Source organism: Scardinius erythrophthalmus (assembly GCF_964197995.2).
Source record: "Scardinius erythrophthalmus genome assembly, chromosome: 14".
In the NCBI taxonomy this organism is placed as follows: domain Eukaryota; kingdom Metazoa; phylum Chordata; class Actinopteri; order Cypriniformes; family Leuciscidae; genus Scardinius; species Scardinius erythrophthalmus.
In genome coordinates, this window is record NC_138234.1 from 16,930,497 (window position 1) to 17,146,654 (window position 216,158).

The 216,158-nt window shown below is 38.2% G+C and overlaps 14 protein-coding genes across 22 annotated transcripts; 2 read left to right on the forward strand and 12 right to left on the reverse strand.

Annotated features, from left to right (window-relative positions):
* Nucleotides 1–2,698: 2,698 nt before the first annotated feature.
* On the reverse strand, nucleotides 2,699–23,586 carry nisch (nischarin). Its single transcript, XM_081384706.1, has 21 exons — nucleotides 23,392–23,586; nucleotides 22,780–22,863; nucleotides 22,484–22,666; nucleotides 21,025–21,073; nucleotides 20,483–20,646; nucleotides 18,257–18,352; nucleotides 18,071–18,166; nucleotides 17,431–17,583; nucleotides 17,281–17,349; nucleotides 17,005–17,190; nucleotides 16,793–16,921; nucleotides 16,548–16,661; nucleotides 14,541–14,652; nucleotides 13,244–13,356; nucleotides 13,116–13,168; nucleotides 10,304–11,620; nucleotides 6,472–6,658; nucleotides 5,707–5,857; nucleotides 4,673–4,801; nucleotides 4,062–4,223; nucleotides 2,699–3,971 (listed from the first exon to the last, which is right to left on the reverse strand). Exons 1-21 carry the CDS (start codon nucleotides 23,470–23,472, stop codon nucleotides 3,343–3,345), a joined length of 4,257 nt encoding a protein of 1,418 aa, XP_081240832.1. The 5' UTR covers nucleotides 23,473–23,586; the 3' UTR covers nucleotides 2,699–3,342.
* A 12,883-nt stretch (nucleotides 23,587–36,469) lies between these two features.
* Nucleotides 36,470–44,431, reverse strand: nol8 (nucleolar protein 8). The gene is made up of 17 exons (XM_081385361.1): nucleotides 44,342–44,431; nucleotides 43,497–43,644; nucleotides 43,313–43,375; nucleotides 43,145–43,223; nucleotides 42,260–42,410; nucleotides 42,090–42,158; nucleotides 39,953–41,725; nucleotides 39,105–39,269; nucleotides 38,902–39,015; nucleotides 38,726–38,816; nucleotides 38,501–38,630; nucleotides 38,333–38,416; nucleotides 37,960–38,252; nucleotides 37,612–37,747; nucleotides 37,348–37,409; nucleotides 37,063–37,145; nucleotides 36,470–36,718 (listed from the first exon to the last, which is right to left on the reverse strand). Exons 2-17 carry the CDS (start codon nucleotides 43,615–43,617, stop codon nucleotides 36,659–36,661), a joined length of 3,474 nt encoding a protein of 1,157 aa, XP_081241487.1. The 5' UTR covers nucleotides 43,618–43,644; nucleotides 44,342–44,431; the 3' UTR covers nucleotides 36,470–36,658.
* A 229-nt stretch (nucleotides 44,432–44,660) lies between these two features.
* On the forward strand, nucleotides 44,661–93,778 carry cenpp (centromere protein P). The gene is made up of 9 exons (XM_081385137.1): nucleotides 44,661–44,734; nucleotides 45,161–45,301; nucleotides 45,492–45,649; nucleotides 45,782–45,870; nucleotides 47,103–47,191; nucleotides 53,372–53,468; nucleotides 92,743–92,822; nucleotides 93,002–93,093; nucleotides 93,458–93,778. The coding sequence occupies exons 2-9, from the start codon at nucleotides 45,177–45,179 to the stop codon at nucleotides 93,574–93,576; spliced, it is 849 nt and encodes a 282-aa protein (XP_081241263.1). The 5' UTR covers nucleotides 44,661–44,734; nucleotides 45,161–45,176; the 3' UTR covers nucleotides 93,577–93,778.
* ogna (osteoglycin, paralog a) lies at nucleotides 54,818–60,156 on the reverse strand. Its single transcript, XM_081385138.1, has 6 exons — nucleotides 59,920–60,156; nucleotides 57,446–57,506; nucleotides 57,059–57,223; nucleotides 56,130–56,332; nucleotides 55,749–55,841; nucleotides 54,818–55,595 (listed from the first exon to the last, which is right to left on the reverse strand). The coding sequence occupies exons 1-6, from the start codon at nucleotides 60,070–60,072 to the stop codon at nucleotides 55,425–55,427; spliced, it is 846 nt and encodes a 281-aa protein (XP_081241264.1). The 5' UTR covers nucleotides 60,073–60,156; the 3' UTR covers nucleotides 54,818–55,424.
* Nucleotides 64,265–67,187, reverse strand: omd (osteomodulin). Its single transcript, XM_081385135.1, has 3 exons — nucleotides 67,049–67,187; nucleotides 64,838–65,799; nucleotides 64,265–64,644 (listed from the first exon to the last, which is right to left on the reverse strand). The coding sequence occupies exons 2-3, from the start codon at nucleotides 65,772–65,774 to the stop codon at nucleotides 64,409–64,411; spliced, it is 1,173 nt and encodes a 390-aa protein (XP_081241261.1). The 5' UTR covers nucleotides 65,775–65,799; nucleotides 67,049–67,187; the 3' UTR covers nucleotides 64,265–64,408.
* aspn (asporin (LRR class 1)) lies at nucleotides 72,950–77,388 on the reverse strand. The gene is made up of 8 exons (XM_081385136.1): nucleotides 77,141–77,388; nucleotides 75,912–76,185; nucleotides 75,099–75,211; nucleotides 74,430–74,643; nucleotides 73,795–73,905; nucleotides 73,528–73,621; nucleotides 73,325–73,463; nucleotides 72,950–73,240 (listed from the first exon to the last, which is right to left on the reverse strand). The coding sequence occupies exons 2-8, from the start codon at nucleotides 76,171–76,173 to the stop codon at nucleotides 73,043–73,045; spliced, it is 1,131 nt and encodes a 376-aa protein (XP_081241262.1). The 5' UTR covers nucleotides 76,174–76,185; nucleotides 77,141–77,388; the 3' UTR covers nucleotides 72,950–73,042.
* On the reverse strand, nucleotides 78,930–87,388 carry ecm2 (extracellular matrix protein 2, female organ and adipocyte specific). Its single transcript, XM_081385133.1, has 10 exons — nucleotides 87,148–87,388; nucleotides 85,326–85,584; nucleotides 83,997–84,185; nucleotides 83,188–83,889; nucleotides 82,871–82,986; nucleotides 81,481–81,616; nucleotides 81,159–81,316; nucleotides 80,700–80,839; nucleotides 80,019–80,345; nucleotides 78,930–79,834 (listed from the first exon to the last, which is right to left on the reverse strand). Exons 2-10 carry the CDS (start codon nucleotides 85,573–85,575, stop codon nucleotides 79,666–79,668), a joined length of 2,187 nt encoding a protein of 728 aa, XP_081241259.1. The 5' UTR covers nucleotides 85,576–85,584; nucleotides 87,148–87,388; the 3' UTR covers nucleotides 78,930–79,665.
* On the reverse strand, nucleotides 93,603–105,579 carry ippk (inositol 1,3,4,5,6-pentakisphosphate 2-kinase). The gene is made up of 13 exons (XM_081385134.1): nucleotides 105,335–105,579; nucleotides 103,180–103,239; nucleotides 101,034–101,129; nucleotides 100,862–100,928; nucleotides 100,238–100,359; nucleotides 99,594–99,683; nucleotides 99,190–99,248; nucleotides 98,690–98,762; nucleotides 97,515–97,794; nucleotides 97,104–97,239; nucleotides 96,540–96,642; nucleotides 96,231–96,310; nucleotides 93,603–96,147 (listed from the first exon to the last, which is right to left on the reverse strand). Exons 1-13 carry the CDS (start codon nucleotides 105,413–105,415, stop codon nucleotides 95,943–95,945), a joined length of 1,452 nt encoding a protein of 483 aa, XP_081241260.1. The 5' UTR covers nucleotides 105,416–105,579; the 3' UTR covers nucleotides 93,603–95,942.
* Nucleotides 105,580–106,285: 706 nt separating this feature from the next.
* On the reverse strand, nucleotides 106,286–107,869 carry LOC308702497 (protein BTG1). The gene is made up of 3 exons (XM_081385395.1): nucleotides 107,667–107,869; nucleotides 107,359–107,495; nucleotides 106,286–107,068 (listed from the first exon to the last, which is right to left on the reverse strand). The coding sequence occupies exons 2-3, from the start codon at nucleotides 107,477–107,479 to the stop codon at nucleotides 106,731–106,733; spliced, it is 459 nt and encodes a 152-aa protein (XP_081241521.1). The 5' UTR covers nucleotides 107,480–107,495; nucleotides 107,667–107,869; the 3' UTR covers nucleotides 106,286–106,730.
* atrip (ATR interacting protein) lies at nucleotides 107,458–119,232 on the forward strand. 3 transcript variants are annotated; one of them, XM_081385393.1, is made up of 15 exons: nucleotides 107,458–107,512; nucleotides 108,790–108,876; nucleotides 109,342–109,654; nucleotides 110,774–110,853; nucleotides 111,045–111,215; nucleotides 111,292–111,407; nucleotides 113,916–114,016; nucleotides 114,109–114,192; nucleotides 114,278–114,404; nucleotides 115,525–116,169; nucleotides 117,667–117,809; nucleotides 117,887–117,978; nucleotides 118,059–118,145; nucleotides 118,344–118,602; nucleotides 118,772–119,232. In XM_081385393.1, the coding sequence occupies exons 3-15, from the start codon at nucleotides 109,354–109,356 to the stop codon at nucleotides 118,843–118,845; spliced, it is 2,280 nt and encodes a 759-aa protein (XP_081241519.1). In that variant the 5' UTR covers nucleotides 107,458–107,512; nucleotides 108,790–108,876; nucleotides 109,342–109,353; the 3' UTR covers nucleotides 118,846–119,232. The 3 variants fall into 3 exon arrangements, with proteins under 3 accessions (XP_081241519.1, XP_081241520.1, XP_081241518.1); XM_081385394.1 differs by lacking the exon at nucleotides 107,458–107,512 and having other exon boundaries at nucleotides 108,560–108,876; nucleotides 110,777–110,853; XM_081385392.1 differs by lacking the exon at nucleotides 107,458–107,512 and having other exon boundaries at nucleotides 108,636–108,876.
* A 1,050-nt stretch (nucleotides 119,233–120,282) lies between these two features.
* Nucleotides 120,283–129,097, reverse strand: shisa10.1 (shisa family member 10, tandem duplicate 1). 7 transcript variants are annotated; one of them, XM_081384296.1, is made up of 6 exons: nucleotides 128,756–129,097; nucleotides 126,358–126,560; nucleotides 124,722–124,881; nucleotides 124,306–124,430; nucleotides 122,128–122,343; nucleotides 120,283–121,453 (listed from the first exon to the last, which is right to left on the reverse strand). In XM_081384296.1, the coding sequence occupies exons 2-6, from the start codon at nucleotides 126,416–126,418 to the stop codon at nucleotides 121,275–121,277; spliced, it is 741 nt and encodes a 246-aa protein (XP_081240422.1). In that variant the 5' UTR covers nucleotides 126,419–126,560; nucleotides 128,756–129,097; the 3' UTR covers nucleotides 120,283–121,274. The 7 variants fall into 7 exon arrangements, with proteins under 7 accessions (XP_081240422.1, XP_081240421.1, XP_081240419.1 ...); XM_081384295.1 differs by lacking the exon at nucleotides 128,756–129,097 and adding an exon at nucleotides 126,650–126,811; XM_081384293.1 differs by lacking the exon at nucleotides 128,756–129,097 and adding an exon at nucleotides 126,650–126,749 and having other exon boundaries at nucleotides 124,306–124,445.
* Nucleotides 129,098–150,494: 21,397 nt separating this feature from the next.
* Nucleotides 150,495–157,420, reverse strand: LOC308701795 (protein shisa-4-like). The gene is made up of 5 exons (XM_081384232.1): nucleotides 157,355–157,420; nucleotides 157,044–157,206; nucleotides 156,037–156,161; nucleotides 155,731–155,925; nucleotides 150,495–153,150 (listed from the first exon to the last, which is right to left on the reverse strand). The coding sequence occupies exons 1-5, from the start codon at nucleotides 157,404–157,406 to the stop codon at nucleotides 152,987–152,989; spliced, it is 699 nt and encodes a 232-aa protein (XP_081240358.1). The 5' UTR covers nucleotides 157,407–157,420; the 3' UTR covers nucleotides 150,495–152,986.
* A 5,014-nt stretch (nucleotides 157,421–162,434) lies between these two features.
* On the reverse strand, nucleotides 162,435–170,598 carry LOC308701620 (protein shisa-5-like). Its single transcript, XM_081383980.1, has 5 exons — nucleotides 170,401–170,598; nucleotides 170,015–170,192; nucleotides 167,576–167,709; nucleotides 167,273–167,479; nucleotides 162,435–164,554 (listed from the first exon to the last, which is right to left on the reverse strand). The coding sequence occupies exons 1-5, from the start codon at nucleotides 170,459–170,461 to the stop codon at nucleotides 164,391–164,393; spliced, it is 744 nt and encodes a 247-aa protein (XP_081240106.1). The 5' UTR covers nucleotides 170,462–170,598; the 3' UTR covers nucleotides 162,435–164,390.
* A 17,823-nt stretch (nucleotides 170,599–188,421) lies between these two features.
* On the reverse strand, nucleotides 188,422–199,874 carry LOC308701881 (uncharacterized protein). Its single transcript, XM_081384352.1, has 6 exons — nucleotides 199,694–199,874; nucleotides 199,310–199,487; nucleotides 194,635–194,759; nucleotides 194,332–194,538; nucleotides 191,049–191,254; nucleotides 188,422–189,506 (listed from the first exon to the last, which is right to left on the reverse strand). The coding sequence occupies exons 1-5, from the start codon at nucleotides 199,752–199,754 to the stop codon at nucleotides 191,091–191,093; spliced, it is 735 nt and encodes a 244-aa protein (XP_081240478.1). The 5' UTR covers nucleotides 199,755–199,874; the 3' UTR covers nucleotides 188,422–189,506; nucleotides 191,049–191,090.
* Between the last annotated feature and the right edge of the window lie 16,284 nt (nucleotides 199,875–216,158).

Here is a 216,158-nt window from a genome sequence, read left to right on the forward strand (position 1 = left end):
ATGTTGTGTAGTCCCTACCAAGGGTGCAGCGATTTGTATTATTTTGAAGCACCCCCGGACGCCGCCATTGGCTAACGGAACCCCACCTGCAGTTAGCATCCCATTGACTCCCATTCATTTTGGCGTCACTTTGACAGCGAATAACTTCACATCTGAGGCGTTTAAAGACTCCATTTGTCCATTATTTATTTCTAAAGAAACACGAAAATGTATAAAAGGCTCCATTACCTTGTAGCTTACGTTATGGCCCTGTAGAAGCAGTTTTTGTAAAAGTAGGCTAACGATTGCGTCACAGCCACGCGACTCTCTGTCGCACAGTAGGAAATTACCGTATGGACAGGAAGAGAAGCTCGCGAGCAATCGGGAGGACGTCGAGGCAAAATGACAAAGTAATTAATCAGAACACCTACAAAAAGTTTCTCCTGCTCCAAGATCATGGACAGCTCCTACTCACGCTCTCCGTCTCTGCGAGTTTCGGAAGGTAATGATTCAGATTGATCTTGGCACAGCCACTAGAAGACAGACGGTTTGCTCACGTCACATCTACGTCGTCGAGCTCAGTTTGAGTCTGCGCAGTACGCTGGACCCCCAGGAAGTAAAAGTTTCTAATGGGCTTCACTTTGTCTCCGTTGAATCCAATGGGGTCGCTGTGTCCATTTCTTTTACTGTCTATGGTCCCTACCAGCCGTTTGTTGTAGTCCTTAAAAAGCGATATCTTTAAAAGGAAATATCTCCCTTTGCTTTAAACTTTGAGCGTTGTAACTTTGCAGATGTTGTTTATGCTCAAACAGCAACATTACACACTAACTAAAGTTAGAAAAGGGAAATCATAATCAACCACCCCTTTAATAGTGAGAATTGGACCCTAAAGTGTTACCATATACATATATATATACATATATATAGCGTTGTGACTATTTTATAACAATTAAGCCAAATTTTCCTCCAAAATTCCTATTACTACCATAATTATATGGGGGTGGGCGATTTGACCAAACTCTTACTGCATGGTATGAGACATTTTATTTCATGATAACAATATATATCTCGATATAGCTATTTTTATTTATTTTTATTATTACAAATAAGAACAAAGAAAAATTAAAAAATAGGACAAATACAATAGAGCAAAGATACAAATTAAATAAACTTTTTTCAGCTACAGTAGGTTTATTTAACATATAGTAAGAAATACTACAGAAATTGAATAATCAAGTGTATAACTAAAGCAGTGCATAGTCTTCACTGTATGAATTAAATATGAACTGATTCTTATTAAAAATACAAGTGATTCAGTCAAGAGCAGTGAGTGGTTTTCTCTTTGTCTTTTGTTGTTTGATTAGCATTAATGAGACAGACAGCAGTTTATTATACTGCTTTCCCTTTAAGACTGAATGCACGGATCCAATTTACTGACACGCATCGGTTTTCAACCAACTAATTTAAGACATAACCGAATAGTTTACGTGAATACCCCACACAACAGCATTTTTACATTATTGTGCGTCTATCTGACCATTCAAGTGCAATAAGATGAGAAAGAGGACTGAATTCACGATCACATGCTATCTCAGAGGCGGCTTTCTGTGCGCGCTTCATGTGTGTGTCAGTCAGCACGGGCACCAACCGCTTTGAGTTCTTTTTCACAGCTTATTGCGCTTAAAGGGTTAGTTCACCCAAAAATGAAAATTCTGTCAGTAATTACTCACCCTCATGTTGTTCCAACCGCGTAAGACCTTTGTTCATCTTCGGAACATAAATTAAGATATTTTTGATTAAATCTGAGAGTTGTCTCACTCCTCCATAGGCTTTCAGAGGGACCGAAACTTGCTGGCCCAGAAAAGTTATTAAAGAGATCGTTAATATAGTCCAAGTGACTCCAGTGGCTCAATCTTAAGTTTATCAAGCGACGAGAATACTTTTTGTGCGCAAAAACAAACAAAAATAACGACTTTATTCCACTATTCATTTCCTTCTCTCTGGGCCTCTAGTTGGTTCACGTAGTGTTTTTGCGCAGCGCGTCTGTGTTACACGTCACCACGTAGGCTCACTATTGGCCGAAGCGGGTCATGTGTGTGATGCGTGATGACGTGCAACACAGACGCGCAGCGCAAAAACACTACGAGGCCCAGAGAGAAGGAAATGAATAGTGGAATAAAGTCGTTATTTTTGTTTGTTTTTGCGCTCAAAAAGTATTCTCGTCGCTTGATATACTTAAGATTGAGCCACTGTAGTCACTTGGACTATATTAACGATCTCTTTAATAACTTTTCTGGGCCAGCAAGTTTCGGTCCCTCTGAAAGCCTATGAAGGAGTGAGACAACTCTCAGATTTAATCAAAAATATCTTAATTTGTGTTCCGAAGATGAACGAAGGTCTTACGGGGTTGGAACAACATGGGGGTGAGTGATTACTGACAGAATTTTCATTTTTGGGTGAACTAACCCTTTAAAAACTCTAAACATCAAGTACGTCCTACTCTTTATTTTCTCATTCATGCATGTTTCATCACTCAAACTTACGTATGACATAACTTTAAATAGTACTGTGCTATGCGAATATATTTATACATAATATATTAAATACACAATATAAAAAAATATATAAATACAATTTTATACTGAATAAAAAAATATTATATTAATTATTATTTTTATAAATTCGTCAAAGCCTGAATACATCTCCCCAGATGTTTTTGGAGCCATGTTGTCCATTTTAGCATTTCAGTTTGTGGATGAAATAAAATATTTGGATATTTAATCAAGAATAAAAAGAATAGACATTTACATTTACTCACATTTATTAAAGAAAATGAAAAGTGCATGATCAGTCAGAAATCCCATGGTTAATAATCTCATGAAGCTCAAAGAGCCCAGTAAATGTGCTAAGTGGATTTCCGTTTGAATATCTGTACGAATAAATCTGCAGATTCACCTCGGGAATACTTTCTAAAAAAGGAATAACACTTTAAAATTGCATTTCTGTAAAAAACGAAAGACTATATACATCTTTTCGTTCATTAAGAGCCATCTATCGGAAAATCATTTTGTTGCCATGGAACAACAAATTAACTTGAAAAATCAAAATAACACTGTAGCACAAAACTGTATAACAGACATTTCACATTTTATGATGCATGGCCGATTGTACACAGCAGCAGATAAATATGCCTAAAAAGCAAAGCAAAGTTTGAAGCCTGAGATGATAAATATTACACTCGTGTGGACTCTACAATACAGCTTCCCAGGATGCATTGTGTCAAAACAGTAAAAAAAAAAAAGGTTTGTAAAAACAAATGTTCTTCATACTATGTGTAGGTAAATACTGCGCCTTTTCCGAGCTTTATCCCGTCAGCTCCACCGGCAGCTCTCGGCTACACAGCGCCTCCCACTGGCGAGCCAGGATCGATATCAACCGTTCTCTGCTGTCCGCCCCTGGTACGAAAATACACCACTGCACCTCGCCCTCGGCTCCTCCAACCCCCTGCGTCCGGCCGCCCTTCCCGTCGGCGTCCGCAAAATGGTCCATGGTAAGGTGGCACAAAAGATCCGGCCCGGGAATGTCGTCGAACACCAGCGTGAGGGCTTGCGGGTAAGTCTGGTAGCCCATTAGCACGCGGTCCAAGTCGCGAATCCGCCGGGCGTCCGTGAGGCGGTACTTGTCTCTTTGCGGCGGCTCTTTCGCGAATTCGGGTAGCGGGTAACTGATGTGGTCTTCGTCCAGGAGGAAGACGTCCGTGCTGGTGAGTATAAGAGTCTTGGGTTGTAGGACAGTTTGGTTCTGGCTGGTTTGGCCTGGAATGACGTGGACCTGGAACACCAGTACGTACAAAAGGATGTTGAAGGAGTGAGACTGCGCCTGCGGGGTCTTTCTCTCCGCAACGATGAAGGTGAGGTCTCCGATTTCTTCCTCATTTGGGAATACAAACTTCACCTTGCTGGAGTGGACCAGCTCGTAGTTCTCCATTTTACCTGATTTATGAGGGAATAAAATATCATAGTCAGGATGAGCAATATATTGGATTTTTACGCGATATATTCTAAACATCCAAGCCGTCAAACCTGTGCTTTTGTTTCCAAACTGCGAGTAGAAATCCAGCTCAGAAGGTTCAGGAGAGGGAACTTTCTCCAGCAGGGACAAAACCATCATCAGCTGCTGCAGGAAGCGATGTGTGCCGTAACCGTCACGGGTCAGACAGGAAATGATGTGATCAGCCGAGGGCCCTTTGAAGAAGGAAAGATTAAACTCTTTAAACTTACTTAACTGTTTTTACTTAGTTTCATCTCACTGTTAGTGGAGATGCTAAATATATCAAATAAATAGTGTTGCTTGCAAAACTGTTGTACACACATTTTTAATTGTAACGCAACACATAATGGCACTTGCACCTGTCTGCCGTATAAAATACTGCAAAGAATGCATAGAATGTGAACTTCATGCCAAAGGCATTTTCCCTAGAGATAAACAGCAATGTGAAATGCTATATTAGCAATTCCTTGTTGAACAAATGAACCAAATGGAATGAAAACACAGCATGCACTTATATTTATTGGTACATCTTTTGATTAAGCAGATTATTACAATTGGTGTCGGCTTGATAAATATGTCATCTAATCACGTGCATTTGGACAGAAAATTGTACGAGTAGTGATCTCGGTCGCAACAAACTCACCGACGACTCGGAAGTACTGATCAAACAAGCCCACGTTGACGCTCTGCAGGTCCTTCAGTTTGAGGGTGAAGCAGAAGGAGATGAGGAAATCTGTGTCGTTATGCTCGGATGGTTGCCAGGTCCACATCACTGCAAGATCAATGTAATGAATCAATTTTAATGTTCTAGACTGATTACTAGAACAGAATACAAAAACATAGATGTTAAGAACCGAATAGAATATTGTGTGAAAATAAAATACAACAGAACAGAATGCTTACATAAGATAGAATACATCTGTGAAAAGATAATACAATATAATAAAATTAAAAATAAAATAAAAAACACAGAATGTATCAGAAGAATATCTAAAGAACGGAACACATTAGAATTGAATAGAATAAAATAGCACAGAATATCTAGTGGTCAGAATAAAATAGAACTGAATATAATAAAAAAGCCGAGAATATACCTGAATAACAGAATAAAATAGAACCGAACAGAATAATATAGCCGAGAATATACCTAAAAAACAGAATACAACACAACTGAATAGAATACAATATCTGATGAACAGACTACAATTGAACTGAATAGAATAAAATAGCCAGTAATATGCCCTGAAAAACAAAATACCCTGAAAAACAGAATAAAATAACAGAATATCTGAAGAACAGAATACAATAGAACTGAATAGAATAAAATAGCCAAGAATATAACCTGAAGAACAGAATAGAATAAAATAACAGAATATCTGAAGAACAGAAAACAATAGAACTGAACAGAATAGCACAGAAAAAAAATCATTATTATTACAAAAAATATTAGAACAACTATATCTGAAAACAGATTGGAATAAAAAGAACGAAGTAGCACAAAACAGAATGAAATTAAACAGAATAAAACTGAATAGAAAAGAACAATAGAACTGAATAAATCAGAAGAACAGAATATAATCAAACTGAATTTATCAGATGAACAACAGAACCGAATATACTTGAAGATCAGATTATAATAGAATTGTCATTGTAAATGTAAAGTAAGTTTTTGCTCACTTGATTGGTTGGTGAGCGAGGACGCCGTGTCGTCCAGGATGAAATAGATGGCTTTGGTGGACAGCAGGACACAGGCTGTTGTCTCCACATCAGGAGATCTGTAGAAGAGCACCGACGTCCACAAGATGTGTTTCAGCTCCTCATTCTCCACCTGCATGCCATCAACAAGATAAACACCTCTTTGTCTCATAATACAGCAGTTTATTTAGTGGCGTTTGCTTAGACAAGCATTACTGCTCAAACTTATGGTCTGGGTTTTGTTTCTTCCATTCAGTTTCTGCAAACAAACTTGAATGATACCTTGAACCATGCTAGTTTTCATTTGATTTTGAAGAAACACCTCAAATTAAGTGTAGGGCATAAATAATTCTAGTGAGGGTAGCTAATCATGTCGCAAAGTTCAAATGTTAGGCGTGTTTGTTTACGGTTTAAATTCAGTCTAGAATATCCTGTTCAAACAGTGCACTGATTGCATAGGACATTTGAGAATGAGTGGAAAATAGTTCAGATTAGTTCGCCTTTTGTAAACAAGGGCAGCTGGCCAAATGTAACAGAGTCAAAGTAAATAAACAAATTCACGGGAGCCAAGAGCGCACACAGGAAGAGAGGGGTTGACAGAGTACAAAACGAGGAATATACAGTGTGAGGACGACAATAAACCCAAGGGATTGCAAAGGAAACTTCCGTAGGGAAAATTCTACGACAAAACATCCAGGAAATTTCCTCATATTAGATCTGTAAGTGTGAAATGAGTGAACGACTTGCCTCGGCAATATTGTCGTGGAAGAAGTGAACAAGCTGGTCCCCCTTGAGAGATGAGATGAGGAGTAATGAAGAGGAGAGTGAGAGGTGCGAGGGACAAAGGTTGTCCTCCATCAGCTGCTGAATGAGAGATTTGGCTGGATACAGCAGAGACAGGGTCAGATGGGGCCTTGGAACTTCCTGAGGGACGCTGTGAAAAAAGCAGTGCAGTATATCTACTGTGAAAACAACTAAGAAGAACCATTAAAGTTTTACTAATTAACAAATGCTGCCTTAGGAAAAGTGAGTAGTCATTTAGCAGATGTTTTATCACCTCTTCTGCATTTCTGTTATCCATTAAAAAGCATTTCATCTGTAAAATTAGGATTATGGGTTTGATTGAGCTGGGATTGCTTTTCTAGTCCAAAGAACATCTGGTTTAGAGTTACATAATTCTTTGTGAAAAAATTATGTTACTTGCACTTCTGGTAACCTTGCGATTTAGGCTTGGTCATGACATAAGTTGGTTAGAAAACAAGTTTATCACACTAACCTCATGCTGACCGCTGTGGCTATGATTTCAAAACATTATGAATAATGCTATTTCCCAACCCATTTAACCTGTAAAGTTAGGATTAGGGTTAAGGTTAGAGTTCTTTCTTTTCTAGAAACTTATTTTTTAAGAGCTACCAACATACAGTAATTCTTATGCTAACAGCTATGGATATAATACACAAATAAACAAGTGAGCAGTCGCACAAATAAATACAACTGAACAAAGATACGATTTAAATAAACAGTGTTTTAAGATTTTCAAAAAGATGCGGAAGAGAACTCAGTTCAGTATCGCCCACTATTTAGTATGAGAGGCGGGTTTTTTGTGTTCGTTTTGGATGTGAAAAACAGTGCACAAGTCTTCTTGCGCTTTAATGTTTTAAAGTCATATTAAATGCACACAAAGGAATTGATAAGAGGAATCGCATTTTTAATTTGATGGCAAGTATCTGATTCCTGTAGCCTGACAAGCCAGACCCACATCAAGATGTCAGGTCTGGGAACACACCATTGGCAGGGCTCAATCCGAGGGGCGGGATAAACGGTTGTCTTTCAGATTCCCTCTGCACGCAATAGGATAGCGCTACAACCAACCAGAGCGTTTTCCCACCAGCGGAGCTAGTTGATAGATTAAACTTTTGCCGTATCCGGTCGGCAAAACTCCTAACACATCTTCCTTTTTTAAGAATGACATCAGTGCCGTTCTTTGTTCTTTTCTCAAAGAAAAGCTTAACTCCAAGTCTTCCAGAGTCGCGGCCAAAGCCGATTCGAAAGACTGCTGTTCGCCAGCAGCAGCAGCTCTTCTTTGTTTTCAAGTAGCAGGGAATTCACGAGGAACCGTCGCAACTCTGCCATCATTATGTTAAAGGGGGGGTGAAATGCTCATTTTCACTCAATCTCCTGTTAATCTTGAGTACCTATAGAGTAGTATTGCATCCTTCATATCTCCAAAAAGTCTTTAGTTTTAGTATATTTATAAAAGAAAGATAGGCTGTACCGAGTCTTTCCGGAAAAAAACGAGCGGCTGGAGGCGTGCCGTGTGGGCGAAGCTAAAGCTTTGCTAACGCGCCGAGCTAACAACACACAGAGACATTTGAAGCAGTTTTACTCACCGCCCGGTTCCAACGCACGACCGCGAACCTTTATCATTGTGACTGCTCGATCCTTAAGCATTAGACGATCTGCAAATCTGTCGATCTGGGCTTTTTTTTATAAAACAATCATCGTCGAAATGCAGGGAACAAACAGTCTTATGCCTGGCTCACACTACAGGAGTTTTAAAATCCTAACCGATTTTGAAATCTGGTTGAAGCACACACTTAAGGAGAATCTTTGCAGATTTTCTTCCCCCAAATCTTAAACATGCTCACACTACAAGGTTTAAAAATCGTGGTGCACCACACACTACAAAATGTTATTAAGATTATCGTGCCAGGGGAAGCGTCTCACGTGATCTCACGCAGCAGATCTGAAGTGTAAAAACATGGAAACATATGGGATATGCATTGCCATGAGACACACACGCATGCACGCACATACACACGCACAGAGACTTTGAACCTACCGGTACTTTGAGTTAAGAGCTTAGATCGGGCCCAAAAAAATCAAGCCCGACCCCTACCCGAGCCCATGCACGTTGTGTCCGAGCCCGGCCCGGCCCGACACAACACTACACATTAACATAACTGTAATTATGAGCCCGAGCCCGATTTAAACCTGACCATTTTTTTAATACGTAGGCCAGGGGCGGTGCGAGATATTTTTTTAACAAGGGGGTGCTAGATATAAATACTATTGCAAAAATTGTCCACTTAATATTTAATATTCAATCATTTTTATTGTCACAATTAAAGTAGCCTATTCGTTTTATTAAATTGACCAAGCACAACATTCAGCATTCAATCAAATATTAATTAAAGATTTATTATTATTAGGCTAATAATGTTAACATAATATACTATCGTTATTTCGGCATAATATGTGTGCGTGCAACAAGCTAGATGTGCATTTTTAAATCCGGTGATGCGTGCATTGATTTTGAAATCCACGCGCTTTTTAACGCGCTTTTTAGTTTCGGTTTCATTACTGAACATGTAACGTTTGTGCCTGCTGACCACAGCGTAATACTTATTTATTTAGCAATAAATAAATGGAGATAAAAACGCATATCGAGTTGAGTCATTTAAAATTATCTCAAGGGAAATTCCTTCAGCACGACAGCCCTGCTGTCTTTTTGACAGCACTGACGTAATCACAATCTTGCTCATCCCGATAAATATCAAACATGTTTGATATGATCGGGGCGAGCCCGATTTGTGTGAGAGCAGATCGGGAGGGGCAAGATTCGATCTGTGAACGCCTCACATTACCAGATAATCTGCGCCGAACATCGGAACCGATCGAGGTCCTCGACAAGATTTTTTCTCAGATTCTCGGGAGGGGTAAATCGGGCATAAATCGGCCTAAAACTCCTGTAGTGTGAGCCAGGCATTACACAACTCCATCCACTGGTCCCTTAACGCCGGGTTCTTTGGGAATCTGTGCAGGGTTGTCTTGTCCTGGCAACCAAAAACACACTTCTTTGGTGACACTGACTTCCCAAAAAGCCGAGCAGAGCGCTTTGATGAGGTACTGCTTTCGCTCTCTTCTCTCTCTGATCTACGAGTGCGCGCGCGCCCGCGAGTGAGAAGTGCTCTTAGGACCCATATAAGGAAATTCCGCCACATCTGACGTCACACATGCCCATACTCGAAAAAAACTTTCCGAAACTTGTGACAAACCGGAAGGAGTATTTTTGGAACAAAAATACTCCTTCAAACGTACAACTTAATTTTTGAAACTTTGTCCATGTTTAGCATGGGAATCCAACTCTTTAACAGTGTAAAAAACTCAGTATGCATGAAATAGCATTTCACCCCCCCTTTAAGCCCACCGGCTCTATATACGATGTGATTGGCCTGAATAGAGTTTGGTTTTTCCAGCTCGCAAGCCAACAAGAGAGTTGCTACACGACCTTGGCTGCAAATTACATTTGCTGCTGCGAGGGTGCGTCAAGATTTCTAGGCTATGATTCCTGATCTTAAGTAACCGATTCCAGAATTGGAATCGATTATTGATTCCCAACCCTAGGAATATTCTTGCTGAAAGCATCTTGCCAAAAGGCACAAATGTTGAAAACCTTTGCAGAGTTTGAGCCTACACCCTTTCAGTTACATTCCAGGCTACAGCTTAGGTCTGGGGCTAAAATGACATCCATGCTAACATAGCTTTAGAAATACTAGTAACAAATGAGCTCCTTTACCTGCTGGTAGGTATTCTTTTGGTGGTTGTAGCCGGAGCAGGATAACTGTGCACTCTCAAGTGTCCTTTCTTGGTGCGCTGCAGGGCGATGGTCTTAATTTCCCGCAGATTGGATCGAAGCTGCATGAACTCTCTCAGGAAGGTGAACTTGTCTTGTGGAAGGGCAAAAACAATAGTCAGATGCTCGTGACCCGCTATCAGTTCTACAACATGGTTATCATAGAAACGGCGAGAGTTTGAGACGGCCCTACACGAACAACAGCTCTGTTTTGGGTCAAGTAGCGTGAACGAGAGCGGGATTCGGGTTACTTTGGAGCAGCTCCGCATCACACTCGCTTCCGAAGAGTCCCGGGACGACAGAGCGACAAAGTCTACCTTGAGAATGCAGAGGTGCCGAGAAGTAAGGAAGAGGATCATGGGATTGGAGGTTTGGTCCTGATCACTTTCAAACAGGCTGATTTGGGATAAAAAGTCTGAGGGTACTGAGTTCTTTGGAAATTGTGGGTTGTTTGTGACATTTTTGTCGGAGGTAGATGGGTCTAGATTAAGAAAATGGATCAAGTGTCCACCTTTTACGCTGTCATCGCTTTCCTCAAAGTCCCAAGCGTTCAGAAACTGTCGGATGAACACCTGAGAGTTAGAGGAGTTCAAAATTTGCTCTTTAGTTTGGTCCACATGAGGACTAACGCAAGAATGCACCTCCTTCAGACTTTGGGCATCTGAGAAAAAGAACCATCTCGTATTGCTTGACTTCACCTTCAAAGAGACACAAACCTCTGGAATCTCAAACTGAAAGGTCTCAATGTTCGTGTACGGCACAACCAAGTCTATCTCAAGGTTCTCCGCTAGTTCCTCCAAGTTACTCGCAGGTTCTTCTGACCGTGTGTGGAAAACCACAAGCGAGCTGTCCGTTGCCACCAAACAACATGGGCACAGACTCAAACCTTCTCCAACACTGATGTAAAGAGACCAAGCCACCATTTTTACATGATCATCTGCAGATTCTCGGTTCACATCATCTGATCCCTTTTCCTGAACAGTAGATGAGGAGGAACAACCCATGATCTTGTTGGCATCATCTAGAGTCATCTCAAAGTACCCATCCCCAGAGTGAGGGCTGCCTTGGTCCGTGCCCTCCAGAGTAGTGGTTTTGCAAGGAATCGGGGTTGATTCTATTCTATTAGCCTGGCTGATGTGAGCAGAAAGTTGCTTGGTAAACTCCTGGTTGGTGGTAGTGTAGGACAGTAAAGTAGGAGGCACAAAGAGATTCAAAAGACTTGTGGTCCAAGGTTTCCACTCCTCTTCACAACAACAGGGGCTAAAGAGAAATTAAACAACTTGTTTTAGTTTTGGTTTAGTTTGGTTTTGAAATCTTCAATGTTCAACCATAACCACTCAACCTTTAAGGATTTAAAAGTAGATCCTGGAACAACATTGCAGTCAACCCATCTGATTTGAGGGACAAGTTTACAGTTCAAGTCAAGTTTAGGCTTACAACCAGGGTTAGGTGCTTCTACATCAGTATTATTTACCTATCATTTCCCTCTGATTTTAGGGATAACTTATGGGTAGGGTTAGGTTTAGGGGTAGGAATATGGTTAGGACAAAATTTTCTGACTGGAATGTTGTTCCAGGATCAACAAAATATGACCCAGGAATGCGTCTAACTCTGCAAAATCTGGACCACATAACAACCTGTACTTTACTTTTCGGGACTTCCATACATGCAGACATATCAGGTAACACTTTTACTCTTACACTCAATCAAAAGTAATAAGCCCAAAAACACACTCTAAGCAAGTGCACAAACAAAACACAAAAGTTTGGTAAAAGCTTTGCCACCACTCAGTCTTTGTTTTACATAACACATAACCATGTAACAGACCTTAAGAAGTCTATCAAGGGATAAAGTTATGTTAACGTTTATCCTCAAACTTTTGATCTGCAATGACAAAAGCTGACCTAAGCTGTGTCCCAATTCAAAGGCTGCATGCTTCGAAGGACTCAGAATTCAAAGGCCAAGAAGGTCGGACTGAGCTTTGTTAAATGGGACAGTCTAGCCTACGGAGGACTGTTGTTGGCGTCTAGCAACTATGACAGCTGTCGTTGATGAGTGACTAACGTTTGTACTAGACTTTTTACAAGTTGAAAAAAGTTGAAGTTGAAGTTGAAACTGTCTAAAAACAAAACAGGGCTAAAAAACTGTCTAAATATTTTCACCACGGTCCATTTCTGTTTATAATAGAGTATAAACTATACATAATCGTATCTTAGTAAGATAAGTCAACATTTGGCCCGCTTTAAAGGTTTTATATTATTTAGGTTATTCGATATTTGAGTAAGTTGAAAGCCAATACACACGTTAAAACGTGTAATTCGGCAATTTCTCTAATAAAAAAAAAACATCCTGCTCGTAATGAATTCTGGGGTAGGCAAGGCCATGAAGGATCCATCTGATATTATCCTTCATTTCACGGGAAACAAAGGACGCATTTGGAGGCCGCATTTGAAGGAGCCCTCGAATTGGGACAGCCTTTGGCGCGCCATGGTGATGCAATCAGACTTTGAATGCGGCCTTTGAAGGATGCAGCCTCTGAATTGGGACGCAGCACCAAAAGGAAAAAAATGGACAGTAGCCTTTTGATATAGCGCCCCTTGTGGCAACAATGAGAATGCAACAACTACTTGCATTGCATAATGAATTGCACTCTGAAACATTTTGGGATGCACTTAAGCTTGAAATCTAGCTTTGCGTTTGCGTAGAGTATGTTTCGGGCATAGCAGAAACAAAACAGAAGTTTATAAGAACTGACCTGCTCTCAAAGGTGACCTCCGAAGAAAAACTGGAATCAACTTGAGTTTTCACCTGCAAAAAAGGATTTGTTTTTGCTGGCACCACAAAATTAATTAATTAATTAATTGAGCTATAACACAAACCCACCTGCGGGATGACCTCACAGGCTGAGCTGTAAACATCATAGCATCTCTGGGTAAGTGTAGAATCCACAGGAGTTAATATCTCTTTGGTAATAAAAGCTTTTTCTATAGTTATATCTGAAAGGGAGATGGAAAGCAAAAAGTTATTCTTGTCACTTAAGTTTTATTCACACAGCAAACAAATTCGATGTGGTGATGATGAAAATGGATAGTGATGATTTGATTTGTTTGTTCAGTCAATATATGGTGTATCATCATTGGTTGATACGGTAATGATGCAAGTGTCATCAAACAAAATATTAAGTAAAAAATGTAATAACACACACACAAAAAAAGACAACTTATTCTAGACTACAATTTTATTCCATTTATATATATATATATATATATATATATATATATATATATATATACACACACACGTTTAAATCATATTTTATAGGAGTGCATAACACTGAATATTTAGAAGTCGTCGGCAGAAATGGAAAGTATCAAAAGCACCCGAGGCTGTTGCTTAGTAACTAACACTCCAGAGACAAATATGGAGATCATATGCTTTATCAATCAGGCCCAATCGGTATTAGAGCAACAACTGCAAATTAACCACCACAAAATCAGCGTTTAGGCTAGTTTGACGCTGCAAAGCAAAGAAAATGGATGCGCATTTTATTGATTTAAAGCAAAGTTATGAGAAAAACCTTGGAGGAATGCTGATGAAATTAGATTTATTTTTTCTGCATTGCAGAAATTGGCACACCAAATCTCCAAAACATAATTATGACCGGCAGAGCTGTAGGCAAGTCAGTATGCAGGAGTAACTGAACAGAAATGTAAATGAAATACGATTTAGATCACTTTTGCAAAGAAAACTGGGCAAAGAAAAATTTCGTAGTTTCAGATTGATCATTTGCAATCATTACGTAATGAAGAAACCATGTAAATGCAGATTAATAACAAACAGCTGAAATATTAAAAAGTATAATAATGTTGTAGGAAATTTGTGATGCCAAAACAGAGAAATAATGTCTCATGATGTTCAACGTCAGTTTTACATAATGTCATGCAATCAGAGGGACGTTTTTTAGTTTTGAAGGTGAAGTGTGTAATTTTTTAATGTCAATACTATCTCCTCTCACATCTTTATACGCATTTAAAACAAGTTTGGGCCGGGACTACTTGTTAATCTGACCAATGACAGATGGGAGTGTTTGAAAATTTAGTTTGAAATGACACACTTCACTTTTAAGTCTATGTTTGTGTTTCCCCCCCTCGTCCCAGCAGCGCGATACATACATGATTACCTTGACTGGAGCAGGTGGAACGGGACAGAGAGGGGGAGGAAGAGGAGGGTGGCGCGAGAGAGGACGAGGAGGACTGCGGCCCGCCGGCGGCCTGCCCCGGGACGTCACTCACCTGACAACAATAACATCAGGCTTCGCTTTAGCGAAAAGCACAACCAAGACCAATGGAGGTCAATGTAAAAATCATAAACGTCTTAACGTTTTACAACATGTCCAAATCAGAACGACAAGCGATATATCGCATTCATGTTAATCTGAGTTTTTGAGTAGCTCCACCCACACAGAAATCTCACTGGTCCAAATCCTGCTCCATATCAAACATCAAATATCTTCTGATCACGAAACATTAAGGCCTCAGAATAATACTGAGTTCATGTTATTTCGGAAATACCATAATTAAATTTTTTCAGGTTTAAATTTCTAAAAGCTCTTGATTTTTTATTTTTTTTGGACGAAATATAAAAACAACCAAAACTGCAGCCATTCAACAGAAAAAGATAGTCAGAGGGGACACATTTTACATGCTATTTTATCATAGACAAATTTCCCTGATGTACTTTCTAAGTTCTTAAATTTAAAGAAAACAAATGTAATATTTAAATAGTTTAAAACAATATTTAAATTATTACAATTATTTTAAATTATATTTAAATTAAATTATTTTAAACAAATAAAATAAATCCTGAGCCATAGAACTGCCAATTCTTTACAAACTGAACAGCTCTAATGTAATTTTAATGTCATTAAAATTACGGTAATTCCGAGACATGAGCGCAACATAATATTACAATAGCATATGCAAAAGTAGATGCATTGACAACAACCACATTTATATCATGTCTTTATAATATAGCAGGACTGCAGTCAATTCTAGTGGAGATGATATCCAGTCACTATCAGAGTCTGGCCAGGCGGAGGCGCCACAACTCGAGTCTTTCTCTTCACTGGATAAGTTGTGTTATGCAATAGATGCTGACACAAAAATGCATCACTGCAAGCATATAAAGCCAGACACTGAATCATCTTTTTCTTGAATTATCATGAATGGATATCAAGGTTTAGCCCGATTCACACCTAAAAAGATTGTTTGAGAATAATAGTGTGTCACACTCAGTTGAAAGAAAGCCATCAGCACACGCCTTAGACAGTAATTACATCAGAGAACCCTTAATGTGGCAGATGAAACAGTAGTTTGCATAAGAGCCTATTACATAACCGTTTTATTTAGGAAAGCTTTTAGTTTAGGCTACCTTTTTAACCATCTTTCAATGTTTTTTTTATGTTTTTTAAAATGTTCCTACTGAACAACATAAAAAACATCTATTAATAATAAAGGCCAATAGCAATAATAATAATAATTGTATAATTATAATGAGGATAATAACAATAACATTATTTATTTTTATTATTATTATTAAAAAGTACTAAAAAAGGAATTTCCTACTAAACAAAACTAAAGCAAAACAGTCTAATAATAAATAACAAAATAATAATAAGGTAAAGAGTAATAAATTATAATGGTATACTTAGACTTAATATTATTATTATTATTATTATTATTATTATTATAATGAAAAAAGTACTAAAAGGAATATTACTACTAAAAATCAAAACAGTCTAATAAATGTTAAAATAAAAATAAATAATAATGTAATATAATAAAATTAACAATAAATAATTATTATCATGAAATAGTATTAAAATTAATTTCCCTATTAAACAAAAGCAAAACAGTCTAATAATAAATGTTAAAATAATATTAATGTTAAATAATAATGCATAAGACAATGAGTAGAGCAAAACAGTCTAATAATAAATGTTAATAATAATAATAATAATAATGTTAAATAAATATAAATGTTATAATAATAATAATTATGAAATAGTGCTTTTCCTACTAAAAAGCAAAACATTTAAATAATAATTAACTTTAAAAGTAAATAATAATAATGTTGATAATAATAATCTGTTTAATTTATATTTGCATACAAAACAAGTATAAAATACCTTTTTGTCATTGTTTGCCATTCGGTCTTTGGCCACTTTGGCTTTCTGAATGGCTTTCAGCACCTCCACGGTGTCGAGCTCTTTCTCTGTGGTGGTCGTCCCGTCCAAACACACCTGCGTGACAAATGTGAATTACATTTCTCTATCCTTCAAAAACAAATTCAGAAAAACGTCCTGAAAACCACCTCATTTATGTAATATGACACTCTTCCTTCAAAGCGTAACAATGATGAGGAGCTCCGTACCTCAGAGGCCCTGTCGCAGAACTGGGCCAGAACTTTAGTCCTGTAATCTGGGATGATGCACATGGGGTTTTCAGCCAGAGTCAGTTTCTCCAGACAGGGAAGAGTGCTGATGTGTTTAATTTCATCCAGCTACACAAAACAGAAGAAAGAGAGAATTATATAGAGCAAATAATTGCGTCAACAAAATTAAATTTGTGCAAATAATAAACTACCTGTGCTAATTTGTTCCTGCTTAAGTCCAAGTTAACCAAGGAGTAAAGTTTACTGAGACCGGAGAGCGTCTCCAGCTGATTCCCAGCCAGATTCAAAGTCTTGACATTCCCGAGTTTAGTGTGAATGCACTCCAGGACGGTGAGTTTGTTGAAGGACAGATCCAGGTGAACCAGGTTGTACAAATGCTGCATTGAAAAGTTTCGAAATAAATACATTGGCTCATTTAAACCACACTATCTTCGCATATCAAGACATTATTTTGAGACAACACACACCTGGAGGTTTTCCACGAGAGACAACTCATTATGGCTGAGGTCAAGAAATTCCACTTCAGGAATCAGTTTCTACAACCACAAAAAAGCACAACTTTTAAAATCAACAAGGAAATAACTGGTATTTATTTCATATAAGCTAAGCCAGCTCACCACAGACTCATCGATGCAGCGTATGAAGTTTCGGCTCATGTCCAGAGTGGTGAGCATCTTCCACGTGGGAATGATCGCCGTCACGGGACAGTCCGTATCCACACCCTCAGGTTCCCACTGCGCAAATTCAGACGCTTCAGGAACTAAGATTTCCTGTCGGAGGAGAAGCGTACATTGTCATTCGCACAACTTTCAGTGGCAGTGAAAAGGTTGAGAAGCTTGTTGGTTTTAAGACATTTTTTGGTCTTTTACAAAAGCAAAACTAAAAACGTTGCAACATTTTAACGTAGGGGTGGGCGAATTCTTTTTTTCAAGATATGTGAGAGGCAGCTTTCTGTGTGCGCACTTTCAGCACGAGCACCGCACAAAGTTCCTTTTCAGGATATACTCTGCTTATAACTCTTTTAAACATCAAGCACGACCCACTCTTTATATTCTCATTCATGCTTTTCATCACTCTGAAGTGCCAGTACCGCAATGTATTTGAGTACCGTGATATACACATAGCAAAATCTCTAACGATAGACATTATATACCATGGAAGCAATATGTATAATGCCATACCGCCCAGCCCTATTTTATCGGACCCTAAAACCATCCATTTTATAATCTAACGCAACGACAGAAGCATCTAAAGTACCGTCATACTGCCGGCTGAGAGGTGTATGCTGAGCGTGGCCAGCGTGGGCTTGAGGGAAGGGAGGCCTTTTAACTGTCCGGCATCGCAATCACTGATCTGAAAATAAAATAGAAAAAAAAAGTGTTAGAAACATCGTCCATCGCAGACCCTCGATTTAACACAAAACGCAAACGTGAGTGTCTTCACCTCGATCTGAAGCAGCGCTTTAAAGATGGACAGGTCAAACGGAAGGCTCTGCTCCTCGATGTTACTCGTCCCCACCGTTTTTTTCATTCCAGGGACCTGCGTTTGAAGATTTTATGTATAGCTTTTAGTTATTATTGTAATGTGCAAAAACCAATAAGGCGATTTGATACATTTATGCAGTTAGATTATTTAACATAAAATTTCTTTAATTTTACTTGATGCTCAAAATGACATGCCCAAGTGTGCGCACACCTCCTGAAAAGTGAAGCCAAACCCTTTCGATCGCCCTCTGGTGGCTGGCTGCAGTACAGGTCATAAGTTTGTTCATTTTCCTCTCTATCTGTTCAAATGGGACACGAGCCACACTAAAAAAATCCCATTACACTTCAAATTATTTTTTTTCTCTGATTTTAGGTAGTTCTTATCACACTGGCATATGTTCAAGTGTTTGTTTTTCCAATAAGTTTGGTTTTAGTTAGTTATTTGAAGCTATAAAAATGCAGTGTGGGCAGGATCTTAATACCGCAGGGCTCTGCCTCTGAATGACATCATGGGCAATGACCATTTCTGGGATATTTTGGCTTCATTTTTCTAGAGTGGAAGGAAGCAGAGACGGTCTGTTTTTACAGTCTATGGTCATGCATGATTAGGACACGCTGTTAGTGAAGATTCAGCACACACAGGAACACGAAGGCCTCAAAATAATATGGAATTCCTGTTATTTCAGAAACGCTGTAAAATTACAAATTTTGTCTAATAAAAAAAATAAAATAAAAGCTCTTTTCCTCACTGAAAGTGATAAAATAACCCAAACTGCACAGGTGCAACAGTTCAAGCAAGAAATTGATATATTATTATTTATATTATTTTACAAATTTAAATTATTTATTTATTTATTTAATATATATATATATATATATATATATATATATATATATATATATATATATATATATATATATACACATACACATACACATATATACAGTTATCCGGACCACATGTGATGACCTACCCCAACCCCACCCCTAAACCTACCCGTCACTGGGGTTACGACCAACCAAGAGCGGTTGTGGTCACGTGTGGTCAGGTGTGGTCTGGATAACCGTATAGGCAAATTTATGGTGAAATTATTGTCTTTTCACTTCCGTATTATGGCCCCAAAAGTGCTCACTGGACCATTCAGAAGGTTTGAAATCATGCATGGCACGGAAGGTTCCCCTGCTTAAACCAGCACATGTCAAGGCCCGTCTTAAGTTTGCCAATGACCATTTGGATGATCCAGAGGAGTCATGGGAGAAAGTCATGTGGTCAGATGAGACCAAAATAGAACTTTTTGGTCATAATTCCACTAAACGTGTTTGGAGGAAGAAGAATGATGAGTACCATCCCAAGAACACCATCCCTACTGTGAAGCATGGGGGTGGTAGCATCATGCTTTGGGGGTGTTTTTCTGCACATGGGACAGGGCGACTGCACTGTATTAAGGAGAGGATGACCGGGGCCATGTATTGCGAGATTTTGGGGAATAACCTCCTTCCCTCAGTTAGAACATTGAAGATGGGTCGAGGCTGGGTCTTCCAACATGACAATGACCCGAAGCACACAGCCAGGATAACCATGGAGTGGCTCTGTAAGAAGCATATCAAGGTTCTGGCGTGGCCTAGCCAGTCTCCAGACCTAAACCCAATAGAGAATCTTTGGAGGGAGCTCAAACTCCGTGTTTCTCAGCGACAGCCCAGAAACCTGACTGATCTAGAGAAGATCTGTGTGGAGGAGTGGGCCAAAATCCCTCCTGCAGTGTGTGCAAACCTGGTGAAAAACTACAGGAAACGTTTGACCTCTGTAATTGCAAACAAAGGCTACTGTACCAAATATTATATTTGGTAATATTTTTTTTTTTTAGATTATGTCTCTCACAGTGGACATGCACCTACGATGACAATTTCAGACCCCTCCATGATTTCCAAGTGGGAGAACTTGCAAAATAGCAGGGTGTTCAAATACTTATTTTCCTCACTGTATGTATATATATATATATATATATATATATATATATATATATATATATATATATATATGCATGCATTTATAAAATGTAATCAATAATAATAATAAATGTGTGTATACTGTATATAAAATTTGTATTATAAATTTATCAGCGAATCGATACTGACATATCGGGAACCAATGTATCATACTTTCTGTAAAGTGACAGACTCAGACCTTGAGGTACTTGAGGCGGCAGGTGAAGTCCAGGATGTGCCCGAGGTCTGCCTTGGCGTCTCCGTTGGCACAGGTGGGCTTGGCGAGTTTCAGCTGCTGCGTGACGGCGTACAGCTGGAGGGGTCTGAGAAAAAACACCTGGCCCGCTGCCAACAACTGCTCACCTGGGAGAAGAGACACAACCACCACATTTCATAGAGAATACTGGAATGCATACATGATGATAAAACTGATCATATTATGTGTAAAGAAATATTTTAAAATGGGATTTGTTGAACATGCAAAAATATTTTAGTAATTTATCAGCTACTATGTGCCAATATAGTCTCTTTTTTTTGCATTTCATCACCATCGGTAGAAAATGTGTAATATGATAATAAGGTTTTATTTTTTCCAATTAAAAAGCATTTTTTTCTATACCAGGTTGCAAGACTATAGATGTTGAATGCAAAAGTCTCATTCGGAGCTTTATTATAAAATTAAAGATTTTAAATACTGCCGTTTATATCAGTCAACCATGCTATTGAAATAAAGTAACAGACCGTTATGAAAGAGCTCTTCAGCCAGGGCAGCAGCGATTCCATTGATTTCCTGAAAATAAGGACGTTTTTGTCAAAACTGGAAATCTAATGTCACGTCATTGAGCTTCTCCAACTCATTTCCTGAAAGATCTCGCCGGAGGAATGCAGAAACCACTTCAATTTCCTCCTTACAGCTTCTTTTTTTTTTATTCTAAATATTCTGAGAAAATGCCTTGAAAAAATTTTGCATGCACAAATAAGGGTTATTATAGTTATATATTACATAAAAAGAAATACATTACATCAAATAAAATTAACATTATCTGAAATTAAAATGTAAAAAACCTTAAACTTACTTTATTTCAGCTATTTACCAAGTCAACATTTTTAGTTTTTATTTAGTTTGATATTCTAAGTTAATATACTAAAACAACAATATAAAACTGAAATTAAAATTATATAAAAGGCTATAAAAGGCATTAATAAAAATGACAAAACACCACAAGATTACTAAAACTTCAACTAAAATGAAAACAAATACAGAAAATATAAAAATAAAACCTATTTTAAAAAATATTAATAACTATATTATCTGAACACAACAGTATGGAAGCTTGTTTCCGTCACAGAATCCCAATTTTTTTTTTAAGTAATAATTTGTGGGATATAAACTGGCAAATTTGAAAAAAGTCCGAATTGTGAGATAATTCTGACTTTTTTCTTGCAATTGCGAGTTTATATGGTGCAATTATGGCTTTTTTCTCAGAATAGTTAGATATAAACACACAATTATAAGAAAAAAAAGTCATAATTGTGAGATAAGCTGCAATTACCCTTTTAATAATCTGTTTATATCTCACAATTCTGAGACAAAAGTCAAAATAATGAGATATAAACTCAGAACTGCAAGATGTTTCAGAACTGCCAGTTTATATCCCGCAATTCTGACTTTTTTCTCTCAGAATTGTGAGATATCAACAAAAAAAACTAAATTGTGAGATATAAACCTTTTTATTTTTTTTTATTCCATAAAGGAAAACAAGCTTCCATAGAACGATGCTAAAATAACTCAGGCACAAATCCAACAAAAGTGCCAATCGAGAACAAATGCATTTCTCCTCTGCAAAACAACTCAGTCCGGTCATATGCCTCTCCCAGACAAAAGCCGCTCAGAGATCAATATCAATACCACTACTGTCAGCGGGAAAACATCGCTTACGGCCAGATAACAGGCCCTGCTGTTCTGAGAACCATTTAGATGGCTGAGATGAGAGAATGCAGAGATTGATCTTTACTGGATGTGAAGGCAACAGAGCAAGAGTTGCAAGCAATTGTTTCGGATGGATGACACACAAACTCCAGTTAATATGTAACTGGCATGTGACAGATATGAAGCACAGGAATCTTCTGTTTACAGCCTTGTAATCACATTAGCGCAATCTCTCGCTTCTTATCAAACACAAAGCACATAAAAACTTACATATAAGTGAAAATGCAAGAAGTTAGACAGGACTTTGGGAGTTGCCGCAGGGAATCTGCTGAGGAGTGTTTGGAGATAAACTTCCAGCTCCTTTTGTCGCTTCTCAACGAGGCTTTTGGAGTTTTTGCCGATGATCTTCTTGGGCGGCAGCAGATGTTTATCGATCTTCTTCTCCACAGTGAGCTGAGGTCAACAACATTTTATCAGTTTTATCAGTCACTCCCTATGAACTATGAGCACAATGTCAATATCTGAGGTCTGATCTATGGTTTTAGGAACGTGCCTGCGTAACTCACCTTTTCGTGCAAATCGTGAAAGTCGCTGTAACGATGTTTGACAGTCCAACTGTGATCTCCAACATTCACCTCTATAATGTAAACCTGAGGGGGTTTACAAAATACATTTGAATTTGTTTGACATAAAATGAAATAGTTAATTAATATTACTCATTAATGCGTTTTAAACACTGCAAACCAACCAACGCCTCTCCAGTTTGTCAAAGATTCATAATAACTCATATTGTATTTTATGCAAATGAGCATGCAAATCCTTAAAGTGGCCTTTGACACAGTATGAACCGCTATTTTTATTATCAACATTCCTATTAACAATTAAACACAGGATTCCACTAAACATTGATAAATTACTCCTTTAATCCTATAATGACATCTTATGCAAATCAAATGTTAATTATAAATAACATCCGCTCTTACGCAACACACATTGTTTTCTTAAACGCCTGTTGTATTTTATACGTTACACAAATCCTATTTTAATCTAATCTAAATATACTTATATCCAACAAAACTAACAATATAAATCATTTTCACTTATTTTATTCGCAAATCGTCATCATAAACATGAATATGCACTGAACAGCCGACCCAAATAAAACCCGTCAGACTGACCGTGTAATTGTCCACCAGCTCGGATCCCACGATGCGGACGCGTTTCTCCGGGCTTTGCTCTGACAGATGCGGCGCGTCCATCTTCACTTCAGCCCGAGTTTGAGCGCGGCGCGATGAAAAATGCAAGCCTAGCTGTCATGTAGCGCCTCCATCTTTGTTGTGGTTTAACCGAAACTAAGCTCCTCCTACTCGTATTTCTCACAGGCCGCGGCGCTCACACACAGAGAGAGAGCTTTATCGCCCCCTATCGCACGAGGCTGTTACTACTAAAATTATGCATTACATCGTCAGCAGAACTCAAATCATAAATATAAATATCAATATGACTCCAGTGATCTCTAGTCTAGGGTGAATTCAGTGAGATTCCCCTATTTACTTTACGATGTACCCACTAACATAATATGGGTAATGGGCTAATATTTAATTATATAATAATAATATTGATATAATGAACAATACATTTATGTTTCTTTGTAGCTTATTTTATATCAGCGTAAAGTAATAGCATGATAGATATTAATATCAAACACTGTACATAAAACATACGGTCATGAGTTGTGTTTCAATAACAATCCCAAAAACCCTGCAATTTCAGTATGAACCCCTAGGGGTTTCAGAGACAAGGAATAGGTTGTCACCAATAATACATAATCAAAAAGTTACAATTCTGTTAATCGAATAATTTGATTGATTCTTTATATTTATGTATATAAATTAATTCATTTAAATAATTTAATTTAAATTTATTAATTTAAATAAATTAATTTAATAATATGACAATATACAATTTATAATATAATAGTAGCTATTAATTAGCTACCATTATTTAAAAAAGAAAACTAACACAATCACTGTAGCACAAATTATTGTTTATTAATAAAACGTATTATGACATAGGCCTATATAAATACATTTTATTTACTTATTAAAGGTATTCAGCTCACATATGGAAATCCAGCAACAAAGAAGGACTGGTAAGGCTAAGTTACTGAGATCCCAAACATTTTTGGTTCCCAGAACGTTCTTATTTGTTCTGTCTGTCTGTCTGTCTGTCTATCTATCTATCTATCTATCTATCTATCTATCTATCTATCTATCTATCTATCTATCTATCTATCTATCTATCTATCTATCTATCTATCTATCTATCTATCTATCTATCTATCTAAAACAAACTGTATTATACTCCTATCTCCGTTTCATTCATCCATCCGGCCGTCTGTCTGTCTTTTTTCATCCTGAAGTTCACTCACGCACTCGTGTAATCACTGATGCATTGAATGCATTCACTCGTTCATTTATTTATTTATTCATGTCAGGCTGAAGGCAACCATCTTTTTCTCGGTTCGCCGAGCTCGATGTGGCTTTAATACAGAAAATCAGTGCTTTAATCCTCCTCTAACGTTTAAGGAAGTGCCTTTTCCTCCTCTTTGTGTGTTATTCAAAGGTTAGACGAGGCTGGTCGAAGGGAAGAAGAAAAGTGTGTGTTTGTACGCGCCGTTAGGTCATAAACCAAGCATTTTAGTGATTGTCCCTACTACAAAATAGTAAGTAATTGTTCAGGCGGTTCACTCATTTTAGATTCTAAATGCCACATCGATGGAAAATCTTAGTCATATGGATAAATAAGCAGAAAATGTGTTCATATGCATACATATAGTGCATTTCTTATCCTAAATGGAAAACGAGAGTGCGTTTTCGTGAATAGCCTAAAAGAGAACCGAGAAACAAACACAACGACTAAAAAGAGAACTACTCGTTCATACGACAGCCATTAGTTTGTTGTCCTCACATCTTTCACATACATCACGTATACGCTCTCTTTGTCGTTATGACGTTTCTCAACTGATCTAGGGGCAGATTAGCGTTCTTGTCAAGACGCGGATTAACAGCAAAAACTGATCCTGGAACAGCAGCTGCGAAGACGCCCAGAGAAGGAACAAACCATTCCGATCGCGGAGGGGAAATTTTTTCGGAATACGAAATGACGGCGTTGTCGACACTCTTCACGTAAAAATAGATGTTGTTTTAAAACATTGAAATTAGAAGTATAAACCAGCATATATAGAATGTTGTTAGATACAATTATAAGCATATTTGAAATAATTTACCTCAAGAAAGAATGAAACGCCCCTATGCTTTCGATGGGGTTTTGAAGCGCCCCAACACTATAAATATCACACCAGACGCTGATTTCTCTAGATGTCAACTGTCATTTCGAGACAAGCGCTAGTCAGGTACGGGCAGAAAACGTAGTTTGTTGGCATTTAACCAAAAGTAAAACAAACTACAAACATATTTTTTACACTCTTTAGACATTTAAACAACGAATTTGCTTTTAATCTGAGGCAAAAAAGACACTGGTTACTCGGAAAAGCTGAGGAGGGGTGTGACTGATCTCAGATCAGAGCCACACGCGAGTCAAGCTGCCTATACAGAGGGCACTGCGCCAGGCTATGTGCCATCTAAAGCCAGTGACAAAGAAAAAATCGGAAAAGAAAGTAAAAAGGTAGACGACTGAGGGGGTGATTCGTGTAGAAAGGCACGAGTAACCAAAACCCCTAATCAAGGAGAAGAAACAGCCTTTGTTGCCCTCCAGATTATGTGAGAGCGTCCTACAGCTGATGCTAGACACTGAGAAAATGTGTGGAAGGGGCATGATATGCCAATTGGAGGTCTATGGCAACAGACCTTCCATCAAGGAGACGGAAAAACACAAGAACGAGTTGAGGAGAAGCAATGGCGGTGGTAAACACAAGTGGCACAAATGGGGAAGGAGGCCAGGAAGAAAGGCGCACTGTCCAGAAATGCGCAGAAATCGTGCAAGACCGTCTCGGTGGTCTACCACTGTGGTCTCATTGCGTCCTGCCAATGTTCAAGGCAACCGAGCGCCTGGCATGAGGGCGCCCAGGAACACCAACCAGTTCCTCATGCATGAGAAATATCAGATGATGCATATGCGATCGGACTCAGTTGGCACAGACAGCGGGTCCGACTGCGAAATGGACTTTGCGGATATGGACTCGTACCTTGGTGTGCTGGAAAACGCTAGAGGCGCACTGTTGGACAGTCCAGATCTGCCTTCACCACCCACATTTTACGCACGTCAGATGAAGCAATGCCAGCCGTTTCCCTTCTTCGGCTTCGATCAAGAGGATAGCATGCAGTATTTCCCATCAGAAGACGACGTGATGCAAAGCGAAGGCTTCATGCAAAGGGACTTCAAAGAATTCTGTGACACTGTGGCACCATGTATTTAGACACCTGCCACAGGTAACACGTTTACATCATCACTTCGGTGGTTTCTGAACTGTTTTTCACAACTTAATCTGTCGATTGCAATGTGACAAGACATTGTTTTGTTTGTTTGTTCTGTGATGTATTACAACTGGTCTGTTTTGGGGGGGAGAAAAGGGTCCAAAGTAGGAGTGAGACCAGCCAGCCAATCACCATCAAGATCATTTGATCACTCATGACAAACATAGCAGCGGTTTGTACTGCAAAACTAAACCCTATGTGAATGTTTTTTTTCATAATAAATTGTCATTTTGCTACACATTGTCTATATTTTTTTATTCACTGTTTACATTTTGGATACGTTTTGCTCAATGAATAATAACCTGCAAATATGAGAATGACTTGTCAAAGATGATTATTCACAATTTGCATCGTTTACAGTTGCATTGTTGAAACCGAACAACATTTTACAGAATATTCAAATATTTTGGGGTCATGAAAGGAGACGCATGACAGAAATACGATGCCTGCGTAATATTTAAGAAGCACCTTTTCTTCTTTCCAGCACACACATACACACCCTTCTGTACATCAGTGCTGGCTCTTGAAGATCTGACACAAGAACAATAGCAGTGCTCATGAGACAAGGTGTGTGTGCAAAAGAGCCTCTATATAACCGTATAATCTGCGTCACTAATTGGGTTTCCGTCCTGGAGCACACAATGAGACCTATTATCATCTTTAGTCTTGTGTATGTGTTAATAAGGAAATTTAAAGCCTTGCTAGTCAATAAAAATGCAAAAAGGTTCAATAAAAGGCTCAGATGAAATCTTTCTCATGAATAGACCCCGAGTGTTTTGATTAACAGCGGTTTAGCCCCTTTCCTGCACAGCTTGCCAACTGCATGTCAGATAATTGTGGTGCAACTTCTTCCAGCCAAACCTACAGGATTGTGTGTTCAATCCCCCGACTCCATTTCTAGCCCTTTAACTGCCGATAAAAGAAATAAACACTTCACTAAGATGGAAAAAGAGACTTTCAAATGGATTTTAGGAGTGTTTCGGGTAGTTGACCTGGCAGGAGTGTCTTGAATCTAAAACCATTTTTAAATAAATTATTTTACTTGCAATTTTTATGACCTCATCATTTAGACATAATATTTCTTAAAAAATATAATGTATATTTGGCATAAAGGAAATTGAGGATCATGAAGAGTTTTTTTTAATATATATTGTTATTATTTTCATGACAAACAAATTTTTATCTCATTATCGCATTTTGGATTTTTTTTTTTTTTTGTAATTTAATTTAAATGAAAAATAAATATGCCTACAATGGTTTTATTTCAATTTGCATAAATAAAAGACAGTATAACAAATATTATATCAAAATATGTATAAATATTTTTATGTTTCACTAGTATCCATTACTTTATCCATTACAGTAATGAGAATTTGAGGAAATGTGTTTAACTGTCATGAAAATAATGCAAAAAAATATTAAAAATACTCGGTCCTAAAACAGGCTGCATTTTCTTTAAGCAAAATAGAGAAGCAAAATATAACTTTGTTTTTGTAACGAAATGTGGCATGGGCATGTTTTTGACAGGTATCCACAGATTTACTCTTGTAAATTAATAAAAATGGAAATTTGGTGACCAGTTGCAGCTTCTAAAAATGCACTCTTAAACATTAATATCAATTTGAATCTAAACCTTGATGAAAGAAAACTTTCTCAGAGCATTAAATACAACTTTTAAATCTATTGTTCTATTCAAACACACGCACATTAACCAACTAGTACGAGATTAAAAATGCATTATGCCAGAAACAAGATTTCAAGGGCGTACATGTGTTGAATGAGGCAAAGCTGCGCCCTTTGACCAGAGCTTAAGGTGTTAAGATCAAATGTGTCTTGTGGTTCATCAAGGTTGGCGGAGGAGTTAATTAGTAAACAAAGTGGTTTAACATCCAACTCATTTTGTCAAATAAATATGATATATCATTTAGAGGACGCTCCCACACTGTAAACGGACAGGTTACATGCCTCGGCAGTGTCTTGCATAATCTTTATAATCTGTGTATAATTGTTATGACCTCATATTGGTTTTATGACCTCATACTGATTCAGAAACTACATGGAATAATTTTAAAAGTTAATGAAAAACGATCATTCTTTCAGGCCATAAACATTCTGTCAATGCCATTTTAGATAACCGTTTTGAAAGGGAAGTATAGAAATCTGATATTGAAATCAAATTGAAACTCTGAAATAAGGAAGATTCTTATGTGATTCAGAAGAACTTGATCATGTGATAATGAGGTAGGAGGAGGAGGGGAAAGACAGGATGACGACTGCTAACAAACAAGCAGAGCTAGAACTTTAGTATACGTGATGTCAAACCTGGCCTTCCATGCATGCCTTGTTCTCCTTTTCTTTATCTTTCATAAAAGTATTTAATATTCATATAGTGAAATACCTAATAAAGTCAAAAATTACCCTTACCATAATACCTGCTTCATTGTGGAAGATTTCTCACATTATATAAAAAAAGCCTTTGTAAACTTAGGAAACTCTGTAAAAAAAAAAGTGCCATTATTATGCTATTTGAAAGGTTCCTAATTTTGTTTTTATGGTCTCCTACAAAAGGTTTATATGCATCAAAGGTAAAAAAAAAAAAACTTTAATTTTCTCATAATATACATTGCAGCATGCACCTCACGTCTGAAAACGGTTAGCTGTCTCTAAACCCCTCCTCCCGAAAACCTACTCTGCTCTGATTGGTCAGATGGCCCAGTCTGTTGTGGTCTACTCTTCTCTGACTGGTCAGATGGCCCAGTCTGTTGTGATTTGTCTACTCTGCTCTGATTGGTCAGATGGCCCAGTCTTTTGTGATTGGTCTACTCTTCTCTGATTGGTCTGATGGCCCAGTCTGTTGTGGTTGGTCTACACTGCTCTGATTGGTCAGATGGCCCAGACTGTTGTGATTGGTCTACTCTGCTCTGATTGGTCAGATGACCCAGTCTGTTATGATTGGTCTACTCTGCTATGATTGGTCAGATGGCCCAGACTGTTGTGATTGGTCTACTCTGCTCTGATTGGTCAGATGGCCCAGTCTTTTGTGATTGGTCTACTCTTCTCTGATTGGTTAGATGGCCCAGTCTGTTGTGATTGGTCTACTCTGCTCTGATTGGTCAGATGGCCCAGACTGTTGTGATTGCACTGAAAACAGCGTCTTCTCGGCATGTTGACTACACAAATCAAACTCTTCCCGGCCTCAGCTACAACTACAGAGTTTGAGGACGGGTCAAAGTAGATGTTGCAAATGAAAACCAAAGGCTGGCATTATTAAAAAAAAAAAAATATTACGTACATAATACATACGTAATAATATAAAAAATGGTTATATTATTATGTACATAATAGGTATGTAACAGGAACTGAGACTGGAATTGCTGATGACTCATTGCAGTTCAGAATCTATCCTTTCTTTTAGAAGACAATAATTTGTCTTTGATCTTTAAAACTTTGCAGAACTTTCATATTCACAAACAGCTTTACACACTGCATCATTCGCTTCCAGTTCTGTTAGCTATACAAAAACAGTCCCTTATGCTGCTTGTTATTGCAAAGCGGTAATTGTTATTATATTATTTAATCCATTGTCGTAATTATAAACACACTGGTTTGCAGTGCATACAGTTTTACTGCACTTGGCATGTCTCATTGAAATCTTTATAGCCTAAGTTTATCTGAAATTTGTCACTGGCAAAATATATCGTTTGTGTTTAAAATCATTGGGGCAAAAAACATTAAAAGCAAAGTAAGCCACTGTAGAGACTGATGCCAAGTAAATCCTTATTAATTGTACTTTGGTTGCTAATGTTAATTATATACCATTCCATCAGCGGTTTGAACAGGGGAATGCAAAAATAAATCTGTACAGGCAAATACTACAGTGAAAACTGAAAAACTTTACATGGATTCTTACATCCAAAATAAATATGCGCTATACCTTTAAATATCCAAGAGCCCGATAACAGTTGAGGGCTGGTGTGGATGTGTGTGTTTTGTGGGGGATGGGTTCCTCTCAAAGGCCTTTGCTATAGAAACAAATCTGTGACCTGTGTTGAAAACTTTAGGTGCAAGTGGCACACAATAATGTTCTTATTTAGTATTATGTCTTGTTTTTCTATTGCACTTCTCTAAAAAAAATATATGATGTCTTGAGAAGAAACATTACTTGTATTCTGAAAAATGTATGAAAACTAATAAGACTGAAAATATACTGAGTTAGAAAATCATTTTTTGCAGTGTCCTTTTCTTATGACATGTCATGACATGCAAGATCAAAAGGCATGTCAGCTTGACTCACAACTGTTTGACCTGCTCAGCAAGTTATTATTACTTCACACTAGCATATTGTCAGGTTGTGGAGTGTTTTAACCACACCAAAAGTTGTCAGCCTGAAACATCCTGTGTGCACAAAGCACTTTAGCAAGAAGGTTAGCAAGTTTAGCTACAGTAGCTAGACTTATTTTCTAGAGTTAATGATTATATGGTTGTGTAGAGATGAAAAGTTCTTGATTTAAGCAATAAGGTACATATTTATGGATAAAGAGTGTAGCTAGCAACTCTTTTAGCTGTGATTATGCTCACAATATAGCATAGCCTCAAATGCTATAGTGCTAACTGCTAAAAATGTATCTCGAATGCACTGTGGTCACACTAAGATAGAAGTGTCTGTCAAATACATGTATGTAGCTGAAAATGTGGATTATTTTAGCTCAAACAGCGTCCACGCAGCGCAAACCAAGATCTGATTTTCTATAATAGCAACAAATGCAGCATTGAGCAAACAGCAGATAAGGTGAAGGCAGGACCCACACACTGTGAATGCGAGTCCGTTCCCTTCCCCCGCTGCTAAAGAGACTATGAGCAGGATTATTCAGCGAGATAATTATATAAGAGAGCACTCAATCCCAATCGACTCTCTCCCTCCCGCTGACTAGCTCTCTTCCTCTCGCACGTTGCTTAATCTCCTAACAGGCCCAAAGGCTGCACTTCATGTTTTACGCCCCCTCCCTTTCCCTCTGTATCCTCTCCTCTCCTTCACAGACGTCTCTAACAATAAAGGGCCTCCTACATCTAATATAGAGCAAAGCATGCACCACAAACAGCCCTGTTTCATGCAGATGATCTGTCTATGTCAGCCTGAAGTGGTTTGAGCACTGGGGTTTGTTTGATCAACCTGTTTTTGTCAAAATGCAGCAGCTTTTGAAAGCAAAATGTGGTTTTTCATTGTCAAAGATGAAGAAATTGTTGACCTTTGGGCATCCTCTCTTAAATATTAGAGTAATGGTTTAGGATGAATACTGATTAAGAAATATACGACTTATGATAAAACATGTATAACATATCCTTTATGCATTACATCAGGACTGGTTTTCCTGATTCATTATTACTTATACACTCTGAGAAAAAAACGTCCTGTCAGAAAATTACCACCTAGTTCTTTATGGACATTTCCTTCAACCTTAAAACCCAGTGCAATACGCAAATCAATATACCGATGAAACACCTGTGAAAAAAATCAATACAGAAAATTCCTTCATTATAACTGTACCTGGGTTGTATTTTTTACAAACATTTTTAGAATGTATAATATTATAGTATTTTCTTTAGTTAGCTTTTATTTTTATATTTTCAGTTTTCATTTTAATTGTAATTAAATGTGTTTGTCATTTTATTACTTTTTTATTTCAGTTTTAGTAATATTAACTAAACTTTATTTCAGTTAGTTTCCAAGGCAACATTTCTAATTTTCTTTAAGTTCAAGTTTTTCCTTTTTTATTATTTTATTTTGTTACATTTCAATTAAATAGAATTTTTATTTTATTTCAGTTACCGAAACAATTACTTTAACACTCATTAACAATGCCTTGAAGGCAACGCTGCCATTTTGGATTCTCCCTCAGTGATTTTCTTCCCAGCTGCAGTTGCAGTTGACGTCATTTTATGGATATTGTGATTCTCACTTCTATAAATGAACCGCTATGATTCTTAGGAAACAATCTGACGGCATGAACGGAATGTTAGGTGAATCCTCAATATTTTCAGGTGTTTTCCTATAGACAGTGTTAAGTGAAGCATCACTGGTTCTCATATTTAGTTTGATTTACTCTAAACCATATCTAGATATAATTGCAGTGCACATTATTGCTCACTAACTGGTTTTAATGTGAACAGTTTCACTATAGATGTTTGTGTGGTTCCTGGATATTTTATGCATTTTCTAAATGACTCATCTGTAATTTCTTCCACAGGAAACAGATGCTTTATGATGATCATCGTAATTATTTAAAGTCAGACAAAAAAGTAAAAATTATGATGGTGTCTGCACAGTAAATTGGCATAAATTTAAGTGCATTTTAAATGCTCACAAACCAGCTGCTTAGAACGTGTACAGTAAAAGTTTACAACCCACTCATAACCAAAGACTGAAGCTTTAAAGTAACATTTTCAGCTTTTCTGTTAGTGTGCAACAAGTTCCAGCGCACAGCAACACACCCCTTAACTAACTATAAGCCCTTGAGTAAATAAACCTCAGCTTGCTGCAACAAGCATATTGGAATGCTGCTAATTTTAGTGCCAGTCGACACCACCCACTTTCCCTCTTTTTATACATTTCCCCCCATATTTAATTTTTGTGCCAAAACGGTTTGTGTAAAACTAAGGAGGGTTGAGAGAGAGAGATTTTGATTTCTCTCAGTGCATAAACAGACTCTGTGTACATTCTTGCTGTCACACACTAACATGATTAGCTACAGCAACAGCCAATCAGAGAGCAAGTAGCCTTTGAAATGGCCGTTGAAGAAATTAGCCCCATCCTATCATGGAAGACGCTGATGTTATCTGAGCCCCTACGCTGGTTGTGAACAGTAATAGTTATAGATCCAAACAAGTCCTCTTTGAGAAGTTGGTGGGCAGGACAGGGTGGGATTTGAGGAACAGAGGGAGGAGTGTTTGGGGGGAAAACACACAAGACCTTAAAGTATGGAAAAGTACAGACTTTTGAGAGTTTTTTCTCAGAGTAAATGCATGGGGGATCATTGCAAAGTCTTGCGCAATAGCATCTGTTGCTGCAGGCTAACATCAATACTTTTATTCCAGCAAGGCTAAAGCTAACATTTTAGGGGTTTTACCTGTAAGAAATTTAGACATCTACTTAATTGCATGTTTATATAAAACATAAAGTCCAAAGCAGCTCAATGTATGTGTAAAACCTCTCAGTTTACACTTGCAGGCATGTGTGTCTGTGTGTCATTTGGGGGAAGGGCTGTTATTCTAGTCAGGCGCAGGCTAGTCACGTGACAGTCTTTTTGAGCTGGCTAGCGCACTGTAACCGTGGAAGTTATTCGCACTATGATTGGAATTTACAAAGTAAAGTGTAAATATTTCAAACCATTGCGCATTCTGGTTCCTTCCCACTCAGAAATAAGCCTCCCTTTGTGATAAAAACCTCCAGCATTCATTCATATCAGTCAAACAGCTTGCTAATCTTTTCTAACAGAAGTTAACTGGTGTGAAAACAAGAAAGAGACTGAAAATGAACTTGACTGTGTTGAATTAATGTTTAAATGGAGAATGAATAGGCTAACAGTTGTTGGTTTACCACCCCTTCATTCACATTGTATTAGCATTTACAGTTAGCAACCCAAAGTGCCTGGGACTATAAATGTAAGATCAGATCTTAAAAATATAGAACCAAAAAAGAGTTTTATAGCCTGATGTCACTGGAGAATGATTTTAACTTACACAAAGAACTGTATTTGCTAGCTTTTTAGAAAACCATATATTACAGGCTACTGCTGCTTTAAAGGAAACATAAACCAAAATGCTAATCAGAGGAACCTGTAGGCCTATGTGACATCAAGAACTTGACAATCTCCACAGATTCATATAGCAACTCAAGAACCTTATATTTTCATACAGTCATGAATGATTTTTCAGATCATGTGTTCTGTTGACAGATGTGCTACTTTATAACGGGTTAAAAAATATTCCAACAAACATAAATTGAAGGATGAAATCAAGCAATAATTAGACACCAGAAAATCACAGACTTTTTGTGGGCTCTTTTGAAACACACTGGCGACATCATGCTAACTAGCACATTCAACATCTTAGCATTAACAACATGCTAAAAATCACTCAAACATCAGTAACACTTTACACAGGTCCCATTTTCTAGCATTAGTTAATGCATTAACTAACATAAAATAACAATGAGCAGTATATTTTTAGCATTTATTAACCTTTGTTAATAATAGGTAACAAACTCTGGATTAAAGTGTTAATAATTTGAGATTACCATTAACTAAGATTAATACTACAAAAATTAACCATGGTTTTACATATAAAACCAAAAAAAAAACATGGTTATTGTAGTTAAACCATGGTAACGACAAATTAACCAGGGTTTTGCTTCAATAACCATAGTTTAACCATGGTATTTGTAGTAAAACTGTTGATAAACAAATGGTAAACAGTCAAAAAACATTAACATTAATAATACAAAAATTTACCATGGTTTTACTACAAATAAAATATAAATAAAAAAAACATTGTTACTACTATAAAACCATGTTTTTTTTTAAGTATTACTCATTGTTAGTTTATTTAACTGATGATAATAACATGAAAGCTTTTGGTAAAGTTTTACCAAAACATCTTGGTGTCATGACAGTACCACTTTATTTTCTCTAGAAAGTCCCCAAGTTAATACGTGTTATAAAGATTGATGGCCAAAAAAAGGACATATAAGTTCTTTAGCAAAACAAAATGTCAGTTTCAGGGGACTTGTGTCACTGCAGAACAGCTGCTCCATTCCTTCATGAGCTTCATGACACCAACTGTGATGTCACAGTGAAATTGGAAACCGCAGCGTCCTGTTTATGCACTGAACACAGTGTTCACGTCTATAGTTCAGACCTACGGATGTGCCGCAATTCCTATAGAGATCAAAACCACTGTCAATCAAACACAAAGTCAACGGAACAATGATATTCGTGAATACACACACACACCAACAGGACAGAGCCAAACGGTTCCTCTAGATTTATTGAGGGTTTCATCAGCAGACGAAAATAACAGTGTGAGATGTTTGCACTTCATGTTTCATTCTTGGCCTTCGCACAGACTGACGTTAAACACCTTCCAGTGCCAACTGACCTGAACTTGTGTAACTAAAGAGTGTGACATGCTATAATTCACCCACAAATACTATTCTAATTTTAATGAACTGCAATAAAGCAAAAAAAGTGACCGTTTACAACACCTATAGTTATATATTACTTGTACACATGCAAAGTTTAACCCAAATTATTACGATTAAAGAATCCTTTAATCAAATAAAGAAATCTTAAAGGCCCTTTTGCAGAAGTTAGTGGAAACTGCTTGAGTCTGCAGATAAGGGTAAGAATAAACACTAGGGGTCAAATATCACTATCATTAGCCAAAATGGTAACTAAGACAAGGCCGAAGAGTTTTCTCAATCACCTTCACACATACAAACACGCCTTTTCCGCACACATGTAAAATGCAGCTAATGAACAATACTTCCTGAGAAACTAGATGCAAGAATGCCTTTAACCACAAAAAGTTTCCTATCATTTCATTAAACATTTGTATGATCTTCAGGGTAGAGCGTACAAAATGATCTTGCGGCACGAGCAAACATGAAAAGCACAAAAGTTGGTTTTTGACAAAACAAATCTGTGGGCTGATTCTGCGGTTTGGAGAAAGTGAGCGAGGAATGAAAACAAACCCTGAAGCCTGCTTCATGAAAGTATCATCACACCACCCTCTAGTGGTGCAAACCAACATTTATTCAATCGAAAACATGTTTCAATCATACAAAGGGAATATGCATTAGATGCTGTTCATTTGAAGAATAAATTACAGCTTTTAAACAGAATATGAATGGGTGCAACAATGTCTCTGAAAACCTGTTTTCTGTAAGAATTGTTCAGGTCTTCAGCGACGGCCTTTGTCGTCTTTTGGCATCTCTGTGTTTCTTGCGACACTCCTGTTGGGGGGGGGGGGGAAACAGCTGTAACTTCATGTCATAAATAAAAAAACACACAACAAATATCAGTACTTTCAAATGTCAAATAAAATATGGTAAACTAGGAGTCCACAATCTTTTTCAAGCCAAGAGACTGCGCATAAAATTTTAATAATATGCACATATTATTAATAATAACAATATGTACATACTATATTCTAATGCATTTTAACATGTGCATTTACATTTTACTTAACATAGTTTAATGTGGGAGGAACAAGGACACATTTAGCTTAGTTTGAAGTGAAATTAATATTTTATATTATCCATTTTTTCCATATAAATCACTTATACAAATCAAGTACATCTCTGAGTGACGTCCTCTTCTCTTCCCAGGCTTCCCTCTGGTCTCCAAGTTTTCCGCTTCTACAGAACATTCCCGGCCCCTCTGACGAAAAAAATAAAAAATGTTTTGCACACATTTTATTTTACCCCCCCACACACAGGCATGAATAATCCATCAAATATGCTGTTGTTATAGTTGTTAAATGTTAATATAATATAGCTGTTAATGTTTAATTGATCATGAACATCTTAAGTTGTCAGGATTATAAAGGAACCCTTTAATAAAGAAAAAGTTTAATTCTCACCTTTTAACCGTTCGTCATCTTGATAGAAAAAGAAAAACCTCTTTTTTGATGGTGTTGGTTCCCTGCACAAAAATATCGATATTTTGTTATAAATATACTGCATGAAAACCTTAGCTTTTTTCTTGTTTGATTAGAGACCTTGAAAGAGAGCGAGATCTTCTATATTTGTACTTCATTTAATGTTTATTTGATGTTGTAGTTCTACAAGGCAAATATTTGAAAAGATTAACAAATAGATACAAATTTAAATCATAATATAATTACTCAGTGATTTTGCTGGAAGCGGATTGGTCCTCCTCAACCTCGTCCACGCCTTCCTCGTCTGAACTGCTGTCCTGGAAACGAGGGTCCACTTGCCAAGAGAACTTTGCTCCTTTTAACTTCTCTATTTTGTACTCGTCTGATTGGCCAAAAAATACAGTCAATTTATACTTGAACATGAAACTGTTAAATGTTGTATGATGTAAAAGTGATTCCAGAACAATAAAATAAAAAGAAGCTGAATAAATAAGCACAAACAGCAATCCTGAACTGATAAACCAATGTTTTTGCAATATCCAATAATCTAGCGATAATAAAACTAGATGAATTCGATGTAAATGATCAAAGCACCTGTCTTAGTCGTCGTCTGCGCAGCGCCGTCCTCGCCAAAGAAGGAGAACTTGAATCCGCCTGATGTGTCTTCATTGGCTTCAACATTAGAAGTGAAGGAAACTTCCATTGGCGTCATTATATCTTCAGTCTCTTCTGCCTCTTTGTCCCATGAAACCGTCTCCTTCTCCTCCAGGTTTTCTTTGGACATCCCGAAGACCTCCTTCAAATCCGCCGCCACCTCAAAGTAAATGTCCTTAGACACCTCAGGGAGTTTTTCAGCCTCTTCGCGTTTCTTTCGTCTTGCCGCTTTGCTGTACGACACCAAAAACGCAAATGTTAAATGACGCCTTGAGGAGCAAAGTTAACTAAAACAGTGTTCATAATATAATACCTTTCTTTCTTCGGCTGCTCGATCTTGGACTCAAAAGCGGCGTGTTCCTCTTGTGTTGGGTCGTAATGCAGGCTCGAAACATCTCTGCAAGGTACATAAATCTTTTTTTAAAAACGTATGAAGAAAAAAAGATGTGTGCGGAAAGAACATCTGAATACAAAGTCATACTTGAATGTCTTGGTCTTTTTGGTGTTTTGCGGTTGTATGCTTGTGTTTAAAATGCTCTGGAGGATGTCTAGACTTTTCTTTTTCTCTTCAAGAAGTTGTTTTTCTGCATCTTTTTCTGGAGCCGTGGCATCTGAAGTTTAAAATATTGAAACCGTTGAATAATTCTTGCATCAACCACATTTAGGTCCAAGAAGAGACTCAAATAAATCACAAATCACAAGTTACCTTTTTCTTCAGGCTCATCGTCGCTTTCCAGAAATCTCGAATCGATCTGGAATCTCGAATCTGTTCCGAATCTAGCCTGCAGCTTCATGAGCTGAAAACAAATGAAGAAAGATGAATGAGAATTCAAACGAACTAAACTAAATCTCTCTATCCTGAAAGAGAGTCTTAATCAAAACCTTCTGTCCAGCTTTGCCCTCAAACTGAGGCTTTATCTGGAAACGATCATCCTCAGCACCATCATCCTCATCTTCACTGTTGAACAGCTTGTTGCAACCTGTTTTTTTGCTCTCCTGTAGAATTATGATGAAAATAAACACAAAGAGCATGAAGAACAACTCAAAGAGTTCAATTTCTAATTCCAATCTTGGTCCATATTTGCCTTTTCTTTTGAAGTGGACGCTTGTTGATCATCGGGTTCAGAATCGTCCTCAAAAAGGCTTTTTTTCTGGCTTGTTGGTTGCTCTTCGGGTTTGTTTGTGGTTTTCTCCTCTTCTTCATCAGAATCAAATACAATGTGTTTGCCTTTGTTCGCTTCCACCTTGTCCTGAAAAAGATCATGTTAGAGTAAGTGGCACTAAAAGACAAGTTTTCAAAGAAAATGACTTGAAAATTAGGGATGCAATGATATTAATATCTAGGCCAGTCAAAAATGAATGAAATCAATTAACAAAAAAGTACAAAAGCTAAAAAAAAAATTAAAAAAAATCTGCACACTACTGAAGCTTTTTCCATCATATAACTTTCCAGTCAAACAATGTTTGTAAGCTGATGAAAGTCATGTGATCGAAAAATCTTTCATTTTTTTACAATTATTATTATGTTTCGCAAACTTTAATACTGAGCAGGAATTCTCTTTTTTTCTTTTGTAGAATTAATTTATGAATAATAATAAGAAATGGCCAATATTAAAATTACATACTATTTTGTGTGAATAAAATAAAAGACTAAAAACTAAAATGAATCATTTTAAAATGTACATGTGAATTTAGACATCACAACATTATAATGTACAATGTGAAAAACGAAAAAGAGAGAGAGAGGGGAGAGGATAGCCTCTCCTAAATTAAAAAAAATATTAAAATTTAAAATAGACCAATAACCAAAATGGTACAGATGCATAGTGAATCCCTTAAAATTCAGCCTTTTCCCCATATAAACCATATTCAGACGATGTAGAGTACAGAGTACAGGCTGTATGGACTAGTTTTAAACAATAGTTCTACTCACCACGCTGGAAAGAGCCCCCTGAATGAGTTTCTTCTGCTGTTCGGTCTCTTTCTGTCGTTGCTCCAGCGCCGCAAGACGTTTCTGGTTGTCCTTCTGTTGTTTCTGAGCGTCTATGACAGTTGAGTGAAGAACTGTTGGATGCGGCTCAACTTTCTCCTGAACTTTCTTTGAAACGACTGGTTTGGAAACCTTTGGCTGAGGTCTGGACTTCTCCTCATCATCACTAGTCTCCGACTCCTCACTAGAAGAGTCACAACTGGAGGATCTGGAGGGATTCGTCTTCTTGGGCTTGATGTTTGAGTTAACCGTCTTCAGTTTGGTTTCAGGGTTGGTTCTTATTGATGGTGTCACTGAGGACGTTTTAGAAGTGATGACTTCAGAACTATCTTCATTATCTTCCTCCCCGCTGCTCTCTGAGTCACTACTGGAAGATCTGGAGATCTTCGTCTGCTTGGGTTTGATTGGGGTGTTTGAGTTGTTAGAGCTTGGTTTGGTTTCAGGGATGGTACCTACCGACTGTGTCGCAGGAGATTTTAAGGTGACGACTTCAGCACTTTCGCCGTCTTCGCTGTTTTCCGATTCTTCACTAGAAGAATCATCTTCTGATGATTGGTTCTCAAGTTTCTTTGAGGTTGATTGCACCTTTAAATTGGACAGCTTCTGTTGAGATGGACGGGTTGAAGACTGTGGTTGACTTGTACCTTCTGAAACGCTTCGTTCTTTCAAATTCAGGTCTTGTTTGAGTCTTTTGGGAGATTCACAGTCAATACTCTGAGCTTCTCTTTTCAAAATGGGCTCTGGACCTCCAAAGAGATCCTTTGTTCCAATGAAAGCTGGAAGAGATACTTTGGTCACCTGATTCTTACTTTCTTTGTCAGGGGTGTAGCCTTTAAAAAGCGAAGCTAGAATATCTTCAGGGTTAATACCTCTTCTTTTGAGTGGTGCACTTGGGGTCTTGATTTCTTCTTTGGGTTCTTCTACACTTTCATCATCTGAAATCACCTCTGTGTTTTTAGCTAGCTGCTCCAAGTCTGCTAGGGAGAGCTCTAAGCGGCAGCATTTGCCCATCATGGCTTCATATTCAGAATCTATGCTAACATCATCATCAGATACCACCTCGTCGCTACCACCGTCAGATTCAGACGAAGATTTATTTTTACTGGATTTTGTTGGGGAATCTTGGTCAACCTGTGTTTTTTGGGTCTTTCTCTGGGTTAGAATTTCATCGGTGTCCGCTGAATCGTAATCCTCATCCTCTTTTGAAGTAGTTAGTAGCGATTTTTCGCCATCTTGTTCCACTGTGCTCCAGAAAGCATTAGATTTAACAACAAAATCATCTCCCACCACCTCCAGGTTGTCATCGTCATCCTCTGCAGAGGTTTGTTTTGGGTTCCTCGAATGTTCTTGAGAAACTAACATCCTGATTTCGTCTTCAGAGTCAGCATCACTGTTCAAAACACAAACTGGCTTTTTAACAACAGGTCTTTGTTTTCCTGAGAGTCCGTTTTGTTGGATCATCATTTTGTTCTCGTTTCCAATGGCAGCCGCATTAATTCTATTGCTCTGAGCCACATTGCTAAGAAATGAACTCAAGTCTACTTTAGATCTTTTGGGACACGGTTTCTGCTTTGGAAACTCTCCTCTCCTTTTCTTACTGATTTCATCATCTCCACCTTCCATCTCCCATGTCAGCTTGGACACTGATGTGACGTCGTCCGCAGTCTCCAGTCTCTTGATGTTATGGCAGTGTTTGGATGGATCATACTTGAAGATGTACTCAAGAGTTAAGAGAAGATTATGAACTATTCGGAAACCATGACATTTTGTTCTGTATTATGATCCCAGATCTACAACTTTGAAAAAAGATGACACTGCACTAAAAAAACAAAAACAATATGAGCAGACAAGAAAAAGTGAAGATGACAAAAAAAAAAAGAAAAGAAAAAGAAATTCACTTTTCAATGCAAAAATGTAGCTTGGGAATTACAGCTGCTGTTTATAGATTATGGACTTCAAAATAAGTTTTTAGCAACCAAAATAAGCAACAACCAAAAGGGCACTTCTACACATGCAAGCATATCTGCAGTTTTTAAGTAAATCTTCCTTAAAACCAATAGAATAGTAACACAAAGGATATTTTGCTTTTTCCTTTACATTTGAGATTCAGGACAGGAAGGACCCTTCCAAATTTACTCACAACCCAATCCTAGAAGAGTGGAGAAACACAAAACCAATGTTAAATCAGCATCAGGACATTTTTACAACTTGGCGAATGTTCCTTGCTTAAAGAAAATTATGGACACAGACCTTATGCCCAGGAATTTCTGTCCCTGGAACAGCAGCTTTCATGTGAAAATTTTCAACACCGGCCGCTTTAAGTGAGTCTACTAATTTATCCTGAGGGATTATCTTTGGGGTATTGGTTTTTTCAACCATTTGCTGTCGTTCTTCAGCAAGTCTGACAAAAGAAAAGTAGATTTAAAGTCTATGATTGGATCATTATTGCATTGATTACTATATTTCTAGCATGTTTTATGTTTGGCATCAGTTCTTCCAACCTTAAGTGACAGAGTGTGTAGCTTTTAATTTCTTAAACAACCATGTAGAAAGACACGTCATGGCCATATTCCAGGATGACAATGTCAAGATTCATCAGGCTCAAATTGTGAAAGAATGGTTTGAAGAGAGCATGAAGAATAATTTTCACACATGAAATGGCATCTCTGAGTCCAGGCCTTAAATGTTGTGATGTTATTTCCATCAAGAGGTGCATCAGTTTTTGGTCAAGATCTTGAATTTACAATGCAAGAGTCCAGCACTCTGTAAAGTCTCCTCCAGCACATCCCAAAGGCTTTCAATGAATTTAAGGTCTAGACTCAATTCATGTGTGAAAGGGATTCTTCATGCTCGCTCCCAACCATTCTTTCACAAATTGAGTCTGATGCATCTTGACATTTTCATCCTGGAATATGGCCATTGTGTGTCTTCCTATATGGTTGTTTAAGAAATTAAAAGCTACACACTCCATCAATTATAGTTAGAAGAGCTGTTGGCAAACATATAACATGCCAGAAACTGCAATAATGATCCAAACATAGACTCTTAAGCATCTGCCTATTTAAATCCAATCAGGCGGGCAGTGTATAGCAATTCACAAATATCAGCAAAATTTACACACACATGCATACTTACGTATGTAGAAAACTTTCCTTTGCCAGCTGAATGAGCAAAGTTCCACCTTTCCATGTGGATTTATTTAAGACACCTATACCTGTATAAAAAACAAATGCACAGATTGAATTACTGCATGACACAGCAACACGCTTTAAGTAAAACTGAATGTTAAATAAATGCATGTACATCTTTTGTATTCAGCATCTGTGATGTTTATGTTGATGTAGCCAAATGTCTTCAGAGGAGATCCTGCAAACATATCACAAAGATAATGCACAAATCCTGAATAATATTGAATGAGTACCCAGTGAATGTAAAAAAAGAAGAAGAAATAAATTTAAAATAATTTGGTTTTCATCATAATTCCTACCTTGCTCATCTTTCCTTCTGATAATTTCCACATCTGACACATCCCCAAATTTTCCAAATCTGTCTTTGAGGTCCTTCTCAGACACTGTGTGGCCGAGACCTCCGATGTACAACCGCTTCATGGCCAGATGTCACGCAACCAAACCCTTCTGTATATCATCAAAACACACATAACTAAACATACAGAAGTCTCCATCCCAGGCAGACTTTAAAAGATACATGCATAGTATACAGTTGTTACAATCTACAAGACTTGACAGTAACAAAGCTTCAATTTCATATAATCGTTGTGGGGAAAAAACTCAAATGTGCGGCTTGCAGAGCATGCTGGGAGGCAAAAGAACAACCTGGAGGATTTTTGTCAGGAACAATGAACAGCTTTACTGCACACGATTACAAATATCACAAAATGTTACAAATAATAATTGTTGCTCAAGGAGGCATCACAAAACTCCTTCCCACTTTAAAGATTCTATAATTACAATTATTCAATATTATGAATAAATTATTGAATACATATTTTTTTATATAATATCCACTTTGCAATAACTTAGGAATATAACTAAATGTATATCAGTATCAAATTTACTATTTGACTTGAACACAAACGTAAGCAGAATCTTTTTCAATATAAATATTTGAACAGCATTGCAAAAAAATACAACTTTCAAAATATGTAAATTATGTTTAAAAACATGAGACACATGGACATACGATTATTACAGAAGTACTAACTGTATGATCTTAATTTCCCCAATGCCATACTTTAACATACATAGTTAAAGAGTTCCTAAAATATTCCCCGAGGAAGAATATAGTATTAATGTAAACTCAAAACACACTTACGATCATGCCAAAGATTCACATGTACATTTTGATGTTACACTCTAACTGTTCCGCTGTGACACCATGGACGTTTCTTTGGTTCCGTTTGGGAATGTAACGCAACGTTATGGAAAGTTCCATTTGCAAAATATACTCACCGAATAAATATACACAAATACACAAATGTACAATTTATCCTATACAAAATGAATTACACGCAGTAATAAATGGGTTTATAACAAATTAACTTCATAATAATACTATTTAGATGAACATGCAAATGTTTGAGGCTGTTTTTGGACATGGTTTACCCATCCAGTTCTCATTTGGTATGTTCCCCGTTGACGCGGGATATAGTTGAATCCGTCAGAATCATAAAGTCGAGCTGTTTGTTACCTTCGGGAGTATATTAAAGTAAGTTTATTCCTTTAAACATTCGGTTTTAAGATTGATATAAGTTCTACATGAGGTATTAAGTCCATATAAGGCACACAGATTTGTACCATAACTTTTTATCTTATTATTATTATTTTTACGTCAGGGAAATCTCTTCTGATTGATGTCAAATCGAGCTCCTGTCATCTGATTCATCTTGAACTGCTGTGAAATTGCTTTCCGTATTTTATGTATTTTGTTGAAATGTGTTATTAATATTAATTAGATAAATTAAATTCCAAGGTTTGTGTCTTGAGCTGATTAATTATAACCTTTGCATCATATTAAACATACTGGCATGCAAATGTTTACATAATGTTATTCTATAAATTATGACGTAATAGTGTATATATCATGTAATTACTCTCTCTTTCTCTCTATGTGTTTTCATAAATTGCTTTTTAGTAGATTGAGAAAGATCATGGAGCAGAAATATGAGGAAGAGATCCAGATGCTCCAGCAGGAAATAGAAATGCTGGAGGCTGAACAGGAGGAGACTTTACGGTCCATTTTCATACAGCATGGAGATCGACTACAAGAGGAACTGTTAGCACCTTTCTTTGGATTTTGTTTAGTGTCATATAGCAGCGTAAACTGTAAAATGGACAAAAAATAAACACCCTGTCTGTCTGTGGTTTGAAATCTTTGTAGGAGAACCTCAATGAAAATGGTTCACTTGAGGACTGGACTAAATTAATTACAGTGAAGTTTCGAGACTTTTTTATTTCTCTTTCAGAAAGTCAGTCTGTGAGGAAAGAGGAGGTGGAGGAGCACATAAACGCGCTCTTTCAAAACTCCACACGGAAGTCAGAGAACTGGAGAAAGACCTCAGACGACAGACGGAAATAAACGGGATTGCTCTCAATGAGTGTTTTGTGAAGACGTTACACAAAAGTGAGATTAATTTGTCAGACCTGCAGGCATATTTAGAAATTTTGCTCTTAAATACAAAATCATTTATTACAATTTTATCATTTTAATTTATAAAAAGCAATTAAGTGTTATTAACTTCTGTTGTCTCTTCAGGTGAAAGAAAACTTGTACAGCAGCTCAGACTTGCAGGTCACTGCAACGTACTGTTGTTCCAGGTTGAATTAGCTGTGACTGAGATTCAGGTACAAAGAAATCACGAAGTATTTTTGCCTGCACTTTAACACAAGTATTATTTATTAAAATTAATATACCCTTTCAAAATGCACGCAAAATGAATAAATCTTCACAAAGCAGGGTATTTGAGATCCTCCGGTCAGATGAGTGTATAGCCTAATGATTGCATACTTTAGGACTTGAGACATGCACAGCCCTCCATCCGTTTGAAAATCGTTAGTGATAATTTATTTAATATTTTTGCTTTATTTTTTGCAACAAGGCTCTGGCCATAACACTTACAAAGTACATGTTAAAATGCTGTCGATCAGTTACTATTTGGTATTACTCTCTAATTATTAATGGTGCTTCCTAAAGCTCATAATTATGGTTAAAGATTTAAACAAACCCCTAATCATAAGTATTTCACATGTCTATATGATGCCTCAAATCTTGTTGCTTGTTAAAAAGTGAGGTAAGTGATCAGCATCGTAACGTTTTGTATTGGCAAGCACCATTACATTTTTCTTCAGAAAACATGGTTAAGTACTGATATTATCACATAACACCTTACAAACATTTAAACTCCATCCACTTCATGGTTAGATTATTACAACCGGTGATGAAGTCTGTAGGCTACCTTTTTCTTTTCTTTTCTTTTACTCAACACTAGAGGGCAGCTTGCCTCCATTTTGACCATGGCTTTATTTCAACATCAGAGATTTATGCAGTAGATCTTAAAATGTCTCTTATGGATTAGACTCAGCATTTAAAGTTTTAGTAGTTCTTCTTGCTTGCTTCGCTGAAATCTAAGTACATCTCTTTGAGGCACAGCAAACATTTAAACTGGCATATTAAATCATTTAGAACAGAATTGTTGGTTGGTGATTGATGGCACTCTTAAAAATTGTGATTTTAAACTGGCAGCCTGTGGGAAGATCAAGATTAAGATGTGTCTCTGAAGATGGTGGTTTTATTTGTGTTTGAACTAAATATGAGTCTCAGTAAAATTTAAGTTTTATTTAAATTTCATCCTTACCATGAGAATAAACTTGACCCGTTGTTTAAAGCATTAAAAGATGTGAGAGCAGATTCGCGTTACAGTCTTCACAACAAAAAAGATTTTTCCGGGAGAGAGTCACGGAAATCCCAATAGCCTTCAGTCTCATGAGAGGTAAATGAATAAATGCGTAAATGCAGACCAAGTAAAGGCTAAAGAGATTATTTATGATCTTGTTTAACTCTCAGTATCTTTTTACAGGAGGATGATGCTCTTCTCAGGAGAGTTACAGAGCTCAATATTGTTGTGGATGGTGTTGAATTGAAAGATTTCTCTGCGTTTGTGTCCAGGTAAAGCGATGATTATGAAATGCTTAAAGACACAATATGTATGTACGATTTTTGGATTAAAATATCCGCAATTTTAACCAGTGTAACGGCCTTTGTAATTGATTCACCTGTCAGTGACGTCATATCGATCTAGATTACTGCAGTGTGTGAGTAACATGACATTAACTGTCTACACACTCAAATGTATTTTTAGTATGATTGTTTTGACCAAGTAAAACGGCGCTGCGTTACCTCACAATTTTAATTCGTCAAATAAAGTGACTGCATGAGAAGAAATTCAGCACTTCAGTTTTATTAGAGTGAAATAAAATAAAATGAATTTCAAGTTCAGGGAAGAAGGAAACGGGAACCCGGCAAACGTTAAAGGGTTAGTTCACCCAAAAATGAAAATTCTGTCAGTACTCACCCTCATGTTGTTCCAACCCTGTAAGACTTTCGTTCATCTTCGGAACACAAATTAAGATATTTTTGATTAAATCTGAGTGCTGGATCACTCCACCACAGGCTTATGGACACTATAACTTGCTGGCCCAGAAAATGTATTAAAGACATTGTTAGTATAGTCCAAGTGACTCCAGTGGCTCAATCTTAAGTTTATGAAGCGACGAGAATACTTTTTGTGCGCAAAAACAAACAAAAATAACGACTTTATTCCACTTTTCATTTCCTTCTCTCTGGGCCTCGAGTCTTATTACGTAGTGTAATAGCGTAGCGCGTCTGTGTTGCACGTCACCACGTAGGGTCACTATTGGGCGACGCTGGTCATCTGTGTGATACATGGTGACGTGCACAGACGCGCTACGCTATTACAGCGTAGTAGCGTAGACGAAGTATTCTCGTCGCTTTATAAACTTAAAGGGATACTTCAGGATTTAGCATTAAGCTTTGTATTAGTAGAAAACCTGTAGTATTTTCGAATTACCATGCTTTCCCCCCTCATAGCCCCTTGAGACAAGAGATTTATGTATTTTTTGTCTGGAAAAAATCCTCCGATGACGCAAAAATCGTCATTTTGCGTCATCGGAGGATTGTTTGGCCAGAGGGTAAAGACTACAGCCAGTAATAGGGGCTTTCAATGTTTTCAACCCTCCCATAGAGGGTGGGATCTCACTCACAGAATGTACAAGCAGTGTCAACCATTTTTATTTGGAAGCTTAGCTATCGAGTTCTTATTCTGTGGAGAAAGCTGAGTAGTAGGGGTTACCATACATCCTCTTTTTCCCGGACATGTCCGGCCGTCGAGATCGTCCAAAATGTCCGGGATTCGACTTTGCTTTCTATGGTCGCCATTCATTGTTTACATGCACACCTTTTGTTTCAATCTAACTGAATTCATTCCGATTGGTGAATCTGAATGTAGTGTTTACATGAACGCTAAACAAGTGATCGGTTGATGTGCGTTTTACCATTGCTAAGAAAATACCCGCTTCTCCATGAGAGATATGAGACCGGTGCGTCTCACAGGTGTCGGTCATCAGTAATCACGCCACCGGCCTCGCGTCGTTCTCCCGCGGCCCTAGTCTCGTCCTGCTCGCCACAGTAAACACAATGAATGGCGACTGTAGAACGCAAAAGCCGAATCCCGGACATTTTGTGCGATCTCAAAAACCCAGGCAGACTCACGGAGACTAGTAACTTAGCTTAGCTTTATTGTTTACAACTGCTCTCTAGCCGGTAGGCGTGGCTTGGGAGTGGCCTCGTAGAGCAGCGAAGCAAGTGCATTCTGGGAGTTGTTGTCTTTCATCTACATAAGCCCAAAATACATTTTCTGGCTTTTCTCAGTCTAGAAAGCTCCAAATTCAAAAATAATTTCACATTTCTTCTACATAAATGACCCAATTTAAATACACATTCATCTTTCCAGAGGTGAAGTATCCCTTTAAGATTGAGCCACTGGAGTCACTTGGACTATATTAACAATGTCTTTAATACATTTTCTGGGCCAGCAAGTTATAGTGTCCATAAGCCTGTGGAGGAGTGATCCAGCACTCAGATTTCATCAAAAATATCTTAATTTGTGTTCCGAAGATGAAAGAAAGTCTTACGGGGTTGGAACAACATGAGGGTGAGTAATTACTGACAGAATTTTCATTTTTGGGTGAACTAACCCTTTAAACTTAACTTTAATTGTAAAATAAACATAAACAACTAAACGAAAGATGCAGCAGCAGCCGTCAGCGGCATATAAGTACAAGTAAAGCTCCAGAGCTCCTCCATGGGACTCGAGACCAGTGTGTCACTCTGGTGTCTCATTAGCATTCGTTTCGCTCCCACGGATCTTTTCCCCGCCCTGCTTCATACCTTTGTAAAATTAATAAAACTTCACTCGGATTGGTTTACATCGGCTGTTTAGGTGATGATGACAACTCCCATGATTCCACGCTCATTCACGGTGTCAACAAGCTACGCTTTTGTTATTGCTTTTAATAAGCAAACCTCTAGCGGCGAAACCTACATATTGTGCCTTTAATATCTTTGGTGTGTTTGTATTTTACTTAATGTAATATTTTTTTACATTTGTTTTTAAAGGTAAGCTGATTCCATGGATAATTTTTACCCTTCACACAATGTTGGATCTTGCTTGTTTGCATGATTGAATCAACAGAAATCCCATTTGGAGAAAATCCAAGTTGCATAATAGGTTACACAACATAAAACCTACAGTGTAAGTAAACATCAGACAAGTGAATTCCCAGACATCATAGAAAAGCGTTCTGCTTCATGTTAGTCTTGTAAAAAGATACAAATCCAAACAAAACTCCATACAAGGGAAATAAATGTATCCAGGTGGCTCATTAGCCGGATGCTGAGTGAACACTGACCAGCTGTTGTTAACACAATGCGGGACAGTTACCGGTCCGCAGAGATCTGATTTTCTCATTTAGGACTGATTGACAAGTGTTGCAAGATCAGGTTTGGTCCCGCCTCCGGCAGATTGACTGACGGCGATGTACTCTTGAGAATCTTACATATGAGGCAGCATTCGAGCAAAATGACACATAACCACAAAGATATTCCAACGTTAAACAAATAAGGGCATTGTTTATGTGTTTGAGGAGTTTTTGTTATAAACCCCTGAAGGATCAGCTGAAGGATTTGTTTATATGTGGTCCAGGCCAAATTAACAAATAAACGTCTCTGGTCATTAGGCATGTGGTCCGTATGTGTGATAGCTGCATCTTTCTTCCATTATGGAAGATTTAATTTTATTCTGTTCTGTTTTATTGTATTCTGTTCTGTTGAACTTTCTTCTTTGTTCTGTTCTAATCCATTCTATTCTGTACTGTTGTGTTCTGCTGATTCCTTTGTGTTCTATTCTTCTAAATTCTATTCTGTTGTTTATTTTGTTATATTCTATATAATGTTTAATGTTCTGTTTTATATTATTGTAGTATATTCTATTTTTCTCTATTTTGATTTATTCTGTTCTGTTGTTAATACGTTGTTTTTTTCCGGCTCTGTTTTGATCTGTTCTATTCTCTTCTCTGCTCTTTATTCTGTTGTATTTTGTTATTTTCTGCTTTGTTCTATTTTCAGTTCTATTCTATTTTTTTCTATTCTGATGTGTTCTGGTCTTTTCTGCTTTGTCCTATTGCATTCTGTTGTGTTCTATTCTCTTTATGCTCTGTTATGATCTGTTCTGCTCTTTTCAGTTCTATTGTATTTTATTTTTATTGTATTTTATCTTTGTTCTAATCTATAGTCGTATGTTGCTGTATTCTTTTATGTTCTTTTCTCTTATGCTCTGCTGAATTCCGTTCTTCTGTATTATATTTTCTGTTCCATTCCCTTCTTTTCTGTTCTTTTTCATTTGTTTTGTTGTTCTATTTTTGTGGTAAAGCTCCTACAGGGCAGCTTCAAGGCAGGATTAGTTTTTATGTTGGTGGAGTAATCTCTCTTTCTAAACTGTAGTCGACTACTCTGCTGGTGCTTTAATGAGGTTCAGTCATTTGAGTTCAGAGGAACACTGCACCCAACATAATGATGTGTGGATTTAATGTTTAAAAGTGCTGTGTTGACGGTCCGTAACATGTCCCGCTTATTAAACTGTCAGCAAATGGCACCAGCAAGTCAACGGCAGCCAGCAGCACCCCACAGTGTGTTACTGTAAAAAGTGAACATGTGGACCACCTCTGGACTGTGTGAGGCAGGACAGTCTGTACAGACAACTCCACCAAATACCTGAGAGTGATTGATGTCCTTGGTAAATTTAATTGGTGTATCTGTTGTTGGTTTTTTAGTGTTAAACATCACTGTGGTCTGAAGTACAGTCCTGTCTTCTATTATTACTTGGACGATTACAGCACAACACTTGCCATTAAAGTAACACCTTTTGATGTTGATGTATCCAGCCTTTCACAGAGAATACAGCTGGCATAATTAAAAGGTTAAGTTATTTAGATTATGTGTTGTACAGCATACTTACAAAATACTTGAAAAGAGGGCTGAGGTTTGAACCTGCAGGGAACATTCATGGTTGTGGTCAATTTTAATAACAAGTTTATCCTTTCATGTCTTATCTGTAGCTTCATGCTACTTGGTAGTTGTTAATTCAAACCCTTTTTTTAAACCAACAACCCTCTGGTTACAACTGTAGATTCCTTTATCTTCATAATATTATTTGATACAAATGCATTACACTTAAACATTTGAATTACCAATGAATTTGATTCCATTTCAGAGTTTTGTTTTCTAAAGACATGACTATAGGATCTTCTATAGTTGTTCCACTTGGTCACATGATTTATTTATTTATTATTATTATACATTTTTTTTGGCTGAGATGACAAATTACAGTTTGAAGTAATGCTGCTGTTTTGGCGGCGGTTTGTTTGGGTCCTTTTCTAAAGTGCAGCCAGCCTCCTGGTCGCTGAATGGACATCTGGATCATATTGTCTGGTCTGAGAGTCTGTCCTGGCATGAAAGAGTCGGAAAAATACTGGAGATAATGATTCTCGCATAAGTCTGAGCTGTCTGTGCGTCTCAGGAAGACGCATTTTATAACCATTATGGCCCATGTAAAGAATTTTTGAGCACTCTTGTGGTCAGGTACATAAGTGGATTCAGGCATGTCTGTGGAGAGGGTTTTAGAGCACTTAAATGTTTTTTTTTTTTTTTTTTTTTCTGTTATCATTACTGTATCCTCTATAGCTGTGTTTGCTATTGTTGTTTATTCCATTGTTGATGTTTTGATTTTTGACAACTGTGTGAAGTGTGAAGTTTGAAATGAAGCATGATCTTTTTTTCATGACCTCAGTGAGGTCATTATCAGACCTCAATGATAAACATTATTAATTTGCTAATTTGGAACCTATACAACTAATGTATTACCTATTCTTGTACTTAGTGCAAGATTTCATGGCAAAGGGCCTTGGCAGGAAAATGAGAAAAACTAAAGGGACAACTTTAGAGAAATTATCCAAAGGAGCCAAACATTGATTTGCCGTTAATTGGTCTGTTGAGTGATTCTGGCATTCAGTATGTTTAGTCTGTCGAACTTATAAGGTTAGCATTCTAGGAAAGCTTAAAAATTACTTTTTCAGATTCAAGGTCCCCAATCAACAAATCTGAAATCGCATATTATGGAAATTGGCCATGGTACAAAATGAGATCTGCTGGCGAGAGTGATTCATCTGTGGTTTCTTTTGACCAGTGTTAGATGTCAATCAAACCAGTTGTCTGATTAATGTTGATAAACTGTTAGCTAACCCAGATCCAAAAAGTGTAAGGCGTACATTATTTGTCTGGTTTTTAGATATTCTCAGGGAGCTTTTTCTCTAACTCTTGCCATTAAGCTGCTGTCTTTTACTCTTGGAGTGGATCCATTTAGTTTTGAGAGACTTACCATTTTTCCATCACTTATTACAACATCAGCTTTTCACAGACAAGACTCGAGAGTCATGGAAAGTTGCGTCCTGTGCCACAGTTTTTGGGCCCCTGGTAAATCTATGGAAAATCTCAAAATGTCTCGTAACGTCATCCTGTGAAGGGGATTAAACACAAATACACAGTTTATTCTTCTATATTGTATGCTGAACTTTACATCAAGGAGGTCTTTTTCCTGTCAAGTTGTTCATCAAATAGTTTGAATCTTTAATTAGAATGTATAATTTACCAAAGTGAGCATTACAATGTTGGGCATTCTGGGGTATTAATGTTACAATACTGTTTTGTTTGCAGAGTGGAGGACACAAAAGATCTTCTCTTGTTCTTCAGGATCTTGAGAATGTTCTCCGAGAGATGTGAGGAAAGGCGTCAAACGTTTCAGCACTTTCAGGTAACCAGCAATAGAAGCAGTGAATAAGTTGCTCAATCAACTAGGGATAGACACCAATACTTGAGTACTGAGAAATGACAGCAATGTTGGATCATGAAAGTAATTAAAAACTCCAGTGACAGCTACACAAACTTGTCGAAAGGAAACTCAATTTAAATATATCTGGTTGTGGGGTAAATTTTTCGATTGATTGCAGCATAGTATTCAGATTTTTGGTGTTGTTATGCAGATGATATAATTTGTATTAATAAAAGTTTGTATTAAATTTAAGCATTTAACATTTTTTGTACTACTACACTGTAATTGCAGACAGGGTTCCTACGCAGTTTGGAAAAGTATGGAATATGATTTGAGTAATTTCAAGGTCTGGATAAATATGGAAAAAATAAAACAGTATAGAAAAATAGTTGTGTTTCAACTATAGCCTCTATTCTTTTTTCAAAAGTATAAAATTAAAATTTCTAAAAATGTATGTATCATACAAGCTGAGTGTTTTCACAGCAAAAGTTTAGCAATCCTTTAGTGATTGTCAAACACGACTGAATGAATTCAAGGTACACATTTTCATTACGCAAAACTGTTTGTCTTTACCATAACCGATGTATCAGAGGTCATTATATGCAGGTTATAAAGTGTTTTAGGTTTATTTTCATTATGTAAGCGCATGTTATCACTTCGAGCAAACCAATGACAAAAACGGGGGGAAAAAATCATATTTACAGTTGACTGTACTATATACCAAATATAATGCTGAAAATTTCACAAGGGAAAATGCATAGGAACCCTGGGTATAAATAATAATAATATAGAAAGTTATAGAAAGAATATGATTATTTGCATCAATATCTATACAATACAATTACCTGATTTCTTAGATTTATTTACATCCTTTGAGGAAAATATATCAAAGATTGTACCTGGAATAACAAAGTTCTCCACTTTTATCACTCTTCTTGTGATGCTTTCTTTTGTACTCTGCTGTCTCTAATGTGTACAGGTATATCTCATAAGACTTTCTTAATGAGAAAGATTGCTGAGATTGCTGAATGCCAGATTGGGAACAAATTCCAAGACTCGATGGCAGTGAAAGTTTGGGAATGAAGCCTCTGAGGCAGTATGAAAAACATTCCATTATTTGCTGGGACCATTGTGCTATAATGGCTGCCAATTTGGCAAGTAAAATGGAAAAATATTACCCCACTTTTTCCAGAGCTTTCTGTGTGCACAATCTTTGGGTTTGATTGGTTTGAAGTTCGCAGACAGTTTTTTTGAGCTGCACATTTTTTTGCTTTAACTGCAATCTGGCATATCTGTTATAAAAGATTAAAGCAAACTAGTCACAAGTTTTTAGAAAAAAAGTGTATTTGAACAACTAAAGTGAACATATGTTGATTTCATACAATGTTTTACTGTACAGTCTATTCATGTTTAATTCACACATAGGTAGTAATTACAAATTTAGCATATAAATAATATTCAAACAATAAATGAAAAGGTCAGTTGAGAAAGACCAGCGTCTTGGAACTTGGTATGGGTTCCTCGCCCCCTAATTAACTTAGCAGGCATCTTAATTTCAGCCAAAGTAAGACTTTTTAACAGTACTAGAAAGTGTCAGAAATTCACAGAGTTCTGAGGAATACTAGAAGCTTGACTGCTGCTTTTCATGATCTCACATTTTACTAAGCAGTAGCCTCCTCCAGTGGTTATTTACAAGGGATATAAAGTTATTCTTTCAAAGACTTGAGTTTCAGGTTCATCTACAAAGTCAATATCAAGAGGAAATCTTAAGTGTTTGGGCAGCTGTTACATAATTAGATATATAGTACAGATTCTCATGGTATTAACTTTTTGTACACTCAATTGTGCACAGGCACCAGGAGATTGAATGACTCGGTTTTAGTCATCATCATTGGCTATCCAAGGACTTCTCGCAGCGTTGTACCTTTGATTCGGTTTTCATTGGTATCGCCCAATTGGCAGAGACTGCAGGCATATGAAACTGTTAGGGTACTGGCTGAGGATGACAGGATTTCCATCCATACGGATCTCGTTCATGTTGGGGCGGATGTAGTAAGTGTCGTTAGCTTTGCAGAAGGTGTCCACAGTCACAGATGTAATGTTATTGTTCTGTAAACAAAGCAACAGAAAAGGCAACAGTTCTTTCAAGACATTGTGGGGGTTTTTTATATTTACGTTTTGTAATTTTTGAACAAAAAAAACGTTTTTATGATTTGTGTGCAGAAGACTTGTTAGCATGCAAAACATGTTAAACTTTATTACCTGAAGGTGAAGTGTGCGGACAGTCTCTGGAACGAGAGGAACGGCCTCCAGTTCGTTGTGAGCAAGATACAGATGTATTAATTTGTTTAATTTCTGGAAGCAAAGAAGATCAAATGTTTTGTTTAGAAGTTGAGTGCAAAATGGTAAAACCAACAGATATGGCTGTTTTTGTCTTGCTCCAAGTAACTTGGTTGGGTATTTTTTTTAGAAATTAGTTTATCCCTTTAAGGAAGACATTTCAGAATATTTAGAAAAGTGGCAAACACAAAAAAAAATAAATGGTTGTATGTTGGTAGTTTTCAAACAGGTAGTTTACTAGCTAGTTTGGAACAATGTTGAACATGTAATTGAAATAGGCTTATGTAATTCGTGGCTCTTTACCTTGAAAGCATTTGCCTTGATTCCTTTGGTTCTCAGCTTGTTGTGATTAGCGTTAAATGAGATTAATTTTGTTGGTAGCATTGGTAGCTTTACCAGCTGGTTTTCGCCTAGCGAGAGTTCTTCAAGCATGGTGAGCTTAGCAAACGCACCATCTTCAATCTCAGAAATTATGTTTCCAGTGAAGTCAATTCTCTTTAGAGTCACTACAGTAGATGAATGGAAAGGGAAAGAAGAGCATTAAATTAATAACTTGAGTGTTAAGCATCACATTAGACACCTTGAAAATTTGACTCTGAAATGACACTTTTTGCGTACTTGCTGCAATTTTAGTGTTTTAAAATCTTTTTTTTTTTTTTTTTTGTCCTGTGGAAACTCACCCTATTAATGAGGGTTTAATTAGCATCCACTATGCTTATCCTATATATGTAACAAGTTATCTTCAAAACTTTGGAAATGGAGTATTGCAGGATTAGCAAAGGTGGTTTTCTGGTGATTTTGGTTTATGGGCTGATATTATAGTGTTTTTAAAGCCTTTTATGCATGGGGTCCCCAAAAGCGCTTTAAACACTGACTGCTCCCTTTTGCTAACTTTTTTTTTATACCCATGATGCACTGCTGCAAACAGAGAAGTTTACCACATGTCCAAGTTTTTGTCAATACACATTCTTTGCAGAACATTGTGGTTCAGAAATGTGATCGATGTCTTTATGCAACGGAAGAGCTTGCAATCTCTTGCGATCACATTGCGGTTCATTTATCATGTCCCTTTGGAAATCTTTTGGATGAAATGGACTCATTTCTGAAAAGCAGCTGTTTGTCTCCTGCTCTGGATAATCCCTTATCCTGTCCAGAAGAATTGTATTTGTTCTCCCATTAGTAAAAGGCTTTTAAAGAGAATGCCAGAGCAAGTCAAGTCAGGAAGAACTCACCGATATCTCCGAAATCTTTGGCTGTTATCTTTTTTATCTTGTTGTACCGAGCGTAGAGGTAGTTTGTCTCCTTGGGCAGAGCAGGCACTGATGTCATATCTGGGTCGACCTCCTCACAGTAGACAGATCCAGTTAGACACACACACAGTAGACAAGTCGGAAGGTCTGGAACATGTACAAGTTTTTATTCAAAACAGGCAAGTTAATGAAACTGGATGGGCAAAAACAAATTGCTTCTTTCCTTTACCACTTCCCACTCACACAGACATAGCTCATGAACAAATAAACCTACATTAAGGGCTCTTGTGAGCAACATGTGGTCTTTTTTAAAAAGAGCCCATTACTCATTCCTTTCAGACAGTTGACCAGGATTCAGTCGTTCATTACCTGAAGGGTCTCCCACAGGCGGCATTGGACTGGAGTCATCTGCGGTGTCGGCTGTCGCTCTCTGTAAAATGGCTTTATTGGTTGGTACATTTGGTTGTTTGACAGATTCCACATTCAGGTTAAACAGCAGTAATTAATGTCTTTAGATAATACATGTTTTTAGGAGCTTTCCAGCCTTTGCGTTTGATTTTAAAGGAAAAGTTTGCTCAAAAATTAGTTTTGTTGTCATATCATTCCAAACATGTATATCTTTCTTCTGTAGAACACAAAAGGACAAAGTCCTGTGCATCCAGTTACAATGAAGGGTAACTATACTAGTCAGTCCATATGACTTTATTCCACGTCTTCTGAAGCCCTTTTGATAGCTTATGTTATTTACTGACAATATTCTTCTCCAGTGAACCATTGCAACCAAATTATTGAGTCAATGAGTCCTTGAAAACGTGGATACTTTTCCAAGTGCCAAAGACAGCTGGGACAAATATCAAGATTTTTTGTGAAAAATTACTTGATTTTGGTTCTTTCCACTACAGAAAACTCTTGTATAGCTTCAGAAAACTTGGGATATAGCACGTCATGAATGGAAAACTTTTACAGCCCTTTTAAGGCACATTTGCATTTATTTTTTAATCGTGGAAACTTTAATCCCTATTTTTTTTCTGAATACATGAAAATCAGTAATCTTTTGTCTTTCATTGGTTAAAAAAGACACATGGGTTGTTAATAACACGAGGGTAGAGCTGCATGATTCCGGATAAATTGAGAATCCTGATTTTTTTTTTTTTTTTTTTATAGAGAAAATTCTCCCACCATTATGAAAAGACAACTAAACAAAATAACATGTAATTTGTTAATTGCTGCAGATTATTTAAAAAATATTTATTTTGAATTAATTATTTAAAAAAAAATTGGGTTTGATGAATGATTCAATGACTTACTCTTGACTTCACTTGTTTCATTATTGGATAAATCAGCGTTTTTGAACGAATCTCAACAAAGTTAGGCTATTTTTTTAAAGCGCACGTGTCGCCACCAACTGATGTAACGGTGTAATTTATACAATCTTTGTTTGAGGCATACTTTCAAAAGGTGAGTTACTCTATTTTGATCGCTACCGTTGACATCAATGTTTATATACGAACTATAAACTTTTATTCCGGTACTTCGGTGATCATTTGAATTATTGTAACACAGAAATAATTATACTGTGTGGTTGAAAAGACTGTTTATGAAGCTGTTTCATAACTAAACATGACAACTGCTTTCTCTGGGTCAGCGGAAACACAGATTTGATTGTGCTTGTCAAAGGTTTAATAGACATAGCCTAACTGTTGTCATTTAGGAAAAATATTGCGTGGGTGTTTGAATCGAGATTGTGATCTTTTAACAATTAACTGTGCAGCTCTACATGAGGATAAGTAAATGATGACAACTTCATTTTGGGTAAACTTCTCCTTTTACATTCTGTTCATGAAAAACTGTTGTCTCCTTTGGCTTTTTTGGACGATGCTCTTGGATACGAGTGTCTGTCTGGACCTGTTTGCCCTTGGGCGCCTGTTAAATCACCCTGACAGTGTCTGACCCCATGAGTTAGCGTGAAGCTGTGGGTGGGAGAATTTGAGCCTGAAGGAACTCCTCCAGAACAGATTGCTGACTAATCAGAAAGCTTCCACACAGTGCCGGGCAGCTGTTGAGACCATCTCTGACTCGGAGCGAACTCTCAGCTAACCATTTTATTTATTTATTTGAACAAAAACTAACTGGTTTTAAAACCATCAGTGCACGGAAGTAATCTGACTTAATGGTGGAAATTTAACAGATGAATCCATGTAAATGTGTGGTATAATTTACTTAATCTAAATAAATAAAAAACATTTTAAAAGTGATTTAAAAAGGTGAATAAAAGTAATTTTAAATTGTTGGTTACATAGTAGAATATTAATTAAAGCAAAAAATAATAATAGATTTTTTGATAAGTGCTGTAAATTCATTAATCTTGATTAGTGATCTGTTGTATAAATATATTAATTAGTTTATTTAAATAGTGTTTAAATTATTATGTATTAATTTTATATTTATATCATGTGATATTTACTTTATGTTCTCATTTTCATATATAGCTCAAGAATGTATGTATATATACAGTGATCTATTAATCAGTTGTATAAATATATTGGGCAGCTTAAAAAAAACATTTATTGTAAGTGAAACATTTATTGTAGCTAATATTTAATTATATTATTAATTTTTACTAGTTTATATTTAATATATCGCATTACATTTAATGTGTGCTATATGGCTTAAATGTATAATGATTCAGTGGGAATGAGCAAACTCATTTAAACTGAACAAATAAAATACTTATATAAAGTGGACAAGCAGTAGACAAAAGCAAACCCATCTCTAAATATTCTGTTCTGTCAGCCTATGCAGAACATAACGATAAATCATAAAATTAAAAACACACAGTTTACCTTATTCCTCTGTGCTCTTATATCGATTCCCTCAGTAAGTGCTACATCCTCCAGCCTGTGATGCCTGTGATTATGGTAGTGTGCACCAGATGCTGAGAGCACCCATGATGCCAATATGACTGCTGAAATGAGCATTCTCAGCCTTGTCCCCATTGTATCTGAAGACTGGGATGTGTTCTGCCACGTTAAAGAGCAGAAGCGCAGTGCAGGCAGTGTTTGGCTATTTTCTAGGTGCCTGTGAGTAAAATGTGATCTGTCAAATCAGGATTTTAAGCCCCACCACAGGCTGCCAGAGGAGATCCTTAAGTGGGAGTTTATGGAACAGACCTTAACCCTTCGCATTCCCATCTGTGCTGATCGGACCACTGTGTCGCCTGCAGGGTTTGGCCATGTTTGTGGTCTGCTGACAAAAAAAAAAAAAAAAAACTTTGTAAAAGAGAGCAGAAGGCAATGAAAAGGAATGTTAGTTTTTACTTTAGAGATTTGTTGCTTTGCAATTAGTAATATTGAGACTTGTTTGGCTCTTCTTAGCTCTTTACCTAATTAATCTTTACATTTCTCAGAGAAGCAAGAAAATGGGAGGACAATGGTAACACAAAAATGTGTCAGGACATTAGGATAGATCAGTTCTAAATTTCCAAATTCTTTGATTATAGTTGTGTATTCTCAATAGCTTTGCTACATTGTTCATTTTTATTTTGCTTGATATGGGATCTTAAGACTTGTCTAGTTTTGATAGCATTTTACAGTCAATTTGTCAGAAGAAAAAAAGAGTAGCTTAATTAGATTTGCAGGAATTTGCAACAAGAGAATACTGTGATTAAACGTCTGTTTTGTGTAGTTTACAGGTTTGCCTAAATACATTTAATTAAAAACATAAAATAGATTAGAGAAACAGAGCTCCTCTATAAAACAGACACTTGAAGATCAAGGTGAAGAAAAACATGTTTAATAGGAAACATGTGACTGTTTTACACACTAAGGCAAGACGAAAGGCGCCTCAGCACTTCGAAATAAACATATATGGAAATTGAGAGAAAGAGATGGAAATTGAGAAGGAATAACATGACAGGTGTGTTAGCAATTATACCAACCTGTAAAAGTTTACTGTACGGGGAAAAAGGGCCAAATACTTAGAAATGTTTTCACAGTGCTGATCCTCTGTGGTACATTTCTCCGTCAGGGTGGTTTTTTCACCACATGATTCAAACTATTTAAACGTAACCCCCCCAACACTAAGAACTGGAGTGTAAGAATGTGCAAAACTACATGTTTTCATTATTGATTGGTCAGTGAGTTGTGAACAGTAGTCGGTCATGGAAGCTCTGTATAATTAGTAAAGATTGACCAATGATTTTGATTAATAATAATTTTTGATATTTACACTTAATCAGTTATTGTTTTTTAATATCTATCATCTACCAATAAATGCCACCATCTGGCAAGACTTTACAGTATAGCTCCCAAAAATGGCCTTACAGGTGGGGCTAAAAGTATTGGCAGTTGCATAAATTTTGTGTTTCGCAAAGTTTGCTGCTTCATTATTTATAGATTATTTATTCACATGCTTCTATAGCTATGTTTACATGGACAATCTTTGTTTCAATCAGAATGAAATCATTCTGATTAATGAATCTGAACACTGTTTACTTGAGTGCTGAGGTGATCGGGTTGATTTGTGCATTTGTCACCAACTTCAAATCGGAATTGATCTTTTGACATGCACACAGTGCTTGAATATACACAAGTTTCCCGCTGTCTGCACATACTAGCATCCTCCTACCATTGCTTCTTTTCTTTGTTTTAAAGGCACACTGTGTAGGAATTTCTCCCATCTAGCGGTGAAATTGCATTTTGCATTCAAACGAATAGTGCTTTCTAAGCGCCTCGCTTTTTTCAAATGCGTGTTGCAACTACAGTAACAGTTATGTACCAAGAAGCTATGACAACATGTCTTCCAATAGCACTTCATCGAGTTTTCTTTCGGGTGATGAGGTTTCGCCGGTCACGTTTCCTTTTAAATTAAATGTTTCGCTTTTTTGGCGACAAGGATTCCTTCTCCTGTGGCTCGGCATAAGTATGATCATGCATTGTGATCTACCGTGCAGTGCAGCCTTTCAAATTTGCCGGGGCAGTGACAAGCGCCTCTCACTTATCTTCTTGTCCGTTTCAGCTGGTTTCAGTCACGTGATGCTGGCTCTGAACGAAAACGCGTTGTGGAAACGTGTTGAGGTAGGCTAGTGCTTTTTGTCCCTCTCTTCTATTCTAGTTTTTCAAAATGGCGGAACGACATGGAAGCCTCCTTGGACTTACCCATCCAATGTAAATAAAGATAAGAAATTCTTCGCTTACGAGGATAAGTCAGATCATTGGCAGAGGTAATTTTACACCAATGAGGACATATTTATGAATAAAGACATTGATTTTAGCTAATAAAATACTTAAAAAACTACATGGTGTACCTTTAAAAAACAGACTTAATTATATATTACGGGTCCTCCTGATTTGGAGACAACAGGTACATAAAGCTTTGTGTTGTGCGGCTTATATTTATCAAGCAGTAAAAAGCCTGTTTCCACGGCCAAAACAAGGCATCTGTGGATGAGAGTCCGAAGCAAGGACTGGTGGAACGTTGTACTGCACCACTTCACAGACGATGAGTGAAAGGAGAATTTAAAATGATACTACTAGGGATGTTAACCGATGACCGTTTGACCGATGGTTGACCGTATCAACGTTAACCAATCAAAGTTGACGGTAGTCGGTTAAAAAAAAAGAAAAGTGATCTCTAAATTAGGCTATTATAGACAGTGGACTAAACGCTACTACAGTTAGCCATCTCATTCCAAGATCTTTTTGTGTGAAGTGAACAAATCCCTCACACTCAATTTTTCATAACTCACCTGTTTGTACTTAATAAACCAATAAAAACATTTGGCGCGAGGTCACAGCGTTTGGGTTCGCGCGCACACAAGTTTTGCGGAAAGTAAAGGCTACAGGCTAAAACACTCGAGGTTAAAGCGGCGTCTCTTCGGAGCTGTCATTTTCTTAAATGAAATTTTAAACGATAGACAAACATCTTTATTTTCAACGCGATCACCTTGTACCCAAACCATTTCGAAACTAAGGAGCCATTTGTCCTCCGATTACATACAAGCTCCTCGGCGCCGCGTTTGCGGGACTCATGTTTCGCGCTGTAGGGGATTTAAAAAAAGTGACGTGAGTGTGTGTGAGCGGGAGGCAGAGCGGCAGAGAGATGTGACGCAACAGAGTTGCGAAATTGCAGGCGTGGCTCGAAATGGCTGTTATTTCAAATAGCGTAGCATATTTTAAACTAACCGGTTTCAACCGGCTAATGAGGCTCGGTGGTCGGTCAAGAAATTTTTTAGTTTTCGCCATCCCTAGATACTAGAGTCATGACACTTTAACAACAACAGCTCGTTCTGTGCGTCATACGCCATTACAGCATTTCTACGTCATTGCACATGCACCAAACTTTCCAGTTTCAATTTTCAATCTACAGTATGTTACCACCCCTTTCAAACCGAATGAAATTTAAATTGGATTTAGCCAATTAATTCCTATTGACGTGGTTACATGTGACTTTTTTTATTCTGACTGTGCTACTAATCCGGTAACAAACGGATTATTAGGGTCCATGTAAACGCAGCTTATGGGATACTGGAAAACAATGATAAGCATTTCATAAGTTTAAAGGCTTTTATTGGCAAAAACATTAAATATATGCAGATAGTCAATATTTACAGTATTGACTCTTCTTCTTCATAACCTCTTCAATTCACTCGGGCATGCTGGATATCAGCTTCTGGGCTATCCTGACTAATGGCAATCCAATCAGTCTGCTCTTATAATCCAGTGAGAATGATGGAGTGATTTTACCGGACTAGTTCATGTTCACACTTTCCCATGAGCTGATGATATGATTTGTGAAATTATTATTGGTCAGTGCTGGTCATTTTGTGCCAGGGTAAAAAAAACAGTGAAATATGGGTTTTTGTAATAATTATTTTTGTAATAATTATTGTTGCTTTTTGCTTCATGCCTTCACGATCCTACCCTTTTCAGCTTCAAAAGCATCTTACATTAATTTCATCAGAAAAAGACTAGCTTTGTTGTTTATTATATTTACATGCATTACAGCGCAATGTACTAATGTAGATACATGCTTTTTACTGTATTAATGGAGAGAAAAGTGACATTGTGCAAAACAAAGCAAACTTTGAATCAGAACTTTCCGTACATAGCAATTACGATTTTAGACACATTTTATGCTGATTAAGATGCATCAGAGCATACACATGCATGCAGAAAATCAAATAGAACATTTAAGCAGCAAGGAATGAAATGTTCAAAGTTACTAATATGTGTACGTTTAATAATATTTATATCATAAATCCTGTTTTAATTCTTATACTTTGAATAATTAATAGTTTGGTTTGTTGAACTATGTATGAAGCATCTCAAAAATCTATGTCGATAGCCTTGTTGCCCCAGGCCTTTTTGGTTTTTCATATTTTTTGGGTTCAGAGTCATCTTCTTCATCCTTCCTTTGGTTTCCATAAAATATCATCATCAGCCTTGGGAAACATCTGTAAGCATAGTAGTCCAATGGTCCTCTTAGCTTATTGTTGTCGAGCCGAATGAAGGTCAGCATGTTAGGGTTGCCAAGGTCCATTGATGGACACATTAGAGAGACATTCAGATCTGTAAAGAGACCAAGCAATTTCAGCATATGTCGTTATTAGAATGATATTTGATAAAGGGTTGGAGAACATTGCAGTGGAGCAGTTCAATCAATTTCTAATGTGTTTTTAGAATAGCATTTTTTTGTTTAAATAAAGTAAGGGTATGACCATCATGCTTTATTCTACATTTGTACCTTTAGATTTTAACCTACCTTTAAAGTCATTGTGATTTAGATACAGATGTTCCAAGGTCCTGGGAACAAAAAATGGTTTGGAGAGCTGGTTATGGCCCAAATGGAGCTCCATCAGTTTGGACAAGTTGAAGGCAATGTATGCAACGGATTTGAGTTTATTGTGTGACATGCGTAGGGACAAGAGATTGGGAGTCTTCTTAAAGTAGCCCTCGGGTATGGTGGATATTAAGTTGTTTTCCAGCGATATCTGCTGAATCGATTCTGGAAGGTCTGTTGGCATGGACTTGAGCTTATTGTTGCACATGTTGATTTGCACGAGGCTCTTCATGCCAGATAGGATCTTTCCTTTAATACCTGCATCTGTTAGTCTGTTGCTGCACAAATCCAGCACTGTAAGTTTTGTAAGCTCTTGTGTAGCTTTAGCCGGTATCTTTGAAATTTTATTGAAGCTCAAATTAAGTCTTTTAAGAGCTCTTGGCAAAGGAGAAGGAACGTCTTCCAGATTATTATGCTCAAGGTGTAACTGAATGAGTTCTTTGAGTATATTGAAGACATCTTTATCCAACTTAGATGACTGGAGCTTATTGTAGCTGAGGTTGATTTCCCTCAGGGACGTGGCATTAATGAAAGGCTTTGAAGTTATCTCTTCTATCTCGTTATGCTGAATGTACAAGTGGCGGACGTGTCTTGGGATGTTGGGAATCGCCTTGAGTTTTTGGTGGTCGCAATACATGGCAAATGGATAGGATGAGGGGCAGAAACACTCACTGGCACATTCGTACGAATACATTATTTGGGCATCGTAATCCGGTTGTTGAGTTACAGATTGTCGAGGAACTTCGGGCGAGGAGTTGTCATCTATGTCGTTATCGATATAGTCAAGCTCTTGAGAAAGTACCAGAGCTCCAGAGAGCAAATGCAGACATAGTATTTTCAAGATCCGTGACGATGTCATGGTTTAGTTTGCTTTTCCCTGCTATCTGTTTGGAACGGTCACAAAAAAAGAAGTGTATTTTGAAAATTAGAAAAAGGTTATTAGGACTTTGATTGTACTGAAATAATCAATATAATAATGATCATCATCAATAACATCTTACAATAATATTTAAGTGTGCTAGGTGCCACAAAAAACAGTGTGAATAGAAAGTGACACATAAAATAGACCACAATGAGATTTTGAGACAGAGTTGAACAAGAACTGGGTTTTTATTCACTTTTTTTGGTCTTCTTAAAGCGGTTTGGTACTTTTCCAGAAGACAAAACAAACACCCCTAATTGCACATACTTTGGGCAATATGACATTTTTCTGTAAATGTTGATATTTGTTTAGTGTTCTCTTTTGTTGTGATGTCTGGGATGAATTATCTCAGCAGGGGTTTTACTGTGCGTGTTGAAGGTAAAGCCTATGACTCAGTTGTTGACTGACCTAGTATTAATTGGTATTTATGTTGCTGTTTTTTAAACTTCTAAACACAACCATTTTGGAAAGGCAAACACTCCCTTGCAATTTAGGAAAGAACTCTTCTTGGATTTTTGTTTATATTTGGTGTAATATTCTCCTACACTAAAAATATCTAGTTTGGTCATAGTACTAATATGAGCTGGCAAAGCAGCTAGATAAAGTGATCCAAAAAATACAGTGAGTAGTTAATCTAATTTAACTACTGTAACTGCTCAGTACGACAGTCTCTCTCAAGTAATTTTCTTGTCTCCTGCAGAACTTTGACGTGTTGGTATGTTGGCTATGATTTTAATGTTGCTCAGTTAAATAATGACTTATTCTGTAAATTTGAAGCTCTTTTTCATTAATCAATCATAGAAATATTTTTCATAGTTGATTCAAATCGCATGTGGAGGAATGTTTCAATTTTAATTGGCCCTTTAACTTGTTTGTCTTGATAAGCACATTTTTAAAATTCAGAAAATATCAGTTTTTCTGTGTATAATTCCTTAACTAGCTAAATTTACTAAATACTAAATTTTAGATATTACAAGGTTTTAGAAGCATTGCCATTAAGTCTTGTGACCTGACTTTTGCATGTGGGTTGCTAAAATGTAAGAGGAATAGGAATATACCTCTTTTTATTGTCATGCTCAAAGCAATTCTTTTTTGGAGACATCAATGTGAATAATGTATATGCTTGCAAAAAATCTCACACAAATTAGTACAAAATGATTTCATTAAGAAGCAGTATATATTGTACTATCTTTAAAATTATGATATCATACCTGTCGGGTCGTTTTTCTCTCTGTGGGAGGCCGAGTGAAATCGTGAACACCGAGTGCCCAAGATGAAACACAGCAGCCCCTTCAGCTTGGACGATGTTGCCTAAAGCAGGGAAATGTTTTTTCTCCTGGGACGAGCGTGAAAGATTACTTCTGTGGTTTCCCCCACAGCAGCATTAGCCGTTTTGGGAGAGATTGTGATCTGCCTCTTTTCCGTGGAAATGATTCTGGAAGCGTTTGGTTGCATGTGTTCGGTGACCTCAGTAAAGCCTTGTGGTCTCATCTGATTCTTCTTTTCCCCTTTTGTTGAGTTGAGGTGAGGTTGAAGTTTCCAGACATAGTTCTGGAAGGAATGGCCTAGTATCCAGTCCACATTATTGTATGTGGACAGTAAAAAATTGAACCCACAAAATTAAGGCCAGACTCATAACAGGTGTTGCACTAGTGCAGCTAATGTTATGCAAAAAGATTTAAAGCTATTGAAGGGAGTGGATTCTTTAGCCCGGCTTCCAGAAAAAAATAAATGAAATATGGACTCGTTTTGTTTGAGAAAGGTCTTCAACATATGTTAAAACATATATCTGTTCTTTTAGCTCACCATGACAACTATACACTCACCTAAAGGATTATTAGGAACACCATAGTAATACTGTGTTTGACCCCCTTTCGCCTTCAGAACTGCCTTAATTCTAAGTGGCATTGATTCAACAAGGTGCTGAAAGCATTCTTTAGAAATGTTGGCCCATATTGATAGGATAACATCTTGGAGTTGATGGAGATTTGTGGGATGCACATCCAGGGCACGAAGCTCCCGTTCCACCACATCCCAAAGATGCTCTATTGGGTTGAGATCTGGTGACTGTGGGGGCCATTTTAGTACAGTGAACTCATTGTCATGTTCAAGAAACCAATTTGAAATGATTTGAGCTTTGTGACATGGTGCATTATCCTGCTGGAAGTAGCCATCAGAGGATGGGTACATGGTGGTCATAAAGGGATGGACATGGTCAGAAACAATGCTCAGGTAGGCCGTGGCATTTAAACGATGCCCAATTGGCACTAAGGGGCCTAAAGTGTGCCAAGAAAACATCCCCCACACCATTACACCACCACCACCACCAGCCTGCACAGTGGTAACAAGGCATGATGGATCCATGTTCTCATTCTGTTTACACCAAATTCTGACTCTACCATCTGAATGTCTAAACAGAAATCGAGACTCATCAGACCAGGCAACATTTTTCCAGTCTTCAACTGTCCAATTTTGGTGAGCTCGTGCAAATTGTAGACTTTTTTTCCTATTTGTAGTGGAGATGAGTGGTACCCGGTGGGGTCTTCTGCTGTTGTAGCCCATCCGCCTCAAGGTTGTGCGTGTTGTGGCTTCACAAATGCTTTGCTGCATACCTCGGTTGTAACGAGTGGTTATTTCAGTCAAAGTTGCTCTTCTATCAGCTTGAATCAGTCGGCCCATTCTCCTCTGACCTTTAGCATCAACAAGGCATTTTCGCCGCATACTGGATGTTTTTCCCTCTTCACACCATTCTTTGTAAACCCTAGAAATGGTTGTGCGTGAAAATCCCAGTAACTGAGCAGATTGTGAAATACTCAGACCGGCCCGTCTGGCACCAACAACCATGCCACGCTCAAAATAGCTTAAATCACCTTTCTTTCCCATTCTGACATTCAGTTTGGAGTTTAGGAGATTGTCTTGACCAGGACCACACCCCTAAATGCATTGAAGCAACTGCCATGTGATTGGTTGATTAGATAATTGCATTAATGAGAAATTGAACAGGTGTTCCTAATAATCCTTTAGGTGAGTGTAGGTCACAAGGGTCAACAGTTTAGGTGACCATTTCTTAGTTAAAGCATTTACTTTACTGTTCCATATTACAGTGTACTCTCATTGAGAGAAAGAACTTGTTATCTGGATGTTTTGGGAAAGTCTCCTGTTTATCGTTAGAGCCCGACCAAATCCAACCTTGAAGAAGCTGTGTGTCTGTGTGTCTGTGTTAACATTCTTGGTTAAAGGTGAAGGAACAGGTTAAGTGGCATTATTGGAGATTGACTGACTTGTTTTCTTGGACATGCTGGCGCCTAGACACACAGTCTTGTGACCTCGGAAGGTCACTCGTAACTAACTCAGGGTCCTGGTGGCAGCCGTACAGACTGGAGATGTGCTACTGCCTATCAGTCCATGTGTGGACATTTACTATGTTTATCTATTTCTTAGCCAATCAGAATCATTCAACCTGAAGTAATGACGTCGCTTACACCTTGGTGAAGCTGACTTCTGCCTGATGAAACTGCTAACTATCTTCCGTCAAATTTTTCTTTACTTTATTATAATTCTGACTCTTGTCTTAAATTGACTGCACTTCTAACTCTTGGTGTTAATTAATCATGTCTGGGCCTTGGGTCTTTAACTGTAAATTCCCTAACACTAAATACTAATAAAATACTACTCATATTTTTATTATATTATATTTTATTAGAATTAAATGTATACTATTCTATGTATGTACAGTAAATTAAAACAAAACTTCAGCCAGTGTTCATCCAAAGTTTTGTTTAGTGAGAAGGAAGATTACAGTTGGCAAATTTAAATGCCTAAAATGCATTGCAACAATTAAGTGGGTTCAATTTAATTGGTTTAGACATTTCTAGCTCACTATATGGAGGCCTTTTTCCAGTGCTTGTACTGTATCAGAGTAAAACCACAGACGGTCTCTCATGACCCGTCTACAGAGTGTCGTTTTTTTTTTTGTTTTGTTTTTTCAGAGTTGGCTAGACAGACCCCTCAGCACTCATTCTGTCAACTGGAAGATTTGTTTTTGCTGCTGCCCACATGGCAGACGCTGAGAAGTCTCTGCAGCATGAACGCTACTGCGGGTTGAGAAAAAAACCTTTTCAAGATTGTGATCCCAAGAGGTTCTTTTGGGGCATTTTTTTGTAAGGAAGGGGGTGAAAACTTGGCAAGCTGTATTTTTTGGTCTTTGATAAACTTCAGCCTGGCTTTTTTGTGATGGATATGTGACGTTACAATAATATTTAGGCTTAGGAAAGATGAGCAGTTGCATGCAATCTGCACATGAGCAATGCTCTTTAATAATATTAACATTAAGAGGACCATTGCTTCTGGGGAACATGCAAATGCCCATATGCTTTGCATTTTAATTCTCACACTTTGTGTGTGTGTCTTTCACAACTGGGAAACACAAATGAACGTTTGTAGTCCCATTTGAATTTTGAATGCGATATGCTTCGATACTCATTTATCATGATGACAGTTAGTTTATTGTACAGTGCTTCTTAAAGATCAATTAGATGACCAATTATTTACATTCAAAGTAAGCTTATACAGTTAGGGGAGTGAGGAAAGAGAGACTGTGTTTATTGTCTTAGGTTTGACATTGTGAATATGTAATAGTTTTTCCAGTTAAATAAAGGTTTAACTGTTGACCAACACAAAAGTCTTGGTGTAAACACCATTGGTCTACAGTTTTAATCTTTAAAAAATAAATGTAAAGAATTAATCCACAAACGTTTGTCTGAACAAAACAGTGTTTTAGAGACTTTATTGAAAATGTTCCGGGAAGGGAAGTGGTCTGGTGGCTCTCTTGAAAGGAGCTGATAAAAACAAGCTGGGTGGTTGTTTTCTGTCTTAGTTCAAAGGTATTTACTTTGGAGGGAAATTGGATGGGGAAAATTATGAGGTGTGTGCTGTGCAAGGAAGATTTAAACTAGACCTGGAATCAGTTCTTCATAGCTCTGCTCTCAAATTTTACACACGTTTACTTTAATGGATTTGCAAGAGTTAAACCTTATGTTTCTGTTTGTGATCCAAGAGACCCGAAGGCCATTTAATGGCTAAAAAAAACCTGAAATTAACCAGACGCATAAAGGTACATTAATACCTGGTCATTTCAGATATTTAATAAAGATTGATTCGTCATACAAGTGGAAAAAATACTGTGCAGGATTGGTGTATCTTTTAACAATTTTATCGAATCCCTCAGGTGTTTTCTGGGGCTCAAAGATCCTAAATGATCCAAACCTGTTGTGAGTTTTTTGGAGACGCCGGTATGCAAGACGTGGCAGAAGCAGATCAGGCCAACCTGAAGATTTGTTCCATATGTTTCCTGAGCAGAGCCTCTCTCTCTAGCCACCACCCCTCGGTGTTGTTTTTTCCCCCATTTAACCCGTTCAGACCCAAATTATATTACAGGGACACAAAATGAGCTGATTGATCGAAATCTAGCTGTTTTGCTGTTGTAAACAATGAGACCCACTATCCACAAATTTTACAATACATATTAAATAATATACATTTTGTAAAATGACTTTATCGCTCCACTTGTCTGTGCATCAGAGGTGGGGATTTTTTTTACACAGTTACACCAGTAGGTGGCAGCAAGTGACTGTCTTTATGAGTGAGTTGTACAATTACAATTGAGCTACAGTGGATTTTTGTGTAATCAAGCTACCGCTTTAATCTCTCTTTAATCTCACAGTGCGGAATAGAATAACTGATACGGAGTGGTAGGATACTACCACTTGGGTTGCATTTGCTGCGCATCCTCTTTGTCTTTTGGAGCCATGCACAAACCAGAGTCCAATTGTAGTCTGATAAAAGTGTATATACATTCTATGCGAAGCCAAGCTGCAATCAAAAATGGGGAAAAAGTGAAGTGAAAGTGACGGCCAAGTTCGGTAACCCAATTTGTCCTCTGCATTTACATTGCATTTACAAGTTAGTGCACAGACATTAGAAGTAGTGAGTAGGTAACAGACACAAACACTACAAACCGTGGACACACAAACCTGGAGCAGTGGGCAGCCATTTTTGCTTGACGCCTCAGTCATTTCCTGCTGGTATTGAGAATTGAACCCGAATAGGATGAGTATCTTGTAAAAAGTAGTAAAATAGCAGTAAAGCAGCATTCAGTTAACCAAAAATGGGGAAAAAGTTTTCAGTGTGCAAAAATATGCTTTGGAATGGCTGTTACTTGGAAAGTTCAAATTTATTTGAATGGCATACAATACTGTTATAATGAATTCACCTGATTTAAAAAAAAAAAAACATGACCATTGCCTATTAAACACAAAATCCTCTATCTGCATGGATAGCAACTACTGTACCTATGTCCTGAAGAACAGGTCCAGTCCTACACTGAAGTCTCCATCTGTTGGTATTTTGTTTTATTGCAGGACAGATGTACACATTCTTAATCCAACGAGATTTACTCTTTCATTTTTCTTTATTTTTCTAAAGAAACAACAATATCTGAATTGGAAATGAATAACACAGCACCGCTGACTGAGAAAACACTGGTTGCAATTACAGTTAACTGTTGTGTAAACTGCAACCAACCAGGTGGTCCATACAGATCAATTTTTCAGTATTTCTGTGAACTGACAAGAATGTCCTAGTCCAATGGCAATGGCAATGAATAAAACGTTATATAATGAAAATTTAGCATGCAATATAATTTTTTGTTATCACTAAAACGATTAATAAGCACCAATGAGTAATGCCCATTCTCTAAAATACAAGTAGAACAATGAACGAACTGGCCTTGTGAATTTTATTAATTTTTCTTTGAGTCTAGACAGTCGTTCCTTTTTAGATAAAACTTATTTGTTGACCTTCAATACACAAGGGACAAATTTACTTAGCACCTGATCTTAAAAAACTGTTTTCTGGCTTTTATAAAGTCGAAAAGATTTCAATGTAAACATTAACTATGAAAACCTATGTAACTATTGCACACATTGTAGTTGATTCTATCTTTACTGGAATTCAAAGTCTTCGAAATCCTCTCTAAATTCAAGTACTGAGTCTGTAGCCTCTGCGGATGCTCTTGGATTTTGGATAAGTTATGTTCTGTACATCACCATGAGGACATGAAATGGTAATTTATAAAATTAGAATGAAGTTCATGACTATAATTCTGCCCTCCAGTGGCAAGATGGTACGCGTTGGTACCGTTTCGCTCACTTTCTGTTGTTACCCAGTTGCACCGAGTTGTGGCTGGATACGCACCGAAAAGTGGGTGGCTGAATCTCCCAGTATTTCACTGGGTTTGCATATAAACTGATCCTAGTGTAGAGGACTTTCTTAACCCGGGTTTTCGAAGGGCAAAAGTCATTTACTCCAACGTAAGGGATGCTGTTGGAGTGTAAGTACATCACCTAAAAGAAGAAAAAAAGTGGATCAGATCTCTGTACACATCATGTCTTATTCATGTTTCTATTGTATGTGTATTTGTGTTTTACCTGCAAATATTTCAGGTTGTTTAAGCCTGGAGGAACTTTCTTCAGTTTATTGTTGTCCAAATGAATTTCTCTGACTTTGGGAATGCCAGCGAAACTTCCGTTCTCCACATACTTGATTTGATTGAAGTCAAGCCACAACCTGTGAAAGACAAGTTAATGTTGTGTTCTGTTTTCATCCACACGAGGGAGTTGGTTTACCTTACCTCTGTAGACTTTTTAATCTCAAAAAATCCTCTGACTCCACTTTGGCGATCTTGTTGTAGTCCAAGTGAAGTTCGGTAAGGGAAGATGGGAGATCTGTGGTATTAATAATAGATTAATAGATAGATTAATAAAAATCTATATTATTAGACTTATGTGCTTAGTCAAATTTGTAAGCACTTTGTCTTTCGAGACCCACGTCATCTTTTAGGACTTTCTTTCAGGTGTGATATACTCTTGACTTTCATAAAACAAATTATAATTCTTACCTTTAGGAACAGCTGTAAGCTTTGCTTCAGCTATTCTCAAGTAGAGAGTCGCCATGTCGTCAAAAGCTCCGGCTTCAATCCCGCTGTTTGCAATTGGATTTGCACTCAGTTCTAGAGATGCAAGAAAAGGGAACATCTTGTTTTTTTCCTTCTAAATAAGCATTCATTTACATATATGCATTTGGCAGAAAAATTTGATGCAAAGACTGATGGATCACACCTGGTTGGGTTTGAACCAGCAACCTTTTGGTTGCCAGCCACATTTCTAACTACAACACCACAGTATCAACATAATTCTCAGTTGTTTCTGCCAAATTTATTGAGATTAAATCTGTAAATGCAGATCTTAATATAGGCTAGACACTATGGAGGCAGAGTTTTTTTTTTTACTGTACATTACCTGAGAACCATGGAGGTCAGTTGACTGAAGTGAGCTTGTTGTGTCAGATACAAATAGTGTAAGATCATGTATCTGATTATATAACAAGGTTTAATGAGGTCATGATGGAGAGAACAGGGGAATGGAATCGGGAAATGACGCAAGTCATACAGCTCAACTTGTTGAAGCAAGTGTACTAACTACTTAAGCATGACTCTGACCATGTTTATTTAAGAACATCACTTAGGAGACCTACCTAAAACATTTAAGCTTTGCATTCCCCTAAATGCTCCTTTCGGAAGTCTGCTGATCTTGTTGTCATGCAGTCGCAATGCCTGAATATTCTTGGGAAGATTCTCGGGGACTTGTGTCAGCAAGTTGTATGACAGGTGGAGAATCTTGAGTTTGTCCATGTTGCGAAAGGCCTTTGGGTGAATTTTTGATATCTGGTTGTTGAGCAGAAACAGGGCCTGCAAATACAGAAGGAGAAATAATAAAGGTACAGTGTCCATGGCTCTAGATAGTCGTTACCATTATTGATCACAGTTCACTTTTAAAAATGCCATTTTACAGCTTCCATACATTTTTGTGAAATTTTGGAAAGCTAAATAGAACTTTGTGTTGTTGTTTTCAAGATCTGGGCTGTTTCTATTTTTTTATGCCCTTGCAAGTTTATTCCCTTTCTTGCTTTCTTGCACTGCAAGAACTTTTAACCATTTTACCACTAATCATGAGCAAATATTTACCACAAGTATGAAACTGTCCACAGTAGATGCAAATATCAATAACACTCAAGTATGTGTCCAGAATTCCACATAATTCTGCTACCACTGCATGTCTCCAGATGTCCTTGTGTAAACCCAGTATAAAAACACAACTCTTAAAATGCCCTAAAAGCGTTTAAGGGGGAGAGTTTACTACTTACATAGAGATTATCCAAGCCTTTGAAATCGTCTTCCTTGATTTCCGTGATGTCATTGTTTTGGAGATCGACGAGCAACGTGTTTTTAGGAATGTCCTTTGGCACCTTGGTCAGACCTGTGAAGACAACAGAGATGTGAGATTTTATAGACTAGAATGTAGAGATGTTCAAAGCCGCACATTTTAGTGGGTTGCCTGAAAGACTAGTTGACAAATGAGCCTTAAAGAAACCCTATATAATTATTACCCCGATCAGTTGCGTTTCTAAGATGTGATCTTGCATTCAATAACAGCTTGATGGAACACAACAGAATGATGCATTTTAAGAAATGACAGGCGGCTTTATGCGTGTGCTCCTGGGATGAGCGCACAGAAAACCGTCTCTCAGAGAGAGCGCGAGGACTACTGAATTCTTTAAAATCACTTGAATGTTTAAATGGACACGTCGTGCATATAAAAAACTTTAGTAAAGTATTGTATCGTACCGCGCAGCTCTCTTGTACAGATGATGTGGTGCTGTGAAGCCATGCACGCATTTTGAAAGAGAGAGAAGACCCGGTAGCGTTGAATCACTTTCGCTGTTTGTGAAATTATGTCTCGCATAAAGTTTTCAAATTACTGATTTGATCTGATAATCTGTGTGGATTACTTTGCTCATTCAACCAACGAGCTAATTGAATAAATGTTTGTGGGAATTTCCTGCATTATAAGTGCGAAACCTGCGGGAATGAGTAATATTATATGCAATTCCCGCAATCCCACGCCGAAATTCGAGCCCTGGAAATAGTTGTTTAAAGTAGTTTAATGCAGTGCTTACCCTGATCTGAGCACTGGAGAACTTTCTTTGAGCACCGACACCCTTCGGGACAGTCCGAAACAAAGTTATCATCATAATCGTTGTAATCGTTGTCGTCGTCGTCGTCATCATCATAATCACCCGCATCTTGTTGCATGATGTCATGATGCTTGACGAAATCCATGACATTGATAGGCATGTATGGTTTTGCGTGACATAACGTCAGTAGGGTGAGTAGTAAAAGTACCTTCATGGTGCAGCTTTTGTTTGGATCTTTAGTCATGAATGGTTAGCCCTGTGAACATGAACACAAGCAGTTGTTTAACCTGTACTTTGTCGAACATGTTGCATTGCTTTGTGTTATAACACATAGAATTTTTTCACAGAATGAAAGAGAAAATCGTGTGAATTGGATCCCAAGGATCCTGATTGGTTTATTAGTTTGCATCACAATGAAATGAGCCAATGGGAACTGATCTCAGGTTAAAGAGACATTCTTATTGAATGACTTTCACAGCACTTTTATTTACAGTTAAATACAGATGCTCCTGAAATATCACGACTCTCAATATTTTTGTGATGATTTGATTTATTTTGTTTTTGCTTTTCTTTACCTGCACAAATTTTTTATTCAATTCAGTAGCATTAATGAAATAATTGTGGGAAGAAAAGGTTAATGATTGCTGTAATTGTTTGTGTAAGAAGTTAAAATGAACCAGCTGTACTAAGCAATTGTTTATGGAGCAATCTTGTTTATGGAAGCCTTAGTCATCATCGTATGAGAAGGTGGCTCACAGTTTATAGACCTTTAAGAGTTGTTAATGGTGCCCTTTTTTTCTGACATTTAATGGTAAATCTAAATCATCATTTGGAATGATTGTATTTTGTTTGATTTTTGCAAAAACGTTCAATTTAAATCGAGCTGTTAAGAATTCACCTGCTGTAAGTTATAAATATTACAACTTTAATATTTATGCTTTAAAACAATTTAAAAAACCTGCGTAGAGAAATATGCTTTGTTATTAGACTGCTCAGCATCACAAATAATGAAGAATTTATCTGTAAATGTTTCACCACGGCACTTTTAAATTAATTTATTCTCTCCCAATTAATATTATGAAATGTTGTCTGGTTTATTTAGCTGTTCGTTTGAATTCATATGTCTACTTTTCCAAGAAATAGAGCTTCACACAAACTTACTATGGTGGAATCAATTATCTCAAGTCTAGGGACAGATGAAGACAACATACCTGATGAATCTGTGTAATCCTTGTTCAAGTAAGCCTCCAGGGATGAGATCAATATTGCCGTCTGGATTTGTTGAGACACAGGTCCTTAAATGCAGCATGCACGAAAGCCCGAAAGGTGGAGATCACGCTCGTCAAAGCATGAGATCCTTGAATGAATGGGGATGGAAAAGATACTGCTGGTTCAAGGAGCAGATTCGGAATAAGGGGTAGGAACTGCACGCAGCTCTGCTGGATGCTTAACTAGCACTGAACACTCATTGTTACCAGCCGTATGTTTCTCATCAGCACTTGAAACTTGGCCAATTTTGTGTGCCTAAATTTTCAATGGCCAGTCTGGGATACTCTCATTCTTTACATTGCCAATGGGTGGTCTCTACTTATCTGACTTTTGACGTATTTAAATATTTCAGAGTGCACAAATTATTGCATATTGCATAATTTGTAGGGCTATTTCTGGGCTTCTATTTTTAGATCAAACACTAATTTTTGTAATGTAACGACTGACTGATAGTGATATGATATAGATAAAATAGCTTTTATATACACTTTATATTGGAAAATATAAATAAAAAAATCAAATTGATAGACATTTGCAAATCTTTCTGCTTGACCCAAATCAGAACATTTAGAATGATTTATTTGACATCCGCTAGAACTGGCATCAGTTTACTAATAAAATAATTGACTTTAGTCAAGTAAATGCATGTTTCGTGTTTCGTGAATTCGAATGAATATTTATGGGACAAAATATGGTAAGTCCCAATCCATGGGGGACCTTTAATCTAAAACTAAATGTTGGATGATAACTTTTCCAGACTTTACAGTGCTGTTTGCTTACAGCAGCACAAAACGCGACCCCTCTCTATTCACAGGGCAGTACTGGTGGCGCCACATATGCTTGGGTTTGGCTGGGGGTTTTGAGATGATGGAAGTTCCTATGTCTCATGGTTTCTCCGTTCATTCTCCTGGGTCTCACTGGCCAGCATTCCTTCCGAAATGATAACCAACCTCAAACCAATAAAGGTTTGTGGTATGTCGAGTTGGTGCCGTAAATTAAAAGGATGTAGATACTATTACAGACACAACATGAGGGTGAACTGGTTGAGGAAAGGTAGAAATGTGTAGATGTGCTTAGATTATTCAGAAAGTACCAGTAATTTCCCTCAACCATTTTCGAATTCTTTTGTATTTCACACCTTCAATCTTATTTGTTGTAATGTTGTGACGTGCAGAACCATGTTGTAAATGTCTCGACCTTGCAAACACTTGCACAGCCTTGAGATATATTGGCGATTTTCCACAGCTTTGCTTGTCCTCTAAATATAGAGCAAGATTTAACTGTACCCAGAAACAAGGAGGGGGTGGTTCAGCTGTTGATTTAACAAAATAAAAGTAAGTAAAAGCCATGTGACTAGTATGTGAGTCATTGAATCATGGAAAACTTCATGGAAAGCTTCTGAGATGATCCCCCTTTCAGGCATTTTTTGTTGTTTATTCTTTCCTCTCATTTTAGTTGTAGTCTGAAATCAGTGAAACCCCAATTCAACCTCAGAGGCATTTCTTCAGTAATCGTCCACATTTCTCTGGCTATGATGTAGTGGGAACTCGGAACCTTAGAAGAATCTTAGAAGGAGCGGAAGACTATGATGTCATAGTCAGATCATTTACAGGGGTCATTAATGTGCTTCAGTCTGCAGCGATTCCATTAGCACAGAACTTCTGTTGAACGTTTATAGATCGCAGATGTTTCATACTGAGATATATTAGGAAAGAAGTACAATAGAGATTTTAGGAAATATTTTTATGTGATAGCTTAATTCATCTCACACTTTTGGATAAAATGAATGTAAAATACATTGGAAAATGTGTTTTTATTGAAGCTGTATTGATTTTCCCACTGAATTCTAAACTAAGCAAATACAAATCTGTGCTCACTTGAATGACTTGAATCATGTAGATATCTTTCAATTATGCATCACAGTTCTCTCAGTAGTAAACGTCCTTATTGGTCCTGTCTTAGTAGAAAAATGCATTTATGTAAGCTGGTTGATTTTGGCTGCCTTTTTTTATAAACACTTAAGAAAAGCCATGCATCCTGTTTTTCTTCACTACGACAGACAAACTTAATACTGTTATGACAAGAATAAGATACATCTCAACATAGAATACAAAGTTATAATCTGCTACTTTTTTCCTCTTGAAGTATTGTACAGTTGATCCATGCATCCTACAAAGACACGTTTAGACAGGCGCGAACAACGACAGCATTCTGCCATGATCCTTGAGGCTGTGAACATGTCTCATCTTATCTTGACTAATAAATGGAAGCTTAAAAAAACTAATGAAACGAGACAGAAAATAAACATGCCAAACAGAGATTCAATGCAAGGATTGCCTGTTAGCAATATTTGGGGTAAAAAAAAAAAAAGTTATATTTTCATGATAACTGTAAGTTTCACAGGAATCTAATTAGTTTTATGTTTACGGCCTTTAGTGGTTTATAATAATAGTAGACAAGATTACAGTTACTTAATCCTCTGAGGCTTTAAAACAACACTTGAGTAGGAGCGGACGCAGGAGAAAGCCGTGGGTGGGATTTTCCGTGGGTCAAGGAAATTGTTCTCGAGGCGAAGGGCAACTAGATGAGAGTCATCGTCATTCAAGGGGTCACAGATGGCGTCTTCTGAAACATGCCTGTTGGAGGAAGAATTTAACATAATCTCAAAGTTCTCCATATGTTGCAAAAAATCAGTTTGGCAATATGTCTGGAATATTTTTTTCATACATAAATTTATCTTGTTTTTGTTGTGTATGTATGTGTCCCTGGAAATGATGACAAACTAGACATGTTCATCTTTGCAGGAGGCTAGCACTGTACCTTATTTTGTTGTTGTTAAGTCGTAGGAAATGTAACGTTGTCATCTCATTAATTCCCATTGGAATAGACGTAAGCTGGTTATGGTCTAGACAGAGTTCAGTCATAGTGTTGAAGGTGCCAAAAAATGACTCTGGCTCCACAGCGTCACCTTCCAGCTTGTTGTAAGAGAGGTAGAGGTACTCAAGGCCAGGCTCCATGTGTGCGAACACATATCCTGGAATGCGTTCAATCTGATTCCCGACCAAAACCAGATGAACCAGTGACTTTGGCAGGAAGGATGGAACCAGGTAGAAGTTGTTGTGCGAGAGATCTATAGATTCCAGGTTCCTTTTAGATACAGCGGGAAAAGTAGAATTAGAGTTCATGCGTTTAAAAAAAAAACAGAAAAAACCCAGAAAAGGTTTTTCACTTCTAGATACTTTTCCATTTTTCAGTTCTTCCAAAGGATTATTGCGCGAATCTGTTTTCGCCACTTTACCGTGCAATATTTCAGTGCAAAAGCATATTAACTAACCACCCACAATCCAGTGTAACCAGAGGCTAAATGTGCTAAACTTTCTGCAGTTTCAATTTACTCTGCAAATTTGTTATTAATATGCAAATTAGGCTATTAATAGAACAAATTTGAACAGTATTTGCCTAAATATTGGTTTGATTGTTAACCTTGTTGAAGACACACACCTGTGATTGATCCAGGTGAAAGGTGCAATGCTTGACTCATCTAATTTATTATGTCGTAGCACAACGACGTTGATGTTTGTGGTGTGGTTGAATGCTGTTTCAGAGATGTCTTCAATCAGATTGTTTTCAAGGTACAGCTCCTAAACATCAAAGAGAATATGAAGTAACTTGTACAGTTTGCTTCATTGAATAAATAAACAGAAACAGTTGTTACTTGACAATGCAATTAAGTTTGACTTCAGCAGCTTTGAATTACTCTGTGGTAAAGTGTTGGTTTTGGTTTGCCTTAATTGCTGTTTTAGTGCCACTGGTTTCCCACAGGTACTGTAGAACCAATGCTGATTTGTAGCCCACAAATGTGTGTGCAATTAAATGAACAAAATTGTTTGACTAAGTCATGGTTTCTATATTTTTTGATGTTCCTTGACTGCAGAATAGTTCTCCATTTGCAAAACTTACCAGTAGAGATGCAGGTAGGCCCTGAGGAATGGTACGGAAATGGTTTCTGCTTAGCCGAAGGTAAGTCAGCTCTTTGAGGGGCTTAAAGGCCTGTGGATTCACATGACCTTCACTGAGCAAGTTCCCTTCCATTTCCAAAGTAACCAGACTGCTGAGACCTTCCAGGAATTATGAAGCAGTTTGTGAAAATATTGTGTTTTCTTTGTACAACATTAGGTAAGGGACATTTCATGCTAGTATTAGCTGATTAAATGTTAGCTTTTTTATAGATGTTCTAATTATGCTAACCTTTATACATGGCAATTCTGCGTAACTGTTTTACCTTCAAAGCTGTTTTCCTCAATTTCTTTTAGAATGTTCTCATTTATCTTAAGCTCCTGGAGTGTTGATGGGAGCTCAGAGGGAATTTGTTCCAGAAGGTTTCCATCCATATACAGGCGAGACAGGAATTTAAGACCCTTAAAAGACAGTTACATAAAAATCACGTCATTAATCTTTAGGTGCATAAAATATACGATATACTTTCGAAATCCTTCAGTGAAAATTTTCCACTTTGGTTTTCTCCCAATGCTTTGGATACTTATTAGTTATGCTGACGTGTGTCAATACACATTTGTTTGACACATGTTTTTATGGTTATCAGTCTCTAAGCTAACTAAACAACCAGTTGTTTGGACTCCATATGCCATATCGCTATCATATACTTTATTTCTGATTGTAACACCAAGCTTTCTGATGAATTGACACAGTCTGGGTACTGTATATATACTATATAGTATATACAAACTTCACGATTTGTTTCAGATGATGGGCATATTTCTACTGGTTAGAACCCAGTGAAAATAGGAAAGACTAGCGTAGCATACCCTCTGTTGTTTCACTTGAACATGTGCCATGGAATTTTGTTTTTATTTGAAAGGCTGTGCAAAAAAAGCATGGCTACAAGTGTCAAGTACAAGTGGGTATAGTGTTTGTATTAGAGCAAGATTTGTGAAACTTCTGTAAAAGCCATATGGTTATGAACAGAACAAAACATTGGAGAAAAGTGTAGTTCAGCACTGTCAGGTTTGCAGATTTTACTGTTTTTGCACGGCTTTAAACCGTTATGGAAGAAACATTTGCTTCTCTAATTCAACTGAAGTTCAGCTGGAAGACATGAAGAAATGTTCATATGAATTTCTGAACAAGAGGCAGCAATGGAAAGGAACATTATCTCAATTGCCAGAATGCTGTATGATCCTAAAAAACGATATATGTACATGTCAGTCTGACTCAGCAAATTTACACTCATGGGTCGGTTTTCATGTCAACAGTCCGATTATTTACACTTTTTTATTTTCTGTCTCTCTCTACATTAAGCAGACTTTTAAGATTCCAACAACATTATGTGAGATTAGCCATTTCTTTGCAGCCTTGGTCAAATGCCTTGCAGAATGTCAAGATCACATTTTTGGCAACAGACAAGGCTAATTTGGTCTGATGCAACTAAATGGCGTTAACATGCACAATATTCGCACAATTTTTTGAACTACAGCAATTCAGTCGTTAACATGTGAAACATGAACGTTTGGTCATCCAAACAATTGCAAATATGACAAGGCAAGAAAATTGCAGTTGGATTTTTTCAGACATCAAAATGTTTTTCTCACCAAAAGAAAAAGATTGTATTTATTGCTGATGCAGTATGCAGGAAACTTTTATTTTTAACTTACTTTAAAAGCTTGTGGGTCTATGCCAGAGGACGAGATCTTGTTTTTCCCCAGGTCAATCCATTCTAGGTTGGGAATGCCATTGAATGCTCCAGCAGGGATGGTTTTGATTTCATTGCCTGTAATTTCATAATGCATGACAAGTTATCAAAATCAGCCTCACTGGAATCTGTATACATGGACTGTGTAAACACTGGCATATGTACTGATTTAGGCTTAATTTCTTGCATGTGTCTTAGGTAATGATCTAAGTTCAATTTCAGTGCCTGTATCTCGTTACGACCTGTACAGGGGTTATGCGGAGATGTGGCCTTCCTCACCCTGTAGGCTGAGTGATTTGAGCTCAGGAATGGACAGTGGAGGAATACCCGTCAGTTTAGCATTTTCACAGGAGATAGAGACATCAGAGATCGAACAACCTTGTGGCAGCGATGTGGTTACCATCTCAGACTCCTCCTCGACTACTTCTGGTTCCTCTTCGCCTGGTTCAGTGTCCTCCTCGTCTGGTTCGGTTGGCTCTTGGAGAGCTAAGAGAGGAGGACCTGCTGCTCTCGTTGGTGGCACGGGTGGCATTTGAAAAACGTCTCCTCTCAGCCAGACCTCGTCCTCGTCTTCAGTGGCCTCGTCCCCACGGAGTCCTTCCTGGGCACGTTCGGCTGCCTCCTCCAGAGCTCTCATCATCTCTTTTTGCTCCATCTCTAGCCTACGAGCCCTGTCCTCCTCGGCCTTCCGCTGTTCTTCCATCCTTCTCTTCCTCTCCTCTGCCGCCGCTCTCTCCTCTTCCTCCTCTCGTAGTCTCCTTTGCTCCTCCTCTTTTTCTCTGGCTTCTTTTAACTTTCTCTGTCTCTCGGCTTCCTCTTTCTTCTGCTTCTTTCTCTGCTTACGATCAGCATCTTTTTTGCGAATTCGTTCTTGTTCATCCTTTTTTTGTCTGTCTTTCTGGCTTTGTGATATTCCGGTATAGGGCTCAGCGAGATCGTTGGGAACGGGAGAATCACCTGAATACTCCGGGGCGTCGACAACTGAGACCATGCCAATAGTTCATTTATAAGACAAGGAAAGATCAAACACAACAATTAATATATAAAATATTCTGGCAGGCAGTGCTAATGCCATGCTTTATCCAAACCTGGGTCAATGCAAATTGGGCAGCACTCTCCGATTCGTTGAAATTTGAGTTGGCACCGTAGGGCGGGACACAGTATTTGGTCGCAGACCACCTCGCCGCTGGAACACAGGCAATTCACGCATGGCTTCGGCGACCATACCGTTTTATCATACATGGTGATGCCACGAAATACACAGTGCTCGGATTTTCCTGGAATAATTATACAAACAAGAAAGAAACTTAAAAATGTGATTGATTGCCAAATGTTGCAGTGAACTAATTGCAAAGAATCAGTTCAAAACAATGAATCTCTAATGAATCAGTCTGATTCATTTTAATTTTGGTTTTCCTAGGGTAACTTGAAAATGCTCAAGGCTGTCACTTTTATCATGTTGATTTGATTATTTAAAATGTGATTTAATAAAAATATAATTCACTTGAAATGATTGGCAACAGAAGCCACATTATGCATGTACAGGTCTATTAGACAATTTTGGATGCTAACACGCCTGTTGAGGCCCATCTGGCCCAATGTTTTCATCCAATGCATATAATCTGGCTGTAAAATGGCTATATATAGCAGTCTATCGCAACACTGTTTTCCACATGGCAAATGGCTATCTACATTCTCATGTACAGAGATCTTCGCAGTTTAAAATGGTGCACACATGCTAGTAATACAGTAGTAAAATGTGTCTACTGGGAAGTAGTGTTTTTTTTCCTTTTGTTTTAATGGAGTCTTACAGACCATATTTGCGCTGTTTAATTATTTTTTTTACAGATCTGTTATTGAGATTAATGCTAAAGGCACTTACAATGTGTGTTGGTGGTATTATCCACGCTTTTACTTCTAAGGCACAAACGGATGTTTGTGTTTTGTGAATTGCAGGGTCACACGGTCACGTTTTGCCAGTGTATAATCATGTGGTCAGTGTTCAGTTCTGACCATTACCACCCTGGGCAAAATGGTCATGTACTAAACCATGTAAACTAACCACTCTGTTTTTTTATTATTGTTTTTTTTTTATGGCTTTTTTGAACCTCACAACATTAACTATATCAAAAAATAACCATATTTCAATGTTTTAACGTGGCCATCTGGTTACTTTTTTTCGCTTACCATAAACTTGCCGCAATTTCATGATTAGCCAAGTTTATGGTTTGTTTATGAACAGTAAAAGTTGGCATCAGCTATTGTCAAAGTTAAGTTAAATACAGCACATCTGTATATGAGGAAAACAACTATCTTAATTATCTAATTTAATCAGATAATTAAGATAGTTGTTTTAAATGGCGAGTAGTTTATAGCTTGACAAACTACAGTCTCAAAGTAGCTTTCCCAACACTGACCTGCAGTTGCTCCGTAGTCTGGCTTTGGTTCTTTTGTGTTCTTGTGAGAGTCAATAAAAATAGATCCATCTTGTCCATTGCTTTCTGGCAATCTTCCCTGCTGCAAGGTGGTAATAGACGTCTGTTTTCTTGCTCGTTTTGGTCCAACACCTCGTCTTCTACCTCGTGCCAAGGGATGACTCTGATCTTTTGCGAGGCTGAAGGTCATACAGATGAAGAGTGACAGTGCCAGAATAAGTTTTAGCCTCATAGCTGAAACCTGTGGGATAAAACACAGAGGAATCTCAGTCCTACGTGTTCCTCATATAACTCTGTTAATGTATACTGTCTGCGTACACATTTCCATAATGATAAGTTACGGCATCACAGGTGATCCAGCCTCTAAAAGTTTGACCCTGGAAAGCCAGACAGCTTTGAAGGAATAGTAGCCTTTAACACCTTTACTGTAAAAGAGTAAAACTGTTATTTAGGTGTGTGATGAGTGGTGTTTAGAGAACTGCAAGGGGTTTTAAGTATTATGTTCAAATGTAACAATCATAGCACAGATTTTAAGTAAGAACAGACTTGGTCTTGATGACACTCACACTCTCAGGTTGTAGTTATAGGAAGTACGACTCATTTACGCAAATTGGTTCTTTTGATAAATTTGTATTAATGATGTCATCACGTTAGTGGCTCCAGATCGTCCAATGTGCCATATTAAATTATCTGAAATGTTCCAGTAAAGCCATATGTGCGCACATATTGCTATTTATTATGATTTTCAAGTTTTATTAATATTTTTTATGGTCAGTTCAAACAGTTCAGTTTGTTGCAGCCTCAATTCAGCTCATAAAAATGGTCTTTTAGAACCTAAATAGGATTTGCATTAAATACACACACACACACACACACACGTTTACATATAGAGCGAGGGCAATTGCTAGCAAATTTTACAAATAATTACAAAAAAATAACTAGTAACAATTTTTTCAGTATAAATATGTATGTGTGTGTATATATGTAAAATTATTAGCAGAATGGTAATGCAATGGTTATTATTTTAAGTTTAAATGTAAATTATTAGAGGAATGGAAACTCTACACTTTAAACCGAGTAGCAATTAGCAATTTCGGCATGGCGAACAAATTATTAGTTTAAAATTGATTATTTGAGTTGTTGCGTCATTTCAAAAGACTAAAACTACCAGACTTACAGTAATGGGAAACAAGAATAAAATCAACAGCTGAGCACTGCTGATATGTGTACAGAGGGCATCTACAAACGTCAATCCAACCCTCAGGCAAAGTCATACGGTTAGCATTAAATCAGAGCTGTGGTGAGATGGAGGAAAAAAAGAAATGTAGACGAGGGAAAAGTGTTTTATAATTAAGCTCTTTAGGATGACCAGGCTCAGATGGAAAGAATCTATAAAACCTACAGCTTAGACAGAGAACGAAAGGGGCGAAATATACTTCCATGAGTAAAAACATCCCGGAGGGGCGTGCATGTTACTGGGTCCCCCTCTCTCAGTGCTGTAATGAAAACCAGGTACAGTAAAGCTATAAGTGTTTTTACAGTCCTGCAGCTGTCTTTGTGCTTCAGAGATGAGACAGACCTATTTCACAAGACGTTTGTCGTCACTCCAGATGCAAACATCTCAATGTTTAGTGGAGATGTACCAAACCGCATGCAAAGAAAAGTTTTCATCTATAAACCCATATAAATGTGACATGCACCCCGCAGACGGAAGAAGAAAAACAATTAGTGTTCTACAAAAAGTGTTTTACGACATTACTGAGGGTGAGAGCTGAAAGAGAGGAGAGAGTCGTTTGTACGTTACCACTGGTTTCGGGCGGTTTTGTGAGGCCAAATATTTCCGCTCTTTCCCCAAAAGCTGTGGGATTTGCCAGCAACGCAAGAAGTGTGTGTGCGTCTGCTCCGCAGCAAGAAGGCTGATAAATGTCAAAAACAGACAGGGGCTGCTCTAGCGTTTAGTCGGGACTCGCTCGGGCAGAACTTCTCCAGTTCTGTCTCTGAAAGATTCAGCAAAATGAGGGTCGTGACAAGATACTGCCTCTCTCAGGCGAAAGAACTTGGTGATTTTGTGTGTCCTAATTACTAGGCTAGGACGGGTACTGTACTCAAACAGAGAGGTGGCATCTGGCTTGTCATTAGCACCTCTGTAAAAGCATTGTGTGAGTGCAGAAAATGAGCGAAACATTTTAGCTTGAATGAGCTGATCAGTCTGGAGTCTGGACTGGTTTTCAGGCGTCTTTGGACGGGTTTTCAAGCTGTATTGGTTGACCCCCTACTGCCCAATGAGACCGTCCCATCTCACGTTTCAGAGGGTGGGCACACTGAGCTGAAAAAAAAGATCTCAACTTTCCTTCCAGTTTTTTACACGGAGGGTCGTGGTGAAGCAGTTGTGTGCTATAATTAGATTGGAGCTCAAACATAAATCACATCTAATGTCCATTATTTCATTTATATGCCTCAAAAGAAGGTTTACTACAATTAGTATCTTTAGAACGTATGATAAAGATTAATCTGGCTGTGATTCATACAAGAAGCTGTTATCAAATATTTTAGACCAGATTTGGCCAGATTGTTTGTATATCTTTTGTCTGCCAATAAAAATATTTCCAAGGGAAGCAAATCAAGCTTTGCGTGTCACTAACTAACTGTTGTATAATAAGATTAATGAATATAAAATGTATTTGGCACTCTTTGTTCTGGACTACTTAGTGTAGTTGCACTGTTATAAATATTAAACTCTCACAACAGGTACACCATTGTTCTTTATAAATCATTTAAGTCATTTGTCACAACATTTTATATTCAAGATCTTTTGACTTTAAACAAATATAATGCAATTTTAGGCAGGAAAGGTTTTTATTTATTCTCTGTGGGCAAATAGATATATCTAAATATATCTTAAGACATTATTTTTGTCATTATTTTACTAATATATCACAATAACATTATATAAATCTTAATTTATATATTTTAAATCTTTTGACATTAAACAAAGATAGTGCAATTTTATACAGTAAAAAATCCTGTTCGTTTGCTGTGATTAGGTTCATCTGTAGACAAATAAATAACATATTTTGTACACATCTTGTGTAGTTTAATAGCAATTCATTATGAAGATGATGCCTGAAGATTTGGACAAAGACAGCTGTTGCTTATGAAGTAAACCATTAACATTAATGAAAAAGTTGTGCAAAAACTCTTTATGCTTCAACATTTTTTTAAAGAACTTTGAAGGAACTCCGTATAGCCTTTAATGAGTGGAAATTACACCGTACTTTGTTTTTCAGGTTGCTGACAAACTAGCAGATAGACTTTAACAAAGAGCAGAGTTTGAGACATTATGCCAGAGCTTTCAGAATAAAACAATCTGCAGAAATGCATTGCAGATAGGATTTTATTTTATTTATTTTTTTATCTTATGAGAATCTAAATTGAAAACATATCCAACCGTAGATTGAAGCTGATATCACTCTTACATGATCAAATGCTTTGTCGTTCCTTGCAACATCTCATCCAAAAGATTAGGGTTAAAAGGGGTTTAAGAGCTGTAAAAGTATGTGGGATCATTTTGAACAATATACAAATGTACTTTTACAGTATAGTCCTCGTAGATGAGTTTTAAGAGCTGTAGATCAAAAGAGTGTTTAACTGTAGTGTGAAATTAACGGTGTAAGATGTTTCAGCACTTTAGGATGTTTTGACTTGCCATCAGGTAATGGCCGGAGATTTGTGACTCAACCAACTGGAATGAACAGCTGTGACTGTTCACTGTTCGTAACAACTCTGCATACTTTCTTTATACATGCTCCATGTCTTAATTGTGAATTATTCATTGGCGTACATGATTCCAAAGGAAAAAGATCATCTTTAATACATTTTAATCAAAATAAAGTCAGTTGCTCCACCTCTGAAATGGCTTTTGTTTTCAGCTAACGTCAAACAAGTACTCTTATTTTTCAACTCTTGAAAATATCTATCCTACAGAAACCACTTTTCGTCATCAAGTCCCTCCCTTCATTTTCTTTCAATATCCTGTTTCATCATGGAAGTAAAATGGTGTGTGAATGCTACTTCATGTTGGATTCCTCATGCATTGCCGCACTTACTGTTCACATCTTAAGTTATGAGGGTTGGACATTCTTCTAGTTCTGTCTGGACGTTGACTCAACCAACATGGCGCTCTTTTCTTGAAGCAGCTCACTAGAGGATGTTGAATTTAGGGTGTCTTTAAAAAAAAATCCCTCTTTCCACAAGATAATTCCATTGGTCAGAATGGTCTGTATAATGTCACGGACCATTTGAAATGTACTTTGAGACCCAGAAGAGTCTTTCACACACATGCCTAGCACCATGATAATGAGGTTGGACTGTATTTTTCGCATTCAGACGTCTTTTTCCACTGTGGTAATGTCGGTTTGCTTCAGCATCTGGTTCACTATATTTCCTTATGGAACTTTTAACATAATGGAATATTTTATGTTGTGCCAGAGAGCTTAAGTACTCAGCAGTGGCATGTGTGTAGTCAGCGGTTTTATGTTTCTTTCCTTTTAGCTGGGTACCTCACAATCGCCCTGGAGGCACTCAGATTAACGTTTCAGTCTTGGGTCATCCACTGTTAACAAACCTTGGTGGAAATTAAATAATGTTTTGTGTTTCTGAAACTAAACCTGCTGAAAATTCACTTGCAAGAATCTCACAATGAAGTTCTCAGATGGAATCCCAAAATTTCAGATTTTCTGATTTCTCAGCTCAATTTTTTTTAAACATTTAATGGGGAGAAGATCCCAAACATCCAGTAAGTATTGGCTTCTGAACAACCCCAGAGACTCTGGTTGTTCTGTCTGGTGTTTTAATAACTGTTGACAGGGATCCGTGGGGAGCATAACATGTCGTTCCAGGATCAGACAATAGAGGTATAGAGTTCAAATAATGGTTGGGTTGTTTAAAGGATGCTAAATTAATGGCTTAGTTCACGGAAGCCTTGAAGCCTTTGGTCAGACCTGTGTCACATTTACCGAAAACAGTGATGTCTTTTTAAATAATCGTTGGACTTTTTAAGTTGACAACTAGACTGAAATTTCTTCATGAAGTTTTTTAAATATTTATGGGGAGGTAATAGTCTTGGCAAATTCAATGATGATATTCTAGTTAAACACTAGTTTACCAAATAGATTCAAAATCTTTAACGTAAGAAATAAAATTTATAAGAAAAAACATTTGCATAGTAAGATTTGTAAAAGCATACACCAATTTGTAAGTTTTAAATTTGATCATTATTTATATCATAATTTTAATGTTTTCCATAAGTACTGTTAAATCTTTAAACTCCATATTTTAACTAAATAGATTTGATATATATTCTTCCAGATTGTTTTTGCACACTTCTGTTGGTTTTAAAGTTTGTTATCAGTGATTTGCAAAGAAAGGGTGCAATGAATTACATAACTCATTGACTGACCAAAGTCAATGTGTACGTGTAAAAATAAACATTTGCAAAAATTGCAAATAGCTCACTTTGAAAACGTAACAGTGTTTAGTCTCTTCACAGTCTTCACAATGACGAATTTAGACAGGTTTCAAGATACTTGTTAGAGAAAGTCTTAGTGTTTACCAGAGGAAACATCAAGTTAATGGTGTAAATGACAGCATTTCCCAACTGTGTAATGTGGGAATTGGGAAAAAAAATTCTGGAAAGTTTTGATGTCTAATGGGAAAGTCTGATGGATTTGTTTAAGGGATTTGTGATGCGGTTGGTGCGCTAGGCTGGTTATGGGAATTATCATGTGTTTTTAATGAGCTAGTTGAAATACGGCCAAAGGAGGGGTTAAATTTAAGAGTAGTTTAATTAGAGGTCTTAATTACTTATTAAACCAGTTTCTCCATGTGTTTTAATACATAATTAAGTGTAAGTAAGGCTATAATTTCAAACTGTGTTTAGTGGTTTCTGCAAAAGACAGAGAAATGGAAACATTCTTCTTCTTTTATTTTATTATTTACTGTCAGCATTAAATGGTTCTGTGTATTCGATTTTCTCTTCTGTGGTTCAGAGTCCTGAAGGCATGACTATTAAATGTCTTCAACTGACTCTATTTATTAAAAAAGACTTGGAATATTAAAGGGATAGTTAACCTAAGAGAAAAATGTTGTTATTCGCTCACCCTCATTTAAATCCAAACATGTATAACTTCATTCTGTGAAATATTCTAGACTCTTTTTTTGTATTGAGTACGATCTTTGCAATGCATCAGTGGATCCAGTTTACAAAACTGGTCTGAATGATTTGTTAATGAATTAGGCTGATCCGGTTCTCAAGTTACCGTCTCAATGATCCAGTCACAACAGTTAACAGCTCCCTGCAGTGAAAAATTAGCAATGAATTTTTCGAACAAAAGGATCATATGCAGGGCTTGACCTTAACTTTTTTGCTCACCATCCACTGTGGCTAGTGGTTTTGCAAAGTTACTAGCCACTCAGCATTTTCACTGGCCACAATTTTGATATCGATACCATGGGGAAAAACTGGCATATATACGTATATTTTTTATATTATCTCATAATTTGGCAGCAGGTATATTAGGCTGCTGTCACTTTAAGACCTGATGCATGGATCCACTATACTGTTACACATCCATTTCTTTCTCAGCTGTTCACATAAAACATAACTGATTGTGTTTACATACTTGCCAAGTCTGGCATTTTGACATAATTTTTTTGTGTATTTGACCGTTTAAGCGCAATAAGCAGCGAAAAAGAACTCAATTTAGAGGCGGGTTTGTGTGTCACCAGCTGTCGGAGAGAGAGTGAGAAAGCAGAGCTGGTATTGTGTATCTGAGGAAAATTAGCATTGGAGCCGTTTCAGATATTTCAGGATCGATATGTGTTGGTATGATATGCATTTGGCGAGTTGGCGGGTGTTAATGTCAAGCCCTGATCGTATGACTTCAGAAGACTTTGAATAATCGTAGGGACTAATTTTGTGGTGCTTTTTGGTCATTTTAGAGCCTGAAAGACCTAGTCCTATATTTGAATATTTAATTAAACAGTAGTCAGGACATTCTTGAAAATGTACATTTTGTGTTGCAAACAAGCAAGAAAAAAGGGCAAACTGGTTTGGGGAGTGAATAATAACAGTTTTGGTCAATCTGTTTCTTTAAAAATTCAACATTTTGTCCTCAATGCAGAAAGTCTCAGACTGTGACATGATGTAATCTTGCCTTGTTATGGAGCAAATACCGTAATTCAACTTGCAGTTACGTAATCCTTTAATATGTAAATTTCTTTGTATTTTGTTCGCATCCGTTTTGTTATCGGCCAGTGTTTTGGAACCAGGTTGCTGTGGGTCAGATGGAATCTGTCAGGACTTCTAATTCCTTTAACACATGAGTGGTTTTTTTGGCAGGACAAGTACCCAGACGTGGTCAGCCTTCCAGAGGGATGCAGATCGGAGCTCATGATTATACGAAGTCCTCAACTTCCCGGGTAGGTTGCATCAGCTGAGAAAATTAAATGGAAACTGCAGTCCGTAACTTCAGCTGTTTGCCTTCCGTTAGCGGCATCAAGCGCCTACAAGGTTCATGTACATGTATATGGTTACCATGACTGATATCTCCAGATACATGCTTGAAACAAGGTAAAATCAATGGCTTTATGTTTTTCAGGATCTCCGTGACCATATTCTGGAAGATTGATGTGTCTAAGGAAGGAGTGGTAAAACCAACGCTTGAGCTCTTGCTGAAAATGCCAGATCAGGGTAAGACGAGTGAAATATAGACGAAGGGATAATGTTGTGTCAGGGTTGACTATCTGAATTGATATTATTCTGCTTATTAAACAGATTAAAAGTCTTCAAAGGGCATTTTTACTAGTCCAAAACTAGCCATTTTGATTATCATCAAGATGTCTCCAATAAGCTATTCTAACTTGCATTTTTGGAACAAAAAAAGAAACTTGGAAATACTCATGGACAACGGTCAAATAAACATTTCTGCAGTTGTTATACAAAAGTATTTGACTGCTACATGGTGCAGTGGATCAGAATCAACTATTTTCTTATTTTATACTTGTACAATAATAAATTCCTACTAAAATGTTTTATTTTGTTTTCATCTGAACAGCTCGAGAGTTGGACACCAAAAAAGTGATGGAAAACGGCTCGGATTACTTTCAGAGCCTGCTGCGGATTCTCGGGGTGGAAGCGTCAATTGAGGCCTTGATAAGAACCGTGTGTTTGTGAGAAGTCATAAAACACAAGCCAACATTCATTTCATCAGAACTTCATATCTAATCATTTTATTTGATATAAACACCTGTACAGTCACCCGTTAGGAACTACATATTGATGCCATCTGTAAGTGTCAATCATTTTTATGCATGATATGCCCACACTGTATGGAAATATACATCATTAGACAAGAGCTAGAAAAATAAATAATTTTAAATACAAAATGTCTGACAGCAAAATCCACTTTGTATTTTCAAATAGTTACATTTCAACATTAGATTCCATCACAGAAACTGTGATATTCCTGCTTAACAGAATTAATGTCCATTCCTACCTACATAGTGATTATAGATCTTTATTTCATTAGAGTAACACAATGTCACCACCTCAGACTCATAATATCTCTGGTTCATTGGTTCATAAGGGGAAAGATGGTGTTAAAACTAAGGCAAAAACAGCAAATGTCTGGTGTGGAGAAACTGCACTTAATCAGATACATCATAACACATTAAAACTGAGCAACATGACAGTCAAACAAACGCCACTGGTTGGACAACGAAAGCGTGTTCGCTCACAGATAAGGCGTATAATACTTCTCTTGACACCAGTTCACATTAAGACAAAAGGGAGTGTCAACACAGTTTGGCAATGTTGAATGTTCATCCATGTAAAACTCAAACACTATTCACCAGATGAGAACTGCATTGAAGGCTTTGAGTAGAGCAAGCCGACGCAGTCAACATCACAGTAAAAGAGGTAAACGGAAGCATGAGTATCACTCACACCACAGTATTTTGTAACAGTAATATATCCCATGACAAGAAAATGGCAACCTTGAGGTGCCATCTTTAGTGTTGAAGTCGCACAGTAAAATTTGCATTAACCGTCATTAGTTTTCCGGTAAAAGGCGCTAAACTTGCACACAATGTTAAATCAACACTGCCATTTCTGTGGCACAATATACTGCTATTCTGAAAAACTGCTGGATCAACTTACTTCTGTATTGTGCTAACAATAAATGCCATGCTGTCCATCTTTGGCCGACTTATGAAATTCGTCTTGCTCTGCAAACAATTACAGCCAATAAAACGGCCAAATGTAGCTGTAGTCGCGTTTAAGCTGCTGGGAATGAATTCCTCTAGTTGTTTTCTAGTCTGCAATTTCCAAACAGATGACTAAGTGTATTAATGTCAAACTCAAAGACAGAGCAGTTGTAGATGGACAGGCACAGTCGATTTTGCATTTTACAGCAGTTTTTCTGGGGAGACTAGCTTTAAAGAAGTAGTTTATCCAAAAATGAAAATTCAATCATTATTTACACACCTTCATGTCGGTATATTCAGGTTTTTCCACATATTTGAAGGTCCAATAAAAAGCACCATAAATGTAGTCCATATAACTTAAATTTTAAGTGTGTTCTTCACTCAAAACTGAAGTAGTTATTCACTGATGATCTTGCATTCAAAAATGTTGTTCATTCATTCACTTACTACATGCTCAACACCCAGCAGCGTTTTGTCCAATTCGGACAAAATGCCTGGTTAGAATGAACTGCCAAGCTACATACAAATTCTTCAGCCATTTTGATTAGATTTGCAATTACATGATGGTGAGTAAACAATGGCTAAATGTTTATGTAGTGCAAACTATTCTTTAATAAGACACTTCGATTTGTATGTGGCGGTAGACGGTTACGCCAGGCAAGCGTGCGTTATAAAAATACACTTTCATTAGAGAGTAATATCATTAGACTTATCTTCAAATTCATAAAATCTAATTATGGATAGTGACAGTGTTAGCGCAACCTCATTCGCTAGCATGCAACAGGTCTGTGCTTGTCAGTATAACTTCTGCTACTGTAGCTCGCCGTGGGTCAGTGGTTTGAGGAGCTCTATGGATGTAGTCTTGCTAAAAACTCAAGTACTCGTCTGCTTTTGAACTCCAGACTGCCTGTACAGCGACTGCTGACACGGCCAAGTTGATGCATGGTAAAACGTTCATTAGGGAAAATCGCTGTAAGCCACTTTTTGGCACTTGGAAACCACAGTAGCGCTGCTGCGTGAGAGAAACACCCAACAGCACTGCACAAAACACACACACAACCTCCTTGTCCTCCCTTTTTATAGCCAATGACTGACTCGTTCAGGTATTCTGTGCTTTAGGAGACCAGCCCCAGTAAGAACATCACCCTCTAAAAAGAAAAACAAAAGGTCGTCCCAGCAACAGCTCACAAATGCCGCCGTCGCTGCCAACTTCACGTCGCAGAACACGCTGGGAGGGCAAACTGCTAGACAGACTAGCAAACAAAAATAATAAAACTATATCACTATCTCAATTTCACTTCTACGCATTTCCCAAGCAGCACTTGTGGAGGTGTCTCATACAGCATGGAAGAGCAGCGTGCACTCCTGCCTTTCCTTATAGAGGCTGGAGGGGGGCGGAGCTTGCGTGCTCCGCAGGTAGTAGTTGACGATTTTGGTGTCCAGCTTGTACTGGTGAGGGATGCCTTCATACGGTTTGGGGTCCAGATCGAGGATGGAGACGGAATACGTAAAACGAGGCTTCTCCAAATTCAACTGGTGTCTGTAAACACAAAGCAAATGGAAGGTTAAAATGACCGCAAACGTCAAGGTGAATCTTTATTTAAAAAGTGAAAACAAACTTACTCCACGTCTTCTTCGCAAGGTACAAACGTGATCATGATTGAGCAGTCTTTGGCGGTCATTGCAACTCTATACTGATGAACCTGGAAAGATGCAAGGAGAAATTAAAATCTGGATTGTACCTCTGAGAATGAACGTCACTTAGAAATTTGTCCCAAAATATTAGTTTTATATACAAATAAACCTGTATTTTAATTCAATTCCAAAAACTTATTTATTTTTTTAAATGCCCAGTTTTGGGGTGAAATACAACCTGTGAATGTCTTATGAGATTCACATCTAAACTGAAGCATCACATGCTCACAGTCTTACCTTCCCAACTGCATATTCTACAGAGCCGTCATCCTCAGTAGGACAGTTTTTAACTGTGTCCATGAAACTCTCATTATAAGGCCCATCTATCTGCAGTCGGTTTCTAGGGATACAAACAAGTGTTGATTAGATGTTTAAGTGCTTTTAAGCATGTTTATTCATAAAGATGATGTGGCTTTGCATGGAAATCACCAATGACCACACTGCACAGGACCACCATGTGGCCACAGTGCCTTATTACTAGATAAAGTACCACATCCACAGTCTTTTGCACCACCTAGTGTTTTCATCATAATGTCTTCCAGGAGGCCACAATAAGACTTAAAATTGATTGAAAATAAAGTATATTAATACTATAATAGTAAAACAAGTTGTGATTCAGTAACTGTACTGCATTTTTACATAAAATTATGCCAGTACAGGTGAACACTGCACAGATAAGGTATGGCCTGAAATATCCGCCTGATAGAAACTTTGCTCAGCAAGAACAAACCATTCTTGCACAGGAATATTGATCTGATAGATCAGTAACGAAGCACTCAATATCCCAGCTTAAACATTCACCTTTCTTTCGGGAACTCCTCTAGATACTGCTCTACACGTTTGTACAGAGGGTAGATTCCTTCAATATCCAGGTTATCCAGCATCTGTACTTGGAGGATTTTTGAAAGGACACTGTCTTTAGGGAGGCCATGGTTACCTGTGAAGATATGAAAATGAACTCAACGTGTACTCCTGGACTTGCATAATAGGTTTATGATTACCGTCATATATATGCAGCAATAATCCGGTCTTTTACACGGCCCTTAATGTGTCTTTTAAAATGCACAATACATTTCGTTTCAGTTATATTGTGACTCAACAGTATGGTGATTTCTATTGGAACTAATATGATAGTTTAACAATATTTTGGCCAAACAAACCATCATTTGCCCATCCAAATATTCATTAGTTAGCAGTTGGTAAAGGCCTCACCGTTGCGGAGCAGGTCTCTTGGGAAGGGACTGGCTTCACAGTGCGGCCTGCTTTCTGACAGGTGCATCTTCCTGGGCTCCCCCGAGCGATTCGAGTCCCCGCCGCTGAGCAGGGAGGAGCAGATCACCTGAATGAACTCGTTGAGGACGGCTTTGCCAGGCTGGTGGCCGTTATGGAGGCCGTTACTATGGGGGAAATAAGGCCAAAGGTGCTGAATGAGATCAGTCAGGTCGGGTTGCTGCTTGGCGTCGTCTTTACAGCTAAAAATCAACTCTCCGCCCTGAAAAAAAGATGGGAGAAACAATTAGTTAATGCAACTTTTCTTTTATAACCCTTTTCTAAGGAATCAGACCAATATACAAACAGTAGCTATATTTAATGATGTTCTGTTTTTCCTTTTCTTTTTTCTAAACCCCCGCTTAAGCTGGTTTGCTGGTCACACATCTGGACCTATATTTGACCCTGGACCACAAAACCAGTCACATGGGTAAATTTTTTGAAATTGAGATTTATACATCATATGAAAGTTGAATAAATAAGCTTTCCATTGATGTATGGAAAATCTTTCAAAAAAATCGAAACATTGAGAAAATCGCCTTTAAAGTTGTTCAGTTATGTTGGCGATTGTGCTGCATTCACTCACAAAAATAAATGTTTTATATATTTACAGTAGGAATTTTACAATATATCTTCATGGAACACAATCTTTACTTAATATCCTAATGATTTTTGGCATAAAAGAAAAATCTATAATTTTGAGCCATACAATATATTTTTGGCTATTGCCACAAATATACCAGTGCAACTTGTGACTGGTTTTGTTATCCAGGGTCCCATATGATGATCAGCAAGCTAATTTTCCAATTAAAAAGTGGCTAAATTTCATCTAAAACAACTTGTCTCCCAGCCAAATCTGGCTAAGACCAGTAAACCAGTTTAAGCTGTTTTTAGTAGTACTACTTCCAAGTTCCAGGATAACTTAAGATTTACTCAGTAATAAAACTGAGACCTACTGCAAATCAGTATGCATGACATCATTGCTGACTGTTACTTTTGAAATGCTGAGCATTCTATAAATGGAAGTCGAAGGATATTTTTGCAGTGTTTCATCAGCAGAATTATTTGGAGACGTTAAACGGTTCGAGAATGAATCAATTACAGAAGTTTATGTTTACCTTAAAGATTTTCAAGTTGTTTTGTGGTTCCTCTAACAGATTCTTCAATGCAACGTACATTCGCTGTTTGCTCCTGGAATACAAGTTATTCAATAGCATTCAGGTTAGTAAAATAACATACATTTTTGCAAACGATGAAGGAAAGTTTAGGGAGGAAAAAAATTATTTGCCATGACAAGAATTAACATGTTAAGGGATTATATGGATTGTCACATCTGATTCTAAACCTTCTGTTTTCTTTAGCGTCAAGTAGCATTATAAAGGATTCATGCATGATGGGTTATAGGGCTGGTTTCACAGTGGAAAGGTGAGTCACAAAAAAAAAAAAAAAAAAAGTGAATGTGGTCTTTCTCAGTGGAAAATTCTGTTTTAACAAAGGTCAGTTGGGTTGGTGAATCTCAGTTAGATTTGTTAACAATGCTGGTTAAAGGTCGTAGCATCATCGAAAGATATAAATCCAGATCTGATTTCCTGCACTGAGTGACTGAGCGGTGACTCACCCTGAAAAGAGATCCAGGGGGCAATATCTGCTCAATCGCTTCCACTTCCCATTGGCTAACTGTAAGAGAATAATGTTAGGAATTTTACTGTAAACTTTGCTAATAGTGTTTCGATCAAGTACACCAACTTCAGTGACAGTCACTTGATACACTCTCCAGTTTCCGTTTCACCTCTACTTTGGGACTGATTTTTGTACATCTTCTCCAGCCAAACCCCCAAAGGACTAATTGTATGATAGCGTACAGTACAAACAGACAGCAGGATGTTTACACTACACTGAACCATCCTCTTTTTTTTGTTGTTAAAGCAGAAGTTCACGTTTAGAAATCTGGCTTCACTTCAATGAACCATGAGTTACTTTCGTAACGACGAGGCCTTTGAAAGATTCTTGATTGGTACTTACCTTGTAATGCTGATGCATGCAGAATCTGCAAACTTTGCGTTTGCATTCCTTAGTTATGTGTCTTGAAAAGGGTAGAAATCCACATTTTGGCTGGAAGGGAAAAAGTTAAAATATGTAGTTATTTCTCTGCCTCACGAGTTACACAATGAAGTTTTGTGAACAAGCTTAATGCGAAGAAGGTTTTGTTGTTTTTATGAACACACAAACGAGCCTTTCAGATCGGATTCACGCCACCTTCCCCTGTTTGTTTGACTGACCATGTGATTAAATTCCACACAAATAGATTCAATGAGTCATTCAGCTACTGTGGTTTACTTCCCCAGGAACGGACTTCAACTGACCCCTAAAAAACTAGTTCTTGTTTTAAAACAGTGTCTCCACCCTAATGGCTTGAAGATATAGAAACCCCCATCAACAACTGTCAGCAAGTTCAATGAGTGATAAGACATGCGTCACTAAATCAACACATTAAAGGCGAGGTTTTTGGCTCACTTTTGCGTACACTCTCGAAATGTGATTATTTTCGAAATGTGGTTATAAAAATTATATCACTGTCATTTTGAGTGCAAATTCCCCCTTGAAGTAAACACAAACATAACGGTAGTGACGAGTTGTGGCTATGCCAAGCTGAAAGTGTAGTTCACCTTGATTTCAACGCATATTGGAGGTCTGTGGTCTCTGAGGTGGTGGAGGGGGAGTTGGGTCAGGTTAGGAAGGCATAAACCACACCCGCTGAATGTGTCCATGACCTTGTCACAGCGCAGTTCTGCATGAAGGAAAAATCACAACACCGTTACGCAACATCAAATCAAGTCTACAAAAGTGACTGCATCCCACATGCATACGTTTCCAAAGAAGAACAAACTACATTTTTAAGTTGGTGAAACTCCGGAAAACATTCAAGCCGGATTTTACAACAAAAGTTTGAAAATTATGCTTATTTTAGGACATTATCTGCATTGCAATTAAGCATATTTTCCTCTAAATTGTAATTACTGTAATCAATGGACCAAAATGTTTTACTTTGAAGTATACAGTAATGCCCATTAATCTCAAGGATTTTGCAATTAAAATACAACAAATACTAGCATAAAGTATAAATACTACACTGTTGGTTTTAGGGGGGCATTACAGCAATGACACTGTTTTCTTTGTATTACGGTTTCATTGCATTTTTTGTGGAATTGTGATAAGAATGTTTTCTGGATCGATTTTATAATATTCACCAAATGTTTAAAAGGAAAAACTGAAAGTTTGGTCATTCGTACCAGGTCGTTCTTGTTGGACCTTCAGCGACAGCTGTCTCACAAAGTCCAGCGGTAGTTTGACAACCTCCTGTAAACAATCAAACCATTATTTTCATCTTATTCACTAGGTCACGGCTTGTGTTAAAGCAACATGATGTATTGATGTACACAAACTTTTTGAACTGTAACTTACTCCACTGTGAACGTATTTCTCCCCCAACAAAGGCTTCATGACATATTTACTATAATCTACAATGTTGAGGATGTGTCGAAAAGCTTGTTCTGCCGTCTGTTAGGAAAGAAGTAGGACAAATGAGCTGATACTACACTGTATGACAATGCAAACAGACCAAGACCAAACACTTTTTGCATATTCACATTGTTGTAGATGCCCTTTGTACCAAAAGAGACACATTACTTACAATACGGTGCAAGAAAACACACACAACTATTGTAAACTAAAATGTGACTATTTACAAGTTTTATGAACAGTTTACCATCACATTTATATTGTACGAAAAGGCAATACTACGGTGGCAGAGAGAGCTCAACGCACTGCAACTGAATGAGTATTTGCAGCACATTTCTGTATTTGGTTGTGTTGTGAGTATTTGCAAATTGTTTCTGTATTTGGTTGTGTTGTGAGTATTTGCAGTGTGTTTCTGTATTTGGTTAAGTTGGCGTTTCTGTATTTGGTTGCGTTGTGAGTATTTGCAACTTGTTTCTGTATTTGGTTGTGTTGTGAGTATTTGCAGAGGGTTTCTGTATTTGGTTGCGTTGTGAGTATTTGCAGCTTGTTTCTATATTTGGTTGTAGTGTTGTCAAAAATATAAAATTCGATAAATATCGATACTGAAATATCTGAACGGTACCAATACTAATGTCCCGAAGTATCGATACTCCCATACTAGCCGAGATGTCACTTTCACTTCTCTCCAAAGGCGCGTTGACAAACACCACACGTGACCGCACTCGTCTCATTCGCTCTGGTTAAATAGCAAAAGTGAAGTGAATGGAAAGATGTCGAGTGCGGCACCCTTGCGACCGGCTTTGGTTGATAAAGAACACCGCGAGCGGGCATTTCAGAGAATAGCGCGGACACGCGTTAAAAACACACATCGAGCGGGCATGTCGGAGAATAGCGCGGACACGCGCTTCACACTGCGAGCGGGCTGCGGGCACCCAAAAGATTGTTTGGCTATCAACAACCCTCACATCACTCATTTTAAAAATTCTGAAAACAGACTTAACGAACAAGCTCCAGGTGGACCATTTAGCAGCATGTACCTGTATGCTACTCAGCATCAATGGGTCACCTCTTTCTGAATTCCGCTATAACTAACTGTAACTCCCCTGTAACTTTTCATTTTAAGTTTTCTGAAACATTTACCAAGATGGCCTATTGTTGTTATGAGTCATAACAAAAATAGGCCATCTTGGTTTATGTTTCGGTGTTGTCTCGTTTTTTCCACTGTAATTCTTAAAGTTAATATAATCTGACTGAGGAATCTTAGAAGTAAATTTTAACTGTGGTCAAATGTAAATTAACTTGTGCCTATTTAACTTTATTAAAAAAAATATTATTTAATTCTGCAATGTGCCTTTATTAGCGATTATCATCAATTTGATCCAGTGAGCATTGTTTCCGCGTGTGATGCACGCACGTTTGTGTTTAAATCTGTTCATCAAATAACGTTAATGTATTAACCAGCATTTATGACAGATAAACAATGCATTTGTTACAGTATATTTTAATCTTTGATAACAGTAGGTAATAAAAATACAACAGCTCATGTTAGCTCTGGTCCAATGAAAAAATATTAACAGATAGAACTCAGGACATTTTAGTAAAATATACCTCATTTTCATGTTCTAGACTTGTTATATTCAGCTTTAAATAAAAAAAAATACCTCCTTAATATTGTGGCAGTTTTTTTCTCCGTGGTATCGAAAATGGTATCGAATATTGATATTTTTTAAGGTATCGTATCGAAGTTAGAAATTCTAGTATCGTGACAACACTATTTGGTTGTGTTGTGAGTATTTGCAGTGTGTTTCTGTATTTGGTTGTGTTGTGAGTATTTGCAGTGTGTTTCTGTATTTGGTTGTGTTGTGAGTATTTGCAGTGTGTTTCTGTATTTGGTTGTGTTGTGAGTATTTGTCAAAATTGACAAATTTATATTTTCTTAATTTGCTGGTGTTTTTTCTATTTGCAAGTGTTTTCTTCAGTTTCAATGCATGGATCTCTATCGGCCACCATTCAATTCTGCTTTATGGTGCATATTTCAGAAGTTTGGGAAGTACTACTGTTTAGTAATATCAATTTGGGGAAGTTTTACCTGTCGTGTATGTGCGGAGTCTTCAGAGGGAAACTTTAACAGACGGAGAACTCGACAGTGCTGTAAGGAGAAGTAACGTGTTTGAAACATTTTGCATTCAACTCATTTCACACAGACTTTGGCCACTGATTCTAGTGAACAAACTGTCTAATTTTAGGTTGTAAAAAAAGAAGGGAATGCTATGAAACAAGTTTGCCTGTGACTGTACAAATACTCCATCCACTCATTATGTTTTTCCCAGAATGCACTTATACATAAAAAAGGTCCACAAAGGTAAAGGTGACATCATCGCATTGACGATAAACTCACTGCCTGGCGGTTTGTTTTATGGACTGATGTAACTGATGGTCACTTAAACGCAAATGCAGTTTCTAAACACACTTGCTCAACGACGTTACAAAACCTACTTCTGCCTCACAAAATGTCAGACTTAAAAAGATAACGTTCATGAAGAAATTATGTACAATTCACTTCAAAATTAAAAGAAAAATAAATGATAGTCAATTAAAAACTAAATATGCACCAATGAAAATAATCCTATCCAGACAATTATTTTTTGTAATAATGAGCATTATTAAAATGAGTATCTCATTACAGCAATGAGAATTTCTTCCATTCTAATGAGAATTTTTGAGGGGAAAGGTATTTAATTGTCATGAAATTAATATAATGAATAACATATTCATGAACCAAGGCATTGTTTTTTTTTTCTTTTTTACCCCAAAATGTTGTTTAAACCACACATCTTATTTCAATGTGCAACTGAGATGCCTTTAAAAATCTTAATAATCTCACTCAACCTTTCAGACAAGTTGATGCGTTTCAGCTCCTATTCCAAGAATTTAAAACAGGCCAGCCAACGTGACAAAGAGAACCACACAACAGTGTGGGGACATGAAAGAATGTCTGTAAACAGCAAATATATACGGACAAGCCCTTGCAGGAGTATACTCCAGGCGTACTTAGAAATCTGCATCAAAGCGTCACCCATTTTCTCCACACCCAGTTTGTCATGATTGCAATAACATATTGGCCAATGTTGTCTCAGGCTGCTGCCTTGTGATTGGATACACACTCTTGTGTTGTAATCTGTAATATAAATCCAACCAGTTTATGGCTCTCGAACGTTTGATCCAGTAGGTTTTTCAGTTTATTTGTCGTATGAGGGTACAGACGCACAAATGAGCTGGAAAATCAGGCAAAGGTTAAGCTGTTCTTGTTTTGCAGGAACATATCCTTGATCTTAACAAAACAGGGCCTTGATATTGCAATCCTAGTGAAAAAAGGAGTCAACTACATGCTAAATGGAACTGATAAATGAATCATTTACATAAAGTTTCCATAACTTTTTCATTAGTCATATTGAGACAAATCTCAAATACAGTTGATTTAATTAATTTCAATCCGTTGTTCAAATAAAGAGGGTTCTGGTTGTTGCATGCAATAACCCAAGTGATATCTTGCTTAAAAGAATATAACATTGCTGAAACTTCATGTGGCGAGATCTTTTTAATCTTTAAATGTACTTTGGCCAATGTCTAAATACAGAAAAGTGATCAACATCAACGTTTCCACCCATCCTAATCAATATTCATACCCATCATCCTAGTTTAAAATCGGCCTAGACCCTCATTATCTTGCACTTTAAACTATTAAAGGTTTCCTATCTGAACTTTGAATCCTGGATGGATAAAATATGAATTGTTTATTATCTCAACTCTAATTCTTCCCATTTAAGAGCCATGTCAGATGCACAAAAGCACCCTCACACTATAAGATCACCACTGACCATTCCTTCAACCGGCCACAGCATTCTGAATCCTACATTAAATGTGCCACTGAAATGGGTTTAATAAACTTTATATTTCATAAAGTGGGTGTGGCATTGATAACACACGTGTCACATGCTGTACATTCACTTTATCAAAGAATCCTGATTTAGCCTGCTAGGTGGCTTTAGCTTTAAACCCCTGACAAGACCCCTTTAGGATAAAGAAAGAGTTCATTTCCGTCTAATGGTGGCGTAAAAGTGCCAAACTTAAAGTCTAGGTCCCTTCCAAACAGTTTGAATTGATTTTCCATTGACTGAATCAGATTTGATCGAGTTTGTATGAATTTTGGCTAAGCTAAAAGCTAGTAGCTATTGAACACCAACCTGCAAATGAGACACGACCAGGCTTTTGTTCCCCTCCCCGTGATATTTCCAGTCGTTTTCGTCCATTTTATCCAGTTCCATAACCCAGAAGAACCGTAAACTGGTGGAGTTTTGGCGCAGATTTGATACTCTGGACGAGATGATCGGGGTCAGGCGCAAAACTTCTGGTGGATCTGCGTCTGACACACCGACGGGTGTGTAGCGCTACTACCGCTTTCGCGAGGACACGCCTCCTCCGCGCTCTCATTGGCCAGGCGCAGAGGTTGAGGGTTGTTCATTGGCCAAAAGTGTTTGACATTGTTAAAAGCATGCGCTGATTGGATGCTAAAAATGACAATCAAATGTTCGCCCGCTCTGAATGCAATTTATGGACTGTATCTATAAAATGATGTCATGAACGCATGACTTTTTTCTTTTTTCTGTTTGAAACCGAAAAACAAGTGAAAAATCACAAAAGGCTCAATGAAGTTTATAAATAATGCAAGTATGTAATATATACAGTGTGTGTTTTATATATATATATAAATAATATAAATATAATTTTGAATTGCATAATTTGCATATGTTTTAAGCAGTTGGACATTCAGGGGGTTCTGTTTTGTATAGAATTAGAAAAAATCTAATTGATTTAAAAAAAAGAATACTAAAACAATATGTGAGACACTTTTGAAGGTTAAGGTTTGTCTAGTCATACCATTAAAACATTTTTAAATAATTAAGCAGTCACTAACTGTTACTAATTTAATTACACTTTTTTAAAAATTTAAGCCAATTATGAAAATGAAATTTTGGAATGTATCTTGTAAATATTTAAAATACACACAAAATGAAAGAAATGTCCTTTAAGATCACCCATATAAAGTTTAACCCCAGACATTTTTTTTAATTTTGTTATTTATCGAGTAAATTTGTTCAGAATTCTTTTCATTAACTGAAGAACATCTTTTTTTCAACTTTGCGTTTAATATGTAACACAATGGCTTCTATTATATATAAATGTATTGAATGGCAGTTGTTGAACTAGCTATTTCCTACAGGCAAATTCCAAATAAACAAATATAAGTTTAGGAAGAGTAAATCATTACATCAATATGATAAGGAAGGAAGGATTAGTTTATGTAGTTACATGCCATGGAATAACCACAAAAGACTTTTTTTTTTTTTTTTTAGAAATTCATAGAAAAGCTTTTTAATAGAAATTTAAAAAAACATATTCAACATGACTGTACAGGGAGCTTAAAACATACATTTAATCAAAATACATTTGTTTTCACCATGAGGTCAATAGGATGAAGATTTCACCATTGATAAAAAAAAAACAAGATTTAAAAAGAAATCAAATGTGAGCAATGCCTGATTTAATGCTCACACACAGCTCATTAGACAGAATTATTCTTCAGCTGGAGCAAGTCATCATGCCGAAGGTTTTGGACGCGCTCGACTGTCCGATTCTCAGTTTGTCTTTGCAGCTGTCCTTCTGATTTTTGTCCGGCGGTGGCGTGGACTCGTAGAGGACACATATGGACCCGTCCTCTCCAATCCGATAGGACACTTCATATGGGTCGACCCACATGGTGAGTTCACTCGGAAGCAGTGAAAAGAGTCGCTCTTTTGTGAGTCCGATCGTACAGGCCGCTTTGCCTATCAAAGGGTCCATCTTGTGGTTGATCCGGATGCACCTGTAACCCGAACCTCGGCAAGGTGCATTTGGGAACCAATGGTGCTGATAATGATCTACAATGAAAGAACAAAGTTAGGCCTTGGCACAATCAAAAACGGCCTTTGATTAGCATTACTTGCCAAAGTATTCCTTGGGCTTGGTACTTTAAGGCAGATTGGGGGTTAAAATGGTTTAAGTTTCAATGAATGGACTTTGGTGCTGCAATAAACTGAATCTGATCTTCAGCTGGTTTTGTTTGTAACAATAAACAATGTTCATTTTTATTACAATGTATATCATTTGATCTATGGTTTGCTTGAATTCACTTTGAACAATGGAAAGATCATGTCCAATCCTGTCTTACCCCCTAAAGATTCTTCCAAAGAGAATCTGAATTGTTGCAGCTGTTCTTCTGAAAGCAGTCCCGTTCCCCTCAACAGACGTGTGACAAAGTTAGCAGCAGTCGATACCTCGGTTTTCATCATGAAGTTTTTGCATGAGCTGAAAGGGAAAACGAGGTAAAACTGTGATACACCATCAAATGTGAGCACGAACGAGTTTTTTAAGATCAATCAGCTCGAGTACATCTAAACTCAACAGGCCTGGCCAATGTCTTTGGCATATTCCTTTGTTCAAAACAACACGAAAAATCGCGCCTTAAAAGCTACTGACCTGCTCCAGTGAATCGGTATACGGATACAGAGAGTTTCCACAGCTGGTGCGAGCGTTTTTATTAGCGAAGTGGTAAAAACGGGCAAATAATTTTCTCTTTTTAACCGCGAACTTCCTCCTTCGGTGGTTGTACGAGTACGTGCAGCTCCAGTTCTGCGCTCAGATGGTAAACACTCTGCAGCCACGCGCCTCCGCCAATCAGAGAGCGAGTTCGAGGTGACGTCACAAACGAGCTATTTCCATAAACAGACGGTGTCTCACGTATCAAACTAGCAAAGTTGTTACTATGAGTACTTTTATATTCGTATTCATACTGTATGGTGCATGTAATTTATTATATGCGTTATTTAATTATTTTTTTCCGGTCTGTGTGTGTCTCAGTGATTTGTTTCGTATTAAACAATTTCACGTACTCAACTTGAATGCATGTATTGTGAAAGTTTTATGATTAAAAAAACAGTCTTCACTCTTCACACATATAAAATGCTGTTTGGTAGTTTTTTAGCAGCTTTAATTTTGTTGCAGTCCACAACTTTAAAGCAACAAAAACAATTGTGTCCATGTTCATGTTTTAACGTGTAATGTAACCGTGTTTTTGTTGTGTACCCATAGCATTTGTAATAGCTTTCGATGTTAAGTATATTTAGTACAGCTATTACATTACTATACAGGAGGCTAAGTAAATACAGGCTACATGCTGAAACAACTTTTATGAGAACTTTTCATGTCTACGAACATTAAAAAAGGAAACAAACGTTTCCCAACGCACCGTCATACACGTTAAGATAACTTTTAATTTACTTGTTTTAAAAATAAAACTTATTTTATTACGTGTTTTCTAAATGGGGGAAAACGCGTTTGTGCATAACACTTGTCTCATGAACGTCTCCGTAGTACCAGAGAATGTCTTTGGTCAATGGACCAATCATAGCGCACCGTAAAACACTGGAGCCACGCTTTAGCCAATCAGGTGAGGTTTTACTACCGCATGCGCTTTCGTCTGGACGCATGATCCTCCTCCACACCGAATGAGAGGCACAGCTCAGAAATGCTTTCAGCTTCACAAGTTTTGTATTATTTTGTTTATTTAGTCATTTAGGTTTATGTTAACAGCTCGGAGTAGCTCTTTATTTGTGTTTTGTCCAGCATGGTGTGTGTTTGACGAGTCGTAGCAGGTCAATGCAGGAGTCTGAGAGGGACACTGAAGCAGGTAACTGATAAACCTGAGCACTTTACCACAGTTTTACCATAATAAGCCCACTATGTGACTCTACAAGACTATTGCATGTAGGTTAGGTATTGTTTTCCGCCTTTGGATGGGAACTGGATTATTTACTATGGACATCTAGTATTTACGATTATAAATTACATTCAACTGCTTTTTCACTACTGACATTAATGACATTTTACAACGTGCACAAACTGTTATATCGGAAAAGGATACTTTGCCGCCCAAATTGAATAGTGTGTATTTTATATATATATATATATATATATATATATATATATATATATATATATATATATATATATATTTTTTAATTATGTATTATATATATATATATATATATATATATATATATATATATATATATATATACAATTTTTTTATTTTGAATGTTTTCATCATTGATCATCAATGAATATTAATTATGATTTTTTGATTTCCCAAAAGCATCTCATTGTCATGGACTTCCCACCAAGCAAGAGACTGAAAGGTCATCAGGTGTCAGCCGGACCCGACCCGTTTGATGATGACATCGACTTCACCCAGGATGACCTGGACCAGATTGACATCATCGCGTCCCAGGCCGTCACAGGAGACGTCCAGAACAGTGGGTCAAAGAGAACGTTTGGTTCTGTGTTCGCTTGCGCTGATGAGCAAAGCAAAGCATCTGTGCGATCAGGCCGAAAAACATTTGCCATCGGAGACGGCTGCAGCAGTAGCGCACATAACAATAAGGAACCTCCAAGAAAAGATGTGTTTGGTTAGTATGAGATGTTTTGGACACACATTCCACAAGTCTTTTGTTTCCCAAACACTCCCTCTGTCTGCTTTTGGATTGAGAACTTTTCCCCACAGTTCTTTGCATAGCTCATTTTTGCATTATATTATGAACTCCGGATATGTTATTTTGTGTTTCACAGAGCAGATTTATACTAATAACAACAACAGCTGCTAATGATTTTATTATTTATTTATATTATCATTTATTATTATAATTACTAATTAATTAATAAGATTTAATTTAATACAACAATCTAATACTATAATATATAATGATATTTAGAGTTTTTATTTAAAAAAATAATTAAATTAAATTATTTGAAATAAAATTTAAGTATTATTATTATTGAATATTTGAAATAATAATTATTTTTATTTCTTTGCATTGTATAAAAATGCAATATAACACTATTATTATTATTAATGTATTTTAAGTCTAAATAGTAAATAATCTAAATATTATTATATTAATATATTATGGGATTTTTACATAATGCAAAAATTAACTAGGCAAAATACCGTGAGACATAAAAGATTTCAAAAATAATATTATAATAATACTTTTAATAAGATTAATATAATAATGCTCTTTTAATTTATAACCAAAAAATCAAATTATTATGTTATATTGGATTTTTATACAATGCAAACATTAACTAAACAAAAGACTGTGGGTATTAGACTTTTAAAATATTTCAATAATAATAATGTTAATAATACTCATTAAATTTAATAACAAAAAAAACTCATTATGTTATTGGATTTTTTACACAGCAAAAATGTATTAAATTAAACAAGTATTATTAAATCTTATTATCATATCAATGATAATAAGTATTATTATTACTGAATATTTATTTACAAATATAACATAATAAAAGTATTTTTAAATTAAATTTAATAAATATTATTATGTTAATTAATATATAATTAAATGTATTGTTATTATATTATTTTGAAATATTTTATAACTCTTATTCCCACAGTTCTTGGCACGGCTTTTTATAATAAATATATAATGAAATGTTTCATGTAATTTTTGCATTATGAACTTTGGATGGGATAATCTAGAAATGTAACCAGTTTGTGTCTCGCACAGCAGATGGTCATTCCAGTAAAGATGGAGAAGATCTGCACTACAAGCAATTAGAGGAACAGCAAGCAGACCTGAAGAAAAAGGTGTGTTCTTCGTTTGGTCGGTTTGTTGTGGTTAATAGAAAATCACTTTATGTGCTCTCAATGAGACCCCTTTTTCCTGAACTCCACTTTTTAGACAAGGCTTCTTACACCAAAACACCCATCATTTAGTTTCTCCTGATTTAGGATTTAAAAACCAGTTCTCATGTGTCTGCATTTCTGTTCACACTCAGCTGAAGGAGGTAGAGGAGGAGATCCTGATGAAGAACGGAGAGATCAGAGTCTTGCGGGACTCCCTGAAACTGGCCAATCAGGAGAAGGAACAGCAGCGGCAGAGCCAACTCGCCCTGGAGAAAGAGAAAGCTCAGGTTCAGAGCGAACGGGAGAAGGAGCTGTCCAGGAAGGTACAGCACACAAGCTTGACTGACGTCCCGATGAAACGTTTCGCATGAACTCACGGAAATGCTGGATTTACCGCAGGTGCAGTCGCTGCAGTCGGAGTTGCACTTTAAAGAAGCCGAGATGAATGAAATGAGAGGGAAACTTCGGAGCGTGGAGCGTGGAGGAAAGCAGCCCGGCACACCTGCGCGAAACATGTAAATACAACTTTGATTTTTGTGTGTCTTCTTCCAGAGGAATTGGTAATGAGAAACAATTGTTCTGTTGTCTGCACTGTTACAGCTTTTGGTCAGCATTTCTTTCTTTTTTCCTTTTCTTTGTTTACATGAGCATGTCTCTTTGCACAGTTTCAGGCAATCTCATGTTAATCTTGAGTACCTATAGAGTAGTATTGCATCTTTCAAATCTCCAAAAAGTCTTTAGTTTTATTATATTTATAAAAGAAAGATAGGCTGTACCGACTCTTTCCGGAAAAAAACGAGCGGCTGGAGGCGGGCCGTGTGGGCGGAGCTAAAGCTGTGCTTACGCGCCGATAACTAACAACACTCAGACATTTGAAGCAGTTTTACTCACCGCCCTGTTCCAACGCACGACCGTGAACCTTTATCGTTGGGATTGCTCCATCCTTAAGCATTAGACGATCTGCAAATCCGGCAAATACTTCCCTAAAGCCGAGCACAGCGCTTTGATGGGCGTACTGCTTTCGCTCTCTTCTCTCTCTGGTCTACGGGTGCGCGCGCTCCCTTCCGGGAGAAGTGCCCTTAGGACCCATATAAGGAAATTCCGCCCCATCTGACGTCACACATGCCCATACTTGAAAAAAACTTTCCGAAATTTGTGACAAACCGGAAGGAGCATTTTTGGCACAGAAATGGGAATCCAACTCTTTAACAGTGTAAAAAACTCAGTACGCATGAAATAGCATTTCACCCCCCCTTTAAGCTTTGTATCAGTAGAATCCCGGTAGTATTTTCGAATGACCGTGCTTCCCTCCCTCATGTCCCCCTGAGACAAGAGATTTCTGTATTGTGTGACTGGAAAAAAACTCAGATGACGCAAAAATCGTCATTTAGCGTCATCTGAGGCTTTTTTGTCCAGAGGCGAGAGACTCCAGCCAGTAGGAGGAGCTCGTTCCGCATGTCTTCAACCCGCCCATAGGGGGATCTCACGATAAAACGCCGTCTTTTCAGTTTCGAGTCGACTAGTAGCCTAATTGTGTCATTTCTTCCGATACTGCCCTCTGTAACCGGTAGGCGTGGCTTTGGAGTGGCCTCGTAGGGCGGCGAAGCAAGTGCATTCTGGGAGTGCATTCAAGTGCATTTACATTTATGCTTATTTCTGTACCTGAATACTACTGTTAGACTTTGTAACTTTGTTATTTAGTATTCATCTCTGCTTGTAATTTGTGTATTGGTTCTTATTTTATTACTGAGTGTTCACTTGTTTTTAATAATGTTTGATCAGTTAAGAGCATCCTCTCTCCGCCACAACCGTCTTGCAGCACATCTTCGTCTTTGCAAAATCCTAATTACAACATCGGACAGATGACATCATATGATGCTCATAAGTTTCTTCACATTGCGTTAGTAGCTGATGACACTAAATCAGTAAAAGAATAAAAATTGCACTATAAAGATCTCCATAAATTGCCTGTTTTTGCACTTCCTGCTTTTCCCTGCTTGAGAATTTCTGTCCAATGAATGGATGACCTCAGCACACGTGTGGTTTGGTTTACAAATTTTGGTTCACTTGCAAAAAGGGCAGTGTGAAAGCGAACCACACCAAACAAAACAAAAAATCAACATTGTATTTGGTCCAGACCAAAGCAAGTGAACTAGCGGACTTTCCTGGTGTGAAGACACCCTTAGTAAATGTTTAGATTAACATTAACAAAGATTAATAAATGTTGTTGAAGTATTGTTCATTGTTAGTTCATGTTAACTAATGTTAACAAATAAAACCTTATTGAAAAGTGTTAACATTAAATCTTACTAAACATTTCAATAATAATAATAATTGTTGTATTTATTATTTTCATTAAAAATAAGTTATTGTAATAATGTATTGTTTTTGTTGTTTTTAAATAATAATTATATTTATTCATGTTGATGTTTTTAATAATAATATGAATTAGTGGTGGTAGTATTATTAAATAATATAAATATTATTATTATTATTATTATAAAAAAAGTCATTGTAGTAATTTATTGTTGTTCTTTATTAATATAATTAGTTATTTTTGTATTTAATATTGTTATATTTATCATTATTTCTAATAAATAATTTTAATAATTTGTTGTTTTTAATATTAATGATGATGATAATAATTGTTTTTTAACAATTATTTTCAAATAATTATCAAAATATGTACTAGTAATACTTTTACTATTGTGTTTATTATTATTAATAAAATATAAGTTATTTTTATTATGTATTAGTTGTAGTATTAAAGAATACTGAAATAATATAATAATAAAAAATATCACTATTACTTTTTTATAATAATATTAATTGTTAATTGTAAAAGTATTATTGTTATAAGTATTGCTGTTAAATAATATATTTAATAATAATACTTTAATATGTATATTAGTGGTCATTGTTATTATTCTAATATAAATAATAGCATTTGTTTTGTATTAAAAGGTTAGAATGTTTCCTGAAAATAGTTGATTTGTGTTTTGTTTTTTGTCGTGTTAACACAGCATTCACTCTCCTGCGAGTCGAGCGTTCATGACTAAGGAGAACTTTGCAGCCGAGTTCTCCAAGAGAACGTCTCCTATCAAAAAAGACAATCTATTAGAGGGTATGGACATTCACATTTTATGCACATTTCCTTTCCTGAGGTCTTTCCATTGTCGTTCAGTCCTCAACATCACATTTTCAAACTCTTATCAGATGGGAAACCAGCTCAGCCCAAACGTTTCCTCACAGAGGAGCCGCAGTCAGACCAAACCCTCAGATCTGACCATCAACAGGAAGGTAACGGCTGATCAAATCTCTAGCGTTTATCTTCAGTCTGTTCTCTCGGTGTGTTTGCTGTGAGTTTGTGTTTGTGATGCTGTAGGCTGTGTGTTGTTGAACCTACTGCTGCAACAACCGCTGGATCCGAGCACTCTGGGTCTGTGTCACCTGCTGTCCATCAGTCCTGCCGCTCTACCGAACGTCCTGTCACAGAACGGCTACGTCAGCTCGTGAGTATCAACAAGACATCCCATATAACACACATTAGACACTGTCTCCATGTGTTTGTGTGTCTGAAATGTCCTGAAACCTGAGAAATATACTGTAAACATTGGCTTTTACTACATACAACTGTTTGTTTTGGGAAATCTTTGGCCCACTTTCACAACATTAATCACAAAGAATGGAAATTTCCATTGCAACATTTGTAGATGTTGGTATATTCCATTGGAACATTTGAACAATGTCAACATTGGAAACGGTGATCTAATACACATTTTTAAGTCGCATGATCAGACATATTTTCGGTTCATAAAGCACACTTCACTTGGCTGGATTTTATATATTTATTGCATTTTTAAAACAGTACTTATAAAATATTATTTGTTGTATTTTATTATTTATTAAACAAAATATTATACAATGTTGTATTTATAAAAAAAAGAAAATATATATGTATATATTAGTTTTTACATCTTGACATGCTTTTTTTATTCTGAATTATTATTAAAACAGTATTATTTGTTGTATATTATTATTGATCATTAAATTATTATAGATTAATGTATTCAAATAATATATAGAATTAAGAATATTGTGTAATATATCTTCTTATCATTAATCATAATTATTTTTTACATCATGACAATTTTTTTATTTTTCATGATTTATTATTAAATAAAGTATAATGCATTTTATAATAATGTTGTATTGTTCATTGGTAAATTAAACATAGAATTTTGTATTAATTACAACAATAACAATTATATTGTATTAATTAATTATAATAATTATTATTGTTATTCATATTTACACCATGACATTTGCTTTTTTATTTTAAAACATAATTGTTAAAATATTATTTGTTGTATTTTAGTATTTATTATGGAATAAAATATTATAGAATAATGTATTAATAATAATGATTCTTATTATTTTTTTTTTTAGACCTGAAACTTGTGGAAATTTGCTAGTTATTTGTGGAAATAGCATGCATGTATGATTAAAATAACTATTAGCATTATGTCTTTTAAGTATTAGTAACTGTTTGTTAAATGTTTACTATTGCATCTTTAAATATCCGTGTAAAATGTTTGGACTGTTGTGAATTGTTTTCCCCCTTTACTTCAGGGGATCATTGACGACTTCCAGCTCGTCCTCCACAGAATTCCGATCGATTCATCGTCCTCAAACTCGATTCCACCAGCTGCAGAGTCTCGCTATGTCCGCTCTCACCGCATTAACTCTCCAGCCCTCCGCGAGTGTCCCACATAATCCAGATGCTGCTCTCCAAACCTGCCCGGCCGCGGTGCACTTCCTCCCCCTGCTCACCTTCCACATCAGCACGTACTGTCAGTCACTGGAGTCCGTCGAGAGCTCTGCGAAAGCCTCGCTCCATGGCAGCTCCCTGTCGGGATCTTCCAACTCCAGCCTGGCCTCGAGTCTGGAGGAATCTCTCAGCGGTCAGGAGGAGTTCGCCCTGGCAGCCATGCAAGCTCTCTATCACATAGTGTGCTACAGCTGTGAGGCTTTGGAGATGATTCTGTGCCATCAGGCCGGAGAGATTAACCGGCCGCAGTGTTCGAAGAATCCCCTCAGCGCCTCTGAGCATCTCATCGGGGAAGTGCAAACCCAACTGCCTCTTCTCAGAAGACTCCTACAGTTGGCCGATCCAGCGTTCATTACCGCCGCTGGCCAGAGGGAGGCGCTAGTGAACACTAGTTTGAAGACTCTTAGCATGCTGGCCAAGAGAGCGCAGGAGAACCAGCTCTTGAGGTATAGTACATGTGTCTACATGAGTGTCATGTTCTTTTCCCATTTCATAGTCTGATTCTGCCACTTACTTTACATTTAGATGACTGAAGTGGAAAGAAATACTGTGGCAACATCTTAACCCTGTAAAATCTGACATATGAAATCATGGTCACACTTTAGAGAATTGGACACTTTAGTCCAATTCTCGCTATTGACTAACTACTTACTATGACTTTTGCCTCCAAAAAACTCCTAATTACTGTTTATTAATAGGTAGTTAAGTTTAGATATTGTGTAGGATTAAGGGATGTAGAATATGGTAATACAGAAAAAGGGCTGGTTCACACAGAACACATTTTTGCTGTTAGGCTGTGTTTGCACCGAACGTTTTTTTCCCCAGGGCTAGCATATTTTTCCAATTGTTTTAAATGGGAGGGCCTCGTTTTTAAAAGCGGCAGCAGCGTGACTAGGAGCTGAGCGTCTATTTCACACAGAGTGCTAAGCGGTGGACTAGTATTTCATTTCACAGATCTGTTTCTGTATTGTTTCTATAAAACAATTACCATTGTAAAAGCAGGATGTGGCAGTTGGTCAGTGTGGTATTTGTCCCGCCCCTCCTCTAATTGGACGACTGGGTAAAAAGTGACAGTGACCACACTATACAGAACACTTCATATACATTCCAGGACCCTTTTTTTAAAGACGTCATTTTTTTAAACGATGAGGTTGACCATTCTTCAACTCGGCAACTCGGTTCCCTTGCGTCACGTCACTGGTGTTGCTCGCGGCAGAAGTTGAAAAGTTTTCAACTTTTAAAGCACCAATGCAGGCATCAGCCAATCAGGTCGCCTATGCAAATGCCCTAGCACAGATGCTAGCAGTTCATGTGACACTGGAAAATTAATTTGATTGGCTGTTGTCACTGTGATGGTCGCATCAGCAGACTCAGCACCAAGCTTCAGACACGCCCTCCATCAATCGCAGACGCCACGATGAATGGAGGGTCACACGCGAGACGCTGCAAAAGACGCAAGACGAGAGCGCAACGGTTTAAGACGTCCTTCAAGCACGTGTTTGCGGTGGAAAAACACATTCTGTGTGAATGCACTAAGGCATTAATATGTGCTTCATAAGTACTAATAAACAGCCAATATCCTACTAATATGCATGCTAATAAGCAACTAGTTAATAGTGAGAACTGGACCCTAAACTAAAGTGTTACTGGAATCATAGAACAATCTGCTTTTTTTTTTTTTACGTTTTATCAAAACTTTAGACAGACTAAACAAAAGTTTGCATACAAAGTTTTTTTTGTTGTTTGAGAAAAAAAATCACCTCAACTTTATCCAGATTCCAGACTGAGCAAAAATATGCAGTTTGGTGAAGTTTCTGATATTTATATGACCAGAGAGTAAAATGACATAGCTTGTAATGTAAATATTAATAAGCATATTATTATAATCATCCTCATGTACTTTTATTTACCAATTAAACTGTTATCTGATTTCTCAAATGTAGTCTCCAGGTTGTCATGTCGAGTCAAGTGTTGTCCAAATGCATGACTCTGGAGACGTCCTACAGAATAGTCCTTCTGTCTGTGAGATTTCTGTCGTTTATCATCTATAATGAAGAGATGGCCACAAAAATCTGCTCACATGAATGTAAGTGTGTCTTTCAGCATTTCAGAAAGTGTCTTTTTGTTGGCTTGAGTTAACACAAACCCTCCGTCTTCCCTCAGATCCATGTCTTTTTCTCAAAATATTCCAGTACGTCACCTCTAGACCGCAGAAATCCGCCTCAGAAGATATGTGGAGTCGTTTTGAACTTGAGGTGAGTTATCTTGCAGTACTTTGTTTCGAAATGTATTGTATTAAACTGTCATTTTAAAAATCCGAGTCCTCTGTCAACAGGTCATCCGGTTTTTAACCAAACTGTTCACACAGAAGGCAGAAACATGGACAGCTTTTTGTAAATCATCCTGCCAGTGTATTAATGAGGTTTGATTCAGACAAACACTAAAACTTTTCACCCCCCATATCTGTTAATTTGAAGCAAAACCAACAAAGAATATAATTGACAAAATGACTACAGAAGCACAATGGAAATGATCATTGTTCTTAAATCTTTCATTTCTGTTGAGCAAAATGCAACAAAATGGTCTGGCACTGACCATACTGTATTTTATTCATCTTCAGGTGGTGCGGACGATCGTCGTGCTTTTACACAGGCAGTGGCTGAAAACAAAAGGCAGAGGAAGTCACACGCTGAGGAATCGGACCTGGACGAGTCCTGGATTACAGGTACTGCGAGAAGCTCTGATGTTACTGCACTGGCTGCTGTTGAAGGACTCGTCCTTTTCCGAACACTGTCTGGACGTCCTGCACATGTACGATCAGGTCATTCCTGCCATCAGAGACACGTTCCGTCTGGTCCCAGATCTGTCCGAGAGCGAAGGTGGGTTCACATCTCTATATTCAGTAAGTTAATAGTAATTAATGCCAACATCATTTTGATTGGCTAACTGACTTCTGATGTATAACATTTACTGTCCTTAAAGATATTTGTTTTAAAATTAGTCCACTGTGATGCATTAAATGGTATCATATTTGTTGTTTCACTCCAGAACTGGCTTTGGAGGAGATCTGCAGATCTGAAACGGAGTACGTTGAAGACATGGATATGGAGACGGGGTCATAATGATATTTTATAACTTCATAATGAAGTTTTGCAATGAAAAATGTTCAGTGTGTCCCCTCAGAAACATTCTGTTTGTCTCTTGTCCTCAGATTTTGTCATTCTTTTTAAGACTGAGCACTAATGACCCGAATTAAAGAATTAATTCTATGTCACTGAGGTATTTTTAATTCTTTATGAATTACAGTTTTTATAAACTGAAGGACGAGTCAAAATAATTCATGACAATGACAATTTTGGGTGAACTATCCCTTTAAAATAATATTGTAATATGTAATTGTGATTGTCAAAACATTTGGTAACTAAATAGAATTTTATGAAGTTTAGTACATGTTACAATGTTTACATTGTACAATGACTGGTAGAATACAGTTTTTATTATTGCTTGACAAAAATTTCAAGATTTCAATTCCATTCTTGTGTTTTGATTCAATATTGACTAATTTGGATACATGTTTATTTTAAATTTTATTTAAAAAAAAAAATCTCACCTAATGCTGTAAACATAGAGGGCCCAATCTGCTGGTATTATTAAAGGTTAAAATTAAAAATTTAAATATAACAAAATATTAAAAATAAATTAAATATAATGCTATGTTATAATAACAATTATTTAATGACATAAGTAAAAATAGAATAAATATGTAATATAGTGCTCAGCAAAATCTCCTCTCTAGCTATTTTTTTCTATTCAGTTAACATGGTCATTAAATGGCTTTCCTGAGGTAAATGTAACGCTATGTGACATAATTGTTCTCCTGCTGTTAAATTGACCTCTTTCCGTGGTTGAAAAACACCAATTGGTCGATTTTATGTATACTTGCGGTAAGTTGTACTGCATCTTTAAATAGAAAAGTAACAGATGATCGGTTCACGTGCACTTGAACTTGAACTGAGGCGCTCAGCGATCTGTCACGTCACATTTACAAGCGCCAAACCGGTATTTTTGTCTGGATTTCGTAATAAAATTGACGGAATCTAAGAGCTGAGAATTAGTTTAATATTAAAAGTATCTTTTTGCTCCGCAAATTTTCTGTGCGCGAGAAAATGGATGTGTGTCGTGAGAGCGTGTGAAAAGTGTCAATTGCGTGAGTCTCACGTCAATGCGTGAGAGTTGGCAGCCCTGTTAGTCAACACATGAGTGAGCTCACTTCCTGTACACCATTTAACTATATGAGGTAATATCTCACAGCTGATTCAGAGACCTGCATAATAAAATGGCAAATGGTATGTGACAAAGTATTTCTAGATGTTGTATGTACTTTCTCATCAAGACCAGTGTGTATTTTTAGCATGTTGCTTAAATGTAAGTATTTTTGATTGGCATCAACACATGAGTGAGCTCACTTCCTGTATATCATTTTACTTGCCCTGTGTAGGTTTTGAAAAATGGAAAATCTGACTAAAATGAGAGAAATGATGTTTGTAGGCAGAGAATTTGACTTTAACAGTGATTCCAGTTCAATTTATTTTTATTTGCAGTTGCAAACATGGAGATGCTTAAGTATAAACATTTGAACATAAAACACTAATTATTTGAACATTAATTGTTAATAAACCATGAACAAGCATCCCAAAAATATGACCCGACACACACACCCAACAGAAATCAGTGGAAGATTGTACAGAGAGGGATAATCAAATATGAGCTAACATCATAACCCCGGAAAAGCCTGTTGCAAGAATTTCCAGATAACTAGACACTCCAGTCAAACAACATCTTAAATTTCACCCTCTTTCTGACCTTAAGTGACTTTTATTGTCTAAAAAAAAAGAATTTCACACTTTAAATTTATGCAAAGTCATTTGGCTCAAGGAAAGAGGAAAGGGAAATTTATAAAATGTGTTGACTCCTTCATGAATGCAGAATTTCTGCAACATACAGAACCCAAGTTCCATAAAATTATTCGAACACACTGAGAATGTAGTAGTTAAAGTGTCAACGTGTAATTTGCTGCATAAATAAGGCATTTTCTGGATCTCTGTGCATGAGAACACTGTTACAAACATTCATAGATGCCTAAACCTGAATGGTACAAAAATTGTGAAAATTCCAATTCACCAACTGATAAAATGTCAGTATTTTGTGCAAATTCCCAGGATAAAATGAATCTGACGATCTTAAAGGCGTGTAACGGCATTTCAAGATGAAAAACAAAGATATTCCCTTTTGCACAAATAAACAAAGTGAAAAGGTAATATGGCTTGGAGTCACAGAAGATAAAATATATATTTATATAAAATGAAGTGTAAAAGGCGAGTGTAAGGAAAACAATGCTGGCACGCAAGAAGACCTTAAAGCAATAATGATAAACACCGATCATTTTATTCCCGACCCGATTGGAATATGCTGTCCACAGTAGCTGTTCAATGCACAATTGTAGGAGACCAGGTCATGGAACTGCGTAAGCGTCTACAATCCAGCTTGTGGTTTAGTAAGCGGTCTTTGGTGGCTCCACATAGGCGGGGTTGTAAGCTGGTTGAGTCGAGCTGTAGTTTGCCGGTGGAGGCGGTTGAGCGAAACCAGGCTGAGCTGGTGGTTGTATGGGGTACGCGGCCTGTCCACCGTCATACGCAGCCTGGCTGTAGGGAGCAGGATATCCTGGGCCTCCTGCAAACACAAACACAATTACAGTTCCTCTTTGAGTCAATGAGACACTGTTGGCCCTTTTTTGTTATGCAAATAATTGTAGCAAGCTAATTTAACCCTAACTTGTTAGGCCTGAGTAAATACATACTGTTCAAAAGTTTGGAGTCTGTAAGATATAAATAACAAAGTTATAATCTAAAACTAATCTGTTTTAACAGCAATAATTACCGACAACTTATTTTCCCTAAAACACCTTTTGAGTGAAAATGCAAACAAATAATTCTGAATCGATTCACTAAAACGTTCTGAACTGATGCAAAGTAATAAATCATTTTTGCTACAGACGCTTTTAAACACCAGCCTTGCCTTTCACACTCATGACTCATACAAGTCATGAGACTAGACAAGACAGGATTGCAAAAACTACGCATGATGAAAAGCGTGGGCGGAAACACTTCACCTGTGGTGAGAACATGAAACAACTTTTACTTCCTTTTTTAAAACAAATTTTGTGGTTGAGCACCGGTTATATGTGCATTCATACTGTGTTGAATCGTTTTAAAACTACGTAATGACACATAAAAAAAAGCATAATAAAATTTCGACATTCACAACATTTACCAGCAAAATCATCATGAATATTCATACTAATAGCCCAGCCCTACAACTTTTGCTGTTCAAGCTCATTATCTTACCAGCCTCCTGATATGGGGGAGGGGGTCCCGCTACGTATGGCGGTCCCTGATATGGTGCAGTGGGCATAGGCTGCCCTCCATATCCTGGTGCCCCGCTGTACCCAAACTGAGGTGGTTTTGCGGGCTGGTACGGAGGGTACTGGCTTCCGTGGACAACAGGCTGCTGAGGGTATTGTGTGGATACCACTGTAGTTGTTGTTGTTGCTCCCATAACAGCTGTTGAACAAATCAAAGGAAAAACAACATGAATAATAGATAATAGTTGATGGAGGACTCACCATATATATATATATATATATATATATATATATATATATATATATATATATATATATATATATAGATCTGTCACAACTTCTCTGGAACCTTTCTGTCCTAATTATTATAAATGTGGGTCTCAAAGCCAACTTTGAAACACTATTTTATTTTTAAACTAAATTAATAAGGACAGCCTGATAACGTCTGCAACTGCAATCACAGCTGCAATTCATTTCTGGCACGGTTAAATGGCTAAATTTAAGATGGACCAGATAGCAACTTCTTGTTGTGTCTTAATCAGTAGAAGGCCGTTTAAAATCTCAGCAATATATATGTATATATTGACCAAGACGATTAATCAACCAACCATTTGTTTTAATTTTAAATATGTATTGTGTAAATATGTTTTTCAGTTGCAGCCACACATATCAGCCTCCTGGTGCACTCAAAAATGTTATGGTTTTTAGGTGCACTGTCGCTTTAAGAAAGGTACTAGCCTACATTCCCAGTTCCCAGAGAGGGAAGCCAAATCTATACTTTTGAAACAAATGTTATGAAGATGACACTGCAGCTGTCTATGAGTGTCTTGTGACAATGGTTCATCTCCTTCGGTTACACATGGGCGCTCACTCTTCCTGTTTGTGGTTGCAGTGGACAAAGTGAGTCAGACTGGGTGGGGAATCACAGAGTGTTATTCAGTTTTTCCACTCAAAAGTCACATTCCAGCATTTGTATCACAGGCTACAAGGTCAGAGAAAGTCTAAACTTGTGGGAAAAAGTTTTAAAACATTTCCGCCACACGGGTCAGACTCACGAAAACACGTCCAGGGGCCGGTTTCACAAAGATAGACTTTGACTATGGCTTAGATATAGTAGATAGTCAGACTTCAGATAGACATCTAAATCAGACCGTTGCACAAAGCACTTAAGACTCTGACTATCTTACGTAGGACTACACTGCAATGCATTCATACACTTTTCAAAACAAAAAACATGGCAGATCGAATAAGCGCATTCAACCGCTCAGTGCAGTTTACCCCCAGTGGAAAATATGTGTTTGTTGGGGGAGTATAACAGTTACAAGGACATTTTACTTGGGAAATTTAGCGGAGAATGTAGTAACAAAAAGAAATGTTTAAATGATGAGCCCTTGGCTGTTTGTAATGTAACTGATTGTTACTGCTGGTTGCCAAGGTAACAGAGTCTTAGACCTAAGTTAGACTGGGGGTAAGGTGTCTTATTTTTTTGGTCTAAATTAAGTCAGTCTTTATTTTTGTGAAACTTGCATTAGACTAGTCTATGAGCAAATTTTAGACTTGTCTAACACTATAGATCGGTCTAAAATAGCTTTGTGAAACCGGCCCCAGGTCGTCCATATTTCGGCCCAAAAGACTTGAATGAAATTAATATATTTAGCATAAAAACCTTCTCATTATTATAATACATCTAGACTTTGACTTTTGTTTTTTATATCTTATTATATTTATATATTATAACAGATTATTTAATGAAAACAATTTTTTTTATAACAGATTATATTATTGTAATCTAACTAATATAGTATACTAGACTAACTAATATAATATAACAGACTATATTATGATCGTGATTTTTTTTAAACCGTATTTCAGTAAAAATCATACCGTAATACATTCATTTAAATTAGCATAAAAAGGCCAATTCAACAACAACTACCATGATGTATAAACTTTCATGGACATAATGTCACAATGTATATGTCAGTGATGAGTTTCATGAGTTTCAGGTTGAGAAATTGGCAAATTTATTTTAACTGGCTTCACATCTGAATGTTGAATATGATGCCCATCAAAATATTTGGCAAGACAGACATATCTCAAATTGGAAACATGAACAAGAATGGATGCAATTATTAAAAAATATGCAAGTGTAGACACTTACGTCTGGGTTTTCTGCACATTTTGTAGATGCAGCAGCAGGGACAGACGCAGCAGACGATGAACATAATGATGAGGACCACAAGCCCCGCTACTGTCACGCCGACAGCGATATAGGTACTATCGTTGCTATAGACATAAGAACTACTGTATAAAAAATTGTCACATAAGAAACACAATTTATTGTTATAAATATGACTGGTTGCAGTTAGATTTCCCTGAAAAATGTAAATACAACAAATCTGTGGCATGATTATATGTTTAAACAAAAACAGGGATTGTGTTTGGGAAGTCATTTTCAAAACCTTGTTTAGGGATGCTAATGGCACAGAAAGAGTTGTAAATGTGAAGCTGGTGTGCTGATATCAGAATAAAACAATGAAAGCCATTATTTTTCGTGAGACAAATAAGACCGCTCACAAAATGCAGTCATCTTGTGCATCCTCGGATAACTTCAAGAATGGATTGGAGCAGCAGTATCTGTTATTACACGACCCACAGCAGAATGAAAGAAAATTGCAATCAATGGACTCCTTCCACACACCACTGCTGGTGATGTAGCCCTTGCAGTCATCATCAGCTAGACAAAGCAAAAAAGATGAGAAAAAATAAGACATATTGGCCAAAAGTATCTTAAGGAATAGTTGAAAACCTCACACAAAAGAAAAACTTGATATCTTTTACTCAACCTCAGGTCGCTCAAAACCAAGTAGTTCTGTGCGGATTTGAGAGCTACGGCAAAACCAACTGAAGCTACCGAATGCCTTCAGAAGACTTATATAAGGTCTATTTTATGTGTTTTTTAGAGTTTGAATAATAGGGATGGTTTGACCCAATCTCAAGAATCGGTATGGGGGCCGATTAAGCTTCTTTTTTTTTTTTTTTTTACTGATCGATATCGGCTATCCTAAGCCCGATCCTTTATTTTACGCCAGCTGTCACGCAGGTATTGTGCAGTAGGTGGCGCTATGCACTTTCAAGCGGGTTTGCCAACCGCCATCAAAAGGAAAAGAAGCTCAAATATGCACTTGAGAACCAATAAGGTCTGTTCTAGCACCTCACACACAATGCGCATATTTGATGCGCACTTTTGTAACAAATCATTCTTAAGTTATTTATTTACTGTTTAGTTTTATCTGCCGTCATACTGCCTGAGATATTATTGCCGATATATACGATATTATATATCGTATATACATATATATATATAAATCAATATACACACACATTCAAGCCCCTGACAAACTCTTTGTACACATTGGATTGATTTCAATAATTTTAATGTACTTGAGTGTGCACAAAGCACTGGGAAAAAGTATCGGATCAGGACTCGGTATCGGCAGATTTAATACTGATACTTTAAGTATATTGATACTTAATATTCAATGACTATAGGGCGCAAAAACTTGATCTGGACATCCCTAAATAACCATCCATTTTTCTTGCATGTAAAAGAGCAACACAGACTTTATGTCTAATGTCTCCTCAAGTGTTTCATGGAAGAAAAGAATATTCATTGGAACAACATGAGAGGCAGTAAATTAATGCACTACATGTAAGCTAACGTTATGTTGCATGACTTCTTGTGAGCAGATTTTAGACCCAAAGTATGGGGAAATACATCACTGATTTGATGTTTTCAAATCTCTGGAAACATGTTGATCAAACATTCAACACACAAAATAGTTCCAGAATACTGGAAAATTAGGCTAGGTTAAAAATAACATATTTATTTAGCTACTATAGACAATATTTGCGGAGACAAAAAAGGAAAACAACAACCACAAGTAGCCAACACTTGAAACCATTAAAAATATGACGATAAAAATAACACGTGACGTGACACATCAGAAATATACATATATGATTCATTTTCATGATACATCACGATAAATTATAGATTTAAAGTTTTGACATATCATGTCGTTTGTTTGTCTGTCAGGGTTGATCCAGCTGTATACTTGACTGACAGACATCGGTTTACCCGGACAAACCGTCGACAAGAACAAAGACTAAAGGTTAAGAAGCCTTTTCGTTAGGTATTTTATACACTCACCGACTGTCGCCGTGAATATTCCCGAAAACAGGAGCAGAAGAACCGAGACGGTGGACGCCATTCCCCTTCAATAGCGTGTTTAGTGCGGATGTTGTAATTTGAGAAGACGCCTCAGCCCTCGATCCTGCCTTGTGGAAAGGAAGGGAAAAGCCTAGCCCAGCCAAACTTTCAGGTTTAACTCTAAACCAGGAGACTGCTGACGTCTATAAACACGGGGTCAAGGATTAACGTTTTCCTGAAAACCATAGCCTACACAACACAACACCACACACATAGACGATGTTGGACCTACAACAATGGGAATCAATGGCCGAATAACGGACCGGATTTGTGTCACAACGTGGGTCTCATAATCCATAAAATGCCCCTCCCAAACGGGATCCTTTTTGTATAAAACGAAAACGAAACTAGTTGGGGCCTAAATCTCTTATGTTTACGTTATATATATTTTACCCCACCATTTATTTTCTTTATTGGATATTTCAGGATTGTTTCAAAGCAGCGTTACAGTGATAAATAAATGATGCGTTTCGGCTGAAGTCAGTTCAGTGCTGATTCAGATCCGCAGAAAAGATCATCAATTATTAAATGAGTTCATTTAATCTGTAAAGCAGTTCTGCAAAAAATGATGTCATTGTCCAACTCAGTTACAGCAGCGTCAGTATTCAGATTAATATCATTGAATATTAAGTGTTTGCTGACCCTCCTTCCAAACAGTGCGATTGCTTACAAATTGTAGTCCATTACAGATTCCAAATTACATGACAAAAAAAAATAGTTAGTAAGGTAATCCATTGCATTACACATTTTAGGTGATATAATTAAATTATTTTTTGCCTCATTTATCACATTAAATTGAATAGGATAATATTGTACCATATTGATATTAATATAATATTTGTAATATAATCTGATTAAAAGTACTTTTTTTGGAATCTGATTACGTAATCGGTTACTATGCCATACTTTAAAACTTGTTACAGAAGTAAAGATGTCACAACTTCTTTTAGGCCTACATCACAGCTTTAATTCTTTGCCTTAATTCTTAAAGTACTCCAGTTAATATGCACATTTTCTTCTCAAGCCTGCTGAATCTGCTGAGTGAACCAATGAAAATTTCACAGTCGGATGATCATGCCTTCAATGCGAAATTTCCATGGTGATGCATCCTTATGGGCATTTCATAATTTTGGACTTTTCAGGGTGTTAAATCTCTTTTTTGGTCCTGCATTTTACATGTAATACCTGCCTAATAATCTGAATATAAGGCATTTTTCACTGTAAGCCACACATCCCTCATCAGGCCTATGATCGGAATATAAACTATCCTAACAATTGTGCAAGCACTGTACAGAAAAGTTTACACGAAACACACTTTTTGTGTTAAAGGAGAACTCCGGTCAATTTTAACATGAGCTCATCTTTTTGTAAATTTGGAGTGGTGTCAGTACAGAGAACAACGACAAAAATCGGTGTTGCCTACACCGTGTTATCCTCTTTTTAAAATTTGCACCCTGTTGACTTCAATGGGACAAGTTTTAAACCTGCTTTTAGCCTCTTAACATCCTTGATGTGTCATTACAAGTGCACAGCTAATGTGAATGTTTACTTCCGAGTGAACGCGGTGAATCTGACAGCCGTAGATGTGAAAGATTTGAAAAAATGATGATAATTCAGCCAGCGCAAATACCTATTTTCTTCCTGTTTTCGGTCGAAGTCCAAAGTAGTCGATTGTCATTGTTCTCTGTACTGACCAGGGGGGCAGAGTTTTTTATTATTTTGAAGGTAACTTACCGGGCGGCGATATTTTTTTCCCAGGACGGTAAGGGAAGACTCATGAATATTAATTAGGGAAGTCATCCCTGATTGGCCTGATGACCTACCCCTAACCCCGCCCTAAACCTACCCGTCACTGGGGTTAAGACCAATCAGGGATGACTTTCCTAATTAATATTCATGAGTCTTCCCCTACCGTCCTGGGAAAAAAAATATCGCCCCCGGGCGCCGCCATTGGCTAGCGGACCCCCACCTGCTGTTAGCATCCATTTTGACGTCACTTTGACAGCGAATAACTTCACATCTGAGGCGTACTTAAAGGCGTATTTAAAGACTCCATTTGTCCATTATTTATTTATAAAGAAACACGAAAATGTATAAAAGGCTTCATTACCTTGTAGCTTCCGTTATGGCCCCGTAGAAACAATTTTTGTAAAATTAGGCTAACGATTGTGTCATAACCACGCGACTCTCTGTCGCTCAGTAGAGAGATTACCGTATGGACAGGAGGAGAAGCTCGCGGGCAATAGGGGGGGGCGTGGAGGCAAAATGACAAAATAATTAATCACAATACATAGCAAAAGTTTCTCCTGCTGCTAGCTCATGGACACCTCCTACTCACACTCTCCGTCTCTGCAAGTCTCGGAAGGGAATGATTCAGATTTCTCTTGGCACAGCTACTAGAAGACAGACAGGTTGCTCACGTCACATCTACGTACTCAAGCTCAGTTTGAGTCTGCGCAGTACGCTCGACCCCCAGGAATTAAGAGTTTCAAATTGACTTCACTTTGTCTCCGTTGAATCCAATGGGGTCGCTGTGTCCATTTCTTTTACTGTCTATGGTACTGACAGCACTCCAAATTTACAAAAAAAAAAATTAGCTCAATGTTAAAATTGACCAGAGTTCTCCTTTAATCGCAGTTCATGAAGGTTCAGGTTCATGAAGGAATCATTCTTTCACTCTAATTTCTTTTTCAGTGAACCTGTTCTCAAATAGCAATGATCAGGCTTGTTTGAAATGCCAAACGCCTCGCAGTGAAAGTAGACAAGAGTAGGCGGCAACAGTCAGAGGAGAAGTGAAAGTGCAGTCAAGATGGACATTCTCACTTCTTGTAGTGAATCAGCCACCTACTGTATAACACCAAAGGCGGCTATTGCACGAATCACACTTGCTAATACATTTAAATTCTTTTTTTTTTTTTTATAAAAGTAAATATGAACAAGACCCACTTTTATTTTCCCTACTGATGATTGAAGAAATATGTCACTAGAGAGATTGACATTTTGAGTGAATATTATGAGGTCAATTTTTGAAGAAATATGTCACTAGAGAGATTGACATTTTGAGTGAGCATTATGAGGTCAATAAAAAAAAAAAGTGAAACACTAAAAAAAAAAAAAATCCACTCAACTTAACTTTTTGAGTTATGTTTTTGCTTTGATTTAAGTTGTATGTACTTAAAATATTATATTTAATTATATATAATTATATTATAAAATATTTCAACTTGAAAATTTGTGTTGGCATAATTAAACAATTGACCCAACTACTTATTTCAAGTTTTTTCAAAATTGAGTTGAAACATTATAAAACATACTTTTTCAAGTTGTCTGTACTAAACACATATAAACGACTTTGTCAACTGTTTCTCTTACGGATTAACAAATTTAAAGGTCAAAACAGTCAAATATATTGAAGTTTCAATAGCCAGTGTTTCTTTATTTAAATCTTTATTTATTTAGAGAAAAATAATTTCTCTAAATAAACAGGAAAAAAAGCTATTTTTGTCTAATAAGATGACATTTCAATTGCTCGGTGTCTAAAGGTGACAATGTACTTAAAACATTGAAAAATAATCAAAATGGAAGTTACATTTGGTACTTCACAGACACTTCTTAGAACGACGACTTCCAATACGAGGGCTACATCACTGCAGTCGCACGTAACCGCCACTCTTTGTCAGGGTGGGAAAAGAGGAGGAATCAGTTGCAGGATTTATTGAATATCAAAAGGTTTACAAAAACAGGAACACAGGGAGGAATAATATACTTAATATATTTTAATATATTCAGTATATTTTAATATATTCAGCATCACATTTAAAACAGTAAAAAAAAAATCTTGCTACTAATCTGTAAAAATAAGGTTATTTTTATTTCACCAGTAGGGGGTCCCATAAATATTCAAGTGGTGTAACTTCACCAAACATTAGGTGTATTTTTCTCCAGCAGGTTTGCTGTCCGCTGTCAACTTTGAGTTTGACATTTTTTTTATGTTCTCCTGTGGAACTCCCTTTTAAAGTGTAAGTTGCAGGTTAACCACCACAGCCAATTAATGTGTAAATTAAAGTGCTCTATATGTATATATTTAATTATTTCTGTCTTAAAATGCGTTAAAATAACATTTATTAGGGTTTCTTCAAACGTAGCGTGTTTTTCAGTTACTGGGTGATGACGTCACAAGAGGAACTCGCAACCCATACTCCGCTAGATTCCTACTGTATTATGGCTATTTGGAGAACGACTGAGGATGTGGGAAACCATCAAATTCTTTATGGACCACAGCCCTACAATTTTTAACTGGTCAGGCGTGAGAGAGGGGAGCCATGGCACTCAAAGAGTTATTAATGCTTGGTGTGAGGAGAATGAGTGGAGGGTTGGCCAGGTGTCCCGGTGAGTAACGTTAGCTACGTTAGAGCAAGTCTAGCCTGGTGCAAACTTAACCCGGATAATATAACAGAACAAGCAAGTCTTTTCAAAATATTGCCGTCATGTAGAATAGCAAGGAGGGACAACGACTGAAGACATTATTTACTTACAGTAATTCAGTCCAAATCAGAGCTGCAACGTTAGAGATGCACACACTGACTGCACAGGCACCAATCGCTAGTCTCATCGACGCCTCAAACGTCATGTAATACCCTTCCTCAATCCACGCGTTATCAATTTCTCACGATTTAATTAGCGATGTTTATTGTCAGAAAAGAAAAAGAGAGATCGATGTCCCCATCACTGTGTGTGTGTGGGCTATCAGCAGTGGAGAGTGTGTGCTGCCGTGAGGTGAACGCGTTTAGTTTAGTGGAGCAGCTCGACCCGCGACCGGCTGATCTGACGTGCCTGAACCCGTTTGTTTTGCGAATAGCTTATTCTCATTTCAGGCAGGATCACGGTCCCCTTGAAGTCAGCACACACGAGTATGTTAACAGTTGAGTTATTTTATCCATAATTTTTTTATCAAATAAAACATACAACCAACTTGTCTGTAGTTATGTAAGGCATCTATAGCTATGACCAGAGCCATAGAGAGAAAGAGTTGCGACACTCTTTGATGTCGCCGCTATGGCTGTCACGTGGTTCATGTAAACCCCAATAGTTCTAAAACATACGCTGGCTGTCATGTTCTTCTATGGGACAGACAGCAGCGATTGCATTATTGAACGGTAAATATAAAATAAAACACACCCCAAGTACTTTTTCAGCTGTTATTGCATTTTGTTAATGTCAGTTTTGCATTTGGAGACAAGTTTTAGGCTATATTTTTGGAGGGAAAAGCTTAGTGTTCATGTTCGCATGTCTTTAGTGGCTCTAACTTAACTTTTCCATATCATTCATCTGATGATGGACGTCTCATGATATTTATTTTAGCACAACTGGGCTGTATTAGGCTATTGATTCCCGTGATTTTGCTTATAAATTTTGATTCAGCCATTAGCCTACCTTCGTGATCACGCAAAGAGGTCTGCCGTGGCGGTCCGTTCAGAGTTCGCTTAAGCTAGCTCACTTCTTCTAATGAAAGTGGCCACCCCAGGACCACAACGTGAAACATTATCATGTTAAGACTAAGAATATTATTTTAATATTAAGCCATACACATTATCAAAACTATAACAGATTAAAAACGAATTTATAAGCATTGCTGATACAAATGAAGGTTTTCAAATAAACTATTTTTATTAAACAATGACAGACAACAAAAATGTGTGCTTGTGTGAACAAGAAAAACAAAAACCAGGGGCAGGTGATCCATGAAACAGACAGGACTGGTGATGGCCATAACAATCCTAGAGGTCCAGCATTGTTCTCACAAGCCGCTTCACTCAAGACAATAAAACATAATGAAAAGTTAGTATATCCCCAAAAAAATAAATTAAATAAAAGTTGCTATAAAGGTGGCAGCGATTCATTACCGAACTCTTAACTGACGTTAGCTAAGTTAGCAGGCAGTGCTTGAAAATTGGTTGAAACAACTAACATAAAATATAAATAATTACGCTGTGCATGTACAAATGAAGACCAGTATAAGCATCGCAAAGGGCCTCTGATACAAAATAGACAGTTGACAATTCAAAAGAGGTCGATATTTCAACAACTTAACTCTGGAACAACTCGACGCGCAGCAATGTAAGTGAATGGGGTCCAACGCCAAAATGACAGTGTTTAGAACTATTCCGCTCTTCAAATCCCGGAAGTAGGCGGTTAAAAGCGCCGCCATTATTTACAACGGAGGTCTATGGGAGTGTCGCAACTCTTTCTCTCTATGGCTCTGGCTATGACCAGAGAATGTCTAATAGGAAGAGAATTGGCACTCTCTGCTTACTTCCGGGTTCTGGATTGGTTGCAGTAACACGTCTCTGTCCATGCGGGGGCGCTCGCGAGCGAGTGCAGAATGAATGGAGGTCTATGGCGAAATACCCCTCAAAACCCACTTTTCTCAGGATATAATTTTTTGTCTAGTAATTTGAATGTTGTATTCGAAAGGAGATGCAAAGAAATTACACATTGCTGGGTGTTCGATTTTTTTAGAGTCACTTATTTGGTTTAAAAAGTCTTTTAAAATGTCAATGACGTCAGAATGCTGACGTCATTAGCAGAATGCTAGCGTGTTATGGGCAACAACAACTCAACCTGTAAGAAATAGAAAAGAAATAAGTACTCGTTCATTCAACTTTCGACCTATAACCCATGTTGAACTTGCAAAACCTACAATAAAATCTGAGATTTCTCAACGGCATTTGGGTGAAAGAGACACATTTAGCCGTATAGCCCCATTGACTCCCATTCAGTCTGCACTCGCTCGCGATCACCCCCAGTGGAATTCTAATGGAACTGCAACCAAAATCAATACAATGGGGCTGAATAGGGAGTGCCAAGGCTCTCCGTAGACGGGCTCTGCTATGACTATGCCGGTAACTCTACTAGTGAGTTCCTCTTGTGACGTCACGCTCCATCTAGTGGAAGGGAGCGGGAGCGGTTAAAACCACTGTTAAAAGTGCCAACTTTTCATATTATATCAGCATTTTGGTATAAAAAACAATGGTGGGCAGTTCTTATCTTTATGTTTAATAAACACATTGCATTATCTTCGTGAAAAATTTAACCTGCAACTTACACTTTAAGTTCCCTTTTTAAAATCCCTTTTTTTAAGAGACAGTAAGAAATGTATTTCAACAATCAAGCTTTTCACATTTCTAACACATATAGAAATATGTAAATATAAAACAGCAGTTAAACATTTACAAAATCTATAACAGTTAAAAAAATAGGCTCCATCTCGAAAAACAATGTAACCCGAAACAATATAATCTGAAAAAAAGGAACTGTGAAAGACTGTACAAAAATATGTGGTTTCCTAATGCTTTAACAAAGGTTCCTTTGATAAAATACCTTTTCAACAGGTCAAAACAGCAAGTCAGTGAGACTCGTAACAATAAATTATGGAGATTCAGAATCACTCATTGTAATTCAAATGCGACTACATTTTAGACCCTCGAATGAAAAACTCAAAATGGAAAACGTTGACACTTTCTTAAAATAGAATCACAGATTCTGATGGAAAAACAGATTAAACTACAACTTAAAAATGACCACGTTTTATTTTAGATTTATGTTTTTTTAGTATATCAAATTGTATCAAAAGATATGCAATATATTACACAGTTCATTATTAGTATAATACTAGAATAATTAACACTGAAAGCTAAAACTAGTGTAAAAACAATCTACACTCGTAAATCACTAGTAAAACTTTCACAATTAATTACAAAGAAATGTCAAATAGAGTTAAACTGGAAATTTTGAAAATTAGAAGATGGTATTTTCTTTTAAAACTTACCCCAATAATCTTTATTTTATTTACAACTTAATAAAAAATCTTTACTTTTACAGTGTGTAAAAGTACGCACGCAGAGCGACACCTGAACTGAAAGGACTGACTGAAAATAAAACAGAAATAACTCTGACTATAACACATCCACTAGTCTTATATAATCTGCATCGTATCCGGGGCATTCTTACTGACGAGTGAAAGTGCGTCAAACCTCCACAATCCAACAGTGACTGATGTGACAGACGCTTGTGGTTTAGTATCTGGTATTCGGTGGCTGCATGTAGGCGGGGTTATAGGCTGGCTGACTGAATGACTCTTGGGGCGGATAAGCACTTCCGGGCTGGGCAGGGGGCATCATGGGATACGTGGCCTGACTTCCGTCATATGGAGCCTGAACACTGGGATATCCAGGGTTTGCTGGAAATGCAAAAAGACACTAATTATTTTCAAGGAAAATATCAGTACATGGTCTCAATCTGTCCAGTACTAGGTAGGGGTTGCACGACTACTGGTTTCTCTCAGTCAAAACAATAGTTACTTGAGTACCTGTGGTAAAAAAAAGACAAAAACAAGTGCCAACAAGGGTTTCAGAAGGGTGCTTGCGAACAACCCCTTTGCTGCCGATATGCGTCTTTGATGCACACTTTTGCCGAGTCCGCACTGAAGTGAGCTCCACAGAAGACAGTCATAGCGGTGTTACCTCACAAATGTGCGAACTCGTAGGAAGACTGCGAGTGTTAAGACTGCCATTTGGGACAGGGCCATTATAAACTTAGCGTCCGCGTCTTTGATGTCAAACAATATGTGCATTTTAATGAAATTCATTTTTACAGTTAGCCTAGGGGTATTATACAACATTCGCATCCTCATATAACATTTCACAGGACTACAACAGTAAAACAATAACTACTCGCATCATTTAGATTTTTACTCGAATGGTTCAATATAGTTTATAATAGAATAAGACAAAATGCATTTAGTCTATTTGCTGTCATCGACCTCCTGCCACAAACTGGCTGCGTCTGAAATCGCATACTAGGTACTTATTTTGAATAAAAGTATGTTCTGTATAGTATGAATATGTATGAATATTAGATATGGCCTAATGGTTAGAGAGTCAGACTTGTAACCTGAAGTTGGGAGTTTGAGTCTCAATACCAGCAGGAAATGACTGAAGTGCCTTTGAGCGAGGCACCTAACCCCCAATCACTGCTCTGGGTGTGTGTGTGTGTGTGTTTACTACTCACTACTCCTAATGTGTGTGCACTAACTTGGATGGGTTAAATGGAGAGGACATATTCGTATAGGTCTCATACTTCGTATGTCACTTTCACTCACTTCATTATCATGTGATCTACCCTGCCATTCACAAATCCTCTCCCGTGGCCTCATGGGATAGTAAAGTGTCCAACGTACATACTCGACATACTTCTTTTGTCACATACTGTTTTCCGCCTGCTATGGAAGTATGAGATTTCAGACACAGTAACTCACTTTGAGCATTCGCTTTCATGGCTTGCAGGTTTGCTTTTAGTGAATAAAAACAAGTGTGTCGTTATGGTTATTGTCCGCTCAAGTTCTCGACAGCTGCGACTACTGTTTGAAGTATTCAACTACCCAACCAACCAGTGAATGCAATCTCTAGTACAGGGGTGCAAACTCAGCTCTATGCTGCGTGGACGCCATGTCGTAATGACCATAAATAAAGCTCTGTATGCTTTCGAATCTCGCTGTATTTGGATGTCATACACCAATCGGTCTGCACAGCGCCACTTTAAGACAAACACACCTTAAATCTGCAGTGGTCAGGTGGTACAGCGGCCACATGCTACAAGTCGTAGCTCTGAGAAAATGACCAGTTTACACGTTGTAATTACAAGTTCTACATGTACGTGAAGGCTTTTTATAGTTAAGAATCATTACGGTAATTACGACATGTTGTGAACGCACCTTTAGCTTCAACCCTTCAGGTTAATTTTGAAAACTACAGGTATGTGTGTGTTGGAGCAGGGTTAAAAGTTTTTCTCCCCTCCTCTAGGTCTTCTCACCGGCTATGTGGTATGGGGGTGGGGGTCCAGGTGCGTATGGCTGTCCCTGATATGGTCCCGTCTGCATAGGCTGAGCGCCGTAGCCCGGTTGGGTCGGCACAGGCTGGTATGCTGGATACTGAGCTGGCTGCATGGCAGGCTGCTGCTGCTCCTGAATGCACTGCGTATTCACGACTGTGGTTACCTGTGTTCCCGACACAGCTGTGGGAAAAACAAGACAGAAAAAAAATATATAATTCTTATCAGTTTACTACCAGCCTAAATAATGTAACATTGAAACATTCTATTGACACTAAAACACTTACATCTGTGTGTTCTGCACATTTTATAGATAATGCAGCTACAGCATAAGACGAAGAACACAGCGGATGCGACCAAACTCCAAATTATTCTTGAAAGAATGGCCTGGGCATTTTGGCTGCTGGACAAACTGTGACAAAATATGAAGCAACAAGCATTATAAATCTCTGAAATAGTATTTATATTACATTAAAATTCACTTCTACACTCTCTATAATCAACATATCTCACAATACTTTTGAGATACAAAGTTATAAAATTATATATATATTTTTTTTTCTCAACTAAAACATTTGTTTTTATAACAAACAGTTTTTATTTGGTCCCGCCTTTTCTTGCCTTGGACACCCTGTTAATCCCCTCAACAAAAAAATGTGTAATATTGCATCATGTTCCTTCTCTCTTGCCTCATTCGTACTTTATAAATGTGAACGCAATAAGCTTTCGCAGCTAAACGTTACGTTCTTTGTTCTTTAATTATCAAGCAAAGCATGTTCCCACCTTGCACTACACAAAGTGGCTGTTAAAATTGTATCGTGTCAATCTGTGGGAATTCCTCTGTAGGAAACGATGGGTGGAGCCACACACTGAGAGACAAAGCCTCAAGTAACACACATCGCAAAACCATTACAAAAAAGTTAAGTTGCAGGTTTGAGATTAACCTCGACAATTAGATACACACCAAATATTTCAGAAAGAAATCGGAGTTTGTTCACTGATTTATCAGTTAGGCTAACAGTTACAGTAACAGACAGAATAGAATTAAAATGTCTTACACATTGCACTCGTCTTGATTGGTTAACCTTGAATCAGAACTGGAGCAGCAGTATCTGTTATCGCAAGACCCACAGCAATGCTGCCCGTTCTGGCATTTTGTTAAGGGCTTGTTCTCGTTACTGCTGGTGGTGTAGCTTCTACAGTCATGGTCATCGTCATCCCCAAAACCTTAAAGAACAGGGGAAAGGTGACACATTTTATACAAAACAAACAACCGATAAATTCGAAAGTATCAGAATGTATTTATTTATTGTATGTAAACCGCCCAAAAACAAATTTCAAGTTTTTCTTTAGAACTAACCGACTGAATAAACCCGAAAACAGGAAGTTCAGGAACAAAAGAACCGCGACGGTGGAGACCATAGCTCCCCTTCTGATACATAGGCTACTATGGATACATACAGTCGGCATCTAGTCATAGTTGGGGGCGTGGCGAGGGCGGAGTCGGCGTGGGGGAAAACCAGTGTTGCCAGATGTACGATAATTATCGTATTTGTACGATAATTTTGACCTCTGTACGATGTACGATCAATAATGGAAAAAATCCTATAATGTACGATAATTTCAGAACTGTGTGACACTTCAAATGATGGTCGTTGTAATAGGGCTTCTCATTGATCTAGCTGTGGATTCTACGTCTACCGGGGGAAGAACGTGTAGAGAGAGGGAGCGAGAGACCTTGCGTGTGTGCGCAAGTGTGCCTCACGAAGCGCATGTAAGGACCCAACCAATCAATTGTAAGTGCGGGCGGGCTTTTATCTATACTCCCGAATCAGAACCGAACACCCCCCCCCCGTTGGAGATTTCTTGACGCCCAGAAATGACTTTGTTCAGGTTGGGAAGTCTGTCATTTTCACTCGTGTACGATCATTTTCTTCCAAATACGATAATTTTGAGCTTCTGGTACGATACTTGGACATTTCCAATCTGGCAACACTGGGGAAAACACTGCGAACATCGTGTGTGTATTTGAATGACAAAAATGTGGTATTGCGAGTCAAGTCAAGTCATCTTCATTTATATAGCGCTTTTAATAATGTAGATTGTTTCAAAGCAGCTTTACAGAGATAAACGTATAATTTAAGGCAAGATTGTTTTGGTTTTATAGCGGTTCTTTAATAAAGTTATTTTCCAGCTAAAGTTAGTTTTGATTGATTCGCTTCCGTCGCAACATGTTAAAAAGGCCACTATTAGGCTTATATTTAAGTTTCTTAGTTTCCTTTGCTATATGCCAAAATGACGCATCCGTCATAGCATCCGTCCAACGGGCCAATCAGCGCCGCGGAAAAGACGTGCGGGTCAGTGCTCCCGCCCACTGAACGGAGTCTGACTGATTCGAGAAAGCGGACGGATGCAAGCTGTACTGTAACGATTAATCCTTGCTAAAGTTGTGTGCGTGCCTCTAAAAAAACCACACACACACATGCAAATCAGAATGATCCAGTGTACTGAGTTGTGGTGACAATAAATGGGTTATTCCCAAATATCTGATCATCTCTGGTGAAAGTCTCTAACCGGACTCTCCGTAGTGGGTCTGTTATCAACCGGCAAATTCGGCTTCTACTAGCCAACATTTTTACATGGTCCTTCGAGCCGGATCCCCAGATTTACTACGCAAAGATGTCACAGCATGAAGAAGATGAGCCAGTCGTGCGTGTCAGGAGGAAGACAGCCCTCCCCGCACGATATGAAGAGTATGACCTCAGTGGCTTCACTCTCCCAAGACTGTTTCCAGAACCCATGTCACCACACTCTCAGTTTCATCGTATAGTGCCTTCCAGCCCAGAACCAGAGGGTGCAGCTGGTATCACTCCAACATCGCTACTGTATAAAGAGCCTGAACGTCCTCAACAGTGGTCTGATAATGAGCCATGGGGGACCAGCATCCTCCAGCGTGAGAACAGGGATCTACGTCTTGCCCATGACAATCTGCTACAGACACTGCAGACAATGCAGCAAGAAAGAGACACGTTTCAACAGGCTACAGACCAGTATTCACAAGAACTTTCACAGTTGAAACGTCAAATGCAGCAGCTGCAGATCCAACTGGAGAAGCAACAGCCGGCAGCACAGTTTTCTCCTCCTGCCACCCCTACACGACCTGTACCTGCGCCACACAGTTTGCTGAGAACACAACAGAGTGATAAGAGCTTTACACCAGTGTCAGCTCCACGATTCAGGTCTATTGAACCTGATCAGCCCAACCACAGTTCTGAGGATTCCCTAGCTCCAATAGCTATCCCCAGAGCAAAGCTGCACTCTCCCCACCACATGGAGTCACACTCCGAACATGACAGGTGGGATGAAACAAGCAGGCAGGAATTACAAATGCTCTCTGGTGCAGCAGTGTCCTTTCACATCTCCCCCCTGTCTCAGCCCAGCAAACTGTATCACATAAAGGGTGCATTCACAGCCCAACAGTTGAGTCTTGCTGAACATACACACCCGGTTAAGACCTTGAGGGAGAAATACCACCACCTCAGAGCGCTTCCTTTGAGCCATTTAGAGGCAGTTCGCCCTGTCCTGCTCATCGGATCCGACTACCCCCACCTCATTATGGCAGTGGAGCCAATCCGCCTAGGCCCCCCAGGGGGACCAGCAGCCATCAAGACTCGTCTCGGCTGGACTTTGCAGGGCCCTGTACAACACCTGCAACATGAGGTCAATGAACAACAGTGTCTTTTCACCTCAATGGCACCTCCAGAAACTGATCTTCTCAAACAAGTGGAGAGACTTTGGCAAATAGATGTGCTTCCCTGGCAGAGTGAAAAGATAAGCACAAGATCCAGACAAGACCAGGAAGCAGTGAGAATTCTGGAGAGCAAGACAGTGAGAGTAGAGGTGGATGGTGTTAAGCGCTATGCAACACCACTTCTGCATGTTAAGAACATGCCAGACCTCCAGGCCCCCAAAAATGCTGTTCTCCCTCATCTGCGAGCCACAGAGAGAAGGCTGGCCAAAGACCCAAAGCAAGCAGCTGCCTACACTGCAGAGATTCAGAAACTAGAGCGGTCAGGTTATGCAGTCAGGGTGGAACCAAGTGCTGAAACATGCTCAACTAACACCTGGTACATTCCCCATCACCTGGTCCAACACAACGGGAAGAACAGGGTTGTATTTAATTGCTCGTTTCAATATCAGGGTCAAAACCTTAACAAGCTCTTGCTCCCTGGACCTGTGTTAGGCCCATCTCTTCTTGCAGTGTTGCTCAGATTCAGAGAACATTCCATTGCTTTCAGCAGTGACATCAGGGGGATGTTCCACCAGATCAGACTGCTTCCAGAAGACAGGCCACTCCTGCGATTCCTCTGGAGGGATCTAAAGACACAGGATCCACCCAATGTTTATGAATGGCAGGTTCTCCCTTTCGGCACGACATGCAGCCTTTGCTGTGCAATCTTTGCATTACAAAAACATGTCCTTGACCATAGCCAACCTGGGGAAGACGTCCGCCATTCGGTCCTGAAATCTTTCTACGTTGATAATTGTCTCCAAAGCTTCTCCTCAGTGGAAGAGGCGAAGAGTCTTGTTGACAAACTCAGGAGCTTATTAGCAGAGGGGGGTTTTGACCTGAGGCAGTGGTCCAGCAACCAGCTCTCAATCATAAGCCATTTACCTCCTGAGGCCAGATCAGATGGCACTGAACTTTGGATTTCACAAGGGCAGAGCAACACCCAAGAATCTACCCTGGGGCTTCTCTGGAATCAACAAACGGACACGCTTTCTTATAAGTATCGTCCTATAGCAACCACTGAGACTACCATGCGTACCATTTACAAAGTTGTGGCAAGTCAGTACGACCCCCTAGGCTATCTTATTCCCTTCACTACCAGAGCCAAGCTCATAGTGCAGCACCTTTGGGATAAGAAAAGGGACTGGGATGACCCACATTTACCTGTAGATCTTCTACAGACCTGGAGAGAGTGGGTGAAGGAGCTGCCTGCCCTGCAACACATTGTCCTTCCAAGATGTTACACCAGCCCAATCAGAGACACAGACATGAGTCAGAGAGAAATACATGTTTTCTGTGATGCCTCTGAGCGTGCTTATGGATCAGTCGCCTACCTCCGCACAGAGGATCAACATGGGCAGGTAGAGGTGGCCTTCCTCACAGCCAGATCACGAGTGGCACCCAAAAAACAGCAATCGATCCCTCGTCTGGAACTCTGTGCTGCGCTGACTGGGGCACAACTCGCTAAAGTGGTCAGAACAGAACTGAACCTTCCCATAAACCAATTCATTCTTTGGACTGACTCCACCACAGTCCTCACTTGGCTGCAGTCAGACTCTTGTCGATTTAAAGTGTTTGTAAGAACCAGAGTCGCCGAGATCCAGGACATCATTGACCGGCACACATGGCGTTATGTACCATCAGCTCAAAACCCAGCAGACGATATAACACGAGGGAAAAGCCTAAATAAGCTGGGACCAGACAGCTATTGGTACCAAGGGCCATCCTTTCTCAAAGATCCTCCAAATCTGTGGCCAGAAATCCCACATCCTGTGGCTACAGATGAAGACGAGCTTCGTAAAACAGTTCCCTGCTTCCTTACCTGCTTCACAGCCAGCTTGTCATTCCCTGACATCAGCCTGTATAAAACTTTTGAAGAGCTAATTGAATCCAGGGCCTGTCATGGGGCGGCAGGCAACAGTCCAACGGCTGAGGACTACAGAACGGCTGAAATCAGTGTCCTACAACAAGCTCAGGAAGAGTGCTTTCCGTCTGAACTGGAGCAGTTAAAGGTGGGAAAATCACTTTCTAGAAGCAGTCGGTTAAAGACACTTGCCCCTGAACTTGACCATGAGACTCAGCTGATCAGAGTAGGAGGTCGCCTACGTTGGAGCCCTTATCTAGATCCTGACACAGTGCACCCTATTGTCCTAGACCCAAAACACCCAGTCTCTAAACTGCTCATACAAAGTTACGACAGTAAACTCCACCATCCAGGCCCAGAGAGAGTCTTTGCCGAGCTTCGGCGTAAATATTGGATTTTACGAGGCAGAGAGGCCATCAAACGGTGTCAGAGTGCTTGTGTGGACTGCCAGAAGTGGAGAAAAAACCCTGAGGTTCCAAAAATGGCAGACCTCCCTCCAGCCAGATTACGTTTATTCAAGCCCGCCTTCTACTCAACAGGAATGGATTGCTTCGGTCCATATACTGTTAAAGTAGGTCGCAGAAACGAGAAGAAATGGGGCATCCTGTTCAAATGTCTCACTACCCGGGCAGTCTACATTGACGTCCTTCACAGTCTCGACTCTGATTCATTCCTCATGGCTCTCAGACGATTCATCGCAAGACGAGGCAAGCCATTCGAGCTATTATCAGATCAAGGGACCAACTTTAAAGGAGGGGAGAGAGAACTGAAAGAAGCATATGCAGCTATTGTCCCAGAACTGCAAGAGCAGCTAGCAAGCCAGCAAATACAATTTCACTTTAATCCACCTAATTCTCCACACTTTGGTGGCAGCTGGGAAAGAGAGATTCGTTCCCTAAAACAGGCCTTGATGACAACACTTGGTGCCCAGTCTGTCGCCTTCGAAGTTCTGTACACTATGTTGGTGGAGATCGAAGGGATCTTAAATTCCAAGCCAATGGGCTACACTTCATCTAATATTTCTGATCTAGACCCCATCACACCAAACTCCCTTCTGATGGGGCGGCCAGATTCATCTCTTCCTCCTGTGATATACCCGGAATCTGAACTGATCGGTCGACGCAGATGGCGACATAGTCAAGTCCTTGCCGACCAATTCTGGAAGCGCTTCATCCGGTTCTACCTACCCAGCCTTACGACCCGCCAGAAGTGGCAAGATGAGAAATCTGACCTCCAGGTTGGCACCATCGTCCTGATCGTTGACCCCCAATTGCCAAGAGCCCTCTGGCCGGTGGGCCAGGTGTCAAGGGTATTCCCCGGAGTAGACAGCAGAGTAAGAACAGCTCAAATTAAGGTGGGAGAGAAGTCATACACACGCCCAGTCGCACGTCTCATCAAATTGCCGGCCATACCAGATTAAAGCTATGAGGCCTTTTGGTATTGTACATATTTCCTAACGGACATCTGGGGGCGGCTGTTAAAAAGGCCACTATTAGGCTTATATTTAAGTTTCTTAGTTTCCTTTGCTATATGCCAAAATGACGCATCCGTCATAGCATCCGTCCAACGGGCCAATCAGCGCCGCGGAAAAGACGTGCGGGTCAGTGCTCCCGCCCACTGAACGGAGTCTGACTGATTCGAGAAAGCGGACGGATGCAAGCTGTACTGTAACGATTAATCCTTGCTAAAGTTGTGTGCGTGCCTCTAAAAAAACCACACACACACATGCAAATCAGAATGATCCAGTGTACTGAGTTGTGGTGACAATAAATGGGTTATTCCCAAATATCTGATCATCTCTGGTGAAAGTCTCTAACCGGACTCTCCGTAGTGGGTCTGTTATCAACCGGCAAATTCGGCTTCTACTAGCCAACATTTTTACACAACAGTCATTTGTTATTAAATTAGGGGCCGCTAAGACGACACTATTCTCGCTACACAGACTTTAAACGCGAACCTGTGAGAAACGCTGATGGCGTTCACATGCGCATTAAGAATTGGTTCTATAGTTATGTGCGTTTGAATATATGTGCACAGGTTTGTAATTCCCTACAAACCAAGCCTAAACAAAGTAGCCTACTGGGTTTCCTTATAATGTTGATAGGCTACAGAATTTTATTTTATTTTACCAATTCGGGGTAGATACGCAAATTGAGTTTTCCCGACGACGCTTTATCTGTAGAGTGGTAAAGAGATCCTCCTAGTTGGCACTTCAGCACTAAACAAAGACACTAAAATTAGCATAGATGCCATTCTTCTCATGATGTAACGAGTACATCAGGATTTATGGGAAGTGTTCCCGGTTCCAGCTGACCTAATCAATGCAGCCTAACATTGAATTGAATAAAAGTCTATAATGTATTATGTGAATGCTAGGTCAAAGAGATGTGTCTTTAATCTAGCTTTGAACTGACAGAGTGTGTCTGCTTTTGACAGAACCGGGCTAATATGGTCATACTTCCTGGTTCTGGTAAGAACTCGAGCTGCTGTGTTTTGAACCAGCTGTAATTTGTTTATTAAGCGTGCAGGGCAACCACCCAGTTGAGCATTACAATAATCTATAGCCTTGAGGTCATGAACACATGAACTAATTGTTCCGCATTTGTCAATGAGAGCATATGGCATAATTTAGATATATTTTTAAGATGGAAAAATGCAGTTTTACAGATAGGCTACTAGACACGTGACTTTCAAATGAAAGATTGGTATCAAAGAGCACACCCAGGTTACTAACCGACGACGAAGACTTAACAGAGCAGCCAGCATCAAGTGGTAGACAGTATTCTAGATGATTACGTGAGGAAGTTTTTTGTCCGATAATTAGAATCTCTGTTTTTTCAGAATTTAGAAGTAGGAAATTACGAGTCATCCAATTTTTGGACCGGCAACGGTACATTGTAAAATTAACTGCAATAGGTTATGATAGCCCTTATTTAATTAAAAACTGTGTCAGTGACCCAACCAAATGGCCGGAGGTGTCGTTTCCAGAGATATTTTGTTATCTGGTTGAATCTCCAAGACATCGCGGCAGCTGTAGCGGTAACATTAGCCTATAACTCAATCAACTTATGCTGCATACTATAATTCCATAAAACCTTGGTTTTATTGGTTTCCTTAGGATTACTATAGTTATTTTTCGTAAGGGATGTAGACAAAACTAGCCCACCACTGCCTAAAACGAGTTTAACACCCACTACTATATCACACAGGGAAGTACTCACACAGTAATCTCAAAAAAGAAATTTCAAAAGCCATTTTTTCCTCATTTCCAGTTCTGTGTGTTTATTAGGAAGGATGTAGAACTTCAATTCATAATTTGTTTGTTTATTGGCGGTACAGAAAACGACACAGCAACTCTTCGGCATGATTGCCCCGTGTATTTCAATTAGCACCAAGGCAATGTTTTCCCCCACGGGCTAAATTCACATCACGTTACGGGGCGTTCCCAGACCAACTGTCTGTATCTATGAAGCCTGCAGCACCAAATCCAACTGAGGCTCGTGAATAATAAAGTAAGTGGCCGTATGAGGAACCGACTAGACCTCAACTGCAACGGTTAAACGAAAGCGATCGTGAAACTTTCCTGAATGTGTAAATATGAAAATCCACAAAGAATTTAAATGAATCTCTTTTTTTTCACATTTAAGAACAGAATGTTATATGAAAAATTATTCAAATTAATACGTCTAATTTGGAGCGCTATATGTCAATCCAGTGTCTGATTTGATCATAGACAGATCAAGAAATGGACACAGTGACCCCATTGGATTCAATGGAGAAAAGTTAAGTCAATTAGAAGCTCTCACTTCCTGATGGCTGACCGTACTCAGAGCCATAGAGAGAAATTGGCTCTCATTTCCAATGAGATTTGGACATTTTCTCTCTATGGCTCTGACCGTACTGTGCAGACTCAAACTGAGCTTGACGACGTAGATGTGACGTGAGCAACCTGTCTGTGACTGTCTTCTAGTAGCTGTGCCAAGAGAAATCTGAATCATTCCCTTCCGAAACTTGCAGAGACGGAGAGTGTGAGTAGGAGGTGTCCATGAGCTAGGAGCAGGAGAAACTTTTGCAAAGTATTCTGATTAATTATTTTGTCATTTTGCCTTCACGTCCCCCGATTGCCCGCGAGCTTCTCCTCCTGTCCATACGTAATCTCTCTACTGAGCGACAGAGAGTCGCGAGGTTATGACGCAATCGTTAGCCTATTTTTACAAAAACTGCTTCTATGGGGCCATAATGTTAGATACAAGGTTATGGAGCCTTTTATACATTTTCGTGTTTCTTTAGAAATAAATAAAGGACAAATGGAGTCTTTAAGCGCCTCAGATGTAAAGTTAATCACAGTCAGTGATGCCAAAATGAATGGGAGTCAATGGAATGCTAACAGCAGGTGATGGTCTGATAATCAATGGCGGCGCCCGGGGAAGCTTTATTTTTATTATTAAAATATGTTGAATGTTCGCCGGTTCCCGCCTCCTTCCCGGGTTTCGGCACCAATGTAACGGGGTATGTTGTTACGGGAAGAAGGAGGCGGGAACCGGCGAACATTCAACATATTTTAATAATAAAAATAAACCAAATACAAAATGAAAGTAAAAGCCCTCACGGACGACTGCTGGCCACACAAAACAGAAACAAAACATCAAAAATCAGGCCTGTCCTCTCTCGCTCTTCACTGTCGTCGCTCCTCCTTTATGCCTCCGCTCCTCCGTGAGAGATGCGAGACCGGTGCGTCTGTGTGGCTCATCATAATCACGCCACCGGCCTCGCGCCGTCCTCCCACGGCCCTCGACCTCGTCCTGCTCGCCACAGTTATAATAACTTATTTAACATAAATCCATTTAGTTTAAGATGTATGCACTTTATTGACCATAAAACAAAAGCGGGGCCATAAAATAATACATGTCAAAAGAATGGGTCTCATCCACCAATAATTGCGTGGATTATTTCGTATTTGTAAACACAGGAGAACTTCTCATGAAAAAATCTCCCCCTAAATCACTGCACGTAAGTACGCACATGTATTTGTTCTTAATCTCAGTCTAATGTTAGAGAATTTGGGGTATTCCAAAAAGCGGCCAAGTGCACCAGTCGAACAGTCGAAAAAAGCTGTCGATTTGTTCGTGAAAACGTTCGTTTCATTTGTGTGTACACATGCTTAGTGAATGAGACCCACTGAGTCCAAATTCTTAAGTTAAAATAAAGTGAAACAAACAAACAGTGGGCCGTGATTGGAGAAAGAAAAAGAAAAACACTAACAAAAATAAAATATGTTCTATAGAATGTTTCGCCATTGTCCCTTTTAGGTAATTAAAAAATATATTTTTGAATTTTCTCTTAAAATAAAGGGTTAAAGGGCCCCTATTATGGATTTTTGAAAATGACCTTTCATGTAGAGTGTAATATAGCTCTAAGTGAATGAAAAAATCATGCAAAGTTGTAAATCTGAAAGTGCACCGTTTATAAAGTTAGTCTTTCAAAAGTAAGAGTCGACTCTGAGTCAATAAAATGAATCGTTTTTCAAACGCCGTTTCGTTGTGACGTCAAGACGAGTCTTTTGAGAATAATTGAAAATGTGGTGATGTGCAAATATATTATGAGAAAATTAAACAGTTGTTTGACCTTTGATGCATGTAAACCTGTTGTAGGAGACTCCAAAACAACATTAGGAAACTTTAAAATAGGGGCACTTCAAAACCGTCTAGCCTATGAATGTTTAGGCAACATTCCATTTTATCATTTTGCAAACATGGGAATGCTTCAGAATGTTCAGAGAACATAAAACAAAACATTAGATAAACGTTCAACAAAAAATATTCAAGCATGGAAAAGGGTTGTTGAACTGAACTGAATCAACATTGAACTGATTTATACGACAACAATGTACTAAAAACAGAAAAGGTTTTCCTTAGCATTTTTTGCGTATACGACAACATTGTCAAAACGATCCCTGTTCACACGGATCTACTAAAACGACTGACGCTGTATTATTCATGCCTGGCCAGTAGTTGGCGATGTGTAGCTAGCTTCGAATTTTGACTTTGAACTCCCGTTTTTGCGGTAGCTCTGTAGGCCTATATTTTTATGGCATCGCTGTCGAAGAGTAAGTAGCTGGTGAAGTGGATTTACAGAGTTAGATAAAGTTATCATGAGCATTTTAAAGTTTGGAGCGGATGTCATAGCAAATGTCAGGAAGATTTTAAAACGAGCGGTTCATTCATAAATCCTTGTAGTGAATCAGCCACAACACCAAAGGCGGCTATCTCACGAATCACACATGCTAATACATTTAAATTCTGTTACTAGGCTATTATATAAAAGTAAATATGATGAACTTTTCCCCACTTTGATTTTCCTCACTGATTGAAGAAGCCGGCATATGTCACCACAGAGACATTTTGAGTGAACATTATGAGGTCAAAGAAATTTAATAAAGTGAGACACTATAAAAAAATGTTCTCAACTTATTGAGTTATCTTTTTACTTTTATTTAAGTTGTATGTACTTAGAATATTAAGTATTTCAACTTACAGAGTTTTTTTGGCATAATTAACCCTTGTGCATCCTTGAGGACATTTTTGGCTTTTTCAGTTTTGTTTTTTTGATCACTTTGCCTGTGTTAATGCTAACTGCATAAAATTTGGCACGGGTGTGTATTTTTATTGGAATTTTACTATTTCATCATCATTTTCTTTAAAAAATCTATTCTGCACTAGTTACACAAAATACTTCCTCTCAGGACCTTAAGGACAAAAATGTCCCCATTGAAACCCATTAAAACTGCATTTTTTAATCCCTGTGCCGTTTAACTATAAAATGATGCAATCTTTTTTAATAGGCTTTCATTCTGTTGGCAAGGCTTCAAAATTGACATCTTTACCATTTTTTATCAGATGGTGCCATTTTTTCAGGTTAGGCCTATAAAGCAAATACTCGCTTTATTCCTGTTTTCTGCTTCGGCATATTATAGAGCCAACTGGATAAATTATGCAACGATAATTGTGTGGGTTTGTTGGTATGGATGTCTAAGTGTGGTTGGTATGTGTATTATAAAAAAATGTGCTTGTGTGCATGTGTGTGCTTGTAATATTTGAGAGAGAAAAACTCAACTGCAAATCGAAAATCCAATCACTGTGTTCACCAGTGGAGTTTTGCTGGCATCCAATGGGGAAAGTCTGGTACTGCGCCCAAACAAAATCTTACTGAAAGCTCATTTTTTGAGATATCATCCTCAAATTTGGAACACAACCTGTTTAGATTTATGGCTTTGAATTTATATCAGTTTTAGAGTTCCAAATTTTTCATAAAATATATATTTTATATAAAATATTGATTATAATGTTCATAAATATTTTTCATAAACTTAAACTTCTATAACATTTTTTTGGTTGCACTTTTTTTCAATTTTTTCACTTCAACAACAATCTGCCAAGGGTCTTCTTTAAAATGAGACCAAACTTAAGTATTTTCTCCCAAGCAGAACATTTTTATGAGAGTTTTTTGACTTGGACATTTTTGTCCCTTTTGGACCTATGAGTAAGTTTTTGTTTTTTTGTTACTGTTAACTGCATGAATTTTGAGCTATTATAGAGCCAGTTGGATAAATTATGCAATGATAATTGTGTGGGTGTGTTGGTATGGATGTCAGAGTGTGGTTGGTATGTGTGTTATATAAAAAAAAATTGTTTGTGTGCATGTGTGTGTTTGTAGTATTGATAGAGAAAAACTCAACTGCAAATAACAAAGCCAATCACTGTGTGACCAGAGGAGTTTTGCTGGGATCCAATGGGGAAAGTCTGGTACTGCGCCCAAACAAAATCTTACTGAAAGCTCATTTTTTGAGATATCAACCTCAAATTTGGAACACAACTTATTTAGATTTATGGCTTTGATTTTCTAGCTGTTTTAGAGTCCAACTTGTTTCATAAAATATAGAATTTATATAAAATAATATTCATAAATAATTTTCATAAACTTAAACCTATATAACTTTTTTTTGGATTTACTTATAAAAAAAATTTAACTTCAGCAATAATCTGCCAAGGGTATTCTTTAAAATGATACCAAAGTTAAGTCTGTGCTCCCAAGCTTCAACTATGACCGTTTTTTGACATGGACATTTTTGTCCTCTGGACCTATGAGTAACTTTTTTAAATTGATGCACAAGGGTTAAATAATTGACCCAACTACTTATTTCAAGTAAACTAGATTTAAAAGTGTCTGTACTAAATACATATAAACGACCTTGTCAACTGTTTCCCTTACAAAACAGTAAAATATCCAAGAGTTTCAATAGCCATTGTTTAACAATTAAATAAACCGGAACAAAAGTTATAAAATAAAATTATATTTCAATTGCTCAGTGTTTAAAGGTGACAATGTACTTAAAACAATGAAAAAGGATCAAAATGGAAGTTACATTTGGTACTTCACATCTTAGAACAACGACTTCTTCCAATACGAGGGCTACATCGCTGCAGTCGCATGTAACCGCCACTCTTTGTCAGGGTGAGAAAAGAGGAGGAATCAGTTGCATGAATAATTGATTTATTGAATATCAAAAGGCATACAAAAACAGTTTGTTTATTTTAACAATAAAGCTTTTCACATTTCCACAAATATAGAAATATATAAATACAAAACAGCAGTTAAACGTTTACCAAATCTATAACAGTTAAAAAAATAGGCCCCATCTCAAAAAACAATGTAACCCAATACAATATAATCTGAAAAAGAACAGTGAAAGACTGTACAAAAACATGTGGTTTCCTAATACTTTAACAAAGGTTTGTTTAATAAAATACCTTTTCAACAGGTCAAAACAACAAGCCGGTGAGACTCGTGACAAAATTATGGAGATTCAGCATCACTCATTGTAATTAAAATGCGACTGCATTTTAGGCCCTTTAAGGAAAGAATTTAAAATGGAAAACATTGACGCTTTCTTAACCCTTTCATGCATAGAGGTCACTCACTACAGTGGACACTGGACAGCTATTAAAAAAGCATTTTCTTGAAAGGGTTTTGATGGCAAGATGGCCAATGGTCAGTCAGAAATACCAATTTGCTCTGAAATATCCACTCATTCCTTCTATAGGACACTCTTGTAGGTAAAAAAAATATTGCTGCATCAAGCAATATCTAATGAGTCATTTCACAGTCAAATTTTCCAAGTTTTGATTTTAGATTGGGAGAAAATTCTGATTAATCATCTGTCCAATATAGTGGACCTCGTGCATCAATATATTTCAGCTACAATTCATACTTATACTGTGAATATTGTTTTTGATAATACTTAATCTGCAGTAACTTTTTTTGGCTGTAAATAAATCTATTTGTATTATTACTGTAGAATGTAATACATTCTATACATACATACATACATACATACATACAGCTGTTGCTATTTTCCCGGCGGGATAAATGACTCTTGCGCCAGGCGCAAATCTAAAATGGGTTGGTCTGAAGCAGCTTCATTATAGGTGTGGTTTGGGCGTAACGTGAAATAAACCAATCAAAGCGTCATCTCACATTCCCTTTAAGAGCAGGCGCGTTTGTTCTAAAGCGGATTCCTATTGTAACGGCGGATTTGCCAGGCGCGCGCCAGGAGCGGTTCACAGCCGAGGAGAGCAACGCTCTCGCGTCAGGGACTTTGGGGATGGAGAAACCCACCCAAATTAACTTCGGTTAAATAGGCGTATGATAATTTGGGTAAATGTGTAAGCTAGATGCTATCTATCTATCTATCTATCTATCTATCTATCTATCTATCTATCTATCTATCTATCTATCTATCTATCTATCTATCGTATGATTTGAAAAATGAAAACTGCTGCTTCTGTGTAGATGATAGAATCAAAGTGTATGCGCGTTGTGCACACGCTACATTGATTATGGCCAAGCATGCGCCCTTAAAATAGCATATGAATAACATACGCAACGCGCCACTGACTTTAAACTATTTTTTAGTGGCGCAATTGTTTTCTAAACCTGCAAAATAGCATGAAGGAACGTTTGCGCCGTAACACGCCTCCTTTTTTGCGCTGAACCGCCCAGGGGAGCGCAAGTTCATTCCCAAGTTTAGCGACGTGCTTCTGTGGAGGGAAAAACGCGCTTTGCGCGGGTGCAAAATAGGAATGATACATGCGTCGGTGTACAAAGTCAATTGCGCTGGGTGCAAGATAGGGCCCTATATCTGTTTGATTATTGTATGATTATATATGTTTAATACAGTATGTATTTAGTTTAAACCATAAACGCATGTTGTCCACTCAAGTGGACATCTGAAGATCTCTTTGAAAAATGTGTAAAAAATAAAATAAAAAATTCAAATCTTATTTTTCATGCCCTAAGAACAATAAAAACACATAGGAAAAAAATCCTGACTGAAGTTATCATAATTCATGCATGAAAGGGTTAAAAATAAAATCACAGATCCTGCTGGTTGAAATATAAAAATTGAAGACATTCATGTTTCTGTGCTGTACGAAAACGAAAATCCAAAAGCAAAATTGCAAAACTAAACTAAACTACAACTTAAAAATTACCACGTTTTATTTTAGATTTTAGTTTTTTTAGTATATCAAATTGTATCAAAAGATATTATACAGTTCAATATTAGTATAATACTAGAATAATTAACACTGAAATTTAAATCTATTGTAAAAACAATTTATACTCGTAAATCGCTAGTAAAACTTTCACGATGAATTACAAAGAAATGTCAAATAGAGTTAAACTGGAAATTTTTAAAAGTAGAACGTTTTGAATGGTATTTTCTTTTAAAACTTAGTTCAATAATCTTTGTTTTATTAAAATCTTTACTTTTACAGTGTGTCGCACGCAGAGCGAAACCTAAACTGAAAGGACTGATTGAAAATAAAACAGAAATAACTCTGAATATAACACATCCACTAGTCTTGTATAATCTGCATCGAATGCGGGACACATTCTTATTGCCGAGTGAAAGTGCGTCAACAAACCTAAACGATCCAACAGTGACTGGTGTGACAGACGCTTGTGGTTTAGTATCTGGTATTCGGTGGCTGCATGTAGGCGGGGTTATAGGCTGGCTGACTGAATGTCTCTGGGGGCGGATAAGCACTTCCGGGCTGGGCAGGGGGCATCATGGGATACATGGCCTGACTTCCGTCATATGGAGCCTGAACACTGGGATATCCAGGGCTTACTGGAAATGCAAAAAGACACTAATTATTTTCAAGGAAAATATCAGTACATGGTCTCAATCTGTCCAGTACTAGGTAGGGGTTGCACGACTACTGGTTTCTCTCAGTCAAAACAATAGTTACTTGAGTACCTGGTAAAAAAAAAGACAAAAACAAGTGCCAACAAGGGTTTCAGAAGGGTGCTTGCGAACAACCCCTTTGCTGCCGATATGCGTCTTTGATGCACACTTTTGCCGAGTCCGCACTGAAGTGAGCTCCACAGAAGACAGTCATAGCGGTGTTACCTCACAAATGTGCGAACTCGTAGGAAGACTGCGAGTGTTAAGACTGCCATTTGGGACAGGGCCATTATAAACTTAGCGTCTGCGTCTTTGATGTCAAACAATATGTGCATATTAATGAAATTCATTTTTACAGTTAGCCTAGGGGTATTATACAACATTCGCATCCTCATATAACATTTCACAGGACTACAACAGTAAAACAATAACTACTCGCATCATTTAGATTTTTACTCGAATGGTTCAATATAGTTTATAATAGAATAAGACAAAATGCATTTAGTCTATTTGCTGTCATCGACCTCCTGCCACAAACTGGCTGCGTCTGAAATCGCATACTAGGTACTTATTTTGAATAAAAGTATGTTCTGTATAGTATGAATATGTATGAATGTAGTCTGGACGTACTACATTCGCCATGTTGTCATTATGCAGTCATGGCCTAATGGTTAGAGATTCAGACATGTAACCTGAAGTTGGGGGTTTGAGTCTCAATACCAGCAGGAAATGACTGAAGTGCCTTTGAGCGAGGCACCTAACCCCCAATCACTGCTCTGGGTGTGTGTGTGTGTGTGTGTTTACTACTCACTACTCCTAATGTGTGTGCACTAACTTGGATGGGTTAAATGGAGAGGACATATTCGTATGGGTCTCATACTTCGTATGTCACTTTCACTCACTTCATTATCATGTGATCTACCCTGCCATTCAGAAATCCTCTCCCGTGGCCTCATGGGATAGTAAAGTGTCCAACGTATTCACACTTCAGAATCTCACTGGAAGTAGAAGGTCATCCGGGTACTTTTTGCCTACTCTTTTATGAGTACTGTGAATTCGGACATACTTCTTTTGTCACATACTGTTTTCCGCCTGCTATGGAAGTATGAGATTTCAGACACAGTAACTCTCTTTGAGCATTCGCATTCATGGCTTGCTGGTTTGCTTTTAGTGAATAAAAACAAGTGTGTCGTTATGGTTATTGTCCGCTCAAGTTCTCGATAGCTTCCGATTTGGATGTCATACACCGATCGGTCAGCACAGCGGCACTTCAAGTCGAACACACCTTAAAGGGTTACTTCAGGATTTAGCATTAAGCTTTGTATTAGTAGAAAACCTGTAGTATTTTCGAATTACCATGCTTTCCCCCCTCATATCCCCCTGAGAGGAGAGATTTATGTATTTTTTGTCTGGAAAAAATCCTCCGATGATGCAAAAATTGTCATTTTGCGTCATCGGAGGATTTTCTGTCCAGAGGCTAAAGACTACAGCCAGTAGATGGCGTTGTTCCGCATGTTTTCAGCCCGCCCATACAGGGTGGGATCTCACTCACAGAATGTACACAGTTTCAGCCGTCTTTCTTTGGAAGCTAAGCTAGCATGCTCTTGTTCTGTGGAGAAAGCTGAATAATAGGAGAAAGCTGAGTAAGTAGGGGTTACCATCTTCCTTTTCCCGGACTTGTCCGGCGGGCGAGACTGTTAAAAATGTCCGGGATTCGTTCTGCGGTCGCCATTCATTGTTTACATGCACACCTCTCATTTCAATCTAACTGAATTAATTCCGATCGGTGAATCTGACTGTAGTGTTTACATGAACGCTAAACAAGTGATCCGTTGATGTGCGTTTTAACATTGCTAAGAAAATTCCCGCTCCTCCGTGAGAGATGCGAGACCCGGCGCGTCTCAGTAATGAAGCCACCGGCCTCGCCGTTCTCCCGCAGCCGTCAGCCTCGTCCTGCTCGCCACAGTAAACATGATGAATGGAGACTGTAGAACGCAAAAGCCGAATCCCGGACATTTTGGGTCTCTAAATCCCTGGCAAACTCATCACTTACTTAGGCTAGCCTTGTTGTTTTCAACTGTGCTCTCTAACCGGTAGGCATGGCCTCCTAAGGCAGAGAAGCAAGTGCATTCTGGGAGTTTTTGTCTTTCATCCACATAAGCCAAAAATACATTTTCTGGCTTTTCTCAGTCTAGAAAGCTCCAAATTCAAAAATTTCTCCACATTTCTTCTACTTAAATGACCTATTTTAAATACACATTCATCTTCCCAGAGGTGAAGTATCCCTTTAAATCTGCGGTGGTCAGAAGGTTGTAGCTCTGAGAAAATGACCAGTTTACACGTTGTAATTACAAGTTCTACATGTATGTGAAGGCTTTTTATAGTTCAGAATCATTTCGGTAATTACGACATGTCGTGAACGCACCTTTAGCTTCAACCCTTCAGGCTAATTTTGAAAACTACAGGTATGTGTGTGTTGGAGCAGGGTTGGAAGTTTTTCTCCCCTCCTCTAGGTCTTCTCACCGGCTATGTGGTATGGGGGTGGGGGTCCAGGTGCGTATGGCTGTCCCTGATATGGTCCCGTCTGCATAGGCTGAGCGCCGTAGCCCGGTTGGGTCGGCACAGGCTGGTATGCTGGATACTGAGCTGGCTGCATGGCAGGCTGCTGCTGCTCCTGAATGCACTGCGTATTCACGACTGTGGTTACCTGCGTTCCTCCTACCACAGATGTGGGAAAAACAAGACAGAAAAAATATATAATTCTTATCATTTTACTACCAGCCTAAATAATGTAACATTGTAACGTTCTATTGACACTAAAACTCTTACGTCTGGGTGTTCTGCACATTTTATAGATACAGCAGCAGCAGCATAAGAAGACGAACACAACGGATACGACCAGAATCCAAACTGTTCCTGAAACAATAGCGTGGCCACTTTGGCTGCTGGACAGACTGTGACAAAATATGAAGCAACAAGCATTATAAATCTCTGTATTTATATATTATAGTTTTATTTATTTATTTATTTGATAATAATGATAATTTTGTTTATGTCTATGTATCTGCAGTTAGTTTGGAGACTGGACATTAAAATTCACTTCTACACCCTCGACGATCAACTTAGCTCACAATAATTTTGAGCCCTGTATATATATATTATTTTTTCAACTAAAACATTTGTATAACAAACAGTTTTTATTTGGTCCCGCCTTTTCTTGCCTTGGACACCCTGTTAAACCCCTCAACAAAAAATGTGTAATATTGCATCATGTTCCTTCTCTCTTGCCTCATTCCTCTTTCAATTGACTATATAAATGTGAATACTACAGCTTTCGCAGCCAAAAACTTTTCATTCTTTGTTCTATATATCAAGCAAAGCATTTCCCCACCTTGCACACAAAGTGGCTGTTAAAATTGAATCGTGTCAATCTGTGGGATGCATCTTGCAAACTGCAGTTTATTAAAAACGACCACAACCTCTGTAGGAAACGATGGGTGGAGCCACACACGGAGAGACAAAGCCTCAAGTAACACACATCGCAAAAACATTACAAAAAAAAGTTAATTCGATTAGGTTGCAGGTTTGACATTAACCTCAACAATTAGATACACACCAAATATTTCACAAGAAATTGGACTTTACAGTTCACTGATTTATCACTAGTTAACAGTTACAGATCATGAGGGAGAAATGAAAGCAATAGCTGACCCAAAACATGAAAATGATGGGGTTTAAAAAAAAAAAGACTTCAAATCTTCTCTCCTTTTGTGGAAAAGGACTTTTGGGTCTAAAAGTCATTTGAATTAAGACAGAATCGAATTCAAATGTCTTACACATTGCACTCGTCTTGATCGGTGAACTTCAAATAAGTACTGGAGCAGCAAAATCTGTTATTGCAGGTCCCACAGCAGTGCAGCCCATACTGGCATTTTATAAAGGGCTTGTTCTCGTTACTGCTGGTGGTGTAGCTTTTACAGTCACGGTCATCCCCAAAACCTTAAAGAAGGGGGGAAAGGTGACACATTTTATACAAAACAAACAACCGATAAATTCTAAAGTATCAGAATTGACTTATTTATTGTCTGTAAACCGCCCAAAACAAGTTTAAAGTGTTTCTTTAGATGTGTGTTTCTTTAGAACTTACCGACTGTGAATAAACCCGCAGACAGGAACAGAAGAACCACGACGGAGGCCATAGCTCTTCTTCTGATGAAGCCTGGAGGCTCGTGAATAATAAAGTAAGTGGGCGTATGAGGAACCGACTAGACTTCAACTGCAACGGTTAAACGAAAGCGAAAGAAGTAGAAAAAACTCGTGAAACTTTCCTGAATGTGTTATGAAAATCCACAAAGAATTTAAATGAATCTTTTTCTTTCTTTCTTTTCACATTTAAGAACAGAAATGTTATATGAAAAATTTGGAGCGCCTTATTAGAGTAACGTTCAAAACGTAGGCTAAGATAATTTTTAAAGAGGGTGTAAATATATTTTCCCCATACGTGGAGATGTTATAATAACTTATTTAATATAAATCAGTTTAGTTTAAGATGTATGCACTTTATTGACCATAAAACAAAAGCGGGGCCATAAAATAATACATGTCAAAACAATAGGTCTCATCCACCAATAATTGCGTGGATTATTTCGAAGGCTATTTGTAAACACAGGAGAACTTCTCATGAAAAAATCTCCCCCTAAATCACTGCACTGCACGTAAGTACGCACATGTATTTGTTCTTGATCTCAGTCTAATGTTAGAGAATTTGGAGTAAAAGCGGCCACGTGCACGATTTTTTTTTTTTTTTTTTTTTTTGCATAAAACACGTCCAATCTTTATTATAACGGTTTTCTCGTCATACAGTCGAAAGCTGTCGATTTGTTCGTGAAAACGTTCGTTTCATTTGTGCGTAACTTACACATGCTTAGTGAATGAGACCCACTGAGTCCAAATTCTTAAGTTAAAATAAAGTGAAATAAATAAACAGTGGGCCGTGATTGCAGAAAAAAATTAAAAACACTAACAAAAATATGTAGCCTAGAGAATGTTTCGCCATCGTCCTATTAGGTTATAAAAAAAATAATATTTTTGAGGGTTAAAGGGATTATGGATTTTTGAAAATGAGTATACAGCTCTAAGTGGATAAAAACATCCTGCAAAGTTTTAAATCTTAAAGTGCACCGTTTATAAAGTTATTGTCATTGAAAAGTAAGAGTCTACTCTGAGTCAATGAAATGAATCGTTTTTCAAACAAGTAATAAGCCGTTTCGTTGTGACGTCAAGACGAGTCTTTTGAGAATAATTGAAAATGTGGTGATGTGCAAATGTACACTGTAAAAACGAATACGTTATAGAGCTGGTAAGTCCCGCCCATCCGTAAAACCCCAAGTGGACCTCTAGGTTGAAAAATCGTCAATGCAAGTGAATGTGAGAAAATAATTATTTTCTGGTCCCGTTTGAATTGTGCCATGAACGTGAACATATGTTTGTCTGTGAATTTTGTATATCATTTTTCATGTTACGAGTTTGACAGTATATTGTACGATTCTTTGGCTTGCAGTTGTGGAAAAGACATAACAAGAAAGACTACATGTCGCCTATGTGACGTCACCCCATAACACATTTACCCTCCACTTGTCAAATCACTGTGCTAATGCTGCGATAATCTATGGAGACAGATCGAGATGCCTGTGTGTTTTGTACCCAAAATGTCACCATTCAAACCAAATGGGCTGTTCTTTCTTCAGATTCCCGTCTGATGTAAAAACTAGTTGTAGTCCACAAAGTGCGCCTCTCACACAAAGTCTAACCGTATCAAACTTCTACCCGCTAAATTGTAGCATTCTTCACACGAAAAATTATATTAGAAATTCACAGACAACATATGTTCACATTCATGGCAAAATTCAAACGGGACCAGAAAATAATTATTTTCTCACATTCACTTGCATTGACGATTTTTCAACCTAGAGGTCCAGCGAGGTTAGCGGAAGGGGCGGGACTTACCAGCTCTATATCTAATCAATAAAATTGTGGCAACAGATTACAAGCAATATTATTAATTAAATTTAACAAATTAGAATTGTGTAATAATTAATCAAATTAATTCATTAAAAGTTAACCATTTAAAATGAGTAAAATTTACAACAATTTTTTAAACAAATTTTTAAACAATTTTTTTTATTGCCAACATTGAAGACACCTGATGTTAACAAGCAGAATCACTGAAGAAGAAAACCGTAATTTTAAGTCACCGTTATGGTGATCAGTGTTTGTTTTAGTTGGGCTCTTGACCTCAAATCATTTACTTTAGATTTTGTTTGGCTGCTGTATCTGAGTTATAACAGCCATGCAGGGCCGTTTCTAGGCATAGGCAAACTAGGCGGTCGCCTAGGGCGCAAACAGCTGGGGGGCGCCAGTGAGAGCCCTCACCACACCAAGAGATTTTTTTTCTCACCCAGGCGAGTGGAAGAAAATCCTTTTTTTTTTTTACATTTCCGATAATGGATAGTATATTTGCACTAAGTTCCTGTCTTTTTGGCAAAAAGACGCCCACTGCTTAATATCTACAGTGGCATAGGTCGTAAGGCGTGAGGTGCTTGAAAGTAGCTTTTGATGCGTTCGACCCGAGTTCGAATCCGCCTTTTGCCTAACTCGCTCTTCTCCCTTTTCCCAAGACATGAGATGTAAAATTTATAGCCTAGCATAAAGGTCTCTAGCGTTACATTTTGTTAACAAACTAAAATCGAAATCGTGATATGGCTTCGTGCCTTTATAAAACAGCACAAGACTTTAATTAAGTAGCCTATATAGGCATTCTGTTTGTGCTGCGTGATTTAAAGAAAAGTGCGCACTTTGCTCATGCGATCAGGTGTTTTTCTCCAAAATAAAAGCTCAAGGTTTTATTTCTTGCAACTTGCAAGTGAAAAAATTAGGACAGAAGTATTGTAATTTTCCTATACTATAGTAGGCAATAATGTAAAATATACTTACTGTATATAATTTATACTGTACATATTATTGGCTATATGGATTTTACGTCATAAGAATACTTAAAAATCTTAAAAGTGATAATGTAATGTAGATTGAGACTCTATATCATAACTAAAATGTTTGAGCCCTTTAGTGTCCAGGTACAAGTCAATGTTTTTTCTTTGTTCAATGTGCACAGTTCATGGGTTGAAGCTCTTAATTTTTAGCTCTCAAAGTGCACCAGATTGATGCATTAATTTAACCTTAAAATGTACAAAATTTTCTAGCGGGGGAGCATGCCCCCGAAACCCCCTAGAGGGACAGGGGTCCACCCAACATATTTTCACAAAATCCTATGGGAGAGAACGATCATTTATTAATTAATTTATTAACTACTCCAGCATAGTGCAACAACAAAGTCCTTTTAAGTGAGTAAAACTGTTAATGTAAAATTACAATATATAATTTTTATATATAATATATAATTATATATAATAATGGGGGGGGGGGGGGGGTGCTCAATAGGAATCTTGCCTAGGGTGCCAAAAAGGCTAGAAACGGCCCTGCAGCCATGAACAACGAGAAAACGTGATCTGATGGTGTTGGTTATGTTTTGACGTAATCATTATTTCACAATCATTTGACCTGAATCTCTGAACTCCTGTGATGCATGTAAACCTGTTGTAGGAGACTCCAAAACAACATTAGGAAACTTTAAAATAGCAAAATACAGGCACTTCAAAAACATCTAGCCTATGAATGAATGTTAAGGCAACACTACATTTTATCATTTTGCAAACATGGGAATGCTTCAGAATGTTCAGAGAACATAAAACAAAACATTAGATAGTGTGGAAAAGGGTCCCTTGTTGACAACAGCCGGTTTTGATAAATATGGTAATTCCACCTAAGCACCGCCTGGCCAAAGGGAACAGGATACCCTGGACCTGCTGGAAAAAGCAAATAACATATTTTTGATTGTTCAATAATTAAAGATATGTCAGGATCTTTTTATCTCTTCATTTTTAAAATTTAAAGTTTATTGTTTTAAGTTTTCAGCATTATTTGGGCTGATTGCAAAGCCATTCTCCTGGCCAATTGTTGCCACAATCCCGTTCTCAAGAACTCACACACAGTTACACAAGACTTTGTTCTTGACATGCACAGACAGCATTGCGGGCATTTCTGCACAAAACAGAAAAAGAAGCATTTGAGATATTTTTTCTTCACTACTTCCGCTCACATTTGCATGGCTCATTTGTTGCATTTATTGATTTGACTGCACTGACACTATTGGATTAGAACAAAACATAAACTGAATTGAGCTGGATGATGCCACCACTGTTTTCCGCAGAGCTGCTTTATAGCTGTTTTGACTAAATTTTATAATTGAAGAATTTTTCAGTTGTTGAACTAAACTGAATCAACACTGAACTGATTTATACGACAACAATGTAGCCTACTAAAAACAGAAAAGGTTTTCCTTTGGTTTTCCTTTCCATTTTTTACGTACAAACGACAACATTGTCAAAACGATCCCTGTTCACACGGATCTACTAAAACGACTAACGCTGTATTATTCATGCCTGGCCAGTAGTTGGCGATGTGTAGCTAGCTTCGAATTTTGACTTTGAACTCCCGTTTTTGCGGTAGCTCTGTATATTTTTATGACATCGCTGTCGAAGAGTAAGTAGCTGGTGAAGTGGATTTACAGAGTAAAATAAAGTTATCATGAGCATTGTAAAGTTTGAAGCGGATGTCATAGCAAATGTCAGGAGGATTTTAAAACGAGCCGTTCATTCATAGCCTACGTGAATAGTGAATCAGCCACAACACCAAAGGCGGCTATCTCACGAATCAATACATTTAAATTCAGTTACTAGGCTATTATATAAAAGTAAATATAGACCCACTTTGATTTTCCTCACTGATTGAAGAAGCCGGCATATGTCACCACAGAGACATTTTGAGTGAACATTATGAGGTCAAAGAAATTTAATAAAGTGAGACATACACTATAAAAAATTGTTCCCTCAACTTATTGAGTTATCTTTTTGCTTTGATTTAAGTTGTATGTACTTAGAATATTAAGTATTTCAACTTACAAAGTTTTTATGGCATAATTAAATAATTGACCCAACTACTTATTTCAAGTAAACTGGATTTAAATTTTTTAGTTAAAATACTATGTAACACCCACTAGGGCAAAATAAAAAAGGAAAAAGAAACAGATCTATCACAGAAGACAACAAGTTGTAGAAAAATACAAAATTCTTTATTAAACAATACCATAAAATTATTCAGGACATGAACTGATTCAGCTGACAGGGGGAGCAATTTCTCAATTTGTCCAACTAGGAATACAAAAAAAAAACTGAGCTACCTATACAGGGGACACTTCACTGCATTCTGTGAAAACCACAGCAAACCCCCATAAGCCCTTCACTACAAACAGGAGTATGTACTACCCGTTCACAATTAGTAACCACACAAATAAACCCACAAGACCTATAAGGGCTCTATTAAATTATACTCCCAATTCTCCACCGACCACGATGGGAAACTACCCCCTGGCCTGCAGCTTAATCAAGGGTGAAAAGCAGTTTAAATTAAATACATAATTTAAAGAAAAAAAGACAAAAAAATTAGATAAACAATTCCACTAGCCAGCGACAAATCAACCAATAAAAAAAACAATAAACAAACAACAACCACACATAAAGCTGGCTAGCAAATTAATTACCACAAATAAGTCAGGGAGCAGTCAATTTCACAATGATCGCATAAAACCAAACAAACATAAGACGCACAAAAAACAATATAAGAGAACAGCGATTAGCATTTTTTGTCCTTTAAAGGTGGTATCAGTGATTTCAGGCCCAAAAATATTTTTATCACATTCATCTAATCTTTCCCAACGATCCGCTAGCTGCCCGCCCCATAAGCATGCCGTCAAAAAAAGTGTCTCTGTAGGCAGCCTAGGCTCTGAGATCTGCACACAAAAACAAATGGTTTAGCCAAACACTCAAAACCAAAACAAATAGTGTTCCAAACAATCACCGACAGGGGGAGGGTGTTGTGAGGTTTTGAGCCAGCTTTTTCTTCAGCTCTGACTTTGCGTGCAGCCGTGCACGAGCACAAAACTTCACAACAGGGCTACATCACTACAGTCGCACGTAACCGCCATTCTTTGTCAGGGTGGGAAAAGAGGAGGAATCAGTTTCAGGAATAACTGATTTATTGAATATCAAAAGGCATACAAAAACAGGAACACAGGGAGGAATAATATACTCAATATATTTTAATATATTCAGTATATCTGAATATATTCAGCATTCAAAACAGTAAAAAAAAAACACTCTCCACTAATCTAAATCAGGTTAAAAAGTACATACACATAATTAAAAAAATATTTAAATACATGAAAAATACTCTATAACAATTAGATGAATACAAGCACTACAGATTGTTTCTTTTTTGTTTCACCAGTAGGGGGTCCCATAAACATTCAAGTGGTGTAACTTCACCAAACATTGCATAAAAAACAGTCCAAAATCTTCTCCAGCAGGTTTGCTGTCCGTTGTCGACTTTGTTGAGTTTGACAATTTTGATGTTCTCTTGTAGACCTTTCTTTAAATTCCCTTTTTTTAAAGAGACAGTAAGATTTTTATTTTAACAATCAAGCTTTTCACATTTCTCACAAATATAGAAATATGTAAATATAAAACAGCAGTTAAACGTTTACAAAATCTATAACAGCTAAAAAAATAGGCTCCATAAAAAAAAAACCAATGTAACCCGAAACAATATAATCTTAAAAAGAACAGTGAAAGACTGTACAAAAAAGAAGTGGTTTCCTAATGCTTTAACAAAGGTTCCTTTAATAAAATACTTTTTCAACAGGTCAAAACAGCAAGTCAGTGAGACTCGTGACAAAATTATGGAGATTCAGCATCACTCATTGTAAGGTTTTGAATGGTATTTTCTTTTAAAACTTAGTTCAATAAACTTTGTTTTATTAAAATCTTTACTTTTACAGTGTGTCGCAGAGCGAAACCTAAACTGAAAGGACTGATTGAAAATAAAACCGAAATAACATCCACTAGTCTTGTATAATCTGCATCGAATGCGGGACATTCTTACTGACGAGCGAAAGTGCGTCAACAAACCTAAACAATCAAACAGTGACTGATGTGACAGACGCTTGTGGTTTAGTATCCGCTCTTCTGTGGGTGCATGTAGGCGGGGTTATAGGCTGGCTGATCGAATGACTCTTGGGGCGGATAAGCACTTCCGGGCTGGGCAGGGGGCATCATGGGATACATGGCCTGACTTCCATCATATGGAGCCTGAACACTGGGATATCCAGTGTTTGCTGGAAATGCAAAAAGACACTAGTTATTTTCAAGGAAAATATCAGTACAGTCTGTCTAGTACTAGCCTAGGTAGGGGTTGCACGACTACTGATTTCTCCTAGTTACTAGTTGCAAAACAATAGTTACTTGAGTACCTGTGGTTTATGTTACAGTTTAAAAAATAAATAAAAATAACAGTATGTGCCAACAAGTGTTTATTAATTGACAGCCCAACAATTAATGTCTTACTTGTGTTGTAAAAAGATGGCACACCTGATTTGCACTTACAGTCTAGTGGACTTCACAGGTGTTCAACACTAGACTGCCACAAGTGTTCATTTTTACAGTTAGCCTAGGGGTATTATACATCATTCGCATCCTCATATACAGTGCATCCGGAAAGTATTCACAGTGCTTCACTTTTTCCACATTTTGTTATGTTACAGCCTTATTCCAAAATTGATTAAATTCATTATTTTCCTCAAAATTCTACAAACAGTACCCCATAATGACAATGTGAAAGAAGTTTGTTTGAAATCTTCGCAAATTTATTTAAAAAAAATAAAATAAAAATAAATAAATCACATGTACATAAGTATTCACAGCCATTGCTCAGTACTTTGTTGAAGCTCCTTTGGCACCAATTACAGCCTCAAGCCTTTTTGAGTATGATGCTACAAGCTTGACACACCTATTTTTGTGATGGGGAACGTCGGTGCACAGCCGTTTTCAGATCTCTCCAGAGATGTTAAATCGGGTTCAGGTCTGGGCTTTGGCTGGGCCACTCAAGGACATTCACAGAGTTGTCCCGTAGCCACTCCTTTGTTATCTTGGCTGTGTGTTTAGGGTCATTGTCCAGTTGGAAGATGAACCGTCACCCCAGTCTGAGGTCCAGGTTTTCATCAAGGATGTCTCTGTACATTGCTGAATTCATCTTTCCCTCGATCCTGATTAGTTTCCCAGTTCCAGCCGCTGCAAAACATCCCCCCAGCATGATGCCGACACCACCATGCTTCACTGTAGGGATGGTATTGGCCAGGTGATGAGCGGTGCCTGGTTTCCTCCAGACATGATGCTTTCGATTCAGGTCAAAGAGTTTAATCTTTGTTTCTCATGGTCTGAGAGTCCTGGTCTGAGAGTCCTTCAGGAGGGCTGTCATGTGCCTTTTACTGAGGAGTGGCTTCCGCCTGGCCACTACCATACAGGCCTGACTGGTGGAGTGAGAGATGGTTGTTCTTCTGGAAGGTTCTCCTCTGTCCCCTGAGAAAGGCTGGAGCTCTGTCAGAGTGAACATCTGGTTCTTGGTCACCTCCCTGACTAAGGCCCTTCTCCCCCGATTTCTCAGTTTGTCCGGGTGGCCAGCTCTAGGAAGAGTCTGGTTCATAAAAGGTGGTTCTGAACTTCTTCCATTTACGGATGTTGAAGGTGTGATGGATTTTAATTAATCAACTTTAATTAATCAACTAACATTTGTTTTTGTTGCAGGAATGACATTCATTTGCTTTTAAATGTGTTCAAACTCTTTGTGGGAAAACTTGTGACTTTAAGTGTGTGTGTGTGTATAAATAACAATTAGGGGTTAGTCTTATTTGTTTTCTCAATTCTATAAAAACTGTTGTATCTGTGTTTTACGGTGGGATTCTCAATGAAATTTGTCTGAGATCCTCCGGCCTTGCTTCTTGGGAGAGATTCCCTGAGAACTGCTTGGGAAGATCTCCTGGCGGTGATTAAAGCATTTAATGGACATTTGCAGGTCTGTTTGTCGATTATTCCTGCGCAGGAAGCTAGTTTAGGGGAACAAGTTAGTTAGGTGACTATTATTGAATGGGGACGTCGATTTGTAGACGAGACCCAGATAGTTAGGTTGAGGGAAAAATCTACCACAGAGGCCACTGTGCTCATTGGGACTTTCAATGCTGCAGAAACTTTTCTGTACCCTTCCCCAGATCTGTGCCTCGATACAATCCTGTCTCGGAGGTCTACAGACAATTCCTTGGACTTCATGGCTTGGTTTGTGCTCTGACATGCACTGTTAACTGTGGGACCTTATATAGACAGATGTGTGCATTTCCAAATCATGTCCAATCAACTGAATTTACCACAGGTGGACTCCAATCAAGTTAGTAGAAACATCTCAGGGATGCACCTGAGCTCAATTTTGAGTGTCATGGTAAAGGCTGTGAATACTTATGTACATGTCATTTTTTATTTTTAATACATTTTCAAAGATTTCAAACAAATTTCTTTCATGTTGTCATTATGGCCTAATGGTTAGAGAGTCAGACATGTAACCTGAAGTTGCGGGTTCGAGTCTCAATACCAGGAGGAAATGACTGAGGTGCCCTTGAGCAAGGTACCTAACCCCCAATCGCTCCCTGGGCGCAACAGCAAAACGGCTGCCCACTGCTCCGGTGTGTGTGTCCACGGTTTGCAGTGTGTGTGTCTGTTCACTACTCACTCATGCAATCTCTAGTACAGGGGTGCAAAACTCAGCTCTATGCTGTGTGCACGCCACGTGCTAAGTCGTAGCTCTCGGAAAATTACCAGTTTACACGTTGTAATTACAAGTTCTACATGTATGTGAAGGCTTTTTACAGTTGGCGTGAACGCACCTTTAGCTTCAACCCTAATTAAACGCACCTGATTCAGCTGATCAAGCAGGCTTATTTGAAAACTACAGGTATGTGTGTGTTGGAGCAGGGTTGGAAGTTTTTCTCCCCTCCTCTAGGTCTTCTCACCGGCTATGTGGTATGAGGGTGGGGGTCCAGGTGCGTATGGCTGTCCCTGATATGGTCCCGTCTGCATAGGCTGAGCGCCGTAGCCCGGTTGGGTCGGCACAGGCTGGTATGCTGGATACTGAGCTGGCTGCATGGCAGGCTGCTGCTGCTGCTGCTGCTGAATGCATTGTGTATTCATGACTGTGGTTATGTGCGTTCCTACCACAGCTGTGGGAAAAAGACAGAGACATTTTTTTTATAATTCTTATCATTTCATTATTCTTATCACCAGCCTAAACGTTATATTGACACTAAAACACTTACGTCTGGGTTTTCTGCACATTTTATACATACAGCAGCAGGGGCAGCAGCAGCAGCAGCAGATGATGATGAACACACTGCATATGATCAACAATCCTATTACTACTGGAACAATCATGAGGACATCACTGTTTTGGCTGTTGGACAGATTATGAAAAAATAAGCAACAAGCATTATAAACACTCTTTATCATGTTCTAGTATATTTAATCTATAAAATCGTGTTTATACATCATAATTATATTTCTTGACCATCATTTTATTAATTAATTTTATTTATTTAAATGTTTATTATTTATTTTCCTATGGACTGGACATTTGAATTCACTTCTACACTCTTAAAAATAAAGATTCTTTATTGGTATCTATTGTTTCATGAAGAACCTTTACATCATGGAAACTTTTCATTGCTAAAATGGTTCTTCAGATTCAAAAGAATTTTTTTTTTTTTTTAAGAACTGTTCACTGAAAGATTCTTTGGGGAGCCAAATGGTTCTTCTATGGCATGGTTGCTGAAAATCCTCTTTCGGGACTGTTATTATCAAGATTGTAGGTGCAGATTTTGTTTGCAAGATTTTGATTGCAACTTCTGAAATAAAACATTTGTGGCTCCATTACTGGGGTAAACACTTGAAAAAGGTGGATGTTGCATCATGCTTCTTCTCTCTTGCCTCATTTGTCTTTAAACTGACTTAATAAATGTGAACGCTACAGCTTTCACAACCAAAAACGTGAACTATACTATATTAATTATTATTAAAGGGGTGGTTGATTATGATTTCACTTTTCTAACTTTAGTTAGTGTGTAATGTTGCTGTTTGAGCATAAACAACATCTGCAAAGTTACAACGCTCAAAGTTCAAAGCAAAGGGAGATATTTGCTTTTAAAGAAATCATTTTTTAAGGACTACAACAATCGGCTGGTAGGGACTACACAAACTTCCTCCCGGGTTAGTGACATCACCAACCCTAAAATTGACATAAACCCTGCCCCCCGGGAACACAATTTATGGATTATCATGACAGAATATGCTAATCAATGAGTAGACGATAACTACACAAGCTACATAAATGAATCAACTAACCATTCAGAAATGTTGTCTTGTTGTCACTTCTTCTTGAGTCTCCATCATTGTCTGACTCTGGTTTGAACATAAAAGGCTAAAGGTTTTTGAAATTTTCAGTGAATGTCTGTGTGAGGTAAAAGATGCTCCGCCCTCTGCGCCGGGAGCAGCAGCTCATTTGCATTTAAAGGGACACACACAAAAACGGTGCGTTTTTGCGCACTCTCATAAAAAATTGACAAGTTTAACATGCTATATAAAAATATCTGTGGGGTATTTTGAGCTAAAACTTCCCATACAGACTCTGGGGACATCAGAGACTTATTTTACATCTTGTGAAAAGGGCATTATACCACCCCTTTAATGCCTTTGTTCTGTCTCGTCTTGACAATTGCAATGTTATGTATGTGGTGTCCTGTCAGACCACTATATCACGTTTGCAATTAGTTCAGAATGCGGCGGCTCGGCTGCTGGTGTGTGCTAAGAAAAGTCATCACATTTCTCCTATTTTAGCTTCTCTCAGGTGGCTACCAGTGGATTTCAGGATAAAATATAAAACTCTGCTGTATGTTTTTAAAGCAGTGCATGGGTTAGCTCCTGTTTATCTGAGCGTATTGCTCGTCTTCAAGCACCTAGGTCTTCAAGATCAAATAATAAGTCATTGCCTTCTATTGTTTTAATCTTATAGGCTATCTGTTATTTAACCGTTGAAATAGTTCTTAAATGCTGATCTAACAAGCAGAAGACACTAGCCGGGTTTAAATCACTGTTGCGCAGATGGGGAATGTTGTAATACTGCGTTACAATGTGCCACTATTAGAACTATTCTATACAATACTTTTATTAATTCTATTGAGAAACCAGGTGAATAAATACTGAGAGTCAATGTTCAGAAATTATTAATTATTATTATGTTTTAAACTATGCTGTATAGCTGTGGTTTTTTTCGTTGTCAAACTCAAGAATGTGTTTATTTTTAATTATTAAAAAATGACATTTTTTACATGAAAAAGTTAATAATTGTATTTTAGTGAGAAAATATTTTAGTTTGTCTTGGATCATTTTTTCATTAGATCAGATTACATTTTAAGCTGTCATGGCCATGTAAAAATGTGCCCCACACGTTACACCATGTTGTCACAGATTTCACTTCCACTCCACACAGTATTAATAAAACAAAACCACATAATTGAACTAGACGTGTGAAATAAATTCGGAAGACAAAAAGATGAGGAAGACAAAAAGCGTAAAGTTGTGCCTCGCTCTCCCCTAAAGCAGACGAGAGACAATCATGGGGCAATCATATGAGGATGTGTAAAAAGTACTTTTGGGTCTGAAAGACATTTGTATTAAGACTGAAACGACTTAAAATTCCTTACACATCGCACGCGAATTGCTCATCCGTGGATAACTTCATAGATTCAATGAAGCAGCAGTATCTGTTATCGCAGGTCCCACAGCAATGATGCTGAAAAATCCCGTCGTTGCATCTTATCGACGGCATGTACTTGTGGTTGCTGGTGATGTAGCTGACACAGTCATTGTCATTAACAAAACCTTAAAGAACAGGGGAAATGTGGCACATTTAATACAAATACAAACAACTGATACATACATTGTAAAGTTTCAAAAAACAGAATTTTAAAGCAATATAGTGTAAGTGCGGAGTAAACTATTTATTTTGTACTTGCCAGCCATTGGTAAACCGCCCCAAAACAAGTTTAAAGTGTTTCTTTAGATTTTTGTAACAGCCCGTATAACTTACCGACTGTGACCGCGAATAAACCCGCAGACAGGAGCAGAAGAACCGCGACGGTGGAGGCCATAGCTCTTCTTCTGATGAAGCCTGCAGCACCAAATCCAACTGAGGCTCTTGAACTAGTAGTAGACTAACTAGGTGGGCGTAAAAGGAACCGACTAGACTTTCTTTTTTTCCCTGTTTTCGTGTCATCAACTGCACCCACTACACAGTGAGACAAAAGCGATTGAAGGAAAAAAAACTTGTTAAACTTAAATCACGAATAATTTCTATGAATTTTTGTTGTTGTTCGCCTTTAAGAACAAAAATGTGAGAACTTTAAAAAAAAAAGTATAATTTAGAGAGCCTTATGTCGACCCAGTGCCTGATTTGTTTGATACAGAATTACGTTCAAAACGGGCTGCGCAAAATATTTTTTTTGTGGCGATGTTATGTTAACTTTTAAACATAAATCATTTTAGTTTAATACAATGTGTGCAATTTATTGACCAATAAACAAAAGGCCATAAAATGATACGTTTGGGTCTCATTCAATATAATTGCGTGAGTTGTAGGCTATTTTGTAGCCTACGCACAGGAGAACTTCTCACGAAAATCTCCACCAAATTCACAGTATGCATACACACATGAGCTCTCTTTCTAATTTTAGTGAATTTGGAGTATTCTAAAAGAGCAGTCAGATATGCACGAGGTGTCATTTGCAGAAAACAAGCCAAAACCATCTCCATATAAGGGCTTTCCACAACTTATTATGCCAAATACACCTTTACATGGTGTTTGGACATACATGTGTTTACTGTAAAATGTAATTAGTTGACCTTACTAAAAAAAGTATGCAAACTCGTTGCCTCAAAAAAATTAAGCCAAGTAATCTTAAGATTAGAAAAGCTTGTTTATTTTAAGTGTGCAGTAGCCTACTAAATCAAGTAGTACCACTAGCACGTTTTTTTTTTAAGTTCATGCAACTTAATAGCCATGATTAGTGTTAACTTAGTTTTTTTCATGTTGTGTGGATTGCTTGATATAAATTTAACCCCACTTAGAATTACTAAATACCTACCACTTAACACTTTTAGTTCTGCTCACTTATTTTTAATTCTGGGTGCAACCAATCAAAACTCATTCATGGCTCCCATCATGCATTGCTGCATGAATAAATAATAAGCTTATGATCAGGGGTGATCTGTTTGTCACCATTGTTGAGATTCATACGCTAATTCTCAAATGATTTTTTATTATTTATTTGATTATTTGGATTTCATTGAAATGGCTAACAATATTATGCTGTACCAGGACAGTGCTGCTATAATTAATAAAGTAAACCTAATTCAGAAATTGGGCTCTCAGTGAATCAGATCAAATGATTGTTAAATAATGTTCCATTCAATACAGCACAAAACAGGACATCCCCCCCCCCCCCACACACACACACACACAACATCCACACTGAACATCTACAGAAACACAATTAAAATATCAAACCAGAATTCTTACACTTACACTACATGGTCATTGTGAACATTGCGATCACCTTAGAAAATCTGTAGCTTCAAGAGTTTATACAGTGGGGAGAACAAGTATTTGATACACTGCCGATTTTGCAGGTTTTCCCACTTACAAAGCATGTAGAAGTCTGTAATTTTTAATCATAGGTACACTTCAACTGTGAGAGACGGAATCTAAAACAAAAATCCAGAAAATCACATTGTATGATTTTTAAGTAATTAATTTGCATTTTATTGCATGACATAAGTATTTGATACAACAGAAAAGCAGAACTTAATGTTTGGTATAGAAACCTTTGTTTGCAATTACAGAGATCATACGTTTCCTGTAGTTCTTGACCAGGTTTGCACACACTGCAGATATTCTGGCCCACTCCTCCATACAGACCTTCTCCAGATCCTTCAGGTTTCGGGGCTGTCACTGGGAAACACGGACTTTCAGCTCCCTCCAAAGATCTTCTATTGGGTTCAGGTCTGGAGACTGGCTAGGCCACTCCAGGACCTTGAGATGCTTCTTACGGAGCCACTCCTTAGTTGCCCTGGCTGTGTGTTTCGGGTCGTCGTCATGCTGGAATACCCAGCCACGACCCATCCTCAGTGCTCTTACTGAGGGAAGGAGGTTGTTGGCCAAGATCTCGCGATATATGGCCCCATCCATCCTCCCCTCAATACGGTGCAGTCGTCCTGTCCCCTTTGCAGAAAAGCATCCCCAAAGAATGATGTTTCCACCTCCATGCTTCACGGTTGGGATGGTGTTCTTGGGGTTGTACTCATCCTTCTTCTTCCTCCAAATACGGCGAGTGGAGTTTAGACCAAAAAGCTCTATTTTTGTCTCATCAGACCACATGACCTTCTCCGATTCCTCCTCTGGATCATCCAGATGGTCATTGGCAAAATTCAGGCGGGCCTGGACATGCGCTGGCTTGAGCAGGGGGACCTTGCGTGCGCTACAGGATTTTAATCCATGACGGCGTAGTGTGTTACTAATCAAGCGTAGCGTTAGTTCTGGCAGGTCACGTTAGTCAAGCTCGCATCAGCTGACCCACATTTAGGAATACGACGCCTATCACCATATACATATATAAGCTCCTTCAGCATTATCAGCAGCTATCGCGTTTCTCAGGAGCTAATTAAATGGCGAAATTCGGCAGGCAAACAACATCATCTCACAAGGAATCGTGCAATCGGGAATTTAGCAAGAGGAATTGGTTCCCCACAAGGATTTCACCTCAGATTCATCTTAAACTTGAACACGAGATTTGCCGCATTAATCATAAGTTGCCTGATTGGAAGTGACCTCAGTCTGCATTGCTGCTCGCATCGCTGCATTATTGACACAGGACTCGACGTGATTCATTCTCCATTCATCTCTGAAAGTCTTCACAAAGCTAAGCTAAGCTAAGTTCCTTTTTAATGCTCATTGCTAAAATCTATCAGGGTTTTGGCAACATGCTTGTTGCTAATGCTATACGTGTGGCTTGGGCTAATCTAACTTAGTCGTTTTCATTAAAATGCTCTTGCTAGGCTTATGCGATCATGTGCGTTACTACGTGTTGTCACTGGCAACTGATCGCGTTGCACACGCTGTGCTTTTAGCGCTATGCAGCACAGATTCAAGCAGCTGTTTGATATGAATTAACAATTCATGGTGCAAACGAAAATATTCTGCTGTGGCACAGCTTTAAAAAAGACAGTAAACAGTCACAATTCAGTTGAGTCACTTCGGATATCTAGTTCTTGGAAACACGTCGTTCTTAAAGCTACAGTGTATTGTATTTTACAGTGCTTTCATTTTTATGCATTGTTTTTTTTAAGGGCTTGCATCTTTACAGGCTGAAATTCAACATGGTGGTATATTTAAGCTGTGTATATGTAAAAAAAAAAAAAAAAAAAAAAACTTATTGAAACACTGCTTGTCCTAAGGCTATATAGTGGCTATTAAAAAACTACTTGCTTTAAAAGATGTTAGTTGCTATTGAAACATAGTTATTTTATTTTTAAGGTTATTTAGCCCAGTCGTTATTTGGAACATTGCTTTTTTTTAGGCTTATACCTGGTGTCATTGTCACATGCTGTGCTAAATTTTTCAGGCATCAGTACCGGTAATATGCTGTCATTTCAGCAACATTGCTATCAGTACTCTATGGTGGTTGCTAGATCAATGTTATCGAATATGTGTTTGTTACTTCGGCTTGTGCATACTGTCCTCAGCAACATGCTATAGTAATCAAGCGTTGTTTATGCTATCTGGTTGCATTGGAAAAATGGCTGTGCTTTATTCTATCTGATTATTGCAACATAATGTGTTAAAGTTACCACATGCTTGTGGCTAAAGCTATCTACATATCGGTAACAGTTTATAATTTTTCTCTTTTCTACAGAAGTAAACTACAACCAAGTATAACAAGGTTATGACGTCACTGACAGGTGACAGATTGACCATCAACTTGAACTTCTTCCATTTTCTAATAATTGCGCCAACAGTTGTTGCCTTCTCACCAAGCTGCTTGCCTATTGTCCTGTAGCCCATCCCAGCCTTGTGCAGCAACAAATAACTTGTCTAGTGATTGGAATTTATTCAAATCTACATATTTGTGAGTAAATATATCCAAGCATCAGCTTCACGCTTGTTACATTAAACCATCCAGCTAATTCTAATTCAGTGTTGCTAATTCTGTGTGAACCAGAAGTTTCCACCAGGATTACTTCAGTATTGTGTACTTCAATACTTATTTCCAATGAAAAAGATAATAGAAAATTAAATCTCCATCTCTCATCTCTAGCTCACAGACGTCACTCAAAGAAACTGGAACTGGACTGCGGATATACAACAAGCAAGCAGCTGATTCATTTTGATATCTAATTTTCACTTCTTCATTTCAGGTGGTATGTCATTCATTGCAATATGCATGTTTACTGCTGAACATTTCGGGTATTGACAACATGCTTGTTGCTATGGTTATGTGGGTATTGGCATCATACTCGTTTAGGCCATCTAGGTAAGGGCAACATACTTGTTGCTTAAGGCTTTCTGGTATTGTTGGTAACATGCTGTTGCTCAAGCTTTTCAGGTATTGGCAACATGCTTGTTGCCTTGGCTCACTCAGGTAACTACAAAACATCCAGAATGCTCTGTCAGTTGGTTTTGGGGGATATTGGCATATGGTTTTGTTTTGGGGGATTATTGCTGCTCTCCCTGCTCTTATCCATGCTAGGCTGCATGTATGCGCAGGGAGTTCTCGCCCAGAACAGAACCATACCGCCAATCCAAAACTGTATGCTAATTGTCAATCATATTTGACGGTAGTGGTCCTGACAGAAATCAAGCGTAGCGTTAGTTCTGGCAGGTCACGTTAGTCAAGCTCGCATCAGCTGACCCTCAGCTGATCCACATCTACCTATAGGAATACGACGCCTATCACCATATACATATATAAGCTCCTTCAGTATTATCAGCAGCTATCGCGTTTCTCAGGAGCTAATTACCCTCCTCCATCCCCAGCTCCTCCTCTCGCCCAGTCAGGATTTGACATTCTGATTCCCCTTGAATCAGAATAATTATCGAATAATGTTGTACTTTAAAATCTTGAATTAAATATATTTGCAAATTTTCATGTTGGTTCTGTTCTGTTTACCCCAAGGGGGATTATTGCTGCTCTCCCTGCTCTTATCCATGCTAGGCTGCATGGATGCGCAGGGAGTTCTCGCCCAGAACGGAACCATACCGCCAATCCAAAACTGTATGCTAATTGTCAATCATATTTGACGGTAGTGGTCCTGACAGAAATGGTTTTCTTTGAGAATGTGGTCCCAGCTCTCTTCAGGTCATTGACCAGGTCCTGCCGTGTAGTTCTGGGCTGATCCCTCACCTTCCTCATGATCATTGATGCCCCACGAGGTGAGATCTTGCATGGTGCCCCAGACCGAGGGAGATTGACCATCATCTTGAACTTCTTCCATTTTCTAATAATTGCGCTAACAGTTGTTGCCTTCTCACCAAGCTGCTTGCCTATTGTCCTGTAGCCCATCCCAGCCTTGTGCAGGTCTACAATTTTATCCCTGATGTCCTTGCACAGCTCTCTGGTCTTGGCCATTGTGGAGAGGTTGGAGTCTGAGGTTGTTTGATTGAGTGTGTGGAGTGTGTCTTTTATACAGGTAACAAGTTCAAACAGGTGCAGTTTATACAGGTAATGAGTGGAGAACAGGAGAGCTTCTTAAAAAAAACTAACAGGTCTGTGAGAGCCGGAATTCTTACTGGTTGGTAGGTGATCAAATACTTATGTCATGCAATAAAATGCAAATTAATTATCACTTCACGGTTGGGATGGTGTTCTTGGGGTTGTAGCCTACTCATCCTTCTTCCTCCAAATACGGCGAGTGGAGTTTAGACCAAAAAGCTCTATTTTTGTCTCATCAGACCACATGACCTTCTCCGATTCCTCCTCTGGATCATCCAGATGGTCATTGGCAAAATTCAGGCGGGCCTGGACATGCGCTGGCTTGAGCAGGGGGACCTTGCGTGCGCTACAGGATTTTAATCCATGAAGGCGTAGTGTGTTACTAATCAAGCGTAGCGTTAGTTCTGGCAGGTCACGTTAGTCAAGCTCGCATCAGCTGACCCTCAGCTGACCCACATTTACCTATAGGAATACGACGCCTATCACCATATACATATATAAGCTCCTTCAGTATTATCAGCAGCTATCGCGTTTCTCAGGAGCTAATTACCCTCCTCCATCCCCAGCTCCTCCTCTCGCCCAGTCAGGATTTGACATTCTGATTCCCCTTGAATCAGAATAATTATCGAATAATGTTGTACTTTAAAATCTTGAATTAAATATATTTGCAAATTTTCATGTTGGTTCTGTTCTGTTTACCCCAAGGGGGATTATTATTCTCAGGAGCTAATTAAATGGCGAAATTCGGCAGGCAAACAACATCATCTCACAAGGAATCGTGCAATCGGGAATTTAGCAAGAGGAATTGGTTCCCCACAAGGATTTCACCTCAGATTCATCTTAAACTTGAACACGAGATTTGCCGCATTAATCATAAATTGCCTGATTGGAAGTGACCTCAGTCTGCATTGCTGCTCGCATCGCTGCATTATTGACACAGGACTCGATGTGATTCATTCTCCATTCATCTCTGAAAGTCTTCACAAAGCTAAGCTAAGTTCCTTTTTAATGCTCATTGCTAAAATCTATCAGGGTTTTGGCAACATGCTTGTTGCTAATGCTATACGTGTGGCTTGGGATAATCTAACTTAGTCGTTTTCATTAAAATGCTCTTGCTAGGCTTATGCGATCATATGGCTATGTGCGTTACTACGTGTTGTCACCAAGCGGCAACATTCTGATCTGAAAAATTAAGCCTACCCGGAAGTGCGAAAAACTGCAATACATCGAAAATCCGCTAGGGGAAGGTCCCAAAAGGGAGCAAATGTCCATAGCCCCCATGTTAAAATGTCCGTTTTCACAGCATCAATTCATGTCTTTACAGGTTGGTCCCATGGACTTTTATTGTATTTTTCGATAGGTTCCGAGTGCCTGACAACGGCGAGGGTAGTGAATTTTTTTCTAACTCGTTAGTTTAGATCGTATTTAGATATAAAATGTATGACAATAAGGGCGTGGTTAACTTTGATTGACAGCTTGATTGACAGCTTAGGCTGCGCCACGGAGAATGACAACATAAGAAGCGCCATTTTTTAATACAGTTGAAATATAATACTTCTGTTTCTGTATCATGAAATGTAGTTTTAAGAGTTTTTCAGGCGAGAATTTAGTTGTTTAAAGCTCAAATCTGTGGTTTATTTAAAGATTTATGAAAATTTTATCCAGTTGATCCAGCGATGACCGGGTGCTCGGCGCGATGTACCCCGCCTGGAACGGTCTTTCATCGGCTTGACGTTCTGAGGTTTGCCGCCAATGCCGCGGACTCTGGCGTCTCTGTAGTGGTTAAACATGAGATATAATTCATCTTGTGTATATCTAATGGGCGATTTTTGGTCTCGTGAATCTATATTTTTTTTCCCTGGGCAATCGTTTTGGCTGAGGGGAAGTTTCATAACTTTATAAGGCAAGCTATTTAACTTTACCGATGTATGGTTAAACTTGCGCTGACTTTGTATGTTTGATTGAATTGTTTGCTTTATTTGTATAGCTTCTTGTACCTTTTACTTATACTTTTATAATGGCTAACATTTATAAAACTGAAATTTAACAAAAAGAGACTGGGTTGAGTTTAGTCATTTTAATACAACGAAGATGATATGTAATGTTGTTTACTGCAAAATCTGTTGTTTAGTACAAATGCACATATTGCCTGGACCATAAAATGTTTAATATTTTTATATTATATTTAAAATGAAAAGAGGCAGATTTGTTATATTTTGTTTTGTTTTTCATAAATAGGCAAACGTTATGTGCAGTTGAATATAATCAATATGTGTTGCCTGAACCACATTTGTGTGGCTATAATGTTTAAGATTTCTTTAAATGAAAACGAAAAGAGTTAGTGTGGTGTTTTATAACATATTTCGTTGCCATAGACTGTAAAAAAAAATAGTTCATTGCCTGAAATATAACCGGAGTAGCAGAGCGAGCTGAGTGACGCGCGCTGCGTCAGAAGGTGGGCGGGGTTAGCATTTCCCAAGATTTTCCAAGATGGCGCCGCCCATACCCCCCATAAACGGCTTCAAACCCGTTCTTCAGAAAGTCTATGGGTGACGTCACAGACGCTTTGTCCATATTTTTTACAGTCTATGGTTGTCACTGGCAACTGATCACGTTGCACACGCTGTGCTTTTAGCGCTATGCAGCACAGATTCAAGCAGCTGTTTGATATGAATTAACAGTTCATGGTGCAAACGAAAATATTCTGCTGTGGCACAGCTTTAAAAAAGACAGTAAACGGTCACAATTTAGTTGAGTCACTTCGGACACGCTTGGTCTATCTAGTTCTTGGAAACACATCGTTCTTAAAGCTACAGTGTATTGTATTTTACAGTGCTTTCATTTTTATGCATTGTTTTTTTTAAGGGCTTGCATCTTTATAGGGTGAAATTCAACATGGTGGTATATTTAAGCAGTGTATATGTAAAAAAAAAACAAAAAAAAAAACTATTATTGAAACACTGCTTGTTCTAAGGCTATATAGTGGCTATTAAAAAACTACTTGCTTTAAAAGATGTTAGTTGCTATTGAAATAGTTATTTTATTTTTAAGGTTATTTAGCCCAGTCGTTATTTGGAACATTGCTTTTTTTTAGGCTTATACCTGGTGTCATTGTCACATGCTGTGCTAAATTTTTCAGGCATCAGTATGCTGTCATTTCAGCAACATTGCTATCAGTACTCTATGGTGGTTGCTAGATCAATGTTATCGAATATGTGTTTGTTACTTCGGCTTGTGCATACTGTCCTCAGCAACATGCTATAGTAATCAAGCGTTGTTTATGCTATCTGGTTGCATTGGAAAAATGGCTGTGCTTTATTCTATCTGATTATTGCAACATAATGTGTTAAAGTTACCACATGCTTGTGGCTAAAGCTATCTAGATATCGCAGGGCTCTCAAGTTTTGAAGACAGGCAAGAGTGACACCCCCCCCCCTCCGTCAGGGGGTTCAAAGGTGGGGGGGGCATATTTTTTGGACGGGTCACAGGAGTGGGGGTGTTTCATTAATAATATTATTATTATAAGTGTTGAGAGAGAGAGAGAGAGAGAGAGAGAGAGAGAGAGAGAGAGAGAGAGACTTGTTGCCTTTCACCTGCAATGTCTCTTCCTCTGTCTCCTCCTCTAATGGGCCTACGCTTTTCGCCACCTTCTCATATTATATCAGTATAATATGATGATTCACTATCAAAGTTGGAAACAGTTCTGCTGCTTAATATTTTTTCATAACCTGTGATACTTTTTTAGGATACCCTGATGAATAAAAAGTAAAAAAAATAAAAATAAAAAAAAGAAGCAAATGTTTTAAAAATAGAAATCTTTTGTAACAACAATATACACTACTGGTCATTAATTTGGGGTCAGTAATTTTTTTCTTTCTTTTTTTTAATAAATCAATACTTTTATTCAGCAAGTATGTGTTAAATTGATAAAAAGTGATAGTAAAGAAGATTTATATTATTAGAAAATATTTTTTTATTATGAATAAATGCAGTTCTTTTTAACCTTTTATTCATCAAATATATTAGGCAGCAGAACTGTTTCCAACACTCATAATAAATCAGAATATTAGAGTGATTTCTAAAGGACCATGTGATAGACTGGATGTCACATGTGATACTGAAGACTGGAGTAATGATCCTGAAAATTCAGCTTTACATCACAGAAATAAATGATAATTTAAAGAATAATAAATTGAAAAACAATTATTTTAAATTGTAATAATATATCACAATATAATTTTTTTTTTCTGTATTTTTGATCAAATAAATGCAGGCTTGATGAGCAGAAGTAAATTCTTTCAAAAACATTAAAAATAGTAATGTTTCCAAACTTTTGGCCTGTATAACATCGACTATGCAATACACTTTAATTTATTTAGTGCTAATAAAATTATTAAGCCTATTTGGTGAGAGAGATGTATATAATGTGACAATATGTCAGTCATCGTGTGATAACGAAAATATGACTAGGCCTAGACTACTTTATCTGAGCAGGTGTTGTCAGTGAACAGGCTGTAAAACTGTTGGCTAAGTTACAGACACTCATGAAAAACTGATGATGCTGGTTATCTGGGAAACATTCTCTAACAGCAGTCAAGTTGGCACTGTTTGTGTCAAACAAGTTGTGAATTTGTTGTAACATTAAAACAGGAGATCATGACTTACTCTGTGCTCAAAGCAGTGGCGTAACGAGCCAACACCGGGCCCTTAAGCAGGATTATCAAGGCGGGCCCCCCTACTACAACACGTGATGACCCTACGTGCACAAAAAAAAAAAAAAAAAACAAAAAAAAAAAAAAAAAAACCTGCTGGTGACGGCGCACCATAATAACACATTGTTACTGTTACTGTCACTGCTATATACACATAGGCCTAGGTCCAAATACATAAAAAAATATGCTCGCTTACATTATAGCTGCATTTTCCAGGCTTTCCCCTGTGCGAAGTTGTCGATCATATCCTTAATATATCATATCCTATCAACGGTCGCTTCAGGTGCTTTACTTGCTTCACTCTCTTGCTCCATCTCAATCTCGATCTCCCCCTGTGTCATCTTTTTAAAGAAGCTTCCTATTTTCCTATTGCTATTTTTGTTAATTTATTAATTAATTTATCAAATTCCTCTTTTCGTTTACTCTTTTGAAAGCCACTTTTGTGTTTAAAATTTGACGACTCCATATCTGTCTCAAGTTCAACGTTTTTTACTGTTTTGCACGCAATGCGCATGTTCACCCGGGGATTCCCCAGTCCCAATTCGAAACAAATTACACCAAATTCATCATTGTTCGTTTCAAACATTTATTTAATGATCAGTCAAATATGTTGTTGTCATTATTTATTCAAATCAATTCGCAAAAATTAAAATGCGATCAGACTAAAAGTAGTAAAATGCGATAGGGGGACCTGGCTGTCAATCAATATCTTCCAGCAACGCGGGCGGGCCCCTGATTGGTCCGGGCCCGTAAGCAACCGCTTACCCTGCTTACCGATAGTTACGCCTGTGGCTCAAAGTGATGCTCGGAGCTCCAGTGGTTTCCTCTATGGGTGAACGAAACTTTGAACGAAGACGGTGTAGCAGAATCACATGAACAATTCCAGATATGCTTTTTTTTTCATTGGTTGTTGCGTTAAATCTTACCCAGATACAATAGTGCTATTTTCTGATTGGCTATTGTGTAGCCCCTTTCTTTTTTTGATTGGCTGATAAGTGGCAGGCTCGACTAAGAATTCCAGGGGAGACGCGCTTGATTCCTGCCGGTTCCATACTATGGTTCTAATCAATAAAATTGTGGCAACAGATTACAAGCAATATTATTAATTAAATTTAACAAATTAGAATTGTGTAATAATTAATCAAATTAATTCATTAAAAGTTAACCATTTAAAATGAGTAAAATTTACAACATTTTTTTTTTAAACAAATTTAAAAAAAAAAAAAATTATTGCCAACATTGAAGACACCTGATGTTAAACGGGGGGTACAATGGTGTTTCATGTATTCAGAGTTGTTTACAGTGTTAAAGAGATGGATTCTCATGCTTAACATGGCCAAAGTTTTTTTACAAATATTTTGGACGAATAACGGAGAATTTCTGTGCCGAAAATCTTACTTCCGGGTTGGTACAAGTTTCGGCTGTTTTTTTTTTTGACCGTGGATCTAATGACATAGACCAGAGTGGAACTCCTTATATGAGCATTTCTCCCGGAAAAGCGCGACCGCGCACCTCAACGCGCTTCAACAGGAAATCATCGGCAGCGCTGCATAGTGTCTCCAAAGTGTTTTTGGGACATTCTACCAGAAACGTACATTTTCTATCCCCAAAAAAAAAAAAAAAAAGTATTATTAACCTTCAACTTTAACCCTGACTTTAACAAAGGAGATAGTGAATAATTGTAAATTATTGAAATCCCACCTCGGCACATAATAATTTTTGAATAATAAGCATTTTAATATGCAGTTACTCTTTAAAATGTCAGGCTCCGTCACAGACATGGCTGATAATGTAAGTGTGTTAAAGAATATGCTCTCTTCTGCACAAATATCATCATTTTAATGAGGATCTGTCCCTTATTGAAGGAAACATATAATTCATTAAAAAAAACACAGCTATCAGGCTGATTTTGCTTGTTTTGTGGGCTCTTAGATAAAGAATGACCATCAGGTTCACATAATGTTGTTGAATAAGGGGCTTTTGGGGTAAAGTTTGTTACCAACGCATTATTGTAAATATATAATCCAGTCTTTACTATCACTATATACCCATTTCAATAATTGTTATAATCAAAATAGCCATTTTTGGACTAAAATATACTTTGTGACAGGACTGACCGTGGTGTGACAGGGTTGACAATGTTGTGACAGGACTGACATTTTTTCCATCAAGCATTACGAATTACATTAAAATGACCAGATTTTCTCTGAAAAACTAAAAAAAACAAAATGTTTATAATTTGTAGTAATATACTAAAAATCTGTATTTAAATAGTGGATAAGTCTTTATTAATAAAATTAATCAAACACAATTAACAATGGGAAAAGATAGTCTCGATTTTAAAGAGTAAACAGTATTTTAATTCTCTAATAGGCCTATTATGAGCCACTTTAAACCTGTGTAGGCTACAAGTAAAATTCATTAGTATATCCTATATATGTTGTCATATATCTTTACCCAGATTCCTTATTGAATCAGTAACTTAAGAGCTGTATAATAGAAGAAACAATACACACAGCACACTTGTCTTTGGTATTATTGTATTAATTAATATTGTTGTACAAAACCATTTTTTAACAGTTGAATCTTTTTTATTTAAAAATGGAATAATGATGAGCAAGTAGCAACACATAAAGCACATTTTTAAATGAGTTCAAGATATATTCTTTAAATCATTAACTATTAAAGGGACAGTAAGTATCTAGTGGTGAATTTGTATTTTGTGAATTTTGCAATCAAACTAATTTTGCTCTGAAATTGAATCTGAATTGAAATTAGGCGTTTATTAAAAATAAATAAATAAACAAATGTTAGCAGTAGTCAACATATTCATCTGCAATGAAACAAGAAGATTACCTGTGGTATTCACTACAAACAAGCAATGTATCAGGCCCCGTCACAGAATGTCAGGCCCTGTCACAGTGAAATGTGACAGAGCCTGACGTGACAGGGCCTGACAGTCAGACATTTTAACAGCTATAACTCAGCTATTTAGCATGCTAGCATAAAAACTGACAACATTTCAGAGAGTATTTACAAAAAAGATTTAATTTGTTCCAAATCTAAACCTATTGACATACATTTTCTGGGACATTATTGCGTGACAGGAACTGACGTAGTAGCTCGACCTCAGGTAAAAACATGCAGAAAGGCTTAAAATTACAAAATTCAAGGACAGAAATTACCTCTGGTTGGTGTCAGTGTGTGATGAGAGGCAAATGAGGTCACTTCCTGTGATTTGGGACCTTAAAGACATATCACACCCTTTTCTTGGAATCTTTTATGCAAGTGTGACAGGGCATGACAGAAACCCGGGGACACTTCTAAAAAATCTATTTATTTATTAATAATTCATTTTACTGAAGATTTTAATCGAATAATACAAATTATAACATCTTAAATGTGCTATGGTATTGTTTTTTCTATGAATTTCAAATGTATAATTATTATTTATATGATGTATAGAATTGAGATTTGACCTGGGACAGTACATTTTAGGGGTTCTTAATTTTAAAAACTGTTTTTTAAACAAAAATAAAAAACAATTTAATCAAATACATAACATATTCTGTTGTAAAACCCTCTAAATTAATTCACTGTATGACAGTTTTGGGAAATATGTGGATTACACCAGTTTTATAAAACAATAGTAGTGCCAGGACAGCAAATGTACGTTTCTGGTAGAATGTCCCTTTTGGTGAGGGAAAGCTTACCAAAGAACCCAGCGTTAGGAAGAGTGGATGCAGAAACGAGTTGTGTAGACTGTTTGTTCCCTGCATTTCGACGATGAATGTTTTATAAACAAAGCCCAGATCGACGGATTCTCTCTATGGCTCTGGCTTCGCCCACACGGCCCGCCTCCAGACGCTCGTTTTTTTCCGGAAAGACTCGGTACAGCCTATTTTCTCTTATAAATATAATAAAACTAAAAGACTTTTTGGAGATATGAAGGATGCAATACTACTCTATAGGTACTCAAGATTAACAGGAGATTGAGTGAAAATGAGCATTTCACCCCCCTTTAACAAGCAGAATCACTGAAGGAGAAAACCGTCATTTTAAGTCACCATTGTGGTGATTAGTGTTTGTTTTAGTTGGGCTCTTGACCTTAAATCATTTACTTTAGATTTTGTTTGGCTGCTGTATCTGAGTTATAATAGCCAGATGAACAACGAGAAAAGGTGATCTGATGATGTTGGTTATGTTTTGACGTAATCATCATTTCACAATCATTTGACCTGAATCACTGAACTCATATAGAGCCCATTTTACTTGGGAACCTAATTTACCAATTTAGGTTTACTTTATTAATTATAGCAGCACTGTTCTTGCACAGCATAATATTTCAAACTTTTACAATGTAATCCAAAGATTTCTTAAACGTGTCTCATAAACAAAAAAATATATATTTTTTTGTTTTGATTTAGTTTTTAGACACACAGACATCAATAATCAGCCTGTGAATCTCAACAATGGTGACAATTATAAAGCATGTTGCAGTGCATTCTGGGTGCCACCAATCAAAACTCATTCATGGCTCCCATCATATATTGCTGCATGAATAAATAATGAGCTTATGATCAGAGGTGATCTGTTTGTCACCATTGCTGAGATTCATTCGCGAATTCTTGATGTCTGTGTGTGCCTACATAAAACTTTTTTTAATATTTATTTGATTATTTGGATTTCATTGAAAAGGCTAAAAATATTATGCTGTACAAGGACAGAGCTGCTATAATTAATAAAGTAAACCTAACTCAGAATTTGGGCTCTATATGAGTTCAGTGATTCAGGTCAAATGATTGTGAAATAATGATTATGTTAAAACACAACCAATACCATCAGATCACCTTTTCTCGTTCATCTGTTATAACTCAGGTACAGCAGCCAAACAAAATCTAAAGTAAATGATTTAAGGGTCAAGAGCCCAACTAAAACAAACACTAATCACCATAATGGTGACTTACAATTACGGTTTTCTCCTTCAGTGATTATGCTTGTTAACATCAGGTGTCTTCAATGTTGGCAATAAAAAAAAATGTTTAATTTTTTTTGTGTAAATTTTACTCATTTTAAATGGTTAACTTTTAAGGAATTAATTTGATTAATTATTACTCAATTCTAATTTGTTAAATTTAATTAATAATATTGCTTGTAATCTGTTGCCACAATTTTATTGATTAGATATAGCGTATCCATTTTTACAGTGTATGAGAAAATGAAACAGTTTTTTAACCTGTGATGCATGTAAACCTGTTGTAGGAGACTCCAAAACAACATTAGGAAACTTTAAAATAGCAAAATACAGGCACTTCAAAAACATCTAGCCTATGAATGAATGTTTAGGCAACACTACATTTTATCATTTTGCAAATATGGGAATGCTTCAGAATGTTCAGAGAACATAAAACAAAACATTAGATGGTGTGGAAAAGGGTCCCTTGTTGACAACAGCCGGTTTTGATAAATATGGTAATTCCACCTAAGCACCGCCTGGCCAAAGGGAACAGGATACCCTGGACCTGCTGGAAAAAGCAAATAACATAGTTTTGATCGTTCAATAATTAAAGATATATCAGGATCTTTTTTATCTCTTCATTTTTAAAATTTAAAGTTTCTTGTTTTGAGTTTTCGGCATTATTCGAGCTGATTGCAAAGCCATTCTCCTGGCCAATAGTTGCCACAATCCCGTTCTCAAGAACTCACACACATAGTTACGCAAGACTTTGTTCTTGACATGCACAGACAGCATTGCGGGCATTTCTGCACAAAACAGAAAAAGAAGCATTTGAGATATTTTTTCTTCACTACTTCCGCTCACATTTGCATGGCTCATTTGTTGCATTTATTGATTTGACTGCACTGACACTATTGGATTAGAACAAAACATAAACTGAATTGAGCTGGATGATGCCACCACTGTTTTCCGCAGAGCTGCTTTATAGCTGTTTTGACTTAATTTTATAATTGAAGAATTTTTCTGTTATTGAACTGAACTGAATCAACATTGAACTGATTTACACGACAACAATGTACTAAAAACAGAAAAGGTTTTCCTTTGCATTTTTTGCATACAAACGACAACATTGTCAAAACGATCCCTGTTCACACGGATCTACTAAAACGACTGACGCTGTATTATTCATGCCTGGCCAGTAGTTGGCGATGTGTAGCTAGCTTCGAATTTTGACTTTGAACTCCCGTTTTTGCGGTAGCTCTGTATATTTTTATGGCATCGCTGTCGAAGAGTAAGTAGCTGGTGAAGTGGATTTACAGAGTTAAATAAAGTTATCATGAGCATTGTAAAGTTTGAAGCGGATGTCATAGCAAATGTCAGGAGGGATTTAAAACGAGCGGTTCATTCATAAATCCCTGAATAGTGAATCAGCCACAACACCAAAGGCGGCTATCTCACGAATCAATACATTTAAATTCTGTTACTAGGCTATTATATAAAAGTAAATATGATGAACAAGACCCACTTTGATTTTCCTCACTGATTGAAGAAGCCAGCATATGTCACCACAGAGACATTTTGAGTGAACATTATGAGGTCAAAGAAATTTAATAAAGTGAGACATACACTATAAAAAATTGTTCCCTCAACTTAACTTATTGAGTTATCTTTTTGCTTTGATTTAAGTTGTATGTACTTAGAATATTAAGTATTTCAACTTACAAAGTTTTGTTGGCATAATTAAATAATTGACCCAACTACTTATTTCAAGTAAACTGGATTTAATTTTTTTAGTTGAAATATTATGTAACACCCACTAGGGCAAAATAAAAAAGGAAAAAGAAACAGATCTATCACAGAAGACAACAAGTTGTAGAAAAATACAAAATTCTTTATTAAACATTATAAAATTATTCAGGACATGAACTGATTCAGCTGACAGGGGGAGCAATTTCTCAATTTGTCCAACTAGGAATACAAAAAAAAAACTGAGCTACCTATACAGGGGACACTTCACTGCATTCTGTGAAAACCACAGCAAACCCCCATAAGCCCTTCACTACAAACAGGAGTATGTAACACCCGTTCACAATTAGTAACCACACAAATCAACCCACAAGACCTATAAGGGCTCTATTAAATTATACTCCCAATTCTCCACCGACCACGATGGGAAACTACACCCTGCTGCTTAATCAAGGGTGAAAAGCAGTTTAAATTAAATACAAAATTGGGCCACCCTATCAGCAATCTGTAATGGGATTGGTAGTTGCTTCACACTCCCCCCTCCCCTTCTCCTGCTTACAAAACATACTTTTTCAAGTTGTCTATACTAAATACATATAAACGACTTTGTCAACTGTTTCTCTTACAAATTAACAAATTTAAAGGTCAAAACAGTCAAATATCCAATATTTCAATAGCCAGTGTTTAACATTTAAATAAACAGGAAAAAAAGCAGGTCTCTTTTTGTCTAATAAAATAATATTTTAATTGGTCAGTGTTTAAAGGTGACGATGTACTTAAAACAATTAAAAATAATCAAAATGGAAGTTACATTTAGGTCTTCACAGAGATTTCTCAGAACGACGACTTCTTCCAATACGAGGGCTACATCACTACAGTCGCACGTAACCGCCACTCTTTGTCAGGGTGGGAAAAGAGGAGGAATCAGTTGCATGAATAATTGATTTATTGAATATCAAAAGGCATACACAACAAACAGGAACACAGGGAGGAATAATATAGTCAGTATATTTTAATATATTCAGTATATCTAAATATATTCAGCATTCAAAACAGTAAAAAAAAAAAAAAAAAAAAACATTCTCTCTACTAATCTGTAAAAATCAGGTTAAAAAGTACATACACAGAATTAAAAAAATATTTAAATACATGAAAAATACTCTATAACAAGTAGATGAATACAAGCACTACAGATTGTTTCTTTTTTGTTTCACCAGTAGGGGGTCCCATAAACATTCAAGTGGTGTAACTTCACCAAACATTGCATAAAAAACAGTCCAAAATCTTCTCCAGCAGGTTTGCTGTCCGTTGTCGACTTTGTTGAGTTTGACAATTTTGATGTTCTCTTGTAGACCTTTCTTTAAATTCTCTTTTTTTAAAGAGACAGTAAGATTTTTATTTTAACAATCAAGCTTTTCACATTATCACAAATATAGAAATATGTAAATATAAAATAGAAGTTAAACGTTTACAAAATCTATGACAGTTAAAAAAATAGGCTCCATCTAAAAAAACAATGTAACCCGAAACAATATAATCTGAAAAAGAACAGTGAAAGACTTTACAAAAATGAAGTGGTTTCCTAATGCTTTAACAAAGGTTCCTTTAATAAAATACCTTTTCAACAGGTCGAAACAGCAAGTCAGTGAGACTCGTGACAAAATTATGGAGATTCAGCATCACTCATTGTAATTCAAATGCGACTGCATTTTAGGCCCTTAAAGGAAAGAATTTAAAATGGAAACCATTGACGCTTTCTTAACCCTTTCATGCATAGAGGTCACAGTGGACAGCTATTAAAAAAGCATTTTCTTGAATTTGCAAGGGTTTTGATGTGGCATAGTTGGACATCAGCCTCTACAGTGGATCCTGGTGCATCATCCCATACATTGCCACCAAGTGGCAAGCCGTTGTGTTTCAATTTCTTCCCCCTCCAAACCAAGATGGCCAATGGTCAGTCAGAAATACCAAGTTGCTCCGGAATATCCACCCATTCCTTCTATCCTAGGAGATTCTTGTAGGTAAAAAAAATATTGCAGCATCAAGCACTATCTAATGAGTCATTTCAGAGTAAAAGTTTTGATTTTGAAAAAGTTTTGATTTTAGATTGGGATAAAAATCTGATTAATCATCTGTCCACTATAGTGGACCTCATGCATCAATGGCTATATTTCAGCTACAATTCATACTTATACTGTGAATGTTGTTTTTGCAAATACTTAATCTGCAGTAACTTTTTTTGACTGTAAATAAATGTATTTGTATTATTAGAATGTAATTTTCATTGACATCAAAAAAGAAATGTGATTACATAATGTATGTGACTTGTAATGCGTTTCTTTACTCGTAACATCAAAAAGTATGCACATTACTTGTAATTAATTACTTTACTTGTTAGATCAAAAAGTAATCTGAATGCATTATGCATGTTACTTGTAATGCCTAACCTCCAACACTGCTCATTTCAGATGAGATTGAAAAAACCTTATCGCTAGGTTTTCTCAGAGGAGGGCTATGATAGAAATGTGTCCTTCTTGAACATAATCAGAATTATCAGCTAATAAGGGTAATTTGACATACTCTGGTGCACTGGAGGGAGCATCTGAGTGGTTTCCACAGTTGTACCTTGGCAGGCTGTAGAAAATTCTGATGGAATCACATCCTCATGTTCTGATATCAAAGATGTGCGAAGTTCAACTTGTATGAAGAAATTGCCTTTGCAATATTTCACATTTATATATTTTTTTATATATTTTATAGTTTTCACATGATTTGAAATAATTTTATTGATTGGTTTGTTAAATACACACACTATATCTGTTTGATTATTGTATAATATTTAATACAGTATCTCTTCAGTTTAAACCATAAACGCATGCTGTACACTCAAGTGGACATCTGAAGATCTCTTTGAAAAATGTGTAAAAAATAAAATAAAAAAATTCAAATCTTGTTTTTCAAAAATCCTGACTGAGGTTATCATAATTCATGCATGAAAGGGTTCAAATTAAATCACAGACCCTGCTGGTTGAAATATAAAAATTGAAGACATTCATGTTTCTGTGCTGTTAACGAAAACGAAAATACAAAAGCAAAATTGCAAAAATAAACTAAACTACAACTTAAAAATGACCACGTTTTATAGTTTTTTTAGTATATCAAATTGTATCAAAAGATATGCAATATTAGTATAATACTAGAATAATTAACACTGAAAGCTAAAACAAAAAAAACTGTGTAGAAACTATTTTCACTCGTAAATCGCTAGTAAAACTGTCATGATTAATTACAAAGAAATGTCAAACAGAGTTAAACTTGAAATTTTTAAAAGGAGAAAGTTTTGAATGGTATTTTCTTTTAAAACTTAGTTCAATAATCTTTGTTTTATTAAAATCTTTACTTTTACAGTGTGTCGCACGCAGAGCGAAACCTAAACTGAAAGGACTGATTGAAAATAAAACAGAAATAACTCTGACTATAACACATCCACTAGTCTTGTATAATCTGCATCGAATGCGGGACATTCTTACTGACGAGCGAAAGTGCGTCAACAAACCTAAACAATCCAACAGTGACTGATGTGACAGACGCTTGTGGTTTAGTATCCGCTCTTCTGTGGGTGCATGTAGGCAGGGTTATAGGCTGGCTGATCGAATGACTCTTGGGGCGGATAAGCACTTCCGGGCTGGGCAGGGGGCATCATGGGATACGTGGCCTGACTTCCGTCATATGGAGCCTGAACACTGGGATATCCAGGGTTTGCTGGAAATGCAAAAAGACACTAATTATTTTCAAGTAAAATATCAGTACAGTCTGTCTAGTACTAGCCTAGTTTGGGGTTGCACGACTACTCATTTCTCAGTTACTAGTTGCAAAACAATAGTTACTGTGGTTTATGTTACAGTTTTAAAAAAGACAAAAAATAACAGTATGTGCCAACAAGTGTTTATTAATTGACAGCCCAACAATTATGTCTTACTTGTATTGTAAACAGATGGCACACCTGATTTGTGGACTTCACAGGTGTTCAACACTAGACCGCCACAAGTGTTCATTTTTACAGTTAGCCTAGGGGTATTATACATCATTCGCATCCTCATATACAGTGCATCCGGAAAGTATTCACAGTGCTTCACTTTTTCCACATTTTGTTATGTTACAGCCTTATTCCAAAATTGATTAAATTCATTATTTTCCTCAAAATTCTACAAACAGTACCCCATAATGACAATGTGAAAGAAGTTTGTTTGAAATCTTTGCAAATTTATAAAAAAATAATAATAATAATAATTAAAATAAATCACATGCACATAAGTATTCACAGCCTTTGCTCAATACTTTGTTGAAGCTCATTTGGCACCAATTACAGCCTCAAGTCTTTTTGAGTATGATGCTACAAGCTTGACACACCTATTTTTGGGCAGTTTTTCCAATTCTTCTTTGCAGAACCTCTCAAGCTCCATCAGGTTGGATGGGGAACGTCGGTGCACAGCCATTTTCAGATCTCTCCAGAGATGTTAAATCGGGTTCAGGTCTGGGCACTGGCTGGGCCGCTCAAGGACATTCACAGAGTTGTCCCGTAGCCACTCCTTTGTTATCTTGGCTGTGTGTTTAGGGTCATTGTCCAGTTGGAAGATGAACCGTCACCCCAGTCTGAGGTCCAGGTTTTCATCAAGGATGTCTCTGTACATTGCTGAATTCATCTTTCCCTCGATCCTGATTAGTTTCCCAGTTCCAGCCGCTGCAAAACATCCCCCCAGCATGATGCCGACACCACCATGCTTCACTGTAGGGATGGTATTGGCCAGGTGATGAGCGGTGCCTGGTTTCCTCCAGACATGATGCTTTCGATTCAGGTCAAAGAGTTTAATCTTTGTTTCTCATGGTCTGAGAGTCCTGGTCTGAGAGTCCTTCAGGAGGGCTGTCATGTGCCTTTTACTGAGGAGTGGCTTCCGCCTGGCCACTACCATACAGGCCTGACTGGTGGAGTGAGAGATGGTTGTTCTTCTGGAAGGTTCTCCTCTGTCCCCTGAGAAAGGCTGGAGCTCTGTCAGAGTGAACATCTGGTTCTTGGTCACCTCCCTGACTAAGGCCCTTCTCCCCCGATTTCTCAGTTTGTCCGGGTGGCCAGCTCTAGGAAGAGTCTGGTTCATAAAAGGTGGTTCTGAACTTCTTCCATTTACGGATGTTGAAGGTGTGATGGATTTTAATTAATCAACTTTAATTAATCAACTAACATTTGTTTTTGTTGCAGGAATGACATTCATATGCTTTTAAATGTGTTCAAACTCTTTGTGGGAAAACTTGTGACTTTAAGTGTGTGTGTGTGTATAAATAACAATTAGGGGAAGTGAAACTAGACAGATTACTAGTTCTCAAACCTTGTGATAAGCAATTTGAAAAACCTTGTGAAAAGTTTGCTTGTGCCAGTGACAGAGGAAAAAGGTTGGGGCTTTTGAACCAATTGAACCAATCATATTGAAGGTGACATGTTAGTCTTATTTGTTTTCTCAATTCTATAAAAACTGTTGTATCTGTGTTTTACGGTGGGATTCTCAATGGAATTTGTCTGAGATCCTCCGGCCTTGCTTCTTGGGAGAGATTCCCTGAGAACTGCTTGGGAAGATCTCCTGGCGGTGATTAAAGCATTTAATGGACATTTGCAGGTCTGTTTGTCGATTATTCCTGCGCAGGAAGCTAGTTTAGGGGAACAAGTTAGTTAGGTGACTATTATTGAATGGGGACGTCGATTTGTAGACGAGACCCAGATAGTTAGGTTGAGGGAAAAATCTACCACAGAGGCCACTGTGCTCATTGGGACCTTCAATGCTGCAGAAACTTTTCTGTACCCTTCCCCAGATCTGTGCCTCGATACAATCCTGTCTCGGAGGTCTACAGACAATTCCTTGGACTTCATGGCTTGGTTTGTGCTCTGACATGCACTGTTAACTGTGGGACCTTGTATAGACAGATGTGTGCATTTCCAAATCATGTCCAATCAACTGAATTTACCACAGGTGGACTCCAATCAAGTTAGTAGAAACATCTCAGGGATGCACCTGAGCTCAATTTTGAGTGTCATGGTAAAGGCTGTGAATACTTATGTACATGTCATTTTTTATTTTTAATACATTTTCAAAGATTTCAAACAAACTTCTTTCACATTGTCATTATATGTATTAGTTCTACATTCGCCATGTTGTCATTATGGCCTAATGGTTAGAGAGTCAGACATGTAACCTGAAGTTGCGGGTTCGAGTCTCAATACCAGCAGGAAATGACTGAGGTGCCCTTGAGCAAGGTACCTAACCCCCAATCGCTCCCTGGGCGCAACAGCAAAACGGCTGCCCACTGCTCCGGTGTGTGTGTCCACGGTTTGCTGTGTGTGTGTCTGTTCACTACTCACTCATGCAATCTCTAGTACAGGGGTGCAAAACTCAGCTCTATGCTGTGTGCACGCCACGTGCCAAGTCGTAGCTCTCGGAAAATTACCAGTTCACACGTTGTAATGGGCTTTATGCACAGCTGCACCACTTCCTGAAATTCAGGCAGGTCCTTTGTTTCCTGTCTGCTTTATTGACTGTGCCTGACCACCTGGATTAATCAGTTGGTCCAATAATGGCAGACAGGAAACAAAGGACCTGCCTGAATTTCAGGAAGTGGTGCAGCTGTGCATAAAGCCCATTACAAGTTCTACATGTATGTGAACGCACCTTTAGCTTCAACCCTAATTAAACACACCTGATTCAGCTGATCAAGCAGGCTTATTTGAAAACTACAGGTATGTGTGTGTTGGAGCAGGGCTGGAAGTTTTTCTCCCCTCCTCTAGGTCTTCTCACCTGCCATGTTATATGAGAGTTGGGGTCCAGGTGCGTATGGCTGTCCCTGATATGGTCCCGTCTGCATAGGCTGAGCACCGTAGCCCGGTTGGGTCGGCACAGGCTGGTATGCTGGATACTGAGCTGGCTGCATGACAGGCTGCTGCTGCTGCTGCTGCTGAATGCATTGTGTATTCATGACTGTGGTTATGTGCGTTCCTACCACAGCTGTGGGAAAAAGACAGAGACATTTTTTTTAGAATTCTTATCATTTCATTATTCTTATCACCAGCCTAAACGTTATATTGACACTAAAACACTTACGTCTGGGTTTTCTGCACATTTTATACATAAAGCAGCAGGGGCAGCAGCAGCAGATGATGAACACACTGCATATGATCAACAATCCAATTACTCCTGAAACAATGATGAGGACATCACTGTTTTGGCTGTTGGATTATGAAAAAATATGAAGCAACAAGCATTATAAACACTCTTTATCATGTTCTAGTATGTTTAATCTATAAAATCGTGTTTATACATCATAATTACATTTTCTTGATCATCATTTTATTAATTATTTTTATTTATTTAAATGTTAATTGTTTATTATTTATTTTCCTACGGACTGGACATTTGAATTCACTTAAAAATAAAGATTCTTTATTGGTATCTATTGTTTTCATGAATTTCTTCAGAATCTTTTTTTTTTTTTTTCTTTAAGAATTGTTCACTGAAAGATTCTTTGGGGAGCCAAATGGTTCTTCTATGGCATGGTTGCCGAAAATCCTCTTTCGAAACTGTTATTATCAAGATTGTAGGTGCAGATTTTGATTGCAAGATTTTGATTGCAACTTCTGAAATAAAACATTTGTGGCTCCATTACTGGGGTAAACACTTGAAAAAGGTGGATGTTGCATCATGCTTCTTCTCTCTTGCCTCATTTGTCATTAAATTGACTTAATAAATGTGAACGCTACAGCTTTCACAACCAAAAACGTGAACTATTTATTCTTTGTTCTTTAATTATCAAGCAAAGCATTTTCCATCCTTGCACTACACAAAGTGGCTGTTGTTATGTTGTAACGTGTCAATCTGGGGGATGCATCTTGCAAAATGCAGTTTAGTAAAACGACCACAACCTCTGTAGGAAACGAGGCGTTGAGCGACACACGGTGAGACAAAACCTCAAGTAACACATCGCAAAAACAATACAAAGGTAAACTTAGTGATAAGGTTTCAGGTTTGAGATTAACCTGTGAGTGGGTATTTTCAACATTAAATGTACAGAGAAACGCAGACTAAGGATGCTCAGGTAAAAGGCCATATATACTTAACCAAAAAGTGCTTAACACAATAGAACTAACAGTCATATGACAAGCTCAGATCATTACAAACCAATCACCAGACCAAATCACAGTGAAGAAGATTTGAGTGACATTGATTTTTACTCAACTGTATGATATAAATGTACATGTATTTTTCTATTCAGGAGATTCACTTGGTTGTTGTGACCAGTGATCTCCCGGCCGTGAATAAAACTTAATTTCTACAAAGAGCAACTTGGGAGTCGTGTCAGGTATTCGCTGCGCAGCTGAGAAACAAATTCTACGCTCAAAAGAAAACAAAAGAACATCAAAGTGTGATTGAGGTAGTGATAGTAGGAGATAGTAGTGATAGTCTCCTTCTTCGTCTTTCTGCCATTTTCTCCTCTGCTAAAGAAACTCTTAAGCCTCTTAAAAGTCCTCGTCCGTGCTCCTAACAATTTTGACCTTAAGACCTCTTTTAAGGGTTAAGATGCTTTCTGAATTACTTTTTTCTTTACTAGGATTTTTTCTTTAATTCATCGACAGGATGCCGTCACCTTACTTCAGGGAAGTATTGTATTGTATTGTATTGTATTTTTAACAGCTGCAAGTTGTTTAAATTGTCCGTGGTGAAGAACTCAGATTCGTATTAAGAATTTCCACGACAAACCTCAACCATTAGATTAAAACTACTAACATTTCAGAAGAAATCACCATGATTTTACGCTTCACAGATTTATCACTAGTTAAATTACAGATTATGAGGGAGAAATGAAAGCAACAGCTGACCCCAAAATGAAAATTATGTTCTTTTTAAACACTTTCAAAATATTTCCTGTTTTGTGTAGGGGTGGGTGTGGCACAACCTAACACGGGCTGGTTGTGACACATTTGTTTTAAATACCTCCACACATGCCAGCATGACGAAACTTAGTGTATTTACTAGTTGCCATTTCAACACTATATAGAGAAAAAATTGCGCCAAAATTCAGAAATCTTTGGAAGATATCACTGAACATAACCTTTGTTGACCTTCGTTTATCTGAGATGCAGGTAATGCTGCAGCTCTGATTTTACTGAAATTGAGTGCGGCTTTTGATACAATATGTGATTCTCATAAAGCGGTTATACGTGGGACAGTTTTAAAGTGGTTCAAGTCTTATCTTACTGATAGAGCATTCTCAGTGAAGTATGGTAACTTTGTTTCAACAACAGTGCCTGTCACTTGTGGGGTTCTGTAAGAGGCCCTATTTTATTTTATTTGTACATGTTGCCCCTGGGTTAGAATTTTTTTTAAAATATGGCGTGTCTTACCATTTGTACACTGACAATCCACAAATTTATCTCCCTTTGAAATCAGGAGAGAATTGTGGTTCTAACTCACTGTTGGCATGTCTGGAGGAGGTTAAGAGCTGGATGACCCATCATTTGGTTCAGTTAAACCAGAGTAAAATTGAGATTATGGTTTTTGGCCCTGCCAGAGGATGCTTCGATATTGCAACATATTTTGGCACATGGTCAGACTATTGCCATGACCAAGTAAAAATGTAGGAGTTGTGTTTGACCCAGAGCTGAAATTTGATAAGCAGAATAATGCCGTGGTTAAGGGTCGCTTTTTTCAAATTAGGACTATTGCCCGTTTAAAGTCTGTTGTAAAACAGATTTATTAATTATTATTAAAGGGGTGGTTGATTATGATTTCACTTTTCTAACTTTAGTCAGTGTGTAATGTTGCTGTTTGAGCATAAACAACATCTGCAAAGTTACAACGCTCAAAGTTCAAAGCAAAGGGAGATATTTGCTTTTAAAGAAAACGTTTTTTAAGGACTACAACAATCGGCTGGTAGGGACTATACAAACTTCCTCCCGGGTTAGTGACATCACCAACCCTAAAATGTACATAAACCCCGCCCCCGGGAACACGATTTCATAACAGAATATGCTAATCAATGAGTAGACGATAACTACACAAGCTACATAAATGAATTAACTAACCATTCAGAAATGTTGTCTACATGTTGTCACTTCTTCTTGAGTCTCCATCATTGTCTGACTCCGGTTTGAACATAAAAGGCTAAAGGTTTTTGAAATTTTCAGTGCATGTCTGTGTGAGGTAAAAGAACACAAGCTCTTTAAGCTCCGCCCACTGCGCCAGGAGCAGCAGCTCATTTGCATTTAAAGGGACACACAAAAACGGTGCGTTTTTGCGCACTATCAAAAAGTGACAAGTTTAACATGCTATATAAAAATATCTGTGGGGTATTTTGAGCTAAAACTTCCCATACAGACTCTGGGGACATCAGAGACTTATTTTACATCTTGTGAAAAGGGCATTATACCACCCCTTTAATGCCTTTGTTCTGTCTCGTCTTGACTTTTGCAATTTTATGTATGTGGTGTCCTGTCAGACCACTATATCACGCTTGCAATTAGTTCAGAATGCTGTTGTGTGCTAAGAAAAGTCCTCACATTTCTCCTATTTTAGCTTCTCTCAGGTGGCTACCAGTGGATTTCAGGATAAAATATAAAACTCTGCTGTATGTTTATTGGATAGCTCCTGTTTATCTGAGCTTATGATCTTCATCAAGCACCTAGGTCTTCAAGATCAAATAATAAGTCAAGTTAAAAGGTGATCAGGCCTTTGCTGTTGCAGGTCCGAGGCTTAGGAATCTGCCTCTTGAACTAAGAGAGATCACTACTTTAAATGTATTTAAAGCTTGTGTTAAAAATTATTTCTTGTCTTTAGGTTTTGAGAGGTTGGGCTAGTATCTGTATTAGTAAGTTGCATGTTGTTTTTATGTGTTGTTTGTTTTTATGCTGCTGATTGTACAGCACTTTGGTCTGCAGGTTCAGTTGTAAAGTGCTTTATAAATAAATAAATAAATAAATAAATAAATAAATAAAGTAAGTAAAATAAGTAACCATTGCAAAATAAAAATTCTTATGTTAATTTTTCATCTGTTTTTTTGTTTATTTAAAATTAGACAAATCTGATATTGTTTTAATCTTATATCTGTTATTTAACCGTTGAAATAGTTTTTAAATGCTGATCTAACAAGCAGAAGACACTAGCCGGGTTTAAATCACTGTTGCGCAGATGGGGAATGTTGTAACACTGCGTTACAATGTGCCACTATTAGAACTATTCTATACAATACTTTTATGAATTCTATTGAGAAACCAGGTGAATAAATACTGAGAGTCAATGTTCAGAAATTATTCATTATTATTATGTTTTAAACTATGCTGTATAGCTGTGGTTTTTTTCGTTGTCAAACTCAAAAATGTGTTTATTTTTAATGATTAAAAAATGACATTTTTTACATGAAAAAGTTAATAATTGTATTTTAGTAAGAAAATATTTTAGTTGGTCTTGGATAATTTTTTATAGATCAGATTACATTAAGCTGTCATGGTCATGTTACAATGTGCCCCACACGCTAGAGTAGACCATGTTGTCACATTTCACTTCCACACTAAAACAAAACCACATAATTGTACTAGACATGTGTGAAATTAATGCGGGAAAAAATAAATACGCTGAACCCTAAGTAGGTTTACACAAGTTGTGCCTCGCTCTCCCCTAAAGCAGGAGAGACAATCCTGACAAGAGTTTTGAATAACGGGTAAAAAAGGACTTTTGGGTCTATAAGACATTTGTATTAAGACTGAAACGAATTAAAATTCCTTACACAGTGCACGCTAATTGCTCCTCCGTGGATAACTTCAAATGTCCAAAGAAGCAGCAGTATCTGTAATCGCAGGTCCCACAGCAATGCCGTGAAACAAACCCGTCGTTGCATCTTATCGACGGCATGTACTCGTATTTGCTGGTGAAGTAGCCGAGACAGTCATCGTCATCAACAAAACCTTAAACAGGGGAAATGTGGCACATTTAATACAAATACAAACAACTGATACATTGTAAAGTCTCAGAAAAACTTTTAAATTAATAGTGTAAGTGCGGAGTAAACTATTTATTTTGTAGGCTAGCCTACTTGACAGCCATTGGTAAACCGCCCCAAAACAAGTTTAAAGTGTTTCTTTAGATTTTTGTAACAGCCCGTATAACTTACCGACTGTGACCGCGAATAAACCCGCAGACAGGAGCAGAAGAACCGCGACGGTGGAGGCCATAGCTCTTCTTCTGATGAAGCCTGCAGAACCAAATCCTACTGAGGCTCTTGAACTATAACTAGGTGTGAGTAAAAGGACCGAGACTTTCTTTTGTCCTGTTTTCGTGTCATCAACTGCACCCACTACACAGTGAAACGAAAGCGATAGAAGAAAAAAAAAACTTGTGAAACTTATATTGCCTTTAATATGTTAAATCTGTAAATCACGAATATTGTTGTTTTTTGTTGTTGTTTTTTTGTTCGCCTTTAAGAACAAAAATGTGAGAACTAATAAAGAACTTAAAAAGTATAATTTAGAGAGCCTTATGTCGACCCAGTGCCTGATTTGTTTGATACAGAATTACGTTCAAAACGTATAGGCTGCGCAAAATATTTTTTTTCCCACAAGTGGCGATGTTATGTTAACTTTTAAACATAAATCATTTTAGTTGAAAGCTGGGGTAGGTAAGAATGGTCTAAAAAACTTATTTTTCAAATTTGTTTAAACTTTATGTATATATCAATACATAATTAAAATGTAAGTATTCTGAAAAAGAAAGTATAAAAATCGAGTGTATGTAGACCTCTAACGACTGTTTTAAAGACAGCTCATTATTTCCATTCAGTCCACCCTCTCCCTTCTGGGGTCCTTTCAAAGCCACGCCCCGAAAACACATGAACGCGCGACTCCGACCGAAGACGCATTATTTACCTGAGACAAGCGGAGAGGAAGGAGCCATGTAGCATCATGTCAGAATCACATGTAATGTAACTGTATAACGTTGCACTCTTCCTATGAGTTATAAATAGCCAGTAAGATAATATAACGGTAACTAACGTTGCAGTAGGCTATGTAATTAATTATTCTAGCGATATGTAATGCTAAATAAGGTTTGCTAGTACATTATTTTAGCAACATGACAAGCCAGTGAATTAGCAGGTTTCAATTGTTGCTTTGCACAGTGCGTGACATTTTATCTGTATGTTATGCGGCTAGAGTTTTAAAGGAGAACTCCGGTCAATTTTAACATTGAGCTAATTTTTTTGTACATTTGGAGTGCTGTCAATACAGAGAACAACGACAAAAATCGGTGTTGCCTACACCGAGTTATTCTATTTTTAAAATTTGCACCCTGTTGACTTCAATGGGGCAAGTACTAAACCTGCTTTTAGCCTCTTAACATCCTTGATGTGTCATTACAAGTGCACAGAAAATGTGAGTGATTCCTTCTGAGTGAACACGAGTGAATCTGACTGCAGTAGATGAGAAAGAAATGTATAAAAATGATGTTATTTAAGCCAGCGCAAATACCTGTGTTTACATCCTGTTTTTCGGTTGAAGTCCAAAGTAGTCGATTGCCGAGTTCACGCGCATAGGTTTAGTTACCAATGATCACACGCATGAACTCGGCAATCGACAGTTTTACTGTCCTGCAGCTGCTACAGAGGTCTGATTGTTTTCATTCCTTTTTCTGAACACATAATGTATTGACTACTCTCAGGATGGGAGGACCATTTCACCCAGTATAAAAAAATTGTTTCTGAACAGGATTACCTACCCTAGCTTTAATAAGATGTGTGCAATTTATTGACCAATAAACAAAAGGCCATAAATTGATACTTGTGGGTCTCATTCACTAATTGCGTGAGTCATAGGCTATTTAGAACGCACAGGAGAACTTCTCGCGAAAACCTCCACCAAGTTCACAGTACGTGCGTACACACATGAACTCCCTTTCTAATTTTAGTGAATTTGGAGTATTCTAAAAGAGCAGTCAGGTACGTGCACGAGGTGTCATTTGCAGAAAACATGCCCAAACCATCTCCATATAAGGGCTTTCCGCAACTTATTATGACAAATACACTTTTACATGGTGTTTGGACATAAATGTGTTGGCAGTGTGTGAACACAATCACCCTACAATTATAAAAATCCACCCACTCCTTTTATTTTAAACCAAAGCAGTCTTACAGACATGCCATTTTGATTCTCTGAGCAGTGTGACATCATACTGCACAGGTTTTTGTGTAATTTGCTGTGTATGTTAATGATAATGCAAGGACTTTAACGCACACTTCTTCTATTTTATTCAGCTCTAACAGTGATTTTCTGGAGTAAAACTGTTAGGGGGTAACAGTTTAGGACCCAAGGACCAGATGCTATTCGGCAACAAAGGATTCCATTCATTATGCTAAGCTAAGGTAACGGCGCCGCTGCCAGACTAACACAATGCATACACGGAGACAAAAATGTGTTTACCCACCTATCTAAATGTAGTTTAATGTATTAATGTCTAATTTCAAAAAACGGTGGCATGTTCCTTTAACAAAGAAATGGTCCCTTAACTATTGGCTTCAATTACGTGCTGTTTTTTGTGTGTGTCCCTTTAAATGCAAATGAGCTGCTGCTCCCCGCCCCCTTTCAAGAAGAGTGCGGAGCTTCAAGAGCTCGTGCTCTGGTGGCATCAAAACCAGGGGGTCAATGTTTTATATAAAAATTTGAAGCTTCCCCGGGTGCCGCCATTGATTAGTGGACCCCCACCTGCTGTTAGCATCCCATTGACTCTCATTCATTTTGGCGTCACTTTGACAGCGAATAACTTTACATCTGAGGCGTTTAAAGACTCCATTTGTCCATTATTTATTTCTAAAGAAACACAACAATGTATAAAAGGCTCCATTACCTTGTATCTTACATTATGGCCCCGTAAAAGCGTTTTTTGTAAAAATAGGCTAACGATTGCGTCATAACCACGCGACTCTCTGTCGCACAGTAAAGAGATTACCGTATGGACAGGAGGAGAAGCTCGCGTCTCTGCAAGTTTCCGAAGGGAATGATTCAGATTTCTCTTGGCACAGCTACTAGAAGACAGACAGGTTGCTCACGTCACATCTACGTCGTCAAGCTCAGTTTGAGTCTGCGCAGTACGCTCAGCCATCAGGAAGTAAGTGCTTCTAATTGACTTCACTTGTTTCCATTGAAACCTATGGGGTTGCTGTGTCCAGTACTGTCAATGATCAAAACAGGACCGTCTCACACGAACAATAAAATGTCGGAAACTGCATGGAGATAAACATATGAGACTATTTTGGGTGAATGTGGAGCAGGTCGGGGGGGCTGGTGACGTCATCGTCTATAATTCGGTCTAATATTTCAAAAACTGAAGCAGCACAAACAAAACCGGCACAAACCGTACGAGACTATTTTATTTGGAGCATGTGGCGGGCTGGGTGACAGAATGACCTCTAAATATTCTTTTACTATCTAAAAAACAGAAGCAGCACACACAAACAAAAATTACAGCACAAACGAAGTAAAAACGATTGAGCCTATTTTGCCGACGTTTTGCATTGGGTTGGGGGCGGGGCCAACTTCACGCAGTGATTGACAGGGCGAGGTGGGCATGTGATCGAGCATGTGAGACATTGAATTTTGCTACCTTCATTGCGGGACACTTAATGGAAATCACTGGCGGAGCTAGGAGGTGGTCAGTGGTGACCAGGGGTGGCCGTGGCCACCCTTGGTCTAAGCTTGGCCAGTGGCCACCCCTTTGGCCACCCCTCTCACAACTGCTGTTTCTGTCTCTTTTTTTATTGACAAAAAACACACTCCAAATTCACCTCAGCGCCAGGCGCAAGCCAAACGAGTACGGAAATGAGCAAGTGCCGAATGAGCTTCAGCAGAGCATCATTTTTTATCATAAAAAATAATTTGATAATGTATTGGACTGTTTTAGTGCCTACACAACTGAATAAAGTTAATTTGTACTTAATTGTAATTGAGATAGAAGTGAATTAGGAATCATGGAATACTGAGTGAATTTTTTATTATTATCCACCACCTCATATTAAAATTAATTAAATAGTACACTATAGCTAAAGTTCAACTTGCTCAGTTAGCTTGGTTCTGGTTCTCAAAATATCCAATAGCTTGTTCTACATTGTTGCATCTTCAGCCATATGACAGAAAAGTTAGTTAGTTTTGCTGACATTTGGCCTGACAACATCTCATCTTACCGAAAATAGCCAACTGAGTAAGGACAACGCCCTTTTCTCAGCATCTGACAGAAGTGTCACAAGCTTTCACACACATCTTCTAAAATAAAAATAGCATCAGAAAAAAAGAGAATTACGTTTGTTGTTGACTGCACACTATTCGACTTCCTCAAAACGGTCTTGCAACCCACCAGTTGAGAAAGATTGAATCTATATTTACTATGTGCATATCCAGGGGCGTAGGAGCCATTATACGAGGGGGGGACATGTCCCCCCCACATTTCAAAGCGTACTTGGTTACTTACATAACCTCGGTTCCCTTAGAGATAAGGGAACGAGTACTGCGTTGCAAACGCTGAGGGAAAACTCCTTTTCTCGAGAATAAGCCTTTATTTTAAAACGCATTGCTGCAGCACATGCGAGAGCTAGAAGCTCGCGTGAGCGTGCTGATTGGCTTGTGCAAAGCAACTGCACGAACCAATGGCGGATCAGCAGAGGAGTGCGAACCAATCAGGGCGCTTGGCACTCTGCCAGAGTCAAGCGCGCGAAACTGCACGTGACAGGAGAGTATAAATATACAGAGAATCCGCCATTTGACAGGTTTAAATCGACTGAAGCGAAAAGACACCTGCCATAAGAGACAATAGCACGGCAAGGCAACGCAGTACTCGTTCCCTTATCTCTAAGGGAACCGAAGTTACGTAAGTAACCAAGTACGTTCCCTTACGAGAACGTTCTCTCGTACTGCGTTGCAAACGCTGTGGTAACACTATTTAAAACGCCGTGCTTGTCAATCTTTGGCCAATCTGACTCACCGGGAGCTCCAGGAAGTACAGAATAGCCTAGGATAAAGAGACCAAATCTTCGGGCCCTTAGATATCCAAACAGATAAGAGCTGGGCCAAGCCAGTCTTAAGAGTCCCACAACTCAGAATGACAACCAGTGTCTGAGTCAAAAACTAGTCTGGGTCCACAGAGCCAGCGTTAGATAGAGATAACTCAAGCCTGCAAGGCAGGTACTTTAAGTTGTAAAGTTTTACAGATGCGGACGGAACGGGCCAGCCGGCCGCTGCATAAATATCCTGTATAGGAACTTCAATAACTAGTCTGGGTCCATAGAGCCAGGGCCTAGATAGAGAGGATTCGTACCTGCGGAGCAGGGACTTCTGGGTTGTAATGTCTCACAAATGTGGACGAAACGGACTAGCCGGTCATCGCACAAATGTGCCAGAAGGAATGTCAAAACTAGCCTGGGTCCGCAGAGCCAGAGCTTAGATAGAGAGAACTCGTGCCTGCAGAGCAGGAACTTCTAGGTTGTAAAATCTCACAAATGTGGACGGAACGGACCATCCGGCCGCCGCACAAATGTCCTCGATAGGAACGCCACTCGACCAGGCCCACGAGGAGGCGACGCCTCTCGTGGAGTGAGCTCTAACACCTATGGGACATGTAAGGCCCAGTGAGGTGTAAGCCAGAGCAATGGCATCCACTATCCATCTAGACAGCGTGAGCTTCGTGACGGGAAGACCTTTGGTTCGGCTGTTCAAAGAGCTGTTCAGACTGTCTGAAAGAGGCTGAACGCTCCAAATAAATTCTCAAAGCTCTGACGGGGCAGAGTGTGAGAGCATCATTGAACTCTTCTGAAGCGGGAAGAGCTGACAGAGAAATAACCTGGGCTCTGAACGGAGTTGAGAGCACCTTAGGAATATATCCATGTCTTGGCCTAAGGATGACCTTAGAGTCATTGGGGCCAAACTCCAGACAGGAAGCGCTAGTAGAGAGCGCCTGTAAGTCACCTACTCTCTTGACTGACGCCAGTGCCAAAAGGGCGGTTTTCAGGGAGAGAGGTTTTAGATCGGCTGACTGAAGTGGTTCAAAGGGAGGTCCCTTAAGAGCCCGTAGAACCAGGGAAAGGTCCCAGGCTGGGACAGATGGTAGCTGAGGCGGGTTAAGCCTTCTGGCGCCCTTAAGGAAGCGAACTATAAGGTCGCATTTTCCTAAGGAGGCTCCGGCTTCCAATATGTGATGTGCAGCAATGGCTGCTACATACACCTTGAGAGTGGAGGGGGAACGACCCGCATCCAGCATTTCTTGGAGAGAAGATAGCACTCTTGGTACTTCACAAGTGTGTGGGTCGAGGTTTCGAGCTAAACACCAGCTGGAAAACACTGACCATTTATGGTGGTAGAGGCGTCTGGTAGACGGAGCTCTAGCCTCCTTGATAGTATTCAGGACGCCCTCTGGGAGGTCCTGGGGTACCCGTTGAGTGGCCAAACGTGTAGGGCCCACAAATCGGGACGGGGATGCCAGATGGTCCTGTTGGCCTGAGCCAGGAGGTCGCGCCTCACTGGGAATGGCCAAGGGTCTGTCACAGACAGCTGCATCAACTCCGGGAACCAAGATTGGGTTCGCCAGAGGGGAGCTATCAGGAGAACTGCGCATTTCGTGTCCCTGATCCGTTCAATGACCTGAGGGAGCATCGAGACCGGAGGAAACGCATAGAGGGGGAGGTTGGGCCAGTCGTGGGCCAACGCATCCCTGCTCTTTGAAAGAAGATTGGGCAGTGACAGTTGTCTTCTGAGGCGAAGAGATCTACTTCTGCCTTCCCGAAGACCTCCTAAAGCAGGAGAACCGTCTGAGGGTGGAGAGACCATTCCTCTGGGGGAACCCTGCCCCGAGAGAGCATGTCTGCCCCCCTGTTCAACGTGCCCGGCACGTGAGCTGCCCTGAGCGAGCGCAGATTGGTGTGAGCCCATAACAGTAGCTGGGTGGCTATGGCAAGCAGGTTGCGGGACCTGAGGCCGCCCTGGCGATTTATGTAAGATACCACTGACATGTTGTCCGTCCGGACCAATACGTGGTGTCCAGCCAGGTATGGGAGGAAGGTTTTCAGGGCCAGAAAAACTGCCCTCATTTCGAGGCAGTTGATGTGTAGGCATCTCTCCGAGCTCGACCAGAGGCCGGAGGCAGGCCTGCCCTCGAACAGGGCTCCCCAACCTGAGTTGGAAGCGTCTGTTGAAATAACCCTCCTCTCGGAGACCACCCCATATTCACGCCCTGCTGAAACCAGCTACCGTTCTTCCAAGGGGCCAGGGCTTGAACACAGCGCTGATCCACCTTGATAATCAATCGGCCTGAGTGCCAGGCGTGGGGTGGCACCTGAGGTGCTAGCCATAGCTGAAGAGGACGCATGCGCAGTAGGCCTAGTTGGAGTACTGATGATGCTGAAGCCATGAGGCCAAGGATCCTCTGAAACGTTCTGAGGGGTGCATGAGAGCCCTCTGTGAACGATGCAGCGAGCCGCTGAATCGATAGAGCACGGGCCGGGGCGGGCCATGCTCTCATAAGAACGGAGTCGAATACTGTTCCCAGGAACGTGATACGTTGGCTGGGTAACAGAATACTCTTGGAAAAATTCACCCTGAGCCCCAGGCATTCCAGATGGCTGAGGAGCCAGGCTTTGTGAGTATGTGACTCCGCCTCTGACTGAGTCAGGATGAGCCAGTCGTCGAGGTAGTTTAGAATGCGCATTCCCCGCTGTCTCAGGGGGGAGAGAGCTGCATCCATGCACTTCGTGAATGTACGAGGTGCCAGTGCCAGTCCAAACGGTAGAACCGTGTACTGGTATGTCTGCCCCTCGAAGGCGAATCTCAAGAATGGCCTGTGGTGGGGTTTCACTTGAATGTGAAAGTAAGCGTCTTTCAGATCTACTGAGAAGAACCAGTCGCCTGGGCGAATTTGCGCCAGTATATGTCTGGTCGTGAGCATTCTGAACGGCCGTGACATGAGAGCCTTGTTCAGATGTCTGAGATCTAAAATGGGCCTCAGGCCGCCGTCTTTCTTTGGGACGAGAAAGTAACGGCTGTCAAAGCCTGACTCGCTCAGAGAAGGAGGGACCCTCTCGATAGCCCCTTTTGCTAGCAGACTTAACACTTCGGCGCGGAGGACATGACATAGTGTGCTCTTGACCGAGGTTTGAACCACAGCGCGAAGCGCGGGGGTCTGCGTGCAAACTGAAGCGAGTAGCCGTGCTTTATGATGTTTATCACCCATTCTGAAACTCCTGGGATAGCCTGCCAGGCTAGAGCCCGAAGAGCCAGAGGCCTCATCATATCTGGAACGCCCAGTGACGGGGGCTCGGACTGATATGAGGTCAGGGGAGAAATTTTGCTCGTTTTGTGCTCTGTGTGGGTCGCTGTTAAAACAGCGTTTGGGTGCAGGGGTGCGTAACATGTGACGGGCCCATTTTCTGCATACACAACTGCTCCAGCCGCCTGAACTGAAGAGGGGGCTGTGAGTAGCACTCGAGCGATCTTCGGGGCTGGTCCGGCCGCGGCGGGACATAGACCCCTTTTTCTGCCGGTTAGGACGGCTTCTTGGGCTCATGATCGAGCGTGAGCTTCGGTCGAGGGCCCTGGCGCTTGGGAAACGGGAACCGTTTTGCAGGCTTGAGGCGTCGGGTGGTTTCAGCCGCTGGGAGGGGCTGGGGAACCTGTGACGCAGGCTTTTCTGGTCGCGGCGTGCTCTTGGGGCGCCGTTGGACCGAGCTAGAGCGCTTGGGCAGGAAGTGCTTCATAGCACTTGAAGCTTTTTGAGCCTCCGTGAAGCGATCAGCGAAGCCGTTAACCGATGGGCCGAAGAGACCAGATGGAGAGACTGGAGAGTCGAGGAAGGCGGTTTTGTCAGCGTCCCTGATCTCCGTTAAGTTAAGCCATAGATGGCGCTCTAAAACAACCAGGCTAGCTATGTTGCGGCCCAGTGCTTGAGCAGTGGTCTTAGTGGCCCGTAGCGCCAAATCTGTAGCACTCCTGAGGTCCTTGAAAGTGTCTGGGTCCGGGCCTGACTCGTCCATAGTGCGGAGGAGCTTAGCTTGGAACACTTGCAGGGTCGCCATAGCGTGGAGTGCAGAGGCGGCTTGACCGGCGGCAGCATAAGCGCGGCTGGCGAAAGCCGAAGTAGTCCTGCACGGCTTAGAGGGGTGCACGGTCTTAGCCCTCCAACTCCCTGCAGTGGGAGGGCATAAGTGTGCGGCGACCGCTTCCTCGAGTGGAGGGAGAGAAACATACCCCTTCTCTTCAGCGCCGTCGACAGTGGAGAGCGTTGAAGAGGCTGAAGAGCGCGTTCGCGCTGAAAAGGGCGCGCGCCAGCTTTTCGTGAGCTCATCATGGACCTCAGGCAGAAAGGGGGCGGCACGCTGACAAGGGGCCTGTTGGCGCCCCGGCAGGTACCATTCATCGAGGCGGCTTTTGGCAGGTTCAGCTGGGGAAAGCCAGTCGAGTCCCAGTTCCTCGACAGCGCGAGACATGACACGGAAGAATTCGGCGTCGATGCTCGCTCGAGTGTCGGTGGGATCCAGCTGAGAGGGAGGGGCGGGGTCCGCGGAGCCCGACCAATCCTCACTCTCAGATGCCGCCATAGAAACAGCGTCGTCCAGTTCTTCTGCTGATTGCCCAAAAGAGACGAGACCCGCCGCTTCAGAAGAGGGGCGTTGGTCGCTCTGGGAGAACAGGACTGGAGATGAAGGCGCGGGCGAAGCACGCGGGGAGAGACCCGGCGTGCATTCGTCGAGATGAGCGCGTTCAGGAAGCCTTTGGTCGCGCCGCTACTTCCTACGGGCTCACGGGGCGGCGAAGATGGAAGGTGGGCGGGAACACTCAGCGAGGCGGAGGAAAACCTGGCGCGGAGAGTGGCAACAGGCATTCCGTCACAGTGAAGGCAGCCGCCTTTAGTGAGTGCTGCCTCGGCGTGCTCAGGACCGAGGCAGGCAACACACTGAGTGTGTGTGTCAGACGCATGCAGGGAGACCCTGCATGAATCACACACGGTGAGCGGCATTTGTATCAACGCCGCGCGCTGTGAAAACAGCGATTTGCTCTTTCAGAATGCTCCTTTAAGTTTGCAAAAGGATACTCGCCGGATGCCACAGGGAAACGCTCAGCTGGCAGACGCCGAGATGCGAAGCAGTTCCGCTGGAAGGCTGTTCGACGACGAGCGGCTTCTTTCCGGAGAAGATCAGCGACGAGGTGAGTCGAAAGCTGAAGGAGATAAAATCTGTCAAATGGCGGATTCTCTGTATATTTATACTCTCCTGTCACGTGCAGTTTCGCGCGCTTGACTCTGGCAGAGTGCCAAGCGCCCTGATTGGTTCGCGCTCCTCTGCTGATCCGCCATTGGTTCGTGCAGTTGCTTTGCACAAGCCAATCAGCACGCTCACGCGAGCTTCTAGCTCTCGCATGTGCTGCAGCAATGCGTTTTAAAATAAAGGCGTCAATATTCTCGAGAAAATGAGTTTTCCCTCAGCGTTTGCAACGCAGTACGAGAGAACGTTCTCGTAAGGGAATCTAAGTTTTGTCCCCCCCCCACTATTTCCCAATGTAAGACTTTGTTTTGCATGCCTATCTCTGCTGATTTCGGAGTCTCCAAATTAATCCATTCTGCAACTTTTAAATACATAATTACATTTTTTAAAACGAAATTATAGGCTTAAGTGCAGGGTCCGAAAGTTGGTCGTTTTGTCGCTATGGTTACACTACACACACACACACACACACACACACACACACACACACCTTTGGCGGTGCGCTCAAAGTCATCTGTCAGTTGAGCAGTTACCCAAAATCTCCTGAATGAAGATAAAACCCATCATGTCACTAGATGAAATAAAACCGACTAGCAAAAATACAGGAGGCCGCCGTATTCTTGTTCAGCTGCTTCATCTCGTTGTCCAGTCGACCATGATCGCGCGCCGCTCGCGCATGCCATGCGCATCTAGGCTACAGAACTCCGACACGGATAAATGTACGCAGCAATATATAATGAATGTTCCTGGGAGATCCGTAGTTGCGCGAGATGTGGAAGCGCGCAAAAGTTCCTGAACCTTCTACTGCCTTGAAAACAAAACAAACAAAAAAAACTCACAAGCTGCTGGCTGCCGCTGCAGATCAATTTTGTCAAGTTCAGCACAACGTTGGTTGTACAAAAAGTGTCCTGGCCTTGAATGACAAGGTAAGGAAAATATGTTTGGCACATTGTAGGCTATGGGTCACTATATCATAACAAGGTAATACAATGTGTAATCAAGTGATGTCAATTCTAGCGTTATGGACGTGAAATTTGCAGTAAAAACTTGAAATATAAATTCTCAGAAAATGCATTTAATAGGCCTACCAATATATTGAAACTGTTTATATATCCATACTCCCTTAATAAAGAAATATCAGTCTACACATGCGTTTTATATTTAATATGAGGGAAATAGGTCCGTGTACGTTTTGATAGTTTGTTTTCCAATTTGAAATGAAATAAGCAGAAACGAGAAAACGGCCCCTTTATTCGTTTTTTTAAAAAAACGAAAAAACGAGATTTCGGCTTGATTTTTCGTTTTTTAGTTCACATGCAAAAAACGAATAAATGACTTCAAAATTCGTTTTCCACATGTGGGCGGCCTGACACGCCCCCTTCCGCCGATTGGTCAAGCAAATCTGAGCATGTGACGTCATCAGTTGTCGCTCAGGTCAGGGTCTGTTCAACAAAATAATAGTCCTTTACTATGGCTACAGATTCTTAAACTGTACAGGGCAGGTCCGGGCTTTTTCTGTGCAATTTTACGCATTTCACAGAAATCTTTACATCAGAAATATTAATTATTAGGATCAATCTGCCACCAGCCTGTTTTATTTAGCTGTGTGTGGTGAAGCTGCGCTTGACAGCGCCGAGCGGGAGAGGCTCACTGACCAATATCCAGTCAGCAGTCAAAACTTTTCTTTTAGACGCTCCGTTTTGACACGGGATGGTGATTGCAAATACTGTAATGCCAATTGGCTGAGGGTGGGGTACCGATGATGGTGAAATACATTTTTACTGAAACTGTAACAGGGCCGGAGTGGGGCCACTTTTCAGCCCTGGAGTTCATGCCCAAGACCGGCCCACTTTTTCCACGGTAGAATTCCAAATTAGCACTTTTCCCAATTTGGATAAATGAAGCAACAGTTCAGTTGTTACTATTGTGTAGTTGGTATTAATACCATAGTTCAACAAATAATGTAAAGGTTAAATAATAATTCACTTAGACTTTATAAGAAGCAATTGCGATTTTATATCACACAATTCAGACTATATCTCGCAATTCTGTATTTCTGACTATAAAAAGAAGCAATTGCAACTTTATTTCACGCAGTTCTGACTTTATATCTTGCAATTTCTGACTATAAGAAGCAATCGACTTTAATTCACACAATGCTGACTTTATAACACGCAATTGCGACTTTATATCTCACAATTTTGACCATCTCGCAATGCTGACTTTATAACACGCAATTGCAACTTTATTTCAGGCAATTCTGATAGTTATATCTCGCAATTCTGACTTTATAAAACGCAATTGAGACTTAATATCACGCAATTCTGACCATCTTGCAATGCTGACTTTATAACATGCAATTGCAACTTTATTTCAGGCAATTCTGACTTTATAACACGCAATTGAGACTTTATTTCACGCAATTCTGATGTATTCCGAAATGTAAACTCGCAAGTGTGAGATAAAAAGTCGCAATTATCTTTTAAAACGTTTTATTCTGTGATGCAAACAAGCTTCCATACCTCCTGGCCTCTTCCTCCCAGCCATCCTCCCTGACGCGTACCGTTACGGTACGTTCACACGGGGCGTCAGCGTCAACGCTTGACGGAAGGCGTGGCTGAAGTTTGGCACTGACGCCATGGTCATAGCAGCGTCAGCCAATGAAATTTAAAATGCATCCTCAGTTTGCTGCTCTTGAACAGGATGAACGTGATTGGCTGCCGCCTGGCTACTGTATACCTGGCTACCGCGAGCAACGGCAGTGAAGCACCGCCGACGGATCCACAATTCCTTTCGGCAACGCTTGACGTCACCCATTCAAAGTCAATGGGAAGCGTTGACGCTGACGCCCCGTGTGAACGTACCGTTACGGTAGGGCCGGCCAGGCGCGGTAGGCGCCGGCGATGCCGCGGGCCCGCGGCCGCAGTAGCCTACCTAAAACGTTTTGGAAAAGACTGGCTGTGGACCCAACCAACTCTATAGTAGGGGAGGGGAGAACTCCCTCACATGGTACAACCCATGCAGAGGCTGCGCGCTGCAGTGTCAGAAGGCGGAACGTGTAATGTTACAAACGTGACATTGAAATGTGAAAAAAAAATAATAATAATAAATAAATAAATCCTCGACCGGCCCAAAAGTGAAGCGGCCCACCGGGAATTCTCCCGATTCTCCCGATTACCCAATCCGGGCCTGAACTGTAATCATATCCGCGACCCGCGAGAATGAGACAGATGATTGACAGGACGATAGCGGAGGCAATTAAAGGCGCAAGATAACTTCTGTTAACAAAAACAAAAAAGTGTTTAATATAAGTGACTTTGTCTTTGTTTTGTTGTTTTTAATCAAATAATTGTGAACCACAAACTGAGCCTTCGTTTTAAAGGGCAATTTCCAAATATATTTTATTTAGGCTATTTCTTATAATATTGGTATTTTATAATACAGCATAAATAAAAACAAACACACGTAATATGTATGCCTATAGGCAAAACACCACAGTTTTTTGGTTTTGTTTGTATGAACTTCTATCCCAACCATATTTCTTCATGGGCTCCACGAGCTCAGCACCCCTACTTCCCACTGTAATTAACAGTATGCTGTTAATTAATCAATGTTTCATCAACCAATTGCTAGGATTTAATAATTAAGAAGTAAATATAGCAGACAATAGGCGCCGGTGCGTGAACTGGAGCTTGTTTTACAAATGAGCCGAAACTCAGCGTATAAGGTAGCCTACTTGCCTGACAGAACTGAGAAATATCTATAGAAAGCTTGAAATGTCTTATTTTAAACAGGCAATTCAAAACGAGAGAAAACAGACTGCTGCTTGTGTAATCCGTATGAAATGTGCATTTCTCTCTGGCGTCAGCATCGTCAACTTCATCTATGCAGGGCACTGACACAGAAAACACTTGTTTATTAATAAACAATTAAAATGTCTCCTTGCTATATTTTACATATTCATAATCATTACTTTTGCCGGTTCTTTGTGACAGCTTTTAGGTGCTTTATTGGCAGCGCCACCCTTAGGAGATTTTTTTCAATCCCTGTTTTGGCAGGGGTAAAACTGATCAGAAAATGTAACGAAACGTTATAGAAATGTAGTGTAGTAGAAAGTATAATAATTGCTGCAAAATGTAACTAAGTAAAAGTCAAAAGTAGGCCTATGCACTATTGATTCTACTCAAATAAAGTAGGCTACAGATAGGTAAAGATACAACTACGTGAAAAATGTAGCCTACTTCAGTAAAGTAACGAAGTAGGCTATTTGTACTTCGTTACATTCCACCACTGCTGATTAACAGTAATGTAAATGCTAAATGTCCTAATACCTGTTGATACTACAACAATGCAAAGAATAGGCTATGCTCTTAACCTTTTTCACATATCTTGTAAGACTCAATTTCTCCATTTCTTTGCACAAAACTCTCCAGAAAATGGCATTTAATGGTTTATTTTTCAAAAAAAATTCACGGGGGGGGGGGCATACCCCCGAACCCCCCTAGGGAGAGCCCCCCCCCCATATAATAAATCCCAATTGAACCCATGGTTGCTTATCTCTGTTTTTATAATCTACCCAGTCGGTCACTGCATATACCCTCTTACAACCAAACTAAGTAGTACAGTCTGTTCCCAGAAGTCATTAGAAATGAGCATTTAAGTACTAAATGCTAAACATAAATCTAAATGTTAAATATAAATATAAATCTAAATGTTAAATCTAAATGTTAAATATAAATATAAATGTTAAATATAAATATTAAATCTAAATCTAAATGTTAAATCTAAATGTTAAATCTAAATGTTAAATCTAAATGTTAAATCTAAATCTAAATCTAAATGTTGAATTTAAATCTAAATGTTAAATCTAAATCTAAATGTTGAATCTAAATGTTTCGGGTGAAACTAAATATTTAACTAAGGATTTCTGTGCCACCCCAGACTGGTTGCTGGCCCTTGCCACCCTTATGAAAAAATCTTGGCTCCACCACTAATGGAAATGCAATCGCAAGTGTCTTAACAGTGAGTGCAAATGCAATTAAGAAAAAATAACATTTAAATTACAAATTTGCTACAGTTTTTGCTTGAACATGTTAAACATATCTCATCTTTTCTGTAATACATTTTAATTTTAATTTTGCAACTTATAAAGCGTTAAAATATGTATTAAATTTACATATTAAAACTAGTGTATGAAATGGCAAATGTAAATTATATAATTGAATTTTCATTTTGCACCAAACGTTGCACAAATGTATGGGAAAATTAAAATTTAAATACAGAAATGCATTGCCAATTTACATATTGCATTGTCATTTTGCATATTACATTTCAAATTGAAATTTGCTACCCATAAGCTTCCATAGTACGAATGATGGCCAAAACTTTACTAATCAGTTTTATGAAGTTCATTTTAGGCTACATCACACAAAAGATGAAGCTTTCGTTTTGAAGAGGGTGGATTGGAATACACTGCTGCTTCAATGTGTAATGAGTGATTATAATCAAGGTATTAATCAATATTTTTCCTTCTAAATATCACATGAGTTGAATGACTTCTCTGGAGATTTTACTTCTACTGTTATAAAAGTTACCAGTGTGATCACTGAAATGTTCTTTTCATGTATTCTTTAATGTCTGTATTTGATATCTGAATGCAGTAACAGGGCTTGCTTAATTAGCCGGCTTCAAGAAATGAAATAGGGACTTGTTTTGTGTTTGAGAAAGGTCACTTCAACGTGTTAAAACATATAGGGGTCATTGAAGCCAATAGTTTAAGGGACCATTTCTTTGTTTATGTCTTACTTTCCAGTTAGACTAAAGTGTAGTTCTTCTTGATAGAAAGAACGCATTATCTTGATGTTTTGAGAAAACTCTCCTGTTTATAGTTAGAGCCTGGCCAAATCCATCCTCGGAAAAGCTGTGTCTGTGTGTCTTCTTGGTTACAGGTTAAAGAACCCCTGGCATTGTTGGAGATTGACTGAGTTGTTGTTCTGGACATGCTGGCGCCCACCAACCCAAATCTGCGAACTGGAAGGTCACGACATGCTTAACTTCAGGGTCCGAGTGTCATTATAATTCTAACTCCAAGTCTTCTTTCAAACATCTGGTCCTTGTAGTCGGGGAGCCAAAGTCTCAAAAGCTCAATAAAATGGGTTGAACCTGACATGGTCTGTCATACTTTTTATTTGTGTTTTTTCTGTTAACTTTGACCCTAAGAACCAATAATTGGAGGGTCTGCTCTGCCTGAAATATCGCGAAAAAAAAATTGTGGCCATTTTAGTGTATGCACCCTTTATTTTTTATCAGAACAATTTGAAAAATGATTTTTTCCCTCAAATCCTCAGTGGGT

Bases quoted from the DNA above. Each gene is read 5' to 3' on its own strand.
- nisch (XM_081384706.1), bottom strand. From the start codon at position 23,472: ATGGACGCGCCGCATCTGTCAGAGCAAAGCCCGGAGAAACGCGTCCGC. The intron at 20,647-21,024 runs GTCTGTTACTTT...CTCTTCTCCCAG, and splicing joins TGAAGAGCTCTTTCATAACG to GTGAGCAGTTGTTGGCAGCG. The intron at 14,653-16,547 runs GTATTTTATACT...TATTGTTGTCAG, and splicing joins TGGCAAACAATGACAAAAAG to GTGAGTGACGTCCCGGGGCA.
- nol8 (XM_081385361.1), bottom strand. From the start codon at position 43,617: ATGAAGCGGTTGTACATCGGAGGTCTCGGCCACACAGTGTCTGAGAAG. The intron at 43,376-43,496 runs GTAGGAATTATG...ATATGTTTGCAG, and splicing joins CAGAAGGAAAGATGAGCAAG to GATCTCCTCTGAAGACATTT. The intron at 37,146-37,347 runs GTGAGAATTAAA...TTTTTTCGTCAG, and splicing joins AGATGACGAACGGTTAAAAG to AGGGGCCGGGAATGTTCTGT.
- cenpp (XM_081385137.1), top strand. From the start codon at position 45,177: ATGGAGCAGAAATATGAGGAAGAGATCCAGATGCTCCAGCAGGAAATA. The intron at 45,871-47,102 runs GTACAAAGAAAT...ATCTTTTTACAG, and splicing joins TAGCTGTGACTGAGATTCAG to GAGGATGATGCTCTTCTCAG. The intron at 53,469-92,742 runs GTAACCAGCAAT...TTTTTTTGGCAG, and splicing joins AAACGTTTCAGCACTTTCAG to GACAAGTACCCAGACGTGGT.
- ogna (XM_081385138.1), bottom strand. From the start codon at position 60,072: ATGGGGACAAGGCTGAGAATGCTCATTTCAGCAGTCATATTGGCATCA. The intron at 56,333-57,058 runs GTGAGTTCTTCC...CATCTACTGTAG, and splicing joins CAAAGATTTCGGAGATATCG to TGACTCTAAAGAGAATTGAC. The intron at 55,842-56,129 runs GTAAAGAGCCAC...CTTTGCTTCCAG, and splicing joins TCAAGGCAAATGCTTTCAAG to AAATTAAACAAATTAATACA.
- omd (XM_081385135.1), bottom strand. From the start codon at position 65,774: ATGACATCGTCACGGATCTTGAAAATACTATGTCTGCATTTGCTCTCT. The intron at 64,645-64,837 runs GTAGGTTAAAAT...GTCTCTTTACAG, and splicing joins AAATCACAATGACTTTAAAG to ATCTGAATGTCTCTCTAATG.
- aspn (XM_081385136.1), bottom strand. From the start codon at position 76,173: ATGACTAAAGATCCAAACAAAAGCTGCACCATGAAGGTACTTTTACTA. The intron at 75,212-75,911 runs GTAAGCACTGCA...TTGTCTTCACAG, and splicing joins TCTCCAGTGCTCAGATCAGG to GTCTGACCAAGGTGCCAAAG. The intron at 73,464-73,527 runs GTAAGGTAAACC...TGTCTTTCACAG, and splicing joins AGATTAAAAAGTCTACAGAG to GTTGTGGCTTGACTTCAATC.
- ecm2 (XM_081385133.1), bottom strand. From the start codon at position 85,575: ATGAGGCTAAAACTTATTCTGGCACTGTCACTCTTCATCTGTATGACC. The intron at 81,317-81,480 runs GTAAAACAGTTA...AATTCCTGGAAG, and splicing joins TGAGGAAAACAGCTTTGAAG to GTCTCAGCAGTCTGGTTACT. The intron at 80,346-80,699 runs GTGTGTGTCTTC...TGTATCTAAAAG, and splicing joins TTCACCTGGATCAATCACAG to GAACCTGGAATCTATAGATC.
- ippk (XM_081385134.1), bottom strand. From the start codon at position 105,415: ATGGAACTGGATAAAATGGACGAAAACGACTGGAAATATCACGGGGAG. The intron at 96,643-97,103 runs GTGAATGTTTAA...TTGTATCCCTAG, and splicing joins GAGGAGTTCCCGAAAGAAAG to AAACCGACTGCAGATAGATG. The intron at 96,311-96,539 runs GTAAGACTGTGA...GCATCTTTCCAG, and splicing joins TAGAATATGCAGTTGGGAAG to GTTCATCAGTATAGAGTTGC.
- LOC308702497 (XM_081385395.1), bottom strand. From the start codon at position 107,479: ATGATGAAAACCGAGGTATCGACTGCTGCTAACTTTGTCACACGTCTG. The intron at 107,069-107,358 runs GTAAGACAGGAT...CTTTCATTGTAG, and splicing joins TTTGGAAGAATCTTTAGGGG to ATCATTATCAGCACCATTGG.
- atrip (XM_081385393.1), top strand. From the start codon at position 109,354: ATGGACTTCCCACCAAGCAAGAGACTGAAAGGTCATCAGGTGTCAGCC. The intron at 114,017-114,108 runs GTATGGACATTC...AACTCTTATCAG, and splicing joins AAAAGACAATCTATTAGAGG to ATGGGAAACCAGCTCAGCCC. The intron at 117,810-117,886 runs GTAAGTGTGTCT...GTCTTCCCTCAG, and splicing joins AAAAATCTGCTCACATGAAT to ATCCATGTCTTTTTCTCAAA.
- shisa10.1 (XM_081384291.1), bottom strand. From the start codon at position 126,418: ATGGCGTCCACCGTCTCGGTTCTTCTGCTCCTGTTTTCGGGAATATTC. The intron at 124,449-124,721 runs GTGAGCGGTCTT...TTTTTTATACAG, and splicing joins GCACAAGATGACTGCATTTT to TAGTTCTTATGTCTATAGCA. The intron at 121,454-122,127 runs GTAAGATAATGA...TTGTGTTTGCAG, and splicing joins TCCCCCATATCAGGAGGCTG to GAGGCCCAGGATATCCTGCT.
- LOC308701795 (XM_081384232.1), bottom strand. From the start codon at position 157,406: ATGGCCTCCGTCGTGGTTCTTCTGTTCCTGTCTGCGGGTTTATTCACA. The intron at 157,207-157,354 runs GTAAGTTCTAAA...CCCTTCTTTAAG, and splicing joins TGCGGGTTTATTCACAGTCG to GTTTTGGGGATGACCGTGAC. The intron at 155,926-156,036 runs GTAAGAGTTTTA...CATCTGTGGTAG, and splicing joins AATGTGCAGAACACCCAGAC to GAGGAACGCAGGTAACCACA.
- LOC308701620 (XM_081383980.1), bottom strand. From the start codon at position 170,461: ATGGCCTCCACCGTCGCGGTTCTTCTGCTCCTGTCTGCGGGTTTATTC. The intron at 170,193-170,400 runs GTAAGTTATACG...CTGTTCTTTAAG, and splicing joins TTTATTCGCGGTCACAGTCG to GTTTTGTTAATGACAATGAC. The intron at 164,555-167,272 runs GTGAGAAGACCT...TTGCATTTCCAG, and splicing joins ACCCTCATACCACATAGCCG to CAAACACTGGATATCCCAGT.
- LOC308701881 (XM_081384352.1), bottom strand. From the start codon at position 199,754: ATGGCCTCCACCGTCGCGGTTCTTCTGCTCCTGTCTGCGGGTTTATTC. The intron at 199,488-199,693 runs GTAAGTTATACG...CCCCTGTTTAAG, and splicing joins TTTATTCGCGGTCACAGTCG to GTTTTGTTGATGACGATGAC. The intron at 194,539-194,634 runs GTAAGTGTTTTA...TTTTTCCCACAG, and splicing joins AATGTGCAGAAAACCCAGAC to CTGTGGTAGGAACGCACATA.